The sequence below is a fragment of the Ptychodera flava genome, chromosome 10, assembly GCF_041260155.1.
Source record: "Ptychodera flava strain L36383 chromosome 10, AS_Pfla_20210202, whole genome shotgun sequence".
Classification (NCBI taxonomy): domain Eukaryota; kingdom Metazoa; phylum Hemichordata; class Enteropneusta; family Ptychoderidae; genus Ptychodera; species Ptychodera flava.
In genome coordinates this window covers 37,064,035-37,352,392 of record NC_091937.1, presented here as the reverse complement: position 1 = coordinate 37,352,392, position 288,358 = coordinate 37,064,035, and the positions used below count along the sequence as shown (strand labels likewise).

General features: G+C 38.0%; 7 protein-coding genes across 11 annotated transcripts; 6 read left to right on the top strand and 1 right to left on the bottom strand.

Annotated features, from left to right (window-relative positions):
• The first annotated feature begins 1,799 nt into the window (after positions 1–1,799).
• LOC139141640 (toll-like receptor 2 type-1) lies at positions 1,800–3,134 on the top strand. The gene has a single exon (XM_070711230.1). It carries the CDS (start codon positions 1,800–1,802, stop codon positions 3,132–3,134), a length of 1,335 nt encoding a protein of 444 aa, XP_070567331.1.
• Positions 3,135–20,182: 17,048 nt separating this feature from the next.
• Positions 20,183–21,538, top strand: LOC139141639 (kin of IRRE-like protein 1). The gene has a single exon (XM_070711229.1). It carries the CDS (start codon positions 20,183–20,185, stop codon positions 21,536–21,538), a length of 1,356 nt encoding a protein of 451 aa, XP_070567330.1.
• A 4,141-nt stretch (positions 21,539–25,679) lies between these two features.
• On the top strand, positions 25,680–32,602 carry LOC139142691 (kin of IRRE-like protein 1). Of its 2 annotated transcripts, none has more exons than XM_070712754.1 (2): positions 25,680–25,994; positions 26,748–32,602. In XM_070712754.1, exon 2 carries the CDS (start codon positions 26,784–26,786, stop codon positions 28,269–28,271), a length of 1,488 nt encoding a protein of 495 aa, XP_070568855.1. In that variant the 5' UTR covers positions 25,680–25,994; positions 26,748–26,783; the 3' UTR covers positions 28,272–32,602. The 2 variants fall into 2 exon arrangements, with proteins under 2 accessions (XP_070568855.1, XP_070568856.1); XM_070712755.1 differs by lacking the exon at positions 25,680–25,994 and adding an exon at positions 26,292–26,423.
• Positions 32,603–61,060: 28,458 nt separating this feature from the next.
• On the top strand, positions 61,061–113,573 carry LOC139142690 (uncharacterized). The gene is made up of 4 exons (XM_070712753.1): positions 61,061–61,106; positions 103,633–103,945; positions 105,394–105,623; positions 106,271–113,573. The coding sequence occupies exon 4, from the start codon at positions 106,625–106,627 to the stop codon at positions 108,533–108,535; it is 1,911 nt and encodes a 636-aa protein (XP_070568854.1). The 5' UTR covers positions 61,061–61,106; positions 103,633–103,945; positions 105,394–105,623; positions 106,271–106,624; the 3' UTR covers positions 108,536–113,573.
• Positions 113,574–145,415: 31,842 nt separating this feature from the next.
• Positions 145,416–167,009, top strand: LOC139142689 (uncharacterized). The gene is made up of 9 exons (XM_070712752.1): positions 145,416–145,599; positions 154,138–154,438; positions 154,995–155,082; positions 156,325–156,441; positions 157,142–157,291; positions 157,648–157,782; positions 160,904–161,104; positions 162,249–162,326; positions 164,968–167,009. The coding sequence occupies exons 2-9, from the start codon at positions 154,187–154,189 to the stop codon at positions 165,105–165,107; spliced, it is 1,161 nt and encodes a 386-aa protein (XP_070568853.1). The 5' UTR covers positions 145,416–145,599; positions 154,138–154,186; the 3' UTR covers positions 165,108–167,009.
• Positions 167,010–168,045: 1,036 nt separating this feature from the next.
• Positions 168,046–203,959, bottom strand: LOC139142699 (neuronal acetylcholine receptor subunit beta-4-like). The gene is made up of 6 exons (XM_070712762.1): positions 202,616–203,959; positions 194,729–194,892; positions 185,355–185,399; positions 179,577–179,686; positions 172,067–173,006; positions 168,046–169,695 (listed from the first exon to the last, which is right to left on the bottom strand). The coding sequence occupies exons 1-6, from the start codon at positions 202,677–202,679 to the stop codon at positions 169,513–169,515; spliced, it is 1,506 nt and encodes a 501-aa protein (XP_070568863.1). The 5' UTR covers positions 202,680–203,959; the 3' UTR covers positions 168,046–169,512.
• Positions 203,960–210,880: 6,921 nt separating this feature from the next.
• LOC139142688 (solute carrier family 12 member 4-like) lies at positions 210,881–274,036 on the top strand. Of its 4 annotated transcripts, XR_011554445.1 has the most exons (27): positions 210,881–211,226; positions 216,260–216,384; positions 217,083–217,178; positions 217,745–217,891; positions 221,584–221,638; positions 232,210–232,340; positions 232,921–233,150; positions 246,075–246,280; positions 246,686–246,823; positions 248,548–248,646; positions 252,324–252,381; positions 253,434–253,552; positions 254,125–254,299; positions 255,159–255,257; positions 256,344–256,463; positions 261,872–261,976; positions 262,526–262,614; positions 263,199–263,278; positions 264,187–264,275; positions 264,986–265,092; positions 265,606–265,904; positions 266,214–266,321; positions 267,452–267,550; positions 269,012–269,069; positions 270,518–270,687; positions 271,317–271,450; positions 272,424–273,817. XR_011554445.1 is itself a non-coding variant. In XM_070712750.1 (26 exons), the coding sequence occupies exons 1-26, from the start codon at positions 211,010–211,012 to the stop codon at positions 272,513–272,515; spliced, it is 3,387 nt and encodes a 1,128-aa protein (XP_070568851.1). In that variant the 5' UTR covers positions 210,881–211,009; the 3' UTR covers positions 272,516–274,036. The 4 variants fall into 4 exon arrangements, 2 of the variants coding, with proteins under 2 accessions (XP_070568851.1, XP_070568852.1); XM_070712750.1 differs by lacking the exon at positions 269,012–269,069 and having other exon boundaries at positions 272,424–274,036; XR_011554446.1 differs by lacking the exons at positions 271,317–271,450; positions 272,424–273,817 and having other exon boundaries at positions 268,969–269,069; positions 270,518–270,591.
• The last annotated feature ends 14,322 nt before the right edge of the window (positions 274,037–288,358 follow it).

Genomic DNA, 288,358 nt, shown 5'->3' with positions numbered 1-288,358 from the left:
CTCTCTGTTAATTGGTGAGGGCCATTGAAAGATCTGTCCTAAGAAAAAGGAAATGCCAACGTAATAAGGGATTTTACAAAAGCCGATCACAATTTCCTTGTTTCCTTCGCGGTGCATTTTAATACCTAACTTCTCGAATTTATTTCTCGTCTAGTCAACACATCTGTGAACATCTCACATCCGAGAGTTGATAAGGTACAACTTGCATAGAAAGTAGAAAAGTGATTCGGAGCTGACAGATCTCTACATATACATGTATCATCAAATCGGAGACACCAGATTTTAAAACGCGTTCGTGGATCCAATCTAGGAGAAATGAGAGTGACGGGTTTGCCTCTTCTGCTGTACCTACTGCTTGAAACTAGCTTTCAGCGTTTAACTACAGCTTCAACGCTCTGCAAAGTGCACAACGTGGAGTTTATCGATTGCTCCAGCCGGCAGCTTCAAGCCGTACCTGATAACCTACCAACTTGGGCATCTTCCTTAGATATGTCATCCAACGATATTAAAGCACTACCACCAGACGCCTTTCTAGATTTGAACAATTTACGAGAGCTGCTGGTCGAGGGAAATCAAATAAGCGCTGTCGGTTCAAAGTCACTGAATGGACTTCATCGATTGGAATTGCTGTCTTTCCAGGACAACAAAATCTCACTGATAGACGACGGGGCACTAAGAGAAGTCGCTGGACTGAAATATCTCATTTTACGTTCAAACTCTCTTTCTCATCTATCAGACAAACTATTGTTTTATCCTCCTCGTCTAAGATTCTGGATCTCACTGACAATTCACTAACAACTGTATCTTCCTCGGTATTCCAAGGCTTATCAAGCTTAGAGGAATTGTACTTGGCAATGAATGAGATCTCTAACCTCCCTGGTGACACATTTGGCAACGTACCGAAGCTGAAAAGTCTGCATTTGCAGCGTAATAATTTTGAATGCTTTCCTGAAGAGGCGCTCAAATCACTGCACAACATCGAAGAGATTTCATTCGGTGGCAACGAACACCACAGCGCATGCTCAAATATTGACCTCTCACCTTTCCAGAGGCTTCGCGCAATCGACTTGGCTGTTTGTAATTTAGATGCGGCAGCTGTGCATAACATCAAGTTTGGGAAAAGGGATTACAAAAGATAGATTTGTCGCAAAATCTGATCGAAGGGAAAGTCGGAGTGTTCAATACTTCCGGCTTTAGAAATATATCGGAGTTTGATCTATCTTCGAACGATGGAATCACCGGTGATAATTTGGAAGCTTTCTTGCAAAACTTTGAGAACTCTAAACTGAAACATTTGCGGTTATCAAGGTATGGATCCTTTTTCTTGTCTTCGACCTCTTTCAAAGCTCTGTCAGATACAAGTCTTCAATCACTGGACATGTCCCGAAATGACCTGACCTTCATCCCTGTTGCTTGTTTTATATGGCTTCCATACTTGGAAACTTTGGAGCTGCATGGTAATGACATTGAAAGTCTATCACCCGGAGTATTTGATGGTCTACATAGTTTGGTGACCTTGCGGTTGGATTCAAACAAGTTGTACGGCCAAATTGTCCCGAAAATATTTGCGAAACTCGACTCTCTTAAGAAGTTAGATCTTGCATCCAATGAACTCACTGTTTTGCATCCAGACTCTTTCGAAGCTTTGACCAAGCTAGAAACGCTTGATCTGTCGTACAACGCGATTCAGATTCCTCCCGAATGCTGTATTCTCCAAGTTGAAGTCTCTAAGAACGTTAGATTTGCGAGGAAATACGCTGAATAATAAGTTTGATCAATGTCAAGGCCAACGACCCTTAATGAATCTTTTCAAACTTGCCGACTTGTCATTAGGCCCTTCGCGCATAGAGTGTTTACACTTGAATGACACACCCAATCTTGAGATTCTACGGATTCAAGGTGGCGACAGTGCCCAGTGCGTTGTACTAAACGAGCTACAAAACGCCAACATATCAATTAAAAGCCTAGAAATCGTTGATATGTGCATAATTCAGGCAGCCGACTCAGACGCTTTCGAAAAATTAGTACATTTGGATCAATTCGAAAAAATTACATCACTAACATTGCAAGGGATTCCTAAAGTTTCTGTGCTTGCAGGAAAAAGTCTGGACTCTGATGTAGCCATATTGGAATTATTCCCAAACCTAAAGTATCTCTCCATCACAGAGCAAGAAAACCTGAAAGAAATCCCCACCACACTCAAACGTTTAAAACACTTGGAGGCGCTAGACTTGTCAGACAACAGAATTTCAAGTGTGGACGTTCAAGTCGTTGAAGCCCTGCGTAACCTGACAGTCCTAAACCTTGATGGAAATCCGCTGGAATGTTCGGGATGTACGTCAAAAGGTTTCATCGATTGGGCAAAGAGAGACCAGAATGTCTATCTCTCTCGAAGTATCAAACACGAAACGCCATATCTATGTGCACCGAGGACACAGAGTGATGAAACATCAATTTTTGCAATCAACGTTGGATGGGAATGTGACTTGCCATTCATAGTCTCTGTACCCGTGACATGTTTTGTAGCGCTTGTCGCGATATGCATCGCTCTTGGAGTACGCTTCCGTTGGCACATTCGCTACTTGATATTCATGATCAAATTGAAGTGCGGGGGATATCAACTCCACAACGACAAAAATATCGAAGACGAGGAAGAGGCTCTTAAAAACAGGCAATTCGACGTCTTCGTCGTTTACAGCGAGCAAGACAGAGACTGGGTCATACGGCAACTGGTCCCTAGCCTTGAAAACATCGATCCGCCGAACTTCAAGCTCTGCATCCACGAGTGTGACTTTATCCCCGGTGAGGACATCTTCGAGAACATTCTCAACAGCATCGAAAACAGCCACAAAACAATGCTTGTACTCTCGCCTGGCTTCGCCGAGAGCGAGTGGTGCTATTTTGAAATGCGAATGGCACAAAGCGACCTGTTCGAAGACAAAAGAGATGTGCTGATGTTGGTTCTCCTTGAAGAGATTCGCGACGATCAAATGCCGCGTGTTTTGAGAAGAATGCTTCTCACCAAGAAGGTTATTCGATGGCCCAATAATGAGCTAGGGAGGAGGCTGTTCTGGCGAGAGCTGAAACATGAAATTCAATCCGATAGTCGTGTAAATAGAGTTGCCAACATATGACCAATTTCACCTGACTCGAGTCTTCGTGTTTCGACTGACAATATGACTCTCAATTATTTAGAAAACTTTTGTGTTCTGCCGCTTGTTATGGCTTCTATTGAAGCTCCTAGCAAACGTTTCACAGTATTATTCTTGGAAATATCAAAAATACAATCTTTCCTTAACGAGCTAACACAGGGATGGCGGTCATTTTGAATTTCAAGTATCGGTAAATTTAGGAATATTTATATTTGTTTCCATGGTTCCAAAACGTGCACAGCCTGTGACCTCGATTTTATTCTTGAGTTTGAAATGCTTGGAAGTTTACTCGAGAAGAGTATCAGACGATTGTCCTTCAAGTTCAAGGGGCATATTACCTTCAGATAATACCAACTTCGGAACCGAATTTTTTAAACTTTCCCTTAAGCTTTTCTCAGGGAAAATTTAAAATAATTCTTTTCAAAAATAAAAATAAAAATGAGGAGTCAAGGAGTAAAGTTTGGATTGATAAATATTACATAAAATTTGTAGATTTTGACATTCAAAACGGTCGCTATACACTGTGCTGACAAGATGATGGAGGCAAAATCAATTTTCTCTAAAAAAATCAGAAGTCTTCCTGATGAGACAACAGAATAAGTAGACCAGCAAACTATTGTATAAATTATGGGTCTTTATTCTCACTTTCTCTGAAGACAGGCATCATACTGTTTGTTGTAATTTTAAAGCTCTTCCATCACACACAGACCGTGCTCGACCTTAAGCCTAGTAATCACGGTCACCCCATAAAAACTGTGGAGAGACCGTTTCTGTACAATAAAGTTGCCTGTGATCGGTACAGACGATACCACCGCAGGGGGTCGTAACTCACATAAAACGTCAAATTGTCAGCTTAGATGGGTATAAACGGTGGCAATTAACCATCTTAATTAGTTGACCAAGCTTTTGTTTATGGTCGCCTGCAGTGACATTCTGTAAGCGCAGCAATACATGGAGTGCAATGAGGCCATACAGAGATGCTGACTGCTCTCTGTATTACGGCACCAAGATGGCAAGCTGAAATGCAAAATGAAGTCCCTAAACCTTTCACATTGGAAAAATGATGAGTTGTGCTTAAAATATCAGCGCATGAATTATAAATGGTCAACAAGGAGAGTTTAATGTAAAATACACATATATGCAACGGCAAGTAACTTATAATTTGCTCTTCAAATAGTCAAGTAGGAAGTAAAGCCAATTTCGAATGAGATCCAATGATATCACATGGATGTCTGTTTACCTCTCTTCACCACTGTGTTCATCTATTGTTATCCGTGATTGAATGGAACCAATTTACTGTATTCAGAATAACCATAAGATCGATATTTTCGTATCGATAGACAGGATTATTGACATCTTCTCGTTATTAGCATAAAAGTTCAGATTGTGACAAATTAGTGTCTTTTCACTTAAAACATGGCCGCTCTGCCTTTTAAACTTGTTTAATTGCATACACTTCAAATAATAGTGAAAATGGCCTTATTGATAGGTTTCCACGTATAATTAGGGGCAACATCAAAAGTTCAATATAATAAATCTAACTTAATTGCTTAAGTTTGGCCTCAGACCCCCCATCCCCCCTTCTAACTTAACTGACCTAAAATTGAAAAACATTGCAGACTCATACCCTGTACTAATTCTTTCAAACGACGTACCAATGTACCATTGAATTAAATAAAAATTGAAAACCATTATAAAGTAACAAAAATACAGGTGACTGGATCGGTTTTAGCGCACAAAAATCAGCCTTGAAATCGTAAAATTTGCCATTAAGACGTTAAATCGTTTTTGACTGCACAGAAATTAATTTGGCAAAAACCCCCCACCCCCAAACTTAAGCAATAAGTTTTTTCTCAAACATCGATCTTTTGACGTCGCCCCTTAATGTGGCAATTTTTAACATAGTGACATGTGACTCATTATCAACTAAATAAATGTGTTACAGCTGCAGTGAAATTATACTGTGTGATTTATCTGAAGTAATGCTTCATACCCAGCGGCAGGGGTGTTTTGTTAGCGCCTCTTACGGAGTGAACTGTCAGACAGTTCGCATCATTGATCATGCGCAGGCACCTCATTTGCATGGACACTTTCCCTTGAGCCAGGCAACGATGAGTCATGAGTAAACTTACGATGTCTCCTTTTCAAATGTTGAGGAGCAATTGTACCCTCACCCACGGAAACTGTTGGGTGAAGCAGAATAATGAAAGTGTAGATATTGCTCAGAGGCATTGGAGAATTCCAGAAAAGGACGGACAGCCGTATTGGCACTCGGCATGAACTTTAGAGTCGGTTTGTCTGACCTAGATGTAACTCCTCTTCGTCAATCTTTCAGTGAAGCGGAACTTTGCAATACGTCGCCTCAACTGGATGTTTCTACGCGTGAAAGTGTTCATTTTATTCGTCTACCGTTGAACCATACAGCCCTCATGTCGACCGAAGCTCTGACCATTTTAAAGAATTTTTTATTATTGAATACACAGATCGCGTTTGTCATAGGCTAGATCATGCAGTTCGTCATCGGTCATCTGTTGGTTCATTCAGAAGATAACAAGGCATTATGGTCTGCGAAAAAGTAATGCCTTTGTAACTCGCCATGTGGATCGATAACACGAATATAAAGGAGTTTTCATAAAACATGGAAGTAATTTAAAGAAGTTCAAAACCTAAAAACCAGTTCACTTTCAAAAAGAATATTTTCTCGCCCGTTTTTTTTTCAGATTGAAAATTTTCTTGTCTGTAGATAATAGAGCGGAAGGATACTGTCTATGCTCTATCTTTCTGCGAAAGTTACAGTGATACCTTTGCAGAAACTCCCTCGCATTCCCCGAGTCAAAAGAAAAAAAATTCCTGAATACATGGAATAAAATCACACGATGGCAGATATGTCGTCGGGCTTAATAATATATATTTACGGTTTTGTGAACTTTTTTAAAGTTGAGTACAATTGTGGCAATAACACTTATAGAACGCCCCTAAATCCACTTACGAGCTATTGGTCGGATGTCGCTAGGTTTGGCAACAGGTGAAGGTCCCGGATGTTTGTACAAAGACCAACCTAGTCACAACATTCCTCTGCAGTTCGAGTCAACGGGCTGATGAACGTGAGAGGTTCGTGAATGCGTACAATCTGCCATGTCGCTCGCAAGTTTCGTCTGGGCTGTCATCGTAACTGTCGCCGTGGGCTTCGAGCCGAGCCGCGGCAATTTTGTCGAAGAACCGAACGACGTAACGCCTACGATCGGACAAAGTGTTGTGTTACAGTGTCGGATTTTGGGACTTCTGCCGTCAATGATTGTATCGTGGACGAAAGATTTGATTGTGGTCAGTGAAAACTATGATATCATCACACAAAACCAGGAGAAATTTAGAGTTCAAGTTGACAGCTCAATCGGCCAGTATAACTTTATTATTTCCAATGTAAGTTATAACGATGAGGGAGTGTACCAGTGCCAAGTACGGAATACGAACGGCGTGTTTTTAGCCAGTTCCCGCCGGGCCTCACTCGACATAGCTGTGCTGCCAAGTGGACAGCCATTCTGTTCTATTGAACCGGCAATCGACCCACTGCATACATCGGTACAGGCCGGCGACGAATACGTGATCAAATGTCAACTGGAGACCGGTAGCCCGCCAGTGAAATTGACATGGCGCGATAGCAACGACAATATACCGGACACCGATATAGAAAGAGGGGAATATCTGACGCAAATCACCGCAACATGGGTCGCTAAACGACATGACAGGCACATGGTTTTCACGTGCATCGCCGCTCATGCAGCGCTGCCTTTCAACCTGGACTGTACAATCGGCCCCTTTCATGTGGAATATCCGCCTGTTATCTTCATATCTGCCGAAAAGGAGCATGTCGAGATAGGTGGAACCGTGTCCTTTTCGTGCGCCGCCGATGCAAATCCACCGGTCTTCGAATACAGTTGGACATTCAACGGAGTTTACGTACCTGCCCCAACGGTTCGAGGATTCGACAGATTTCGAGTCAGGGGAGGGCCCAATGGAAACAGTGTTTTGACGATTGAAAATGTGTCATTTGAGGACGAGAAAGCTGAGGTGAAGTGCGTTGTCAGAAATCCGCACGGAACAGACGAGAAAACATTGACCTTACGTGTATCCGCGCCAATAAGTGTTCATACAGACTTCTCAACATTGGACAATGGCCCGAACACAATGGCAATCTTTACCTGCGACTCACAGTCGCTCTTGTCGAGCAGACGACATACGTGGTACTACAACGGGGAGCTTGTTCGCGGCTCTCCAAAATTCACTCTCTTGAATGACGACGCAGTCTTGGTCGTGCGGAAAATGACCGGAGACGACAACTTAGCGATGGTGACTTGTGAAGCTTCCAACGGTTTGGCGACGGAAAACAGCACGGCCGTGCTTCGAATAGATCCAAACGTTCTGTCTCACATTCAGAAAGTAGAAGAGGAACACATAACTAAAAAGATTATCATAGGTATTTCGTTTATTGCTGGCCTAATTGCCGGTGCTCTGACCGTTCTCTTGATTGTGTGCTTCCTGTGGAAAAAGAAACTATTGCGAAGGTGCACGATAAAAACGAAAGAATCGAGGGCCGAGACCTACGGGGGCACTGATACGGGCCTCCGAGTGGAGGCGAACAACCTGAACAGTGAGCATGGTCATGGTGAGCAACACTTAAACGTTACATACGGCGACACAGACTCGATGGGTTACCTTCAGCCAATTTCAGACCCGCGGTTCGAGATGAGCAACAGATCTACACAGTCCGCCGCGGTAAGACCGTACACCGACATCAACAAATCGACCCTGGAACCGGAACACGAATACCAAAAACTGAACGTCAAGAAGGAAAAAGTAGGCGTCGCTAAAAGGATCGAACAATTCGAATACAGCTTAGCCACAAAGTAATGGAATTATATTTAAATGATACTAATTTTTCCTTTGTTGATAAACATTAGCTTCACCATAATGGAACATTATACAGAAAGCGAGCCGATGTCTGCTGGCGGACAATAGCTCATTTACTCCGTCTCGAGTGGTTATCGTCATATTTTAAACATAACAGACAATCACAACACAAATATTCACGGTTATTGAACCGACGGGAGTTAAATTTACAAAAAGGTTAAGACTTACAAGATAAGCATTTTGATAATTTCGGGGTCATTTGTCATTTCGTTGGTTAACTAGGCGTCTGAAAGAGTATAGAATAATGAATGTAAAGTTTACTGGTGGGCAAAACTGAAGAAACCGGACCCATGCTAATCTTCAGTGCTATTTTCTTATGGGACATTTACACATTTATTCACAATTAAAGGTACCCTTAGACTAACAGTGGGTGTTCTTCAGGTGCCACTGTGACCAAAAGTTAATATCAAAATGTCAAATCTCGCTTTTATGCAAAGATAATGAAAAACGTACACAATTATATTATCGAGCTCGCTTACACTTATTATATTTCTTATGTTTGCTATCTTAAGTATGCATAGTTATTCAGCTCTGCCCCCCCCCCTCTCTCTCTCTCCCTCTCTCTCTCTCTCTCTCTCTCTCTCTCTCTCTCTCTCTCTCTCTCTCTCTCTCTCTCTCTCGCTCTGCCCCCCCCCCCTCTCTCTCTCTCTCTCTCTCTCTTCTCTCTCTCTCTCTCTCTCTCTCTCTCCCTCTCTCTCTCTCTCTCTCCCTCTCTCTCTCTCCCTCTCTCTCTCTCTCTCGGAAAAATATGTACTCTTACATAACTTTAGAAACTTTCATATTAGTTTTCTAGATTCTTACAGTTTAAAATAAGTCTTGCTTTATTGTTTGTATTTGAGTGTGTCTAGGACTACTTAGCGAAGAGGCATTTATTTTGTACTTTCGATATGCAAGCTATTGGCCCATCGTTGACAAAGCAATCAAGACTTCATATTTATATTTTTTGTCGATTTGACTTTTGTTTTTGCAAATGTCCGTCAACATTGCCAAAAGCACTTTATTTATCAACCATGATGTCAGAGGAATATCAAATCATGTATAGTATAATTTTACAATTGACTTTTGTTATCTTTTGTTATCATTGCTTTATAAAATGATTAAAGTCTACAATTATCATGTTTGTTGTTTACTTTGATGTATCTACGCACACCCATACCGACCAGTATATATACGTAAATACACGTGTTACAGAGATATTTTTATCCATCCATCCATCCAACCCTCCACCCACCCACCCATCCACCCATCTATCCATCCATCTATACACCCATTCGTCCCTCCCTCCCTCCCTCCCTCCATTGCACAATGAATGAATGATGCGTGCATGCACGTATACCTGTATACCTATCTACCTATCTACCTAACTACCCATCGATGGGCAGACAGACACGGACAGACAGACAGATATGCAGACAGACAGACAGACAGACATACAACAAACAGAAAGACAGTAAGACAGACACCTTAAACGCACGTATTTTTTCTTGGTATGTTAGCTGCATAAGTGAACAAAATATCAACATTTTCAAATAGTGTGTTTATTTATTTATATATATATATATATATATATATATATATATATATATATATATATATATATATATATATATATATATAAAACTGTGTAACATGGGTGTTAGGCTTGCACTGCAAGAGACTGTGCTATTTTCATGATTTAATTGATGGAATATTGAAATTACACTGTTGAGTCAATCCTCATTTTTCTGAAAACCTTTCGAAAATTATCGCATTGTTTACAGCAATCTTACAGACTTTGGATTTCGTTTTTTCATTGACTTCATCAACCTTCTGTGAAACAACAGTCGTATATTATCAGTTTAAACATTATCATTATCATCTACGATATCATTATCATATTAGTCATCAGCACCATTCACAACTACATAAACAACAACAAACTTTAAACAAATTGCACCTATACTACTGCTACTTCTATTATTATTATTATTATTATTATTATTATTATTATTATTATTACAAGTTTAGGGGCTATAAGTATTATATAGAAATCTAAAAACAGTTCATCGAAGCTGTGGGACTTCTGAAAAAAAGGTGTTGTTACTCCTGAATGGTTGCCATGGAAACATCTCACATTAAAATGAGTGTGATTGTTTTGGTGTGCTAACCAGAAAACCCCTTATTATCAATTTTTTACATCAATTAATAGCTCTTTAATAGGAATTAGGGAAAAAGTAACATTTTCAATCCCAAACTGGTTACCATGGCAACTCGAAACATTAAAATAAGTCTGTTTTTTTTGTGTTGTCTGACCCGACTCCCCCACTAGATAATTTTCATAACAATCAAAGTAACTTTTCATGGGATATTAGAAAAACTGGAATTTTCAACCCCTAAAATGGTTACCATGGAAACATGGAGCAGTGAAATTGATATCATATTTGGTCTTTTTGACCCAAAATACACTTATGGTGAAATTTTCATGGAAATTGAACCTATTATTATTCGCGTTCTTATTTCTATATAATACTTATATTAATTATTATTTTTTTTATAGTCCTTATTCAATTAATTTTTATGATAGATTTTATCAAAGACCAACGAAATAGGTGTATGTTTGTTTCCATAAAGATGATTTACATGTTAAATATGCGGTCGCAATTCAAGGCAAAAACGTATCTCTAATTGCCTAGTCCGGTGGTCACTTTATTGGCCAACAAACCAAGTGAATGGTGCGTGGTCACTCTGTGTACGAAGTGGAATGTTGGACTCAAAGGGACAGCGCAATGGTAACGTAGTAAGCAGTTGGTAAAAGACTAACGTAATAAATCGTTGCTGCAAACGACGTATTTATGACCTATTTATATATAATCCATGGTATTTTTCTCTGTTTGACGTCATCGTATACGAGTTTTTTTCGCGGAGCCGTACAACTTCGAGCCGAAGGCGAGAAGTTGTGCGGCTCCGCGAAAACACGAGTATACGATGACGTCAAACAGAGAAAAATACATGGGATTATATATTTATCACATGAACAGTCTTCTTATTTTTCTTTTGACGTAGATGGATCAAAATTATCGTAACAAATTGCATGAATTTCGTCGCGATTTGTGTTTTACTTACGCGGATTACTTTCATTTAAAGAGTAAAGCGGCCCGTCACCCAGGAGATACTTTCATTCATAAATCCCATCAAGCTGAAATTTGCTACATGAAATAGTATCTCCACCAACCAGACATACGGATTCGGTCACGTGAACCTGTCAATCATTGTCTCGCGCTGTACCGATGCCAAGGCAAGTCGGCCATCGGTACGGTCGACATAACTTTCATCGTGCTAGCGACGGATAGCCACAGTATTCAGAGTTATTCAGAATATTTACAAATAGATTTATGAAGTAAATGCAACGACACGATCGAAACAGTAATTCTCATTCTCAGAGATTCCGTGGCTTTTCAAAATATCACACAAGTTTACGACCGTGGCGAGCGCGAAAGATTCCGTTCGATGACACACAGTGTACCTCATTGCATGTTTACGCCCACAACGCTGCCGTCACCGGTCTCTGCCATGCCGGTGTCAACTCGTTAATCCCGATCTCGGTCGTCAATGTTTTCGTCTTAAGGACTTTGATGTTTGCAGTGACATATATCTCACCCGTAGATACATCCTAATTTTACTTGACGGAAACTCTGTTTTGAGTGTTGTCTGAGTCAATTGATGTCTTCGCTAGCGCTACAACCTTACGCCGCTACAGGTTTGATTCCGAGCAAGAATTTACGGAATTTTTTGTATGATGAAGGAAATTTATCGTTGTTAGTCGAATGACTTTATGCTTGTGCCTGTATGTCGCTTTCCCGAAGATTATACTGTACTCCTTTATTCAGTTGAACTTCCGTTGAGGTGAAGATTTTAGGTTTATCGCCAACCGGGATCGCCAGGTACGACGTCCACATTGAGCCTTACGAGGCGACTCGACTGGATCGGCGGTATCCCAATTCGATTCTCGGGAACAGCTATAGTTTTAGCGACTCGAAATTTCGCTGGACATGCCTTCTATGTTCCATGTGTGGATTTATCGGGTCACCTTTTTTGAAAAGTGTCATGAGAGCATAGCACATGGCATCGATCACGACAAATCGGTCTATGTTCACGTCGCGACCCGCATGAAGGGTACCATGCAAGAAAAAAGTTCCGGTTGATGACGTACAACAGGGGTAATTCGGATTTCTTATCCGTCCTGTTCTACGTCACACAGGTGGGAATTCGGGCCAGTTCATGTGATATACCCTATTATCAACGTTTAACCTTTGACATTGTGTGAACTTTCGAACCCTGAAGCTCAACTGTGTATTAGGTCATGTGAGCCGTCTTCTAATATAATCACCCTTGTATCAGTAAAATCACCTTGGTGCATGGTGGTACCTCAGCTCTTCCGTTGCATATTTGCCACGATCACGAACACCCATTGCGGTCGATTACGTTCGAGCGTGGACACATGCCAATTATTTGATTAATCATGAATATTGGATTTTACCTGTCAATATTGACTTGCTAATTCGAGCGCCCCAGAGTTATCTCTATGGCAACGCGCCGCTTGTTTACAGCGCCGTCACTTCTCCATTGCCTATGATTGAGCTGAGTCTTGTTTATTGTGCGAGTTGTGCAGGTGTGATTCGGCAACCACCTGTTGATTGGCTTTTTCAATAATTATCACTTGCATGCGTTGACCCATTCTCTAGCTTGTAGTAAGGTTAGTTGGGGAAAATTAATAAGTAACCAGAACTTCACTATTGTAATAAACAGAGTTTCAGGTTTCCATGATCGGAACCAGGAGAAGGGGTATTCGACGCCAAATCTGAATATGAATACATGGTGCGCGGAACGCCAATTCTTTCGGTCTTTTACTATCCTTACATAATCTATTTATAGTGATTGTCGGTTACTCGTTTTGTTGCGTCATCGGTTTGAATGACATTCGGCGAATATCTGACTTAGATCAATCCACAAGGGGCTGTGATCCAAAAGAGAAACTACCCCTGTATAGGTCCGGGTGCCTGTTCATCATGAGCCTGGTGTTGATTTGTTGACAATGGAAGGGCTGTCGCTGCTGGACCTGCGCCTTCACCGGTCCATCATTTACGATTTCTAATCGTTGGTTGTTTGCTCATCTGTTATGAGCTCTAGCTAGGCGATCTCGGCGAGTTTATTTTACGAGTTGTTTCTACTACCCGGCGATGTTTTCAAGGTCAGAGAGCATGGTTACACGCGTTCTACTCACAGCCACGTGATGACAACGCTGTTGTATCCTATATTACCTCCATGATTCCTAAAACGTTTGAAATGCGGAAGAAGACGGTTTTATCAAGAAAAGCGTCGCCGATGTGCCTTTCGAAATCATCGCTGTTTGCAAGATACTGGTACCGTATCACGTGTTGAAATTACCTACGTATGACCTGAATTGTCCGAGTTTTCGGTTCGAAGTGGACCTGCGCAATAGCGACAACACCATTTGTCAACAGACTTTCATTGACGATGTCACTCCCTGGGTCAGCTGACCGCCAGAGAACTAGTTCTTGGCGACTTTGTTGATAAGAAATCCTGCGGTGCCGTTCGGATGAGTCGCTCACCGTTATGTGTCAGGATTTCCGTCGGAACACCAGCGGCGATGCACAAGCTGTTGATATTTATCATCGCCTGCCTTCCACTCGTCAAACTTTTCGTTGGGATTCTTGTGGACCGTAAAGCGAAACCCCGCGTCGACGTGGATAGACGCGTCATCGCACGGGGAGAGGATGTAATTTTAAGATGTAGCGTGGAGGACTTGAAGGCGGACTTTGCTGTGGTGTGGACCAAAGATAGACAAGGCGTTAGCTACAATCATATCCCAGAAAGAGGCACAGTACTTGCCACTGATAGCCGCAGCACACACGGCGAAAGTCCAGGTTCGTTCGACTTAAAAATCACAGATTTCCAGGAGGACTATGCCGGCGAGTACAGATGCACTGTTGTGGACGAACGAACTAACGAGACAAAAGTCGAGTCGGAAGCTTTGGTCCTAAAATATGTCGAGAAAAACCAAACTCCGGAGTGTTCAATGATCCCACCGAATGTTAGTTTCGTCACCATGGATGTCAATGTTGTGTTGTTATGTAAATTATCGAGATCCCATGGAAAAGCGAGATTAACGTGGTCGGCGGTAAGTGCAGGAACCAACAACATATTACAAGAGTACAATTACGATGATGAATACTACGTGTACAATCGATACACATGGAGACCGGCAAAGGAGGACAAAGGTCGCTCCTTCACGTGCTATTCAAAGAACCCAGGTCTGGAAATTCCTATTTCGGACTTTCCATCTTGCTCCCTAGGTCCCTTCGAAGTCCTTTATCCGCCTTCCGTAACACTTAGGCAAGTACAGCCTGACCTTGAAATCGGCAGCGAGGCGGATTTCGAATGCTTGGCCGACTCTAGCCCGCCTGTTACGTCATACAAGTGGAAGATCAACTCCATGGAAGTTTCTACCGAAACTCCAGGAATGTTTTTACGCAATAAAGGGAGGAAATTTCATATGTCTGGAATTGCCGCTGAGGATTCGAACGCGGTGGTTTCATGCGAGGCTGAAAATGACCTTGGAAAAAGAGAGGATTTTGTCACTCTCAGTGTTAATGTGGAACACGGTAGAAATTTTAACCTTGTTGTAGATCTGTTACCGATCGGACCAACTCCATCACATACAAATTCTATTGCTTCCTTTTACTGCAAGGTTGACCAAACATCACCTCAAGGAAAGGGCTTGTTGCCAAGCTACAAATGGTACTTCCATGGACTTCCGATCGATCAGTCATCGTACGAGGATCGATTCATTTTCGAGAGGCACGCCTCCGTGATTCACATCACACAGATCTCCCGCGCAGACGACAACAAGCGCGTCACGTGCGAGGTGACAATTCTCGGAAAGGCGGCTGCGTCTAAGGACCAGACAATCAAGGTAGAAGATAATCCTCCGGTTGGAAATGACGTGTTTCAGCTTGACGAACACACGAATTCTCACATAGTCATCAAAATCCCGCGCGAACGGGAAGCTATAGAAATAGAAAGTCGAGTAACCTGTTCGGGCGAAACTCTATACTCTGACGGTCTCACTGGCTTCTTGAGGTATATACTGGACATGTTCCTATCTCGCGTACGAGATATTTTGATAACGTCATTCTTGCTCATTTTTGCATCTCTATTCTTAGCCGTTGTGGAGTTATATTTTATGAATATAAGGTTCGTTCGTAATGGAAAATTTAAAATCCACCGTAAGCGTTAAGCAGGCGACTCTACTTAATTGAACACGTGCATGACAAACTCACATACAATCCGTTGAGGGGTCAGCGTATTGAGCTCTTTTTCGATACACCGTATGAGGTCGTGCTAACTATGACCACGGTTGCGCCATGGTAACTGCGGCACATACAAGTGATACCCAATCACGACTCAGATTTCGTTTTGAAATGTTTGCTTTTTCAAAAATCTGTTATAAGTCTTAACATGGACCATCCAACGACCTGTTATACCAATTTGGCTCGTGAGGGATGTTCAAACGACTCTCCTGTCGTCGGAGTTTTGCTCTTCCATAACATTCTATTAGGGAATCGGGTTGAGGTCGAGCACGACCAGTTACCGTTCTCACTACGCACGATTCAGTAGGTGCTTAGTTGGATAACCTTAAACAGTAAGCATAGTGTAAAGCCAATAGAGAACGACATTAGTTTGTGCTGTGATTGAAGTTTACCTGTCATAAGTTGACAAAATTGGCTTCTGAAACCTGGAGAAGACGCCATGTTTTTTATGCGATACCGATAGAGACTTGTTTTGAATTTAGCCCTCTTACTGGAGTTTAATTCAGTGACACCATGCACTGAACAAGCGATCCCACTGTTTTAGATTTAATGGATACTTACCTGTGTATAATGCAGATCACGTGATTGTGTCTCCGTGTCTCTGTGTGTCTGTGTCTGTGTGTGCCTATTCTGAAAATTCTGCGATTTCCAACCAGTGAGCGGACAATCTCACAACAAGTTTCAGAATGTAATAAACACGGACAATCATCCATATAAGATCACTGAACATTTTAAACATACGCCACGCGTTTGTAACCCTTTGTTGCTTCTTGCTGATACCAGTAAGTGAGTTCAGTCCGAGACTGCAGTCTAATTCAGATATCGAGAATTGATATTTGAAATCATACATGCAGGCGGTTTTGACCTGTTGAACCTTAGGCATGCATATTGAGCTTTACATGATCTCTGGAAATTACTTACTTTTATAGACATAAAAATATTAGAAAATACATCAAACTTTTAGATAATGACGATTCACGCTTCGGTTGCACGTTAGCTGGTGACGTGCCGTACGGCCTCTGCGGCTGATACTGTTTCAACTATAGTAGGGGCTGTGCTTTCTATTGTGAAAGCAATATGAGAAGTGTCTGGACGACATAGAAATGTAAACAGAATATCAATTAGCGTCTGAGCTACCTTCAACCTTTTGACATCTCATATAAATCATTTGACAGACATTCCAGAACAAGAAAAACCAACATGGACACCTGACCTGACTTACTGTAACAAGCAGACATAAAGGGAACCATATCAAATAACGAGGGCGGGTATCTATGCAAGACCTACTAAATTTCATCATGCTTATTGTTTGTCAACTTCTTTTGATTAATCAGTTAAGTACTCACTGATTATTCTTTTTTTTTCTCGATTACACGCTCATCAGTCGTTGTACATAATCATTCTACACTTACTTTGTGTATTTTTTTTTTGAAAGTGTTTCTTTTGTACTCACTGATTATTCTTTTTTTTTCTCGATTACACGCTCATCAGTCGTTGTACATATCATCCTACACTTACTTTGTGTATTTTGTTTTTTGTGAGTGTTTCTTTTGCTTTTTTCAAGGCATTGCATACTGTGAGCGATGTCTTACGTTTTTAACTCGAATTGAATCCGTTCACTTAGATCGATTAGAAGAAGTTGCTTTCATTCGTTCGTTCATTCATTCATTCATCCATTCATTCAAACAAGTAAAACAAAGGATTTAATCAACAAAAATAACAAGATATAATTAAATAAATAAATAAATAAATAAATAAATAAATAAATAATGGGTCCTTTAAGTATCACCTGAATTCTGTCATCTATTTTTTAAAGGCTTAAAAACGTACCGTAGGGCGTTTATGGAGTCCACATATCCCATGATCCCTGTGACATACAGCGTATATAGGTCTTGAAGAATAATCATATCTTGTGGAGCACTCCATTTTGTCGAACAATGAATGTTAATTTTTGAGAGCTATGGAAACACTCAAAGTTTGATAAGTCTAAGTATTTGAAGTGATTTTTTCTCTTTTCCGATGTGTGTTTATTGCATGATGCATGCATCACGTGACGTCTATATGGGGGAGGGGTGTGGGTTGGTTTCAGTTCTGATTAGTTACGAATATTGTACGTATGTTACGAGTATAACACCGATTACCTGTTGCGACGCAACGTTAGTTCTGTCCTGGGATAAAACTGCTCTGCGACCATTTGAGAACCTGAGGAACGACACAGTCGCAGTCGCAGTAGTAACTCATAAAGTTTGGCTCAATCGTATACCGCTCTCTGTATTTATCCATGACACTTTAATTTTCTAGAAATACAATGAATAATTGAGTCAACATGGATTGGTACAAAGTTGATCGGTTTTGAGAAAAATTGAAAATTTCACGCCCTTTTGTTTAAAAAAAATTGGTCAAAAGTTGAATTGTGTGCGAAGACTTCCAATTCAAAATATTGTAAATGTCTGGCTATGCAGAGAAACGTATGCATGGAGTTCATGGGCATGGTTAATACCTAGCTGGGACTATTATTTTACTCTTTAAGTATATATTTCCTGTCGCAACAGCATGACGTTTCGAAATATTGAATATTCTTCGCTATCTGAATCTTCAAGTCTCCTATATGATCTTATAAAGCTACGCATGCGTAAATTAAAACGCTTGTGAAAGCTAGCCACTGAGGAACAATAAAATTGACCTTACGGACCTCAGAATTGACAGAAAGAAATGAAAATTATAAACTAATGTAATACTGACTCGAAGGAAAGCCATTACTTTGAATAGGACCATGATTAACTTATGTAACTTAATAATTAATTTATCAACGGATAATCAACTTCCGCGTCAGTACTTGATGTTAGATAATTAAATATTAAAGAAAAAAAATTAACGAATAAATAAGTTGGTAGGTTGAAGTAATTAAATTAATGTAATGACACCTGATTTATTGTTTTCCATTAATCATTTAATGAATTACTTTTATTTTTTATTTATTTATATACACATAATTACATAATTTAGAACAGGTACGCGTGTGTACACATCACACATATTACGTGACTGTCGCCTGAATGCTTCAGTACATCATGGGGCCCAAGTGGGTGATTACATGATGACAAAGACAACGACAGTCATTGATCAGTCAAATAATCTTCATAGATGGATGTGTCTGTCCAATAACAAGACGGTTAAAATCGCTTTCTATCATGCTGAAAGTGAGTTATAAGTAAAACAGTTATTTCCATGAAAAGCCGGACATTAAAACTAGAAAAGGTTTTGCATCGTGACACTCCTGGTCTCGTTTCTGTCCACAAGTCAAATTGGTTAATAACTAGATCATTAAGGCAGCACTGCTACTTTCAACCGGTCACTCTAGTCTGAGATGATCCCTACACTGATCTCTTTTGGACTTTGCATTCATCATCGTTACCTAATTATTGACACTGACGAACAAAACAAACAAATGTATATAGATACATACATCGACATAGTCTCTGTTACCCAGACTGCACTGCGGGACTCTCATCCAGCAGTCCATACAGTCTGGGGAAATTACATTCAAAATTTCCGCGCAAGATGGCACGACGCAGAAAAGAGCGATGCATCCTGGGAGCAATTATGATGTAAATATTATGTTTTGAGACCAGTCACGGAAAACATAGTTTCAAGGTTATGCAGATGTCGAAGGTTCAACCTTAGTAATGAGCCTGAGTGTGAACTATGGCTTTCATGTCTTAGATCATACGATACGACTTGTCGTGATTTTAATTACTTTGTTGAATTTCAGTCTTTCAACTCCTACCATTTAAGAATGAAAACAACAAAATTATCGGTTGTTTTCTACAGATACCCCTGCTTCAAATGAATATTAAATTCTATAAAGTAGTATCAAGTTTTTGGCTTAATATAATTTTTCTAATTAATACCAAAATTAAGGTTTTCCATCAAAACTACGTACCCCGTTCATCCGCGAGTGAACTATTGTTACTACACCACACTTCAGATACTCTGATTTTGAAAATATAGAGTATAAGGGGGTTTTCATGTCATCGTTAATAAGAAATATTGTTTTGAAAAAAATGTATTGGTTAACGCAACCTTAGTCAACATTTAATGATGGCTAGCGGTGTATCTGTGTTGATTAGGTCCCAATTCAATGAGAGACTTGACCATTCAAGGCTTGCATAAATATAGTTGCCTAACCTTGGCAATCGTCATCATCATGAGGCTGTCAAATTTGGAAGTGTAGAAAATTAAAAAGAGAAAACACCTCAATTTGTCTGTATGAAGCAGGCCTGGACTACAATAATAGATCATTATGAGTCAAAATGTACAATTGTCTTTATCATTTCTCAAGCCTTGCTTTGTTCGTACGCTTTGTTCCAGTTTTCCTTTTTAGGAATACCGAGGTCTCGCCCAATGGATGACCTCATACCATTGTCGATGTGACCCTCTTAATATATTCAGCGTCTTGATCGTCTATCATATGCAAATTCTACGTTGTATTGAAGCTCGCGTTGACAATACGCCCTGCTCAGATCCGCCATGATTTGAGGCTGACTGAAACTGAGGTGAACACTTTCTCTTTCCTTACAGCGTTGTTTTCGTTTTATGAACGATCTTAGCCTTTTTATGTTGGACACTTGGTTATTGATTGTGAAATACGAGTACTGTGAGATCGTCTGAGAACCTGGTGAGATATAAAAAATGGTGGTCGTGAGACTGGTGTTGATGTTACTGTCGCTGTCAAGTGTCAGCCAGGCTAATGACGTTACCTTTGTTGAGCAACCTGACGATATCGCCATTTTACCTGGAGAGACGGTTGTCTTCAAATGTCAAGTATCTGGATATAACCAAGACTCGGGAATCGTGGCCTGGATCATAACCCTCGATAGTGGTCGGGAATTTCTATACGGTCCAGCAAAGCCTGCCACAGACAGCGACACAGCTGCGCGGTACAGTATAAGCGGGAACCCGAGCATTGGGCGGTACGACCTCCGCATAGCTGATGTTAAGGACACCGATGCAGGGGTGTATAGGTGCCTGGTGGCGACAGAGCTCTCCAGATATGCCAAGCTTGTTTTGGAGCAATTAAAACCACCGGATGACGGTTACCCGAAATGCTACGATGATCAAGTGAGGGGAGTGCGATTTGTCGGCGAAACCGTCTCCGTAACATGCGAATCCAAAGGCGGTCGTCCAGCTGCCGTGTTGACCTGGGACAGAGATGGAGTATCGGTGTACGGAAATTATTCACCTAATCCACATGCCATGAATGAATATCAGTGGACCCTAACCAATTGGGATGACGGCAAAGTCTTCACATGCACAGCTGTGAGTCCAGAAATACCCGACAGGCGAACATGTACAGTCGGTCCGTTAAGTGTTCTGGATCCCCGTACGACTCCGACCGGGGTTGGCGCGCCAATTACGCAACCAGTCCGACCGACTGTAAAGATTCTTCCCACGATCAGCGACGTCGTTCCGGGGGACGAAGTCGTGTTTACCTGTATACTTTCAATTAGCGGGACCGGGTGCCTCTTCTCTTGGAAGATTGACGAAGTCCCGATCAGATTTCCGTCAGACAGGTACAGATTTGAAAATCAGAACAGAACGCTCAGGTTCACAGCGAAGGACTCCGATGACTTCACTCTGTATTATTGCGAAGTTCATTTTGATGCAAACCGTATGATTTATGCAAGTGCCCTTCTCCGTGTCAATAGAGCTGAGGCGTCAAGCGCCGGCGCGTCCACAGGCGCTATCGTTGGCGTTACCGTCGGAGCCATTCTCGTCATCGTTCTCTTCATCGTTGCTCTTCTGGTGTACTTGCACTACAGGAAAATGATAAAAGATCCCAAGGATCTCCCGAATGCGAATGTCACAGTGAAAACGCCCAACGGAACGGTGCTGGGCCAAGCTCCCGTAATCCTGGAAACTGAATTGGACCGACTGGACATGAAAATGTTCCGAGAAGAGGGACCGGACATAATGTTCAGAAATCAAAAAGGAAAAACACTGTATGTCTACCAAAACGGAGAACCTCCGTCAGAGAGTTTCTCTTGATGCTGCAAACCACGCATGCTCAAACATTCAGCATTTTTTGCTAGTGTTATTACATTTGAGACATGTTTGACCCGTTCAATTAACATCGGACAGTATCTAGTGAGTACAGTACCAGTTCTATGCAAATATCAGTACAGACCTATCACTTTCGAGAAAGATTTATTCTCATATTTACGATGCATTCCGCGCAAATGCTGGCGTTTGTAATATTATGTTTATTTCTATCATGTGTGTGTCTTTATGTGTGTTTGACATAGTCTCGTGTTCGTCTGTAGTCGGCGTTTTTTCCAAGATCTTTGTCACTTTAAGACATTATTAATATGTACAATAGTAGATCGTAACATATGTACTAAAGTACTTGCATTTAATAGCACAATTGGTAGCTCTTGATGTATAGACATAATGAGTACTTTTCAGAGATGGCAGTAAGCTTACTTTCGACCCAAATACGATTAAGATGCGAGATAACTCACTCAAACTTATCTCATTCTGTCAATGCCACTTTACGGCCTGACGTTTAGCAGTTCGTTCAACTTCTTGCCACGCATACAACTCAGTGTCGAAGGCATATGTTTATGTTGTTCTGCACGTTTGAATTGTCAGACGAGGCACAGCTGTTACCTACCCGTGATAGTGCGCCCCCACACGATGATTCAACAGGTGGTTGTATTATATGTGTTTCCGCAAGTCGCAACACTAATAAACAAGCAGAGAAAGTTGACGTTATTTACAAAGGCCAATGCAAATAGGAACGTCTCGCACAAATTCTTGTAATGCTGACGACAGTGTTAAGGAAGCATACACCTTAAAACTGAAAGTCTTAGATTTTTGCTCAGACTTCTCCTTGGAAAATTTAAACCGTGTCGAGTTCACAATCCACGCAAGAATGAAAATTGTGAGTACGGTAAAAAAAATTGCCTCGAATTTAGGTATCATTTCAGATGCAAAGTAACATTTATGGATGTCCCTCTATTACCTCCGAGGAGAAAATATATTTCCACAAAAACATGAAAACTGCAGTTGCTCCATTTGCTTTCATAGTGAGTTATCATGGCAACATGACCAGCAAAGTCGCGTTTGTAAAAAAAAAATTAGAATCCGAAAAAACAACTTCGTAAAGAGGCGACCTTAGCATTTTTCGAGACGCTCAAAAATAAATTACTTGGAGTAAATTTATTATAAAACTCAAAGGAAGCAGATATCTATTTAAACAAGAAGTGTATATTTTACCATTGCACATTCGTTTCTAAGTACTTTTTGGTGAATAAATTTGATTTATAAATACCATTAATGTTTCGGACATTTGTGTGTGTGTGTGTGTGTGTGTGTGTGTGTGTGTGTGTGTGTGTGTGTGTGTGTGTGTGTGTGTGTATATATATATATATATATATATAATATATATATATATATATATATATATATATATATATATTATATATATCCAACACACATCATACTTACCTATTGTACCTGACTGGAACCATTCGTCTGACTGTCTATCAAAACCATGGTATCTCATGGGGGGCTCATTTGAAAGCTCTTGGAAAATGAAAAAGTTACCCTAGATTAAATTTTGTTTTTCGCAATTCGCAATTCGAAAATTGTCCTTTTCTCTTTAGAGTTCACAAACTTTGCACGATGCATCCCTGTCTGTTATTCTCGATTTGGTAAGAGAATGGTTTAAAGGTTTCATAGAGGTAAGTTTCAGTCAAAGTTGAAGTCTTTTACTTTCGAGATGCATGCTACCTTAAACCCTTCGCTCTCTATACCAAGACTAAAAATCAGGGGTCGCGGTGCAAAATTTGATATTAGAGAAACAAATTACCCAATATTCACCAATAATTGAAATACAAAATGGCCGCCATCCCCGGTTAAGTCTACGGAGAGAAAAAAATCGATTTTATACAAAATAGGACGGTGGAATGTTTATAAGTCCACGAGCGGAAAATGAGCTCATAAAACAGTAGACCGGGTTGAGAGTCTGAATGTCGACGACGGTCTGCCATGAGATATATTTCATCTTCGAACCATCATCGCCGCATATACTTGACCGAGTAAATTCTTCATGGTACATGTACTAAGCTTGATGAGTCGTCTAATCAAGGTTTACAATCGAATGTGGAAATTGACTGAATTAATATTAACCACTGACTAAACATGCTGTAACCTGTGTATTTTTAACACAATTTTCTGGTTGCGTGTCTTCAACGTCACGGTTGGTAACTTCATCAACTGTACGCAAGCGGACAAGAATCATGAAGCGAACATCTCGCCGAACCATTCAATTGTTTAAACGATGCAAATCAGGGTTTTTTCCCAAACCCTTGGCCCAGGTTGGGAGAGAGCTGTGCGTTATCATTTCATGTAATTTTCACGTATTACCATATTCAAATTAAAGTCTAATGTTTGTAGTTGGTTTGGAACTATGTGAAAAATCGAGCAAGCCAGCAAGTAAGATACAAATTATTCATCCTTACTCATACTTTTTGTATCATTTTTTTTCTTTTAAAAATAAGTATGTGAAATTATCTTTTATCCCAACACTTAACATTCCACTACCATACCTCGAAGTAATGTGGTGTTCCACCTCTGATCTACCGTATGCGATCCCTATATCCCACGTATTTATGTAAATTATGAAGCGAGATTAATCCTGTCATAGCCACGTCATCGAATCATGCTCTTTGTCCGCACAGCGAGGAAGTAACGTTATGTAAAACACTAAATGCGAACCTTGAGATTCCATACCCCACCCAGCCCAGTCACACAGATCAAACAAACAAAACACGAACACACCCATTACAGCCTTCCATCCACGCAAAATTCAATTAGACAGCGTTTACGCTAATTAAAAACACGCTTGAATCATTTTAATAAAACATACACCCTTTGACACGAAATGAACATGATGCTCTTCACCGGTTCGATATGAAAACGTTCATTTTCACTCTTACAAACTGTATATCGATCAGAGGGCAATTAGCAATACAAACGTTAACGAGATGCAGAATACACTAATGATAAATGGTAGGAATAATTGTGAAATAGACATGCTCTGCCCATTTGACATGTATTCCGTCATCATCGAACTGTAGGAGGTATTAAGAAAATTTCTAGTAGATTTGCTCGATACTTTCTAGCATAAATAAAATTATATTGTACGAATATATATATATATATATATATATATATATATATATATATATATATATATATATATACATACATATATACATACATACATACATACATACATACATACATACATACATACATACATACATACATACATACATACATACATACATACATACATACATACATACATACATGCATGCATACATACATACATACATACATACATACATACATACATACATACATGCATGCATGCATACATACATACATACATACATACATACATACATACATACATACATACATACATACATACATACATACATACATACATACATACATACATACATACATACATACATACATACATACAGAGAAAACAGGTATATGGTGTATAAGCTTAATGGTGTATAAGAAGTAATTGTGTTCAGGATTATGAGCAAATTCGTGTGAAAACAATATTTTTATATCTATTGTAATCCTTGAAAATTATTTCGATTTTTGAAATTTTTGTGATCAATCTGATGCGAAATACTTTCGTTTAATCTCGCTTTCCATGTGTGGAATTAGCATTCTCTGAAAGATTTGAAAGGTTTTAGGACTGCTGAGGTTGGATTTTATTCAAATAAAAATCGCAAACCTATCCACTGTTTTACGTTTCCAGACAATGAAATAAAAAATGGAAAAATCTAGTACGTATTCCTTACTTCTCATAAAATACAAAAAATCCAGAAGCGATCCATAGTTCTACAATTGTTGCGAAAGTGGCTTTCACATATTTCTTTTCTAAAGATCTGCAAAATTCAAGTGTAGCTAACTGTCTATTTATCTGTTTCGCGATCAATGAGAACTGGAACGACGGAGACTTCGCCCAGTACGCGTAAAAAAGGTTCAACGCAGCATGAGATGTTTGAATAGGTGATTTATTACGCAACTTGCCATCAAACAATGTTCCCCTTTTCTTTCTTATGAATAACCATTCGACTTCAACGGTGCTATTTGAGACTCTGCTATTGTCACGGGGTGCCTCGCAAAAAAGCTTCGAGATTAAGTGGTCACTGCGCTCCCGAGTCGCCGTTGTCTTCTGGTCCTATTGACTTCCCCGTCGCCTTTTAAAAGAAGGCGTTGACTGGTTCGCTTTGAGTTCACTTTGAATATGAATGCTGTGTTGTAGACGGCGAGAACAACAGTGTCGACCTAACAATTTCGACTTCTTGCTTGTTTCTCCGTCTCTCATTCATTACAGCTGTGACAGGCATTATTTGCAGTTCGTGTATCCGGAGTTCCCCGATCTTCGGACATTCTTTCACTCGCACAGGTAAACCTTGATTTATGTCTTATTTCGTTTAACGTCCATTTATCACTGAATAAGACGTGTGTATATTTAGATGCATAGACGACATATGCCAATCTTTGAACTGACGAGACTGCCATACGCTGAAGAACAGCCGATGGGGGAAAAAGTGTGATATGCAGCAGCTCACTTATGATTTCCGTAATAGTGATAGTTTATGAAATGTCTTCATTTCAGCTGACTTTGACTGCATAGCATATTCAGACCATTGTGCTAAACCATGCACCGGCATGCTCTGCAGCTTTTCTTAAAGACACACAAAACATGCCACAATATGTATAACAATGCAGGGTATAGGATTTGCAGCATGGCTTTACCGACGCGCAGTGGCAACGCCCTAATTCGAAAATATTCATGTCACGGTGAACTTAAGACCATTGCTACCTGAGGAAGGTATTCAAAATTATACGTCATAGGGTGAATTATCGCTATTTTAAAACTTAACAGTGCAAAATTTTGGGACACGAGCTTGCTTTGTCAGCCAGTTCACTTTCACGGGTCACGTTTACCCGGATGTTGACCATTTTTAATGCCAAAGGCGCCATGTTGTTCTGTTGACACTCTCACTCAATAATTGTGTGTCCCACCCAGTTATCGCTCAAACGTCTACCAAAGCGATCGCGTTTTGGGGAATGGTATCGCAATGGTAATTCACGAGAATTTGCTTTGAGCACTGTAAACCTAAAAGTCTTTATATTTTTGTCGTTTCCATTGTAGTCTGCTGTTTAACGGGAACGCATAGAACGAGAAACAATGATCGCCAAGTGGTCGTTCGTAGCCTGTTACTGTTTGGTGTTCTGCTGGTCACCCGGCCAAGCCGTGCCGAGGATAGAGGCGAGTCCCGCCGATACGGCGGTAAAGGAAGGAGCCGATGTTACCCTGGCGTGCACCATTGCCGACAAGGACGATTATGAAGTGTTCTGGATTATAACGTTGGGTGACGCGCAAACACCAATAGCGATAGGACCGGACGAAAATCGAAACACGGCGGTTTATCCACGCTACACTTTTGACGGGGACGCCGATTCGGGAGATTACAGCATGGGAATAACTGACTTCAGCAACGATGACGCTGGGATATACACCTGTTTCTTGAAATCTCCGAGTAATATTCCAGAAGACAACTTGCAAATTTCGGCAACGGTCAGTTTGAGTCCTCCCGATCCACCAACTGATGTGACTTGCACTGCGACCAATCTACGGTTCGGTGCAAACGTGGCAGCGAACACAGAAGGGACCCTGGTCGGACTCTCGTGCGTTGTTACCGGAGGCGATCCTGGGGCGGTCGCGCAATGGTTCAGGGACGGCAGTCTTATGCCAGGACAGAACCAAACCGTTGTTGACGAAGGCCAGAATGTCGTGACATCAGTCGTCGAGTGGGTGCTGTCGCCGATTGATAACCTTGCGACTTACACGTGTGTTGTTAACCACCCGGGATGGGTTGAATCACATGGCTGTCCGCAGACATTCTCGGATTTGTACCTGACGTTCAGTCCTGTAGTAAAGATTTATCCCCCATGGCAGTACATCGAAAGGAATTACCCGGCTACGCTGGTTTGTAATGCTACCGCGGTACCTAGCGACTGCACCTACAGGTGGTTTTACAACGGTCGGACAATCACAGACGACCTGACCGGATTCAATGTCAGCTCCGACGCCTCTCATTCCACTCTCACTTTTCTCTCTGTCTCCACCGATGACTACATAAATGATATAATATGCGAAGGAACCAACAGTATGGGTAGTAGCATCAAGACAGCAGTAATCCTCAACCCAGAAGACGATGATCCAGTTAAAAATGCCATCACTTTCCAGTATATGTTGATAATTGTCGTTGTTGTACTGGGAGTCTTGTTTTTAGTGGCGCTGATCGTATGCTGTTGCGTTTTCGCCCAAAAGTCGAAGGATGAGCGCCGGAAAAACGACCCCAATCGCCAGGATGGCTACACCTTGAACGAGGTCGACGGGGTCGACTCCGTGAACCGACAGAACGACGGGATCGACTACAACCAGTTCCAAGGCGGTGCCGAGAGCCGAATGGATGACGAAACCGACGGCGGCTCCATCCAAAGACTGGACTCCACCAAGTTAAACAACGCGGAGGACGTAGAGGCGATGTATGCCACCCCACACAAGGGATCCACGCGCTCGGAAGCCAGCAGCATCGAGGACAACACGGCAGTGACACCCGACGACGTGGAAGTGAACGACCAGTCTACGGGAGGACATGTGCTTTATTAATAAAATTGATCCGTAGTAGGTATGGGAAACTTCGCCTCGGTCATCCGAACTTTTACTGTACAATATCAAAAATTAATACAAGTATTTCACCTTGATACTCTGAGCAATTTCCAAATGCTGTCGCCTTGTACGAAAGTGCCTGAAATATGCAAAGCAGTGCAATTAGAATTCATTTTTGTCGGTGGTGGCGACACTTCGTTGGTTTTTTTAGATAGTTGGCAAGGATTGCAATGATGTGATTATAGCATTGAAATCTAACAAGGTATTCAACTGCAGTGAGGACTACGGACTATGTGTGGGTAGATGGTTACCATGGAGTTCGTTGTACACGATACGTTAATTTCATAACGTTGTCATCAATTTTTCTCACTCTCTTGCACGCCAACGATTAATTAATTCATTCATTCATTCACTCATCCATTCAGTCCTTCCTTCCTTCCTTTATTCATTCATTCATTCATTCATTCATTCATTCATTCATGATCCTCCTTTGTATAACTTGGTTATGAGTCTGCTCACACGGTGAGCCCCATCCAAGCCACCGATTTATTGCCCACCATTCTAAAGCACTAATGCTCGGGCCATTGCCAATGGTAAACAGCTTTCCTCAACGATGAGACATTATGCAACCTTTCGCAAAAATAACAATACAGGACTATAAACCATGCTCATGTCATTTTCTTTCAAGGGTAACAGAATTGCCCGGTCAAATATATCCTGTATATGACCTGAGTATGTGACCAATTTACAAGTCATTGCACAGTTGCTGGTACTTCGGCCAATTGACAACCTTTAGCGTAATTTTCTCATTGTTTGGAAAGTCACTGCTGATATATCATGATCTCTTTACATACACATGAAAATAAGAAGTGAGACATGGTAAATAAGAGCCTTCTTAATATCGTTGTCTTTGGGTGGGTTGCTGCGTATAGGAAAATCGAATGACTTTCCAGGACGAGAAAAAATCATAAAAACTGATCAAAACTATGATATGTTCAAAATTTGTATGATTTTAAATGCACTCTAATGTTGCAGTGTATTCTATATACTGATACCAGTATAGCTATTATTAGCCGCCCGCAGCATCGCGTCCTAGTTTTGGAAAAAAACACCAGCTGTGTAAAAAACATTTCACTTCTGAGCCTTGACATGTTTGTAGCTGAAATACACGTCATTTAGCCTTACAGCAAATCCAATGCTTTGTGAGACTGCGATGTCATATAAATAAAAAGTAACCTTTTCACCCAACTTCTGTATTCATAAGTCTACCCATCCCTTTTCAAAACTATAGGGATGTGCTACCATCTTATTCTGTAACCGCTGTTGTGAAAGGGGATTTTAATGATCAACAGTTGTCTATTCATTCCAATAGTTACATGTCCATAGATACAATATTCCCGCATCTCATTATTTTCAAACAAATCAAAATTTCGTCCAACTTCTGACCTTTAGTTTTTATGCGCTCATCCGTTGAAGAGTTTTTTGATAAATACTTCCGTAAGCAGTGTTATTGAGAACTGACTGTCTGACAAGAATGAATGCCAGTAGCTATTGAGCCTATGTTATATAATTTTGAATATTATTTGTTAGTTCTTTGTATTCCAACCGGGGCTTCTGGCGAGACACTGTATGGGGTTTTTCCAGCGCATTACGACTTGTAGAGAAAACTATTGCAAAGAGACAAAAACTACATCCATGGGAAATAGTTACTCTACCAGTAGTTTCACTGTTTGTGTTGCCAGGATTTGAAATGTTCTACGCCAGTGTGAAGTTACTTTCACCCTGTTCGTCTTGCGTTCTCACACAGATGCCATTGCACAGGTTGAGCATGCTTTAGTGTCTGGGTCATTGTGCCGGCTATGGCTATTGCACATTGCGTGACGTCACAATAGCCGGTCTATTTACCGTCCGCAGGCAACCTTTCACGATAGACTTCCAAACGGACTTTAGTGTTCTGTTACCTGTGAACATTGTTTACTTGATCACCGTCGGGACACTGTTGACATCTGTTACATCGCGGAACGAGCCTATCATGTCTAGCTCCCGATGAATGAAAGGACTTGCGTAAACACAAAGCTGGCAGAGCTAACTTGGACGCCTCACAAAATCCAGAAGACTAAAAGGGGCCAACCCAGTACAAATGTTACGATTATACGACTGTGATGCTGGACCGGTGTAATTTTTATCCAAATGTAACGAACTGTTGAAAGACCGGCTTTGCCAAATATACTCAATATGGATGATGCATTTGCATCGGCTAACAAAAGCCTGTTTACACTTTGAACACAATGAATGTGGTCTTGCGAGCAACCAATACTGCACGCAGGGGGAATCCAAATTCTAATTTACACAATTCACATTCTGATAAAAATTACTTCTGTGTTAAAATATGTAATGCTGCAGTAAGTATGAGGTGAAATATTCGGGCATTTATGATAGAATTAGGCCAGAGTTCTGTACTCAACTAGACTTCTGCGAACGGCATTTCAGTATTTAAGCAAATGAGCTACACAGGAATAACTGTGCCTTACACAGGCTCTTCAGATGATAACTGTATCAACAGTTATGCAATAATTTATTCACCTCAATTCCTAATAACCAGGTCCACAATCAGCATCGATGTCAATTGATTTGGGCTGAACCATTCTGGTGAATGGGATAAAGAAAAAGATTTTAACTTTATGCAAAACTGTTTTAATTCTTCCTGAACTAGGTGTATAGATATCTTTTATATCTAAACTCGTGTTTTTTGTTTTACAACAAACGAATATTGCTGAGTTATCGAAATGAAAGAAGGTTGCGGAAACACTTTTACTTTAAATCATCTCTGTGTCAAGGTGCTGTTTGTCCAGTAAAACCCACAAGGTTGGTTTATTATCCTAGTTTTATTCGCAAACGGAATTAGAAGTCACACTATTATAAAGCTTTCATCTTTATGTGGATACCATGGGATTTTAACACATAGGCTTATGATATGTAAAACTTGCTGTTGCGCATTTTGATAATTTAAGCATTGCTCACAATTCTTTACTATAAATCCATTGTTGTTCATCTTTGTGTTTGTTGTAGTGATCTTGGAAAACGTCAATATTCCTTCACATCCGTGCAGAGTTCACGGCGGCCGGCCACTGCACTGGCAAATCAATATGTATATGATAATAAACTGAATGCTATGTACTTTTCAGCGAGTTACCGTATCCCTGTCTCTATGGTGCGGAGCAATATATTTCATTACTCAGGCCAATGTCTGTTGGTTTCATGATGAACCCGTGTAATGGCTTCAGGCAATACCATTTTTTATCTTCGTGGAAATCTTTTATCCTATTTACCGATCTATGGCATGTCTGTATCAACGAATTTATATTTACGAGACTGAAGTCTTTGATATTATGAACATGCTGTCACCATGAATTTCTGTAAAAAGTAATGAACATAAACAAAATGTAAGATTATGCGAAAGCTGTTCATAATTTTGAATATATTTTAATGTAATTATCATTATGATCTCACCTTTTCATTATCGTCATTACATAACTATGTATGTACATATTTTTATCCGGGGATAACAATTGGTTTATCATTGATTTACATGTCATCAGCAGAATAGATTTAAGATATATTGAGCGAATATTAGACATGTTTTGAAATTTATATGCTACGTCCAGTTTTCTATTTGAAGGTTGTGAGGGGCCACGCTATATACTCATGAAATCCGATATTTTTCTCCTCAACTATAGCTGCAGGAATCTATCTTAACACAGCAGAGTGATGCCTATGTCGACAAATGTTCTTTTGTAACAAGAGTAATTTGGTTAGTGTTTGTTCACAACACTCGATTCCAATTATGACAGAACTAGCCAGATTCGTCGATCAAAAATTCACACCTGCTCTGATGGAATTCGGTAAATTCCTGCTCTAGCGATTTTTCGACAATGTTTACATCACAATACGATTTAGTTTCGTTTTGATTTTTTTATCCAATCAATTAACAGCATGAATACCTCGTGATAACGCAACGGAATATGCATGATGCCTTTCATAGGTGACACCGACACTTTGCTAGTCTTTGTCCAAACTCTAGAGTCTTCATAGCTTTAAGTGCCTTATTATCCAAAAAGAGCACAAAACGGTAGTCTTTGATTGGGTTAGGGATGTGACAAAACTTAGTAGAGATATAAGATAGAACTCTGGTAATTTTTAAGTTTGAATGAGTTTCTTGATAAAATATATATTTCAGTACATTTATACAATGCATTCCTCCACAGCAGTTCGCATTTTTGAATTTTGCTATTATTTTAAGCAGAAAATTAAATGGTAATTTTATGATTTCATACACGCTGTCCTGTCTGATATTGTCTTTAGTCGTATCAAACTTTTCAAGGAGTTGAGCTGCGAGACAAAACTTCCGTCAGAGTTACAATGCATAGTAATTTATATGGTCTTCATTATAATGTCGACTTTAAAGGACCAGTAACTCTACCTTTTGCCGATAGTTTCATTATTTTTATTTTGTATATTGATTGCAAGTTCTTGTTCTACTCCCTAAAGCATGTTGAAACGTCCACTGTTTGGCTTGTCAACATAGCGTCTAACGTAAGTGTATATACAATGCCGTGTTATTTTTTACAGTTGAATTCTTGTCGGGACCAGAATCCACTCGTCAACAAAAACACTGCAGTCTGTACAATCATGTACTGAGCTGACAAGCTGAATATATGTATCTCAACGTGCTTCGGAGAGTAAAACAAGAAATTATTGTAGATTGTAAAAGAAAAAATGGTGAAAAAATCATAAAAGTAAGAGATTCTGCCTTAAATTTGAAATCAAATTTTTTCCATTCTTTCTGTTTTATGTGAACAACTGAAACACTGATAATTATCAGTTGTCGGATTCCTACTCACTCGAGCTTTAAAGTGTAACAATAAATGCTTCGATGACACAATTTGTGGTACATCATTACGTCACCAGGATATTTACATATTATGTATATGCTAGGTGTGAGAGTATAGCTGTGGTGATCGACAACTGATCATGAAGCAAAAGCATATCAATTTAGAAAAGATAGCGAATTTGTGATGAAGATAGAAATGCCCCCCGAGGACAGATATTTTGACTCCAAAGCAAATTCAATACTTTGCTGGCCTGTTTCTTGTTTTGGGCTCATATGATATCGAGATTTGCACAAACACTCCTGGCGATTATTCTTGATTTTTAAAGAGAGAAGTACATCAAATCCTCGAGGGAAAATTGAGAAAAAGTTTGTAGCTTGTTTGATTGCCAGCGACTCAACTGGACGGAAGTATCGTCCGTTATGCAACCAAAGTTGGAAAATTCAGTACTGTACATACTGTGCAGTTCCGCTAATTGACTTTTATTTTAAATCACCGAATTTGATCTTTGAAAAATAAGGGTCAGATATAAGGAACACGATTGGAACTAATTTGGGATAATTGGATCTTCACGTCGTTCAAATTTCTCAAATGAGTTAGGTGCCCTATAGCTGAATGTTGCAATAAGCTTATTACAAATTACTAAAAACAAGTGTATAACAAAAAGAAAAGCAGATGAGCTCACATTTGCATATTAAACCGACATTATTTCACCGTCCAATTATTCCAAATTATTCCAATTGTGTAAGGGTGAAAATTATTCAGCATTTAAAAGAAAATTTTGAAAAAATAAACCACTAATAACACAAATAGACATAAATTCAGCAAATCCAGCGGTTTGCAAATTTGTCGATTTGTGTGTTTTGAAACTTTGGGGAAATCAAGTCAGATATGAACGGCAATGACAATGACGATGACGATAGTCATCATAGTGATAATGTTAATGAAATGAAGATTATCATGATTATTTTGAAAATGATGACAAAATGGATGATGATGATGATGATGATGATGATGATGGTAATGATGATGATGATGATGATGATGATGATGATGATGATGATGATGATGATGAGGATGATGATGATGAGATGATGATGATGATGATGATGATGATGATGATGATGATGATGATGATAATGACTACGACGACGACGATGATGATGATGATGATATAATAATAATGATGATGATGATAATGATGATGATAATGATGATGATGATGATGATGATGATGATGATGATGATGATGATGATGATGATGATGATGATGATGATGATGACGACGACGACGACGACGACGACGATGATGATGATGATGATGATGATGATGATGATGATGATGATGATTGAGGCCTTATAAAACTTGTCCGATTATTGCTTCACAATCTTGACAAGAAATGTCAACAAAATTCATTTCTCATCCCCGTTCCCGACGTGATAACAAATTAAAAGAATCAAGTCCGGTGTAAGAGTAAGACCGTGACATTTCATGATGATTCAATTGGCAACAAAGTAGAAGTAACATCGCCTTCTGATTATGTCAGCTGTGTAGAATTTATTATTTGATTTGAAGCGTCTAAGATTACATGTTATTTAGTTTGGCCTATGAGGGCGCTGGCACTGTAGAACACATTTACCAGGCCTGTTTGTGTGAAATCATGATCTTCTTCGGAGTGTTCATGTTCCGCCAACCTGTTCACAAATGATCGTGTTTGCCTTTCTGTGATGTTGCGAGACCTCCTGCCCCTCTTTCTGTAGGGCTTAACGATTTAAAAAGAATGAAAATTATTCATCGGTGACCTCGCTCTGACAAAAGGTTTATTGTCCTCAGGAAAACGTGGCAAATAGAGGTGACATCGAAACATTGTTCCATATGCTTTACAGAAATTTCACACAAAAGGTGTGACAGACAAACAAGCGGTCCGTGAAAGCTACATAAAAGTTCGCTATCAATGGGGACAACATTGGAATGTTCGACGCCAAGATATTGTATTTACTGCGACCTTTTGACCTCTCGTTTGGGATGATTTTAAAGAGAAACCCTTGCATCTGACATCAGATCTAAGTAGTATAAATGAGCCTGCCAGAGAAAATTAATCCTATACGGTATGACTCATGGACTGATTTGAATGAATTTTGAAAAGGTTCAAGTGGGAAATTGTGGAATAGTCACGTGATTTGGAGCTATTTTTAGTTGTAAATTGCTTTCTATGTTTATGTCCCTGCACAAAGCGAGAACAAGATCTGGGCTGCTTACTTCATCGCTGATAATTCATTCATTCAGTCGTTTCAATGAACTTGCTGTGGTGAACTGTGTGTCAGTAATATATTCAATTAAGGTGAATTTGAACGTCATGGCAAGATCTTATCATGATATAATCTCCACTGATAAAGGGATGATGGATGATGATGATGATGATGATGATGATGATGATGATGATGATGATGATGATGATGATGATGATGATGACCACGACAACAGCAACGGCTGTGGTGGCGGCGGCGGCGACTTGAGGACGCCGAAGATGATGATTATTATGATTAAAATAATAATGATTATCATGATCACGATTATGATAATGATAATCATTCAAAATGATCATAATCATAACGACGAGCAGAACGATTGTGATTATGGCAGTCGTCAAACAGTGTGGATATTTATGACTTTATGTTAATCATCAAAGGTGATATTATTTTCATTATCATTCAAGGATTATGGAAATGACGTTTTTTAAAAAAAACACTACGTCATCGAACTGTGTATCTCCGAATGAATTAAACTTATTACAATAACAGTGAGTTTTTGTTTAAAGGTTTGATGTAAAATAGGTCATAGTCATTTTCCACGTAGATTATTATCGACTCAGAGATTGTGCGATTTTTTAGATTCGCACTGTGTATACAGGCAAATAAACTCTGAAATCACCTCCCAGGTCGACAACTTCTCCTTTTAAGGCGTTTGATGATAGTGTGGCAAATCTTTTTCAACGATGGGGAAGTGAAAGTCACGGTGACATGAACTTTGTATTGTTTACGTAAAGTGATCGTCAATACGCGCTGATCATACAGCGACAATAAGCTGGTTCGGACAAACGAAATATAGATAGGTTTCGGGTAACTTGACTTACCTTATGTCAAAACTCATGATCACCGACGTTTAACTTCGAGAGTTTGTTTTAGATTCTTGCATAATGTTTGCCAAAGTTTGCTGATTTTGTGATTGGTAAAGCATCCTTTTAAAATACAAAATTCAAAGAGTTTCTGACTGGCTTACCCTATTTCCTAAAGGCATGTTTACGAAAGCACGCGTATCCTTTTGTGTGCCTTATTGTATATTACAAAGATACAGGCATTTCCCCTTTTATTCTGTTTTCTTTTGTTTTTATGCGTATTTCTTTATCGTTTGTTTTGTTTCCCTTTTTTCTAAATACTTTGCTATACAGGACATTGACATTGTGCCATTAATGGACATGCGTTGTAATGAGTGTACGTCGCAAGGCCAGGCCCTATCTAGCTTGCAAAAATTGCAGATCAACACAGATTCAAATATATCATTAAAATTCAAGAAGATAGGTGTTATCGTAGTATTTATTGTTATATCTGGATTTTTGAAATATCATCTCCTCATAATAATGATAAATATGCATCATATTTATAATTCTATCTTCTTTTTGTTTAAATGTTTTGGCACAATTGTACCATATACCATGAATGTGTCTTGCAATTAATTTGATCGAGGGGTTACTTGTGACATGGATGTAAAACACAGATTTTTACATCCATGCTTGCGAGAACCTCAGTATAAAGACCTATTCAACAGGTTTCAGTCGTATTCTGTGACTACCACCCACTCCGATGACAGTAGCACTTTCTAGACGCTGTGCTTCCAAGATTACAGTTTCAAATATCCGTTGAGGTAATTTTGAAAGTTAATCCGCGTGGCACATTGAAATAGCATCCACGTGACGGATCGATTGCGTTATAGGTGTAGTGTACTGTGCAGTTCATATGCAAATTACCTGCACACAAAGAACGAATAGCTTTGGCAGATTTTCAAATATTAGTCGTTAACTTCAAACATCAGTTTGTTTGAAAACTGCCTACTCATTTCCTTCACACCCGGGTTTACATCATTTTTCTCTTAAAGCGAGTCTCGCCGAGATATCTCATAGCCGCCAGCGCGTTTGATTTGACACTCAGTAAAGTGGACGCCTATGACATGTAAATTTGCGATTTATTCAGAATCTTGTGTCGTTGTTCATGCATAACAAACCCCGCTGAATTGACATTATTACTATGCTAATCGCCGCATCTCGTCTTTTTATGACGACCGGGCGATAACAGGGCTGTTTGTTTGTCTGTTGAATATTGTAATGACGCCGGCGTGAAGTCCCCGGATGCTGTGTGGAAAGGTGACCTCCATACCTATATTGGCGTTCGATGTAAATGTAACGATTTCTCTGCGAGCTCGCACCTCAGTACGTGATCACCTGGGTCACTATAGCCGGCTAACAAAGACACAACTGAGACGCACAGCTTAACGGTAACGGAACCTTGCTGAAACGGTAGTTTAGTCGACGGAAGCTGGTGTTTGGCGGCTTCCTCCTGACAAAACCTGTCTAATGCTCGAGTAGACAGCGTACACGTTACACATCTGGACGTTCAATATCACAGCCGTTAACGTTTGTTGTGATAAGCTCCGTCATTCAGATATGTTCGCTGGCCGACTATACACGCGCTTTCTCTTTGGCTGTGTTGTCTTGTCCGTCGCCAACTGCCAACTCCCGGGAATCCGTCTTCATCCCACGGACACGATCGCGATCCTAGGCGACACGACGACGCTCCAGTGTCGGGCAACTACCGAACCAACCGACGCGAAGCTCCTGTGGTACAAAAATGGCGTTACGATTGGTGAGAATGACACTTTCTCCGACGATCTTCTTGGGAGGTTTTCGATAGACGGTGACTGGACAAAAGGTGTATACGACCTGGAAATCAAAGACACCCAAATCACCGATTCAGGGGAATACTACTGCCAGTTTTTGTCTCTAAGCGAGGCCAGGTCGTCCACGAGCAACATTGCTATATTGACGGTGATACAACCGAGCGAAACATGGTATCCGAAATGTGTCATGTATATTGAAGACAACGACAAAAACACTCAACAAAGACTTGCCTCTTCCGGGTTTATTGTCGGCGACAAGGTTGCCGTAGAATGTATTTCAAGCGGAGAACCAGTGCCCGAGTTGATATGGAAGGAAGACGGAAGACTGGTGCCGGGAGAACTTTTACAGAACTACAATCTTTCAAGCGCCGTCAACACATTTTCCTGGACACTCTCGGAGAGGGACGACGGAGCGCTATATGTCTGTTCTGTAAATCTCCCGACCCTGTCCAGATCGCCATTTTGCACCATCGGACCCCTCGACGTTCGGGTCATGGATAAGTCTGGCGTCGCGATGATCCCGGCGATTATAACGGGAGCGTTGGCGGCCGTTGCCGTCATACTGTTTTTCGTGGTTGTCATCTTGTTGTTTAAGTACAGGCAGTGCAAGCTTTGTCGCGACTTGCCCGATTTTCACGAGCCGGTCCAGGTGGCCATGCCCGAAAGCGTCGGCCGGTTGCCAAGTCCTATATCGTCGTCTGAAATCGATGAAGACGACGACGACGACAATATCAACGTACTCGTTCACGATGCTGGCACATCGGATGTTGGACAGTCGTCGATGTCTTCTCCTTCAGTGGCATCGCCGAATGATGAGCACACGATCCCGAAACTACAGACATCTTCGATAATACGTAATATAGACAGTGATGAAACAAAACAAGGTGTCCAGAAAACAGATCCGATATCACAGGCTACTTCGACGGGTGGCAGCAGAGGGTTAGACAATCAATCCATCCACTCCGATTCGCCGAACGCCAACGTCGAGCTAGATCCAGAACCGTCAACTTCATTCCGACCCCCGCCTCCGACCCCGTCGGATTCGGCGTCGCATGCCGGGGACACCTCGCCGCGTGTGCTGGAGCTGGAAGAAGATTCCATCTACTACATCCCGAAAGAACTACATGCGAAAAAAGGGAAGACACAGGATAAAAAGAAGGAAAAGAAGCAACGGAAGAAAGAAAAGGAGAAGGTGGACAAGAAACGCAAGAAGGATCCCGACTATATTGACGACCCGGTCGTCTATGCAGAGATAAACTTCAGCAAAGACGTAGGTATGAACATCATCATCGAAGACAAAGACTTAAACAACTGAACTCCCAAGAAAGGTTGTGCCAAATACATCATTATTTATTCGTAACAAAAAGCCCAATGGCTCGACTTTGTAAATAGTGCTGACCAATTTGGTTTTTTCCCCTCAGGAAAGTGCCGTAAAACGGTAGATTTGACGTTAACCGGAGACGGTACATACGGAGTTAATCGCATTTACTGTCAAATACCTTTGAAGATATCTAATTACCGTAGAGCATTAAGTTACTCACTTCAGACACCATGAGTATTATGAGAATTCCAGACTCTTTGACGATCTCTTTCACCCATAAATCCGTGAAAAGGGATTTCGTGAACGACGTTGAAGCTCATGACTTATGATATTAAGGTCACACATTTTCAAAATGTCGAAATTTACAAGGTATGGTTTGAAAAATGAATCAGACTTGAGCAGATGAGCGAGTTGCAAAAAATTACCAGCATATTTTATCAGTCCTGTTTTATTCACTGAAGTCATTTGCCCCGGGTATACAAAAAATCACATATCTTAAGTTTGCCAGTCACCATTTAAAAAAATATTATGTTTGGAATGTATTCTGACGAGCAGCTCAAGCACTAGAAGACTTCAAAAGTATTGTTAGTCTAAAAGCAATTACTTAGGACCTGAAGGCAGATATGTAGATATGCTGTTTTCAAATTATATTTGTAAGCATTGCCTTTAATGTATGCTTGTATGGGCAAAATGCCGTGCGAAGCTTTAACGGCCAATTTCGGTGACCCGGTTTTGTGGGATCGATATCCGAAGTCCTTGACCAAAAAGTTCTCTTATTTTCGAACAAAGGAACCCTGAATCACCTGTTTACCATAAAATAACCAATGAAGCTGAGAGTTTAGTCAAGGCGTCGGTTTTACGAACAAGTTTGAATAAGTAGGCTTAGTACAGCGGGTTGCGTGTCGCCAAACTAAGCGCCCTATGACCCCAACATGTGAAAGTAGCGAAGTAAGGATAAAATGAGCGGTATAGACTCTGACAAAAGCATTATTTACACGTTTCTCACTTTCACACAATTTCGGTGGCTTATCCAAGGTTTTGTCTCGCACGACATGGCGTTCAGAATCCTCGTCGATCAAATATTTGTGTTGGGACGGCGTTTTCACGTCGCTTTCACCGCGAAGGTCACCCTTTTCAATCGATGCCCAGGTCAAGCAGCCATTGAAAACGACTACATCACCAAAGTAAGCTTAGTAATTCTTCAACACTCACAAAAGCTGATCTGACCTGTGCCCTCCACTCTTTGCTTCCTGAGACGACATTTTGTACATGAAAGCACGTATTAGTCCGCTTTAAGTGCATCTCACTGTTTTAAATCAATACATTTGCACCATCCGCGAGATAGCCATATTTGCCAAAACAGTGAAAATTTGTTGAGCTGCACTTGGACTCTGATATAAGCGAGATTACACTTTCATTCTAGATTTCTCGATCAAATCCTTTTTATGATGAAAACTTTATATCTTAATATGTCCGTGTCGAGTGTAATGTGTGTCTCCGGGTGTAGATGGCACTTTTTACTCAACAGTCGCGAAATACCTTGCCTTTACATGAAGTACTGTGCTGAAGGCATGACCAATGACATATAGAACATCGCTCTCATTAACGAGAAAAATATGCAGTCCTTCTCATATAATGAATCCCATCGTCAAAGCTTTAGACATTTGTTAATAGGGTAGTTATATCGTCTACAGATGATACATTTGTGACGTCTAAAATTATTACTCCTTGCGCTTGCGGGCCAGAACACCAACCCTAATGCCTTTATATAATTGTAGTATCCGACATGCGTACTCAATATATTTCAGCACGTTATTGTTCGCCAAGAATTTTCGCTTTCGTCTTAATTATTTTTACGACCTATTTAAAAAATCGTCAATACGTTTAATTCAGCTATGTCAACGTTATTATCTGCTAAGGTATTTTTATTTTGTCGGAACTGTTTAAGAGCCCTCAGCGTTTACCGTTGATGAGAAAGCTATTGCTGCTGATCGATATTTTGATGTCACAAACTTTATTTTATTTTGGCTCCGTACGGAGAATAATTTATGTTGGGAGAGTTAACGATTTTGTCTTGCCATCGATAAGCTTGTCAAAGATGGTGATTTGGGTCATTTTAATCTGCGGGTCAGGATGTAGCATTTTGTCCTTGCATCAAGGTAAAAATTAGCTTTAACCTGTGAAATGTGGACGCCAGCAATTTTATATTTTGCTTGATATGCCATGTAGCTGTGCTATTTTTCATTAATTACAAGATTGCGCTGGCGGCATGCTAAATTATGGGATAGCGACTACCCTTGATCCAGGGGCGTAAGCATATCGACAATGATCATATGTACTGTCCTGACAAAGGTTCCATGAAAGTTCGGCGTGTGATATGATCCATATCTCACTGCCGTGGCCAGGGTAAACCGATAATTTAGCGTAAAATAGACGATAACAGCCGAAGATGGTCGATGCTCCTTTTTAAATGCTCTAAAGTGATCTGGTAAAGATAGCACCAGTGTTCATGTTGAATTATTCACGTTCAGGTATTTTATAATAACTAAATTTGTAAATTTGCATAATTAGGCTTATTATGTTTTATTTATATCAAGGTTTAGTGAGTAAACACTCTTGATATGTAAATTTGATTACGTCACCGAATGCGCTCACTGTTAAAGTGAACTTGATTGGTAGACATTTTCCAATATTGCTCCAAATTTTTGTCTAAAAAGGACAAATCTAGCGTTGTATGGCAAATATATGAGTTTGCGTTCTGCAGCAAAGTTCTGAGTTTGTGTTTTCCACTGCAGTTGGTTGTTCACTGAATGCTAATCTTAAAGATATTCTGTCGAATGCTGAAAGTAAGGTTTGATCACTGACAAAGTCATGTCGACAATCAAAGTCACTGATGAAGGGAGCTGTGACATGCGATGGTATTTTCACTATTCCTGTTCTGACAACAAGCATTTATCTTCTGTTCCTCCGAAGTATGTTCAAATATGATGCAGCATTAGCTTTTCCAACGCACTGTGTAGTTTATGAAATTCAAGTGTTGTTGACAAACCAATTTTTGAGCGGACTCATATTCAGATGCTAACAACAGCATCGGGCAATAAGCGCACACATGTATCCAACCTTGAACAATGAACGTTACTACATGACTTTGTGGGCAAAAACTCACTGTTTCAGGAAAAAATACTGGAAATACTGTCAAAAGTTACTGCTAATCGAGCTTTAACGGTCACAATTTGACCTGCAGTTATCAGTGTCACAGTAAGTGAGATTACCCACAATTCCCCTCGATTTGTTCACTCAACCATTGTTTGCTAAACGCTATTTTATTGATTTCAGAAAAATTTGGAAATCTAGAATTTTATTCCAAGATTACCTTTTAAAGTATTCTCCAAAATTATTCATTATGTTTAAAATTCAAGAGTAAAATAAGACGATATTTTGTAGGTGCTGAAAATTGTACACTTGTCAAGGTAAAGTTATCAACAACTGATATGGTCTCATTATGCATCAGACATGCAAATTCCCTTTGTCATGAGCATTCAAAAAAATCGATACCATTTCTTTTGCCAACACAGATGCAACTTATTCCCTTAGTTTTCTGGAAATATTGTGTACGGCTGTCAAAAATATCTGTTGATAAAAAATTACAAAATTGCTATCTCCTCTGTGAAAAAGCAGTCGATCATCCCATTATTCAACATGGGAAATAAAGACAGAAATGATCATCCAAGCAATGCTGTCAGAAATTTGAAATATGGACCAAGTTGTTCTTTGTGCAGAAGATGCTTCGTAACGAGTGATCTCAGAGTGTACAGATCAAGGGGAATTGTGGGTAATACCGCTTTCTGTGAGTGTGTTCCTACTGAAATGTCACGCTGTGACATGAGACTCCCTTGTTGTTCACACGGGCAATATTAATGAATATCTCTGGATCAAAACACCATATTTTTCGCAAACAAGAGCAATTGACATCCACTTTTCAATAATTCAGTTTTCAATTAGTCGACACTCACGCCGATGCTATCAGTAGAACAACACCTTAAGAAAGTCGTTGAACCAAAGCGTACTTTAATTTACAACACCTAGATGTAAGATTAATATTCAGGCTCATACATCGACACTTCACTCATCCATCATTGTAAACCTTGTAAAAGGTCAAGGGTTAAGTAGATTGCAAGTCTGTTCTAAATACAAAATAACTTTCGAAAGATTGTATGTAAATTACATAGCATATTTTGACATGTAGTTAAATACTGGAAGCAGAATTTATATTCATAATTTTTACACGAAAATGTAAATTTTGTTTATTTCTTGATTCTTATGTCTAATTTGTAAGAACACAAATAAAATTGTAAAGTATTTTCTTGTGAACAGCTTGTAGTAACGTCGAGACTTATTCGCACTCACCGTAACTGCAAGAATATTTATGCTGTGAGAAAATGTCGCAGATGAAACGTTGTGATTTGTACGATAAAAATCTCACCACCGGTGAACATTCTCCATGGAGATGTGTTTACACTTGCTGATGGTTTAATTAAGTACAAAGACATGTAAGAATATCGCAGCCACCCTGATTTCAAAATGAGGTTCATGCCGTCATGAGGGACTTGCACGTCTGTAGGAGTAACGCAGTGCGTACATCATAGCGCCGAAGCAAACACTGAAATTCAAAAACGTCTAGTCGTGTGTGTTCGCTTCGTTGTAGGTTTTCCTGGGCAAATATTTTCCGTGGTGTCAGCTTTTGATTATATAACACGACTATCAGAGAATGACTCATCTTGTATGTCATTTTACTTCGCTTTGAATATGTCTTTTTTGTGTCTACCGTCTCTTGGGGATAGTGGCTTCTTTATACTGTCTGCGTTCTCACTTCAATGGATGGCAATTTCACAAGCTACCAACGCGACATTTAAATTTACGTCAAGGATACCGATACATCAAAACCACTGGCGAGTCAATTCGTCGGAGTTTTCATGCATCTTGAAGCTCTCAGTCCGCCCGCCGAGGAAATGCATGTTACAACTGCGAATGTTTCTTACACTTTCACTTCGGCCTTGGCAAGGCAGTGTGATTATGTGGAATTTCAGAGCGACAGACAACAGACGAGATCCTGTGAAGCAAGCTACAAATTGGGAACATGACCAGCAATCGATGGATGGTTCGTGTGATGACGTCATTCGTGCGGGCCCCTGGCTAAAAAGTGACAGCAACATTTGGCGGTGTGTAGATCAGTGGGCGGACTGTATCTAGTGTAAACGGCTCATTTCTTCTTATTCTAATACTCAGAAATATTACTTTTGACATTTTAATCTAATTCAGTCCTGCTTTCCAAGGTAATTCCGACGACACAGGTTGGCAACGTGTCTATTCAAAAGAAGCAATCTGTGTCTGCGTGTCAAGTTAGTCATTCCGCGATATGAAGTGTGTACGTGAATTGCCTGTAGGTACAGATAATGTTTTAAAGAAACTAGCGTTGAACTGGCTGATATTCAATGCAAGAATCCGCAAAAAGTTACAATTTTCATCCTAAAATCGATTATTTTTTCACATGACACGATACATCTTAATACTAACATGTTTGTATGCTGTTACCGTTTCTTAAAAGTACACGTGTAGGGAAAATGATAATTTCATCAAGTCTAGCTGGTGCTAGCTCAATGAAAGATGAACAAGCCAAGTCTATCTTGAAATCAAACAAGCCCTGAGGCAGTTGGATTTAAATGTCGCATGATATAATTTCAACAAGAAAAGTAGCCTCTGCCTTTGCAAACAGTCTTATTTTCCTCTCTGTCTGTCTGTCTGTCTGTCTGTCTGTCTGTCTGTCTGTCTGTCTGTTTCTATAAAGTCCGAAGCCTGCGGGGATTTTCCACACTTTCAAAATGTAAATTTATGTAAATTACCCAAATCCTACGATAAGCTAGGTTCTGTCCCCTTGTCAGGCTTCCGGTCCCTGCTCCCAGTCTATCTGTCTACCTGTCTGTCTGTCTGTCTGTGTCACCCCCTCTTCCTCTCCGAGTCGCCTGTCCCTCTCTCTCCACCCACCTCTCTCCCTCTCCTCTCTCTCTCTCTCTCTCTCTCTCTCTCTCTCTCTCTCTCTCTCTCTCTCTCTCTCTCTCTCTCTCTCTCTCTCTCTCTCTCTCTCTCTCTCACATCGACATAAAGGATGCAGTTCGTGGCACAGGCCGTGTGATCGATCAATTCAATTACAGCCATCACATACACTGCAACAAGCAACTCGTATGCCGCATGCAATCAAGTCTGTACGAAATGAACAGAGCTCTTCAGACGCTAATCAAATTTTCTCTGGCAAATCAGCGGATAGGCGAATAATTGCAGTGGGAAATTTGGCCTCGAGCGCCAGTTGATCCCCGCAAATCGAGGTAGCTGCCGTTAGTGTGAACCAGAAATGTCTGTTTCTGCTTTGAAAGAAATCTAGACAGATTTTTCAGCGTGATAATGTCTCGTGCCTATTGTAAATTCCCATTGCTCAGATCGCCACAGCGGGCTATCTGCCTGATTTGTCAGAGAAAATTTCGCGTTCGATTCAAATGCTGAACGATGCCCAACCGGTAGGAATTTAACTGATTTGAAATCGACATGGGGTGTGAAAATCGAAGTCCATTTTTGTAGTGAAACAAATTACCGAAATGTACCACACTGAATGATTCAGCGAGAGTCATTAAGGTCGAACAAAAAAGCAATTTTCTGATAAGCCATTTAATTCGTTAACATTGTTGCATCACAGAGCGTGCACGTGATATTTAGGCAACAATACACTAATTACATGTATTATCAAAAGTTTAATATGTTTACATAGAAATCTGCGGCCCAATAAACTGCGTCATTCTATAATTAAGGTTGAGTTCGCGGTACAGCCGAAGCAAATTGTATCAAGCAGAAAAATTGAATGTACGTGAGTGCCCTGGCCTTTATTGATGTTCGATCTATAATTGGATGTCCCGGATGAACAGCTAGACTCAATGATGGCCGGAAAGGAATTGTGAAGACGCGTTAGATCTATTATTTTTCTTTGACCCTGAGGTAATTGTAGGTCGCCCTTCGCACAACAATTATTTACAACTGACAATGTAAGGTCACAACACACTATGAATGGTAATGGCCATTTTAATAGTTTTGACCATGAAGGAACTTAGTCTTACAACAATAGTACTTTTGCTGTGAACCATCGATCACTTACAATGGGATGCCTTGTACAATCAATAGTCTGCGAAACATTCTGAGTGTACAAACTTGACATTGAGCGAACATCAGTATGGCATAGTCTACTTACACGAACGCATGTTTAGCGCTGTTGAGGCCGGCTGCAAGGGAAGTTATTTAAAAGCGTTTGATTGAAATGAAAGGCATTGTTCGTGTTATATTCCATGCAAACGGGCTTGCGATTCGTTTGAAATGTCTGATCTCAGAATCTGTGATTGAAATGTCAACATCGACAATCGATTGCTAGCCGTGAGAAGACATCACTCTTGATATTAAACTTGAACTTACGCATTTGTATGTTTCAGGCAAATGGAATACGTATTACACCTTTAACAGCTTATGGTTATCTTCGTATTTTGTTAACTTTCAAACAGTTGACTTCTCATTTCTGTAACTTATTATAGACAAGGAGACTCCCACTTTAGAAGGGCGCCCTCGCACAGTCTTGAAATCAAACCCACACTTAATCATGGGACGGCGCTGTTTCTGAGTTGCAGTACGAATGAAGTGCAGTGGCATGCATTGCACATGATCGATATTTGCGTATACACATACTAATGTCACAGGTATATCTTCGTTGTTTTGTAGTTTAAGTTTTGGATTATATAACCGCTATGAACCCATTCATTTTCGCCCCGATTGTCTCCGTGTTTTTCTCTCCGTTAGTCTCTCTGTCTCTATATTTGTCTCTGTCTCTATATTTGTCTCTGTCTCTTTGTGTCTCTCTGCCTCTGTCTCTGTCTGAGTCTCTGTCTATTGCTGTGTCTCTGTCTATGCTTGTCTGTTTGTCTGTCTTTCTGTCTCCCTCTCTATTGCTTTCTCTTTGTATCTGTCTGTCTGTCTGTCTCTGTCTGCCTGTCCATCTGCCTGTGTGTCTGTCTGTCTGTCTGTCTGTCTGTCTGTCTCTCTCTCTCTCTCTGTCTGTCTGTCTCTCTGTCTCTCTCTCTCTCTCTCTCTCTCTCTCTCTCTCTCTTCTCTCTCTCTCTCTCTCTCTCTCTCTCTCTCTCTCTCTCTCTCTCTCTCTCTCTCTCTCTCTCTCTCTCTCTCTCTCTCTCTCTCTCTCTCTCAGAATCGACGTCTTTGGAGACAGGATTACCCAGCGTTGAAATAAATTTCAAACTATGAAAGTACACATGCCATTAGAATTACCTACTCCAGACATGCCAACATCCTTGTTAACTAAAACCTAATACGCGCATAGCATTTGTACACAAATGTCTAACACCATACCAACGACCTCAACTTATATTATTCGAAAGTGTATAATTCGATCAGAGTTGTCGACCGTGTTCGATAGGTTTTCGTTTTCCTATGGCCAATGTCCGAGGTCAAAGGGCATTGTCCAGAGTCTGTACATTTCACTACCTGTCAACATACTGGTAACAAATTCCATAACCTACATAACGGTAGTCTGGTAGTATATGCTACTTTTAATAAAAAAGGGTGAAATATTTGCTACCCTAAACTTTGCACAATGGCAGCCACACTTTCGTCTTCATATTATCAATAAACATAAAAGTTTGCTTTATCAAGTTATGCCATATCACTGTCCACTTCGAACATTTTAGATAAATCGACGGAAATTTGCTGAAATATCTTATAATATGCTGAATAGTGAATACAATGTTTCATCAGGACTTCGTCGATTGTTGAGATCACGCGCTCATTCTGTATACAACGAGCAAAGTATACGAGAGCGCCTCCCCTCGGCCAAGCAGGACCACAACGCTGAATTGTTTGCTCACTTTCAATTATCAACAATCAGACCGAATGAGACGCCCAGAATAGACGGCTTGGTGCAGCGGGACAAGGCTGAGGAGCTATTTGGAATGGTTTATCATAATGGCCGCCAGTTGCTAATTAACAGAGGTGCTCGTATACGTGAGGTATAGCAGGAAAGACGTCTCTTGTTAGAGTCAATCTGAACCGAAACTCGCCTCAACGTTTATGGTACGTGATGAAAACTACTCGCTAGCCCACTAGTAAAATTGAACTCCGTTAAAAATGTCACTGTCGGTGTCAGGTTTGGCTATCGTGCTTGTCTTCATGATTACAAGTGCAAGACTCTGTGTCGCCCAAGTTAAGATCATGATCAACCCGTCGAGTAGAACCGTCGTTCTGGAAGGCCGAGATGCCTTTTTGAATTGCGGAGTTGAAGGTCTGCCGTCTTCTGGATCTGTATACTGGGAGGGATTTCCGAGCGGAAATATCACAAGAGGTACGAACGATGACCAGAAGGACGGATTTGAAATTATCTTTAGTGCAACGGACACTTACCATTCGTACGACCTGAAAATTACGTCTGCTTCCGCCAAGGGCGACCGTTCGTATGAATGCGTGGCGGACGACGGACTACCAGGCGGAAACCTCGTTCGCTCGTCGAGAGCGCAGCTTGATGTAATCGTCCCGCAGAGTACGCAGTACCCGCAGTGCTTCCTATCGCCGAAACAGACTATCACGGAAGGAGACTACGCGACAGCTGTCTGTGTCTCCGGGGACCCCGAAAACATCCTGTCGTGGAACAAGAACGGTCACGCGTTGGCCTCGACAGTTTTTCAGATGGATACGTACTACGCTGCCGAGTACAAATTTTTGGTGACCTACGAAGATAGGGATATGAAACTCAAGTGTTTCTCATCTCTCAACAACCAAACTTGCGCGGTGCAACAGGTGGTGCAGTACAAACCCAGAGTCACAATCGAACCCACTGGCCGAGAGTACCCACAGGAGGACACGGCCAAGTTCACATGCGTCGTCGATGCGAAGCCCGATGATGTGGCATACAGATGGGAGTACGGTGGCATTGAAATCGACCAAGGATATTTCCATCATCGTTTCAACCACTTCGAGTTCGAGGAGGAGGGGCGGGTCCTCATTATTCCCAATTTAATGCTTGAAGACAATCGAGTAATGGTGATGTGCGAGGCCGTCAGTGTGTTAGGCAGCGACAGTGCTACCGCTACCCTGTACGTCAGAAGCAGCACTTTGACGATGGAAACCATCGGTCCAATCTTGGTTGGCTGTATCTGTGTGATCTTAATAGTAATTTTAATATCGTGGATGTTATGGTACTTCTGTTGTAACTATCGAGGCGGACGCCAGCGACGGAGAAGGCCCCCGCCGGACATGGCCAACGACCTTCCCGGTCTCCGCACAATTGACGGCTACGGACCCGACAGCAATTACATTCTGAACGAGCGCCGCTACCGCGGTCGCCGAGATCCGAACCTCGAGGCTTACGACAACATGACAGAGCTGGACACCACGGAGCTACCATCGTCAGAGATACAACATGCGAACGACACTAAAACGCCGACGGCGCGCGACAACCCGTACTCAACTCCGCCCTCTCAGCGGAAAAGCTTCAAAAATTTGGACCTGGACGACGACGACGTCGGCATGCACAGCGGCAGTTACGACGTCAATCCGGACCCTGGGTTGACGATGGACTCGACTCAGACATCAACGTTTGCACTCTCAGACAAAGATTCTACAGCCCAAGCACAGAACGGTAAATAAGGTGGCCCTTTGTAACTAAAATGAAGTCAGATGTACATTTTGGAACCATTAATTAACTTCTATTCAGTGTACTTTTTTACTCTTTCTAATATATATATATATATATATATATATATATATATATATATATATATATATATATATATATATATATATATAATATATGTATATATATATATATGATATATACACACACATATATATATATATATATATATATATATATATATATATATATATATATATATATATATATATATATATAATATTACCCAGCGTTTGAATAAATTACCAAATTTAGAAGTACACATGCCATTAGACAGGTCACATAGATTACATAAACAGGTATTCCAAATATTAACCTCACAAGGGCGGTTTCTATATATTAATCCACAAATCAGACATGCTTATGGTGAGACATTGTTTGGTTTCTATCGGGCTGACGGTAGCTAACACGAAAGTTATGCCATATATTGTCGCAAGAACCTGGTGATAATCAACAGTAGGATTTACACTGATAGGGATTTTTTGTTTTTGTCGATTTCCATGCCATGACTTAGCCATAGCCACGTGTGTTCGGTCTCCGCCTAGGGGACGTGCTCTCAGCAATAGCCGCAATAGCCAAATGCCATCAACGTCATGACACGGTATAAAACATTTCAGGGGTTCTTGATTTAGGGTGTGATGGAGGGGTTATTTTTATTTTTTTTGCAATTAAAAAAGTTGCGAATTTGGAATAATTATCAGTAATATCTTGATTTAACCTAAAAGAGCGTTTCTTGAGGTATTAGCCATGTACTATCAGCTGAAATCTTGCCATGATGACGACAATAGTCACCTTGGTTACCTGCAAGTAATACGAAGCCTAGTGCGTGTCCATCACTGCCCCCCCATCTGTTATGTCCACTAAATCTTCACCCCTGTCTGTGAAAAACACAACTCCGATGACGTGGAATTGTGTTTTGTAGATTTTTTCTTCGGTTTGAACATTGCATTGTTCGTAAACCTCTCTGGCGTGTTATATGTCCAATATCTCTTTTCTCACGATCGTTGAGGTAAAGCTTGAATAGAATTGTATTAAAGCTGAGAGGGTTTCTCGGCGGTGACAAATCAGGGGTATGTACTTTGGGAGGGCCCATCGTAGTTGACTAAACAAACAAACAAACAAAATATTGATTCAGGTCAGGGTGTGTGGCCTCTTAAACTCAACAGTGCAGCATTTTCCCCTTTTTCGATTTTCCGTCTCAAATAATAGAGGAGTGAATGTCAAGCAAAACATATGATTGAATACCTGTTCCGTCTAATATCTCTGGGCAAAGTTTTCACATCCGAATATAAGTTGGTAAACATTCTTTGTGTTACATATAAGACACTATTTTCCTTTGATATTATATTTCTCGCCTGAAACGTTTGACTCAAACATGAATTTGAACGAACTCAAGTGAGATAACGCGCAATGAACGGATGTGCAGAAGTTTGGATAATCTTTTTTATACTGACTTATCTCATCGCCCTTTTGTCTTCTTTTTACTGTCGATATTTGACCTTGGTGACGGATTGGCCTTGTGAGACGCATTGTCATTCACTGCATACCTGGCCGTGAGCACGCTTAGCTTAACTTGTTGGACGGGTCCCATGCAACCACCTTCTGCAATTAACATGTACAAGCGCATGCTACCTGGGTATAATTTGTGTAGTTTCATAGTGACAGGCAATTATATAGCGACGCTATGTCCTCAAAACACGTTTTTACAATTTGCAAATCATAAACTGCCCAAGAGGAAGCAAAATCTCCACAGGCAAGTACAACAGTGACTGCCGTAAGATTTCCAAAGGCCAACCTTGGCTCTACTACAGGTAGATTTAGAGAGGCAGGTCTTTTGAAATGGATTAAACCACATTCTTTTCACAAAGCAAACACTGTCCATTTTTGAAGCTGCCCAAGGTGTGTTGATCTACAAATTAGTGAACGTAAACACTGACATCTTTGTCAAATTCTGAATACTATTTTTAGAAAGAGATCTGCATGTGATTACGCCTATGGAGGGCTTTTGGCGAAGTTTTATTTGTGCAGTTCTGAGTTTACAATGTTTTGAATAATATTGAATACATTCTTTCTATCATGGCCTTTTTTACACTTCACAATAATGACAATCGTGTTTGAATCACGAGCTAAAATATTCCCTTTCATTCTGTAAGCAAATCAATGACATTGAAGGGTTACCGTAGCCATCTTGTACAGACTCATCGAAGCCTGCCTCACGGGTGTTGGGTTGGATTTTAAAGGTGTCCAAAATGGAATGGAGAAGTGTTGCTATCGAACGGTAGTAATGCCTACGATTCTTTGTTGAAGATTGTTTTAGCCCTGGAGATATGTCAGTAAATGTGTAATCATACATGTCAGGCAAAATGATCTAGTTCTCTCACAAGAAAGATATCTCTTCAAAGACATGGCAACACAGTCAGTGATGTGTTTCGTAACGTAATATTTTTACCATACCCGGGGTTTTATGACAAGCCCATCAGACATATCCGCGACTTTACTTTAGGAATTGGGAGAGTTGAAGTGCAAAACGAAGTCAATTGAGCAGGTAATAGCTATTTAATCTATTTAATGTAGTGTGCAATTCAGCATATTTTGGCAAACCTATGTGTTACTTGTAAGGTTTAATTCAGGTGGTTTCTGAACAAACAGGCGGTTTCACTGACCGAGCGCTATATACAATTTGATTTATTGACAAAGGGCATAGCACTCTCTACTTAGCCGAACGACATTCTAAACAATGAGCAATACCATATACATAGTACTAAACAAACGCCTGGCGAAGGTCATAAGCATTAATCAGCACGCCTTTTATTTGAAAGCTCATTTGAATGCAGATTTCGGTTTTGGCATCAAGCTATCTATCTTGAAAGAGAGAATACCATACCATTGACAGAGAAGTTCCAAAATGAGGTCACACACCTTATAGAAAAATTAAATATGGGACAGGCCAACCTGAGTATATAATGATGTCATTTGAATTTCGAAATTCAACAAAGAAATTGCGTTGAAGTTTAAACGGCGGCCACAAAAATTGGTTCGGCAGAAGCTTGGTGTGAATTTCACAACTCAATAACCAAAGGTGTGTGTACGGTCAATAAAAGAGAAAAAAAAAGAAAAAAAAGGTGTGTGTACGGTTCAAAGATCGCACATTTATCGTTTGTTATTCTCACAAGACGACATGTCACAGCCTTTCGCCGACTGGCGTTCCCTCCAAAATAATAGATACCTTGTGCGATTTATTTCTTTTGCGATCTTCTCAAAGAAAAATTCTTCTTCTCTCTTTTTTCTGCTTTCGGAATTACAAGCAGGGTTCGAGAGTTCGTTTCAGCACTGCTTTCAAGAATGTGAAGTATTAAGTATCACAAAGGGCTCATTTTTGTCGATCGGTGACCTGGGACGGGTCATCTTTGTGTGTGTGGTTTAAGGTATTCTTTTGTCCCGCCGCCTCAGCAACAGACATAAATTGTTGGCACTAGATGCCGCGAGAAGTGGCGATAACCTTTTTATTACAGTCCTGGGAAGTTCCCTATAGGGAGGTCAAGGGTCATTCTCCCTAAAGATCGAACAACCTTGATCAAAATATCTATTATGAATCAATTGTTGTGTTAAATAAGCGAATTTGAAAGGTCTACTGGAGGTTTTCTAAAGTTTCACTGTATTTCTCTGATCTAACCAGTTTGTGCCTTTATTGTATCGTATAATTTTATTTGACGAAGGAACAGTGCTTCTTCAGTTAGATGATGTGCTTCGCCGACAAATATTCGGACCCTCAAAATTTCTACAATACTTTCCTTATCTGCTCGTCTGTTCTCACTCTAAAGAATGTGGAGTGGGTACAGTTTTGTTTTGTGACAATCGAAAATGTTATTTTCCCCATAGGTGTTGCGGCCATTTCTAATTTCAAATATCGGCAATTTGTAAGTCATTTATTTCGAACTGCACGGTAACCCCAGATTGTTTATTCTTGCTCTTTAGAGCGAATGGTGCAATGTTTTCTTGAGGAATGCTGGCTTAATATATTTTCATTTTCTTCAGAAATTGTGGCGCAATAGCGTTAACTTTCCAAAATCATTTTGCACAGTCGGCCAGCAAATCTTATTTTACCAGTGAGAATAGCTAAGACCATACCCTTTAAGCTTGTACTCTACGCATGTTGAAATTAAAAGCTCTGCGGTATATCCCTTGGGGTCGAGGCAGTGCCAGCTTGTAACGACCCAGCAAATAAACGAAAGGTATTGAATGCATTTCCTTTGAAGACTATAAATTAAGTTATCTCTCAAGAATGGTGCTTATACCATCGCTTGGTCTTGAAAATTGCACTAATGCAACGTCACAACGTGTGTTTGTTCACATTACGGAATAGTCACCGTTGTTTAACACAAAACCTGTCGAGGAATTTTAACCTTTGAACCATGTAATACAGCAGTAGGTTTAAGCCAGACCGACCAGTCGGCTTCATTTATACAAGATATACACACCAACATAGCGTAACGTGTATTCCATATTAACAAACCATTAAATTAATTTGTTAATGTCTCTGGGCATATTCATATGAGACATGATTTATTACCCACCGACTGAAAATTTAGACTGAAAACATAGCTATGCCATTTTATGTTTATACCGTTTCTGATATTTACGAAAGACCGAACCTTTGCTGATTATACAACCGTTGTTTCACGAAAGCTGTGGAGGTTCACGTGACTTTGGGACACCATGCTACACCACTTCTATGCAATTACTGTAACCAGTATGGTAAACGGAAGTATTCTTCAGTAGGGGTTAAAGGTCAACCATCCTTCGTCAAAACATTATCTCTTATGCGTTGTAATACAATAGAATAGAAATAATGTAGGAGAAAACGAACCGTATATTTCTAACATTAGTTATTATTATCACCGATTTAGTTCCACATCCCTTTCAAACGGTATACGTGGTGATTTGGTGTTTTATTCAAATTATATTTTGAAATACATTTTGTAATTTTTGACTCGGTTTATTGATTTCAAAACTTTTGTTAACGTTGGTTTGTTTTTTATTCAATTTGATACGAATTATTACCATTGAGTTATGCATCTATCTGTTGTTGATACCCTTTCACAACATTTATTTTTCGTTGGAAATTGATTATTTTAGGTTTGTATGCTTTTATAATGGCGACCGTGAAGAAGAAAGAAAGAGTTCCATTAAGGCGCTTTAAATAAGATTCTTTGTTTGCCGTCCGCGCGCTGGTAGGTTTTCAGAGAAAATTAAGAAAACAAACACAATGTTAACACTATTACACATAAAAATATTATTTTTCTAAGGGAAACCAAATAAAAATTGAGCATATGTTAATGCATTTGTGTTTTTCGCCTTTTTGTTTTTTGTCTTTGTTTTTTTTCCTGGCTGGTAGGTTTTTCAAAAATCTAAGGACGGCAAACAAAGAATTTTCTCTAAATGGCCTAACCGCGAATCTCGTGAATTATTTTTCAGTAACTTGCAGAAACATTTAATCTAAGTTTTCCTTGAAGATTAGGCTGCGTGTTTGGTCTGTGAAAGATAATTTGCAGTCCAATAAAGTTATCATACAAAGTAGAAAGGGAATGTCATTTCGATGGCCATTTTTGTGAATAACAAGAAATTTTGCGGTTACAATGCATGACTGTGCCGCTGTGACTGCATTCGAGTTTAGAATGAAAACGCAACATCCTTGATTGGAAAGCCTAAATTTTATGCAAAAAACATAGCAAACATGCTTCAAATTTTGCGCACAGGCCTAAAAAATATGGGGTTGTGTCAGTCACAATTCCGAAATACATCAACAAGCGATTCGATATTAATTGCAACAGCGCATTAAGTTGTTAATCACCAGTTGATGTTTTTATTCTTGTTTGAAATATGAGCGTGACCAATTTGTATGAAAATGTCACTTTAAGCTGTAGCTCGATGGCGTTACTAGGCAAACTAGTTGCCTATAGCAGCAGGACTCAGTCTGGTTTCTGCTTCGTATGGCCAGACTGAAGATCTTGTGTTTGTATTCCTTGCCATTGTTCTTCATCGTTGATGACAGTCGTACATTATAGGACAGAGTGTAAATATTTTAACATTGATTTGTGATGTTCATAGAATCACCTTAATGTAGTGAAGGTCATGACCGTTCATCAGTTTTATTCTCTGTCGCTAAGCAACCATTGTCAGTCGTAGGTATCACGTGTTACCATCATCGTAAACCAGCGCAGTCATTTATCAAACCGTCATCTGCTAAATAAATTCAGAGTTCCATCGCCATGACGACAGATCCTTTGTCCCATATACAAATTAAACACTGACGTGTTCATGCGTAAAAGAGTTCAAATATTGGCAAAACACCGACGGCTACAGGATATTGCTAATTTCCAACTTATAGGGACAAAGTTGCTGTGTTGTGACATTATGCTTTAACAATTTTCCATCATTAAGACGTACATACATGCTAATGTATTTCACTGGTCGTGAACCCAACTCATGCTTTTTGAAATCCACCTCAGTTTATTACCAGAATTTAAAATGGTGGTTGACAATGAATACCATAGAAATAAACGACCAGTCCAACCCTAAGCGGAAGGTAATGCAAAGTTTCGTACGACATTGGTGCATAATAAAAATTGCTTTTGAGAAGATAAGTAGTAATTTTATAATGGCGACTTCATCTCATTGAGGCTAGAAAAAAACTTAAGAAAGAAGTGACGACCATTTAAGTCACATTGTGAAGGACATTTCGACACTTCAAGGTATTGTTTTAGTACATTTGAAAGGGTACTTTATAAAACTCTGGATAATGGCACATATCATTAATTTACTGCACAGCTGTTTGATTGTTGTTGTGATCAAATGCCAGAGAGGTCGTTCATCCTTTCTTTTGGCAAAAATTCTTTTCAAATGGACATTCTTTTACAATACCACAAACCGTATTATTGTGTTCAGCTGCGTGTAATAAAAAGCGATGTTCTTATCAGTATTCCAATTATATCAAATAATTGCCGAGTCCTTGTGAATGTTAAATTTGGCTGTAAACACTTTCCAGCAGGCGAATATTTGTGACGGAATAACGTCTGAAAAAAAAGACGTGCGAAAAATTTTTCTTTGATATTGATGATGGATTAATCAAGAATTTCTTAATACCGTGGTTGTAATCTTACAATATGCTACTATTATAATATAATCAATTTCTTTACGTGGAAGCTTTCAAATCAAATCGAGTGATCTGTATCATTACCAACGGAAAATATGATTGGAATCATTCAGAGAATATTCTAATTTCGATAACTTTGTAATTGGGAAGGATGGCTTACAAAGTCAATTTTTATTCAAAATATTAATATTTATATTGAGAAATTTAGGTGGAATTGATTTATTGAAGGAGTTTCTAACAAGTTGCAGTATATTCCAATTGGGAAAGTTGATTTACGAAATTTTATTTAATATTCTATTTATATCTAGACTTTTAGACGGAATTGATCGGTTTCAAGGGATTCTACCTATTCGCAGCTGAATTATAAGCATAAACAAAATGGCGACCTCTGGTGTGCGGTTCAAAGGTCAGGGGATCATGACATAGTTCACCTGTGTGAAGTAGCAGGTCGAGAGTTTACCGCCACAGCAATGGACAAAAATGAATAATGTTGAATTAATTGCAATGTACACTTTACCTGCTTGTCAAATATATTTGTAATTTACATTTTTACAGATAGTTAGTAATCGAAGAATTTGTAAAGGTTTTAGCAAACCGATCTGCAAAATGATTGTAGCTAAAATCTAAGCAAATTATTTGAAGTATGTATTTCTGTATCAAGTTGTAATTCTAAAGACGATGCTGAAATCGCAGAAAATGTCTTGTAACAGTTAGCGAAATATTACTTCATGTAACTTCAGAAATGTGTAGTTCTCATTTTATACTTTTTCACCTGAAACGCTTTCCATTATGAAGAACGAATGAATATATTATTTGGTATATTGTGGGGTCAGAGTCCAAATCAGTACATATCTCATCCAACAATATATATATTACTGTTTTAAGATACTGTATTGACAATCAAGTATTACCTGTAAACGATATCTATGTTTTTAAAACTCTCTGCTGATATGTAAAAAGACGCAAAAACGAACACATAAAATTCATAAAATTGCAGATTTGTTATACTTGTTAATTGACAATCTGAAATCTCGACAATAGCATAATTCAAAAGTCGCTTCTTGTTAGTTGAAATATCGCTGTCCAACGATTCTGGTGTTCTAAAGATTCATTGTACGAATACACCAATCCGACGATCACAGATAATCTTCAATGAATGAGATTTCTGTCCTTTTTTCAGATAAAAAACGACACTATTAAATATGCATACGATATAGAATCAACGATTGATCTATTTTGCTAAAAAATAAAATTTCTTGCAGCACAGTACGTCTCTTGTCTGTCTTCCTGCCTCTAAATCCTTTCTATCGTCTGCAATGTGTATGTCTCTGAGGCTCCCATGACGTTCTATATTAAGCCTAAGCCACATAATACGACATATATATATATATATATATATATATATATATATATATATATATATATATATATATATATATATATATATATAGATAGATATATAGATATATATGTATATATATATATGTGGTGATTGGTTATGCGAAAATTTTACAAGTAAAATTTTTTTCATGTCAGCATTTGGAGACCAACTCAGAACATTTGTTCAACAGGTTTTTACATATACTTCAGGTGTCTACAGAGCGTAAAATTACCCCGAGGAAAGGAAAGGCGTAAAGTTGGAGAGAGAGAGAGAGAGGGGGGAGGGGAGAGAGAGAAAGAGAGAGGGGATAGGTAGATCAATAGATAGATAGACAGAGACAAATGATATCATTAAAAATAAACAAAGGTTGTGAAGACCCGAATCGGAAAACCAGCGTACGTCACTGCTTCATTTGCTCTACAGTAATTCTAATTGTTTATGTATTGTCCTTGTCTTTTTGTTAAATCCAGATTGATCATATTGAAATGCTTGAAATGCTTGTATATCTGTTATGTCCTTTGTCAGTGTTTATAATTGAATTTAAGCCCGGACTCGAATTTATTTGTCAATAATAACAGCCTGCTCAATGGACACCGACTATTGTTTTGGTTTTTGTATTTGTTTTTGTTTTTCGTTTTGTATTTGGGGGGTATTAAGGCTAAAACGTTGTACGTTAACATACTTTAGGGAGAACATTAAGAAAATGTTTTTGTTCTTTTTACTGGAACAAAAACGATGAAAATATCATCAAAAGTTTTGACTATTGTCTGTTTACTACACTTCGCAATAATCTTTTTGCGAAGGTGAAGATTATTATCAGTTTTACAAGCAGAACTAACAGAGCCAGTGTCAGTGAAAGTGATATTTCGGTCAGAACTGAAACTCGCAACTAAAAGACTACCTAATGACGATATAATCCACAGTATTTTCATGAAAAAGTTTACGCCCTTCGAAGTCACCTTGAGACAATGTAATTGTGTACCTTACCCAGGGTTTACCACTATTTATCATGTCAAGTAGTTGCCTAAGCTGTAAAACTAAAAACAGCAATTCCTGATTTGAAAAGGCAATCCTAGTAGGAATGCTATTTGACTGATTTGTTTTCACTTTTTAAGAGCCGCTTGTCTCCGGCATGGGATTAACTTTTGAACCCTAATAAATTCACTGGCATCAGAAAGAAATCAGACTAAAACCACGGAATAGAACTGACGAAAACGTGATCCGGTGTGTGTACATCAAGTAGAGGTCAACGAATTGTCATTCATCCGCAACCTTTAGTTGGAGTTTCTGTCTATTTTTAATCCAAGGACCCTTTTTCTTCTTTGCTAAGGTTGTAGCTTGTGTCTTTTTTTTATTCCAGCGACCCTTTTTTTTTCTTTGCTAAGTAACACAATGTTGTGACTTAATCAATGCGCCGAAAAAACTGCCACGCCATCGGGTATATGTAACGTGACCCGATAACGTTTGTCTCTTGTGTCGTTCACAGGTCTAAAGCGCCATGGTGTCACTGACATGACGCCAATCGAGTTACAATTGCTCCATAATTTTAACCTACGGCAGGGTTTCGAAAGAAAATGAAGCAATCCATTGGTCGAGTACTAGGGTACCCGGTAAATGCTTCCGTTGAACCGTAACCGCCTCAGATTCTCTGTTTCAAGAGGTTTCAATGAGCTGAAAGAGGTGGGGACTTTCACTGCCCCTTGAAGTGACCGGGGTGTGTCCGCACTACACTAGAGTGACGTCAGGCACTTAAAAAAACAACGAGCAAACAACTTTACTTTGCTCAAGCTTCAAAATGGTTCTCACCCGCCAAAAATGTCTAAATGCACCTTGGCATCTACAATCCCAGGGATCTGAACTGATTTTCTAGCCTTGGCTGCGTCACGATGCAATTCTTGTACGCCACTTTAAAGTTTATATCGTACCCTATGGAAAAGTTAAAGGTATGTAAAATATTAAATAGAGCCTGATCCTAAGAATTTTACGAGCCAATCTCGATGGAATGTCAGATAACGTGACCTGAATGTCCTTTTTCACTCTGCTTTAGAAATCACTTCCCTCCTTCATCTCCAGGTATCAGTCCAGCGGAATGCTGATCAACGCCACTCATAAATCAGTATTTAATTCCGTTATGCCCCGGCCTTGATTGTGGTGAGATTAGCATTTCAATGCTTTATTTATCCCCAAATACGTAAATGTTTACTATCGTCAATCGTCAACTATGTCAGTGACTCAACTGATTATTGCTCTCTGTCTGCAAGAAGTCTCTCCCCTTCCCTGTCTCTCTGGTTCTCGTAAACACATGATGGTCACCACGAGGATTGATGATGTATGTGTACAGCTGAAAACTGCAGGTAATACATTTATGTTGCTGTGATGTCATCTTAAGTAAAATTTATGAAGACTTCTTCCTCGTCTAGACGATGTCTTCTTGTAATACGAACGTTTCCCTTTTATCGTCGCAATTTCAATTCACTCGTCTGCTGACTGGGTCAAATCCTACCTGACATTGTCGGACTGGAGACACTTTATAAAGCGCAACATTTAGATCGCGCGCTTCTGTTTTCAGTTCTGCAAATGCATTGAAATTACTCTGTTTCTTGTTTCGCTATGTTTCTGCGCCTGCGTGTACCCGGCTTTCACCTTTTTCGCAAACGCGGCGCTGTACAGTGCAATGCACTCTCTCTTACATCCACCGTATAGTAGGTTACAGTGTCATAGTAGTTCACCTGTCAGGCCGTGATGGCCCCCTCGACCCCAGTTCCAACAAACCACATAAAAAATCGACCAGACGGAATTTATGTATACATCGACTTCTTCATTTACAGCTCCAGTTGTTACAGAGATTAGATTAATCGCCCCGAGGCTACTAAACAAAATAAGTAAATTTTGTTGGGCGAAATTCAGAGGGATATTAATTCTCACGGCAAGGGATTTCAATATTTTACGACGCTTTTGAATTGATCTTGCAAATCATCGCAGATACATTGTCGCCAATTTCAAACGGCTCCGAGAAATATGTATACTGATGTGCTTGTAAATCGTATGATATCAAGTCTTCTCATTTATTTTCTAAGCTGTAGTCGAGATATATTTCAAAATGTTTTGAGACATAAACAATGAACTTTTTGATAAATATTTATTTTTTGCAATGTATTACTCTGAAATCACCCGGTTCTACTGTACCATCCCAACTGTGCAATCTGATCGTCAACAAATGTCACACACAGGAAAAAAATCGTTGAAAAAAACAAATTTATCGTCTTTGTTCAGAACCTATGGTACTTCACCGAAAATATCAACTGCCACCAGGAAATCTAGCTTCGTTCAACCTTTTTTCAGACATCCTTGAGATTGACAGTGATAGGATATGCACTTAATCTGTCAATCACTGTAAACTTGTTTACGGTAGATATTTTGCAGTCATTAATGTTTACAAGATTTGTACGTCGACACTGAGTCGATGAATTTGAGTGATGTAAATCTATACGACCCCGGTGAGAAAAGGTTTACCAAATGACAGGTAAATGGCCCCCTGGTTGCCTGTATGCACTTTCAACGATGCAATTTGGCGTCTTGCACTAGGAAAGGCTGTAGAATTTGGCTTTTGTGAAAATAGACTGTGTGTACTATTCGCCCAGCATTTGGCCCACTTTGTAAGACATCGAAAGAAATCCCGGATTTGTGAGGTGAAACCAATGATCCGAAGTGAGTTGAAATTCAGAGCAGTGTTTCGGTATTACAATTTTCATGCTGAGCTCTTGCTAGAGCACTGCTGGAAGGATAGCATATTTCGACATTAACTACGTCATTCAAAGAATTGCGACTGCACAATTTTGTTCATGTATGGGCCATCATGCTTACGAAGTAACTTATGTGTTTGTTGGTACGCTCATCATCTGAAATTGAAAATGCATTTTTACCGCATTGATTCACATTGCTCTAGTCATTTCTAGACTCTATTGCTCTTTTACACGGCAAGCTGTGGACAAAATTTATTTATTTATTTATTTATTTATTTATTTATTTATTTATTTATTTATTTATTTATGTATTAAAACTGACGTACGGCTGTAACCCATGTAGGTACACCTTCAAGCAGGAAATTCGGTTCTAATTTTCAGCCCGAAACAAAACAAACTATGAAATTGCGATTGAAAGGAATAATATATAATATATATTTTGGTGATTAAATCTCTCAGATCCTTAATCCAAACACGTACGTGTAGCAGCCTAGTTTGTTGTCTAACGCTGGGTTTGGGTTTTCAATTTTGCCTGGAATAGAAAGAAAATACCGTTTTAGGCTTACAAGAAGGTGAATAACGAAACTCTTCTGTGCAGGAGAAATGTGTGCACACTTTACGTATGATGTACACAGCTGAGAAGCAAATGTACTGCGTGATATTATGTCCTACATAAAGCTTGCTCACGAAGTATGACGCTGAATTCTATGCCACCTTTACACAGAGCGAAATATCATTATACGATGTGCGACTGTTTCCAGACGGACACGGTATGACGTCACGCAATGCTACATTCCTTCGTGTTTCTGTTTTGTAGCCTGCTTTTTTGGCCTATCGGTTAGTCTGTCTCGCCAAAGGGCCGCTATCTCTGCCTCTAACTGCGTCTGTCCCAATTATTCCATCTCTTCCTGGGATGGCATGCTAGACCTTAAAACTGGATAGATTTAAAGTAGCCATCTTGGTCACATGACTAAAAGAACTCTAAATATAAGATGCAAAAATCACTTATCTGAGAAGCAAAAATATTCAGAAATTATAAATCTATTTTGCTTTTCCTGACAGCACAGCACAACATAAACTAACACCCTGTCCCCCGCAATAATACCAAATTTAAGGTGTTACTTTCTTGGTAAAAGAAAATAATGTAATAGGAAATTATATTAGGAAAAATACTACTAAAATTTAAAAAATGGATATTTCTCTCTTATTCACTATACACGGCCTAGGCATAAACTAGGCAACTCTTGCTCTCGTGTTGTGCATTGTAAGCCATAGACACGACAGAAATTGTACACGTCAGTTTAATTTTCTTGACTGAGACTCTTCCACTCTAGCGGTTCAGAGTACACGAACAATTCAACAGCCATGGGTGCGTGAAAGTATTCAATGTCGTCCAGGTGTTTGACCTGATTGGTTTCTTGCTTTGCGGGAACTTTTATCTCGTGTCTTTAGAGCAAGTCACGTGATACGAGATGTAGCAAGTACACACTGAAACTGAAATGTACATGATAAAGTATGACGTTATTGTATGGACAACGTAATGTGGGCGACGTTGTTGTTTTCAAGACCTGATCAGGGCTGTCTAGACATCCTAACACGGTATTAGCCCAAAGAGTGATTATGAACAAAACTTCCTATGTGATTGCAGAGTGGCAGGTGGTCTACGTATTGTAATGAAGCCACTGTGATTAAGAATCTATTTGAGACCTGGAGATTGCCCATAATACACAACATACATATAAAAATGAACACATCTATTAATGTTAAAGGTATACTGTCACCTGTTCCCATTTTGCGAGTTACCATGGAAAGAGAAAATCTAACCAATCACAGATTTTAAGCGGGTGGCCGCTTTTTAAAAACAGCGCCCTCACATTTGCATTTTGAATACCAAGGAACGCCTTCGACCATATATGGGCATATTTAGATTACAGGTGACTGCCTTTAGCCCTATTAGCTGTATCGTTTTTCGGGTTTTTTTTTTTCGAAAAGAGGGTTTGAAATCAAATGCAACTTATGCAAAATGCTCACCAAAGTGTGACAACAAAACGTTGTGGTCAAACATTGGCGAAGAAAACACAACCTAGAATTTAGCGACTAAATTATTTTCTAGTTGCAACTCAAACATGACCACCGCATAAACATACGTGTTAGGCAGACAGACAAACGCATGAAGAGGTAGAGAGATAGGGACAGAAATACAGAGACACACTGAAAGAGGCAGACAGATAGACAGATAGACAGACAAAACAAACGCTAATAGGTCAGTGATCTACCTGAATATCTAGCCACCCAGTTTGTCTACTCCGATCTTCTAAACGTAGGAGGGGTCGCCCCCGATCTACGACATGTCATATCGGTTTATTCGTCGGCATTTCTGGTCATTCTGGTTCACTTGTGTATTACCAAACAAACAAATGTATGTATGGTGTGAGGCCCCAGGGGAGAGTAATAAAGTGGGCGCGTCCGAAGAACGCTGAAATATCTACAATATAGTAAACAATGCTCTCCATTCCCTGCTCCTCAAAATGTACAATGGTACAAAAGGATAATTATTGTTGATCACTCGGCACGCTTTCTTACTCAGACTTGGAAATTGCAAACCACAATACATTCTAGAGTGCGCTGTTTGAGAGTATTGTAAGAAAGGGTCGATTGAGAGCACAGGATCGTATTTTCAAAGTGTCGAGTTACGCTTATTGAGAAAGCCGAAAAGATTGTTTGTGAAGGAGGAACATAAATGGTGTCATGACCAGTAGATTAACAGTTTGTTCATTTAAATGAAGTCAGAAACGAATCGATTACTGATCACGTTTCTGGATGAGATTTTTACAGTCTACCGTGATTTTCTACTTGACAGATATGGAAATAAACACCAAACCTTCGGTAGATTGAAAGAACCATTTTCATCGTTGTTGATAGGCATATAGATCAGCACCAATGTAAGTGAGTGCTTGTCCCGCATTACATTTCTTTCGTTGCGACATTTCCGTTCGGTTTAAGATCTTCTACTCAATTTCCCCTTCATTAAATGTGAGTACGCTTATCAAATTGCTCGCAGGAAGCGAAACTCTACCACCTGCGGACGGTGAAGTTATTTCGACGCATTTGTGAGATCAATATTAAGTGATGCCAATATATGCAGAGTTCACGAAGATGATGAAAGTTTAATGTGCGAGCGCCCCCAGTGGTCGGTCGGTTATTTTATGAACGCATGTGACCTCTTCGGCTGTGTAGGCCTAACCCGTTGGACAACAGTTACTAAAATCATCGATTAACTGAACAGTAGGCGGTAGGGACCCTGGTTAAACAATTTTACGATGCTGATCCTGACAAAAGTGTCTCTCATATTAGTTGACCCGTCAACGGGTCGTGCTGATCCGGATCTTTTAAGATCGGTTAGACTGATTGTACATTTATCATGATATATCTTGAAACAACTGAAAATTGTCGAAATATCGTCTCCATGCACTTCGAGAAACTTACGTGTCGGGCTGTGTGAAGACGGAGAGAGCACGTCACTGAAAATCTTTCACATTTGTTCTTGTTCTGTTTAAATGGGCAACGTACCACTTCTGCCCGATTTCCGTCGTCGACATCATCGTCATCATCATCATCATCATCATCATCATCAACAACAACAACAACAACAACAACAACAACAACAACAACAACAACAACAACAACAACATCAACGTCACCACCACAACTGCTATCCCATACGCTTCCGCTATCATCACCCCCTTTCACCATTATCATGGAACATAAGTATGTTTTCTTGGTCAACGATATCACCGTAAAATATTATCCACCAGAATAACTAACGTATGAGACTTCAGGTGCTCTCTGTCCATAAGTGCATACATTGACGCTCAAACAAACCCAACAAGACAATGACATTGTCACTATAAGTGGTGATAGTGCTACATTTTGACATTTTGTCAATTTTGTATGTGTCACTATCTCTAGTGTCTTCAAGAAATGTTTCTTTAGGCCAAAAAAAAAAAAATTGTGTGTTTCCGGTAACCCGACCTACCCTAGTTCAAACCCCCGACCCTAAACTTTTTTTTGGACCTTGAAAACAAATCCCGCGAGATTGGCTGGGAAAAGTTTTAAATCACGCGTGATTTCATGACGTCATTAAACAACAATGGCGACTGCTTGTGCAAGCGTGTTTTCCGTAACATGTGAGAAATGCGATCACGTTCAAGAAAAAATGTCTTTGCTGACAACTTTGGAACACAGGCGTAATTTAGAAGAAATATTAGAAGACTACCACCCCGGTTTCAAGGTTTCAAGGTTTGAGGCAATCCTCATGTCAGAGAATGACTATACCTGTGGTGCAGAGCTGTCACCACCCGACCATCGGCTACATAAAAAAGTTGCTTTGCGGCCACATCTCAGCTGTGCTGTACCAGTAGAGATCCCGTATTATGGAGCTGATGTAGGACAAAAAGATGTCTGTGCCCACTGTGGTTGTGATGAGGCACAGATAGATGCTGAATTGAAAAAACAATACAAGACTGTCTTACCTATGTGTAATGCATGCCATGAACTTGGCAAAATGCCAATCACTTACCGCCAATTTGGCAAAAGTAAACAATCAGCAGTAGCAAAAAGCAGCAACAGAGTCTTTATCTGCATCACAAAATGTCAAAAGCTATGTCACGGGCATTGATTGTCAATGCTACTTGTTTCTGTTTACAATATAAGGGAAAATGAGGGCAACTCCACACATCGGCTCTACCAAGATTGTTTAATATTACGATATGGTGAATAAAAGGATCATTGCATTTATTTTGTGTGGAATACATGGCGAGACACCGGTGAATCGATAGTGCTTTGACCCTAGTCATGTGATCTGGGTCCACGGTTTGTTGATTGAGTGATTCGTCTTAACGGTGTTTCGGAACCAAAAATGGGGTTCCTTCATCAGTCGCTCTCTTGTTTTGTATCCCCTCCGCTTGGTTGTGTGATGAAGTCATCTTCGTCCTCGAGGAGGAGAAGCCAGATTCGTTATTGAGAGAGTTAGCCACTATTGACTGACTCTATAGTGAGCGATCCGGTGTGTGGTGTCATATTATAATTGACATGACCCAGCATCGACCGGAGTTTCTGGACGCTTATAAGGATTTTTGTTTTAGGGCATATTTTGAGCGTTGCTAGTGCTCGTTATGTTAACAGTAAATGTTGTACTAATCTGAAAACGATTAGTTTGTTTTAGGCATTTAAATCGATTATCCGAACTTTTGGTTTTGTGTCAATTTTTCATGGACTTTGTAATAGATTTCGGGTCGATATTGGTGCCTGCTTTCCGGTGTTTGAAAAGCATGTTGTGAAAGGCTGTTTCGAGAATAAGCTTAAATCTTATTTCTCTGTGTTTAGCCATTCCCAGGTTTCATGGTTTTGTTAACAATGTTTGCTGTAAACGGCCTTGGTCTGAGGAGAACATTGGTTTATTTAATTCATGAGTTGAGAAATTCAATTGACGGTATTAAAATTTTCCCATTTTCTTTTTTGCAGAGAAAAAAAAAATTACCAAAAAAAAATGTTTCCTACCTACCTACCCTATTTCTGAAGAGCATGTTACAGGAAACACACAATTTTTTTGGCCTTATGGGCCAGGGGATGGGCCAGGGGGTGGGTCAGGGGATGGGCCAGGGGGTGGGTCAGGGGGTGGGTCAGGGGATGGGTCAGGGGATGGGTCAGGGGGTGGGTCAGGGGATGGGCCAGGGGATGGGTCAGGGGATGGGTCAGAGGATGGGCCAGGGGATGGGCCAGGGGATGGGTCAGGGATGGGCCAGGGGATGGGCCAGGGTATGCTCGAAAGAACCAAACATTGTCAATAAAACTGGAGTGTAAATATGAGCATATCAAAGCTAGCATAGCTGAACAGCGAGAGAATACCGCGTACGCATAAGAAGACGTCGCCGTACTCTACATCTGATTTTAATCAGATTGATCATCTGGTAAAACTGACAGCGCAACGCACACTTTTAACGGAGGGATTTCAAACGAGGATTCGCTGATATGACTATTCAAATACAGAGAAAGATTTCTGCTTCACGGCGGTTGACCAGCAGCGCAGAATACTGGGTCCGTGCCCGATATTTTCACAAATTATCATAATACTAGGGGTTTAATTGCCGCAAAGAGCTGCAGGAGCCCCCTCAGAAACCCCATTAATGAAGATTGGGTCAGAGTATTCTTCAGATGTGCCATAGATTCAAAACAACATAAAAATCTATGTTTTGTAGGTGATCTTTTCAACCACATGGAGATCAATACAACTGTACACAATACAAAAAAACAATAAGTGTGCATCCAAGTGGTTACGTAACGATAAAAATGCATAATATTATATATTATATAATTATATGTTATATAATTTATTTTGTCTGTCTGTCTGTCTGTCTGTCTGTCTGTCTGTCTATATCTCTCTTTTTCTCTGTTTTTCTCTCTGTATATGTATGTATGTGTGTCTATCTATCTCACACTTTTAATTGGTCATTTTAAGGTTTCCAAAGGCGACAAACGTGCGCGTTATCTTAGACATATATATGCTCCTAGACTTGGTTCAAGTCTGTCATTTGTGAATGTTTGAGTGAAGTGAACGCAATGATTTGTATTTTGCTTTCAATTGAAACGCGCGCGTGAGTGGAGTGGACGCGATGAGTCGGGGGAACGCTATACAGGGGAGTTTCACCCGGAATCGAATGCGGTAGAAACTAACTCAAATCGAATCCGGTAGAAACTAACTAACTGTACTGCGCAGACTCAAAGGTAACGCATTAAATCGCTGGGAAAACCAGTGTCCTGCGCTACCAAATTCCGAATAGGTCTGTACGAAATAGGAGAGACACAAGAGAAACTATTATAAATGATTTTATTTTTTAAAAATTCACCGACTTGAACCAAGTCTAATATGCTCCATACATCTGCAACTGTCTGAGGATCTACACACCAAATCATAATGGTTATGAGGATTCTATTAAAACATCTTAAACACATTCTAATGGAGGTTTTAATTCGCAGCCTAGTTAAATTTAACGCTTTATCGGTCGCCATGGTAACTCAAAAAAGTCTGCATATAGCCATGTCACGCGATTGCTATAAAGTAAATACGCGCTGGAAATTACGAAGTGTTGGAGTTAACAGTAAAATTTGATCGAAGCTACTGCTATTTTAACGAGGTATACCGAAAATACTTCATCGTTTTTACTTTAGTTACCTTATTCTTTATATCGATGTTCGCCTAAACGTCAGCTAGTTAACATATTTTAATTCATTTTATATAGTGATAAAGTTCCATGTGTGTATGGCCTGTGTGATATTTCAAAGAGTGATCTACATCCATGTCGGTGTGTATATGCTTGCATATTAGCAGTGTAACCGATACAAAAGTAAATTTCACATATTGATCGCAAGTAATATCATTCACCAGCGTCGATGATGAAAACCCGCGCTTTTCCCATCGAAACTCAATAATCTGCAGCACAAAAAGCGCTTTTTTATTAGTTTTCCCCAAGGTTACTAATGCTATACATTGCACCAGAATACAGGAGGAGTGTTTTCACAGTCGTCGATACCACCTCCTCGTTAGCAACCCCGGGGCTGAATATCAATGATGCTAACGATTGAAATTTTATGCTGAATTCTCTCATTCATGGGAGATTATTAAAAAAGAAAAGAAATTGCTGCTGGGGATGCGTGCATGCCTTGTTTCCAATTTTCCAGCATGATTAATCTGTTTTGAGTCAGAGATTCGGGATTGAACCAGTGACTATCGAGCAGGTCAAAGAAATGACTACAGATTCAGTACATGCAAGCATTATTTTCAAAGATTTCAAGCATTGTTTCACAGGTAAGTTTAGTCTATATGTAATAACTCAACTCCTTTACACATCAGTGCTATCTTCCATCTATCCATTTCTTTCGTATCTGTAATTTAAAACTCACACTAAATCCACCAAAATTTACCGTCTCGAAAGGCATCCCTCTGTTTGCGACCAGACTATTGTTTCTGCAAACCAACACATTTACGTAGGTTGTGATGTGTGCTTTAACTCGGAAAATTAGCAGAATTTTACAAATAACTGTATGTGACGCCTTGGAAGTCTTCAAATTCAGTCTCAATTCTTTCCTTTATACCCAATGTCTTTATAAGCATCTTGTTCTACTGAAGGAAGTCCCACAATCCTATTCGTTTTGCAAGTCTAACACTGGCGTTAAGGCGACCATTTCTAGGAAATCAGTTACATCCTCCAGTGTGTGGTTAAAACAGAAGATAAAAAAAACATTGAATTTTCGATTTAGTTTTCTGAAACCGATGAATGTTAGAACCGATGTGTGGATAATTTTTGTATAGCCTAGCTTGCGACGTAGAGGGAGAAATCGTTGGAAAATTATCAATCGACAAGTGGAGGTATTGATTTAACGAATGAACGAGTTGGTCGGATTTGAAATTGATTGATTAAAGGACTCTTTTAGTTTTGTTTGAAATTTGCTGGTTGCGGATCGATATCATAGAGCGCGAAAAAAAAACGAATTGGAAACCAAGTCTCAATAATATCAATTAGCCTTACGTGGCGCAATCAACATAATGATCAGCATAGCATGAAAGCTGTTGTCGATTTGTTTGTTTGTTTGTTTGTTTATTATTTGACTTGTGACAGCATCAGACAGTAGAAGCGACAAATATGGCCTATACTAGTCTTGGCGGTATATTCATGAACCACAATAATTATGACAGGCGTAGCAAAAATTAATAAGTCACACTTAACGTTTAGGACTCGAAATGCAATACAAAAGAGAGAGAGAGAGAGAGAGAGGAGAGAGAGAGAGAGAGAGAGAGAACACATAATGATCCACTCTTTGTATTTGCATGGCGTTACTATGACCATTGCTGTACTTATTTCCGTCCGAATGATACTTCTGAATATATATATATATATATTATATATATATATATATATATATATATATATATATATATATATATATAGGCTATATATATAATATATATATATATAGGCTATAATATATATATAATATATTATATAATATATATATATATATATATATATATATATAATATATATATATATATATATAGTTGTTTTGTGTATGTGTTATGTTTATAGTTGTGTATGTGGTATGTTTATATTATGTAATGTCGTGTAAGTGTCCAGTGTATGTATAATTCTGTGTGTGTAGTTGTAGATATATATATATATGAGAGAGAGAGAGAGAGAGAGAGAGACAGAGACAGAGACATAGACAGAGAGAGGGTAGAGAGAGTGTAGAGATACAGAGACAGAGTGATAGAGAAAGAGCGGGGAAGACAGACAGACAGCCAGACAGCCACACAAACAGGCAGAGTTAGATGGTTATGTAATAACTACATATGAATCGTATATGCATATAATACATACCGTATACGGTTGTGTATATGTCTACTTCCGCTTGTGTGCTTTGTTTTAAAACATATTATGTGTTCATGACGTATGTGCAATATTTAAAAATATGTATTGTGTGATAAAATTATGTAACACACATACATACTATCGTAATAAAATTAAGTATGAGTAATCCTTGTTTAAGTGATACGCATTCCATCGTTTATCGGATAATTTATTTATGATTTATGATATTTATTTACCCTACGGGGCAAATGGCGCATGTATCGTGAAAATCATGACAATTTTCCCGCAATGTAAGTGCACTGGTGTCATTTATACATGTACAAACATGATGATACAGTTCGAAATTCAAAATAGCATTGCGCGCACGCGACCGTTCCTATACCCTATAATGCACCATATCATTGATACATTCATATGCTTTACTTTTACATTACTATTTATTGTGTCTTTTTAACTTTCATAGGACGCTGGGATAATTTTAAAACACACTGCAGATGATTAACGCAACGCGTGACCCGCCTCATTGTATCAATCATCTGGGGAGGGGTCAAATATGGTCACAAGCTGATCCGTGCATAATAATAGAAAGGCAGTGACCCAATCAGAGGTCTTTTGTGTGACGGCATAGAACGGTCTCTGCTATTGTGCTACCAGGCTTTTGTGTCCATACACATGCAAACTCACTGTGGCACGCCCTGGGTTAGTCAGCAGCTAAGTTCCATGGATAAGTTGATACCATACCAGACCCTTTCCTTGTTGGGTTTCGCCGGAAGAGTGCTGGATATGTAACAGAGGAGACTGTGTCGCGACAAATTAAGTGATAACTTGGTGGTGGGAAGGTCGACAGTTCAAGACGAATGCTGAACGATTAGCCTATGTGCTGGCCTTCTGAAATGTTCACTTTCACTTGGTTAGCCGCCGTTGCCATCATGGCGGCGTCCATGTCTCTTGGCTCCGCCGAACCAGTGTTCGTCGTACCACCGTCTTCGACAGTAGCGGTCATTGGCCAGAACGTCATTTTGCAGTGTCGAGTGGAAAACATCGGCGATTACGATTTGTTTTGGTACATCGATCTCGATGACAAGTCCATGCAGTCGCACCCGTTTGCGATCGGACCGTTTACGAATCGCAACCCCACAGCGTACGATCGCTATGACATCACCGGTGACGCAACCGCTGGCGAGTATAATTTGCAGATATCGGAGTCAATTCGTGGAGATTCCGGTAATTATTCGTGTTTGTTATCATCGGGACAGAATACAGTGAGTGCGAAGGCGACACTCATAGTCGCACAACCGGAACCACCTGTTAACGACGCTCCCGCGTGCAATCACCAAGAGCCGGTGAATGGTACGGAGGGGGATCAGGCCGCCATATCATGCACGTCCGAAGGAGGAAGACCGCCGGCTATGTTGAGATGGAGCCGCGGAAGAGCCACGATCAGGGGAAATTACTCTACGGAAGTTAGTTCGGATGCTAGTTACACTTACAACTCAATGAACTCTTACAGGTGGTCGTTGACGGCAAGTGACGACGGTGCAACTTACATCTGCACCGAAACCCATACTGCGCTCCCTCGACGCCGCACGTGCGAGGTGGGCCCCTTCGTCGTTCGCCACAAGCCTGTCGTCGATATCAGACCGCCCAGGTACGAAGCGGAACTCGGAGAACTTGCCACTTTACGTTGTTCGGCTAGGGCGAACCCGTCAGTCAGCCAGCCGTTTGTGTGGACGTACAATGATACGGAAATAGAAATGGAAGACGATGTATTCCTAATAAGCAATGACTCTATGCACACAACATTGACAGTACTGAATGTTACGGAAGAAATTATTGGCAAAAGAATTTATTGTGTCGCCATTAATGATCTCGGCAGTTCTAACAGGAGCGCTGTTATCGCTTTAAAACCAGAACAGTCGGCGAAACGCTCAAGTACGAATGTTATGATCATTATAGTCATCATTGTCTCGGTGACTTTGGTTTGCGTCATAGGCGCTGCCGTATTTATGCATTTCGCATCGGGAGCAAGTTGCTGTCGTACTGACAAAAACAGGTCAAAGAGACAGAATGCCTATGAAAAGGAAAACTCAAGGAACACACAGGACGACCTTGCTGTAGACTTGAGCCACTTCGAGGGCGGGTCGAACCAAACAGCGACCGAACCGCCGCCGGCCCGAGAAGTCGAGCCACCGCCAGCGACGCCACCGCCACCTCCAGCCCCTGCCTTCATTCCGCCCCCACCGCCAACAAACGGCGTGGATAACCCCTCCTTCGAGGGCTCGGAGAGGGCAAACGGGATAGCGGAACCCCAGAGAGACGCCGATCCAGGCTATGAGCAGGTCCTCGGAAACAAAAAAGATTCTACGTCTCATCGAATGAAGATGGCGCGAAAGAAAAAGAGAGAGAACGAGCTGAAAGGAAAATTCAAGCCAGTTGAAGGAGACTTTCCTGAGCGCCTTCCTGACGACAATAACCAATGGATAGTTTAAGCGCAACGTGATTTTTAGAACTCAATCGGTTGTATCGTTTAATGAGTTTTCTATGATCTGTCTGTTTCTATGTTCTGTCTCTAACATACAGTTTCTTGTTCTACTCCAACAATCGTATCTTAAACTGAATATGCAAACTTTCTCAATGCAGTTATATGCATGTAATGTTCCATGTTATTGATGACAACTGAATTTTGTTCAGATCAGAATTCACTCGTCAACAATGGCATATACATAAGGGGACACAGTTGTTTGTAAGTTTTATGATGCTATGAATTTTAGGGAGGAATCGAAAAGTTGTGTTTTTATCACACAAAACGAATGAAAATATTATCAAACGTTACAGCTGTCTAACCTTTTAAAATGTAAATGATTATATATATGACTTTTATTATTTAACAAAGTCAAAATGGAGTGGGTCGACTTCGCAATTATAATCTTACACTTGATAGATATATCAATGAAATTATAACTCGATCGGATTTATATTTCTAATATGGTGTAGAGTGTTGAGAGATTTGTCCAAAGTTACCCTTTAAAATTTCTTCGGGACGATAGAGTCGATAGGGGACTGTTTTGACTTTGCAATTTTTTGTAAGTTTGATTTTTAATCTCAGGAGTGATTTGAGACACTGATTAAATGTGTAAGAAAATTGTGCAGAAATTGAGATTTTTTTAAAGTAGGGCCTTAATTAAGAAGTCACATTAAGCTTTGTGCATGTCTTTGTATTAATCGTCATTCATGCATTAACCGTTTCACTGATTGTGTTGACATAGCGCAGTGTCATTGTTCTAATTTCAATGTTTGGACAAGTCGTCCATCGAGAAAGGTCAAAGGTCATAACCGTTAAACACCTGTACCCTCTTCAAATTCTGCAACTTTGTTCAAAAGTTCTGGCCATTTGCACACACAGTGAAATGTTACCGACTGCACAAAGCCAATCACACGTTGCCCGTCTTGGAGGGTATGGTCCCCGTGAAGTATTAACTTTGGGATTTGGATGACGATTTTAAGTACATGATTTTCTTTATTGCAAGATGAAGCACTTTTGTCGAAGGACTCGTGTCGTTAAATGGAAATGGAGATCGTAAAAATGCACGGATCAATGATTTCTGTTTGTTAAAAAGTGTCCTCACTCTATAGACACCGCTATGTGAATGACAACGTGATAAAAAGCCAGCAGGATAGGCCGATGTCAAAACAAACTCTTTGTCAGAAATAATTATTGTCCCTTTTAATGTCGCGGTTGCGTAATGTGAGCGGTAACTCCAACATACAATTCATGAAATCTTTGGTCTGAAAAATGACAACACTATCACTTATTTATCCATCATTCATGTATCAGTTTCGTTAAAATAAACGTCAGGGTCAAAGTTATTGAACACTGTCCAAGAGAATGTGATAACGAAACAGAAAATACAATTTCTGCTACAATGCACAACCATGTTTCAGATCATACCGGCAGTTGTATGGCAACACGGTGCACATGCGCAGTCTATGGCAGTCTCTAAACTTTTTTTTCGATTGCAATAGACGTGACACAACAAATTACAGTTAACTTTCATGTTTACATTGTAAGGAGAGAGAAAACAGTTTTAATTGATTTTCTAGATGCATTAATTGAAGTGAAATTGACATGAAATTATTAAATAATAAAAGTGGATTAAATCAAAAGTTTCACGGTCAACGAATTTATATGCACAGGTGTAACATTAACTGACACTTCAAGTTAGACTGTCTTCGTATGCTGGCCGTCCGATACATGCAGACGATCGTGCCTTAACTCGAAATTTTGCTGTCCAATTTATTTAATGACGTCATAGAACGCCACAGGGCGAGAGAACATTGCCGTTGTGAGAAATTTCACCGCCTTTCCTTGATGCATCTAAAGGTTGCAATTATTTAATATCGTGCGTCCCTGCAAATCAGAAGTCTAATCAATATATACAAAACGCTGTCAGATTCTACACCTGTCGCACACCAGCATTGTCGCCCCTATTACATGTAAAATGTAAGTGATATTTATAGCTGAAAACGCGTATACGCATTATTAATTGCTCGCCATTAGACAGCCAACATATGTTTTGGCAAAACGTTTTATAATTTGCAACGGCCACATGCAGCGCTGTTGACAAGTATATTTGTATCAATGAATTCAAGTTATCTCTAGATTGACAGTTCGTATTGCGTGACAGAGTTCACTTAAAGTAAACTGCTAAATCTTATTGTAGTAGGGATAAAATAGACAATATACGACCTTGTTTTGTGGAAACCTTAGAGACTCTATTCCGTTGCTTTGCTAGTTGAAGCAATAATATCCCAACTTTCGTTTGTAAAATGCGGTAATTTCACTCTCGGCCTTGACTTAAAACCAAGATATCGTCATCCAATATGGCGGACAGAATAAACACACTGTCAGGTGTGTTTTGATTACTTTCGTTCTGCAGGTCATTCTAAAACAGGAACTTCTTGTTTCTTTAGACGCCGTGGTATGTTAAGAATTCTCTGTTAACTGAAGCGGTGCAGTCTCAGGCCATGTTGAGAAAAAATGTGATCCATCATTTTATTGTTGGACTCGGCTTTTCAAAGACACTGAGACTGACGTTTGAATCATTAATAGACCGACAGACGACATTAAAAATTCCAACCGTCAGTTCCTAATAAACATGTCGCCACTGCAGTGTACCATTCCTTCAAGCGCAGCCTGGAACGCTTACAATAAAACAGTTTGCCTCCATCGAATAATTAGGTGAAAGATTTTGGTCAGTTTTAAGTTGCTTCAACTTTGCGAAGAGCAATGTTTGCTTTGACTCACTATTGATTCACTATAAATACCAACTAATTTAATATTGAATTTCCAGAAACGCTATTTTCTTAAGTTTATTTCGATTGACTACATTCCGCCTCGACAGAATACCACATGTGGTCCATCTGCCCTTGCGCTGCGGCTGTTTTCCTTTGGACATGTCGGACCCGACGCTATACACCTGGTGAAACACAGCCGTGGGCTTCAGATGTTTGGCCTCGCATAGTTTTCGTAAACAATTTCAGGGTGTGATGATATAAGGCAGAACAGCGAGCTGCCTGCACTATTTTTAATATACTTCATAAATCCCAAAATAGGTCGACCGGAATACATATGCTTTATTATAAGATGAATTTTGACAAGAAAAATGTTCTAAAACACTCATCGCGACCTCGAGGCTATATGGAAAACGTATTGCGTGAATACACAATTATTAATTCTGTTGAAAAACATAAACAATTTACTAAACCAATCTTTATCAGGTCCTGTATCTATCACATGTCACATGTGTCATGATTTTTCCACTTTTCAGCAAACGTTTAGAGGCTTTTTCGATGATTTTTTTTCCAATATCAACAATTTTCACCGTGTGATCTTGGCTACTTCATCCAAAGACTAGAAACTGTCCATGTGAAATTATTGAAAGAAACAAAAGCTGTATAACTGAATCGTATTTCTTTCTGTCTGTACATTTACAGTGATGAGGACTCAATAATATTTTTAGTTATATCAATGAATGATAATTGTAAAATATTTGAGCATTGCATGCACCAAGTATACCGTATGCATTTAATATATTTTCAGTAGTTATTGAAATCTGTTAGTTTATTAACAAGACTGTACCCTGTACACACACAGGTTATATCGACAGGTTACATTATAGAATTTCTCATAATGTTTTTGAGCTAAAAAAGAAGATATCTAGTTGACACCCAGCATGAAATATCAACAGGAGTCAAGGGAAAGCCGTTTTAATATGTATAGAAAATACATCACAAGGAAACGTCACATTGACTGACAAGATGTGACTTGGATATGTTTTCTGCGCATGCTTGCCAATATCAATCGTGTCACACTTGGTTCGAGGAAATTGTCAAAAGAAATCGCAACAAATTCAATAGCATAATTTTTGTTCTATAGAGTCAAGATATGTGTGAGAAATTTGTGGGAATTTTAGTTGAAACAAGAGAAATTCCACAATAACACCCCTCCACCCCCAAAAAACCAAAATAATTATAGGCCCAAAATCTTATATGAGCCCAAAATTGTAGACTACCATCGACGACAGGTATTTATCTATTCATAAAACAAGACGCGTCGACATACCGAGTTTGAATTTATGATACTCGCTCGATTCTAAAATTAGATGATCCGTTACATGTTTATGTTGGATGCTACAGGCCATACGGCAGTCTGACTATTTAATTACCGTCACTAACATTTCAGATAGATAGATGAATGTAAAAAAAACAAAGACACTGTGCAATATGTCTTCTTATTGTCATATCAGCATTTAATAGTATATGTTATATGACTATCTCTGTCAATATTTTCTTTTTAAATGTCAACGTCGGTGCCATATCAATTTATGTTTTCATAAGGTAATAATGGGGCAATACCCTCTCGTCTGCCAGATTACTTTTGATATAGAAAATAAAGTAGATAAAATATTTTATTGGACTGTAAGGACGCCATTTATTTCACAAAGATGACTCTCTGATCGTAATCATTTGTCCATGACCGTCTGGATTGGAGAATGTAAATAATTATATTTGCGGTGAAATATTACTCTAACAAAATCTACAGGTATTAATTCTCATGAAGTGTATCAAACGTTTGTGGTATACCGTACAAAACGATTACGAATTTGCAGCAGACGAGAATTTCTGTTCTGCAAATAATTGCGGGAATGACTTTTAGGTAACTCATGAAGGGCGAGAACTCACGTGCATCCTCGTTCCAGCACTTTCAATAAGTATATATGATAATAGTGTTCACACAAATTAAAACAGAAATAAGAGTATTCAACGAAAGTTTAGAAAGTGCTTTGCGTTGATTTGTTCATTTTAAGTATTACATCATATTTAGTACATAAATGTAATAATAAATAATAATAATAATAATTTATTCTTCTAAAGTGTATAACATAATAATACACCATCTCTATACGCTGTACAGTTAAAATCTGAATAAATAGTTACACAATAAATTAAAACACAATGCAATGTTAATTTTATCTCTTGGATATTCAATCGAACTTTGAGATCTTTTCAACTTTTTGAAGTGGAATTTCTATGAAACTGAATGCATTTCTCCTACCATTGTTTTTAAATTTTCATTGTAACGTATTTGAAGTCCAATTAAAACATTATAACATTATTTTACTATGCCATCGTTGAATGCATTAAAATACTTATTTTTCAAGATACGGTCGTGGCTCGGCTTTTAAAGTTATAGAATGCGTTTTAGAAAGAATTGCAGCGCTAAATATTGTGAATGCATAGGCATACATTGAAAAATTTCAGAATTTTCAGCGGTGGTTTATTGCCTGGGTAATAACATGTTAGTGAATCCGTTTTCAAGAGTGAAGTCATCTGTTCACTCGCCATATTTATACCTCCAACATTACCCTATACGGTATCCTGTTCCGGCCCTTATTTGCAACGGTCTGCAATACATGTATTCAAACTCGTGGTTTAGCAGCTGAGGAAAATCAATATTTTGTTTTAAACGTATTAGATATTAATGAAATCATTTTCAATTTCGTATTTTCCTGAACAACAAGGAACATCTATTATCGTTTGATTGTCTTCGTGTCTAGCAAATTTCAGTGACCGTGGTGTGGCATAAACTCGTTACACTGTTTGTAGAGGCGCCATTATCATAAATGTTGATGAATAGTTTTCAAGGTATGTGTCATATAATTGATTTGAACTTTTTATCATGAGCTTGTGTGTGACGCACAAGCCAACAGACAAACTGACCGACAGAGGGTGTGAGACAGACATGATTGCGGGTGGAAAAAACAGACCCAGATAGAAAGGCAGCGGTGTTAATTCACAGCACTGAAACGTTGAGTAAACTGTCATAGACATGACTAAACTTCCCTTGATGGGTTTAGGCACGGTGTGGAGGGACCGTGGTTTAGGGAAGTCACACGTCACGAAGTGCCCTCACAAAAAAGTCGTCTGCCCTAAGGCATGCCATTAAAGTTTAATAACGTCTGATTTCTTTTTGAATTCACACTTAAGGGGATTAGGTAAAAAGAGAAATGGGGAACTTATTAAACAATAAACCTCCAGTCGTCATTTTGTGAACGTGACAGGCCTCGTCAATAATGTTGCTCCATCTTTACGCGGGGTAATATCGATTTCTTTTGGACACCTGTAGCCGACTATTGACCCTTGAATTATTTTTCAGGACTCCGCTTTTACAGGTAAGTACATTAATGTATTCCTGAAGAATAATTTGTTGGATATTGAAGGTATTTTCGTAAAGTTACGAAGTTTTGAGATATGTATGAAGCTAAGTCTAGTATTCACAGCAAGACAATGATCCACTCAATTTTAGTAATGAAGCATTTAATTGCTTATACCCGACAAAGCAAGAGACCTTCGGTGCTGTAAGATGTGCTCACAAGTTACACGTGCATCTTTGGTCCAGAGTTCAGGTATCGGATTGACCCTCTATTGGACTGAAATGGGAAAGGTTTTCAGGAAAGCATCGCGTTTCAAACTTAATCACTATGCGTTGTCAAATCCATTAATTCAGGTTTCGTTTCGATTCGACTGTCTGAAGTCGTTTCGCAGCTTGGCGCGTGGCCTTTGACCAGTTAAAAGCATGTTTGACCTTCTTTTGGTCTGACATGGCTTACCTTTCAAACGTCATCAACCGTGACGCGACAGGAAGTGACGTTGGTCCTGGCTGGTGAATTGAAATGAAAGGTGAATTTTGCTGTAGATGCCTTGGTGATATGAGAGCGGAGACTTGAGAATGCCGTATATATATTATACGCAATTTTTAAAACTCGGAGTTTTTCTACAAACTAGCAGTGTCATCAAAGTTCAAAATGTACCCGTTTCTATTTTTGATTGTTTGATTTACAGACTAAAACACTATTTATGGTGAAGCAACTCCAATAGTTGATATAAAAAAACTGACAATATTATCAAAGTTAGTTCTTGCAAGCTGTGTGATCATTGACACGCCTGTCAAACACAACCAGATGTCTAAAGGCTTAGGAACAAGATTGTTTGGACAGATATAGGCAATATATGAATGGCGGTGACTTGTGTAATTGCACATCGATCAACTATTGATGGAGTTCTTATGTTGGCCACGGTTTATCATATATGTGAGTAATATAAGTTATTTGGGAACTGGAACGATGTCAAAAATCAAGGGGAAACTGTCATCTCCATAGCGGTAATACGTTCCCATTTTTTTCCGTTAGCTGTTGAGCTAATCAGCCCTCAGTGTTCGCCAGCCGATACGGAAGATCTGTCAAAGTTATCCATAACATCGTTGACTAAAATTTATAGACTTTTGTCGAGTACTATTCTCAATAGAAACCATTGCAAAACTGATGCAATGGATACTGACAGTTGTATATTTTTTGTCATTTTTGGTATCGTCACGGTCCCAGTTCCCAAATAAATTACTGTGTACTACTTATGTGTCCTAATACTGACTACAAAGTCGTCTGAAATTCAACTCAAGGAGACTTGAAAATTTTCGTTGCCGTTTCTTCAATTAGCACATCTTGTTCTTGAGATTTCCAGGTGACATAAATAAAAAATATCGATTGAAAACTATTATCAAAAGCGTAAATGCCCTCTATAAATGTGATTGTTAACGACTTTTCGTATTTTTGTTCTACAAATCGATTGCACTTTATGGTTCCAGTTCTCCAGGCGCGTTGAAATGTTCAGGCTCGTCTTGTTAACACAGCTGGCAGTGTACTATATTCTTAACAAATCACTTCATGTCTACACAAAACAGCTAGATTTTCGGCAAATACACATCACATACTCATACTCTGAGTTAAGGAGCCGAATACTGGGTAAATTGCCTCACTGTTCGATAAGACTCTACCATGGGCAATTAAAACGCGCCCTTGGTGGACGAAACTCGGAGCGTTTGGGTTGAAATCCCCTCCTCTGCACTAGAGTTCGCAAGTGCGAAACTCCGGCGACGAAATTGAAATATGAACCGTTATCACTGTACAGGTCTCAGAATGACAAAAAGTAAAGACGGGTTTCCACGTTATGACAGCTTGTGCCAGTTTGCACACTATAATGAAAATATAACATCCCCGCTTCAAGCATAGACAGTCTACTGTTTATGCTTCAAGGGACGCAAAGAGTTTGGTTGGTGGTGTGTGTTTAAACCATACACGGTCCTTAAACAGAAGACAGCCCAAAATTTATTAGGAACAAAGTGCAGAAATGATCAAAGTGACATCTGCAGCAGCTTGAACAAAAGTAAAACCTGTCCAGCTAGTATTTTCTGACGCCCCCGCGCGGGCCCTCTGTCGCGACAAAGAACTCATCATTGTGATAGGCAGTGAAATATTTGTCGTCTCCTAACACCTACACAAACTACGCCACCTATGTCAAAGGTCACTCGTTCTGTCTGGCCAGCAAGGGTGAAGATAACCTAAATTTACAACCTTCAAGGTATACAATGCACCTAGGGGAGTTTATAGGCCACTTAACTTACTCATTATGAAACCTATGGAGGAGTAAGTGAACTTCCCACCGTCTTACTAGGTGAAAATTTGAAATTATTTATTTATTTATTTATTTATTATTATTTATTTATTTAATTTATTTATGTTATCTAGGTAACCAAAGGAGAGGTCCTTTTACAGACTACGGCGCGCCAAATGTTTCAAAAATATTATCGTCATAGAGTAAAATAAACTGTCAAATTTTCTTTCTAAAACAAGTCTTAAACGTGTATGAATAATAAAGAAAAAAGTTCTTTCGTCCATATCATTGCATTTTTATTAATGTACCTTTTCATAAAAATAGCATTCATTTGAAAATACGTGTCATTAAATATTTGAATGTGCCTGTACAGATAAAGATGACGTGCAACCGTCTTTCTTGATTGAAATAAAAATTCGATGGAATTACGGAAGAAAATAAACGAGAAAAGTATTATTGCAAAAAAAGGGCAAAATGTTATGTAATGCTTAATTGTAAATATTCTTTAAACCGTAATGAGAAGATAAACTTTTCAAAAATTTGGAAATACCACACTCCCATACTTATTGACGTACACATACACGTGTATTTGATATAAAGGTGCAATGAATGCTGATTATAAGGGAAAAAGAAAAAAAATCAAGCACACACACAAAAATATTGAAATGATTAAAAACAAAACCACAAATAGTACTTGCACTACTACAATAAACAAAAACGAACCACCATCAGGTCTGACTAAAAAAAAGAAAGAGAATCACAATTGAAAAGTCGACCGAGATCGCGCCGGCGTTGAGGCTGTAAAGAAACCAAAAGACGAGGTCAGCTTGAAAAAAAAAACCAAAGCGAGGTTACAAAAAAGAAAAAAAAAAAAGAGGTTACCCCCCCAAAAAAAAATGCAGTACAAAAAAAAGAGGCCCGTTCGAGAAAAGAAAACAGAGTGGGACACCCCGCAGAAAAAGCCCAACATGAAAATTGAGAGGGTTTGGGATCATCACACTCGGATGTTGGACATGATATTGGGGTATTTCAGCGATAACTCTCAGCTTCTAGTCTTCAATATCATCTCATGGACGTCCAAGTTACCGACACGTCCCATTCTATATTAAACAGTTACCAGTTTTGGTTAAAAGTGGACAAAACACTCGTGGTGGTTCGTCGGCTGCCAGCGGTCCCCTCGCTCCAATGTACACTCGAGGTGGTAAGCCAGCGGCCGGCGGTCCCGTCGCTAGTACAGTAGGCTACACGCCGGCAACCAGCGATCCCCTCGCTGTAAAGTGTAGGGCCGCCTCTTCCAAACCATAGACAGTCTGTGCCCAACCCCAACAAACGATGGCTTGCCGCTAGCCCACGGTTACGTGTGGTTCGATACACAGCGGCCGCCGTGTGGGTATGCATAGTAAAATTGCATACCACGCAGCACGCTGGGGCCTAGTTCTGCATGGCAGGGCTGTGTGTTACCGGCAGTGACACGGCCTCCCGTATAACGCCGGTAACACGTACACAGCCCTGCCATGCAAAGCTAGCAGCGGCCGCTATGTATCGAACCACACACGTATCCCGTGGGTTTAGCCTCTAAACGGAGTGTGGCAAAGGCAAATACTTCGGGCTGAAACACTCCGTTAGGGACCGTTCAGTTTTTACGGCCGGGGGGGCCGGCAAAATCCAGGGGGGGGTCATAATATTTTGGAATCCAAGGAGGGGGGGTCATCACTTTTTCACTGGTAGGAAAGGGGGGGTCACCACATTTTCAAAAACATAATACCTACAATAAAGTCCCTTTATGCCATGCCATGATTGACCCTCTTTACCGGCGGGCCGCCTTCGGCGGCCCAATACAATAAATATACTTTATGTATTACCCATGACCCTCTTAGCGGGCAGACGCCTTTGGCGGCCCACTCCAATTAGGTTTACTTCATGCAATGGCCATGATCGACCCTCTTTACCGGCGGGCCGCCTGCGGCGGCCCACTACAATAAATTGACTTTATTGTAATACCCCATGACCATCTTAACGGCCGGACGCCTTCAGCGGCCCTGTTCAGTAAAGTTTACTTCATGCAATGGCCATGATCGACCCTCTTTTTACCAGTGGGCCACCTTTGGTTGCCCACTAGAAAAAAGTTGACTTTACGTAATGGCCCATGACCCTCTTAACCAGAGGGCTGCCTTTGGCGAACCACTCCAATAAAGTTTACTTTATACAATGTCCATGGACATAAGTTGTCTATGGAAATGAAGTTAAAAATTGCCTTACAGTCGTCCTAATTAACAGACGTTTGCATGGATGTGGCTGAGAAGTTTGTACACTGGCATCTCTGCTACACGAATAAAGTGCGCCGCGTACCGGAGTTCAAATCCAAACCGTGCGGGTAAATTTGACATATGGGTTTTGGTTATTTTTCAGCGGGGGGGGGGGGGGGTGTCATCAAATTTTTTCGTCTGACAAAGGGGGGGTCATCATTTTTTCGCGAAAAATGCAGGGGGGGTCATCATTTTTTTGTACACCGGCGACAAGATTTTGCCGGGCCCCCCCCCCGGCCGTAAATACTGAAGGTCCTTAAATTCGAGGCAACGTTTTCACTAGTACCTGTAGAACGCGAACGCGCCCGACTTGACAAACACTGATCAAGCAGCCGCTATTTCTCTGTACACTGTAGCTCAACACAACCAGCAAAGGGAGTGGTAGGGCTACGGAACCGCAGCAAGGCCGGGCTGTGAGTTACCGGATACGGCCAGGCCGTATAACACCGGCGTTATACGGCCAGGCCGTATAACGCCGGTAACTCACAGCCCTGCCCTGCCACCCAGAGCTATGTATAGGCTACTGCACAAATATCGTAGCTCCATATATTGGACTGTGTGGATATAAAGATTTCTGCAATGGGGATCGACATGTCGTGTATGTGCCGGTCTAGCCCTGCGAGTATAGTGAGAGTGTCTGGCGTTGCGAAGGCCGGACACTCTCGCCATACTCGTAGTCGTAAGTTAAGGCTTGTACAGTTGCGTCGCTCGTCTTGTCGAACACGGAAAGCGATGGACGTTCTCTCAACACGCGGCAGATTTCTTCAAAACTATTCATTTTATCATGATTTGGGTGATCTTTGAGGATAGACGAGGAATTAGCAAACAACGAGGTGGTTTATTATCATGGTATTTGAACCCGATGTATCGAACCATACGTATAAAACTGTGTAGAAATCATGTAGGCCAAACGGCGATGACAGTGCGGCTCGGTGGAAGGCCTGCAGTGGGCTCCCTGCCATACCGCGCCTAAGGCATCGATATGTTCGCAGTGTTGCTATGAAGGGTCATGGGTTGTACGTCTCGCTCGTGATCTGACCTGTGGACTGCCTGAAATTGGCTCAGTTAACTTGACTCTCTGGAACTATTCACTGTTAACTTGGACGTTCTTTAGGTGATATTGCCCACTTCATTTCATCAAGTATGGTTTCAAGTAGAGCAGGGCCCAGCCAAACAGAGCTAGGTTTCAAGATGTCACGTTATCACTGAAATGCTCGATTAATATTTCGTCAAACATTGGAGTATGTGGTGATCGGATTCCCCGCTGTTGGGGATTCATCGATCGAAGGAAACGTGAACCATGAGTTTTTTGAATAAAATAATTGTAATTTAGGGCTTGTTTTTTTTCTGTGGCGAGTGCTTGTTTTTTTCTTTTTTTTTTCTTTTTTTTTTTTTTTTTTTTTTTTTGCTGTGGCGAGTCCTCATTTATTTTTTTCTTTCCACAGGCCCACGCGTTTTTTTTTGTATCTCTGTTCATGGCATTTTTTATTTTTTTTCGTTTTTATTTTATTTTATTTTATTTTTTTGTAGATGAGATCCACTTTTGTCTAGAGCCATCACTGCCGAATTTTTTCACCGGTTTTCTCTCTTTACTGTCAAAGCGGCTGGTGATTCATATTATATTTTTGATTATCTATAATACGTTTATTATGAGACGTAGTGCTTTTTAATTTTCTGAAGTACATAAATAATTTTATGTATGCATGGCTTTTTTGTCTGATTCTTTTACAATTATTTTCTGTATGTGGTTCACGTTTTATTTTTTGTACTATTTTTTCCGAGTGGTAGTAGTGATTTTTAGTGATTTTCTTGTGAATTTTTGGACCGTATCACTGTATAACATATTTTTCTTTTTTCTTTTTGTAAAATCAGCACTCATTGCACCTTTTTCGCGAACTATTATACGTGTATGTATGTCGATAAATATGGATGTATGACTTTTTCAAATCGTTGAAAATTATTTATTTCCTAATTACGCTTAAAAGATTTTTTCTCAAGTTAAAATGAAGTATTAATGGCATTTCTGTCTTTTTTTTTTAATTATACTTTTCTTATTATTTCCTTCCTAATGAGACCGAATTTTTATTTCAATTGAGAAAAACAGTTTATTTTTGCACTGAATCGATAAATATTTTTGAAACATTTGGCGCCGCCGTAACAGACACAGTAAAAATCAACAATACATAAAAAGATAAAACCAAACAAGGTTCAAAGAACAAAGTAAAACAAAAAACAACAATATAGACTAAACAAACAGCGATATTCACAAAATAGGATATAAATAAATACACAGAAAAAGGTTAAAAGCAGGTTTTACAGACTGGTATACGGAAACAAGAAGCTGAACTGGACAAATAAATCATGCCAACGTCATTAAAATTTCTCGCTGTGGACCTGAATATAACAGACTACTTTCTCAAGTTAATTCTTAAACTACTGCTACCTACGCGAAAAGCAGCTATTTCGCATGGAGTACACACGGGATAATTGTGCAGTTTAGAGTTTAAATGTCGGCAAATTTCTATGATTTATTCCTCTAGTCCAAATTCGCACGATGGCCAACAAATTTTATTCTTGAAAGAGAACATATGAAAGAAAATGATTAAACGTTTCGTAAACGACGGTTGAGCTAAAGGTTAAAGCTTTTTGTTTCTATAGGTTGGCATGACCTTAACTGAACCTTCTCTTTTAATCTCAAATGAAAGTGCAAGGGTTGCAAGTGAAAGAACATTTCATCGCTTCTATAAATTGAACAACTCGTCGTCGCGAATAATTGACAAAACTATTAACAAGAATCAATGATTAACTTGAAGCACAGTCTGCAACCGTCATGCATCATTAATTCCCAGAGCGGTGCTCTACACCTAAAAATACGCGATAGCCGTTGGATGACAACAAGTTGATAGTATGTTCACAGATTCGCGGGCATTTACACATTCCTATAAACGTACAGCGGCTAGGCTAGTTGTCAAAACGAGCAAACACTGAAATAAAAAACTGCAAACGCCACAAGACCGAATCAACCAGACGTTAGAAAACATAAAACCAGAGAAATGGCTTTCCCCTTTCAGTTCGTGTACTGCTTCCTATGGCCCTAGCTCCTTCATACAAAGACACGGATGAGTTTACGGTCCCGTTACGGAAATTAATGTTTTTGAGACTTGTAGCATGTGGACACGGTCACCGTCACTGAAGACGACAGCCAAGATTTACCATCGTAAGCAATCTAACCAATTTGTGACCATGAGTGTTGTAATAAAAAACCACGATCAACGCTTTACGAAAACTGCGTATATGAAGGGAAATAAAAGCTGTTTGCGTCTTATCCGCCCCGTTATGTTATGAAACCCCTCACTACACTCAACTGCTAAACGACTCCTCGGACCTTCTACCTATTTGAAAAAAGCTCCACGCTGCAGACAGAGAACTTTATACTTAGCCAAGCGAAACCCTGCAAAAGAGACGAATTCCTATTCTCTATCCGCAAAGATTCTCTCCCGAACTCTCCAGTGATCAAAGAAAGTGAAGTTGCCTACTCGCTGATAATAAAACATTGCTCGCCCGTTCTAGAAACCGCCGTCAGCCATAACTTGTGTCGCGTACAGTTGTGTTGGCTTTCACTGAAATTATCACAGTCGAGTAGAAGATTGAAGATTTCTATCGACCATAAACAACTCTCTAAAAAGGCGGCAAGGCGTAAATTCATGTCTTTAGGAAAATCCCTTGATGTACTGCACCTATAGGGATAAAACTCAAATGACATCATTATCAACGGAATAAATGATAGCCAGATAAATACCTGTATCACATGCATACGAAAACAATAACAACACGATCTACTGCAACGAAGAGTTCAAACTTTCTACCATTGCTGCACATGCGTATATAGCTTTAACTCTCAGATAATTTTACCTTTCGATTTTAAGTTTGTACTCGCCTCGAAGCTGAGAGACTTAGAATTTTGCCCAAACTTTCCGAAAGGAAACTCTTAACCATTTTCTTTAGAAGTCAATAAAAAATAAGGTGGTCACCATGGAAATCTGTGTACTGAAGAAACGAATTTACTGGTCATTTATCAGCAGTTACCGGCACTGTGCAAAAGGCTGCCACTCTTAGTTGACTGTGTCCGAATAATAAATTTTCGATTTTCATAAAATCATGACGGTTAAAACTTCACTTTCTCCCAGAGCTTCAAAACGAGGCCACGCAACGCAATATATCAGAATGATTTAACTGTGAGTTCGAATATTTGTCCCTCAGAACTTCCTATCACAATTTGAATGCTGCAATAGTGAAGGTAAACACTGCCAAACTACTGTACTCTGTTACCACATCCTTCATGTTTTATAAAACAGAGAAAGAATTTACTAGAGACAATTTTCCGGTTGTTTCAACCCCTCGATATATATACTGCCTTGCCATGTCATAAATGTCAAAAATCATTGACGAAAGTTACTGTTTTATATAAATCTTGAAGCTTGCAATTCCATTTCATGCGATCAGATCACCCGATTTGAAATTTGAACTAAATTGATCAATATACATTAGCCCTGACTGTGTGTCATCTCCTGTCCATCCTAAAGCAAGCTGATGTGTAAGAATTTGCTGATCGATATATTATACAAGCAGAGATATTTTATACTAGCAATATGGAAGCATGTTTAATACACCATGCATACGTTCAGAAATGGACAGACTGCGTTTTATTACTAGCACAGTAATTAAATGAGAGAAGAGAGGACAGGGAGACAGAAGGGAGGGGGGAGGGGAGGGAGACAGAGTCTAAGGCAGAGACTGACGGAGTGAGAGTGAGAGAGAGGTAGACTGACGTACAGACAGAGACAAGGATAGACAGACAGACAGACACTGAGAATCAGGGAGACAGACAGAGATAGAGAGATCGGTTTTGGAGAGATGTAATGTGTAAAATGTAAAGCACGATATATTCAGGAAATTTTTCAATGATTATTCGTATGTTACATTGTACAGATGCTTGGAAGGAAGGCGCAACTCTCAGATTGGCTTCCTGCATTTGTGATAGAACCGCTTCTTCGTTAGATTGATTTAAAGGTTTGCCCGTGTCAATGATTGCACTGTTAATAAATAAAGTGTCAAGTTGCTCGGATTTAATTAAACGTTGATGTCGCTGATGCCTTACATAAGTATTGAAAATGAAAGTTTGCGATCATTAAGCTTATCTTTTGCCACTTGTCAATAACTTTTGAAAGGCCATTGTTTTCGTGCGTTGAATGTAAAGAATGTGACCACTTTATATCAGCAATATTAATATATCGTGAACCAGAGAATCTTTTTATCATGATAATCCTGTCAATTATTTCACATGCAAATATAGAAACGCACGCAACTTTCACATAAATTATCCGATGGGAACATATCGATAACGGTAGATGTTACGGTGTCCCGAAACTAGACCATTCAACCTGGTACAGTAAAATAGCGCTCAATTCACTGCAAATCAACATTTGAAGCCCAAAAATAGTCCTGATTTTTCTGTAATTTCATATTGACCGTTCCTCTAGCAACGGACAGAAGGAAAGTCACCCATGAATACTGATTATTGACGCACCTGTTCCATTCTAAAACCTATCAGTATTACGTCATTGTGCCGACGTCATTTCATTTGCATATCATGATCTCACCATTGTGGTAGAGTAAGACTTTACGAAATCACACATAATGACCAATTATTGTAATATGCCATTGAAACTTTCGTTTCAATCTTGGTACTGAAAAAACAATCATTTTGCATCGCTTTATTTTTGTTGACCCAGTGCTTGTTCGTAAGTGACTGCAGCTTTGAAGACATTCAAAGATTGCAACTCATGATAATAATTGAAATTTAAAGTAAATACGAATTTATGTTGACATGCGTTTCAAAAAATTCAAGCCAGGTTTCACTTGATTTTTTTAAGTTTCATAAACTTAATCTACCTTCTTGTAATTTCAGAAATGGAATTTTTAATGCAGTGTGTATCGAATAATGAAATCGCCTCTTCCAATACGATTATGTTGACTCGCCACAGAGTATCATTAATGTATTGTCAACCTGATATGCAACCGGAGTATTCGGAAAACGTAAATTATGAAAATTGGATAATTCCCTCGAAATATAATAAAGCTGGGTAAATTACCGATATTTAAAAAAAACGTTGATTGTCGGATGGTACGCTTATAGAATGAACAACAAGCAGAAGAATAGTTATGACTTCAACGCTGGTGAAATAATCGATAGCTAGACTTTAACACCAGAAGAATATGACCAAGCAGATGACCAATATTAATTTTAATTCGCATTTGGAAATCAGACAAAAATTTAAAATTGTTTGCATGAATTGAATATAGATGAATAAAATGTGGATTGAAAATAGATTATTTCAGAAGTTACGCAGAAAAAAATACATGTTAAATACAAACTTCATAAAACAAATTCTACAGTAACTCGTTTCATTGTCTAACTATCAATCGACGTTGTATTAAAAGGTGAAGTGTGAGCAACATCAGATTTTAAACCACAATGTCCTTGCAATTGCTTTCGCGACGTGCACCGATCAAAACGGTTATTTTTTGTTTGTTTTGTTCTGGTGTTGTTATGTTTTTATGGCGAAAAAATTCATTACCCAATCTCATTAGGTGAATGTCAACCATTTCTTGACAGTAAATTTCCCATTCAAAGCCTAAAATCCTAGGGAATCGTCGGGAATCAGAAGAGTAGAGCTGGAGAAAAGCATAGGAAAGCGACACTCTCTATGATGTTGTTTTGCGTTGTAGAAACGTCTACTGTTTAATAAAGCTTTGTTCAGGACATTCTCGGTTCGTTAGTCAGACTCTGCAGGCGTGTGAAATACGTTATGAAAAAAACCCATGCAATTTCTTTCAGGTTGGCGAGACTCCAACAGTCTGGCGGTATGCCGACAAGTTTTTTCCCGTGACTACCATTAAGTAAAGCACGTTTTGTCTCGGTTGTTTACCGACGGTCTCTTAACTCAGTGAAAGAATGAGCAAAGCCTATTCTTCGCTGCGTGGTTTGTATCTTTGAAAGAGTATGTGTCCAAGCTGACGGTAGAGGGCGTTGGTACATATGATTACAACAGGTAGTCAGTGTTAACGGCATTTGACGTGGTTAAATTTTGAATAATGAATGTCATTTGTGCTTCAATCACTGATGAAACAAGGATGCTAAAGGATCGTTTTACGTCCCTTATGACCTTACCGATAGACTATGTCATAAAACTGAGTTTTCATGAGGAAAAACTAGTTTGGGTTATTAAGTTTGGCCATTTCTTCTTCTACAGAATTCATCTTGTCACATCTTTGAAAAGCATTTTGTGAGAAAGTCGGTGAAACTTGAAATAAGATGACAAGCTTCTTTTACCGGATAGAAATTGACAAACTTTCGACTTCGCAGATGTAACTAGTCTTACACATTTGCCAACCAAACATGTCTGCGTTGCAAACATGTTTTTTTCAGCAAATGCTCAATTCAATGGCCAAACTACCTTATTCAAATAACAATTACATAAAACTCAAAGTGGAACAAACTTAGGCTTATGACGAATACACACATGGTTTGTCATTATTTTATTGTGAACAAATGCCATAGAGACATATAAACACCAGTGATAGTAACAATTTTGAATATGAATACAGCAAAGCTCCGTAAAATGTCTTCTTAGCGTGTTTATGAGACTGACTTCGACATTAACTGCATTAAAAACGTTTTTCAGGGCGTAAAATCTATCCTTTCATCACGTACAAGACACTGTCCTTTCTTCGCATACGACACAAGGGTGTGACCATAACTTAAAGTTTACTCACGCACAGCTATGTCTTGAGTTATCGCTCAAGTATCCCTGAAAGAGACCACTTTGGCGAAACATAATACAAAGTTTATTTACATTCACAAACAGGTAAATTCTTTCGAGCAATAGAAAGCCTGAGACCCCTTTTAGCGCTAATAAAGATACACGTACCTTTATTGAGAAGGTAATAGTAAACGCTTAGTGATTACAGAGTTAAACACCGAAAGTATGCAGAGGTGGGTTTCGTAACCTGATTTTAGTGAATACAACACTACTGCGAAAAGCTTTTTATCTCCGTGCGTCTTGTTAATCATCGTGTTTCATATTAATCATCAAAATTAGTAAATCAACTTTTTAGCCTCAAAAATTGAATCAAAGCAACTTGAATGTGTCAATGCATGATACGATGGGTATCAATTGTGAATTTGCTGTGCTGTACGACGAGATTAGAGTGTCTTACAGCAATTACAAAGTAATTGTAATTGTAATTGTATTTTATTTCTCCAGAAAATCACGAACATCGTACATAGCAAAGGAGTAAACTCAAAAAGTGTTTCTGGTGAGGTCATGGAAATAGTTCTATTTGAACTAGTCAAGTCCACGACCCTAACAAATGTGATTTTACTATAGCGAGTTCAAGTGTAACCGTATGAGAAACCTTTAAACGAGCATAATAGTAGTTTACTAAATGTCAACTGCAAATCAAGAAGATTACAATACTAAATAAAATAAAATACAATACACAGTAAATTACATGAGCAAGTACGCCTTTATAGCAGCTGCAAATAATCTTCTCTCTAAAATATTTTTGATATGATTTGGTAGGGAGTTCCAATGAAGTGTTGCAGCATACGTAAAGTTGTGTTTACTCTGTATCAAATGAACCTGGAATAGAGAAATTGTCAAGAGAAGCGAAGCGGGTGGTATAATCATGGGGAATTGGATTTAGGTAATGATGTATAGCATGGGCAAAATGATCTTTACGCAGATCATATATAAACAAACATGTGTGAAGTTTACAGAGTTGATGAACATCTAAGATTCGAAGTGAACTCATTGATGATGAACAAGTAAGTGAATGGTTAAAAGTTTCATTAAGAAAGTTTGATAAGGAACGCTTTATGCTACATTCAACGACAAAAAGTTTCCTGCCTATATCATAATAAAATCTAATGTGATATTATGAGAGACTTTTTCCATTTAAAGTAATGTGCGCCTCGAAAGTGAAAAACTTATCAAACTTTCCATAATGAAACTTTTAACCATTCACTTACCAAAGCAAGAATAAAAATAGGGATCAAAGTATAAAATTGCGTACCAGAGAAACAAATCACCCAATTTGACATTTAAAGGTATACTGTCACCTGTTCCAATTTTGCCACAGTTACTGTAGAAAGAGAAAATCTAACCAATCACATATTTTAAGCGGATGGCCGCTATTTAAAAACAGCGTCCTCACATGGGCATTTTGAATACCAAGGAACGCCCCTTTCATCATATATGGGCATATTAAGAATTGAGGTGACTATATACTTTTAACGATATTTAGAATTAAAAACGGCCGCCATCCCTGTGTTAACTCTATGTTCGATAATAAAATTTTTGATTTTCAAAAAACGAAGATAGTAGATTTTTCCTTACTTCAAGAGCTGCAAAATGAACCCCCACAAGCGGTAGATCAGAAAAGAATTAGAAATTTAAAAGTAAAAACATCTTTGTCCGAGGCGCGTTCTACCGTACATATGTCTAATGTGCATAATAGAGTTCTGTACAAGGTGATTTACTTTTGAGAGACTCATTAGCAGGAAAAAAAGTATCCGCATGGCGTATTTGCCTGCGGTGTCATCTGCTCAGAAAGTTTGCTGTCCGTTCAGAAAGATCAATCTTTCCTATCCGAGTACAAGGACCGTACTTCGCATCAGCGACTGGCAAACGACTATGACACAATGCCTACATTGTCCAAAGCCGCATTCCTTATATCAGCTTTCATAGAATGTGACCCAAGGAAGGGCTACTTGGTCCAGCGTTGACATTGCGTGAAAACAACTTCCAAAACCCTTACGGGCTTGGCTCTGATACCATATGCGCTGAAATGATGAGATACAATAATGAAGATTGTAAGTGATGGATAAAACAAGGCAGCCAAAACGGATACTTTAGATCACTTGTCTTTATACCAGGATAATATTAACGGAATGACAAAGAGGGAGCCTAAGAATAAACAGTTAGATATAACAATTTCTTTTTTTCGTGAACAATCAAGTCTCATGCATTTCACTCAATATCTGTTTAAACTCTACAGTTCAAACGGCATTTCAATATCTTTAATGTCTTGTAACTTAGTCCGGTCATACCAAGAATTTCAACCTTGTACATCAGTTTTGCTGTTTTTGCACTTCGATGACACACACTTTGACTAAAGTAATTGCTCCTTCATTTGACTGAACTCCATGGGGCATCGCTATGATTAACTGACAAGTTTGATTTCCATGGTGTGGATGCCCCACTTGTAATTGGACATTTTCAGAAGGCTATATTTCATCGTCAGTTTGCATATCAGCGTGTACTCCAGGCTTTATGTCACTTACAGGTCGATAATGAGACGGTAGCAAAATGTAAATCCCTTCCTTTACCCAATTATATCGAAACAGATACAGTCCCCCCCCCCCAGTATGTCTTCTACTATGGCTCCATTGAGTGACATTATCCACGTGCACTGGTTCGTCCTATCAAAGACTTCGATCAGCTAGCATGTCCGACTTACCCACATGTACCGCTAATTTGTGTATTATTCCAATCTATCATTTGAAAGAGTACAACCACCCCGCGCGCCATGCCAACCTTTCGTTGAACCGTGTCTTCTTGCGATGCTACACGGGTAGGGTGAGGCCTTTGTGTGAAAAGCTATGTGCATACAAACCGAGTCAAGCGATTTCAAAATGGCAGACGTTCTGAACGTAGACCGACTCGAAAATTTGAATTTTTTCCCCTCTGAGCAAATGTCAAAGTTAAACCTATTAATGAAAAGTTGACTTAACACACGTAATAAGTAGAAACCTACACGACATTGCAATGTGTGTTTTGGGCGACGACATATTTAATATCTGTGATTTTTTGTTCGTACATCTCCGCTGTTTGACGAGCGTTCACAAGTTTTTGAACAGAAAAACAACAGATCTCCTTCGATACGAAGAGTTGTAAGATACTTTCTCGTCGTTCAGGTTTTCGTTGTTTTGTATTAAACTTATACTCAAATACAAACAAATTGACCGCACATTTTGCTGTTTTATTGGTCTAAATATAGTCTGGATGATGACATGAGGTCAGTGAACATACACCAGTGTTGGAAAATGGCCAAAATATTTGCCAGACATCAGGACTGGTAACTTTCAAAACTTGCCTGTCCTGCCAGAAAGTTGCCTGTCCTGAATTTTTGACAAATCCATTCATTCAAAAAACACCAAACCATTATGTATATAAAGGAAAATGAGGGCAACTCCACACATCGGCTCTACCAAGATTGTTTAGTATTACGATATGGTGAATAAAAGGATCATTGCATTTATTTTGTGTGGAATACATGGCGAGACACCGGTGAATCGATAGTGCTTTGACCCTAGTCATGTGATCTGGGTCCCCGGTAAACCGGTTTGTTGATTGAGTGATTCGTCTTAACGGTGTTTCGGAACCAAAAATGGGGTTCCTTCATCAGTCGCTCTCTTGTTTTGTATCCCCTCCGCTTGGTTGTGTGATGAAGTCATCTTCGTCCTCGAGGAGGAGAAGCCAGATTCGTTATTGAGAGAGTTAGCCACTATTGACTGACTCTATAATGAGCGATCCGGTGTGTGGTGTCATATTATAATTAACATGACCCAGCATCGACCGGAGTTTCTGGACGCTTATAAGGATTTTTGTTTTAGGGCAATTTTGAGCGTTGCTAGTGCTCGTTATGTTAACAGTAAATGTTGTACTAATCTGACAACGATAACTTGTTTTAGGCATTTAAATCGATTAACCGAACTTTTGGTTTTATGTCAATTTTTCATGGACTTTGTAATAGATTTCGGGTCGATATTGGTGCCTGCTTTCCGGTGTTTGAAAAGCATGTTGTGAAAGGCTGTTTCGAGAAATAAATCTTATTTCTCTGTGTTTAGCCATTCCCAGGTTTCATGGTTTCGTTAACAATATTTGCTGTAAACGGCCTTTGAAATCGGTTTGGTCTGAGGAGAGTATTGGTTTATTTAATTCATGCCGCCAACTTTGATTACTTATATGGCAGCTCTCTCAGTTTTTGATTTTCTTTGCCAGATGATGTTTTCTGTATTGCTCAGCAATCTTTTCAGTTTGGTTGATTGTAGTACCAATTCGATGACAGATTGCATCTTGGTTTTATACGATAAGTTGTGGCATAAATTGGAGACAAACAAATTCAGTTTCCCCGTTGTTAAACCCGCTATCGTGAAACCTTTTAACTGTTTGAGCGATATGGGCAAAGTGTGTTTGAATTAACTCACCGGACTTTTCGGTTGTCGTTCCGGATATCGACGGAATGCTTACTCCTTCACATGTTGGTCAAAGATTCATAACGAGCTATGATTTTGTAAGAAGGATTTGTTTTAGATGCTCGTTTTATAGACCATGAAGAGTGTCGTTAGAAAACGACTCGAGGGTCGATCCAAAGTAAGCTCAGCTGCAGTGATTTTCAGTTCACTCTCCTGTGTTAATAGAGTCCTCCCTTATGTGCTTAGTTTAAGCGAGCAGGCCGTAGATACGGAGACATCGCTATCTGAGCTCGTCTCAGACTGGTTTGATGAGACTTTGAGCTTGTTCTATTTGTAGCAAGGCAGGAAGTGATTACTGGTTTGAGTATATTTACATTACGTCAACGTCAAAGTGGACCGTTATCTGATAGGTTAATTGGTTTCAGGCACTAAACTTTGATGAAGTTTATTTTGTCCCAATGGTTTCCGTGTAAGAGCCATGGTTAAAATATGTATATATTTTGTACACAAAGATAATGGTTGAAATGATCCATGTTTTTGCTGGTTTTTTACTGCGTTACCTATGAGGTAGTCGATGGATACCCCGGAGGGTATTCTCGTGTTTGCTAGCCCTCGACTTAGATCACACACGGTCTTTCCATAAAATGGAGTGTCCGTGCTTGTAAAGTGACCTAAGAAAGCAAAGATATAAAGTGTGAGATTTACTAGTATGAGCGACTTCCTGTTTACCCGTGTTTACATGTCTCGCTTGCATTGCGTTCCGGCGTCACACAGTTGCACAGTATTACTGGGTATGCCGTATGGGCTATTATCGAGAGCCCGACACACGGACGTGGAAGTACAATTTTCCTCCCGTCCGACTGAAAAGTTACCCGTCTCGGACGGGAGGACGGGCGGTAGTTTCCAACGCTGCATACACGGCGTCGTATATTTCAGTTCCAGCTGATACATGTTTGCAAATATTTCGTCACATGACGTCAAGTATTTCGTCACATGACGTAGCGCCTGTCAAAAAATAAAATTGCCGTTAGTTTCACACGTCTTCCTTTTCATCTTTTTGCACGTTTCTGTAATTATTGAACGTTGGCTCGCTTTCTTCTTCTATCCGACCTTGGTTACGAACATTTAAAATTATATAAAGTACTGTGCCGTACGTAACAAAATGATAATACCAAATGGAAAACAAACAATAGCAAATATGACTCCTTTCAGAACAATGTGACATGCAAATGTGACCAGAATGGTCTTCTGAAGCATATATAACAACATGACAAGAGGACTAATAAATTAGCAAAAACAGTTACTCTGTAGACTGAAGTGGGATGAGGATCGTTACAACCACCTGTTGATTCAGAAATGTAGACAGGCTCCGAGGAAATATCAGCACATTGGGTGACAGGTAACGTGGAGAGGGATATGTTGTCAGGTGTAGAAAGACAATCAAACAAATGGGCGGACAGCGGCGGTAGACTGAGAGAGGCAGACAGACAGACAGACAGACAGACAGACAGACAGACAGACAGACAGACAGCGAAAGAGAGAGAGAGAGAGAGAGAGACAGACAGACAGACAGACAGACAGACAGACAGACAGACAGACAGAGACAGAGACAGACATACAGACAGAAATAGAGAGAGAAAGACAGATAGAAATGGCAGAGACAGAGTTAAGAAGGGAGACAGACAGAGAGAGACTCGTCATTGTTGAGAGGATTCCTAGAAGTAAACTAAGAAGTATTCAAGTTGTGCAGTGTATAGCAATGCTATTGGTGAATGCAGAATTAGAAAACATGCTGTGAGCTCGGATTATGTAGAGAGGAAGGAAGGAAGGAAGGAAGCGAAACGAAAACCTGAAACCATTTCTTCTTCCTCGTTGCATATACACATGTATTCTTTCTTGAAATGACTACCCGGTTATCGATTCAAAATATAGCATTTAAGGTTTGAATTACATATAAACAAGAACCTATTTCTAGGGAATGGGCGTTACCTATAGCAACAGGTAATCATGATACAAAACGTATCTATAAATGCCATTTTCTCATGCTACATCACGCGCCTTGACGAAATATGATTCTCTGTAAACAAAACAAAGAAGGGACTGGGGTTATCAATATATCACGTAAAAGGATAAAGCGAGATCATTTCACAAATTACTATGTTGAATCTCCTTCTTTACGTGTCTTTCATGGCGAGTAATTGATCTTGCAGATTAGGTTTAAAAATAACGGAATTGCTGAAAGCTGAGATCGGATCCTGCGGATCCATGTTTATCACGCTTTCTGAGACCGTTTGTTTCTCCGGAGCGTTTCAATCTTCAGGGAGGGCGTTTTTTAGACGGTGCCCTACGTTTCAAAGTGATGCAATATTATTATTAGAGGTTATAAACGGCAAGCGAGCGCACCGTTTATAACCTCATTATAATATGTTGAAGTTAAAAACAAGTGGACAATTTCGTTATTTAGGGCCGAAGTTGGAACAACAGTTCAGGAGCGCCCAGCCTCATACAAACTCTAAAAAAGAACGTTTCAGAACGCGCGCGCGTGCACAGTTGCATTCATAAACTTCTGTTACGCAACGCATCGATATCGCGATTAGACATCGAACTTGAAGAATTTTTTCTTAAAAAAAACGCTCATAAAACTTTAAAAAATTGTGGTGTTGTTACACAGACTCCGCTGCTTACAGAAACTCTTCATATTTTGGTTCGTCAAGCTGCACTAGCCTAAAATTTAACGATCAAAAACAATCTGAAGCCATAGACTTGTTCGACATTACGGCGCGTTGAACTCTCAAGTTGGCGTTCGAAATTTGCGCGAGCTCAAAAATGTTACGCGGCGCGCAGGTCTTCTTGTTGAGAATATAAACCCCGGCTCCAGCCAATCAGATTGCCGGATTCCAGCCAAGCATATTATAATAGTCGATTGACCGCTTACATCAAAATTTTGTAATACTTCGTTTAATGTCAACAAAACCAATACAAAATATTGTTTCTTGCTGACTTGCACTTTTCAGTTAGCGTAGATTATAAATTATTATGATGTTGAAGACAATGAACCTCAATCGATCGTGGATGTATGATCATCTCCTGACCCCCACAGTGCCTTCTGAGATATATTAAAAGAAAGGCCCCTTAAACCATACAGTAAACCTAACTTTATCACAGACAGAGTGTTCATTATGGACAATCATACAGTTTCTTCTCTCTCCAAGAGTTTCATGCTGATATATCACAATGTTTATGAACAAATTAACAGCTGTTCCCAAAAAATGAAGACCCTAGCAAATTAACAATGACAGCTTACTATCATATCATGTATTTTCAACGTTCCTTCTTAAACTCAGTTATTTCGTACATTGTTCCTTTGACGTGATTGAAACTAATTTGGGAGAATTGGATTTTCATATTCTTCAAATTTCTCAAAAGTGTCAAGTGCCCTGTAGATGAATGTTGCAATATTACAATTTACTCATAAAAACAAGTGTATAACTTAAAAAGAAAAGCAGATTAAGCTTACATTTACAGATTAACGACATCACTTCACTATCAAATTATCCCAACTCTAATCGTGTTCTTTTGAGAAGCTAGTAAAACCAATGAATACACAAGAAAACCCTCAGCATTGCCCCTCTTCTTGTGCGGTCAGGGTATTGCCCAGCGACGTTACGATGCGATTGCGTGCCATGATTTAATGTTTACGGAAGCAAGACATTTTGATAACACCGAGGCAAGACTGTAAAATACAGGAATCGCATTGGGCCATAGGGCAATTGTACATTATCCAATGGGAATGTGTTTTTAATGTATTCATGACCAAAGGCAAGCTTTACGCCACACTGGAATGACAACTAAGATGACTTACTTCACTTTTTCTGTAAAATAGGCTGTTTTTACTCAACGTTTTCAAAACGACAATCAGTAAAAGATTGTCGTTTTGAAAGCGTTGAGTAAAAACAGCCTGACCTCAGCTGCTGTCAGTAGCGAAACAAGTCATTATCTCGGTTGGAATGGCGTGAACTATTGAAAAACATTCCCAAGGTTACAGGCATTTTGCGTTCATGACTTTGAATGGTAGGATTTGATGAAGTTCACTTCACAGATCGATAACGCCTGGAGTACCCTATTGTTGTAGAGTTGTAGGTGGCTATTACCTGCGTCGAAGTGACCTCGGGGGTCATGTAGATATATCCAAAAAATCTAATAATATTATTTAAGAAGGTTTTTTGATAAGTTAAACTTAAGAAGGCCGCTGGATATGAAAATAAATTTGTGAATCTAGTCATCATCGTTAAACTTGTTCAATTGTCAAAAGTTTGGCTTTCCAATGTATTTACAATAATAAAGATATTTAAGAAAACAAGAAATTGACCTTTTTAAGCTAACTATTCTCTAGTGGTTAATAAGCTCAGAACCCCTGTAAATTATACATTTTCAAAAAGCCTAGATATAGGGGAACACTTTGGTGACAATAGTGTCACCATTATTTACATAACTATCAGGTGACAGGTAATTTGCAAAACTTTTCAAAAATCGTTTTTCCCTATGTTTTGTTTCAATGCTTTGAGATATGAGGCTGATGTTTGTGTGAGTGCAAGCTGTCAATAAGGATCTTTCAAAGTGTGTCTCAGAAGTTTTTTAAACCTTCTTAAACAATTATTATGCCAGAAAGTTTGAGTCAGATATTTTGCAGAACTGAGACAAAACATAGGGAAACCCGATTTTTGAAAGGTTATGCAAATTACCTGTCACGTGATAGTTATGTAAACAATGGTGACACTTTACTACCAAAATGTTCCTTTATATCTAGGTTTTCAGAAAATGTACAATTTACAGGGTTCTGCACCAGAGAATTGTTAGATTAAAAAGGTCAATTTCTTGTCTTAGAACCTTAATACAGTGTGTGGTTTGTTTAGTTGAAACTTAGGAACGTGTGTTATCATGTTCAAAAAGGCTAAATTTGCTAAATTTGGTACAACGAAACGATCCGTGCTCATGATCACACGACATATTTCAGAGTTCAGAGTATTTCATCACCAGGCCTTGAAAAAATATCAGTGAATTCTGGATAGTTGCTCTTAAGAATTTTACAGCGAGGCTTTCTTTAACTGACAGACATATCGTCGCTTATTCAACTGGCCTGTAACAATTCATGCATCGCTATAAATCGATGTTTACCCTAAGGTACTCATTCAACCGACATCAAATCCATTCCTGCTGATTAATGAGACACGAACATACATTGATTACGTTTAATGATTATGCCCTAAACTTTCTACAATTTTTGTAAGCCTGCCCATATTCACTGTCTAGCTTCAAGCAAAGTTACAGGAAAGCTAGTTAAAAATAGTAACTAAAATAATTTTCAGTCATGCTCAACGAAATGATGCCAAAACGAGATGGAAAATTTTCCGCCACCGTAGGTCAACGAAAGCAAATCATTATTTCGTGCACCTGTTAAAAATCTCGCTGTTCAAACATCCGTTCACTTCCGAGTTGAAGCAATCGTCTGCTGGGATTCTGCACTCGTTGTTATTTGGTGACCCCGCTCCAGGAAATCAGGGCCGGTCACAAATAAAGAATTTATTCGGGAAGAAAAGATCACCGAATCGCTCCAGGATATTAAACTTACAATCGATCAAGGTTGTATTCAACAAACACTATGAATTCACTTTCGCATTAGTCGGTGCCCTTGGCATAATTTTCAAATGAAATAGTGGCTTTTCGAGGTTGTTTCTGATCGATCGAGAACGGCGAAAAAATCTTAGTACAAATTAAAAATATTGACTTGCGTCGTAAATGGGCGGCAGACGACGCTATTGTCAATATAAGGTGTGATTTGGCGTTCTTTCTGTCGTCAGTCTGTACGCGTGATATTTTTCATGGTGAATTGTCTCGAGACGTGTCGTTTTATTCGTCTACATTCTGTGGTCGCCTGCCAAAACTTGCGCATGGATTTGTCGATTAATGCGTTTCCGGCTGTCTGGAATCTCTTCATTGCGCATGCGACCTTTGACATCAGAGAATGTGGATGTTTTATTAAACTGCGCTTTTACACTTCTCGCTATTTCCTCCGTTAGCTAACACTAACCGTGGAACGGATCCACCATATACAGATACACGTTTTACTGATTTCTGTGGCAATGTTGACAACACTGGGTACGACCTGCATGAGGTGAAAGTTAAAATCGCCCTCGCCAACCGGTGAAGAATAAGCCTCGTTTTCACACAACCCATAAGTCTCTTCTCAAGTTTCGTACACGACTACGAGTAAGCAGACCCCGCGTCGACAAGACGGTTGTTTTCTTCCTGAAGCTCTTGGAGATCAACGAATACGGAAACATTATACGCTAGTGTATGTATACGAGCGTGCTGGAGAATCCCCATACACCGGTAGGTCGCTAGATTTCCCAGCCGTTGTCACTTTTTAGAGCGCTCGATGAGCTAGTGACCGCATTATAGGTAAGGCGTCGCGCGGTTAGACGCGCTTGCAGGGCGGGTACCACAAACTCATCATTTGTATGATCGCACTCGCCACACACAGCCCACAGGGGCTGTTTGAAACGCTCGATAGGAAGTGTTGTTAACATGGGCATTTGACGGGCGGCGGGGTGGAAGGAACTAACACAGCGTTAAACTATTTCACACTCTGTATTTTTCTGGATTAGGACAAGTCCCAGGCCCAAGCATGCATATCAACTCACATTGTTATAAATTCGCACTGTTGTGCCAACCTTTACTCACAGTGCAACAACAATACACTTTTCAAACTGTGAAAGAACAATTTAAGCAACACGTCGAGTCGAGACAACCACGCCCGTTGGTCATGCCTGCATACTTCTCAGTGGAATACACTAGAAGAAATGCAAAAATCTCGTCGCGACCAAAATTTCACTTCTTCCTGTTCTCAGAGAACAAGACTTCCTTCTTCGTTTGAACATGCCTAATTTTGTCTTCACATTTCTTAGCTTGCTAATGCGACAACATATCGTAAATTCATAGCCACGCCTTCTTCTGTAAATTGTACATACATACAAACCTACCTACCTACCTACACAAAACACATACATACATACATACATACATACATACATACATACATACATACATACATACATACATACATACATACATACATACGCTTAAATTCATAAGGAAAACTGTGGTCGGTCTCAATATGTTGAATTTACAATTCAACACTACAGGGTAAGTGTTTTGATTCATAATGAAATATCAAAGGAATGCTTAATACGACTAAATTAAATGCATTACTGAAAAGACTGACGCCTTTATTGTATAGACAAGTTGATTCAGAGATTCCTAGTGGTGGGATGAAGCGCGCGCTGTAGTAAGCGTTCTTCGATTCTGCTTCTATGCGTTAATTTCTTTCTGGAGCAGAAACGCTCAATATTCATTGAGCATTTATACAATGCAACTCTGACATCTAAAAAGACTGAACGCAGGGCACATTTCTTTTTACGCGTTTCCATTCTCACTTTTAACATGAAAATTAATCTCGTCAGGCACAGTGCGGAATAACGTCAACTATTCACTGTGGAAATTGCTGTTAGTGTTGATTGTCACATTTAAAATCGCACTGGTTTATCAGATTTGCCATTTTAATCACTACAATCCTGTATATTTGGAGCTCAGTGCCGTTCAGACACGGTCAGGTGAGCTGCTTTCACAGTGTACGCTGCGAAGCATGTCTGATAATTTCAGCTGTCTTTCTTCCCAGTCCTCTCTGTCAAGCCGTAGGAAGCCGCGCAGAGTGCTGCTTCCGCTCATAGTGAAGCGAAAATTCGGACTTAACGTTTAAATATTGTTTTCTTTTGTCGCAGAATGGTCTCCAGTGATGGTACGTGATTACAGAGGAAGCTAGAGGGAAGAGGCCCAGTTTCCGTAGATGTGGGATTGGGTCATTCTGATGTAGCCAGCTGTTTTTACTCAGTATTCCAGCATTTTAATCACTGTCTCTCCCACAAGGAAATCTGGTAGCTCTCGTTTACTGCTACGGTTTTCCACAGCCACCGAGCAACAGTTCCACCAGAAGTTCAACGAAGCACCACAGGTAAAATATTTTAAATTCCTACTTTTCTGATTTCTTGCCATTTATTTGGCTCAACATGACAAATGTGCCTTCCTTTCTATGCGCGTTGTTTGTGGTTGCCCTTTCATAACCTCTACCTCGCCCAATGGCGGAGTATTGTCACCAGACAATAGTATTTTGCTCACGCTGTTGGCGATTAAGAACGGCGCTTTCATGGCGAAAAGGTCATGCGGGGATAAGTGAGTGGAATGTGGCTATAAAAATTCAACGCAGAGCGAAACAACAATTTATCAGTCTGTCGAGGCTTTAAGATAGTTTAAATAAATCGTTATAAACAAATACAAAGTCAGAGCGAACGTTGCTGGTACGAAATGCAGATCGACCAAGTCAAATTGTTGTAAAAATATCGCTTTTGAAAAACATTGTCCGGGTACGAGGATGAAATATCATCACACCCGTACAGACAATTCACACGCTACAAGTCTAAATCCGGCGACAGCACTCTGTTCATAGATGGTGCGTCTGAACGTTTTTCAAGAGTGAGTCAAAATATGCTGAAGTTACTGCTGGGTTTAGTGTGTTTAACATATTCGCTGCTGTTCAATGTTCTTAAGAAATCGAATTGGTATGTATACATCATGTTTGTAACGCTGTTTTCATATCTCCAGGCGGGTGTCCAACGTCAATACCCGGTGCAATCGATGTCGTGCCGATGTGACCTCGCCGGGAATCAAGTTCCACGTGAGCGGTACAATAGAGACGGGTGACTGCACCTCTGTAGAGAAACCGGTTTGACTTTGTTCTAGATACATAGTTTGTGAAAAGGTTGACTTTGTAAGGATACCGTTTTACGCAACTGCGCATGACAATCAACACAGGGGAGCCATAGACGGTTGGACGATTTCGGAGAACTTCGCAAATGTAACGGCGAAGGGCAGCCTACAGGAACTAATTGGATAAATAATCGAAACTAAATCTGCGTTTTAATCGGCTGAACTCGCGCTGGTGCCCTTACAAGAGAAATGGAAAACTACTGGTCTTTGTGTTTATATTTGTGGTTGATCGGTTTTGCATCACTTCAGAGCACTGTGGGACAGGAAAGTACTTCAGACCACGTCTTCATCGAAGAGCCGCGGAGCACAACTGTTTTGTTAGATGACACTGTCTCCCTCATCTGCAGGGTTAACACCAGTTTGCCGCAGACCCAAGTGTCTTGGAGGAATAGCAAAAACAATGAGATCAACGCCAACACCGCTCATAAGCATAACTTCCGAATGAAATCCGACTGGCTAGGCCAATATGACCTTGAGATAATTGGCGTTGCTCTAGAGGACGCTGATAGCTACTATTGCACTGTTAAAAGTGGGTCGGAAAATCACTATTCCCGCGTCGCTGCTCTAAGTGTCCGGCAAGAAGTTGTAATGAACAAGCTGTCGTGTTTTGTGAGCATAAACGAACATCTCAAGGAACGCGACAATGTGGTTCTAAACTGTGCCATGCGCACAGACAATCCGAATTTGTCTCTCTTTTGGGAGAAAAACGGTCGAAGAACTTTCGTGGGCGTGTCCGAAAGATGGCCTGGGGACAGCATGCTGACAGTGCGGAAACTCGAACTTGAACTGACGCTGGACGATGACCAATCGGAGTATAGGTGTGTAGCGGTGACAAGTACTGGTATAATGCAGACCGCGTGCGTTCTCGACCCCCTCAACGTGCAGTACATTCCCAAAGTGACCATCGTTCCCTCACCCAAACAGTACAGCGGCTACAAGACCACCTACACGTGCCGGGCGACTGGAAATCCGGACCCTTACAAATACGAATGGTATGTCTCAAATGTGAAGTTACCGATGAACGATCTCGCCAGGTACGGACTCAGCGCCGATGGGAAGGTGATGACGATCTCAGAGTCGACGAAAGGCGACAACGGACAGCAGCTACGCTGTGACGTGACGAACGACATGGGTACTGGCCAGGGATTTCATATAATGAAACTGGATGACATTATGTCACTGATCGGCCCAATTGTGGTAGGTGTCATTCTCTTTGCCGTTGTCATCATTGTTTGTGTCTTTTTGATTTGGTGGCGGAGAGCACCGTCGCGTGCCTCCGACACCTCCGCACACCATCGTATCACCACCGTGTGGGCGGCCAACGGAAGCGCCATACAACCACACAAGGGCTTCGACCAGCAGCATGACGGTAGGGGTAAAATCGACGGGAAGCCCAAATATCGGAAGGGCCGTAGTTCCACCACTGCATCGAGAGCGTCCACCCAGCCCGATGAGGATGACCTTGTGTCTCCCGAGATGCTTGAGATGACCCAGCCTGCATCTCCGGACGACAACGTCGCCTACGTATACGACGGGAGTCTGCCGGGTTCGAGACCAGAGACTCCGAAACTATGGAACATTCCGCGAGATGGAGGCCGAGTGACGGCGGAAGGCGACGATATTGACAGCGGCCAGGCTTCTCGCGATAATGACGATAGCTCGTTTCAAAGCGAAAATCACGACGGCAGCGTGACAGATGTCGGAGACGGGACTCCAAATCCACCTAAATCGGTGGCCCAGGTTGTACCGATACCACCCTCCCCACCTCCTGCGCCACCACCGCCAGAATCTCAGAACAGTGACCATGAGGACGAACTTCCATCATTCGATGTCTCCGAAGGGTCCGTGTCAACTTTCCAAGCGATCGATCCACCGCCGCCGCCAGCGGACATCGATACCGCGTCCTCGACGCAGGGGAGGAACGATGAAGGGTTGGTCTATGCTGATTTGGCCTTTAACCCCGACAGACCGTCTGCCCCAGTACCGGAAGCCGAAAACACGGAGTACGCAGCCATCGACTTCAACAGAGCAAGCACCGTTGAGGCATCAGAAGTTGACAGCGGTACCTCAAATGGTAGTGATATTACCACGGAATTATAACTTACAGTACTAAATGCATAACAGGGGTTTGAATACTGCTTTCACACCATTTGTCACCCATAGAGCAAAACAGAAAAATAATATTCTGGCCAGAGAGAAAGAAATTATTGTTCCTCAGACATTTTTGGCAGAGCTACAGAGGGGAACTTTTTCCAAAAACTGCAAAATCCCCCGCTTGTCACATTAATGACAAGATTTTACAAGCTGACCACAATAATAGAGGCATTATATATACAGCTAGTGTTGACAGAACAAATTCTGAACATTTTTACATGTTCCAAGAAGAGAACAGAAAAACCTGTAAAAATATGCAGAACAAAAATGCACTAAAAATTGCGATACTGAAGTATATATTTGTCGCAATTTAAAAAAAAATCCAAATTGGTTGAATTAGAAGCAGCTATTTCCAGGAAAAATTTAATTATTCTTCCAGGCCTTTTAGAACTTTTTCACCAGATAGACAATGTCATAACATTTTTAAAAATATGATGCAGAAAATCAATCTTACCCTGAATAAGCTTAAGGAATTCATCTCTGGTTTACATTTTTAAACCGTGTTGAGTTTGAACATGTCCAATACATCTCCAATCAAATCTACGCATAGCAAACTGTACCTATGGAGAGACGTATGTAAAAGGAGATTGTAAGCCCTGTACTATGTGTCAATTATCTCTGCAAAAAAGATAAATTCCCCCGAGTTTATTTTATAATTTGTGGATCTAATGTTACTCTTTAGAAATTCACAATTGAACTTCAGTCATGTCAATCATTATTGCTTCTCAGTTTAAATTTATGTAACAGCGAGTCCGTACAAGTATGTTTACAGCAAACCAAAAGTCGACTATTGAAACACACATAGAGTGTGGATAGTGCGTGCACTATGCGTGCACTATGCGTGCATTATGCGTGTGGAGTGCAGTGGATCCCTGTGGTGTTGACGTTTCAAAGTCACGGTCAACTTTTCGACATTTCCCTATACAACTTCAAGAAAGTGACTGTCATCAAAATTAATAACTGAAAAGTATAATTACAAATTCACCAGACTTGAAGCTTATCGTAGCCAGATAAGGCGCTTTTAACAAAACTCTTTGTTTGCCGTCCGCCGACGAGTAGGTTTTCACACAAAATGATGGACTGTTTATGGCACCAACACTGGAAAATTATTTTATGTATTTACACAGTGTTCTATTTCTGTATTTATTTTTTTACCCGGCGGATTAGTTGGTTAGGGTAAAATTCGAAGGCAAACAATTTTTTTATAAAAAACGCCTAATAATTTGCATACCGGTGTAATATTATCATTGCATTCCCTGCAAGTTGTCAGGAGTGCAGCTTAAATAAGGTTTTAATATTTCAGAAATTTTCTGTTTTGTAAAAAAAACTGTATTTACACGGGAAACACTTCGAACCACGTCACAACATGCACGGGTCAGTGCAGTGCGCATGTGTGACTGTATGTGCAACACATGGCTATGGCTAAAAAAGCTGTATTTTATGAAAGCTATAATTCCGTAATTTAAGATGAATCGTCTGCTGAAAACGTTTCCTCCGTAATTAGTTATCGAAAATGGCATTTAAACAATCAAACAGAACAGTGCGCGAAAAAAGTTATTTGACAATGTTAATATTATTTTCAGTCTGTCTTTGTGTATATTACAAAGAAAGGCGTCCATTAATCATAAATTATCGGGTTTACCCTTACTTTGGTTCATAGAAACGAATTCTCGTCGTTTCTCGTGATACTCGATCATCTTGCTCGTGAAGGTCAATAATTTGTCTTGATTTGCCCAATCGTGCCAATAAAACGTTTGATCATGTCAAACTACGAACATTTGAAACATCCCCGAACGAGCGCATATCGTGTTGCCTTAGTAACAATATGCCCATAATCCTACTTTGCACAAAGGATGATCGAACGGTACCGAATAAAATAGAAAGTCACAACATTTATAACCCTGTAACACCGAGACTTCTAAACGAGGAAACCTCGCCATGCAATTCAACATGGTAAACATTCGTATTTGTTGCTGTCATATAACATTGTGTTATCAAGCAATAATTATAAAAATGCTCACAAATACTTGTATATTAATTTTCTTATTTTACATATGTATCAATTTTTAATCAATGGTTAACAGACCGAGTATATAATTATGTATTTATCATCTCTCAGTATTTAATGACGTCATGGAAAGCAGCGGCTGTAGCATAATTCATTGGTTATCAGTTTCGAAATCAAAATCACATTAGATCAGAAGTCCGCAGTTTTTACTTAAATGATATGAACATAAAGTATTCTACTGGATAGAAACAAACTATAAGCTCACAATATTTTTTACGAAATAATACCTAATCACGTAATAATGATTTAAAAAATGACATGCACTGACTCAAGTGTTTTGGGGAATCCAACATTTTAATTGATATGTAACTGTGGCTGAAAACAAATTAAGCTATTTTATTTCTCAGATACTGTTGTACACCTTTCGCAAATTATTGTTAAATCTTGGACGATTGCATACGTTTGTGATGCCTTTGAAAAATCACCACCAGGTAATTTTTATGTTAAAAAGTGTCAGAACCACGTAGCTTTTCGTAGAAAACATGGTCTAAGGGACGCTGTATTTGGAAATTTAAAAAAGGCTAGTGTTCGATCAAAGTAATCTGACACTTTGTTCTTATCAGTTTAGTTACATCTCTCCATATTTGAACAGGTAATGCGGTTTTTAAAAATAGTCTAAAAGCATATCTTGGTGCCACCCGATATTATTCATAGAGTTTGGGTCCCCTTTTGATCGTACAACTTTGAGTACAAAATTAATCACACATTCTGATATGCTGTAGAATTGAGGAGAGAGCGTCCTTTCGATTAAAAGACGACCAACGACCATATCCCGCGGAGCTATTGACAAGGTAATCGATTTCAAACGCATCCGAGGGCACGATCAGCTCCTAAAAGGTTGAAGGTCACGTCAGTTTTGCATAAAGCAGTTTGTAAAGACTGTTTCTATTGACGTTTTTGTTTTGACGAAAATAACAGCTTTTACGGTATTATGGAGTGAGACAGAGCAACGAGATAAATTTAGTCTAAAAAATGTTCGCATGAAATATTCACATGCTCTGCAAATGTTTGAATTTTTAATGGCGGGAATTTCCTGTCGTTCGCTCACGAGAACAGTTTCAGTCGGTAAAAAAGCTATTTTCGTCATCCTTTCAGCGCCATTTGTTTAACCAAGAGACACACCTGGTGTGTATTACAATTCATAATGTATGCCGCCTTTTTGAAAACACAAGGCCTACCAGCAAAACTGATGAATTCAACGGGTTTTCACTACAATGGCTGAAAAATTGACTGATAACTCAAGGCTTCCCCACACACAGCCTGGGACTCAGATTAGCTTTCAAGCTTTTGTCATAAATAACCAACAAAATACGACATGAGCTTTTATTTGCCCAGCTACAATACAGAGCATTGCTCTCCATTCCATTCCACAGCATATGCAAGGACCGGAACAATTTAAACTGTGAGTTGCCGGTTGAAACTGGTTAACTAACAATTCCGCTCACTCCGGTGTACATCAAAGCACTATTTTCAAATCTTTGTGTACTTGCACAGAATTACACATCCCATATTAAAATGACAAGGGATTGGTCTTAAAATAAGATTGTAGTTTCTATTTCATCCTAAATGCACAAAAACATGACATGATGTTGTCTTGGAGATAGGCAGATACCCCGCCACAATTCTGAATACGTGAACTTCATGAACTGTCGACAACCCAGTATATGGTGATTTTTTCAGAACAGTTTCATATTTACTTGCCATGCGGGTAATACAGATGATTGCATCGTGAAAAGATGAGAGCAATTCTGTTTCGGTTTCAGTGTTGGTTTCGGTAGGATTGTCGTCTTTTATGAGAAACAATGCTCTGATAACTTATGAGAGGTGAAACCTCTAGTATTTGAACACGAGAATGTAACTTAAGGAATTGTGCTGTTTTCGATCGTTGCCGAATTTGTACGTTAATTTCACATTCAGATTAGAATTGACATTGCCATCTAGGTTAATAACAACATACATTTGACTTTTTTCACTTTGTTAATCAATGTCCATTTCTTTGGAGTGACCTTTGAACTTGACGAAACAATTTTTGCGTGCAGTAAGTTAGTCAAACATCCCTTCGCGTTTGTGTTTTATGAAAGCGCCCGCAATTCAAAACCCAATTCATTTACGGTTTAATCGACTTCATGTTACTTTTGTACATTGTAAATTTCCATTTCTATTCATAAGATGTAAGGTTTCTTAAAGATTGTTGTTTCTGTGAAAATGGGGAAGGGAGTAGTTACTGTAGTTTTAGAGATAATGGATGTCATTAATGCTGAATTAACCAACGAGATGACATTATTTCTTCAGCAATACAGTATTCGATATTTCTATCTACATACCGAACACGTTTGAAGTCCACTTATTCAATTGCGTAAAGTCATCGCTTCTCATGTTGAGGATCATTCATACGAACTAAGCGAGAGTTGTTTCTGTAAAGAATACGTATGACCAACAAAAAATCAATCAAAGTGTTAAAAAATGTAATTTGCTGTATTTTATCATGTTCCCCTGGAGTTAAAATACTTTACTTGTGTTTTCGGAACAAAATCATCACTCCGTCATACAATTGGGTTTTTTCTCTAAAGTTGTCAAATCTATTGAATACAGAATCAACCTATTTCTGGTTTCCCACCAGTCAGTACTAATGCTGAGATAGTAATCAGCTGATTATATGATTTGATTTCTGACTTCAAACAAATGAACCGCTTTTCACTCGAAGGCAGTACGCTCAACTTTTAACGGTAAGATTTTTTACTTTGAAATATGCTAAGTTTGAAGGATATGTCACTTTTATTTGAAATATGCAACTTTTATATATTCTGTGTCTAATAAAGAAGTAAGTTTTGCATTTGTTTCATTATAGGGTTTAAAATAGTGTCCAGTCGTAATGAAATTATTTTGATCTACTTAGGTCACATTCATGTGAAAGATCATTTACATTTCGCGTGCTTGAATTTAAGTTGAAGATTTCCTTTGTTCATTTCATGCGCATATTTTATTCCCATCTCATGGGCTAATTACATCGCGCCCTCACATGACCTAAGAGGGGTTCCAAATTTCTCAAGTCTAAGGTCAGACACATGTGTATATTATCGTGTCAAAGTTCAGACCGAGAGGGTACTCTGACCTTGACCTTGGCGAACCCGTTCATCGGTCATATCAAATTAGCTTTCAGTATCTACTAGGGTAGGAGAGGTCTTTCCCGGTTTTCATAATGTATAGGATGGGTTCTGGTTTCCAGTATTGTGGCTTTTTAATAAGAAATATATTTTTGTATTTGTAAATTTTTAAAATCCCAGTTTGTGTACATACAAGTGATTCTTTGAGATGCTGCAAAATTAAACCTTGCAATGCCTTTAAACAATGTGTCTCTGAGTCAGATGTATAGCTGCGTGATTGCAGTTTCTCCTCGGCAATCTTGAAGACTACTAAGCACCACAATTCTAGGGGGTCTATTTGCATCACAAAAACTGTGAAAGGCCCCATAGAAAGCAGACTTTCTTCACGAGGAAGATTGAGCCCAGTGTTGTTCAGGTGTGCAGTCTTTTCATTAAAAAAATCCAGTCAGAATGCGGCGCTGTTAAGGTAGCACGCGCTTTGAAATTGAAAGACTGAAACTTTCGCTCAAACTTTCCTAAATGAAACTTTCAACGATTCTCTTACCAAGTCAAGAATTAAAATCAGAGCTCACCGGGTAAATTTTGGTACCAGAGAAACAAAGTACCTAACATTTCGCGGTATTTGAAATTCAAAATGGCTGCCATCTCCGCATGTATGTTAACTCTATGGGAGAAATAGAATTTTCGATTCTCGAAAAAAACTAAGACAGTGAAAATTTTTCTTATTCCAAGAGTTTTAAAATGAGCACCCACAAGTAGAAGGGCAGAAAGAATCGGAAAATCTGTACATTGTGAGATAAGTGTAACGACAAATGTGGAAGACGAAGCGGACAGGTAAGTATCAACAGCCCTCTCCCTGGAGACAAGAGGTCCATGAAACAACCAGGTGACAAAAGAGGCTAAGTTGGACAGACAGAAAGAATGAATATCTCTTTGCTGTAACTGATGCAAAGTTCAAAATATGTATGCAGAAATTCCAGAAGACAAACTTTTGACGAGGAAAGATGGTAGTGAATGCTTCTTTGCAAAATGTTATGAAATTGAGATTTTATCAAAATAATCATGAATGGGTGTATATAGCGCCAGTATATGTTGTAGACCGCTTCGCGTCCCTATTATTGTATTATCATCTCTCCATGTACGCTGTCTTTCATAGCACTGTTTTGAACAAACTGAATTACTCAATACGGCAATGGCTGAACCAAATGAGAAGAAAGACCCGTTATAGTGCTTTGAAAAGAACACCACTAAAAGCAGATTTGAATTCGCGAGATGTCAAGGCACGACCCCAAAACTATAACGAAGGGGTCAAAAGGGGTCAAAAGGTCATTTTGCATAAATTTGCATATTGATGTTCCTTTTCAGGTTTAAGGGTATCGAGGATATAAAAATCACCATTTCTTCTCCCACTACAGCATCTTCTTTCGGAGTAGTATTTCACGAATACTAGTAACTCAGTAGTGAAGAGTCATTCACTTACGATATACCACTATACTATGATTCGACTTTTGTGTATTTCGACACGATTGAAAATTATTTAACGTTTTGGACATTAAGCGTTCTACTAGCATTTATTTAGGAATACGAAATACCAATTCACATTCACTTAAGTCCAAACAAACCTCTTATTCTTGCTCATGCTCTCGGCTACCGTCATGAATAATACATTCGCGTACCCGTGTATATGCCAGTGTAGGTTTCTGCACCGTGCACCCTTCAACGACTACTGGGGGTTACCTTGAAATGGACACAAGGGGATTTGTGGGACGCGTGAATATATCAATTGTATTTCCCCTGTTTCTGATCAAGGATTAATGACAGTATGAGATGTATGTGAATGAGATGTACGTGATTCATCTCTCGGATCCAGTTTCCGGTTTTCAGAGCGTTCCTTCAACTTTTACAATGAGGTCATAAAAGTTATCAGTATTTTTGTTTTACAAAAAAGGATATTTGTGTGCCCTACCTTCTGTGTAGCTGTAATACAAAGCAATTATTCGGACTCTCAAAATTTTACAACTTATACATTTGTGATTTACCATTTGTACATGTTAAAATGTATTTGAAGCTATTGGGGTAAAGTTGATGTAACTTTTTCGCCATCTTATTTTTGTGAAAATCGGAAATTTACCTTTTGTTACAAAGAGTTAACACAGGGGGCAGGGGCCACTTAAATATCAAATATCGGAAAGTTTATTGTCATTCGTTCTTTTTACTACTAAATTTACACTGTAACCCCTTTATTTTTATTCCTGATTTTAAATGAGGAAGTGGTTGAAAGTTTGCTAGGGGGAAAGTTCGGAACAAATGTTAATTACACTTAGAAGACAGCCTAAGCGAGTGCAGAACGGTGTGGATTTGTACTCTATAGACAACGTAACGATCTAGAATTCCCTAAGGTTTCAAGACAAGAAATTAACCTTTTTCAGCTGACAATGTTTAATAAGCTCAGAACCCCCGTAAATTATATATTTTCGAAAAGCCTAGATATAGGGGAACATTTGGTTACCATAATGTCTCCATTGTTTACATAACTATCACGTGACAGGTAATTTGCAAAATCTTTTTAAAAATCAGTTTTCCCTATGTTTTGTTTCAATGTTTTGAGATATGTGGCTGACATTTGTGTGAGTGCAAGCTGTCCCAAGGATCTTCCAAAGTGTGTCTCAGAATTTTTTTTCCTAAACAATTTTTATGCCAGAAAAAACTTCCAGAACGGTGAATTTAACCGTACTTGATTTCTTTAAAATTGTGCTCCAAAAAGACTAAGCAAGATATAAAAAATCTGAGACACAGTTTGGAAGAGCGTTGTGATAGCTTGCATTCCAGAAAGTTTGAGCCAGATATTTTGAAGTATTGAGACAAAACATGGGGGAAACCGATTTTTGAAAGGTTATGCAAATTACCTGTCACGTGATAGTTATGTAAACAATGGTGACACCGTGGTTACCAAAATGTTCCCCTATATCTAGGCTTTCAGAAAATGTACAATTTACGGGAGTTCTGAGCTTATTGACCATTAGAGAATTGTGAGATTAAAAAGATAAATTTCTTGTCTTGGAACCTTAAATGTAAAGAGTTTTCATAACAGGACGGCAAGTTTATACAGAGTATATCAGCAAACAGTAGGTTCTATAAAAGATTTGGTGCGTGTCTCCGCACTTTGCGAATTAAAAGCTAAATCACGAGCAGAAGTCGACATGGAAGGCGATGTGCCGCGCAACCGACCATAAAACTGCACTTTGGGAGGTCATTCTCTCTCCTTTTTTCATTTCGCGGCTGACAATATAACGTGTTGACATTTCCGATGCGAAACCTGGGCGGTTGATAAAATACTCAGTCTAGTACACTATGACCTACAGCGGATGGCGGTATATTCGCAGTTGACTACTGCTAGCCATTTCTATCGCTATAGTGTGAAATGTAATTTACTACCTTGATGTGTTCAAAGAATCCGATTTGAATAATTCTCAAAAAAAAAAAATAAAAAAGCGCGCAAAGAAAAAAAAGTCGTCCGGCTGAATTTAAATTTGAATTTCTCTCAGTCGAGCGTGAAAATGGTGACGCGACAACAATTATTGAACATCGGTTTCAGCGAACCGTGTGAATAAGCCTGAATCACATTTGATATAATTCATAGTACGAACGAGTGGCACCGATTCGGAACTTGATTAATCCGCAGCAATTTATGGGAGTAAAATGGAGAAAGCGAACCTTATTGGTCCATTATACAGGTAAATATAGTTTAATATAATTGGCTTTTTGCCGCAAGGCCGTGTTGAACTGTGAGTATGATTTGAGGTAGTAACGCGTTGAAACATGCCTGTCTCTCTCAGTCTCTCTCTCCTTTTCAACTTCTAAATTTTATCAAATTACTGCAGTTTGTTGGAACGGTTTGTTTCAAATTATGATAACGATAATGAAGAGGGATGTTTTAAATGATTCAGCTCTTTCGATATCAATATAGCTTTCAAAAAATAACGGTTAAAATGTCCAATATATGCATTTAAGCAAACATTTCGTTATGACTATAACGGTATATTGTTACTGTGAATAGTTTTATAAAAGCAAAATTAACTTCATTTTTGACCAAATATTTGTTCGTCTTGTGTGTTACAAAGACAGTGAAAATCTGGCATTATAACGTTTATACTGACTATGCTAAGTTTTTAAACATTCACTCTCACGCCGCTACAGTGTTTTGACTCTCACATTGTGAATTTTTGTATCGAAAAATAACAGGTACAGTTTCCAATCTGTCATTCAACACACAAAATGCACTGCTTTAGTCTTACAATTGCAACGAATGGTCTGTTCATTTGAATGCCATGTTCACCGCAACAGTGAACGCAGTAAAAACAGCTCTATAATGAATGGCATCGTTTCAAGACGCTTATTAACGACAACAAAATGTGCGCATGTAGGTATTCTACAAGCGCGCAAAGTACAAGCGTTCATAAAAGAGCAAGAGATTTATACGTGAATTTTTAACAACAAAGGTTGAAACGGTAGCGTGTTTTTATTAAGAATACATCAATGGAAGTTCTTGGGTTTTTAAATCATCGGTAATTTTACTAATCCCATGCAATTGAAGTTAAGTTGCTGTGCAAAAAACATGAAATGATGACAGTATTGCTTACAGATTTCTAAACCCAACGCCAGTCGCTATATAAACATATATGTGCTCCACTGCTTCAGTACTTATATTATGTCTTTCAAGTCAGGAATGCGCCCATTCCTGTTTGACAAGTTTCTATACCGACCTGATCGTACATTCTCTACGCTGTGTTTTACGAAATATTTAGAAAGCCTCTCGCCCATTTGGCTTTTAAAAGGATCGTTCTGTTCTCGGCAAGTTGGGTGATTTGAAGTCAGCGCTGATGGAAAATAATGTCTGCAAGTAATTGACTCTGAATTGAGTAGCTTTTCTGATGGATGACTGGCATTTCTTCTAAGTGTTAACCTCAGCATGACTCTTCACCGGTGAATGTATGTAATTCTGTCGTGTTTTGGACGCCTTCCCTTCCATCATTCCGACCCGATACGCTGTTACTCCATATCTATAAGTACACCAAACTGCCCAATGTATGAAGAATTATGGGAAAATTTCACCTAAAACAAGCTTGCGTTTACGAGGTTTGGCTTTGTACATTCAATGTTGCTTTCTTTCAAAAATTTACTTGAGGAGACCGAATGAAAACTGTCTATGTGTGTATTCACTATGCACACACTGTGAAGGCCACGTTTAGAAAAATTGTGTACTGTGCCTTCAACAAACTGTGACGGCATGTCTGAAATTCTGGTCGTGTGATATTTGTGGCAAGACCGTGACGTCAGCACAATGCAACTGCAATACAAGATAGCACTCAAAAAGGCATCCTACAACCTGTAACTATAGATGTATGTTCTAGTGTGTGGGTGTAGGTTTGCGTTTGTGTGTTTAAGTGTGTGTTTGTGTATGAGAGAGAGAGAGAGAGAGAGAGAGAGAGAGAGAGAGAGAGAGAGAGAGAGAGAGAGAGAGAGAATGTGTGTATTTAACATCAGAGTCGACGTCTTAAGATGTAAAACCAAAGGGAAGGTCAGAGGAGAATATTCCCTTAGTTTAAGATGCAATATAGATCTCATGTGCGCAAGACGATCTGCGAAGATTGCGATCATCGTGGTTGGGGAAAATCCGGTAAAAGAAGGAGTGCTAAAGACTCATTTCTCAGATTCTCTTCTTCAAGCTTTGCCGATCGCATTAGAGCCGTTTGCATTCGTCTTAACATCAATTCAAATGAAGCTGTTTTAGCTTCAGGAAAGAGTAAATGAGCTGAGATATTGTGATAGTAACCATGTCGCTTTGATGTGCTATTGGAAGGTACCGTATAGATTCAGTAATTTCAAACGTTTACAGTTTTAAATGAAATATCTACACTATTTTCCTTTTCAGAAAAGTTCTTTTATTTTTTGCAGCATTTCTCTCTTCATAAATACTTTCAAAGTCCTGTACAATGCTGTACCCTATTCTGCGATAGAATTAAGCTAATGTGAACTGTTACGTCACAACACAAAAACTCAAGACGCTGACACGCGCGATCATGTGTACAATTGGATCAATCCTAAGTTGATATATATATATATATATATATATATATATATATATATTATATATATATTATATATATTATATTATATATACATACATACATACATACATACATACATACATACATACATACATACATACATACATACACATAAGCTTACATACATACAGACAGACAAACAAACAGACAGACAGACAGACAGACAGACAGACAGACAGACAAGACAAGACAAGACAAGACAGATAACTAATTTTATTATACCGGCAGACGGAAATATCGCACGTTTCCATTTGTGTTGAATTTTTCTTGTCAATGTTAATTATTATCAGCTGAACCTTTTAAGAATTGTTTGCAAAGATTCACATAAAATCGTCAATTAAAATAACAAACCTGACTAACTGTCTTCACTCAGGCCATGCCTTTGTATTTTAGTGTCTCTTCGTCTCTCTCTTCAACTGTGTCTGTCTGCCGATACTACATCAATCAGTCTGTCTACTGAGCCGGTTATCTATGCGAACTAGGTCAAACAATTATACTGTCAGGTGTTTTTCCATGTCAGCTCTACCTGTATTATCTGCATGATTAATCCAGATGTTATCTGTAGGTATATGCCACTAATCCCCAGGATAAGCGTATATAATCAATTTACTTCTGCATTGAGTGGCGTTAGCTTAACTAAATGGGGTGCACGGGTTTCAACTGGCACCGGTAAAAGACTTGAATGCGTTTCTATGTAAATCATTATCAATAGACGTGCAATGCATTTCTTGATATTGTCCAAGAAATACGTTATGCGGGCAGTGAGTGTATATCAAGACCTGAAGAGTTGCGTTGTAAGACAAACAGCCCAACTTACCGAGAGAACTTTAAGAACGTTAATGGTATTTCCTTGAGTGAGGACATTTCGTAAACGTTTTGCCATCCAACAATGATTTCTGACTTTTCTCTGGGATTCTAGCCCTATCCCTCGTCTCCGCTTCAACCAACACAAATCCCCCTTCTCTGACTCCTCTCAGCCCATCCCTGTCTGTCTGTTTGTCTGTCTGTCTCTATCTCTGTCTGTCTGTCTGTCTGTCTGTCTGTCTGTCTGTCTGTCTGTCTGTCTGTCTGTCTGTCTCTGTCTCTGTCTCTCTCATATTTTTTAAAACCCGATTCTTCTCCGTTAATATTCAAATTCAAACACATTCTTTGACAATATTAAAATACGAGAGACAACACAGAAAGACTCGGAGACGCGTCGCCATGGGTTTACTGATTTGTGGACGTCACAAGTCTGCGGTATCGTTACATACCGCTTTCTGTCCCAAGTAATTATTTCCAATGTGTTGTATATTACATACAGTCAGTTTCCAAAATATCTCTTTCATTGAACTCCCCTCCTCTGCCTCTTTCAATGAACTCCCCTCCTCCCCGAACAAGCAATCTCTGCATGGCTGACAAATGACCTTTTTAGTCCAGGGTCACTTGTCGTGATTTTGGCTTCCGTGTGCATTTCGTGAAGACTCTTGTCAACATATATCATTTTGTTTCTTAATACCTAGACAGTCCAAAAAACATTGTTGGCATTTTTTCTTTCCACTTTGTCAAGGTCAAATTCAAGATCATTCGTTACTCAGCAAATTCCATTGATTAAGCATTGTAGTGCATACAAATTGGCTATAATCATTGACCAAACTACTTCATAGTACCTTCAGTGGTGTAAGTGAACTTAACAGCTCATAATAGATTCAAAATACCTTGTTTGAGGCATTATTGGATCTGTTTTTTACCGTTCTATATGGATTTATACGCAATTACAAGGATTTGCTTGTGTTGCAGTTGTACATCGTTTCCCATGCACTGTGTTAAATAATGGATCAGTTTCTGACATGCGCTGTGCTTGAAAACTACATCATAGACTTTATTTTATCAATTTCCGTGCATTTCAGCATAAGCCATCCACTGTATTATCAGCTCTGGTTGGTTATAAAATCCAGACCTCTGTGCAGAATTTAACGAGTGTAGACTGGATTACTGTTCAGCTAGCAGTGTACTCTTTGCATGTTGTAAGAGTAAGTCATCCCTTTTCCTCGCATTTCTCTCCAAGTCATGTAAAATGATTTGGATGTTTCCTTAGTAATAATAGCAGGGATTAGAGACTTGTTGCTAAACATAGGCTACATGTAGAAGCCGTTTATCAAAACTAAGCCTCTGCACTGAGAAATATAGGCTATGGTATTACCTGTGTCTCTTAAAATTCAACTCCAGTACACATAATGTTGTACTAACCAAGACACCCATTGTTAGAACATTGATATACCGTAGAGTCCGGAAAATGATACATTAAAAATAGGTTTATCCTTTATTGAGACACAGGTTTAGTCCATAGGTTATTTAGGGTTAAAGACTACAAAAGAAGTCAAAGACAGTGTTAGTAGTTTCTCAGAAACCGTTATCCAAAGGATATTTACTCGATATTTTAACGTCACGGAATAGTCGACATTTAGTGGTTGCGTTTCACATATATTTCACATAACTGACATCATATTGCATGCAAATAACTTCGTCAAAATTTTCAGTATGGAAAAACATACCATTCCTCCGAAAAGAGGACGTTCTGAAACAGACTTAAAGTCTTTTTACGTATCTCTTTATGTCTGATACGTCAGAATCAAGTGGTGAGCTTGTGTCAAATCCCACTGCATATATGACACAGTGCGGAGTTTGTTCACCAGAGAGGTGAATTTGGTGATGGTGTCTTTCCAGAAATAAGTTCAAGACTCAGAGATGATGATTCTTTTTCCCTTCGAGCTTGTGGTGCTAGCTGGCATAGGGAATGCTATGCATATACTTGCCACAGAGGTCTACTCCAGAGAGCAAAATTGCGCTATAAAAAGGCATTAGAGCAAGGTGATAGCTCTGTATTATTAGGTAAAGCAACTTTTAACCTCATCTACCATGGAAAGTGCTGGTTCATCTGAATCTAAAGTTGCTTTCACTAGACCATCAGCTAGTACATACGACAAAAGCATGTGTTTTTTTCTGTCAACAACATAGTTTTTCTTTGGGCCCTCTCCATTCAATGCTGGGGAAAACTACAAAGGGCAGTAAACAAAGGAATATCAGACTTGTTAAAGTCAGACTCAGAGGTGCAATAGACCAAAGGATGCTAGAGCCATTGATCTTAAATACCACAAATGATGTTGGACCAAAAACATTGAAAATGTCTTGAGAAATTAAAACACAAATGCAGACTTACACCCACTGTGTGAGAGTGCATCTGCAAATGTTGGTAATGACAATACCACCATGCTTGCTGCAGCTGATATCGAATTTTTTTCCTTGTTGGAAAATGCTTTCGCTGAAGGAGCGTTTTTTTAACCCTTTGGTGAAGTACATAAACTCATATTTGGCAATAAGTAAGGAACATGAAATTGTGTGATCGTAATACTTTTAGAGCTAAACTTTCTTCAGATTAGAGTTATGGCATTAAAGTCATTGACCTTTGACAGGAAATGTTAGGGACCGGTCAGTGTCTTCGGCTGGGGGCGGTGGATTATTTTTGCTGGTGTCAAAAAGTGGCTGACCTCCCTATTCCAACTTTGATAAAAAGAGTGACCCACCTGTGCAAGACAAGGTAAAATTATAAAAGGTGGTTGTCATGATGTTAGTTGTAAGATAGGACCTTAAAAGTGTCCATTCTAAAGTTTGAATACAGTATTTTGAATGAGCTGTGAATGTATTCCACACTTTTTATACATAACCAGATCTCCAGAACCGTTATAAGACAAATGTAAAATTTGTGAAATTTTAGTGGATTTTGCTTTCTATAACTGAATTATCACAGAGGAAACAGAAAAGTATCAAGAAGTTGTCAGGCTATTCATATGAACTTTAGATTTCATAATGATTAGTACACTTTGCAAAACTGACTTTCAATTTACAGACATCAAGATATTTCTGACATATATCTCTGATATATTAAAATACTACGCCCTAAGGGCGCGCCGAAAAATATTAAACATCCAGATATCTCTGATATATATGTGATATATGAACGTCATGCGGATGAAGGACGTGCTGAAAAATATTTGTGATATTTTTAAAGTAACGCGCCCGAAGGGCGCGCTGAAAATCTTTAAAAATAAACATATCTCTGATATATATGTCTGATATATTTAAGTTTCGCGCTTGTGGGTGGAGCTCTCAAAATATGTTCTATTATTATTAAAGTTACGCGTCCGAAGCGCACTCCGAAAATGTAACTCAATGATGAACTTTATGGCTGGAAAGATGCATTTTAGGCAAGTATGAGCCCGTTTCGACCCCCTGTTTGGCATTTCACAATCACAGTGACCCCCTCTATCACCAAGTCAAAACAGGAGACCCCCTGAATCCACCGCCCCCCCCCCCCCCAGGCCAAAGAATCTGACCGGTCCCTTAGACATGTGATTTCCTGAAACTGTTAAATAAGTTTTATGAATCTGAAATTGTATACAAGATAATCAATGTGATGTTTAAGATATGGAAAATCAATGTGATATTTAAAATATGGAAAAAATTCGAAAGAAATTTCATACTAACCTTTAATTAACCTTTGGTAAAGTAGTTCTGTATATTCTTAATGCAATAGCCGTTTTTTTCAACAAACCTAAATGTTAATGATTGTAAGGAATAATCCATAACAAAATGTATGTTTCCAAAATTATTTTGTTAGCAAACTGGGCATAAAAATCTTTTCATAGCTCAGAATAACTGATTTTTGTTGATTTTAAGAAAATGACCTTGAAATGACCTTCATAGTTGTCAGAAAAAAATGCCAACAATGTTTTTGAAAATCTTGGCCATTAAGTAAATCGATGAGCTAGGTTGGCAAAAATCTTCACTCAAAACACACGGAATGACCAATTGACCCCGGACTATTTGGCAAAAAATGAAAAGATCTGAAGTTTATTCAAGTGATCGTCAGATCGTATAAAACGGACAGAGACGTCTGTGGTCTTCACACGGGTTCATAGTTTCAGTCGTGTTGCTACAACACATTTTACATGTAATTTGAAGTACACATCATCTACAGACATGTTCATAGTAGACGGCTTTATCGCTCGTAAAATTTAGATGGAGTTGGACACATGGAGCAGCAAGAAGCGGAGCTTTACTCGTTTCTGGTAGCTCAAGTTCAGCGTAGTAAAAGCTGGACAATCAATTTCTACTGGCAAAGTAAATGTTGTCTTTAAAAGTCGGTAATGGTAAGGGGGTGAGTGCCCGGGCTGTTATCGTCCCACTGTGTGTTCATAACGGCACGCAGACAACCCCTCATGGTACCCTGGACACACAAGGGAGTGCCGTCACACTAAAGAATAAATCGACGATTATAATATATGGATCACTTCATGTTAGTGTAGTATGGTTTCCAAAATAGATGTCGACTGAACCATGTATGCGCTGTTGTCGACAGATGTGTTTGTATTCGAATAAATTCAATTCTTCTTTGTCTATCAAAAGCGAAAAGCAGTGTCGAAGGAATACCCCTGGGTGGAATTGTGTAGACGGGTCGTTCCCGCGCTCAACCCCGCCATTCAAGTTTTGACCCCTGCATGATCTTGCCTGACCCCGCTTAAGCGCACTTTTGGCCGAGTTATTTTATGATGAGCTTTATACAGCAGCTGTATGCAATTGAAGGAACGCACCTTTTATCCGTTTACATAATAGTCGAAAACGAATGTAGTGTGTAATCGCTGTTCTCAAGGAAGACTGGTTCAACGACCTCCTATATTGCAGTCGAAAGTTAAGCCTTGCGTCTGGTCGTTATTTCCCATTTCTAATTAGAACAGAGATTTCGTCAAATGTTCCACAGGAACCAGCTCCGGATTTACTGTACTCCTTCTCATCTTAAGAGCAAAGTGAACTAAAGTTCCCTGTATCTGTGTACTTTAATTTATATTATGCTAACATAGAGCGAAAAGCTGAATTTGGCAGTCCTCCTGTACCTAGTTTTGCTATCTAACGGACTACGATTATTTGTCATCGTTCGAACGCAACTAACAATGGATTTTGTAGTCTAGAAAGTACGCTAATTTTCAAATTTTCTACTGTTGAACATCAGATAAGTTATTGTCTCCTATTTTTGACACCTGATTTCTTGAAAATACATCACCGTAATTGAAACATGCATACTCTAATACAACTACTATAATACAACTAATAATATATTTCAAAACTCTGCAGACAACCTTAAAAACAATTGGCGGAATGAGTTCTGACTTCTTTATTATTCAGAAACTATCCTGTTTTATTTGTATTGTTCGAAATAATTCAGAGCAAGATTAAATACTTTTTTTTTCATAAAAGTTAAGACAATGTCAGTGTCATTCACTTCCAGGACAGTGTCGATGGAGGTATTTCATGCTTGTGCTTCATGGTCATGGTCTAAAGGATTTGAATGGCCTAAATTTTAAGGCGTAATTTATTCAAAGGAAGAGTGTACAAGATGTGGTCGGAGTATCCTGTATATTAAGTATAAATATTTATATACGAGGAAGCTTTGGTAAAATAGAACTTTCGATGCCGTGTGAGGTCTCACTTCAAGTAACAGACTGGGTATTCGAGTGACGTAATGAGTGTCACGTCACGTGACCATGGTCAGAGGCGATTCTATTTTGCATGCGCAAATGGCATTCATTGTTTTGCATGGTACATCTACCAGTGTTGATGTCAATGTACTCTGTTTAGTAGAGTAATAAATATTGTTTGGTTACATGGTACATTTACCAGTGTTGATGTCAATGTACTCTTAGTAGAGTAATAAATATTGTTTTGTTACATGGTCTTTAATGTTTTTGGCGATGTATGATCATATTTTGATTTGCATAATGCGTTATGTTATATGATATTAATATATGGTATATATTTCAAAGACGGTTGACTATATGATTATATTCAAAGTACCTTATTGAGTCATTTCTTTTGAAACTGTAGGGCTGAGATCATGATCAAAACTAGCTTAGCAGCAAAACAAATTTACTGCGCAAAAATTTCAATGCTGAACTATGACCCAGAACGAAGTTCTGAATGTACACGTCTCACAGATTTTATAATGCGACTTTGAATATTTTGACCTGTAAACTTGTCAAAACGTGTGAAATATTGCTTGAAATGAATAGAACGGTAAAAAATGGAACAAAAAATTAACAGTAAAACCAAATAAATCATTAACACTTCGTAAATAATAGAAACCTAGAAAGACGGTTTCTTTTGAACAAAAGAATGAGGGTAACATCAAAGGGCAATTTTTATCCAAAGCAATCTGCATACAATCATGAAAGAATGAAAACATGCTTTCGTATTATTTAAGAGTTCCTGCCATTGCGTGTTATGACGTCACACTTAATACCGCAACCTCAATATTTCGTAATCCAGAGTATTAAACTAGGCAGATATAAAAATTGCGACATTTTAAATATTTCACATTATTTCGTCAACGCAAAATGTCCTTGGTTTGGATCCGCCAACTTGACGAGGCAGAGATGGAGCTACTTGTTACTAAATCCATATTTATTACTTTGTTGATCTGTCTGTATTCAGAATCATGAAAGTTGTACATTTTTGTCAATAAAAACATTAATTACATCATTCAAGAGGGAGGTGAACTATTTGTCACATTTCAGGTAAAATTAGTCGGACAATGAACTTGCCATTGTAACATAAGCTCAAATGACACTGGAAAATTGTTTTGATTTTTTTAAATGTCCGAACCGGTACGTCGAAGTTGTAATGTTGTTCAGACGTTTGTTTTTATTTTTAGAAATGCAGAGAAATTGCCCGGGTGAACAAAATATTATTAATAGTCAGACACTGCCGCTATATTTAACGCGGTCAATCGGGGATTACAGACATCTCTCTCAACCTGCGCTCCACTTTTGGGCATTCAACTCGTAAAACCCTATTCTGATTTTTAATCGTAGAGGTCGCTCTTTCAGATTGACGAAATCTAGCCAGCAAGGGAGATTTTCGTCTTTTATTTGCACATTAGAATACTTAGGGCAAAAGTCAACTGGATGACGTGTTTGATGAAAATTGGGCCTCTGGATCGACCCTTTTGTTCAACGGACTTTATACGAGTGGACGACTTTCAGAATATCATAATAGTATCATGGCCACTGCATCGGGCCGACTGCACTCGGGCATGCGCAGTCGGGCAACGGATACAGGCGTGCCGACAGATGGAAGAGTGAAAGTGGTTGCGAAAAGCACAGTGCGCTAATGATGTTTACATGCAGCTTGGTTAAGTGAAATCATCTTGGCCGTCGCGCCTTCGGGGGCTAATTTTATGCTGGATTCTTGTCGCTAGAGGGAGTTTCCATTTCCTCTGAGTCTTGGGAAAATAACGAGAAAAGATAACATGATTTCGTCCGTCAAATTAGAGCATCAATTATTGATTTGTCTGGTCGCTGTGTGGTGTTAGTTTGTGATACATGACACGCAATGGAAAGGTACGTGCAATTCTCATTGATGTTACTTTCAATGGTTGACGTGTCCACGACGCAACAGTCATTCAGCCTCTCGCCGCAAAACACCACGGTCTTCGTCGGTCAAACGGCGAATCTGCGGTGTGCCGTCGAGAATCAAATAGGCACGGTGTACTGGGAACATGATGGCGCGGACATCCAGTCGGACGGAAATTCTGGAAAATTTCAATTGAATGAGAACTTCGGTTCCGGGGAGTACGATCTGACGATAACCGGGGCATCACCTGGAGACAGCGGCCCGTACCGGTGTAAAGTGACGGATAACACGGTTCGGACTGGCTACAGGAAGAGTGATCCAGCTTACCTGAAAGTGTTTCTCCCACCGGAAGACGACTTCCCGCTGTGTTTTCAAAGCATCGTTGATGTCAGAGAAGGCGATCTACTGACACTGACGTGTGCTTGCCGGAGAGATGCACTCGACCTGGACCTGTCATGGGTACGAGGCAATGAACCCGTCAGCAACGGTGGAAGTATATACAACTACGGCAATGCCCACATCGTGAAGACTTTTACTTTTACAGTAACATCGGATGATGACAGTGCTGTTTATTCCTGCATAGCAAGCAGCGCCATTCTCGGGTCGCGCAGGTCATGCACCCCTGGTCCGCTGAGCGTCATTTTCCCGCCGAAAGTTTCTGTGCAGCCGGCGCTCTTCTATGCATATCTTGGAGATGACGTCTTGCTGAGATGTGACGCGGTGGGAAATCCTGAAATCCAAGGATATCAGTGGTTTTATAACGGTCATGACGCTGAGGCCTTGATCGGAGAGAAATTCCTCTTGGAGGACAACGGGCAAATTTTTATTATCCGTGATGTCAACGATAACGACCAGCGAGCGACCGTCACTTGCAAAGCGGACAATGCCGTGGGCAGTACCACCACAGAAGGCGGCATAAGTATCATTAATTTAGGAGGTAGCGAAATTCGTTGGGGCTGGCTAATTGCAGCCATCATCCTGGCTATTGCGCTGATTATCATCATCGTTTACACCATTCGCGAATGTTTAAAACCACCTAAGACATTGAAGAAGCCGAGAGAAATTAAAATGTGGGCTGAAGGAGGCAGCTCGCCGTACAAGAAGAGCGAGAAAAACACCGCCGCGTCGCGGAGGACAAAACCTACTCAAGTTACTGATACAGCGGAGCACGAAGTTCACCCGATGGAAATTTTGGAGAGTTCCAGGTATTCAAAACCACACACTGAATTCTTTGAGGAAATCCACGAAACGCACATAGGGGAAGTGACTGCTTCGCCACCCACCGATTTGGATTCGCCAGCTGACGACCCGGACGAGAAGCGCGCTGTCGTTCAAGTTCACAGAGAAAATGACGACGAACCTGGAAAGTCTTTGCAAGAATTGCGCCAAACCTTTGAGCGGAGACCGGACGGTGCTGAGAGTCCGGTCGCTGTCCACCACTTCTCGAAAAAACACGAACAAATCACAGCGCCTGAGGAACTCACCTATGCCGATTTAGATTTTGATTACATGGAAGAAAAACGTAAGATTTCTCATGAAGCTTTCGATTCAGGTTTTGGCGTCGACTCTACACCAGACGCCGAAAACAATCTAAACGCTGACAAGACGGCGAAAGCAATACCCGAATCAGTTGTGTATGCAGAAGTCAAAAAACCGAAACTAACGAAAAAGGTGACAATTATTAGCAAAGATTCCACAGAGGGGATACTTTACTAGATTACCAGCCATGGCTGAATTGGCCCCACCCTTCGGATCAACTTACTGAATAATATTTAAGAGATCGAAAAACCATTCCTATAATCAATAGATTACATGTCTTTTTGTAATTGAACGGTGCGAAATGAATTCAAAATTACGCGCGAAATGTTCAATGTTCAAGACATTTCAATGCAGCTGAAGATTTAAAAAAACCTTATATGCAAAAAATAGCTTTTACTCGGATATAAACACATTACATTATTGCGCTTTCTTGTGAGCAAATTTCCGGACACATTACGCCACCGAAAGTCGTTCATGTGTCGTATTTATGTTGACGATGCATGGACATAAGATTAGCAAACTCATTTTAGACAATTTACATCAAATGCTTAATATTATTCCTAATGAGCTTAATGTCATAGAACTGACTCACTGAAACCATTTTCTATTTATACAGTTATTGCCAAATTATCGTCTTCCAAACAAATCACGTGACTTTGCAATCCATATTTTCCATCTGGTATATGTACAAATTAAATAGTTTGATTTGAGAAGCGCTTCATGTCGTAAACAAACAGCGATATCTTTGATACAAAAATTTGCCATACTATGCATGTTGCTTAAATTTTTGACCGAACGAGTTTCTGCATAGGCCGTTCCATTGCAGAAAACAATTCATGGGACAATTCCACCTCTTAGACAGACACATGCATATTGGGGTCACGCAGAGTTGAGACGATCATTTCAACTCAAAGCTATACGACTCCCCAACAAGGAAAACAATAGGAAAACAACTACCATAAAAGTGACGCTAACGACTTCTGTCAAGAACTCGATTTTCCTCTCTCTGTCTCTGTTGTCTCTCTCTCTCTCTCTCTCTCTCTCTCTCTCTCTCTCTCTCTCTCTCTCTCTCTCTCTCTCTCCTCTCTCTCTCTCTCTCTCTCTCTCTCTCTCTCTCTCTCTCTCTCTCTCTCTCTCTTTTTTACAGGAACCAAAATCAACGCTCTAAAAAAATAGCCCTTGTACAATTTAGTCATTTTCTCATATTTTGAAAGTTATTTCGAACAGAATACTGAGGTCAGCTAAAAATACTCTTTTTTGTTCGAAAATCTAAAACAATTAGGTCACGTTAACGTTACATTATATCGATTTCATACCGTAAGGGTCAAAATAGAAAATCAAATAGGAACCGATAATCTTGTCTTTTATTTGAAACGATGTATTATCTGTTGTGCAACTCATTTAAGCCTTATTAACTATTATTATATTTATATAATTTAATTTATAGACTTGATATCGTTATTTAATGTTTTTTATTTCATAATAAAATGTCTGTATTGACCATTGATATGTTGTAGATTTCTGCCTATTACTGACATTTAGATGTCCACAAATTGTCGTCTGCTGTAAACTACCATGCGCGTGTGTCAAAATGGTATAATTAGTAAATTACTAGAGCGTATTTCATAGATGTAATTTTCTAATAATGCATGAAATTAAAAAAATGGTGTTGGTTATTTGATTCGCGCAATTTTAGTGCACAACTTGTTGCATAATATTTCTACTCAAAATAATTATTAAAAGTCTTCTGTACTGTAAGCGTTGCATACCAGCAAAATTTCACGGCTATGTGAATGGTCCCCCATTAAACATCAATTATCAGGCATTGTGTTCTAAAATATGACAAATGGTCTTCATTCTGGCCTTCATAGTTTTGTTCCTGATGAAGAAAAGCAGGGTATAGAAATTACTCGTATTTTGCCCAACGGCCACTATATTAATTACTCTCCAGGAGATACCAATGTCTCCGGCTGAAGTATCATCATGCAGTTCATATCATTAACGTTTTAAATTGGCGTATTACACAACACTTTAACTGCAATGTTTACTGTGCGTGAGTCAAAGTGCATCCTGAAAAAGACCGTCAAAGCATTTAAATACTGGTTAAATCACGTCACATCATCATCGATACATGTAGTTGCGCAACCTTGATACGAGTCCTATCAAATTATCATGCTTAGTGTTCTAATAAATCAAAGTGAACACATGTTATTTAGTCTTCGTGTAAGACCTTACTTTTAGTTGAAAAATTGTGGTCTCAAAATTGAGTGTTAGACCAGTGTTAGCTAAGTTTTAGCTTGGCTTTCTGATTTATTCTGCTCGTTTATTTACCAGAAATAACTACAATTAAACAGACAAAATTGATAGCTTCACATGTTTACGAATGCTTTCAAGACTTTTTATAAATTTCATTCCATAATTGCACGGTTTTTTGACCATGATAGTAAAGAAAGAGAAGGATGAATCCAACAGGTTGCTGAATGCATGACGTCATGTCGCACATTTATGCCATTGCGCATGTCCAAAACGACAATTTTCAATATACTGAATTGAAATGACCATAGATCATACACTCGTGTCAACTCTGCTGAGCTTTTATTGACAGAGTTCAAACTGGAGTCAAAAAGCGATGAAAAATTGGGGCTTCTCATTTCTTTCGCCATTCTCCTTTATGCAGCACAACCCAATCAAGTGTTTATTTACAGTGTACTCTGTAAGTTAATTCGCGGTCACACTTGATGTGGTAGTTGATACTACGAGACACAGGAATACATTGGAAACATTTTCTTTCTGAGTAATTAATGCTTTTTCTCTATTTTCCGCCATGCTGTATGTCCACATCTGTCTATTTCTGTTGATATTTCTCTCCCTGGTCTGTGTGCAGCGTGTTTCTACGACTGCATCTGTCTGTCCACTCACACATTGCATGTATATGTCCAGTGTCTTCGTCAATTGTCTTGACATGCAAACGCCAGCGAAGTAAACACACCAAATCGGAAAGAAACGAATAGATCGAAACTGCCTTCTTTATCAAAAAGTCTTTTTAAATGTCTGATAATCATTCAACAAACCATATCATAAATAAAAGCAGTAAAGTGCAGTTTGACTTTATAAATCTCTAAATAATTCCCATAATTTAAGAGAAATATAAACTACATGTACATACATTGAAATACTCGTACCTCTCTCAATATGCATGGGTTATTTTCACATTTGCATATGGACATTGATAGATGGCACGGCGTTGATCACAGGTGGTAATTTTTCACGCCTTGTGAACCCTTTTGTTATTGATTGTTCCTGTACTGTGCGTCCCATCAATTTTGTCAGCAATAAGGTAGACAATGTTCAGTCTGGCTTTGTAAAAACAATAATAGAAAATTGGCTGGGATGAAAATAAATGCTTCGATCAGACCTTGGAAGATCTGCCTTAATTGGTGTAATATCGATATGCGCTTTTTGATTTTCTTAATGACCTTCCACCAATATTGGAAGTCAGAGTCCGTAAATCGATCTAACCATGCGAGATGGCGGTGCTTTTGTAAAATTCAATTGACGAAAACAAAGGGGTGGCGGAGGAGAAAAGGGTAGCAGGGAGCAAAAACACCCCGGGACGTTCAAGGAAGGCGAGAATTTTTCCCAAAGAACAGAGACATTTTACTGAACTCATATAGTACAATTAATTTAATGTGTTGATGGCAAAGGGAAAGTTAAAATGGCGAAACATCGCGCTACAACAGAGAACGTCGATGACAATGTCCTTATCTCACGCTTTGATATAAAGCCAAACTGACACAAAATCCGATAGTGGTAAAAACTAGCAAACAACAGAACTAAAAATAACCAAATCGGTGACTGCATATTTTTAACAAAATTATTCTATGTACATGTATCTCCGTATGCTCACAATCAATGCATCAATATTAAGAGGTTACATTCAAATTACTTCGGAATACGATGCGCTGCCGATTGGACTCACTTTAACTTCTTCAAGTTAGTAGTCGGAGAGTGCGATTTCTCAACTCGCAAATTAATATGTTTTTCACGACGAGATCATAATCGCCTTAATTTTGTACGAGTGTGAATTCTGGCTTCATGCCAACAGCGCCCAGATGATTTGCCAACGGCCCTCAGAATATTTCATTTGGACGTAAATAAAACAATTCTTGTTATATATATTTATTGAATGAATTGAAAGAAAAAACGCGATATAAAAAAGGGCGTTTACGTGCCGATCAGCCGTCATGTACAGCGTATTGATATGGATACAGCAGATATGGGACACAGTGACACGGCAGGAATAGATTTGGCAACTGGGCGTCGCAGAAATTATTATAAATTTTAAAAAAATGTTTACACTTCTCCTTACCGGCCCTACGGAAAACCGGCAATTAAATTATACACACGTTTATCTTTTGTTTTATTAAATTATGAAAATTCTGTCATGATAAATTGAGTAATAAACTGAGTTAGAGACAGACGTGCAGAGTCTAATGGCACCCAAGAGGCTGGCTAGAGAGAGAGAGAGAGAGAGAGAGAGAGAGAGAGAGAGAGAGAGAGAGAGAGAGAGATAGAGAGAGAGAGAGGAGAGAGAGGGGAGTTAGAAAACATGGTATATACACTGAGCGAAAGGTTTAGTGTGTTAAACATGCTATATAAAACAATTACGTTCATCTAATTCAATTTATCGAATTTTTCTATCAATAGAGCGACTTGCCACATGGTTGTTGACCTCTGACCTCTAAAAGTGGGGCAAAATAGTTCGTAATTGATACCTGTCCCCGTCGAATGGCCATGTTGGTCCAGTCATTTCTATCGTATTGTTTCGCACAAACCGGGTGCCTCTATGACCTCTCGTGACCTCGTCATTGATATAGCTCTTGGAACCCGAGCGCAGTGTCAAACATTGTAATCTCGCAGTTAGGCTGGCTGTTCGCTAGGAATGCTGGGACTTGGTTTGGTATTCAGTCACTAGTGAATGTAAAATAGATGTAATTTACTTCAGATACATTTTAATTACTTGAACTTTTCATTTTTGTTCCGTAAAACAAATACTTTTTGTTATTCTTTTCCCTACCAGCGTGTTGAAATGCTAAATATTACCGATGCCGACAAAACATAAACAATCTATAATTTTACTGTTGTTAAATGAAATCTAGTCTAAAATTCATCTGTCAACAACATTCAAGTTGGGATACATACAGCTAGTGTTGACAGGTTAAAACCTCGTTGATTGTACCAGTTTGCATCTTGCTCACCAAAACAATTCCATCTTCTCTATTGAGAGATGTTTTTGATTCCCTTTGTTGATCCATATTGTCTTTGAGAATTACATCAATTCTTTGCGATCATCAGTGGATTCGATCACGTTTTTTGTAGCTGCAATATATTACTTGTAAGTCGAAAATTATTTTCGTTCTTAAAACCTAATCTGTATGTTCGCCGCCAAAGTTTGAACAACGTTCTCTGGTCACACGGTATTAAAGCATATTTACCTAAGTTGTTTTTGATTTTAAATCATCTCATCGAGAAAAAAACTGCACGAAAGATATAGCTAGTCGACATGTTAGCAATGTGCCTTTTGACGGTATTTACAGTGGAAGTATAGGAAGTGTGAATTTACAAACGGGACAAAAACACTGGAAAATACGGCCGATGGAACTTAACTTACTTTGATAAGGCCACTCCGTTTGCAATATGGTTCAATAATTGTGACAAATATACAGGACAATCTTTTATGAAGTTGCCTATCAAATTTAGTACCATGTAGCGTGCATGCCTTCCGGAAAATGATATTGCGATCATCTAAAACAGTCTAAGAGTCTCAGCAACATGAATGAGATTTTGAACCAAACTGTCACAGATATAAATCGATTATTTTCTGCACAAACAAATGGAGTAAAACTTCTACATACTTCGCGAGTTACTGTATTCAGTATTTTAAACCGTCAATGTGGTTTTTGTTGCGTCGCTGTGTGTTGGTTACCATTGAACAAAATGTGAAAGAACTACAGCAAAGTTGTACAATGTAGTTTATTCTGCCTAAATGAATCAGTAAAATATTTTCTTCCTTGGCAGGGATGCAACTTCAAACTTTAAAGCACGAAGACATTTTTTCACACTGTCGGCCATTGCTCAGGTACCAAGCCATGTACCGACATCAGTGAGGCGCCAAAGGTCAACAATTACTATACGACTGGGTGAAATCAACCAACGTTAAAGATGGCGGCCGAATTCCATCAGGTCGACATTGCTATGACAACTCTTCTTGTGAGAAATGAACATAAGAATGTGCTCATTTAGGCGTAGCGTCCTCGTTAGTGACGGTTGCCATGGCAGTCAGACCAATTTACCGTTGAATGCATTGACGTTGCATGGGTTTATGAGCGGTATTTTGTACTGGTACGCCCATCGAGAATATCTTGTGGGGAAAGTTTACGACTGTCAACTCAATGAAACTTTCATCAATACCTCGCTATGACTTGTCGTAGGAGGCGCTTATCATTTAAGTTTCTTCGAAAATGGACCAGTATACTAACGGAAAATACTAACCAGTATGATGGGGTTTTTTTATAAATGACTGGTATTGCTTGAAAGTTACAATAAGAAGTAGCCCTCCAGACAGTTTTAAAGAGAGATGCAATTCCATCGTGACTGTGGAAAGCATCAAAAAGCTTTGAAAACTGTCAAACGTAATACACCAAAATGATGTTTAATGCAATGTCTTAAAATGATAATGATTATAATGAAATTAGGTTGACACAATCTCTGACGGATATAATGAATAATTTGATTGTTGAAAAAGAATCAATTAATGTGAGTGGATAAAGCATTTGGCGTATTTATATTATAATTTATGTGATCATCTCCAGCTGATTTCTATGGTTTCACTCAGTCATGCACGCCCCGTCCCGGTTTGTGTCCGTCCCGTACCACGGTTACGGTATAACTGTGTCCGGCTCATTCTCTTTATTTTCTTTGTGTGGAGTCATGTTGAGAAGGACACGAAATTTTCGTCGTTTTCTTGCTTTAGCTGAAGTAAAAACAAAAACAAAAACACATTATTTTTGCCTCATGGTGTTATCATGGTGAATATCAACCATTTTGAATTTCAAATATCGCTAAAATTATCTATTCGATAATTTCTCTATCACTAACATTCGTTCGCGACCCTCTGTTTTTATTCTGGATCATAAAAGATATCGGTTGTGTCTCTGTTTAAAGATGGGTATTACTATAAGTTTATAACGGTAGACTACGACACTCCCGCACTGGTCTGAAATAGAACACAGAATACGTCACAATTATGGTTCGCAATATAATTCACGACAGTTAATTGATCAACGGAGATTATTTTCCCTTACAAATGATGCATCGTTAAATGTGAGACACAAAGAAAAATATGGTCTCATTCACTCCTCAAGGTAACGTTGTAAATAAAAAAAATATATTGATCATAATGCGATATATAATAATAATAATAATATAATGCGATATATAATGCGATATATTTAGCAAAGGATGACCACACCACGGGGAATACAATGTAGATTGATGGCAGTCAAAGTCCAAGTACGTCAACACAGTGATTGATGAAATGGATTGAGAATTTAAGCAGAATAAGTTAAAATTCAAGGACAATGGAAAACGAGGAACGGCATCTACACCGAAGACGTGTAAATGTTATTGTTGACGGCACTCGTGTTATGCACATCGCTATCTGATATCGATATGTTACAAATTACATTTCCGTCGACATATATATATATATATATATATATATATATTATATATATATATATATATATCAAATCACTCTACCATTGACAAGCGAGACACGTTTACGACCACTTAAAAACCCATAAATTGACAAAAATTCAACACTCATGCTTCAAGATGCCCGTTCCATGCTCTTTTCAACCCTCCACCGAGTCTTCGAAATCTTAAAAACTGTCAGTTTTTCAACGCTTATTACGCAGGAACCTTCGGGAAAAACTACAAATATTTTCATCTTTCTTTCGCTTCCATATTTGGACATGCATGTTTTTATGGACACAATGGATGAGGGTATTCTCGTTGTCCTCTTGGGAATTTTATTGAAACAATAACAGATTTTCTCAGTAACGTGCAGTCATATGGTGACAGTTTGTGTTGCTGACAGTGGATATAAACGTCCCATTATGAATATATTTATGGTGGACTCGGATCTATACAGTGGAAATGAAAAGGACGCTGAGTTTTTGAAATATTTTAGTACACAAAGATAGTCAGGAATCCACGGGACGGTATGTTACGCAGATATGAACACATCAAATATTTGCATCCTCAATGGGCTATGTCTGTCTGTTACACAGGTGTCGCCGGAATTATGAATGAATGAAAATGATGAAGAATTGGATTAGTTGCCCATAGCAACAAACAGACATTGACACGGACACAAAAGTGAACATCGGCATGACACAGAGAGACAGACAAACAGTTGTCCCGAACGCAGTCTTTTTTTTTTAAATATGCGGCGAAAACAATCACCTCGTTGTGTCAGAATGTCTTGTTGATGCAAAAAAAGGTAAAAGCGGGACATTTTTCTATTTATTTCTGTTTGCCTCTAAAAGCAGACAAGCCTGGTAATCGGATCATCAACGGACTTAAGTTATAAGTTAACCGTTGAAAAGTACATGGCTTTGTATTGGCGTTAAGCTGTGCTATAATGTTATTGTCAATATGGCAACCATCTGTTGCGCTTGCTGCTTGTACCACTCTATTTTACGCACCATATTTATATGCAAATAGTCACATTTTCGTGTTCACCAACAAATGTGACACAGTAAATCTATTGTTGTCACGTTTTCATCCTCCCGAAGACGATGAAACATATAGATTCCACTCCAATACTGCAAATATGATAAGCAGACAGGCAGACAGACAATGCACATATATACATACATACATACATACATACATACATACATACATACATACATACATACATACATACATACATACATACATACATACATACATACATACATACAAGTGAAAACTGAACCTCAAAATATTTCAAATGTCATTAATAATGAACGAGATTTCAAAATGACTAACAAATGTTTCATGACAGATTTGTCAGTTATTGATTCACTGATTCCTTGATGAGATACGTGTGATAAGGGAATCAGTAAGTTGATCAATCTGATTAAAATCAGATGTAGAGTACGGCCACGTCTATACTTACGCAGTATTCTCTTGCTGTCGCCAGGCAACAGCATCTGATTTAAATCAGATTGTAAGTTGATGAAAAGGGATCTTCGAGAGAAAGGGGGGAGAGGAAAAGAAAAGGTACATCAAGGGGAGGGAGTCGTCGGAACTACGTTCAAATGTGGTATGGAACCCATTACGACCAATGTAAACACTTTATTCAAGATACGTTGGCGAATGATAGGTCAAGACCTGTTTGTCATAAAGTATAATATACTTTCATCGTAAAATTTAAATGTTGCAGCTATGTTGACGTTATGCACGTAGATGTGCATGAAATCATCGATTCCCAGTTTTGAAATAGAGTTTCACCGTGGACCTCCGAGGACGAATCTGCAGTTCAATGTAATAGCACACAGACATTTCAGCCGCCCTGACCGTGCACGTGGGACATGTTGGGAATCAAGTGTAAGGTGAAGCTCCGCCAACCAACTCCTCTCATATTACGCAAAGTACTAGTATGTATTGGGCGTGTAGATAATTAGGCATTTTTTCATAAATGTTCATGACTATTCATATCGTAATGTAAATATAGACCTGTGGTATTAAAGAGGTAATTTGGCTCTCTCTCTCTCTCTCTCTCTCTCTCTCTCTCTCTCTCTCTCTCTCTCTCTCTCTCTCTCTCTCTCTCTCTCTCTCTCTCTCCTGAACCTATCCGATCCCCAAGTGTGTAACCTGTCAGGTCAACAGAGAGGTTTCGCACTACGAAGTTAACATTTATGCGATACTTTGGAGACCGATTACGAGCGAACAAGATATATATTGGGAACAATTCGAGAAATATAAAAATTAATTGAATTTTTTCTGCCTTTGGTTAAGGTGTTATGACGACAATCAACATCACAAAAAGGAATTGCAGAGTTCCCAGTAATACTTCGACAAAATATAAGCATAGATACGAGAATCCGGTGAGTTCGGAGGCGGTGTTGCCTGGGGAATAATGCAATTATAAGGTATATTTCGTATGCAAATGGTCTCGACTTTACAGCAATAAAACTCCCTGCTAACGTCAATTCACGCTCCTTCTATTCATAGCATAGTATGGTAAAAAGTGGGAATTGGTGACCTCTTTGACCAAATGATAAATAATATGTTGATCTCTTATGTGCCGGTAGACCAGTTATTTCGGTGACTCAAGTTCGTGATTGTAAAGATATTGACAGTATAGTTAGTTGGTCGAACGAAAATGATTATGAATTTAAACATATAAAGATGATTTCTAATGATGTCATGGTTTTACATTTGATGTGCAAAACTAAATATTTCACCTCAACATTTACAGAATTTTCGGAAATCACGCGTACGGTAACTACAGTTTCATAACGGAAGAAACGAAATACTATGTGGTCATTGGGTCCGGACAAAATTGGCGGAAATAAATATTTAAAATGGATTAATAGACGCCAAAAACGAATTACATATATGATTGTTTTTTATCATGAGAAATATCAAAAATAAATATTACACCACAATACTATAAAGGAGAGTGTTACAAGCGTGTCGGGGGGGGGGGGGGCGAAAACGTGATCGCCAACAACATTTAAACCATTATAAGCGACGCTACATAATAGCATTATTATCATTTTTCTATTTTTCATTTCATATTAAAATACTTTTACAACTCACATAATTACACCCTTAGTGTACACTCATCGTACCCACCCCCGTTCCCCAAACCGTTGTGTACCTTGTTAATTGCCATGTTGTGTATAGTGTAGCTGTATAAGGTAACAGTAAGAACGATTGTAACTGTACGGTGGTGTGGTGAGTGTTCAGTGGCCTCGTCAGACTTCAGGTGAATATTGCTGTTTTACAGGTTTATGCATATCTGAAAGCAGGCGCGTAGAAAGGCAGTGAAATCGAACCAGGGCTTTAAGACAGAACCATTTGATTTCCCGGGGCAGGCTGAAGGATTTTTGTTGAAAAAAAATAAATTTGGGTATCATGACAGGGTTTTCACCAGGATATCTGACTGGGCAGAATTTGAAAGTACAGGGGGAGAACACGCGAGAGGCTGAGGGAGAAAGTGTCAGAGGGGCTTTCCCCTATCTTGCATGGAAAATTTTAAGATATTGATGTGTGCAATGGTGTAGTTTGGTGAAATTTGAGAGGTGTTGTGTTTTTAATTTGTTTTTATTAAGTGAAACTGTAAGAACACCCCAAGGGACAGAGCACGAGATTGGGTTCCCCATATTGAAAATTTTGAAAAATTGATGTGTGTAATGGTGCAATCTGAGAGATGTTTCAATTTATTCTGCACTCGGTAAAACTGTTTGAAAATGACATTGAACACTGATATCTTTTTACATTTTTTGCATGATGAGTGTTTGAGTCACAATATTCAACATCCAAACAATAACAATAAATTTTATGAAAAACACTTCTCAGTTTGCCAGGGACTGAAAACAAATGAATATGCAGGAATGGAAAATCTGTGACCTTCTTGTGTCATTTCTCCAGCTGCCAGCTTCTAATGAAAAGCCTTAAAGGGACAAAGTCGGCGATTTTTCATGAGTTTTGTTTGATGCAAGATACTACTTATATTCAGTATATTGTTTGACATGTTGAAAGACACTGAATGAATGGGTGACATGCATATATTCGACCCCGGTTGTAGACACAATACATGAAACCATCGCGAAAATGAATTATTGGCCATGACCATTTTCGCCATGGTTTCATTTAATTTGTCTAAAACCGGGGTCGAATATACGCATGGTCATCCATTCATTCAGTATCTTTCAACATGTCAAACAATATAAGTAGTATCTGGTATCAAACAATATTCATGGAAAATGGCCGACTTTGTCCCTTTAATATGGTATGTTTAACTGTCAAATGGTCATTGAACTGAGGTCAATTAAAACGTATGTTTCTGTGATGACAATAGACATCAAATCAGGTCCAATAATCATTATCATTCAAGGTAACTATGAAAATTACCAGGTCCAAGGAACATATCGAAAATAACAAAGGACATGGGGTCACCTTGAACCACGAAATAGTGGTGGTACCAGGTGTCCGGAATGGGTAATTAGCGTACCCTGCCAGCTAGCTGCACCCGTCAAGATTGACCCAAAGCGACAAATCCATTGTTATTTGGTGAATTTTACCAAATTACTTTTATGAGTCAAAATTTGGTATGCTGTCACTCATCATTCGAGAAACAGACAGGTCATATTTTGATACAACATCCCCGTATCTACCATAGAACTTCTTAAATGATTTCACTAATCTACTTTCTGAGAGTCTACTAACTTTTGAGCTAATAGGCTGTGTCTAACTCAAAGGTCTTCACATGAATTGCATGCTCTACTGTATCTAAGGAGTTGTTAAATACATACCATAAGCTGGAGATGATGGTATATTGCTCGACAGAAAGGGAAAGTTTATGGTTTTAAAATTGAAATCGCCTCTTTTGTCATACAGCTTAGTATATAGTGTATTTGTCAATTTCAAACAAAAATCAAACCAGTTCAGTTTGTCAGGGCTCGAAATTAACTTTTAACCCTGGTAGTCCACTTGGGCTACCATTTTCTGAAGTTGGTAGCCCAGTGACAATGGCTGGTAGTCCATGAATATTTTAGTTTAGGGATACTGTACTCGTCCGAGTATAGCCCCGGTTCAGCAACACAAAATAGCAGTAAAACTATGGGCTTCAACTCGAGAAACCCCATGTTATGTGTCACGAACGCTTAATTTATGCTAATTTATGTACATTTTAACACTTTCGATCACTTTCAAAATCGGCTTACACATCCAAAGAAATTGTAACTTGAGTAAAGAAAAACGAAAAAAAATATTCTCATAATATCTTTATGAACTGGTATGCTTGTTACACCCGAGTCTCTCTATACAGAACGTAATACAATGATACTGATCGACAACCATAGATAAAAGACAGCGAAACTCAGCCAAGCTTAACTGACACAGTGTTTTATATTACTATTTCAAATCAAACTGATTACACAATCTCTTGATACAGAAGTGACAGTTTTGTGAATTTCAGCATCAAAACCCCAAAACTTGACACAAGTACATCTTGTATGCTGCCGACCAACAGCATAGTGTGAACTGGCATGCAAAGACTACACACGGAAAAGCAACTCAACATTCTGGTATCAAACGCTCGGCATCTTGTGAAAACAACAACATAACAATGGAAATTTTAATAGTTACCAGAAAAAAAACTCTTCACAGATGAAATGATAATTGCTTCAAACAAATGAAACTGCATGTTGACTGCATTTAGCTCGTCCCAAAGTGACGGACATCGCACGCCAAGTATTTCATGTCCCAGGCTTTGGTAGTCCGTGTGGGCTACCATTTCATGGACTTTGGTAGCCCAAGGGAAAAGTTGGTAGTCTGTGGACGCGGGACTACCGCTAATTTCGAGCCCTTGTTGTGTCCTTTAGATTCCTGTGAAAATTTTGAGAAATAGATGTGTGCAATGGTACAGTGTAGTGCAATCTGAGAGGTATTTTCAACAACTTGAAAACAAATGCATTTGCTTTAGGGAGCCTTCAGTAATTACAGGGGGTGGGCCGGGGGAATGTTGCGCACAACTGTACCGTAAAATGTGACCCTCCCCCTATCCTCCTGTCTAAAATGTGACTCTCCCCCTTGTCCGACATTCTAAAACTTGACCCTCCCCCAACCACTACGGTATTCTCCCCATAACTGAAACAGTATCAGCTAATTTACATAACAGTTGGTTCAATTGTTATGTTAGGGACAAATAACAGAGGGGAGGGCTGGTGTTTTTGGAGGGACAGTCGCAATTTATCATGCAAGAATTTTGAAGAGATATTGTATTTCATACATTTGAGGGAGGGTCACCATATTTTGTGCAAATATAAGAGGCAAGATGTGGCTGATTTAGTTGCTTCATCCAAAATCAAAATCTATAATACATGGAGTCTATCAGGCAAATTATTGACAATTTTCCCCACAAAACATGCTATATCTGTATATTATATATGTTTGATAATGTATTTAAATGTACTTTGCTTGAATTGGGAAGTAAAATGTGCATTTGTGTACAAGAAATTGATATCTGAATTTCATCTAAAAAGTTGCTTCACTATCCATGGTGTCTATGATGAAACTATGAATAGTTTTTTCCAATACAAAAATAGGTAAATCTTTGCATTTGTGTACTCTTGATTATTGATATTAATGTTCTTGATTAGACTAGAGTGGTTACAAGTCTATGGTTGTGTAAGAAATTTGATTTTGAATTTCACCAAAATGTCGATTCACTATGCATGGCGGTCTATGATGAAACTATGAATAATTTTTTTCCAATACAAAACTAGGTAAATCTGTGCATGTATGTGCGCTTGATTATTTATATTAATGTTTTTGATTAAACTAGAGTGGTTATAAGTCCATGGTTGTGCAAGGAATTTGATTTTGGAATTTCACTGAAAAGTTGATTTACTGTACATGGTAGTCTATGAGAGAACTATGCACAATTTTTTCCAATATAAAACTGACAATATCTTTGCATTTATGTACATTTGATAATTGATATGCACTTTTCCACCTGTTTTTGTTGCTTGTCTTTTATCAGTTTTAACTTTTCAAGGTGTCTTCTTTGCTTGTGAAACTTGTGGATAATGTGTACATATTTTGTTGGTGATTTCCTTTTCAGGAAATATCACACGGACAATCAAAGTTTTGGCTATAAAATCAGCTTCTGTCAAAAGTGACCCTCCCCCCAAGATAGGTTTATAAAAAGTGACCCTCCCCCTTGAACTGTTTTCTAAAAAGTGACCCTCCCCCAATTCCCCCGACCCATCACCCCTGTAATTACTGAAGGCTCCCTTACACAATCTCTGTCCTCTAACTTTATGTCATCTGTCTTGTGCTCACATAGAATACTATTCATTTTTAGATGTACAGTTGCTAACCAGTGACGTCAAATTAACTCAAGAACCGCATATTAAAAACCGGTAATCATGAAGAAAAAAACTTTGCATTGTTTCGACAGGTGGAAAAAATTGATGTAAGATTGACATTATAAAAAAACTTGCTGCCACAGTGGCGGGAAAATCTGCTGCCATATCCATTTCCTCCAGCCTCCCTTCCCCCGAAATCAAATTGTTCTCTCCTAAATGTTAGGAGAATCTTTGCCGCAAACGAGATTGCTGAAACCGAGGGACTGTGATGAAACATCGACGGAGAATAAAAATTTCCATACGGAGGCAAAGGCAACAATATAGCGCCATCAACATTAATTTATAAACCAATCTATTGTTCTTCAAGTGCGCAGGCTCCCAGAGGCGAAAGGTCAAGTTGTGAGGGAACGACAGAGCTCAGCTGAGCACGTACGAGCCAAGGAAAGTGTGCAACAAGAATCTTCTCGTGAATTGTGTCCGCAGAATTGGGGATACTGTCAGTTTAACAAAATCTACTCTCTTATCTCAGTGAGATTTACAAATACACAAAGCTGTAGTTAAACGTTTTAAGGTAAGTATGCTGCAAAGCCTATATCCGTCAATTCTGCGGTACCGTACACGTGACATATGATAGATAGAATGATGGATTTCGAAGTTTGTGTTACTCGAACATGAAGCCAGAAGGGCCCATGCTTAGGGCAAGTATACCACCAGTCAAACTTCCAGATTTATGCAGTTTTTGCAAATCTGAACTACTAAGTTAGTAAGTGTAGCCGTGGATGTCAACAGTCAAGAGCCGTGAAGGTGATATTTCATTTTAAGTATGTGCAAGTTTTAAAATTTGTAAATCTTTTCTGCATGTAAGCGTATATTTGTGGCGAGGCGAACGCATTTATCGCAAGACACACAGTGTTGGTAGAGGAATAGATGTACTTTTGCCGTGGACAAATATGTACGCAAGTTTACCAGGTGCGCGGCACCTTTCGATGATGGCGCTGCTGTAGTGTCCACATCTCGTTGCTCGGACCAAGGTCCCTATGATAGAGGAACCGTGCTTAGACACCACAGACCAAGGAGGGAGATTCTTGGACCGTGGAGGTAAAACAAGACCCTACCACCATGCTTGGACCACGGTTACAGAGCATGGATGTAGCTACCACCATAGATAGAGTAACCATGCTTGGACTGAGACAGGAAATGTAACCAAAAGCATTCCAACTTATCTACTATTAGTGTAATCTTTGTCTGAATGACAAACAATATGTGTTAATCATGGAGGTAGACAGAGACTTTTCATACCTCCATCTCTATCTGTACAGTGCAGCGAGTCAATTATTTGAGCATTTTCTCCATATTTGATGGAATAGGAGTAGCTTCGCTGGGGATTGTAAGTAACTTCTAGGGGGGTTGTTTTCTTTGTTGTAGACCTTAGTCCTTAGGTTAGTGTTGTAGTTTGGTCACATGTTTTCCCTCATAGCCAGCAAGCTTTATTTACTTATGATAATCAGCTAGTCTGCCAGCAGTGCCTTAGGGGGTAATCACATGACCAGTAGAAGTGTAGATATACCTGTTGTGTAGTATTGTGATAAAATAATCCTACTATTAATCCAAGACACTTGTTTGTGTGTATTTCAACGAGTGACCCCCTTGCCTCCTACCTTCAACTTTATGCTTACCTTGTGTAATCAGAATTTGATCAATTATCAAATATCTGCCATATAATTGCTGTTAAGCAAAGGGCTCTGTCAAAATGTAATGTGATAATGGTACTATATTGATGTTATTCATCTTTCACTTTCAGAAAATGATTCAGTCAGGTTATTCAGATTCAGATTCAGTTTCAGATTACTTTATTATCCCCTCTAGAGAAATTTACATGTAGTTCTAAACACCAAACACACAATACACACAAAGGTTATAGAACTAAAACATAACATAGTACATAAAACAACCAAAAAGTAAAAACAGTATGAAAAACTTGACATAACCCTAATTTGATTTGTTTAAAATTGAAATTGAATTCAGAATAAAACGCAGCTTCGTTCTCACAGCTCTACACTTTGGAACCTGTAAACGACGGCCTGATGGCAGGTTCTCATAAAATCTAGTGAAGGCGTGATTTTGATCATTTAAAATCTCTTCTGCCTTCTTTTTCATGCGTCAGATATATAGATCACTGAGGTTTAACTGTCGCCCATCAACAAACTTGCTACATATATTCGCAATTCTACCTACAATGCTTTTGCCACACAAACTCAAACCTCCAAACCAGCCTAAAAATGAAAATGTTAGCATGGATTCGAAATAAAACTATGATAAAACGTTTGTGACTGAAGATTGCAGAATTGACACTGAGTGATCTGAGCTTCTGAAGGCAATAAATCCTGGACTGACACTCATGAAATCAATGTGTGTTTTAAAATTCAGTTTGTTGTCTAAGATAATACCTAAATGTTTTTATGTAGGCACCCTTTCTACTGCAACATCATCTATCAAAAGACTGGGAATGACTGTTGGTTTTGTCCTGAAATCAATAACCATTTCCTTTGTCTTTTTTACATTCAAATCAAGATAATTTTCTGTACACCATTTTGAAAATTTTCAACTTACTAAAGTAGAGGGTATCAGATTTCTATAAATCCACTAACGCAGAGTTATCAGAGTACTTGACAAGTGGAGTAGATTCACTACCATGACAATCATTTGTGTAAAGTGTAAATAGAATCAGGGAAAGAACAGTACCCTGTGGAGCTCCAGTAAAGGTGGATCGAGAGATTGAATAGGTTGACTCATAGCGAACCCTTTGAGAGTGATTTACAAGAATGTCAACCATCCAAAGAATAAGTCTAGGGTTGACATTAATGAAGTTTTTGTGCCATGAGATTGGATTGAATTGTATTAAATGCTGATGAGAAATCAATAAACAACAAACGCACAAATGCACCTGGCTTTTCGAGATGAGTGTACATGTGATGCAACAGTGTGATTGTGGCATCATCTGTATTTCTATTGCGTCAGTAAGCAAATTGGTACGGGTCAAGATATAGATTTGTGTCTTTTAGAAGTTGGCAGCGAACGATGGATGTTAAAGCTACTGGCCGATAATCATTCAGGGAAGTGGGTTTCAAATTTGATGGCAACAGGGCAGATGATAGAGTTTTTCCAAATAGTTGGTACTGTATAATCATGTGCAGTTGAATTTGCAAGTGTTATCAGACAGAACATTGAAGAAATCTGTGTGCTTTGGTATCAAAATAACTGTGTCAATGAGTGTCACATACTATCTATCAGGTGTTTTCCATGCTTTGGTATCGAAATATCTGTGTCAATGAGTGTCACATACTATCAGGTGTTTTCCATGCTTTGGTATCGAAATAACTGTGTCAATGAGTGTCACATACTATCAGGTGTTTTCCATGCTTTGGTATCGAATAACTGTGTCAATGAGTGTCACATACTACCAGGTGTTTTCCATGCATTGGTATCGAAATAACTGTGTCAATGAGTGTCACATACTATCAGGTGTTTTCCATGCTTTGGTATTGAAATAACTGTGTCAATGAGTGTCACATACTACCAGGTGTTTTCCATGCATTGGTATCGAAATAACTGTGTCTATGAGTGTCACATACTACCAGGTGTTTTCCATGCATTGGTATTGAAATAACTGTGTCAATGAGTGTCACATACTACCAGGTGTTTTCCATGCATTGGTATCGAAATAACTGTGTCTATGAGTGTCACATACTACCAGGTGTTTTCCATGCATTGGTATCGAAATAACTGTGTCTATGAGTGTCACATACTACCAGGTGTTTTCCATGCATTGGTATCGAAATAACTGTGTCAATGAGTGTCACATACTACCAGGTGTTTTCCATGCTTTGGTATCGAAATAACTGTGTCTATGAGTGTCACATACTACCAGGTGTTTTCCATGAATTGGTATCGAAATAACTGTGTCAATGAGTGTCACATACTACCAGGTGTTTTCCATGCATGGTATCGAAATAACTGTGTCAATGAGTGTCACATACTACCAGGTGTTTTCCATGCTTTGGTATCGAAATAACTGTGTCTATGAGTGTCACATACTACCAGGTGTTTTCCATGCATTGGTATCGAAATAACTGTGTCAATGAATGTCACATACTACCAGGTGTTTTCCATGCTTGGTATCGAAATAACTGTGTCAATGAGTGTCACATACTACCAGGTGTTTTCCATGCTTTGGTATCGAAATAACTGTGTCTATGAGTGTCACATACTATCAGGTGTTTTCCATGCATTGGTATCGAAATAACTGTGTCAATGAGTGTCACATACTACCAGGTGTTTTCCATGCATTGGTATCGAAATAACTGTGTCAATGAGTGTCACATACTACCAGGTGTTTTCCATGCATTGGTATCGAAATAACTGTGTCAATGAGTGTCACATACTACCAGGTGTTTTCCATGCATTGGTATCGAAATAACTGTGTCTATGAGTGTCACATACTACCAGGTGTTTTCCATGCATTGGTATCGAAATAACTGTGTCTATGAGTGTCACATACTACCAGGTGTTTTCCATGCATTGGTATCGAAATAACTGTGTCAATGAGTGTCACATACTACCAGGTGTTTTCCATGCATTGGTATCGAAATAACTGTGTCTATGAGTGTCACATACTACCAGGTGTTTTCCATGCATTGGTATCGAAATAACTGTGTCAATGAGTGTCACATACTACCAGGTGTTTTCCATGCATTGGTATCGAAATAACTGTGTCAATGAGTGTCACATACTACCAGGTGTTTTCCATGCTTTGGTATCGAAATAACTGTGTCAATGAGTGTCACATACTACCAGGTGTTTTCCATGCTTTGGTATCGAAATAACTGTGTCAATGAGTGTCACATACTATCAGGTGTTTTCCATGCTTTGGTATTGAAATAACTGTGTCAATGAGTGTCACATACTATCAGGTGTTTTCCATGCTTTGGTATCGAAATAACTGTGTCAATGAGTGTCACATACTACCAGGTGTTTTCCATGCTTTGGTATCGAAATAACTGTGTCAATGAGTGTCACATACTATCAGGTGTTTTCCATGCTTTGGTATCGAAATAACTGTGTCAATGAGTGTCACATACTATCAGGTGTTTTCCATGCTTTGGTATCGAAATAACTGTGTCAATGAGTGTCACATACTACCAGGTTGTTTTCCATGCTTTGGTATCGAAATAACTGTGTCAATGAGTGTCATATACTATCAGGTGTTTTCCATGCGTTGATATCGAAATAACTGTGTCAATGAGTGTCACATACTATCAGGTGTTTTCCATGCTTTGGTATCGAAATAACTGTGTCAATGAGTGTCACATACTATCAGGTGTTTTCCATGCTTTGGTATCGAAATAACTGTGTCAATGAGTGTCACATACTATCAGGTGTTTTCCATGCTTTGGTATCGAAATAACTGTGTCAATGAGTGTCACATACTATCAGGTGTTTTCCATGCTTTGGTATCGAAATAACTGTGTCAATGAGTGTCACATACTATCAGGTGTTTTCCATGCATTGGTATCGAAATAACTGTGTCAATGAGTGTCACATACTACCAGGTGTTTTCCATGCATTGGTATCGAAATAACTGTGTCAATGAGTGTCACATACTACCAGGTGTTTTCCATGCATTGGTATCGAAATAACTGTGTCTATGAGTGTCACATACTACCAGGTGTTTTCCATGCATTGGTATCGAAATAACTGTGTCAATGAGTGTCACATACTACCAGGTGTTTTCCATGCATTGGTATCGAAATAACTGTGTCAATGAGTGTCACATACTACCAGGTGTTTTCCATGCATTGGTATCGAAATAACTGTGTCAATGAGTGTCACATACTACCAGGTGTTTTCCATGCATTGGTATCGAAATAACTGTGTCAATGAGTGTCACATACTATCAGGTGTTTTCCATGCTTTGGTATCGAAATAACTGTGTCAATGAGTGTCACATACTACCAGGTGTTTTCCATGCTTTGGTATCGAAATAACTGTGTCAATGAGTGTCACATACTATCAGGTGTTTTCCATGCTTTGGTATTGAAATAACTGTGTCAATGAGTGTCACATACTACCAGGTGTTTTCCATGCTTTGTATCGAAATAACTGTGTCAATGAGTGTCACATACTATCAGGTGTTTTCCATGCTTGGTATCGAAATAACTGTGTCAATGAGTGTCACATACTATCAGGTGTTTTCCATGCTTTGGTATCGAAATAACTGTGTCAATGAGTGTCACATACTATCAGGTGTTTTCCATGCTTTGGTATCGAAATAACTGTGTCAATGAGTGTCACATACTATCAGGTGTTTTCCATGCTTTGGTATCGAAATAACTGTGTCAATGAGTGTCACATACTACCAGGTGTTTTCCATGCATTGGTATCGAAATAACTGTGTCAATGAGTGTCACATACTATCAGGTGTTTTCCATAGCTTTGGTATCGAAATAACTGTGTCAATGAGTGTCACATACTACCAGGTGTTTTCCATGCATTGGTATCGAAATAACTGTGTCAATGAGTGTCACATACTACCAGGTGTTTTCCATGCTTTGGTATCGAAATAACTGTGTCAATGAGTGTCACATACTATCAGGTGTTTTCCATGCTTTGGTATCGAAATAACTGTGTCAATGAGTGTCATATACTATCAGGTGTTTTCCATGCTTTGGTATCAAAATAACTGTGTTGATGAGTGTCACATACTATCATGTGTTTTCCATGCTTTGGCCTAAACAAACAAACAAAAACATGCATATCTTTGTAGTCATCTTTGATATCCAAGATCGTTGTCAGCTGCCACTGAATATACTGTGTACATTCATGGATATAGTAATTTTAAACCTGTTTTTGGAAATTGTTATACTGACTTTCTCCATGTCTGTGGGCATATGCATATAAATATCAAACAGAATAAATTGTAGGAATGAACTTTAACAGACTGTCATGGTAGGTTTTAGGCTGGTGCTGAGATCACGTGGTGAACGCCTTGCTTGGCCAGCCAGTAACTGCTGAAAAGCCAGGTGACTTGGGGCCAGTCTAGGCATGTCATTTAGTTGGCAATTATATTATGAATGCACCAATTGATTATTTCATTTATATCCCGTTATCAGCCAGTTTCTGGTACAACTTTTAAATGTACATTGCATTAGTCATATTCAAATGAGCAACGTTTTGTCATGTTTACTGTAAAGAAATCATCTGATGATAAGATACGAAGTACCTCAAAGAGAAAGTTTAACCTGTTCACCCCCAATTCCCTGTACACAGGTCCACAGTCACCATTGATAACAATGGGTTTGGACCAAACCATGGTGGTGAAAGGGTTAAATTGTTACTCACACTTCCCACAAGGAAATTCAAAACAGTCACCTTCATAATCAAGAATAATAGTCGGGGGTCAATTTACATAACACAAATTACCCCAAATAAATGGATGTTTGAAATTCAAAATTGCCACCATATCAGGCTGTGCTTGCTTAAATGGGGAACATTTAAAACTTTAAGATTTTAAGAAAATCAAGATAAGATGGTGAAAACTTTTGGTCGTTCACATAAACTTACAGACCTAAAAATATTGTAAAATTTGAGTTTCCTATAAACACTGTCCCCTTCTGTATCAAAACCACATTGCTTACATTTGTTATGTAATATTAGTTCATATCTTTGCTCAGGTTGCTCTGACTAGGCTAAAATTGTCCAAATTCACTGTTTCTGTCTATTCTCAGGTATCAGAAAAAACATATTTTGAAATAATGATATTTCTATAAGTAATGGACAGCCAGAACTTCGCTCAACTTTTCATTGTTACAGTCATCCATTTCTTTGCAGATAATCTTGGTTATGGTCGTCCATTTCTTTGTAGATAATCTTGGTTATGGTCGTCCATTTCTTTGTAGATAATCTTGGTTATGGTCGTCCATTTCTTTGTAGATAATCATGGTTACAGTCATCCATTCTTTGTAGATAATCTTGGTTACAGTCATCCATTTCTTTGTAGATAATCTTGGTTATGGTCGTCCATTTCTTTGTAGATAATCTTGGTTATGGTCGTCCATTTCTTTGTAGATAATCTTGGTTACGGGTCGTCCATTTCTTTGTAGATAATCTGGTTACAGTCGTCCATTTCTTTGTAGATAATCTGGTTACAGTCATCCATTTCTTTGTAGATAATCTTGGTTACGGTCGTCCATTTCTTTGTAGATAATCTTGGTTACGGTCGTCCATTTCTTTGTAGATAATCTTGGTTACAGTCGTCCATTTCTTTGTAGATAATCTTGGTTACAGTCATCCATTTCTTTGCAGATAATCTTGGTTATGGTCGTCCATTTCTTTGTAGATAATCTTGGTTATGGTTGTCCATTTCTTTGTAGATAATCTTGGTTATGGTCGTCCATTTCTTTGTAGATAATCTTGGTTATGGTCGTCCATTTCTTTGTAGATAATCTTGGTTATGGTCGTCCATTTCTTTGTAGATAATCTTGGTTATGGTCGTCCATTTCTTTGCAGATAATCTTGGTTATGGTCGTCCATTTCTTTGTAGATAATCTTGGTTATGGTCGTCCATTTCTTTGCAGATAATCTTGGTTATGGTCGTCCATTGCTTTGCAGATAATCTTGGTTATAGTCGTCCATTTCTTTGCAGATAATCTTGGTTACAGTCATTCATTTCTTTGCAGATAATCTTGGTTACAGTCATCCATTTCTTTGCAGATAATCTTGGTTATGGTCGTCCATTTCTTTGCAGATAATCTTGGTTATGGTCGTCCATTTCTTTGTAGATAATCTTGGTTATGGTCGTCCATTTCTTTGCAGATAATCTTGGTTACAGTCATCCATTTCTTTGCAGATAATCATGGTTACAGTCATCCATTTCTTTGCAGATAATCATGGTTACAGTCGTCCATTTCTTTGTAGATAATCTTGGTTATGGTCGTCCATTGCTTTGCAGATAATCTTGGTTATAGTCGTCCATTTCTTTGCAGATAATCTTGGTTACAGTCATTCATTTCTTTGCAGATAATCTTGGTTACAGTCATCCATTTCTTTGCAGATAATCTTGGTTCTCACCAACTCAGAATATCAAGATTTGTTCGTGAAACATGTCGACGGGAACAAAGACAAAACAAAAATCCAAACCAGCTTCCAAGGACCAGAACTGTGACTATGGTCTCTCAGCGGAGAACCCTGCGCAGCCTACCACAGATCTTGCTGTCCTGGCCTGTGTGCAAGAACAGGGGGCTTTCTTCAAGGAGTTCATTGAGATGGGACGGATGGTTGGTGAGTTGGACATCGATGAGCAAGACGCAGGCACCAGCATGACAGCACTGCATTGGGCCGTAGCGGCTGGCAATGTAAGTTTTGAATTTGATTTTGTTTGCAGCGGGCGAGAGCCAACTTTATGAGGTCCATGTTCCAAAACATCTCTGTATGAAATTTTACGGTGTCCAAGATACATGAACAATGACAAAATGTCAAAAGTACTGCAGAGACTTGCCTCATTATGACATTCTGATTCTACATTTTTGCCTCTGTGCCAGACTTGATTATCTGTGATGGAGTGAAATAACGGTGTTTTCAGTAGGGTTTGAACCCACAACCTACGGTATCAGTCACCTATTGTCACAAATATTGGGTGGTTTGTTTTGCTAGTTCCAAACTTTGGACGACTTATTTTACTCCTGACTAGAACTCACTCATCCACATTAACATCACATACTGATCACAGTGTATGCAGACTGTGTTGGCAAGACTCATGCTTTGTATTTCAATGTCTCTAAGGAAGAAGAGTAAAAAGACGTGTTTGTTGTCAAGAACGAAAATCATCAAAATGTCATCAAAATGTAGTTGTTTCCCCTTTAAAGAAATTATCAATAGCTCAAATGTGTTTTTTGTTCATTTGCAATGCAGCTTGAGTCGGTTAAAATTCTGTTGGAATGTGGCGCCAAAGTTAACATCACAGATCGCTGTGGATTCACACCCTTATTCTATGCAACAGGTGAGAGAGATTTGAACTGATTTCTTAAAGCTATCACAGTCAAACATTTCATGTCAGGAATATTGCATTGTCATTTCAACATGTGTTGCAAGATGTATTTCATTTCAAGCAGAAACTTTTAATATTTGAAACATAGTGTTTCATCCAGGATGGCATCAACAGGGGGAATTTTCCCCCTAACCAGAAAATTTAGGGGGATTTCACCAGTTCATGTGTTCTACTTGAATCTCTAAGATGTGACTGACACCATTTCATGGGATCTGGTCCCTCCTGACAAATTACTAGGGGTGCCAACATGTCAGAGGGGGAATTCACCTATCCCCTGTCTAGATGAAAACTGCATAGACAAGTCCACACAATCAGAAGACTAGAAAGTATTGTAAATAAACAAACATCTGAAAAAATCCCCACGACTCATTCTGCAATAAAATAATGAGTCAGAGAAAATAGGATTTAAGTTTTGCTTCTCTCGCTTTGCTTCTTTGATTATTCATTACTATACAAGCTGTCTGGTTCCTATACAAGATGTTTGCTTGTATACATGTTGTCTGTTTGTATACATGTTGTCTGTTTGTATACATGTTGTCTGTTTGTATACATGTTGTCAGTATGTGTACAAGTCTGTTTACAGGTCGTCTGTATACAGGTTGTCTGTTTGTATACATGTTGTCTGTTTGTGTACAAGTTGTCTGTTTGTATACATGTTGTCTGTTTGTATACATATCTGATGGTATACAGGTTTTCTGTTTGTGTACGTGTTGTCTGTTTGTATACATGTCTGTTTGTATACATGTTGTCTGTTTGTATACATGTTGTCTATTTGTATACATGTTGTCTGTTCGTATATGTGTCTGTTTGTATACTGACTGTCTGTTTGTATACGTGTTGTCTGTTTGTATACATGTCTTTTTGTATACATGTTGTCTGTTTGTATACATGTCTGTTTGTATACATGTTGTCTGTTTGTATACAAGTTGTCTATTTGTATACAAGTCTGTTTGTGTACAGGTTGTCTGTTTGTATACATGTTGTCTGTGTGTATACAGGTTGTCTGCTTGTGTACAAGTCTGTTTGTTTACAGGTTGTCTGTTTGTATACAAGTCTGCTTATATACATGTATTCTGTTTGTATACAGGTGGTTTGTTTGTATACAAGTCTGTTTGTATACATGTTGTCTGTTTGTATACAAGTTGTCTGTGTGTACAGGTAGTCTCTTTCTGACAATTTATTGTCTGCCCATAGGCAGAGCACCGAATGTGGAAATCAGCAAGTGCTTGATAGAACACAAGGCAAATGTTATGCACGCTACAAAGGATGGAGTCACTGCCCTGCATGGTGCTGCATTGCAGGGTAATGTAGGTAAGCATGATTTTAACCAGATCTGCTGACACACATCTTTGGCCGTTTGTCCAGTGTTAAATACACTTTGTTGTGATTTTCAGTATAATGTCAAGTCAGGGACGTTTAACTTTCAACCAATTTAGTTTGACCTTGCAGTGACCTATGACACAGTCAGGACAAGGGTCACTGAGGATATTACATGTATGAATATCGTTAAATCTCAGTATCAGTTCTTTAACTCTGGAATTTCATGTTTACTGTTTTTATACCTTTTTACAAATGTCCTATATATTTCCTTTTACTGTATGTACATTACATCCTGATTTTCTTGAAAACAATTGATTTTGACCAAACTTTCCCTTTTCTCTCAAAATTTCTTCCTTCCCAAAGTTATATTTTAATAAGGCATTTTCCTGCCAGACAGCATCACTTTCCCTTTATGCCAAGTCAGTCAAAAAGCAGTATTTAGCCACAACCAGATGTAGTTTCATCCTCTTGGCTTGGTCTGTTTTAACAGCTTTAGTGCATAAAATCATGTTTACAGTATCTTTGTCTTCAGGGGCTTTCAAATATTTAATATTTTGCTAAAATGCATCATACGGGACATGATGATGTTTGTTTTGCTTAACAAGTTCTAACCAACTTGACCTGACGGTGCATTGGCAGGATAAGGGTTACCAATCAATTTCTATGCATATAATTTATTTTGATCACTAAGACTGCATGAAGCTGTTGATGAAACATGGCGCCAACCCCAGAGCCACCAACGATGAAGGCACCACGCCGTTGGATCTCTGCCAAGACGAGGAAACCAGGAAACTACTCCACAAGGCAAACCGCAAAGCTGATGAAGCCAAGGAACGGAAAGGTATGCAGAGATCTGTGAAGTTATATATTTACAACAAGTGTGAAAGGATACGTGTGTCTCACAAACAGGATATACTCCTACAGTTTCCAATTGTTATTAACTAAATTTTGGTTTAGCCGAGTACTTTTTAAACTTTTCTTAACTCAGTACACAATTCACCACTTCCGGAAAGGTCACAGGGTCAATAGCACTGCCATGCATGAGAAATCACCTCAAACACACTCAAGGCCTCCATGATTTCATTATTTTTCAGTTGGATAGCATATGTTCAGCAGTCTTGAGGATTTTCATGGTTTTGTTTGTACCATGGTTCATTCAAATTCCTGGTTTAACCTGTTCACTTGCTTCCATCACAGATGCTTCATGTGCCTGGTGCGGCAGTGAGCACAGCAATCTGAAGAAGTGTGCTCGATGCCATTCCGTGATGTACTGCCGCAAAGAATGCCAGGTCCTGCACTGGAAAGAAGGGGGCCACAAGGAAGATTGTCGAGGTATTTTTGTCTGTTACCGTGTTGGTTGGCTTGTAGTATGTGTCGTGTGGTTCTGCTTTTCAAATACATGTATGTATGTAGGCAAGCAGTCTCGGGCACATTCATCAGTGGAGCAAAGTCAGTCCTAACTAACAAACAGTCACATCAGGATATGATTTTATTGCAAAACTGGTTAGCCTTCTAAACTAAGCTGACTCATGTCACTGACTCATATCACAAAAGTTCCCTTTCATGCAACAAATTTTACATGTGACATGCACTGGTATTGGGGCTTACACAAAGTAGCTTCCAGAAATTCAAAAAATTTCTTCAAAGAGTTCAAATGTTATGAGTCACGGAAAATTCTGTCATTCCCCCTCAACACAAAGATACACACACACACATTAACAAACTCAAATATCCCTGTGTTTGATCTGGAGTGCACCATTGCGCATTTTGCGCAAAAAAATGAGATATGGCGCTATTTTTTCAGATAGGGATGCCATTTTGGGCGCAATATTTTTAGGCCGTGACCGGTAACTTTTCGCCGCCAGGCCGCTATGTTTTACGCCCATGCTCTATGATAATACATGGATTTACCGTAACGTGGTATAATTGTTTTGGCGACAATGACGGAGTACTAATGGATGACGTTTTTCCGACGGGACGTGTACAAAAAAGGCCTTTCAACGGGACGTGTACAAAAGGCCATACCATATAGGGAAAGGTCAGCGGCTATTGAGTGATTTTCTGATAAAGCCGTCTAGATGTGTTGTCTCCTCAACCACTCCCGACTATGAAGCATGTACAACGCATCGTACAACAGTGGAAGGGTCAGAAACTAACACAGAGACCAATGCTACCGTTTCGAAAGAAGTCTGTTCGCATCCAAACCATACCCAGCAGGTGAATACAAGTTTACAGTAGTTTGCAGATTGTAGTAAACTATGATCAAATAGCAGGCAATGATTATACATTATAGTTATTTTACACGATTGAGTTGCCGAGGCTGGTATCAGTGTGCAGCATTTTTGTCACTAATTATTTGAAATCTCTTGAGTGGTAAAGTGGCATGGAATGGTTATGTTTTTACAGCAAACAGTTTGTGAGTTTCTGAGGACAAGTCGGTTGTTTATTTGTTTGTGTGCAATCTGGTTGTGACTCACGTACCAACGTAGCAGCCACGTTGAGTGTCCAGTCATACTAAAAGATATTAGATATTTCATATTTCTGTCATCAAACAAATAGAGTAGAGAGTAATTCTGTTCTTTATCTCAGTTTAATATTCTCAATTATATGCACATCTAATATTTCACATTTATTACAAATAATTATTTTTTCAACTCACTTACTGTGAACCTTCAACTTTTATTTTATTCCTTTACTCTAAACTTGAAGTTATGTAAGATTTATAAAATACTAGATGTGCATGTACACTGTATACAGATAAATATTAAACTGAGATAAAGGACACACTCAGTCGATGTTTGAGTGTGTTTTCCATCTAAGTTTACTATTTCTCTTGATACAGAAATCTAGTATTTTACATTTTTGTAATTATGTTTTCCACTTACTTACCTCAAATTTTTATTTTATTCCTTTACTTTTTACTTAAAAGTAATAAAGGAATGTTGCATATTAGGGTAAAATCTTTATTGAAATCAGATTTGGCATTTCAGTGTTTATAGCCCAATAAAAAAAAATCATATTTTCTTCTCTTCAGGGAAAAGTGGCTATCAAAGTGGCACTGGCTGTGCTATGAAGACAATGGGATGTTTTGCAGCATCTGTAAAGAAACAAACAAACTAGATGACGACAGCAAGGTGGCACCAATCATAGATGCAGATGAAACACAAAGAGAGTGGGTTCTTGTGAAGGACCTGGTATTACAGGAGGCTTATCCTAGGGAGAAACCTGCAACTTTGTAGAAGTTACTACATAGCTATCATGGAGAGATGTTTCCCAATCTACTTAGCCTTGCCAGTATTGCACTTGTACTCCCAGTGCAAACTGCCGACTGTGAACGAGGCTTCTCAGTTCAGAACAACACAAAAACTGCTAGCAGAAATAGACTAAGCTGTGACAGACTCAACAAAGTTTTTACAATATCCATAAATGGACTACCAGTTGAAAACTTTGAGTTTGACGGAGCTGTTGGCATATGGCGTGAATCAAAGGAAAGGAGATTACTCAGCAATAGGGGACACTAATGAACTGAAATCAGAACGTTTACAAAGATTTTTTACCTACTGTACCTGCAAAACACTAATTTCATCTTGTTCAGACCAGCAAAACTGTATTATGATATGATCTGTACCAGAAGCTGATGTATGGTATGTCTGCAATAAAATATGCAACATCGTCACTGGCCAGCAGTATGGAGTTGAGAAAACACTTCAAATAAGGGAAAAAAATAAAAAAATAAAAGTTTGTTATTAAATGTTAACTCACCTGTAAGTCTGTCTTTGTAGAGCTCCTTCTTGTCCATAAACTGCCAATCACTTCAATAACTCTATATTGTTTGATTCAAGGGACAGTAGGTGTCACTTTTGATAGGCTGCTTTCAGTGTTTTTATTCTGAGTATCAAAATGGCCATTTGTAATTCTCCAAAAATCAAGTTTGTCAACAAAGTCTGTATATCCACTCTATTTCTAGCATTGTTTATTGTTGACATTTGAATCTAAATTAAATTGTGAACAATAAGGATTTACTTTATAACTACAACAGAGTTGACAAACTGAATACCTGGCAAATAACTCAAAGCTCAATAGAAAACTGCTGTTGTTGATTGATACACACACAAAAAAATACAAAAAAATTCAACATTTACAGCTACACACTTTTTTGTCAACTCCGTCAGCACACACTGTTGAATCTTGTCTTTGCCAGTGTTGCCAGGCCATCCCCTTTCTTCATTATTAGCCTTTTAGAAAATGAATTGCAAATTTACTTTGATCAATAATTCCAAGGGTCAATTTTATCTGCTGGTTGGGATCAATGGCCCCCCTTTTCGCCAATGGCCTCTTTTTTCTGAAGAGAGTGGGCCCACAATGGCCCCTATATTGAGGTCCCAGATCAAACACTGATATCCGGTAAATTTGAGTTTACTTACCAGATGTATGTCATTTTGTCCTTCCACAGGATACGTCCTGGCCTACCCTATAGACTCTGGCTTTTGCACAACTATGTCTGCTGTCTTTGGTTCTCTACAACCCAGAGTGTCCATGCACTTGGTCGATAAGACAGATGACGCCAAGAAGAGGTCTCGATTCCTGATGAATAAGCGTTTTGTGGTCAAAGTGCAGATTCCAATGAGAGGTTCCAGTGGTGCCCCTGATGGTTGTAAGTAGTCTTTCATCTACATTCGCTCCTTCTCAGTAAATGTGGTGAGTTTCATTTAGGTTGTGTATGACGGTAGTAGACGCCTCAAAATCGAAAGAACAAAATTTCTCCTCAAATTTTCATCCATTCTCTTGCCAAACCAAATACAAATCAGGGCTCACCATGCAAATTTTGGTACTAGTGTAGTGTAGAAACAAATTAGCAAACGTTTTACCTATATTTGAAATTCAACATGGCCACTATCCCTGTGTGAACTTAATGAGGAAAAAAGTAATTGATTGTTTTTGACAAAACTGAGAACACTTTAATGTGTACTTACTTTAAGAGCCTTTACCAGCGTCAGATTGTCTCGCAGGGAAATCTACTTACAGATTACAATTTCAATGGAAAACAAAAGGCTATGACACTCCATAATCCTCTTACAGACTAAAACAAACTTGATCCCGGGGATCAAGTCCCTGGCCTTTAAGAGCTTCAAAATGAGCCCTCACCAGGAGTGGACCATATCATAACAATATGAGAGTTTGAATATCAGTTCATGAGGCACATTGTAAAGCAACATGGTGTCATTTTGTAACATTATTAACACGTTACTTAGTCTTCTAGCACACTTATGAGACTGAGAAATATTATATATTATTGCCTGAATACTTTGGTTTATGTACCCGAGAGCAGGTGACAATTTGCCGGACGCAAGGAGAGCAAATTGTCTCCTGCTGTGAGGGCACATACACCCATGTATTCAGGCAATAATATTTTTATTACATGCCGCTTCACAGTTAGCACTATATGACATTTAGTTTCATGCAGGGCATTTTCAAACAATTTTACCATTATCGACCAGCATCAAACAGATTTTAACAAAAGTCAAAATAGCAGTGCGCGCATGGATTTTTACATCTAGCGTTAAGCATCTACCTTGTCGTCGAAGGGCTCCACCGGACCAACTTGAATAACTATGAAAACAGATCAGTACATCGTTAACGCTGTCTGCTAACTCCCCGGATGTTCCTATTCAAATCAATGCACTGACTTGCACTCACATAGAGGCATGTAATAAAAGACCATGTATTTTTTTAGAGGATAAAAATAAAAATATTACCAAAAGTTGTCTCATTTAATGAGTATTGTTCCTGTATTTCAGCCCCAGTCTCATTTGGTGCTATGATGGTTTACAATGAAGACAAAACAGTAATGGTGTTCATAAATGAATCAGAGCCAGGTATGATGAATATTCAGAATGCTTGATTTTTACACTCCCATATATGCATATGTATATATGGCAATGGAAGCTATTCTTATAGGCTAGGGAAATGGCGTCTGTATGTATGTATGTCTGTATGTCTGTATGTCTGTCCGTCAACATCAAAAACTCCAAAACCGCTGTACATTTCATCTTGATATTTGGTGTGTACATGGATGATGGGCTGTAGATGTCATTTTGTTCAAATGAAGTTGTCATTGCCAAAAATATGCAAATTAAGTGAAAAAATGTAAAAACAGTCAAAATAAAAAAACTCAATAACCACTGAGCAGATTACATGAAAATTAGCATGTAAGTACTTTGGCTGACATGAAATGATTGTGCACATCTTGGGTCAGTATCTTGGACTTGCTATTTTTCATGAATTTTTTTGTAATTTTCTCCATTTTTGGTCAAAAAATCTCCTGCTCTGAAACCACAAGTCCGATTGATTTGAAACTTGGTATGGAAGTGCATAGGAGTGACCTTTCCCAAATTTGAGCAAATCGTGGTGAAATTTGCATATTTTTAGTTTACACGTCCATAGACTCCCATGTATAAGGCAGATCTCCATAGACTCCCATGTATAAGGCCACAAAAAATAAAAATTTAGTTTCTCATCGTATTCATATTGCAAAAAGGATGCAGTGACACAATTTTTAGTCCCCACGGTTGAAGTCCAGTGAGCTTATAGATTGGGTCATGTCCGTCTGTTCGTCCATCCGTGAGTCCATCCGTTCATGCACATATCTCGGATATTTTGACAAAATGTCATGTGACCTTGATGACCTTTGATCTCAAATATACATATTTGTCCATAACTCAGTAACCACAAGTGCTACCACCCTTCATATATGGTATGATGGGACACCTTATGACGCCACATATTGTACCTCATTAATTATGCACATATCTAATTTTGAGCGAGCCAATAGAGCTAGAGGTCTGATTTTTGGTATATAGGGATAACTTAGCAAATCAATTTTTTTGACAAAATGTCACGTGACCTCGTTGACCTCAAATATACATATTTGTCCATAACTCAGTAACCACAAGTGCTACAATCTTCATGTATGGTATGATGGGACACCTTATGACGCCACATATTGTACCTCAATAATTATGCGCATATCTCATTCTGAGCGAGCCAATAGAGCTGGATGTCTGATTTTTGGTATATAGGGATAACTATAGGAGAGAAATTTTTGACCAAATGTCATGTGACCTCGATGACCTTTTACCTAAAATATATGTTTATGTCAATAAATAAGTAACCACAAGTGCTATGTCCTTTGTATTTAGTAGGATGGGAGACCTTATGACAACACACGCTCACTAATTATGTACACATCTAATTCTGGGCAAGCGAATAGAGCTAGAGATCTGATTTTTTGGCATATAGGGATTAATTAGCAATATAATTTTTTTTTCAAAATGTCATGTGACCTCGATGACCTTTGACCTTGATTATACATATATATGCATATTTCAGTAACCACAAGTTCTATACCCTCTGATTTTGATAGGATATTAGACCTTAAGATGTCATATCTTGTACCTCATTTATTATGCGAATATGTATTTCTTGGCTGGCCAATACTGCTAGAGGTCTGATCTTTTTTCCCGATTTAGAACCATAACTTAGACATGCCTCATGTGTTTCAAATTGGGAACAACGACATAGACCTATGTGCCCATAGATCTCAACATATACACTCCAGTGATACTTCTTAATGACCACATTTTCCTGCCCCATCAAGACTAATACTCCTATTACAAGTGGGGACTATGTCATTGTAAATGACTTGTTGAGTTAATGGTTGTATCACAGTATTCGATATATCTAATTCTGTATTTTTTCCATTTTATATTCTGAATAATTACATTAAACATATTTCACTGTCTCCAGTACATTTCATTTAAGTATTTTCACTTCATGCACTTTACCCCTTTCACACATGTTCAAATATCTGACCAGAGAACAAACACTAAATAGTCCAGGATGGGAGCTACAGTGTCATTGACGCTATTTTTTTATCTATGAACTGTGTTATCATCTGCCCATGCCCATGTCACCCCATCCCAGTGACGTTTACCATTTTATATCAGCCGTGATATTTCCAGTAAACGTCGAGATATTGATGATAAACATCATCAGTTTTAGCGTGTTCCTGAACTACATTTGCAATTTTATAGTAAACAAAGTAAACAAACAAGATGGCTGCAGCTCTACTGCCTATGATGCAATATTACCTACATAAACATTTGAACGGTTTTGAAGAACAAGGATATTTGGGTAGCTGAATATGGGAATAATATGTTGAAACTTCATATATCCACTCGCGATTGCTCATGCATACATGTATATGTCGTGAACTGGTCAAAATCTCGTGGTTTACCATCGTTGGGTGTGCTTTATTGCTTAAATAACCTCTAATTATTAATTTTACACATTGTTTGCCTGTAAAAGTACAATTTTGATGAATCATTAAATTGGTCCAGCCTGCACACGTTTGTGAGAAGATATATATAAATATGTACACACACACACACACAGAGTGTCTCCAGATACTTTTACCCAGCACTGTATCAAACATTCTGAATTGCATCTTCATGACAGGATATTCGGATATCAGGAAGAAAATCAACAGGGAGGGTTTCCTCGGCATCAAAGGCTTCTTCTGGGCTGAGCTGAGTGGTGATGAGAAAGCAGCTGTGAAGATTTATCATGGAAAGATGGCACCGTTCCAACAATGGTGAAAATCTGCTGAAGTTACGCTGACAGAAAAAGCCCGCTGAGTTCATTTCAGGGCGGTCAAGTTACAAAAATCCATCCATTCATCTATATCTACTGACCTACATTTACACTGCCATTCATCCAGCCATACATGTATTCATATATTGACCATACTGAGTCACACAAATGTAAACGCTTAGCACACACATATCACATGTGGATGCAAACACCTATGTGCATAAAACTAGAATGTCATAAGCCTTTATTTAACTGTGCACCCCATTGTCAAGAATGGAGACGCATCCCCACATATTGAAAACAATTGAAACATATCAAAGTCTGTGGGTAAAAAGGGTTTATACATTTTACCGCTGTAAATGTTGTTGTATGAGTACATGCATTGATTTAGTACTGTTAACAGAGTGAACTGGTTCTCAATGGCCATGCATCCTAGCAGTGATGGCATTGTGAACTTCCTCAGTATAAACCACTGCCACCAACTTTTTTTGACGTATTAAAACTTATCTTTTGTTTGGTCCAGTTATGGTATGACTTCCTTACTGCTGACATTGAACAAAGAGAAATTGTAATTCTAATGTATTTGGTAGATACCATGTATTTTGTGTTAATTGATAATAACCATTGATAATTAGTTATAGTTAGATTAATTAATGTTAAATAATTCATTAATACATTTGTTTTTGTAAATGAATACCATAATGTCACAATTTCAAGAATAAGATAGTAGTTATAGCGATGGCTTCACAGTCAGTAGTCAAATGACATCAGTATGGTGTAGAAGTTTGTAGTTTTAGTTTTCTTGGTTTTTAACAAGCCTGATCCAACAAGTGTACGTGTTAATTTGATATCAAGCTGATCTTGATGATCATGATGGATTATCAGCAAATTAATACAAAGCCAAGGACAAAGTCTACCTCACAGATAAAATTCCAGTTTATACTTGACAACTCAACAAACACCCTGCCAGTATTTGAAAGTTACTTTTTTTGCATAACATTTACGTAGTTTATATAGTTTGTTTACTTTCTGTTACATAGATATTCCATGTACTAGCTAGAGTGTAATATATTGATTATACTTAATCATTCTTAGCTTTAGATGACTGTTTCACATAACTATATATATGTAGAAAGAGAGAGTCTAAAATCTTATTTTCCAACAGAACCCAACACAAAGGAGAACAATATTATGTTCTGAGTACTTTGAGTTCAGTGAGACTCATTACAAGCTCTAACAAGTTATGGTGCTACTTTTATAAAATTGTCATAATTTATAATTTATTTCCTTTTTGTGATGAATATTTGTTCCTGTACCAGAGTATAGAAGTACAGATTATGCTTCAATTATTCATAACTGTAGATGATAGTGCTGCATGGAAACAATTACACATTCCAGAAAATGGTGATTTTTGTCAAGGTCAAATGGAACCTTACATCTTAGCAAAAGGTGTTTTTGACTTTATTGACTTGAGATAATCTTCTAACTCTGATGTTTTGTATTTTAGAATCAGATATTTTTGTAACTCTTGCATTTGGTTACTAGAAGAAGAAAATGTTTGAATAGCTTCAAGTGTCTTCTGGTCGGGAGGCGAGGGAAACTCTTTACTGAATAGCGCCCCCAATACTAGCAAACAGTAAATCGTTTGTTTTCACTAATCACGTTGGAGGGTCGCAAGCTGATTCTTATACGTGATACAACTTGCAACGCTATACATATAAGGCTCCTCTTTGCACATTTTTCGGAAGACCCTACAGTAAATGCCGTAGGTTCTGCCTTGGGTGAGAATTTAAAAGAGTTTTGGATGACTTGACAAAACTGAGCGTTTCACAAAGTTCCCTGTTGATGTTAGGAGATGACCAATAAAGCTGTACTACTGGTAACATTTTGTCAAGTGTGTGTAAGGTATCTTGCGTGTCCACTCTTCTTTTGTATTACACGTTCACGTGCCAAGTTAAGATGCACCATCAAACTAACGTGTCCAGTTACTGTAAACTCTGAACACCACATGTTCCAGAGAAATCCGGAAATTCCAAGTTCACATGGCAACCTCAATATTTATGATAGAAGGACATCATACAACATGAGTGCTATGTCCTTTGTTATGTCAGAAGTTAATGTTTGCCGAGGAAAAACTTTTAAAGAAAACCACAACTGTGTCATTTTACATCGATTATACTTCAACCAGTCTTTCATAATCAAAACTAAATGAGAGAAACATGGACTCGATGATCCGTCGGTTGAGGGCGCTGCATGCCAAGCCCATTTGTGTACGTGTGTACACAACATCGTACGAAGCGACGACATGTACCGCGCGCAAGCAGTATTAGTTATTTTTGTCAGATAAGCACGTTTTGTCAGATAAGCGCCGTACATACGTGCGCAACGAGTACTGAGAACGATGGGTCCTCGGGTCTCAGAAGCGAAGTACATGTACTTCGAATGTGCAAATATTTGAAATTCAAAATAACCACGTAATCCTATATTCTTAGTGTTAACTCAGTTGAGAATAAAGCAAGTTTCGATTTCGCCAAAGCTAGATGGTGAAAAATTAATTTCCTCAGAACGTTCGGTCAATACTTCATCAATGTTTCCAGACTGAAATGGACTATCGGTCTTATTTTGAGGGTGTGCTTTAGGATGATGGAGTTTAGCAGGAAAGTAAAGCCATTACACTTCGGAAAATGGTCATATCGAAGTGTTTTTAATATATGCAGAACCTGACTTCACAATGTTAAAAAACAAATCATTAGCATATCATGACGTCATCGTGTTAAAGTTTATTTTTATTTACACACTCTCACGGATGGGAAGATGCGTCTATTTTTATGGTTGTTGAAGTCGACCAAGTTTTGTTTTATTTGTATCGAAATGCACGATTTTTATCTCTCCCCGAAGCGTAACAACGGAGAGCTGTTTTAAGATAATTGAACAGAACACTCGTTAAAATAACTAAGGTGTAGATTTATTGTAGCGTTTCGAGGAAAATTACATTCTCGAATGTCAACAAAGCAGAAATTATAAACAATCTCAAACAACGTCGGCTGCCATTAGCAGGTCAAGGGTCAGTTAACACAATCAGGATATTATGGTAATCAAAAAACTTACAACTGAAGACTATGATTGAAAGGAACTAATTACATGACGAGATACAAACACCTTACTATAGTTTCAGTGCTCTCTGCCGCTTCGCTAATCACGCATTTCCCGTGCAATAAATTTAAACTCCACAATATTTTGTTATTAGCGGCAAATTTCATTTCACTTGAATAGTCGGTAAATTTAAAGAAACAGCGGAAGTCAATTTTGCAAAAAAAACGAGGAAACTAACGCTCTGGTAAACATTGTAAGATGAAACAGCCTTGTCTGTTTTTCACAAGGTCCCAAGGATTTGCTGTGAGTCACGTACCATGCTTTGTTCTCAAGGTACAAAGTACCTCACCGATACACACGAAGGTGAGGTAATATTATTCTTATTGAAATAGCCCTCCCTGATATTTTGTCCCTCTCATGCTGCCAATAAATTTACCTTTCCCCTGGCATATTGCTCGGAGGAGCGCACATTTTCCTCAATTTAGCGGATTATAGCGCGGATAATGTAAGGGCGGCGTGCCTATACGTATTCGTCGACTCAACGAAAAACTACGTGATACTCATGTTAAACAGCGCCGCCAATCGCCACGCAAAGGGGCACGTAGAATTTTAAAACTGCTATCTTAATGAAACTTGGAAACCCATCGTGTAAATTTGGCGTTAGTGGTAATTTAGAGAGAAAGCAACGATGGCTGACGTAGTATCATTATACAACAGGATTTACGAATTGGCAATTTTGGAGACCTTTGTGAAATGAATCATGCATGAATTTTTCTACATCTGGCATACTCACATGCGTTTCTGTACTTGCTGTAGTGCCTTTGCCGAACATTGAATACTGCCACTCAGTAGTCAAAATATATTACTCTTCTAAACATTAACAACTAAAACAATACTCTATTGTCAAAATTAAAAATGTACTTCAATGTGACGCCGCCACACGTCAAAATGACACTTTCAGTCAGAATACACATACAATAAATTCCTGTTGTATCGATAAGTTTTCCAAAGTTTCCGCAAATGTAATCGCAAGATATTCACCTGCAGTCGAAAATTATTTTTGCCAGAACTTATGAAAAGCTGAAACTTTAGCCGTTAATTATCGTTAATTATCTTGTACCAGGTTTAGAAAACCTGACATTCATTAACTGGATTCTAATGGTTCAATATATATCAACGTTTTCTGTGGTGAAAATGGCATTGAAACTGTTTTGACACTCTGGATTTTTTTATTCAAAAACGCAACTATTAAGTCGCAGTAAGTACACTTTGTCAAGAAGGAATGTTTATAAGTCTGCAAGGCGTTCTCTGTGCCACTCACTCGTAATCTTCCTGCTGGTCGTTTTCAGCGTCGTCAATATACCTGGTATCCATGCCAACGCCCCTCGCCAGTGGCGCATTCAGGATAATTGCACACGTTCCGATGAAGTATATGATGACGTAAGACCACAGCAAGAGTCTGTCGATCACCACGGCAACGTAACGCCACTCTTCTGTTAACTGGTAGAAAAGAGAGCGAATAAATGAGCTGGTCGATTTTATCGTTCAGTTGCACATTTTGATTACTTTCTCTCCAATCTATCTTTGGTTTTTCCCGATTGTCACTCTACAGTGCTATTCTCATAGGGAGGTAGTGCAGTAAGCGGTGATGCCCGGATGTTAGTGTGTGTAGATGCATGTAAATGGAGACATGGTTTGTGGACAGACTATAAAGAGATTGAGAAAACAAGACACGCCATAAAGACGTTATCAATTTTATTTCATCTTGATGTTGCATACGACCATAAATATACATACATCAAACATACAGACAGACAGACAGACAGACATGTGTTGTGTGCGTGTCTGTCTTTGTGTCTGTCTGCGTCTGTCTGTGTCTGTGTGTATACGTACAGATCTACAATCACAAAGTTGGAGAATGATATCATTTGCAGCAGAAAAGTATACTGTGTCCAAATTCATACAAGTGTATATTGAAATATAAGCTGGTGAAGATTTGTAACTCTGTATCATCATAGACAGGTATCAAGAGGATAGAATTACTTGTTGCCCAACACATTCGTACAACTTAACGATTTATTATTGTCATAAAGACACAGGATTTAAGTATGACATCGTTGTTGATGCAAATCTTTTGTATCAATTACACCAAGTCTCACTAGCCAGGGAATGTTCTGGCTGTCTGTGTTCTTGGCAAGACATGATTATACACTTGTTCTTTTTTCTTTGTTTGTTACAAAAGCCACAGCTTTTAATCACCTTCCAGCCACAACTTCTTCAAATATTGTGCATTTTCACAGAGGGAGAATCCCAGACGTACAACGGCCAGCCCAAGGCTGCCATCTGTGACGATATTTTAATTATTGATAGGTAGAACACATAGCCTAACACTAAACTTGATGACGAAGCACTAAACTATAATTCGAAAATAATGGATTTCTTGAACAGAAAGATCTATTAACAACTATATGAGTTGTATTGGCGTAATTAAGCAGCCTTAAAATTATAAATATCTCAAACTATGCATTTATCTTGCAGAGTAAATTACCCGAAGAAATGATCAGACAATTAATTATTCAGAAGCGACATCATTAGCAACACCCTGCATACATTAACGTCTAAGAGAACGGGTTAACGTGCTTGATTCGCCTGGGGAGTACTGTTAAATAGATTTCAGAAATCAGAGTTTGTCTGACATATCACGTACTGCGAACCCGACCCCGAGTAACCCCCGCCAGGTATAGCACCAGCTCGATATGAGCGCTGCAAATTGACCGTAATTTCGTTGTTATAGATGATAATTTTGATGGGACCGAGACATGCAGGTTACATGACTGGTCAGAGAATTCTGAACAATGTTGTTGTAGTCGTTTCAGATAACCTTTGCCAGTCAAGACACAATGTTATAACACTAAGGTACAAACGCATGCCAGTAAAACATTTAAACAGAAAGACAGGAATCCATGCATGCACTACCTAGACCTACCTACCTACCTACATACCACTACCTACTATTTCTACCTACCTTCTTACCTACCCGGCACTACTAGTACCTACTACTACTATTTCTACCTACCTACCTACCTACCTACCTACCTACCTACCTACCTACCTACCTACCTGCCTACCTACCTGACTGACTGACTATCTAACTAACTTGCTTACTTACTTGCTTGCTTGCTTACTTACTTACTTACTTACTTACTTACTTACTTACTTACTTACTTACTTACTTACTTACTTACTTACTTACTAACTAACTAACTAACTTACTTACTTACTAACTGCCTACAGAGGAACAGGGAGGGAGAAAAGGGCCCAGGCGAAAGTCGGACCAAACAGGGAGTCAATTCAAAAATGATTATGATTAATTTGAAGAGACACTTAAACTCAAGGAAAGTCGACTGCAAAATACGACTGCGGTATGAATGTATGTATGATGTACTAGTATGTGTGCATGTGCGTACCCCATCAGTGTTCCAGTATCCCGGAATGTGAATCTTTGTATAAGTAAAATGATGTGCCTGTAAGGATATTCACACAAATCTGAACCCACTGCCTACTTGGCGCATTCTCTACGTAATAGCGGAAATCGGGAGAGAAAACAGCCCTGGCAGAGAGATTCGATATCGGCTTTTAAGTGCAGATAAAACGTTGCGTTCAGAGACTTTGTAGCTGTTCTTTCCGGTCGCCATGGTATTTCATTAACTTACCTGTATATCCAATAACAAAAATCACAATCCCATAAACCCTGGTCCCAAAGCGACTGAGTGTGAACACGCCGCCAGGAAGTCTGGCGTAATCTGACACAATTTCACCTTCAGTGCCACAAATTGGAAATACTGAGTCTGTTGCCATAGCAACAACTGACCTTGTTGTCTGCGTCTTCTTTCTTCAGATGTTCCGAAATAAATTTTGTGCTCTCCGCCATGTTCATCATTTCTTTCCTCAGCGAGGCGATGTGCCCAGAGGTGTGATTCTCTCCGAATTCCGTGCTCACCTCTGATTTTTCTCGCATTGCAGTCCTCCTTGCTCGCTGAAAGACCTTTGAGAACGCCGATAGGTCCGAGGGGCGCCTCTTCCACGCCTTTGAGCGAGCTTTATTGATGCACAGAAAGCGTGGGACGAATTCGAGGAATATTTTCCGGACCCATGCCGGCATGTCGTGAGTCACGGCCAGCCTGTGGTGAATATTTAGAACTAGGACCGTGAAAATTGTCGTCATGACGACCAGCGTGGCGTTGAACATCAGGTACTGGTCGATGAGCGCGATGTCTGCGGACGTCGGGGGGACGATGTCGGCCACCATGAGTTTGAAGATCATCATAGCCAGGAACACGGAGATAGACAGCGTAACTTTCTCGCCGCTGTCCGGCGGCAGCGCGAACACCAGAATAGTCAGAATGGAAAGCAGCACGCTGGGTGCGATCAAATTGATGATGTAGAAGAGCGGTTTCCTCCGCAAAATCAGGGTGTGAATCAGAAATGTGTAGAATTCAGGACAACATTTCTCTTTCGAAGTTTTCTGCTCAACTGGACTGTCTATCAGATCCCATTCGCCCTGTATCCAGTATTCCCCATCCCAAGAATCTGGGATTTGAACTTTGTCGTACACTGGGTGTAACATCACCAGCCTCCCGTCGTAGTCCCCGATGGTGAAGATGATAACACATTTCTGTTCGTCGAAGGGGAAATATCGGACGTCTATTCGACACGATGTCTTGAGAATTGCTTTTGGAGTCCACATTATCAGTCCGTAACTGAACAAGATAACGTGCTGCTCTCCTTTCACGTCGTAGTCTGCTTCAGCGCTGAAAGTTCAACCACAAACAAAAAAAAACAACAAATGTGTAAACTTTGTCTAACTTGAATAGACCATAACTATTCAACGTCCCTGAATAAGGACAAATGTGTTTTCTCTATAACTCTCCTCGCGCTATTTTATACCTAACCTGAAAATGTACACAATCCGCATTTTCAAACAAAATCACATGTGTTTAGCATTTAGGCAAGAAAAACTATTGTTTCTCAGATTTTTTGGGCAAATACAGAGGTGGTGAACGACATTGTTATATCTTTTTTCGAAACAGAAAATTCTCACTAGATGTAATGTTACTGATGACTTGGAGTGTGGATTTTACAAACTGTCAACACTAATAGAGGCATTACACACAGACCGGAACAATTTCCGAACATTTCAATGTGCTCCCGGAAGAAAACAAAATACTGTGAAAGTGTGGGCAACAGCAATGTCTAAAAAGTCAAATAATTGCAGTATTGTCTTTTCAACGTCCTTTAAGTGGGGGTCTAACATTAAAAAAAAACCCAATGTGGCTACAAAAGAATCAGCGATTTCGAGGAACAATGTAATTATTCTGCATGGTTTTTTATCTAGGGGGAGGGGGAGGGGTACCAGGCGCCAAATGTAAAATAATTATTTTACACATTAGAAGAACATATTCATACGAAAAGGGTGTATTTGCATGCATTAATCAATAAAAATAAACTACTATAGCATAAGTATAAATAAATCAATACAGACATAAGTAAATACATATATGAGTGAAAAACATACATATATGTGAACCAATTCACACAAGACATGAAGACAGACACATACATACATACGTGCATACGTACGTGCATACATACATACATACGTACGTGCATACATACATACATACATACATACATACATACATACATACATACATACATACAACATACATACATTCATACATAACATTCATACATACATACATACATACATACATACATACATACATACATGCACTCACGCACGCACATACATACGTGCATACGTACGTGCATACGTGCATACGTACGTGCATACATACATACATACATACATACATACATACATACATACATACATGCATGCATGCACTCACGCACGCACACACGCATATACATACATACATACGTACATACATACATACATACATACATACATACATACATACATACATACATACATACATACATACATATACACACATACAGGATCGAAAAGTTTACATGAGGGGAACGAAGTACGCATGCGTATATCCAGTCGCACACACACACACACTCACACACACACACACACACACTGCTACTCGGAAAAGTTTACATGAGGGGGAACGAAATACGCATGCGTATATCTACTCGCACACACACACTGCTCTGAAAAGTTTACATGAGGGGGAACGAAGTACGCATGCGTATATCCACTCGCACACACACACTTACACACTCACACACACACACACAACAAACACAACACACACATTGCTACTCTCTCTGAGATACACACACTGACGCGACGATCTGCAGGCCCGGAAGTGCCACACCGGGGAGCTCACTCCTAACTCGGACTCTACGTACCTCGCGGCGTCGAAGGCTAGTGACGATGACAAAGATGTGCGACACTTTTTCTCTTTCTTGCCTCTGTGTCGTGAGTCGGGTTCGTACAGGGCTTTACACAGTGGTAAAGTGGTAGCCGGCCTGAGTAATACTACACTGCTTAGAGGCCCCGTAAGGGTTTCTGACTTAATGGTACCTGCCATGCCGGCGAAGTTCTGCTGGGGTTAACGGCCCAACCCAGGCCAATAAAACACTGGGAGTCGTGTATTACAGCTCTCTGCCATTCGGCTTATATTCTTTAATGGTTAAATACAGCATTCAACAGGAACTACAGCAACAGCTTACTGGAACTAAAGCAACAGCTTTACTGCTAAACTCTCTGCTCTCTAAACTCTCTGCTTACTTTACTCAGGATCGTACGTAGCTCCACTCAGCAGGGAATGAATGTCTGGAATGCCAAGTATGCCCACTGGAACTAGACAGCAACGGAGTACGGAGAACTGGAATTTTCAAACTAATATTAAGAGCCACTGTGTATTTTCTAATAAACTCATTTTCACGCCTACGACATTTTAGTGCCTGATGTACAAGGCAGTGGTATTTTTTTTACGAATTTTCATTAGTTCTACGCGTGAATTTTTTGATCGAAAAATTGATGCTTTGTAAAGTTTGGTCAAACATCAATGTATTCACTTTTCCCCGGACGTTTTTTGATGAAAGTCATTTGGTCAACCCGGTCAATGTAGTATCATTCGACTCTTAAGGGGAGAACCATTTGATTTCTGGAGGGGGGTATGGAGGAATAGGGTATGGGAGCAAATTTTTTTTTCCTGTCAGAGTGACAGCAATTTTTATTTTCTACTGTCAGACCTGCATCAATTTTTTTTTCCAAATGGAGTAGCAGTGCAAATTTTTTTTATTGGTCATCAAGTTTGTAATGTGTTGTATATAAGGGAGCCGTCATTATTGACGGCCTGAAACTCCGAAATTTCGAGTGACCCTTCCCCTTCACCAACCATGATGAATTTGAGTAACCTCCCTCTCTAACTCTGAAATTTTGACCATTCCCCACTTAGAAAAGTTAAATACCAATACATGTAATTACAGCAACAGTAAAGACCTTTCAAATCTTGATGTACCCTGCTAGACTATCATCAGTTATCTCATGATGGTTCAAAAAAGGTGAACACATCAAAATGAAATTCAAAGTCACAATAAAATAAAAATATAAAAGATCACGCAGTATCTAACATATAGTATATTGTTTAATTTGGATGGATATTATGACAGGGTAATTCACTAGGATATCTGACGGGGCAGAATTTGAAAGTACGGGGGAGAACATTAGAGAGGCTTAGGGGGAAGTGTCACAGGGGCTTTCCCCTATCTTACATGGAATTTTTAAAGATATTGATGTGTGCAATGGTGCAGTCTGGTGCAATCTGAGAGTTTTTTAAATTTGTTTACTAAGTGAAACTATTAGAATACCCCAAGGGGGAGAGCACGAGAGGGGGGTTCCCCCTCTCGTATTGGAATTTTGAGAAATTGATGTGTTTAATGGTGCAATCTGAGAGGAGTTTCAGTTTATTTTGCACTCAGTAAAACTGTTTGAAAATGACATTGAACACTGATATTGTTTACATTTTTTGCATGATCAGTTTTTGAGTCACAATATTCAACAACCAAACAATGACAATACAATTTGTGAAAAACAGTTCTGTTTGCCAGAGACTGAAGACAATGAATATACAGGAACGAAAATCTGTGACCTTCTTGTGTCATTTCTCCAGCTGCCAGCTTCTAATGAAAAGCCTGAATATGGTATGTTTGCGATCCGGTGTTTGTGGTCAGAAAAACAAGGCTCACACATTGTATTTCATCATATTTGTTGTTCCTCAATTTTTCATTGTCAAGGTACATCTTTCTAACAAATTCATATTGACAAAATAATATTGGTTTTAACACTAGTTTATTGACTCCTGTCTTGTGTTTTAAATTTTCACAATTTACAGAAGTCAAATAGTCCCCTTTAGATAGTGCCTATGCCATTGAGATATTGCAACAGAAATCCTGAAATATGATTTCTTGGGTCAGAAAATGGAAGGAAAACATTGAGTGTACTGAGGTGTAAGTAGACCTATGTAGTGCATGCTTATATCATAAGTGCTGGGAAAAGAAACATAAGAATTGCTTGTGATAAAACATTTGCGCCGCCTATGGCGGCGCGCCGCGGCAAAGAATACATGAGAATAAGGTTTCCAAATTTTGCTTATTTTTGGTGCATTGTGACAATTTTTTTTCTCTTCTGTCTGTTATGACAATTTTTTTTTTCTCTCAGCCATGACAGGATCAATTTTTTTTCTTCTCTCTCACCTGGTGACAAATTTTTTTTTCTCAAAATCCTCCATACCCCCCCCCAGAAATCAAATGGTTCTCCCCTAATGGTACGAAATGTGTCAAACTGTCATCCGACCCCTATCGACCCCTAGCGTTTTCACGTAATGGGGGCTTTCTTTCTGCCTACTTTTAGTGATTTTCTAAAATGTGGACGCCTTATGTAAACATAGCCAGGCCGTCAGGCCTGCAGTTGAGGACCGGGGCAGCAGGTCACCTCGACCCCTGTCCGTTTCGACCCAAGTAATTCACACCCTCTTGTCGTTGTTTGTGGTCAATCATCCCGGTGCCTTAGTCACTTCGACCTCAGTCAGTTTTCATGTTACATGTACCTGACAACGTTTTACTGAGTACATTATGCAACTTGTTTCTGTGAGAAAAACTGCTGGCTTCGCTACAACAATCCACGGGGTAGCTGTGATATCGCAGCGGTACTTGTGGCGTGTCGAACGCGCTCGGGTCATTGGTTTGGGGTCATCGCCACAGTCCCTGTGGCGATGACCCCAATGACTCGATCGCGTTCGCCACGAGTACCGCTGCGATATCACAGCTATCCACGGGGCTGTGAACACTCTGATACTTGTGGGAGGCCTGGGGTACCCCGGCCCCATTGTCATTTACTGACTGGGGAACGTGTCTCACTGAAGTACGGATGGATAAAGCATGTCATTTACTGATTTTTGGAAATAAAGCATTCGTCATTATCGCAATTGCTTGCCATATGCAACAAGATTGGATGAGCGAGGCCGGTCCGCTCGCCTTGGTGTCTTGACGCCATATGAGCCCATTTCCGGTTTAGGCTTTGGGCTTACAGCAATGCATTATAGGATATCTTCCAGGGCGGCGTGGATCAACAAATGCGTGGATCAGTGTGTGTGTGTGCGAGTAGATATACGCATGCGTATTTCGTTCCCCCTCATGTAAACTTTTCAGAGCAGTGTGTGTGTATGTGTGTGTGTGTGCGAGTAGATATACGCATGCGTATTTCGTTCCCCCTCATGTAAACTTTTCCGAGTAGCAGTGTGTGTGTGTGTGCGAGTGGATATACGCATGCGTACTTCGTTCCCCTCATGTAAACTTTTCGATCCTGTATGTGTGTATATGTATGTATGTATATATGTATGTATGTATGTATATGTATGTATGTATGTATGTATGTATGTATGTATGTATGTATGTATGTATGTATGTATGTATGTATGTATGTATATGAGTGTGTGGGTTTGTGTGTATGTGCGTGCGTGCGTGCATGAGTGCATATGGGCTATGTATGTATGTATGTATGTATGTGTATGAGTGTGCGTGCGTGCGTGCATGAGTGCATATGGGCTTGTGTATGTATGTATGTATGTATGTATGTATGTATGTATGTATGTATGTATGTATGTATGTATGTATGTATGTATGTGCGTGCGTGCGTGAGTGCATGTATGTATGTATGTATGAATGTATGTATGTATGCATGTATGTATGTATGTATGTATGTATGTATGTATGTATGTATGTATGTATGCACGTACGTATGTATGTATGTATGTATGTATGCACGTACGTATGCACGTATGTATGTATATGTCTGTCTTCATAGGTCTTGTGTGAATTGGTTCACATATATGTATGTTTTTTTCACTCATATATGTATTTACTTATGTCTGTATTGATTTATTTATACTTATGCTATAGTAGTTTTTTATTGATAAATGCATGCAAATACACCCTTTTCGTATGAATATGTTCTTCTAATGTGTAAAATAATTATTTTACATTTGGCGCCTGGTGGAGGGGGGTCAGAAAGCAAAACAAATGATCACGTTCTCGACCAATCTACCCTATTTGCTTGATGTGTCTTTCAGAGAACACGTACATTATTTGCCCTGTTTGCTGTTTGCACAAAATAGACCACCCCCTTCAATTCTCCTGACGTGTACATGCCCGGTTACTGCAATAAACTACGCGCAGCCAAACGAGTCTGATGCATACAGACTTTGCTTTCTATTATCGAAATGACCAAATGGGTCTGCAACAATCACTTTCAGTCATCGATTTCAAACACTCAGCTATTTATCACACTTTACTAAATGGACTTACCATGTTTTGGTAATCTTTAACAAAAAACATCGACGAAGTTACAACACACTTCATTAACGAGAATGCTTTCTCCGGATAAAACGAACGTATTCCGTGGCGTGTAACTTTATCAGATACAACTCCAAGTAATGGGTTGTTCAACGAAAGTAACCCCGTGTTCCGATTATCGTCCAATATTATTGGAAGCAAGAAACTCACAAAAGCAGACAAGACAGTTGTTTTAGCAAATGACATCAAGCAACTTTGAAATTTATTGTTTACGAGCAATTCGCTTTGAAAATGACAACTACATGAAGAGACACTGATTTGAACAAAGAACATGATTTTTGCAACACAGTAGAAATCTACTTCCACTAGCCCTCCATTTTCTCAAAATTTTAAAGATTCAAAAACATAAGGGTAAAGTGTCAAAAACGACAATCTATAACTTGATAAATAAACAACTGTGGTTCGCAACTCAGTTGTACCACTTATGCTCAGATTGAAATCCTCAAGAGGACACCATCTAATTCGGCGCATGTGCGCGCACCTACCTGTTCTCGAGCGACAGTTTTGGATGCCAGATCATGTCTACAGGCAAGATAAGGAGACTCACTCCTCCGTAATGACGCGGTGACCATGACAACCGAAAATCGTTCCAAGTCTGCGAAGGGGAAAAGGTGAATAGTATGAGGACTAGCATTTGTGACCTTTCATGAAATGAAAGTGTCTTTCCACTTTGTACGTCACATAAAACTGTAAAACATACGTCCGCACGAGACTGTAAGGACTCTTTCAGCTTAACTTGTAAGACCAAAGGTTACAGTGTGATTACATGTAATCGTTTTTTCTCATTTGTTTCACATTACCTACTGGTAAGACCCTCGTCGGTTTAACGTGTTTTCTAAGTGCCAAACCCGTCCTAACTGGTGGGGGAAAATCCCACATAATCTGATTTATTTGTGCGTAATTACCGAAGGAAAGCGATTAACAACGGCGACAAATCTTTCTTGAAGCACTGAAAAAGGAAACAAGCTTCTACGCAAGTCTGCCCTCGAGACATTACGAAGAAATACTAGTTCGTTTGTAAGCGTGTATTAGTCTTTCTAATGTTTCCTATCTTGAGGCCTTATTTTACATGTCAATTAATGTCAACGACAGTAAAGGCGAAGTTTTGAGCTGACTTCCTTTCACCGTGTTTCCGTGTACATGTAAGACGTCTCGCCTTGGCGTCCCACAAACAATCCTTGCCCTAAGCACAGACTTGCTCATGGTAATGTGGCCATATACACATCAAAGCAGAGTGAATTGCAGTACAAAGCTGATAAACAGAATACTGTGGAGGGGACTGGAGGAACTGAGGGGATTCGAAATTTCCTGGGGTAGGAGGGAGGAGATTTGAAAAGTTTGCAATGGCTATAGGAGATCTTGAAAGATTCTGATTCGCTATTTTGTCATATTTTCAGATTCAACAGATTGGTTGATAATACAATGAAAAAAGAAAAATAATTGTGTCATCTCCCCCGAATGTCTCTAATGTTAATAATAATTAAGCAAATTCTGATCCAGGGATTATTGTATAGCATTTCATGACTGTTATGTTGAAAAAAAATCTAAAACAGTATGAATGCCTTTGAATATTCATAAGAAAAACAGCAAATAGACCTTAAAATAGGGGACATAAGATGCAACTCTTGATAATTTGTTCAGTATTTCTATTCAGTGTATCAAAAAACTACAGTTTCTGGCAATCTCCCTACATCATACTGAACACACAATATTCAACTTGTCAACTAAGCCTGCTTACAGTACGTATATACTGATGATTGAATTAGAGTTCAGACTGAAAATCATTTGTCAATGATACACATACACTGTACAAAGGCTGGGTTGACAAGCTGAATACTGACTCAGCTAAGGCTAGGCTTGGCTCTGTGGGATTTTGTTTCTGCAAGTCACTTAATTGTATGTGTGCCCTTATTCTGCTGTGAGCGAATCACGACCATGCATGTAGAATGTCGCACGAACGCTCGCTCGCGAGTCTGAAAACCACAGCCCGAAGCCAGAATTGTGTTTCCCCGGGCGTTTGTTGAACATGAAAGTGATTTTGTAACAAGCGAACGGTCGTAACCTTGCTCGTATAACTGTACTGGCCTTGGCCAACCTGTGAGATGAACCCTTTCAACATCGATACGACAGCGACCGATCTTGTGGCCGGCAAGGTCTTTTTTGTCGAACCGTTAATTTTGCACCTTGAGAGATGGAACGGGATCAACCAAAGACAAACTGATCGATAAAATATTACTGATATTGTGAAACAGAAGTAGACAAAATACATCGACAGAGAGGCATATGCGAAGATCTTGAAAGAGAACATGAAATGAAGACAGGTAAAGAAAGTAGATAGATAGATAGATAGATAGATAGATAGATAGATAGATAGATAGATAGATAGATAGATAGATAGATAGATAGATAGATAGATAGATAGATAGATAGATAGATAGATAGATAGATGGATGGATGGATGGATGGATAGATCGATAGATAGATAAATAGATAGATGGATAGATAGGTAGATAGATAGATAGATAGATAAATATATAGATAGATATATAGATAGATGGATATTAGATAGATAGATAGATAGATAGATAGATAGATAGATAGATAGATAGATAGATAGATAGATAGATAGATAGATAGATAGATAGATGGACAGGTGGATAAATAGATAGATGGATGGATAGATGGGTAGATAGAGAGATTAATAGATAGATAGATAGATAGATAGATAGATATAGGGCTCATTCATTAATTTTGCTGAGTCATTACAGTATAAGTTTAAAAGTTTAATTAAATAAAGGAGAAAAACAACGTCGTTCAGGTATATCTACATAACTTTTAACTTTCTGTTTCTGTTAAACGTTACTTTAGATTATCTTTCTTTATTGATCGAACTTTATCTGTAAATGACTCAGAAACAATCAATGTGCAAAATTCAGAACATGTTTGCGGATGCGATAGATTGGTATACTATTAGGTAGATAGGTGTGTGGGAACGTAGATTTGTAGGTTGTTGGGTTTACCAAGGGAAAAAATTGTCTCCCATAATTCTTAGCAACTCAGTTTCCCCTAAACTAATTCTATTTATAGAAAAAATGACAAGACGACGCAAAAATATGTAGGTTGTTAAGAACGGACAGACAGATTCCCATACGATATGCCGACTCTGGCACTGCAAAAAATCTGCTCTCTCGAGAACGCAAGAATGGCGAACCGATGTTGTTGTTCTCCAATCAATAATTTTAATAATATCTTCCATTTCATATATTGATATATAAGTTTCTGTTCATATTTTTTAAAAAGCCTACCATCCTAGTGTTTGATTTCACTCGCTAAGTGAAGAGGCAATCAATGGGAATTGATCTGAAAATATGTCTTGTGAATCAATCCAACACGTGTGCCTATATTAGGCAGGGATAGAATTTCACTGGGTGACACAAGTTGTTATATAATTATATTTCATAAACATAAACCAAAATACGTCTATATTTCAAATCCCTTGATAACATATCCGTTATACACAACAAGACACGATCCCTTAAAAATCAAAAGGAAAAGATCAAAATATTGAAAATAATCTATACACAAATTTTAAACCATTGCTAGTATCTAGGTTCACATGTTGAGGATAAATTCTGAATTTGTGGTTTGTTTTTTAATATTCCCCTAGCGAATTACATTCCGAAGATGGCAGAGATTTTATTAAGTATTGATGCGTTGGTAAATGCTTACAGTCTACTTCATAACAACAGCGCAGAATCCGACAATCAGAGTAAAGCGGCGTAATTCTGTTAACGAACTGTGTAATTTGGTTGACATAGCGACCAGACTGCTCAATCATTCGACCACACAAATACACAGTACGCACAGTAAATTAGTGTCGGTGTTTCCATGTAATCAACGACTACAATCAGGTATAAAACCCTAACATCAACTCCCTCGGCACGCAACGCCGAGATAAGGACAGAGAAAGCGAATGTTATTGAATTACTTGGATTGTTGCCTCGCCATCAAAGCAAAGTCTAAGAGAAAGGGGTCGCAAGTATGCCCTATGGTGTTTGTAATTGTCTTCTCCGAATTCCTCACCGTTTTGAATGTGTTTTCCATTAATAAGTATCGCGGAAGGCTGGTTGACGTTTGTTATCAGTATTATGAGCAGGTGACGTGAGAGAAGAGGCGCCATTAATGCATTATAGTGGTAATGTGATTGCCTACCTGTAAGGCTGTTTTACACTTTGCAGTTTGACCTCAAACGATCGAATCGACTATGTTGAACTCTAATGTGCTAAAACTGTACTGTACTGTGCTATGTGTTCTCTATAATAATACTGTAATGAACTATACTGTGCTGTGATATGCTGTACTGTCTACACTCGGCAACATTGTACAGTTCTGTGCTGTGCTGTGCTGTTCTATGCAAACTGCAAAAAACTTTGCTATGCTGTATTGGACTGTTATTCAAAAGGACGTCCTGAATTGAATTGCACTGGTTACACATCAAAGTACGCAACACAAAACAACACAACACACAACCACAGAGGAACATACACAGAGTGGCAACGGGTATTGTTTAAGGCGTGAAGCGGTTACGTAACCCATCCATGTTCGCCTCGCCTCAGGTTGCTCTCGCCTCTCTTTTCCGAAGAGTGCCGACCATGCATCCTTCGGTAATTTTCGGATTTTCGCCAATTGTTAAGCGAAAGTATGTTTGGCAAACTTTGTGTTGTTGTTGTCGTGTGGTGCTGAGCGGAATCGACGTGCTGGCGAAAACGGGAGTGTTTTGAGCTTCAGGAAAGTGAGTTTTACCGTTTTAAAAATTCCTCTCATATTTTTATGAATATATAATGAGTGTGTTTGAACCAAATTTGAAAGTCTTTTATCGATACTGTCTGGTTTTACTCAATGGTTTACGGTCAGTCATACCGTCTTTTACACGTGCGTCAAGGAAGGACATGTTTATGAAACTGCTGGCGTGTTATGTTTTGATTGGCGTGATACCGTCTTTTACACGTGCGTCAAGGAAGGACATGTTTATGAAACTGCTGGCGTGTTATGTTTTGATTGGCGTGAAGCAGTGTTTCTGGCCTGAGAGCTCACAAAGTAACTATTGTTGCTACGCGACTGGCAGTACGATGCCATCTCGTCGTATTTTTTCGCATAATCAACACCTTTGAAGCTCATTTTAATATGAAAAGCCAATAGTCTACCGAGACGACCATGGAACAAAAGGCATGCAAGCGTTGCCACTCTGTCTATGTTTCTCTGTGACACAACACAGCACTACACTACACCGCTACCACAGGGCCTCATAAGTGCCTATTTAAGTCAATATTACAGCGTTTTTCTTTCTTTTTCAATGTTACAAATAATCCAGCTGAAGAGCACAACACTTGTAATGTGTAGCTGTCTTTTGTGTAGCGTGTATTGGCATGTATAGTGAGTCCTCGTAAATGTGACCTTTAGTTCCGTGACCTCTAGGCCCGGCTCTAGCCATGCCTACTTCCTGCCCTGCCCTCGCTATGCTTACTGTACTAATTAGTACAGTAAACACAGCGACGTCTGTACGCATGGCCAGTAGGCATGGCCAGAGGAATTGGCTAGAGGTCACGGAACTAAAGGTCGTATTTAAATATGATCACACACCCCATTGAGGGCGCACTATACATGCCAATACAAGCTACACAAAAGACAGCTACACAAATGTTGTGCTCTTCAGCTGCAGTGGTTTATTTGTAACATTTAAAAAGAAAGAAAAACTCTGTAAGATTTACTTCATTAACCACTTATGAGCCCTGTGCCGCTACCACACACCAAGCCACACTACACTACACTACAGCTACACCACACTACACTACACTACACTACACTACACTACACCGCTACCACACACTACACTACACTACACTACACTACACTACACTACACTACACTACACTACACTACACTACACTACACGACACGACACGACACGACACGACACTACACTACACTACACTGCACTGCACTGCACTGCACTGCACTACACTACACTACACTACACTACACTACACTACACTACACTACACTACACTACACTACACTACACTACACTACACTACACTACACTACACTACACTACACTACACTACACTACACTACACTACTCAATATGCAGGGTAGTGCATGTTGCTGTATGTATTCCCATTTGTACATACGAGGCCAACTTTACGTAAATTTTACATGATACAGTATTTAAAATTGTAATTTTTCTGAATTTCTGAACTAACCTGTTCAATTCTTACGCTGGTCGTCATGATCTGGTTCTTCTCATCCTGTTCGGAAAAGAAAAAAGTTACACCATCTGATTGGATTGAAAGGTAACACACAGCTCCAGGGCTGAAAACATTTGAAGAGAGGACAGTGTGATTTATGTATGGTCAGATTAAGCCCATACTGACTTGATTGCTTTACAGTAACAGACAACTCGAAAAGTACGTTACGTTCTCGCGATTTGCTAGGAGAGACCTCGAACAATTTTTCGTAAAATCCCGAGGGAAACATTTGCGTCTCTGTGCAGTTTTTCATAGGAGAACCAAATGCCTGAATTTATGATCGTGTGGTTGTATTATTAGAATGAGAGTCATATACTGAGATAAACACATTGGAATATTCTGAAGTCAGGAAGATTGTAAAATGAGAATAATGAAAACCTTGTATTTTATCTCCAATCCTAATGACGTGTCGTCATAAGCTGTTTGTGAGCAAAGGATATTATAATACCTTTCTCAAAATTTGTCCCTTAGCTTTAGCCTGCTTTCATCACAACGAAATGACGCTAACCAAGCATCAAACTTGACCTCGATATAGACCTTCTGTCAAAAGCGGCCGAAGTCTTGTCCTAGTATTTGTCTGTTATGAGTCTTAAGACAGTATGGATGGATGGATGGATGGATGTGGAAAGTGCATCGTTTGATGCAAACTGTTCTTAATGATGTAGGCCTATAATAGACAAGTATCATTTAATCACGTATAGAGAGAAATACTACGTTTGTTGTTTTTAGGGTAACTAGCTACATTTAAAAAATAGCGCCAATGGCACTTGATCACAACTGGCACATTGTGAAACTACTCTATCTCTGGGTACACCTGTACATGAAATACTGAATGGGTAGGTGCTGCGGGTTTGGAGTTTGTCAGTAAATGCACACAGAAAACAAAGTCCCGAAGTAGCGAATTCCAGCCATTTTCAATCACACTGTTTGTCAGTGGGGTAAGCAATATTCGCAAAAATCACATTTCCAGGCTAATAGACTATGTTTTACGAAATCACACGTCCTTATTACAAAATAAAACGATCTTTGTCTTTAAATCAATGTGCCAGTAAACAGGTCTAGCAGCTAGTTATGTCATCAAGTCTGTAATGTTAAGGTCATAACAAATGTGAGAAATCTAAAACATTAAATATGTTGTTTTTTATCAATTTTATTACCAAAAGCGCATGAAAATCTCTGATACTTTGAATCAGCCATCCTGCATATTTGTAACATTCATCAAAATCTCATTTCTGTTCCACAACTCATTAAATAGTCCACAATGCAGGATTGGTGTACATTCCAAAACTACATATATGAAAGACCCCTAAAATCAATTAGTTAAAGGGGGGTTAGAAATTTCCCAAAACTATCTAACTGCTGCTCCGTTTGGCTCCATTTTTCTGAATCGGAACCTTGGAATTAGTCTGAATATCTCTACCAAATATCAATGCAGTCTGTTCAGCGGTTTTTGACTTTTTGTCGTTTACGGAAAATGGACACTGTCCACCACCGGTTGAAGCTAACCCTATATCACAACTTCCAGATGTGATAATGACCTATGATCATTATGTTAAAAAATACCGCCAATGGCGCTTGGACATAATGACCGCCTAGTATTATCGGCATTTATCAACAACCACACTCACTGTGAATTAGACAGACCACGAAGTCAATGAGCAACATAAAGCTGAAAGACTATTTTTCACATTGCGATTTTCAGCTCATTTTTATGAGAAAAGAGACATGTATATGTATATGGAGAAAAAGCAGAAGACATATTTGTAAATTGTTTGTTAAGTGACAATCATATATGCATCTCTTGAAATTTTGTGGTTATAAGGTATAACAGTAGTGTAAGAATAATGAGGTATGAATAAGTTAGTAAAGCTAAGTTGACAGTAATTAAGATTACAAAATTATACACTAAGCTGGGGAAATCTGATTGAAATAAATGTTGAAAAGTAGCAAAGTCATGGTCATCTTTTGTCTAATACCTCGTGTAAGTTCATGAACTTTACATAAATCTTGCTATGGATTTGTTGCTAATGGGCAATAACTGTGTTTCAGATCATTTGAGAGCAATCTATCCATGACAGGTTTAAATTGTAATATACTTCTATTTAAAGGAGAGAAACTTCTCAAATAATTTTTTCCCTGTAATTTGCTGTGAGAACACATGGACAGATGCTCAGGACTCTATGCTGGTGCTACCTTGATAACTAACCTACAACTTGTAACGTCATTGTCTAACCTGTTAACCCCAATTTCCTGTAGACAGGTCCACACTCTCCATTGATAACAATTGGTTTGGGCCATACCATTGTAGTGAAAGACTGTAACATGTGAGGTTGTGGATACTTAATCTCTGGAATGTCAAAGTCTGTATATTGACTCAAGGATGTTTACTTAACAAATGCCTAGGGTCATCTCAAAAGTGAGAATCTAAACTATGAAATATGTTTTTTTTAATGCTTTTGATGCCCAAAAGACCATAGAAATCTCTTATACTTCGAATCAGCCATCCTGCATATTTCTAACATTCATCAAAACCTCATTTCTGTTCAACAACTCATAAAACAGTCCACAATGCAGGATTGGTGTACATTCCAAAACTACATATATGAAAGACCCCTAAAATCAATTAGATAAAAAGGGGGGTTAGAAATTTCCCAAAACTATCTAACCGGCACTCCGTTTGGCTCCATTTTTCGGAATTGGAACCTTGGAACCAGTCTATGTATCGGTATCAAATATCAGTGCAGTCTGTTCGGCAGTTTTTGACTTTTTGTCGTTTACAGAAATGGACGACATCAAACACCAGTTGAAACCACCTCTATATCACAACTTCCAGTTGTGATAAAAAACGAAGACCCCTCCACTTTACGTAAAGTGTGGGGCGTCCTTGTTTGTTTTGTTTGTTTTTGTGAAAATACGGTCACTTCACAAAGACCGTGGCTGAGCTGCCTATATCGAGTGTCTGTACGTCACAATTACGTGTCGGCACAGAACATGATTGTGAGAAGTTTGAAAGACACGTCATGGCGTCCCGTGACGTCATTCAAAATATTCAGATAATAAGATTCGTATCACGCAGACAGCATTTATATTGAGATGGATGCTCATCTATGCTCTAAGCTTTGCAATTTGTCCCTTTGCCTGTTTTTCTAACAACCAGAGAAACACTTTTATATTTTGGAAAATCGCTGTATGCCCATTTGGCAACTCATGAGTGATGTACTGTCAACGAGATCCCCTAGTGAACAGCCACCATCTTGTGCATTGAGATGTGAAACATAAAAATCCATTTCTCTCCCCTAAAAATGCCTATTATTGAAAAATATCACGTTAAGCGTTTCAATAAATGACTGATCGGCTGCTGTACTTTAAAAGGTAGATGCCGACATATCTTTTCAACGAGTTGCTTATTTTCACAACGTTAACAATGCACACTTCTCCCTACATGCAAATCGTTATGGTGAGAACACGGTGCACTTATCACCTCAGCGTTATCAACGGAAACATCGCCAGCTGGCGATGACGTTGAAATCTCGCCGATTGTATCAGATAAATCTGACCAGTGTAGCACCCTCCGAATCGATATTTGCGACCACACATCCCTCAGATATATACTGTCTGCGATGTAGTCACTTTCAAAGTCCAAGCGATGTAAACAAGCTGAACGGTGAGTCATCCAATCACTGCCCGTGTTACAATCAAGTAATATGTCTCTTGCAAAACGTCATTTATATTCGCCCAATAAACTGTGCCGCGCAGCTGTGATGTGTGTAATCACTATGCATTGATATGATGTGATCATCTGAAGGTTATTTATTTATTTATTTATTTATTTATTTATTTATTTATTTATTTATTTATTTAATTCATTCATTTAATTATTTGTTGCTAATTCAGATAAAAGCCGAAACTAAACGCATCTTGTCGTGCGTGAAAGTGCGGAATATATATATATATATATATATATATATATATATATATATATATATATATATATATATATATATATATATATATATATACAATCTGATGACTTATAGAACTGGGTTGTTCAAAGTCCGTCTTGCTTCCAATCCCGAGTAGCAATAAAATAGCGACGTTTCGGTGCGACTAGCGTACCTTCATCAAGCTATACAACAACACGAATACAAACGAAACTGGAGGTACTACTGAATGGAATAAATACTCGTGCACACTCGTACGCGAAGGGCGAGAACATTACAACTGAGGGGTGGGAACTGTATATATATATATATATATATATATATATATATATATATATATATATATATATATATATATATATATATATATATATATATATATATATATATATATATATATATATATATATAGCGCAACCAGCGTTCAGCTACTTTTTGTATCATTTTGTTTACACACTTTACTCGTTGCGAACGAACACTGTTAGTTAAGATTGATGGACGCAAATAGCAAATAACTGACGCAAACACATTTTAAAAAATTTCCAAGTTTCTTTTAGACACCAAGATTAACGAACATGTTTACTTGCATCGGGGTGTTTAATGTTTTTAAAATCCGAGAAAAAACATCGTCGTTATTTCTCTGGGGATCAGTAAAAAACTGAGAGTAAACTACGAGAGCGGAGATTTGATTTTCTGAGAGCAAAATTCAATAGAGTTCGCTGAAATTATGTGAACGATAATGAAGGAGTTTACGCGCTATGGCCATCGAACGCGACACTAAGCAAACAGGGGTCCCTCTCCGGGAATTTTCTCGCACACAAAGTAAACGTGCCGGGACGCCTGAAACATTTATCGAGTCTTATTCAAATAGATCAACCCTGCTGAGTATCGTCAACGCTATCTCTAAATTTAATTTATTAAGAAGTAACGATGAACAGTGAATGCATATTTCAGACCACACATGGGTTTTTACAATAGTCTCTTCATGAACCTTGTCTCTTTCTGTAACACCCATCAAGGGAGGGATCAGTTGCCGATCGCGACTCCGAGTCAAATCGAATTGACGGCTCAGTTCTGCTTCAATTTATGACACTTTAGAGCCATTTATTGAATAAACAGCTCTGAAAATAAAATTTGTAGACATTAACAAAGTTTCAACCTTGAAGGCGTTTGAATTCAATAAGGGAAATCATTTCCGTATGTATCCTACCACTATTACTTCTCGTAATATTTTCATCACTGATGATCTGGAAAAAATTATATTTTCTTATTATTTCTAACTATGACAGTTCGAAATAGGTATTGGTCAAGCAAATGCAATGCATCTTGTATAAGAAATAATGTTGTTGTTGTTTATGTTGTTGTTGTTGTTGTTGTTGTTGTTGACAAATGAATTCTAAAAATTAATTAACAATTCAATGGGACAGTACACTCACAGGGATTTGTTAACAATTGGAACACTACATATTTGGACACTGATGATTTTGAAGCACAAATAAGAATCAACGATTTTGTAAACATTCAACAAAAAAAGTGGAAAATGATGTAAAGTTACTGCTAGCAAAGCTTTAAATATATGCATATTGAAAAATATGCATATTAAAATATATGTATATTAAATATATGTATATTGAAATACATGCATATTGAAATATATGTATATTGAAATATACGCATATTTGAATATATGTATATTGAAATATATGTATATTAAAATATATGCCTATTAAATATATGTATATTAAAATATATGCATTTAAAAATATATGCATATTAACTATCATTTTAATGTGTTCATTTTGATATAATATATTTGTTCCGTGTGAAAAATATGCGAAGCCAGTCGTCGAAATTTTCCTAGATATTCATTCACTTATTTTTTCATGTTTGTAACGTCAATCTCACAAAATGAAAAATAATACAGAAAATGACAAGTTATGGAGCCAAAAAATAGCTAAAAGCTAATCAGGTCTGGCCCCATCTCTTGAATTCTTACGTTTCACATTTAAAGTTTATAGTGCTCAGTGATAGATATAGTAATAAACTTTTACACAATTTCGAAGTCTTGTAACAGACATAGTCTGCACGATTTTATTTAGTGATATCTTGACGTGTTTATGTTGTGAGTTGTTCCGTCGCTATGCGAAGTTTGAGAAATCACAAACTGATATGAAGCAGCGGTGCGCATTTTGGGTGAAGGTATAGATTCGCACAAAGTATGAAATCTAGTATCCTGACAGCGCCCTTTTATCGCAAAATAAACATTCAAAGAAACAGAAATATTCTGATGCTGTAAATCGAAAATGAATACTCACAACCGTAACTTGTGTTGTTCATATAAACCTTGTACACCTAAGTTTAAAAGTTTTGATATCGAGCTGAAGAAACCGTGAAATTCAGAGCAGATTTAGACATGACCTTGAAGGGGCTGAACGCGATAAGTTTACTCTCATTCCAAGATGTAGTTTTTCCCATAATGCCGTGAGTAATCAATTTTGATTATATTTTTGGACAGATACTATTATGTGAAAAAGATTTAGAAATTAATTTTGAATCAATCCATAGTATCCTGTTTACGATTAGAAGTGGCGCCGCTTTTACAAAATGATGTTACATCGGAAATACGTGTCATCTTTGATTCCAAACTGTGACAGACACTACCTTTGAGTGTACTAACACGTGTCAGTCAGCCGTTGAACTTTCAGCTGTCGTGTCCTAATCCCCTCGTTTGTATTCAGGGCGTAACATCTACCACTTTTCAATTGGAACATTTAATGCGTTTTATCAGGAGACTCTTCCAAGAGGAAAAACAGATTAATTCCGTTTGCCCTGGCATAGCTGAACATCTGCGCGGTGTTCATCGCCAGTGATTTAAATGTCGTTTTCAATATCCTTCAACATACACGGACATAATGTATACTTCATGAAGGGAGGTGTGCTTCCTTTAAATGGGGTCAAAGGTGATGATCTTTTTCCCTGGCGAAATAATCACAGGCGGCGTTTCCCATGGTTGTATCTCTGCGATCGTTCAGGAAAGTTGCATGTTATTTTTTTTCACTTTCCTGAATCAACTCTAACTTTTTGGTAATTAATTGATTGAGGTGAGGCACTGATATGAGTAATATCCATTCTCTCTCTCTCTCTCTCTCTCTCTCTCTCTCTCTCTCTCTCTCTCTCTCTCTCTCTAAATATAGTCATTATTACATTATTTCTGTTCGGCAATTTCTGGAGTGAAAATAGCCAATTTACTTGGACATGGGACACTTTGATTCCCATACTTCATTCGAAACGCGAAATATTATATGTTGTTTGTTTGTTTGTTTGTTTGTATATTTGCTAATTTGTTTGTTTGTACATAAATACATACATACATACATACATACGTACATACATACATACATACATACATATATACATACATACATAAATACATACATACATACATACATACATACATACATACATACATACATACATGCACAAACAAACAAACAAACAAACAAACAAACAAACAAACAAACAAACAAACACAGAGAAAACAGGTGCATATACACAGTAATATATAAAGTAAAGTAAAGTAAAGTAAATATACACAGGTCGATGTGCTGCGTTTAGACAAGATCAAATTCCTTAACTAAGGATCTGAGGCAAAATGAATCATGCTGACACCATCTTTTACACCCACGGTTACTCACTAATGCATATAAGCAAATGTGTGTGTCAATCAATATTAAGACGCAGTGCCATTGAGGACGATCAAAAGATGGTCGCAGGTGTCGGCATATCGTCCATTGACTTTATGGGCGCATCGTTTGTCTTGTCAAATAAAGATTTCTGAGTTTCATTCCAAGAATCTCCTGAGGGTAAAAAGATCTTACTCTTTTCAAACCATCTCCGTAGAGACACGTATGGAAACATTCGCAAAGTAAAATTTACAAAAGGTGTAGCAAATTCTCTTTCTAATCAGGCTTGAATTCAGTGAACGTATTTTACAAATTGCATATCAATTGAACAAAACAAGGCTACGGCAAACTTTCACCGAAAGGGCGAGTGTAATGTTTCTCAGACTGTATACAGTGATTCAAAAAGGGAAGGAATCATGAGAATATGATTTAAATTTAGCGATATATCTAGTTTGGGAATTTTAATATGCAACATTTCAAAGTTAGAAATCATTTCATTCCTGTATTCCTTGGGAGGTAAGGTTTTATTAAACGTCTGTCAAAAGTGCTAAATTTCCTGTATCAGGTCTTGATGCTAAAAACAAAGTTATGATCTGCTTTAGATCGAGTTTTATTAACTGTGTGCAGGCAAGTTCATGACTGCATCACTCTGCCTTTTTTGTACTAAGTCTATTTATTTATCTATTCGTCCATCTCATTCTCTATTTATCTTTCACACTTTCTTGAAAAATTGTTCTTGTTTTTCTCTCCCCGCTTCTATCTCATTTGTTCGTCTCTACGTCTATCTCCCTGTAACATCGTCTTTCTATTATAGATATACATATACATATGTATATACCGATATACATTACACAAATATAAATATATACCGTATATATATATATATATATATATATATATATATATATATATATATATATATATATATGCGCACGTGTGTTTGTGTTTGATGTGTATTGAATTTTTTAGATATCTATTTATGTGCACATAGAATACACGAAGTCGTTATATATATATATATATATATATATATATATATATATATATATAATTAACGTGTAGATTTGACAGTAAAACCCTTATTCTGAGTGTCCTAGCTACTTTTGTAAACAGTGAAATATCCGTCAAATCAATAAAATATTATTGAACCCACCGATATGTTTAAAGAGAGGCATTTACCAGTGTAAGTTTATTTGCTTTGTCTCTACATCAAAGGCACCGGGTGAAGTCTCTCCAAAACATCACGTGACCGGTATTATTTTACGAGGGCCAATAAATCATATCGCCTGACAGTGTGCCTTGCGAATTGGCGAAGAAAACCCTTGGCTAGTATTTAGAAGTGATGTCAGGTGTTTCGGTAAAAGCGAGCACCATCCTGTTGTCATTTTCTCTATTCGTCAAGATGTCTGTTGATTTGTCTGTCAACATATATCTATCCGTCCATCCATCCATCCATCTTTTTATCTATCTATCTATCTATCTATCTATCTATCTATCTATCTATCTATCTATCTATCTATCTATCTATCTATCTATCTATCTATCTATCTATCTATCTATCTATCTATCTATCTATCGATCGATCGATCTGTCTTCTACACACACGAACTATTAGAGCAATGCCATTTATTGTTTGCGTTCATTTCTTCTCCATTACAAAATATTCCCTCATTCATTGACACACATTCATTAACATTACCCTTACCATATTTAATACTTGTGTAACATGAACTCCCAGAGAGAAATGAACTACTTCGCTGTAGTTGACTGCTGGCCTCGATAGTTTGTTGTATCGCCCCTCGGCGAATAAGTCATCGAGGAGACGATCTTCTGCTGGTTTTCTTTGATCAAACTGAGCGATGCAGCAACCTGAAGGATTAGATAACAGGAAAACCGAGTCATTTACAGATCGACTGCGTTCGATTCCATATAATTGGAGTTCATGCCCTGAGGGTAGATTAACCTAGACTGGTTGGATGTACGCCAAGGCGAATGTGTAAAGGTGACTATCCGTGTCCTGTACCCATGTTGCTTTATCGTAGATAAATGGCGGACGCCTTCATCTCCATCAGTCATTGGTTGACGATAGCAAAATAAATACGGCAGGAGCTGTCGCTATTTCACCTAAATGACACGAGAGAGAGAGAGAGAGAGAAGAGAGAGAGAGAGAGAGAGAGAGAGAGAGAGAGAGAGAGAGAGAGAGAAGAGAGAGAGAGAGAGAGAGAGAGAGAGAGAGAGAGAGAGACAGACAGACAGACAGACAGACAGACAGACAGACAGACAGACAGACAGACAGAGCTGAGGAGCTGAGGGATGAAGGGAGAGAAAGAAAAGGGGAGACAGACAGACAAAAGGACGGACAGGATGAGATAGCGGGAAGAAAGGAGAGAGAGGAAAGGGGAGAGAGGGGGAGAGAAGGAGGGGTGGAGGGAGCTTTTCGTACTGATCAGCCGTACAGGAAGGGAACAATTTCTAAGATTGCCACATCGTATGCCGGTATTTAGCGAGTTTCTAAAGTTTTCCTAATTCGGAATCATTTATTTATTTTTCATCTATAATAGACAAACTATTCTTTTGATATACACAAAGGGGAACGCCTTGTGATCGCAAATTACATGGCTTAATAGGGATCCGACAAGTGAAATCAGCAAATTACGTTGTGGAAAACAGTACTAGCAGGGACTCGAAGGCACGCATTCTTGAACTAAAAACGTTTTCAAAGACAGATTATATCAAGGAGATGTCTGAGAGATGATCGACAGGTGAAGTTATTTAATCAATAAGTAGTACAAGTACTGTCCTATTTACATTGCTCTAAGAATGAAATTGAAGTGATTACATTCTCACGAGAGTCACATACGAGACGTGCATAGAATCATGCCATTATTACCTAAGTGAAGGTATAAAGACACACACGCGCATATATATATATATATATATATATATATATATATATATATATATATATATATATATATATATATATATATATATATACACACACACACACACACACACACACACACACAAAATGTATACAATGTGCCCTCCCGGTTATCACCATAATGGCTTTATGGCAACCTCTGAACTTGGGCACAGAGAGTACGGTTATATATATATATATATATATATATATATATATATATATATATATATATATATATATATATATATATATATATATATATATATATATATATATATATATACATATGTACGGGGGATAGAAACAAGAGAATTGATTTTCCATCATTTATAAATCTACTACCAAATAATGTAAAATATGGAATGACGAGATGATGGTCAGAATCACAAGGGAAAATTTTAATAACATCATCAAATGTGTAAGTTTTAGCTCTCAATTTTCCGCAGAAAATCATAAATTTAGAAATAGATTTCGCGGAACAATATGGGCTTTAGCGTGTATACACTGTGTTTGATTTCGAAAATGAAATTTTCAAGAAAAGTTCTCACAGACTGCCAGAAATTGTAACTGTTGTTTCGGACCAATTGCTTTGCCTAGAGTAATTTTGACTTATAATGCAAAATTATATGAAAAGCACGCTGACAAATATCCAATAGAGACAAATTTCCAAAAGACAATCTGTGGGGCATGATTTACACTCAATTCTGTGTAACCGATATGTTGTACTTGGATTTTCCGGAGGATTTCACGATGAGTGACATTCGATCAACTGATAGGATGTGATTCACTTCACCAAGGTAAATCATGTTTCAAGGTCGACAGTGCAGTGTTGTCTGTTCGTTTTGGGTTTTTTTGGTTTTCTTTAGTATGGAATGGATAATAAGCAGAATAACGCTTCAAAATAGAATAAATTGACAGTGGGACTTCCTAGCAATTAAATAAATTAAAGATTAAAAAAAAGAAACTTCACTTCATATTACAATAATCGACATAATCGTCGTCGTCACCATTTCTACTGCCAAAATGACCACAATCAGTATTTTCATATTCATCACCACAAACGCAACTTAAGTGATGATTGTTATGAATACATTTATTGCGAAACCCCTGCTGTATGTTTAATCACTGCTGTATACAAATGATCTATTATAATGAAAGCATTCAAAACTATCACATGAAAAAAGAAACTGAAAATGGTACCAGTTTTTATTTGAAAATTTCACTTCGTCAAAATATTTCACTCGATCGGTTTTGTCCCTAAATTCTTAGTATGTACACAATCAGTCGAAGCAAATGTAACCCCTGTGGGATTCGAGCCTCCAGCTCGTCTCGGAACTCTCGACAAAATGTCTGCCACCGGTTTCCTAAACCGTTAATTCGTCCACGATGAGGCGATCAGGTCTCAACCTTCAAACGGAGAAGAGTTTCAAAATGTGTTCTCCCCTAGGACTTCAAAAAAAATTTACGGTGCTGGTGAAAGGTGAGTGTGAGCTAGAGCTCTGTCTGTCTTACTCGTCAGATGGGAGTAAATGAAGGTTAAACTTTTCGAGGTTAGGCTATCTATTCCCTGATTCCAAGAATATACATGCAATACTGTCTATCTGTCCGTCTGCATGTCTGTCTATCTGTCTGTCTGTCTGTCTCCTGTCCCTCTGTCTGTCTCTCTGTCTGTCTTCTTTAGTCTGATTTATGTTCTTTGTGCCAAATAAAGATGATTAACACTCATTGGCAATTACGTGTAATTCACACATACAAGCCATATGTATATGACAGGCTGAGCACGCATTTCGACAATACATATTTTTGAAGGAGAGTAAAAAACTTCGGTTGACATGCAAATAAAAGTAATGGAACATAAAATTAACATATTTTGCAGATAATGGAACAATAAGCTAAAGCTAGAGTGGTTTAGTAGGCCAAGAGCTAGTTAAAACGAACAGTTGAAAAATGTATGGAGCCAAGAGCGCATGTCGTTCAAATACCGTTTTATGACCAAGATTTTCTGAATGCCCTTAAACAGTTCGTCTCTGATTCCAACAGTGGATATTGTATTGCCAGGGTATGTAGTAATGTCGTATCAGTTTACTTGGTGCCTGTTTTAAACCCCATGGTGCTCGCCTGGTGCAGGGTCGCCTTTCTGGGAACTCTTCGCAAGAAAAAGTAATGTACATTTTTGAATGGAGCGGAAAAAAATCAGGTTCAATGAGAGTGCTCATGCGTTAAAGTACAACGATCTGTTTATGAAGTTCATCGCCATGCTCACTTCACAGCGATACATCCATAAAGTTTGGGTCGCCTAAACGTCGAGAAACAAATATGGGGCAAATAAGTTTAAATTAACTGTTCCTTTTGTGTATAAGTATTCGAAAATGGAATCACAGGAAAAATTTCTCGCCTACAGATAAATATGCAATTTGCTCGATGACTATATCGACGAAGTGTGTTAAGGATTGTGTCAATGTTATGGTAATAACACTTTACGGTTTCAATTCCCATCCCACAGAATGCATACTAACATGGGAATATGAGTAAAAGTCGTGAAATGCATATGCAACTCCAAGAAGGAAGGCGGCGATACATCAGTGAGTGGAATTTCAAAGCAATAAACATGCAATCTAAAGTTAGCGAGACTGTCAGATATGTGATTAAAGTTTACCTAGATGCTACGGCGAGTAAGTCCCGAAAGAGGAAACTAATTTCTCTATATTTTCACTTTATTGGTTGATCATAAAACACTAGTACCGTTTCGTGCGAACTACTGGCACACTACATAATTAAGGATTTTACATTCGGCGCGAGAAAGCCTACACAACTCTGTATTCAACTCCTGTTTTCACACCAAGGAGCCAAGCCTATAGCCTGTACCTGTCTTTCTGTTTGTATGTCCATCTGTCTGTCTGTCCGTTTGTGAGTGAGTGTGTGTGTCAGTTTGTTTGTTTGTTTGTTTGTTTGTCTGTCTGTGTGTCTGTCTGCCTGTCTGTTTGTCTGTCTATCTGTGTATGGTTACATGTCTCTCCGAATGTATGACAGTATGCGTCTGGAATGTGAAGGGCTTAAACTTGCTCGTTTCCTCGAAGAAACGTTCGACCATTTTTCAAAATTAACAATAAAGACAAGGATTTACCAGAAATTTGGTACTGGACACAAAATACCAGACATTTACCCAAACTTTAAATTGGAAATAGCTGCCCTCCCTGTCTTAACTGTATGGCGAATATTAAAATTTTCTATATTCGAAAAAAATAAGACTGGCAAATTTTATTTATTTAATGAGCTTCAAAATGAGCCCCCATAAGTGGGTAGATTAGAAAAGTATTTGAGGTATCAGAGAGCCAGAATATCTGTAATCAAGACGGATTCTACCACAAGCACATCATGATGCGATATCTATGACATTCTAACGCACATCATGAGGCGATATCTATGACATTTTAACGCTGGAGGTCCAGATCTGTATTTAAGATAAGTTAAAATTAAAACTGACTTCGCAAAAAATATGCAAAGGCATTAGCGCGCTGCTCTCAAATCGGCTTTGATCCAGATACTCAAAAAACGTCCCTCACAGTCTTTTATTCCACTTCGACGGGTGTATCTTGTTATTGTCCTTGTCCCATGGTCCAATATCAGTTTGCACTGTATAACGCAGCGTGTCAAAAAGCGTCAGCCAAGGGCGCTCGCTTGATCACGTTGTGTTGGGACACCGTGCATGAGAATCGCAACCTTTACTTCTTAAAGAAGGGAAGCAGGTATGGTTCAGTGTGCACACGCGATGAAGTACAGTGATTGAATTCCAAACGAACTTTACCGTCACGGCTCACTGAATCGGAATGAAAGCTATTACATCGGCTTCGAAATCAACTCCCTCAAAATGTCAAACGCAAAGCACTACAGAAAATTACTAGAAAAAAGGGAAAATATCAACCGCATCATTCCTTATGCTTTCCGATGCTTTCCCTTCCAAGCACATTTAACCACTTTAACAGTTTTTTTCCAAATCAAACACAGAGAAATTCAATTTTTTCCCCTCGTTAATCCACCAATTTTAGTTTTTTCAATTTCGACAAAGCAAAGCTACCGATTTCTCAACTGAAACAGAAATGTTCGATTGTCCCTATTCACCGTCAGCACCATATGTTTACACAGTAACTAAATTTATTTCTTGAATGCTACTTCATGACAGAAGACAGCAATACGTCATTCAGTGGGACTTAAAAGCCATTAAATCTCCCAGCTAGAATCAATGACACACTTGGAGATATGATTTATGCCGCTTATCTAGGAGCATCGACGAAATTAATTTCTCGATATATACTCTTAACTTAAGTGATTGATCGTAAAACTATTTCTCGTAAACAGGTGGTAGAGTAATATTTTCTGATTTTACTATCAAGACGCCGGAGTTCGATCTTTCAGCTCCCGTGTTCATACACAGAACAACTGCTGCAATGTTAATACCGATGGACAACTGCACTGCGTATGTCTTTTCGTCTGCCTGCCTGCTTCCTGTCTGTACCTGGGGGAGGGTCTGTTGGTTCTATATCTTTAGAATGGCTACATTTGATCGAAATGAAGTCTATTCCAAATAATTCATTTCGCAGAGACCAGAAGACATAAAAGTTAAGTGCCTGCGGCGTCTATGGTTTCAAAGGGATATATCTCTGTTTGTTTACAATAATAGTAGATTGATGGAGAATTCATTCAACCTTGTATACACCGGAAACTAATCCATTCCGCCCTCTGTAAACAGTTGTACATCATGCTACATCTGCAGGATTTTCAAGACCCAATATTGCCACCGGGCAGTCAGTTTTTTCTGGTTTTTTTTTTTTTGTTTTGTTTTGAAGTAAACAATCATTACAAGTGAATTTGAACTCACTTAACAACGTAATATGACGTATTGTTGACGGTAGATTTGTCAATGTCATAGGATATAGCTACCGGGGAACAATTGTGTTTTCGACACATAACTCCAGCATACCCGAGTCAAATGAGCTATGGCACAATTATGCGAGTTAATTTATTTCGCGGTGACAGCAATTTTTGTCACGCTTTTACACTCCTGGTGACCCAATAAGAACTTTCTGAGTAAATTTCGTTAAAAGTGAAGGAAGAACAGTATAGTATTGCATGAATGCTGACATGGATTTGTTATGTGGAACAATCAAATATGGCTCCAATGCAAATAAACTATGACACATTCTAATATAACTTTCTGTCATAGTTCAATTTAATAATATGAATGCCAGGTGCTAATTTGATGTTCATGTCCAAAACGATAACTCATAAAAGCCTGAATATAGATTCCTTCAAAGTCGGCACATGGGAAACATACAATAGCAAAAGTCATTTCGTTTTGCGGTGGGATCGGCAGAAGGTCATTTTACATTATTCATGTTTGGAACAACTTGGTTAAAAAGACGATCAAGTTTAATATACATTTACACTTTAAATTGTTTCATATGCATGTTGTGTTATGATCAAATGTTATCACAACGATGCAAATTGGTTACAATCTTTCTATGTCTTGAGCCGTAAATAGAACATAATTTTCGATTTCTGCTAAAGTTTAGTGCACAAATTTAAACATGAAAGGTTTTTGCTGAATACTGTCGTAACGAATCACCTATTTCACACAAATGAAGTTTTGCATTTAGGATGAAATACAATATTTTGAAATACAAAATAGCTTACTATGTCAGCGTTAGCTCTTATGTTTTCATATTAATGCGCATTTGCATAAGAACAACCAAGTACAGTGCTAATTAGCAAGTTTGTCAGGAAAAATAGTAATTTTCAGCTGAATGCATAATCCTGTTCAAATACGGGAGAAATTAATACGCTTTAACATCAGGAGTAAGCTTCGCAGTTTTTCACTCACTGATTAGATAAAACAGAAAAGTAGAGACGTTTTGAACCCGTTATCATTGCCGAGTCGTCTGTAAACGCCATTGCATTGCCAGAGAGCCACACAGTAACAAACAAACCAAATAACCTTTTTCATGTGTAGGAAGAATTTGTTCAGGTGATTTTGTATATTTTCTGTTACTGTTTGTACCGGTAAAATGTTCATCTTCCTGCTGTAAAAGGAAAGAAAGATGGCCTAATGGAATGACATGCCTGGTTGTCATGGCAACAGTCGTCTTCCGGAAATGATACCAAACAGTTTTTGCTTTCGGTGTAGTTTCGTTATCAATCAGTTGGCTATTCATCAGGCCTGGCTATTCATTCTTCGAAACGAAACAAAACTATCACCGAATACAATTTTCTTTATTTCCAGTTCATAAATTTCTGAACCTAGCAGCATTATCGTCTGCATCACAGGACATAAAATGTTTTAAAATGGCGTTAATATAACATGACTTCTTTCCTCGTGAACAGAAGGACGCGCAGTTGAAAAAGAAGTTTAAAGGATAGATCCTTAGAAATCATTGCCAGCAAGTCTACGCAATTATTTCCCTTCAGATCCGGACTGTCGAAAGTCCCTCTCGTACCTTCTGTGTCTAAAACACTGACTTAGCTACTGTGGCACTTGGCCATGTAATACGCTCTTCCCGACAATCGAAAGCCAAGGGATTGAATGCCGAAACTGTAGGCAGCAATGGCACAGTCGGCTGTCAACAATCTATCTCAGACCCCCGAAAGGAGATAAGAGCGTACAGAACTTACCGGAAAAGATAATAATTGCTTTGTACACACTGTTTATTTGGCACACACTTCTTTTATACTCCATCGTGTCCACTGCTAGGTGATACACTCTACACACCCTGTCGCCACAAATTCTCACAAATTTCTCTTTTACGTTCACCGGGTCAAGCAAGATGAATGCGGGTTTCAAGTTAGTCGTTTTCACCGTCGTCAAGGAAATTTACTCCTGGCGTTTTTTTGTGTTCGTTTAATATTCACCAGACACCTGGCATCGCGTAAGCCGTGAGTGGTTTGAGAAATGCTGCAGCACTTGTCAGAGGGAGAGACTTGCAACGGCGATTTGACTCCAGTTGCTACGCGACCTTGAAGTCGTGTAGATTTTCCAAGGGTTTGCGTACAATATCAACCAAAAATAACCTCCCGTGTAATCCTCAGCGCACTTGATTGGGAAATGATTGGCCTGATTCAATGTCGAAGACGAGCAGTGTTTGTTGATACCTTATCGATTTTCTGTTCCTAATTTCCCTTCATCCATATACTTAGGCTGGATAAATAAATCCCAAAGGGCAATAGAAAGACGTAAGTTTTCTAACGAACTGTTTACTTCCTACGAACACCATTACATCTCTCAACGGTCCTTGCATGTAAGGGAATCACAACTCCGTCATTCCTTTGTGATCAGCGCCTTCTCCACGTAACACAACACCATCAGCTGCATTCGTACGCAATGATTTACGCCCGACCCGTTGAAACGGGATTAGCACATCCGCTTCTGAAGAAAAGTTGTGTTTTTTGTACAAACATTATACAGGAAACAGCGATTACCTGTTTTCGGTACTTCAGCACCAACTCTGAGCTCCAATGAATACTGGCACTCGGAGGGGAAACCGCGCTATCAAGCTTTGAAAGTCATGCCGTATAGTTTCAGTTCACCTTTAGTCACAGATATCTCGTCACATACAATTGATATTTCTAGCTCTGGGCGAAAACAACCAATTGCATGTGATTCCAATAGATTGAAGCGACGCTAGATGGTAATACAGAGTCATGAACCCGTCGAAATTGACATCACTCGCTGCATGTCGTCAATGAAAATGATGAGACAACTGATAATGATCTCGGAGAGTATTGGAAGATGGCACGTCTAGAGGGAATAGTCGTTGTTGACAACACAGCGAGTTCTACAAATCAAATTTCATGGTCTGGCTGCTACTAGATGAGTTTCAACCGTTCTGGAGTGATTACTACGATGATATATCGGTATTCTGGCCGTATAGCCTACTCATCGAATTGACTTAATACGACATCAATCAACCAACGAGAGTCCCTGAGCTGCTAATGGCTTGCGACCAAAGAGCAAGCGTCTGAGGGCGCCCTCATCCAGCGAGTTCAACACACTTCAAACTCTTACAACATTGTACGTTACATTAGACTGAAAAGATCCATCGCACGAGGACGCTCCCTAAGTTCCCCTCCTCTCAGGGGCGAGCGTAGAGAGCGCCCTTGAGCGACGGACCTTTCAATCTAACGTTACATGAGCTATGTATGTATGTATGTATGTATGTATGTATGTATGTATGTATGTATGTATGTATGTATGTATGTATGTATGTATGTATGTATGTATGTATGTATGTATGTATGTATGTATGTAGTATGTATGTATGTATGTATGTATCTACATTTGTCAAAACCATTTTACATCTAATCGTTGTGTATATCTATCAACCAAAACACCCAATTCGGTACAGATTCGTGTTTTTGCCTTGGGATTCTCAAGTGCCTTTAAGTTTGTTTGATAACTGAAATGATATGATTTCAAGTTTAAAAAGATAAATACGCTATTTTTGCAGTTTTATCGCAAGTTGTATACAGCGCCCTCAGGCAAAATGAGTCACTTCGGATGTAATGTATATTTGCCTCTTCTGTAGGGTATTAAAGTTTACGATTGCCTTGGATGTAAATTTTGATTTTATTTCCAGTGTTTCTGACAAATCGCATTAAAAAAAACAACTCAATTATGGACATCATTACGTGAGGTGAATCGCAACATTTGTCTGTTGATCAAAGGATCGAAGTACATCTCGATTTCAGCATAAAGTTTAACCCGGACTCAAAATTATTTGTCAAGGAACACGGGCGATTTTGTTAAATGCTCCAAGGGCAGAACATGCATAGGAAATACTTTGTTCGCTACTCTACAACTATTATAACAAGAGTTATACATCTTAAGGTTAGAAGTATTTGTCACATGGTAAAGAGAAAAAAGTTGTCTTATTCAGTTCAGAGTCTTTTCCAATTAAGCTCACGGATTTTATTTCTTTATGAGAGAGAGAGAGAGAGAGAGAGAGAGAGGGAGAGAGAGAGAGAGAGAGAGAGAGAGAGAGAGAGAGAGAGAGAGAGAGAGAGAGAGAGAGAGAGAGAGAGAGAGGGAGTGAGTGAGTGAGGGGGGAGGGAGGGAGGGAGGGAGGGGGAGAGGGAGGGACAAATAAACTGTATTTTGGCATTTAAAATGGCTTTTTCATCGGCAATTCCCCTGAGTCGACCCCAGCACCAATGAAGCCTGCTGCCACCTTGTTATGCACTGCGGATACTGAGACTCGCTAATGCAAAGATGTATATGACCAATTTATTTTAATTTTCCTTGACTTATAGTTGACCCGTGCTTTGCGCCATAAACAATCTCCTTACTCCTTGCCAGAAAAGTTTGCTGAGAGACATTCATTCGTTTTTCCGTTAGCCATTTCACTTACATGTATTATGCCCCAAAAGAGTTATTTCTGGCAATGACTTCTTTCAAAAAATGGGGCGACAACGAGCACTTTTTCTTTTTTCCCTGTCTTTAGGATAATATATCATTTTCTCAAGTTGCATGAGTGGTGGGACAATGTGTCTCGTATACATACGTTTAATAACCAACTACATGGAAACCACTGTTTCTAGTTTTAGTTAAAGTACGGAGATTATCCGACTAACTTCCAAACAAAATAGGGTACAAACGGTATGTTTCATCTCAAAAAATCACGCGATCTCTATATTGAATTTGTTTTGGATATTTCATGCGTATCACAGAGATAAACGTCATCTAACTACGAGTAAGTTGAACAAACATCACGTCGCATGAATGAGACAGTAACAGGAATTATGTATTGTTTGTAGCTATGTTGTAACTCCGTTCTGTCTCAAGCATCAAGATTCGTTTTACGACTTACTTGACTTACACACTCACTAACTTAAGCTTATAGTATGAGTTGGTAACAATCCGACTACAGACGGCTTTAGCATACAAAGAAGGCCTCACATCACCAGGAAGATACTAAAGCCAATGAGAGCTAAATACCTCCGCTATGCATTCTTCCCGACAGTGGCACAAAACCAAGCCAAAATGTTCCATGTTTCTCGGTCCTAATCAGTGATTCCATATTTGTCGATTAATTTCCGACGAGATACCGAAACAACTTTTAGCATTAGCGGCCAGTTTATATATCGGTGGATTCTGTCAATTATTTCTCTGAGCCCAAACTTTGCAAGACGGTTTAAAGTTCTTATAGAGAAAGTTTGCGTCTAAAACTTTCTGTTGTTAGGCGCGTACATAAAAGCTTACAACATTTCTCTCTCTCTCTCTCTCTCTCTCTCTCTCTCTCTCTCTCTCTCTCTCTCTCTCTCTCTCTCTCTCTCTCTCTCTTGGCTGAAGTGTACACTCACTTAAACTACTCGAAGGCAAGCGGAGAATACGGAACGAACGTACTCATAACAAATAATATGACGAACGAAAAGATGTTAGTTTCGCCCAAACCTAAGCTTATTATTATCAATGTTGATTTTTCAAGTGCTTACAGGGAATAGGGGAAAACAGATTAAAATCTTTGCAACTTTCAATGTATTCGCTTCCTTCAATATTTCGGATGTAGCTAGGTTATGAATTGGTAAGCAAAATGAATGTTTTTTATACATTTAATATTTATTTTTTTAACCAATTCTCGAAATAAACCTTGAATAAACAAACAAATAAATGAACAAATATCAGAAAGTGACACTTTTGAATGCCTTCTGTTTGCGAACCATCATTTTGTAATATCGACAGGCTAAACAGAGACTTCCTTTTTCAAGTCCTTGACAAATTCAACTTTGGCACTGACTTCATCAAATGGATAAAAATTCTTTATAACAATACTACATGCAAAATTAAGTGCAATGGCTTTCTTTCTCGCAGTATTCAACTTCATAAGGGTGTGAGACAAGGGTGCCCCTTATCACCATTACTGTACATAATGGCAGCAGAAGTGCTAACCGAAAATATTCGTAAAGATGACAGCATATCAGGATTTAAATTGCCAGACAAACAAGAGGAAAAAATTAAGAGTTATGCGGATGATACGACTCTATACTTGATAAATGTAGGAAGCATTACACAGTCGTTGAAAATGTTTAACAAATATGAAAATGCAACAGGTGCAAAACTGAACAATAAGAAATCCAAAGGCTTATGGGCTGGAAGTTTTAAAATTCGTACTGATTCAGTGGAAGGGATCGATTTTTCAAACAAGGTTTTACAGATCTTGGGAGTTGGATTTGGAAACAGTAACACATCTAGAGAAAACTGGAAAACAGTGATGGAGAAATTTACAAACTGCCTAAAGATCTGGAATACCAGAAATCTGGCAGGGCAATAGTAGCTAATATGCTGGCTGCATCAAAATTATGGTACCTGGCATCATTTGATCACGTACCTAAGGAAATTATTAATGAAGAAAATAGTAAATTATGGAATTTTATTTGGAGAGGCAAAACGAGAAGTTGTAAAAAGGGGCATTTTCATTCAAAGATATGATGACTGTGGCAAAAAAAGTCGTCGACATTGAAGAAAAAATTAATGCACTCCAATTAAAGTGGCTTATGAAATTATTTGAGAAAAATCCAAATAAAATAACTCCTAAATGGGCCAGCTTATCAAAGTATTTCATAGCGAATTTTGACAGTAAACTGAATAGTGATTATCACTATCTCCATCTCAATTTCAAAGTCAACAACAAACGAACCCCAACGGTGTATGGGAATATGTTAAATACCTGGAAGTCACTTAGACTTACAAGAGTGAATTTACCAACATCAAAACAGAATCTTCTTAATGAAGTTCTGTGGTATAATGACAATGTTAAGAGTGAAGGAAGTGTCCTGTTTTATGGAAAATGGTCAAAGAGTAGAATTTTAAGGCTTAAGGACATCTGGAATGATAATAGGAATGACTGGCTTCAACAATGGGAAATAATTGCAAAAGTTAGAGGAGGTAGAAATAGACATGTGCAAGAGGAAATTAAGACAGAGTATGAAACACTCCTCAATGCTATTCCAGATTCCTGGAAACAAATCATCACTTCTAACATCCAAAATGAAGAAATCTATGATATTTTAGACTTAGAGAATTATGGTCTGACAAAAAGTGATGTCAAAACCAAGCCACTTTATTGGAAATTAGTTGATAAGAAATGGCATGCAGTCAAAGGTCAGATTGGTCAAAAATGGGCTGAGAATCTAAGTCTCACTGACAGTTACAAAGCTACTTTATTCAGTCGTCTTAATTCAACAGGCATTGTTAGCAATTCAGTAAATGATTTAAATTGGAAGATTTTCCATAGAGGCCTAGTCACAGGAAGCTTGGCCAAATGTATTTCTTTCTTTGTCAGAAAACACAACATTGATAAAAATATCAATATCAAAAGATTAGCAATCGCAGGAATCGAAAATGATAATAATGCAACATCTGACATTATTTATTGTATTACTTCCTTTGTAAAATACACAGTTTGGAATATTCGAAATTCAGTTACTCTTGATGGGATTAAAGTTTCCCTTCAATCCTATGTTATGCAATTAAAATGTTATCTTTCCTCATGGATGAATACAGTATATTTCACCTATAAAATGACGAACAAAGCTGAGAATTGTATCACAAAGTTTTCAAGCCTTGTAAGACTTGAAGGAGAAGAATGCATCCTGAATGCATTCATATGATGATCTTTGTAATTAAACAGCTATTTTTTTGTTTTGTTTTTCAGACAAGTTGCATTGTAGTTTTAACGCATTCATAGTTATGTAGATTTGTTTTATTTGCGACTATGTTGAAATAAATTTATCTTTTTCAAAAAAAAGCAGGCGAGGGGCTGAGGGAGTCTAAACATACATGTACTTTTACACAAGATCAGGCCAGAGAGCAACACACAGAAGACTAGGAGACTTAACAGTTACCATGGATTTTTGAATTCTGGCATATGAGAATAATCAAATATTAGAGAAAAAAGATTGGTCGCCATGCTTGATCTTATCACCGTCCCTCCACCCATATACCGGGTATGAACATACATATCTCAAGCATACATATTGCTGTTCTTTACTATTGTTGTTGTTTTAATTCATAGCTTCACTAAATGCTTCAGTACATATCAACAAAATTTAGTAGCCCCCTTCTTGTTCTCCACTTTTGAGCAACCCCCCTTGTAGCTTTCGATTTTTTGAGTGACCCCCCCCCTCAGATTCCTCCGACCCCCCCAGGGCATAAATAATGACGGCTCCCTAAGTTGACAAGCTGAATATTGTGTTACTTAACATACTTCGGGAGAAAACAAGAAAGTTTTATGGAAATTAAAAACAAACATAGTAAAAAGACTAATCAAAAGTTACAGTTACGCAGTTACTGGTCCCTTTGAACAAGTTTTATAAATTCCTTTTACTCTGGACTTGAGTTTAAGTTGTACCTTTGAGCACTACCTTGAGTCACCATTTCTCTATTATTTATGCAAGAAGTCTTACTACCTAAAACTAAGATATTTTTGTATAAAAGTCGAGAAGCCTTTTCACAAACTCTTTATTCCGAAACAAGCAAAAGATTCTCGAACATTCTTGATAAACTACTAAAAACTTTCCCTCTTCTTGACCTTTGAGGGCGTGTTTACCATTCATGACCGGAAGCAGCAACACAACAGTTATGTTCGTTGAATTTTATTGGTCAACAACAACAACAACAACAACAACAACAACAACAACAACAAAAACAACAACAACACAACTAATAAACATAAACAACAATACAAACAACAACAAACAGATGTCTGGGTAACCTGTGGACAGAGCTGTGTATCGCGTGTACCATGGTCCTGATGGTCGGAGACTTGCTGGTAACACTGAGTCTTTCCATGCAGAGATACCATAACACCACCGATTGTGTACATATCTCGTTGATGACCGATAGTGCATCGTCCGCTCGCACGGGTCCGTTACTTCCCATCTCGGGAAGCATCCAGCTGCCCGGACAAGAGACCTTGGCAAGCGAAGATGATATTTTTAATGGTATAGGTCTATATCAAATGGGCAGTAGCTGTAATAACTTTCGATGAGTTTTGTTCACTGTTTTTGTTTTCTGTATCTTACAATGTTATTTCTTGTTCTACTCCCGAAAAGGATGTTGAAGCACCTGTTACAGTGTATTTAACTTTACAGCGTTTATATGTTGAGATGCATTCTAACTTACATATCTAGTTTAAATTTGAATTCCAGTCTTGATCAGAGCATTTTTTACATCCATGATCAGAACTTTTCGATGATATTATTGCACTTGCGTATACAGACTAAGTTGACAAGCTGAGTATTGTGTATCTCAACATACTTCGGGAGAAAAACAAGAAAGTGTAATGGACATAAAAACAAACATAGAAAAAAGAATAATCAAAAGTTACAGTTACTTTCATGCAGTTTCTGGTCCCTTTGAAAAAGTTTTATAAATTCCTTTTACTCTGGACTGGAGTTTAAGTTGTACCTTTGAGCACTACTTGAGTCACCATTTCTCTATTATTTATGCAAGAAGTCTTACTACCTAAAACTAATGTATTTTTGTATAAAAGTCGAGAAGCCTTTTCACGAAACTATTTATTCCGAAACAAGTAAAAGATTCTCAAACATTCTGGATAAACTACTAAAAACTTTCCCTCTTCTTGACCTTTGAGGGCGCATGCACGACCGGAAGCAGACTATCAATCTCTGGACTCGTACATTAATATACAGGGGTGGCTCCATATCACCAAGCTTCGTTCGGTGCCAGATTTTTGGTGAAATTCTCTCTAAGTGTTTAGTTTGCCATTTGTGCTGTCTTTGAAAACAATTTATTTACTTATTAATTGCTTATTGAAGCCATTGACAAGAGGCAAACCGACGGTTTCGCGTCAATAATTTCACCCCTCATTGCTCATGAATATTTGGAAGAACTTTGTAAATGTGTACAGTTAGCTGGTTAGACAGTACTACTTTGGAGTCTCAACACAGAACAGCTAAAGCTCAGTCCTCAGAAAGTTCCAGCAGCTGTCGCTCTGGTGGACAGCAGTCGACAAGTATAAGGTTGAATCTCGACTACTAAGCCTTGAGAAGATGTCCACATCGCGATTTCAAGTTTCAAAGGCCAGTGAAGATGCAATCGCTGAGGTGGATGATCCCTCGGAACCTGTGGTTTCGCACCCACCGCCGCCTGAATATGATGTCGCAGCGCGAGGAGCCGACGACCCGGATGGCGGAGACCCAGGTCCGGAGGCACCGCTGGTTGAGATGGGTTCAGACGACGAAGAGCCATCCAGTAGTATTCAAACAGGTGTGTATTAACCGTGTGACCTGTCACTTTATCGATAGCAAGTTCTCATGATAACATTGATAACATGTTGTTTCAAAACTTTATCGATCTTGAAAGACAGAATCCCACTACGGTGATGAACATCCATGTTTCCATAAAAATCTTCGCGACCTCGGCCGACCTATGAACATGGATTGTCACCGTCTGCACGTCTGCCCTTTCAGAACGTAAACAAGGCCGGGGGCAGTTATTGTTTACCGTAAAGTATACTGTTACAAAAGTTCACAGTAAACAAAAAAAAAAGTTTCTTTCACAGTGTTTATAATCACCTTTGTTCATCAGAACTTGACAAGGTGTTTCAGTGTTTAAAGAGAAAACATAAACAAATGCATGAAATTAAATATGTGGTGGTAAACACGTGACAATGGGTACAAAATTTTAGGGATAATTTTATAGGGTTAGGTCAATGGAATTTTCAAGTATATGTACAACTTTAAAATCGTGAAAGGAGTATTCGCCATTCAACAGATTTTAACGGGCTCATTAAACCTTACAGTTCTGCAGTTGAAATCAAATCACGCATGTATCAAGACAGTCTCAGCCATACATCTGTAGCATATATACTAAGAGTTTTGATTTCTAGCAACGTTATATGGTCCTTTTGCTTGCACATAAAGATTATCTATTTGTGAAATAATCTTCTATGCGAACATATACAACGTGTGGTTCTGGTGATCTAGTCACAATTTGCATTGCTTGATTGAAGATTCACTTCTGCTGCTAATTTCCAGCTCAGTCAAGAGTGTGAACAACACAAAGTTGAGTGAAGTGGTTAAAAAGGAGCAGCATATTTCTACATTCATCAACATGCTCTCAAATTGTAAAAAATGTTCTCTGTCGTTTAAACTTTTTTAACCACCCTAATAAAATATTTTGCTACCATTTCTTCATTTTTTGCTCACGTGTTGACACACGTGGGCATATGTCGCAGCGATGTCTGTCTGTCTGTCTGTCTGTCTGTCTGTCTGTCTGTGTACTCAATATCTCAAAAACGGCTCATCAGATCAGAATCAAATCTGGTACATAGATTTAGTTTGCAAATGGCAAGAACTGATTAGTTTTTGGTGGGTGTGGCTTGCTTACTTTTTGCTCATTTGCATAATTAATGATTTTAGAAAAAACTGATATATATTGACAAAGACCACACACAATTTGATGAGATTCAGTACAAATGTTGATCACACCAATATATATCAGCTTTGAAAGATATTAAGGGGTGACGTGAAAGATAATTACTAATTTGCATGTTAATGAAATTTCCTAATTAGGAGTATATATCTGAATTCACTCTATCAAAATTGACGAAACTTGGTATGCATATTGAAGATAGTATCATTTAACCTTATTGAAAGTCAGTAAGCATTTTTACTACATCCAAATCCCAATTTGCATATTTAATGAATTTTTGAAATTAAGGATATATATTTGAAGTTACATGACCAAAATTGATGAAACTTGCTATGTATGTGCATTGAAGATACTATGATAAAACATTATTAAATGTAATTTAGCATTTTTACATCAGCCAATTCCTAATTTGCATATTTTATGAACTTTCCTAATTAGGGGTATTTATCTGATTTGACGTGACCAAAGTTGATGAAACTGGCTATGCACATTAAAGATACTATGATAGAACATTATTGAAAGTCACTAAGCATTTAAACTTCAGCCAATTCCTTAATATTTTGCATATTTAATGAACTTTCATAATCAGGGATATTTATCTGTATTGACTAAACCAAAGTTGACAAAACTTGCTATGTACATTAAAGATGCTACGATACGACATTATTGAAAGTCATTAAGCATTTTTACTTCATCCAGCTCCTAATTTGCATTTTGAAATTAGGGATATATATTTGAATTTACATAACCAAAATTGATGAAACTTGCTATGTACGTTAAAGATACTATTATGTAGGCTAACATTATTGAAAAGCATTAAGCATTTTTGCTTCAGCCAATTCCTAATGTATGTATTTAATTAACTTTCCTAATTAGGGATATATACTTGGATTTATTTGATCAAAGTTGGCATAACATGCTATGTACATTGATGATTATACCTGGTTATACCAATATTGGAATCATTTCGCACTTAAGTTTTCATGTCAGCTAATTTATAGTTTGCATATCTAATGAGCTTTCAAAGTTTGGAATATATAGTTTGAAGGACTTGACCAAAGGCAATTAATTACACTTGCTATATAAAGTGGTGATACAATGATAGCAGTCAAAGAAATCAATTATTTTTATTTCAGTTAATTACATATTTGAATACTTAATGACCTATAGAGTTAATCTGTGGTGAATATTGTTTATTATGTTCATCATAATTATTTCAATGAAGTTGCAAACATGTGGCAAAGGTTCAAATTTACACATAACTGCAATATATAATGAACATGTGAGCATTTACAGTTCATATCTGGTTCAATACAGTGATTCTGTTAATCCAAGCCCTTTATATAGATTGAGATTGTTGTCATTGATAAATCTGAACTTGATAGAACAATGACTTTTGTAATATCCATAAAAACAAAAGATAACAATGATGATATTGTAAACATATAACTAACTCGAATTTACCACTATACTGCCCTATCAATGGCACTGGTAATAATAATAATATTTTATTGCTTGCTTGTAAATATAGTATTTACATCACAATGGCAATAAAGTGTAATATAAGAATAAGTTCAAACTTTAAAAAGTAGTAGTATACAGTATAATAATAATAGCTAACAATGAATATAACTAGGTATTTCTTTGTTTATATGAAGTAAAAATATAATTCTGCAAATTATTCATTAAAAGTTTTTTCTTTGAACTTTGTATTTCTGACAGACTAATAAAAAGTGCATTTCATCTTCAAATTGTTAGTGTGCATTGATTGGAGTATGTTTCAGTAATTGGGGTTTTTGGAACAGTGTGTCTCCCTTTTTCAGTTGCTAGATCATTATGGCTTATGCAAAGTTTGGTGAGTAATTTACTTTTCTCACCTTGTAACTGTGTTAAGTGGGATTCTAATCTTAATTGATGTTTATTTTGGTGTACATTCTTAGTTTACTATTTTCATCAGTGATCATTTTTTTCCCAAAAGACCGTATATTTGTTTGTTAAAGTTGTGTTCATTAATCCAGCTATAACTTTTTGGTGTTTAAGTGATGGAGCTTTATCGAAGAGAAAGTTCATTCCATTTTATTTAATTAATTTGGTAATTGAATTGCATGGATACCACCCACCTACTGAGTCCACCCTATCACTGTGAGACTTCAGAGAGAAATACTGCAGCCCTCTCTCCTACCAGGCACACATCATTCATGAACTGCTGAAGTGTAGACCATTATAGAAACTCAAATCTGCATACACAATCCTCTGATAGCCAAACAGATTTATAAAGCATTAGACCATGATATTTATGTTGTTGTGGGTAATCATTAACTTCATTTGACAAGTCTTCTATTCACATCAAAACATTATGATTTGTTTAAGTCATTTATCATATGAATTTCAAGTTCAGTATGATTTTAAATGGTGAAGGTCAATTAATTCAGTTATTTCATTTCATTTATGTATTTTTTTTATGTTTAAGCAAAATTTATTTATTATTTGTTGAAAAATTTATTTATTTATTTATTTATTATATGGCTTAAGACACTGAGGAAAAAGCATAAGTATGAGATGATTCAGATATATATATGTTTAGATGTCTAAGTTGGAGATGTACAGTAAGTTAGCATACTTGTTTATTGTTTACTAATTATTTGATACCTGAAATTTCACATATGAAATAATATCACTCAATTTATACAAGAACTCAGAATATGTTTATAATTAGAGCTGAGCCACATTTATTTAAGTCACAGCGCCCAATTTTATTATCATACTGATTTCATCAACAGGATTAATTACTAAATTTGTAGAGCGTCAGCATGCTGTACTACTACACAGTACTCAATATTACTGTCATTTATCTTGGTTTAGATAGTTTCAGTTTTAAAAATACCTGATGATAATTTTTTATTTAAGAAAAACTCATGGTACGAATCTGTAAATCGCTTGAACAATAATGATTTGCAAAAATTATGAAAAATTGCGGCAAACAGCCACTACGTTTTCTTCTGTTTATATTTCTTAGTATGGCAAATAGGCTGACCCTTGACATCACAGTTCCTTTGTTGTTCATGTTTCATAGTATCAAAAAAGATTACAAAAGTATCTAATAAGCCTGAAATAACAAACAACGTCAATGCATGAGATCAGAGAATGTTATTAATTATGAAATGATAACATGTTAGCATGACATACTGTGAGATGATTTGTGAAGTATGAAATCAAATTTCACTAGAAATTATGCAACTCTTCAGCTGATATGGCAAAGGAAGTCTGAAGCCTTTCCTGAAAGTAAACCTTGGGTGGAGTATGCAATTTACAACTGTGGTATACCCAGCTTTTTTTCATAGAATATCATGCAATGATATTTTTATATGATTTCATTACATGCTATGGTAACACTGTAACCTATTGCGATATCAGTCTGAAGTTACCATGCAAGTATAGGGAAACAGTAGACTGTGTTGAGTGTTCCTTACAGTGAGAATTGATGTTCGTTCTTTTGCTGTCAACCTTCAGAAAGGTTACAAAACAGCTTGTAACATCCGAGAAAAGTACAATCTTTCAAACAGACATATTTATTAACCTCTGTATCAAATTATGAAAGTGAAAAATTAAATTACTAGTGCTGTCCATTGAAAATTTTCCAAAACTAATGTGGCAGGACCCATCAGTTGACTTATAAAAATCAAATCAGTTGATCTAAAAGCCACTTTCACCGATTTAATTTGATTGACGCAGACAATCATGTTGTGTAATTATTGTAATGTATGCTTTCAAACGATTTAATGTTTAACAAGTGTACAATTTCCTCCTGTACAAGGTGGAAAGTAAAGATATCACCATCGTTCTTACCTAGTTTGAATTTTTTCCAGGAGCAAATGATGTACCAGTTGTTGTTGTAAGTGATGACAATGTCAAACTTCAGGTTGATGAGAGTCAGTCATCACATGGACCAGTTCACCAATCAGATACGCACAAGAATTTACTTTTATATGAGGTAAAAAAACCACATATTCTATCCTTGTTTGCAGGGTATCATAGAAACAAGATCCATAATGCTCTCAGAGTTGGCATTAAGAGTAGTTTTCATATCAAACACACATCCACACCACTATATGTGTATATAGCTTAGCAACCAAATCCAGCCTCAGTTACAATCTATCCTGTGGCATGATTTGATCAAAAGATATCTCCATGTTGAGTGATAGGAGTGCAACAAAAATTCTGTCAAAGATGTGTTTTCATAGGGCTACAAGCAGCAGCTACAGTTCGCTAGTTTGTCAACTAATATAAATTTATGATCTGAATTACTGAGCAAACAGATATAGCCAGCCAGGGAAACAGATTATCTCAACATCATTCATAAATCAAATGGATCACTTGTATGTGTATTGTACATATAGTAAAGCACAGGCCATGATATACAGTAGTTAATAGATGAATCTTGTATTGATGTACATAATCTAAAGTATATTCTACATGTTTAAAAATGATATGTTAGGATAGAGTACACTGTTGTAAATTATACTTGCACAAATTGACAATCAATGTTTAGATAGAATAATCAGTTTCGTTATTTTGAAGTCAAGGGGAGGAATTTGTTAGGAATAAAGTTACATCTTCTTTGCAATAAATGTGATAAATGGAATATTTCAAGTGCATTAGAAATACCAGATCTGTCTCATTCTTTCCTAGGATGACATGAAACACATGCAACCTCTGTCAACGTTTCTCAGAGCTTTCAAAGTACCTGGCAGTGAAGATACAGGGCAGGATGATAAAGGCCCTAAGGTGAGTCTGCACACGCAGTAAGTTATCCTACTTCCGGATGATTAAATTTTTGGCAAGAAGTCTCTCAGGACTTTGGAATTTGAAGGAAAGACAGTGAAATTATCATTACCCAGGGACTTGATTTTTGCTGTGGAATCACCCAATAGGATCAGAGATCAAAAAGTTACGTTTGTAATTTCAGAAATGAAAGATGATTGTAAGGTTACCTGTGGGATTTTGAAAGGGGTTTATTTCCCATTATCTCTGAAGAGGAGACAATATTCTCAGAGCATATACCTTGGTTTCCATTTTAGAGGACATGAGTCAAACTAAGGCTCTGTATACCTGAGTTGCCTGTGCGCTGTGCTAATTAAAAAAACACACCAAAAGTCCTTCCTCAGTGCATATTTCTGTAACCTGCTCACCTTAATTGCCTGTGAACAGGTCCAAACTTACAATTGATAACAATAGGTTTGGGCCAAACCATGGTGGTGAAGGGTTAATTAGAATGCTTGAAATTTTTGCCAATTAATTCTAGTTTCAAAATGAGTACAGTAACTGTATTTTCCATTTATCTTTCCTGGCAGAAAGCGAAACTTGGAACGGTCCTCGGGGTGTATCTACCAACTATACAACACATCTTTGGAGTGCTGATGTTTCTCCGTTTGTTCTGGATCGTAGGGACTGCAGGTGTTCTGCAAGCATTTGGATTAGTGGCTATTTGCTGTCTTACGGTAAGTGTATTGCCATCCCCTGCAGTCTAGTGAGCTAGTACATTACTCATGAAAGAACCCAACCGTACCACTCCGCAGTCATATGGCAGAACACCTAAGGATAAGCAGAGAGTTGAAATGAGGTTAAGTGTATCGGCAAGTCAGATAAAGAAGTATGTTTCAGATAAACTCAGCTGCACACTCAACTCTTCTGAACAAATTGTGTAACAAACTTATGAGTCAGAAATTTGGTTCAATAGGTAACGTGCAAGTTTTATGTTAGCATGAATAATCCCGTCTAGATTTAAACAACTGTGCATCAGTCAATAGCATTTTAACTTTTTTCTCCTGAATATCTGTAACCTTGGTGATGTCAATGACACAGAAAGCTATATATTTTGTATTCCTAACCTCTATTCAATTTGCTTCACATACATGTAAATAATATTAATTCAGGTATGTGTGTGCTCCTCATAAATAAGCCGTTACAGTTTACAGGGCAGCAAAAATTTTTTAATTTTCATATTGTTCAATTATTCTTTGAAATCACTCTTAAATCAAAAGTCATAAATTTACCCCATCTTGACCGCACATTATTTATAGAGGATAGAAATATGTTCAATGTTACAAAACAGGAGAAATTCATGTGTGCATGTATGTATACAAGCCTATCTGCCTTACAGTAAATGGCAAAATTCTTGAAATCTACATGTATGAGTCAATTTGGAAATTTGTGGACATTTCCTTGTGTTGGCTTTATCAGTACCATTATATGTAATATGTAAATTTTTCCTGCGTCAAAGAAAACCTTGATTCAGTCGTGCATCAATTCACTTTAAAAGGACACATTTACTCTTAAAGTAAAATATGAGATGTCATTCTAACATTTTCATATTGTTATACTCTGGTTTATCTGCAATTTGTAACCAAAAAGATTTCGTGATTCAAATTATTTGATCCAAGTTGATTAAATGCATTATACATGTCTAATAATAGGAAGATAAATGTGTGCTTATTCAAAATACATTAAAAAACAGTTGAAGTTGTTGCTGGTTGCATGACTTTTCCAAAGTTCATTGACTTTGATGATCTACTCCAGATCCTTCCAAGACATCTGAGAGTAGGAAAGGTCTTGGATTGCTCATCAGTTACTGTCATTACATCGGACTTTGCACATCCATTGGGAAATCATCAACCCAACCCTCATGGTTAGGAAATCTCCTGCAAAGGCATTGCAGCCATCAATGAATGAATAGCAATTGACAGCATCAGCCAGTGTAAAATGCCATCATGCACTTGATTTCTCCCAGAGAAAATTAGATCAAATGAAAATATCCCACTACTAGCTACTAGCCTGTCCAGGCAAGCATTATCTGTTCTCTTATAAAGAAATGCAGCATCAGGCTTCTGGCTATATCTGATTTTTGGGGTCAAAGGTGACAGGAGTTATCACAGGTGTGGATTACATCTATCTCCTTGCTTATCAGTCGCCAAATAATGTCGGCTCTATGTCTGCTTGTGTATTACGTCCATTTAGTTAGGATCATGCACATGTGTATTAAAATCTAAATTTTCCAAATTTGAAAACAATGTATACATATATATTCACTGCAGTTTTGCTCAGTAGTGGACTCTTTTAATGTGAAGATTTGCACACACAAAGTCTTGCCATAGATTTCTAACATGTGTATGGTCACACTTACATGTAGATTATAATTGTATGACACTAGGAGTATTATAACACTAGAATTCATTGCAATTCACTACTTTAGGCAGTTTTAATGCATGAAATTGATGAGGTTTCACTTTAAAAGCTTTAAAAGTATTTATCTGAAGTGATAACCTCAACTGGAATGTCTGACTGTGTCTCTGTATTGTGAACTTGTAAGTCTGATATGTGGATAGCCAACCATACCGGTACATGTAGATGCATCTGGACAATTGGTTAACTGGCTTACAAAAAGCTTTACCATGTAATGTGTACTGTATCAAATAAATTGCAGTGCGTTATCATTCCAAGCGTGTTCTAATGTACAGAAATGAGATGTTGGCTTAAATTCATAAGTATGTGAAGTCCATCAAATGTACTAACTACAGTGTACCTAAAAATACTATACAGATATGCTTCTAGGAAAAGTACACTTATCTTATTTTGTTGAGTCATAAACACTAGAAAACATGTATATTAATACAGTGCTCAAGTTAAAATTCCTGAAGGCTTTTTCCAAAGTGCACAGAGTACAGTTTTGTATTTACTGCTGAACCTATCTGAACTCTGTAAGTCAGTTTTGGAATTTTTAGACAATTCTTTGCCAATATAAAGTAATGTCGAATTCTCTTGCATCAAAGACAAAATTCTGAGTCAGTAGCTTATTATTTTGGCTCATATTGTACACCGATACAGTATACATGTATATGTAATATAATAATGATAAAATATTCTAGGAGAAGTTGTTAGAAATAGATTAATTAACGAGCTGTTTTCAGTAAGACATTGTACTGGTGTGCCAAGTAAGATTCACATGTACTGGCAAATATGTGTTCCCCTCCCCCCCAAAAAAAAACAACAAAACAAAAACAAAAACAAAAAGAAAACAAAACAAAACAAAAACCAAACAAAAACAAAAACAAAAACAAACAAAACCAAAATAGTGCCATAGAAAGTATGAATACCTTGACAGACTATTAAAACATATCACTAACATTAGGCCAAAGTAATTAAATTCTTTGTTTTGCGTCCCCACCCGCCTAGGTTTTTAAGGTTTTCATGAAAAACACACACTGTGTATTTGAATAGGAAATTTTAGGACATTACCGCTTAGCTTTTCTGAACTAAAATTTTGTTACAATTTTTTATTTGCTGCGATCAAATTACATTGTGTTAATTTTCTTGTGTGTGTTTTTCAGCCGCTTAGCCGCGTACCTTTTCCCATTTAGAGTGGACGCAAAACAAAGAATTTAATTACTTTGGCCTTATAAACCGGTCCTGATTTTAATGTATGGCTTTATCGATATCAGCATTACAGAATGAGAAGAACCACTACCCCATGTTATATCAACAGACTGCCAATTTAATACATGTATACCTTGAACATGCACAGAAAAACCTGTGTATTGTTGACAAATTGTAAGACTCTCAAAGAATTTATTTCAATCTAAGTGTCCTCAAGCCTCAGGGATTTAGTTTCTGAACATTACTGCCTTCCAGATACAATTCTGAGAAAAGTGGTTGTGTGTCAAAATTTTTGTGTGAGTGTCGGTGTATCTGGTAATTGTAGGAAGATGAGTAGTAGTAGTATTCAACTGTGTTAATAAGTGGCAGCAACCATCATTAAATGGCTGTAAAGCTCATTCTATAATGTTGGATACAAAGTAGCTTTCAATTAAAATCAGTTAACTTGTGGCGTATTGAACACAAACACACTCATGACTTAAAACAAAAAAATGAATAATTGAGGATAATAATAATGAATAATGTAATATCACATATTTTTTTCATTTTTGTATGGTACCTTTATTTCCAGTAAATAGTTTCCTTGTCATTATGCCATGTGTTATCAAATCCACTATTATTAACATGTATAACATTAAATTTATGAACATACAACTACAAATTAAATGTAGCTATATGGGTAAATAATCAGAAAGACTGTACTATGTCATACAAATTTACGTGTTTCTGACATTGTTTGTTTTTCTTCTTGTTTTTTCAGACATTTCTCACCTCAATATCTATGAGTGCTATTGCTACAAATGGAGTTGTTGAAAGTAAGTGACACATTTTCATGCTGGCTTAATTACTTAATTTTTTGTTTGTGTTTTTATTTGTGCGTATATTTGTATTTGAATGTTCATTAAACACTTAAGTTTTTTCTTTAAATTATAGTATACCTATTCCATGTAATGGAAATTTTTATTGTCTCCGCATACAGTATGGTATCCTTTCTATCTATAATACTTCCACTCTTAGGGAGTATTAGTACCTTTTTCTTACACAAAAACAATTTTTTTTCACTTCAAAACAATGAAGGCATGTTTTTCTGAATAAAAGTTTAAACGGTATACCAATTTTCCCTGTAAATGTTAGGAAAACAACATTTTTGGTTTTACAGGCAGTACAAACTTCAAATTAAAATACTAGTTACCAAATTTGATCTCAAGAGTCTATTTTAGAACTTATTTATCTATTTATTCAGAAATCCTAATGGGATTGAGTCTCATTTACAGGTTCCTCAAAAAACTCAGAAGAAATTTTAAAGAAAACACTTTATGTGTGGGTGCCGAGAAATCCTCTAATACTCTTATTTAAAAATGCTCCCATTTAACAATGTCATCATAAAATTCCTCATTAACACCACACCCACATTAATAGCTGTTTCGTGACTATGTGAAACTGCATTTAACAAACTCACCATTTCTCACAGGAGCCTTGTGTATGTCATATATCCAATAGTGTTATTTTAAGCTTCTTTGGAGAATACCGGTAAATTTGAAAAATGGTGAAAAATGTGTCTCAAAGTAAACCACAGCTTCTAATGAGTGTTCCTTCTATAAATTTGTGAGATAGAGTCCATCCCCTCTTTGCCACATGTATTTGCTAGACTGTATGTCGTACTCTAAGTCCCGATACAACAGTCGTAATTGTTACTTGAAGAGAGTAAGGTTTTGTTGTATTAATCTGTTAGGGCAATTCAAACTACTAGAGACGGGATTTTGTGGGTCTTCAGACATTGAGCTTGAATAAGATCATTGCAAATTGCAGGAAGATGTATGGCATCAGTGCTTTGTACTGGTATTCGATTTCAACCAAATACTACACTGCATCATCATTGCTAGTAGCATTTTGTTGGGCTTCATCTGGCTGTGATTCAATTATCCAGTTGTGTGTCATTTGGTGATTGTGATATTGTATCACTATCAAAGAAACTAGTCAGGCATTTGAGTTTAATGATGATTAATATGATTATAACTAGCTTATAATTCCAGTCTGATAATTTTTTGTAAACCAATAGTGAATTAAATATCATTTTCAATGCTTCATCAGTGTGCTAAGTCTACCGCAGATATTAATCTGCATATATGGTATATACAATGTATAGCCATCGTCTGACTCTATCATAGAGTGAACGTTTCTGCTCTCACATGATCTGATAATGTTGTACTATGACATACATAACAACGAGCACAGTTCTCCTGTTTTATTTTTGTTGTCGTAGTTTTCAATTAAAGTAAACCTTTCTACTTATGTTATCTACCATGGCGGTCCCTTCTGACCATTGATAACCCAGGCATTAAACCACAGCCTGTGTTGACAAGATTCATAATAAAAGTAAGCTTATTCTAGAAACAGCGCTAGCATTAGCATTAAATTTTCACAATGAGGAATTTACTATGAAGAATTTATTGTCGATATCTCATAATTCTTACAACACCAGCTAGACAAATGAACAAACATGAACATTTCCCACATAAATAATCTTGGATATCTACACTCAAATTGACATGCTGTTGTACCAGAGGCATCATATGGCACTGCTGGGTATCTGTAACACCACGATGGAAGATAGAGTTACAGTTAAAATGAACACTGAGCATGCAAATTAATATATATAAACATCTGCATCTAACATTCCCAGTATGATGTTAATGTTGATCAGTATTACTTTGATTTGTAAAGAAAAGTTTTGAAGAGAGAAATTATTTAGAAATAAGTGACAACATATTTCTATTGAACTGCATAGAGATGTATATACTGCCTGAAATCTGGAGCTGATTTTAGTTCTGCCTTATGATTGAACTAAAAAATACTGCCAAGAAGCTTGATTTTCATTGAATTCAAATGTTTATTTGTGCAATTTTTTTTAATCAGATATCAGTGAAAGTCAGTAATCCAATATTGAGAGATTAGTGCATTGTAAATAAGGTTGATAAATGTGGGCATGTAGGTCAATGAATTTTCAAATTGAATCTGGAAAAATGAATGGATATATCATAGCTTGTAAAAGTGAGATAAAACAATTTCAGACCTGGCAAAGCAACCGTGCATGCATAATTTGATCTGTTTGGTAAGTTTTAATTGTTACAGTAAATGTTATATTATATGAAACATTTTTCAAATTTGCCATATTATTTTTTATCGCCATATTGATTATAGCATATTTACTCTGATCTTGACACTAGATGTACACTGAATGCTTTCAATAAGAGTACTTGCCCACTGTAAAGTAAGACATACATGTATTATGGTTGTCAGATACTGTAGTCAGGGCTTACCCTCATCAAACAGTGTTACTGACCCGGTAGAGATTTTCAGCTTATCAAGCACAAATTATTCATAGATGAATAGCGTTACCCATGTAACAGTATCCTAGCCCTGGGCATGCATAGATTAGCTCATGGCAGGGTTCTACTCTAACTCATTGGGGGGAACACCTGTGCCTTAGATTGCTTGAAATTTTATTTTTAACTATGATTTCATCGTCAGACGTATTTTGTAACATAAAGTAGTAAAGTATTTGTTAAAATTCACTAAACTATTTTTCAATTTTTCTCTTAATATAAAATGTTATTTGCTGTAAATATTGTTGACAGATACAAAAAAAGGTTATGATCAAAACCTTCCACAGTTCCCCCATACTGTTAATCTAGTAACTTTTTTTTTATTCAAGAACTTCATTACCCATAACATTACAAATTCATGAAACCTTTTACAATTACTAGCAGAACTACTACCCCAACTGCCCTGTTCCTAATTTAGAAAAAAAAATCACACCCTCCCACCCTCCTAAGTCATCTGTAAATTATTAAGTCTATGGATTGTTGTCATATAACACATAACCCTGCACTTTTGTTTTGTACACTCCCAGTGTGTCAATCAATGTGATGATTCATTGAATTTTATTGTAATAATGATAAAAGTTTTTGAACACTTAATTAGAAATGGAGGGAGAACAATAGTGAATAGCTATAGAATGCTTCAATGACTGATAGAAAAACTGCCTGTAAAACATGTTGATCACAAAGTCCAGAAATAATTAGAGTGAGGGCATTAGTTCAGAATTTGTAACCTTGATGAGAATCAAGTTAACCCTTTGAGTGCTGTAATTTTTTCCACCAAAATTTAGTGCAACATTTTACCAATTTTTATGAAATTTTCTGTAATTATTTTGATAATTTTGGACCAAATGGGCACCACCTTTCATTGGCTACAGTTTTTCATCAAAATTTTGGAAAAAATCTAAAACAAATCGACTAGGGCATATTTTGAAAAGGCAACAAAAATTGATTTTTGCTCGTAAAGGTTAAATTATTTTAAATTAGAATAAAATGGTATGCTGATACTAGTATGTCTTCAGTGAATTCACTCAAAGTTCATCTCCCACATGGCTGCTGAATATAATTATGAGCTGTAGTTGATGTATTCTAAAGTAAAGCTGTTGCATCTTGCTGGTTTCTAGCACTTGCATGAACCTCATTCAGAAAAATGTCAAATGTTAACATGTCATTCACATTTACAGCTGTCAGGGTCTCACTAATCCTGATTAACGGCTAATGCCGTAAATACCTTTCCATTCTTGCTGAACTGTGTATCCATAAAATGGCCATGGGATTTATCAAACTGGCAGGCTGCAAACGTTTACCACTGCAGATCATTTCATTCTGTGTGAAAATGTTTATTCAGAAGATGACTGGCAAGGTCATCTGAGGTCATGATTGTGAAATGCAATGACACTTTAGCCCGATGATAAGGCACACACACTGTGTAGCGCAAAAGGGGGAACTCAAACAAGCCTGTCTTGATGTAAGACTTTGATCTCTTGCAGAGTGGCTAGATTAATTTGGAGAGTATAATTTCTGTATCAGTGTTTGAACACATTTGATATTGATCAGACTGTGCCCGGATAATACATATCGTGTTACATCCTCTTTGATCAACCTTGAGCTCTTAGGGAAGTAGTGAAATGTTTATACTTTATTTTGGAAAGTCCTGAGAGTGCATGCAGTCACTGATGAAGTGAAGTGAATAAATAAGGCAGCAAATACATAAATAGATACGCAGTGAACTTAGAATCAGCACATGGTATAACTTGTCCTGTTTAATTATTATGGCCAATCAATTACAGATAAGGTTTCATAAAGTTATATTTTGATATTTAATGTTAAGGCTTAACATGGTAGGGAAAATAAGCTTAACGCATGGTGATTTACCCTGAAATACGTGATTATTTCTTCAAGGTGATGATTCAGTAGTAAGACTGATTGAAAGCTATCGATGACCTCTTCAAAATGTATTACGTACACACATGTGGATGTAATGCTTGCATTTTTCACCATGGAAGAGGATAGGCTTCTGCTACAGAGCAAGATGTGTCCCGTAAATCAATATTAGATGAGGTATCTTAAATCGCAATTTGCTATAACCCATACACATGTGCTATTTACTCTGGGTAAGCTGGCACATAGTACAGTACATGTAGCATAATTCAGACTCACCCACAGGGCTACCACTGGGCCAGCCTGGAGGATTTTGATGAAAAAAAACTGTGGTCTGCTTTCACACTCTATTTGAATCCCCCTGTATCAAAGTCACTTGAGGTGTCAACTGGGCCTTAGGGCTGGCCTAAACCTTCCACACACACAAACACAATTTGGGCCTGGTCTAAAATTTGTGTCAGAGATGTGTTGTGACCATATGATCAGTATGAAATTCTATTTTTTTACATGCATGTTTGTTAGGCATTTCCTTTGTAGTTCTAGACAGTTTGAGATGCTGTAAATTGATTGTCATAGCTATTATTTGGTCACATTCCATATTTATTCAAATATTTTAACCATATAGTTGCTGACTTTGAAAACTTCATATTTGATGTAACCTGGTGTATAAAAGATAGGATGTGTTTGTCAGTATTTCATTGCTATACATGTACAGAAGGGAATCAGCATGTTGGACTTAGCTACCGTTGGCTCAGTCTACGTGTAGTGTGTGTGGTGAAAACGAGCCCAAATGTATTGATTTCAAATCAATAAAGCCATTGTAAAGTGAATTCTAACTTTCAAACCGAATGCGATGTAAGACTCTTTAACTTAGATTATTGATTGGTTTATTTGTTTGTTTTGAAGGGTGACTCTTTCTCAGTGGTAGCGTCGCTTATACTAGCTTTGGAATAAAGAAAATTATGTTATATCTAAAAAAATTTCACCTGGTCGGAGACAGACAGTTTCACATACATGTAAAACTGTTCTGTTGGCAAATTTCTATACTTTTTGTCTGAAGTTTTGGAAAAATTTACAGCATTGTTATATTTGAATGCATAGATTTGCAACATAAATGACAAAGCAGTTTGAAGCATCGGTATACACATTACTTTTTATCACTGAATGTTATTGATTAAGAGTGCTTTGCCCTTTGTATGACCTACCTGTCTTTGGATAGAAGTTTCTATTCATACATGGTTGATGTGTAATCTTTTTACATGGTTGCCCTAGGTGCATGCATATTAAATACCAGTAACACATTCATGCATATATACAACTTGTATGTTGTCTTGCAATTTTGCACAAATGTACTACCAGAGGTATTTACTTTGTCTCTCAAAAGTCACTTCTTTCAGTAACACTCAGTCCTGACAAGAAATTCTGTCAATTATATAATAAGGTGAATATACTCAGGATGTTGTCCCAACATTCATAATCTCATCTCCCAATCATTCATATCTTGTAAATTTGTTTACAAATTCTCTGGTCTGTTAGAAAGATGTGAATCAGTGCGCTGGATGAGTTTGTGGTATTATTAAATTCCCATGGAGATCTAGAAGTGCCTGCTAATGTGAAAGATAGGGACAGATGAATTCTTATTTATTTTACAATTACATACAGTGTTTACAGTATCTTTGTAACAATCCTTTCACCACCAAACATAACATCCTTTTCTAAATTAATCACTGAAAGGCAGGAAATTACAGACCAGCTAGGCTACAGTTAAGTTCTAATATTACAAAAAGTAACTGTAGACATTAGAGTAAAATTGCAAATGGCTTCATTGTTCCCATATTAATTTGCAAAGATGGATATTTGTCTGTAAATTAAAATAATATTTTCAGAAATTACTGAAATCATATTTACTGAATTTCTGGAAGATATTGTCATAAAAAGTGTAAATCAAAATGCACAAAAGACAGTGCATCTACTGGTGTGTTACATCATAGATAATACTTTTACAGGATATCACGAACAAATTGACTCTGGTCAATGGTTTTAATGAAATGGAAGATCTACACAGATCATGGCTTACATGATTCAAACATTGTCTTCATATCTTTGATCAAACTACTGGTGCAATGTTACCTTAGTGACCTAATTTGAGGTCAAATAAACCTACGCAGCAGTATCAAATACCTTGACATGATCACCAGGAGCAAAATTAAAACTGGATTATCACACAGTGAAAGTATTAAACAACATTTAAATATCAGTTAACATACTTTTATTGACAGTTTTAAGTGTATAATCTCTGTGTGTAATGACATGTACATGGATACCCTATCAAACCAATTAATGTACAATGTTACCATAAGTCCCCTGACACATGACATACGCCCTTTGACACTAGACTGTCAGCCCTATAAGTTGTCTAATCATAAATAGACCTGGATCAAAGCATGATACCAGCCATTGATGGAAAGGTGGTATTATAAATGAACAATATGACTAGAAGTATGAAAGAAAATTTTATGGCTATAGCATTTGTTTTAGATCACTACTGGTTGTCTGTTTTAACAATAGGTTATTAGTCCCCACGGACACCGTCCGGGGGGACTTATAGGTTTGGTCATGTCCGTGCGTGCGTGCGTCCGTGCGTGCGTCCGTGCGTGCGTGCGTGCGTGCGTCCGTCCGTCCGTCCGTTCACGCAGATATCTCTGAGATGCCTGGAGCGATTTCATTCAAACTTGATACAAGGATTACTTCATATGGCATACAGATGCACGTCAATTTGTATTGTGATACGATCCAATATGGCCGCCAGGCGGCCATTTTATTACGATTTTTTCATGTACAGAGCCATAACTCAGGCATGTTTCAACCGATTTTATTCAAAGTTGGTACAAGGACATTGACCAATGTCATACAGATGCACGTCAATTTGTTTTGTGATACGATCCAATATGGCCGCCAGGCGGCCATTTTATTACGATTATTTCATGTACAGAGCCATTACTCAGGCATGTTTCGACCGATTTTATTCAGAGTTGGTACAAGGACATTGACCAATGTCATAGATATGCACGTCAATTTGTTTTGTGATACGATCCAATATGGCCGCCAGGCGGCCATTTTATTATGATTTTTACCTTCTCGTGTCTATTTATAGACAGAGAAGGTATTAGAGTTGAAAACCAGTATGCTGCTGTCAAGAACTTCCGTCTGTCAAGACTTCCGTCTGTCAAGATCCGTTGACGTCATGCCATTGTGATGGGTCATATCATAAACTGGTGGGGGTGTTCATGGCTCAGGTTGAGGTGTGGGAGAACGATTTTGAGCTATGACAAAAATCAAAAGGGACTTAGCGGCATAGCCACAGTGTTAAGCCTTTCTCCAAGGTTTCTTAGTTGACTACAATCTATTACAGACTACTGAGCTGACGTAAGGGGTACTCACTTTGTGTTTGCTCACTCTGTGAGCGCTAGTGTTTGGTACTGAGTTGCGTGGATATCCCCTCATGGCCTCACGTGATCTGGCCTGTTGCATAATCTGCAGAGATGATCATATGCCTCCGAGTCTGAAAACTGTCATTGTGTAGCCTGTCGGCATTTTCCTTGCATTTTTTCTCATTTAATTTTGCAAAATATCGGCGAGTACCTCAATATTTCAAGATAACCCTTTCTTCCCAATCGTTTCCTGGAGTTTCGGAGTCATATGAACGAAAATGAGTGAAAGTTTTAGACAGGAAAATCGGACGTCGGCCATGTTCAATGTTTACACAGTACAATCAGAAGTTTACGTGGAGGAATTAACCAACAAACACTCTTCATGATGCCCGCCCTCTAGAGGCAGACCCTCCTATATGAAGTACCACATTTGATGCTTGTGGAAAGCTTGACCACACAATGGAGCATTTAAACTTTTAGAAAATGACAAACTGAATAAGAGGGTATTCAGAAAATGTCAAATACTGAGGAAAAATGCGCAAATATTCAAAATAAACAGGTTAATGACTGGTCAGCTATAAAAACAATGAAAATGTTTATGATCAAAAGTTTTTGAGATGCGCACATTTTAACAAATACAGAAATTATTAACATTATAAATATAAGACCAAACTATTTTTTCAGGGATAGGCCAGGCTGGAAATGAGGGGTGAGAGACAAAGGCACTCCTATTGCTGCACGTGGATGCAGCCACACCATTTCATTTACAGCATACTTATTCACTGTGTTGTGTTCAAGTTCTATATTGTACTGACTGTCATACAAGGATAACATAAGCAAATCAAATCAAATTAGAAAGGATCAATGCTGTTGTGTGGATTTTGCTGAACATGGCTGATTTTAATATTTCGCCCTATATATTTGGTATCCAGCAAAGGCATATTTTGATGTAAAGTCAAAATTAACACTACATTGCTGACAATATATTTTACCGTTTCTGCATGAATTTTTCTTTTTTAAATTATAGTATATTAGTACTTCAAACAGATTAACAGTTATCGTGATGTCAACCCATAATTTTACATCACAAAGACTGTAATTCTGCCAATTTTTTTTGTTTTTCAGTCATTTTATAATTTTGCACTGCACAAGATGATTGAACAAATTGCAATGTTTGAATTTGTAAACTCAAAGAATAAAAATCCTTTGGTCACAGATTAAATTATTTTTTGAAAAGAAATTTACTCTTAAACACTTTTAGCATATATTCTTTACACGGTCATGTATTTCAAGGAAAATATGCCTATTAAAAATAGTAATTTCTTCACTTTCAATTTTTTTCATACTATGACAATTATCAGCCATGAGGTTATACAAACACAAGACCAGATAAGCGTTTTTCATCATTTCCACAGGACTCTTTGGAAAATCCATTAAAAACAGTTAAAAGTGACTTGAAATGATCACTTGGTATACATTTAATTTACAGATGCCAGGTTGTGTATTTCACATGCACTCAGGTCAGTAAGGAAGTGCGTCATTACTATTTTGGACTGTTAATTCTTATTTCTTAATTATTTAACTTTTTTCCACATTGAACTATCTTTAGGCAGTTTATACTGTAGCTTAGAATTTTTTTGATAGATGTATTTAATCATCTTTTGGGTTCTTTGGGTCCATATCCCACCTCATGCCCCTACATCATCAACTATTTACCAACAACTCCATGCCAACAACCAATTACCTGACCTGGCCACACATTAGAGAAGGTACAGCGTCATTGACGGTATTTTTTCATGTACAGAGCCATAACTCAGGCACGTTTCAACCGATTTTATTCAAAGTTGGTACAAGCTTATTGACAAATGTCATAGCTGTGCACGGCAATTTGTTTTGTGATACGATCCAAAATGGCCGCTGTGCGGCCATTTTATTACGATTTTTCATGTACAGAGCCATAACTCAGGCATATCTCAACCGATTTTATTCAAGTTGGTACAAGGACATTGACCTATATCATACATATGCACGTCAATTTGTTTTATGATACGATCCAATATGGCCGCCAGGCGGCCATTTTATTACGATTTTTTCATGTACAGAGCCATTTCTCAGGCATATCCGCATGTTTTGACCAATTTTATTCAAAGTTGGTACAAGGACATCGACCAATGTCATAGCTATGCACATCAATTTGTTTGTGATGCGATCCAATATGGCCGCTGTGCGACCATTTTGTTACGATTTTTTTCATGTCCTGAACCATAACTCAGACATGTATCAAGCGAATTCATTCAAAAGTATTTTTATCACAGACCTAATGAAGAGGACTCTATCCTCTTTGAGGACCGTAATCAAAGTACCGATTAACAAGTGGGGACTGTGTCATCAACGATGACTTGTTACTTATATGATGTGCCTGTTAAAGGTATACTGTCATCTGTTCCAATTTTGCCACAGTTACCATGGAAAGAGAAAATCTAACCAATCACAGATTTTAAGCGGGTGGCCGCTTTTTAAATACAGTGCCCTCACATGGGCATTTTGAATACCTAGGATCGCCCCTTTGACCATACATGGGCATATTTATATTACAGGTGACTGTATACTGTGTCTTTATATCTGATATTGTAATTCATTTTTTGTGTTCACTTATAACTAAAATTTGCAAGTTTTTGACTTTCCACATGACAGGTGGGGGTTCCTACTTCATGATATCTCGTAATCTAGGACCAGAGTTTGGGGGAGCGGTCGGCATTCTATTTTACCTGGCCAATACATTTGCCACTTCTATGTATCTCATCGGAGCTGTAGAAATTTTGCTGGTAAGTTTTTTCCACTGAAAATTTTCAGGGTTAAATGAACTCTAGCAACCCAATAAAATGATATGAAACTTGTGAAGCCTACATAGGTATCATGATAACTTGGACAAAATAAAACTTTCAAAATAAACAAATACAAACAAAAAATGATGTAGATGGACAACCAGTTTTATAGATCAGAGCAATTACTCATATTGCTCTATTTTTACCCAGTTTGCACTTTTTCTTTATATCAAAATTCTAATTGTTCACTTTGTCATCAGCAATCTAAGCAAGGTGTTAATTTAAAAATGTATCAAATTTCACCAAATAAAAAAAAAATTCAAAAAAAAAATCGCGGCGCCGTATCATTTTTGCCACATGTAAATGACCAGAAACAAACCTATTATTTTTTTGGCCTGAGTGATTTCAATCACAACCAAGCATTGCATATTTCTCTGCAGGTAGTCAGGAATGAGGCAGTCTACTGATTGAAATGATCATTAATCTACATTTTCTCCTAGGTACTGTATATGTGTTTGAACAGATTGACAATTTTTAACTCTTTACAGCCATCACATCTATTCTCCTGTTCTTCTTTCAGACATACATGGCCCCAGAGATGGCAATAGGAGATGTCAGCCACAATGAACACAATCTTCAGAATAATTTTCGTCTGTACGGCACAATATTACTAATCATTGTGGCCGTGATTGTTGCTGTTGGCGTCAAGTTTGTACAGATGTTTGCACCGGTATCGCTGGCATGTGTCATCATATCTATCATTGCCATCTTTGTCGGAGGCTTTGTTACATCCGAGTCTCGCAGTCCAAGGTAAGCTGGTATGAGCTGTGACATAAATGTTTAAATATTAAATATATTTAAATATGAAATATTATTGTCATATACAATTCAATAAAAGCATTTTTATCATGTACAATTCAATTACAGTTAACGATGCTTTTCCAGCCAAATAATCTGTTTCTATAGCTTAGGCATAGTAGTATAATTATGACACTAGTAATAAACCAAACTGAGCAACCTACATGTGACGTCTCAGCTGAATACTAAAACCAAGGTAACATAATGGCTGCTTCATCAGCACACATTCTTTACCAATGCATCATATAATTAACTTCCTGTGATGAAGACATCACAAGATGATGAGGTGATTATCTGAAGGGTAGACAACATTGAAGCTCTGTCCTGTCGTCTGGAATTCATAATTGCTCATTTGACGGTTATATGTTGAGATCAATCCAAACACCATTGGCTGTCCTTCTATTTTATGAATCAGTAAGTAATCATGCACTGCCATAATCAAATGGCAAAGATTTTCTCCACTCAGTTCTTGCAATTTTCCTGTCTCAGAGATTTTTGTAATCCATCAATGTTGTTATTTAATGCAACCAAATATATAAAAAACTTGAAATGAAACACGCTAAATCAACATGTATATCCCTGTAGTTATTGCTTGGCATGATAAAACAGCACAATCTCTGAAATTGACTGCACTAAGTTCTGCATATACCGGTATAACAAGCTGGCTGATAACCTAGCTCTAAATCCAAGCATAATCTCCACATAAATCATAATTTTACAGTTTTGTAGCCATCGATATTATAGATACTCATTCATAATAGCTTGAATTCAGCCACAGAGTAAACATTTCAATTTAGTATGATGTACTTGCTCTTTTATCTCAAGTAAAATGATATACTACCATCCATCTGATATCAGTGTTCTCCTCTGCAATAAATATTACATGTATTTAAATTAACCTGACTGTATAAACCTTACCAAATTAATATTGTCAGTACTACAATCGTAGACTGCACATATTGGACTCAGCATTTTTTTTAATTCAAATATATGAAGCTTTTTAAAAAAGTTCCAATCATATCTCCAACCCTCTGATCCAACTCCCAAGCATGATGTACTAAAATTTTATTGATTTAATTCCAAGTTGCTCTTAAAAGTCAAACCATTTTTGCTCAATTTATGTACATGGTAAACACACTTTTACTATCACTAGTGTAAAACGTGTAAAATTTATTTTAACTGGGCCCCCCTGTCCTCTATAATTCACACACAGAAACTACAATGCATTTGAACAAGCAATAGGGCTTATACCCATCTTCTTTTAAGATGGGTGTAATACCCATCTTCTTTTAAGATAGGTGTAATACCCATCTTCTTTTAAGATGGGTGTAATACCCATCTGGGTGTAATACCCATCTTCTTTTAAGATGGGTGTAATACCCATCTGGGTATAATACCCATCTTCTTTTAAGATGGGTGTAATACCCATTTTAAAAGACGATGAGTATTATGCTCAGACTTCTTTCAAGATTGGTATAATGAAATGTGATAAGGCGACACAGTAATATTTCCAGTGTGATTTATACAGTATAAAGAGTAGACAATTCATGAAGTAGGCCTGTAAGACCATTCTGAAGGGCTGAATGTTTGATTACGGCAACATTCCAAACACTGACTGTAACTCATGAAATCATGATAGCTGTCTGAATATCCACTCATGTTTGTCTTTAAAAGTGCTCAGAACATGCTGAATTTGCTTCCAGTATTTGAAATGGAACTTGCTGAAAATTGGAACAAATAGCAATAAGGCTTATTTTCATCTTCTTCTCAATAAATGTCCTTCTAAAGTGCTCAGAACATGCTCACTTTGCTTTCAATATTGAAATGGAGTTTGCTGAAATGTGGCTTATATACACTATAGCTAAGCATAGGTTTTAAAATTAACTGCAGCAGATCTGACCCGCACACTTTCCTCACTTGAAACGGTACTTGGTTTACTTTTACGCAGTTGCTACATGTATATAAACACTTTTGCAATCACATTACGCAGGATACCTGACATATCGGTACTATACCATCAACATTGCTGATAATTTCTATTATTACCTGCAAGTACCATATGTCTCAGTGATTTGTATAATGCTATCAGATATCCCTAATGCTATAGTACAGTGTGGTTGGCCAACAGTGAGATAAACTCACACTTAAGTAGAACACAACTCCCGATGTTGCTACTATAATTGACGACCAATTTTCTATTGATATTGATGTCGATAGTGTCAGGAAAGAGTTGCTTTGCATTAGCACCAGCAAAGCTATAGGAAGTGATGGCATTCCCAATATGTTTTTGAGGGAATGTGCAAATGAACTTGCTATACCAATTACCATCTTATTCAATAGGTCTATTAAAGAGGGGATTTTTCCTGATATCTGGAAACGTGCAAACATTATCCCATTTTCAAATTAGGAAGTCGTTCAAAAGTTGAACATTACGGCCGATTTCCATTTTACCAAGTCATAAGTTGACTTCTTTTGGTGTCCAGGGCACTTATCTGAAATGGTTTAATTCATATCTTGATAACAGGCTACACAGAGTGATTATAAAAAATGCTTTTTCTGAGTGGACTCCCGTCCTTTCGGGCGTTCCTCAGGGTTCTCACCTTGGTCCACTTTTATTTATTCTTTTCATTAATGACATCTCTGATAATCTTGTGTCGGATTCGTTACTTTTTGCCGATGACATGAAGATTTATCGTATCATTGATTCGGATAATGACTCTTTATGCTGCAATCTGATATCGATAGAATTGTCAGCTGGTCCGACACTTGGTTATTGAATCTTAATCCTATTAAATGTAAAGTTCTTACTGTTTGAAAAGAAATGTTAATATTTTCCCTTACAAACTCGACACTCATGCATTGAGTAGAGTCAGTAGCATGAGAGATCTCGGTGTTATTATTGACCAAAGATTATATTTTTGTGACCATGTAAATAACATGATTCAAGGTGCTAGAAAAGCTCTCGGTTTTATTATGAGGAATAGCCATTGTATTAACAGTGAGCACGTTTTAAAATTATTGTACTTTACCTTGGTAAGGTCTAAGCTTGAATATGCTTCTGTTATTTGGAACAGTATAAGTAAACACCAGTCTGATAGAATTGAAAGAGTACAGCATAATTTTTAACATTTCTTCATAAAAGAATTACTGGTTTTTACAGTGATGACATTGACTCGTTGTGCAATATTTACAATTTACAGTCATTAAAATCAAGGAGGACTATTTTTGATCATATATTTTTATACAAATGCATAAATGCAAAGTTTAATGTTAATGCTTTAGCTTCATTTTTTAGTCTTCATGTACCAAGGTTTTCAACTCGGCGTACTACTTTGTTTCATGTGCCATTTGGTAGAGTTAATTGTGTTCGTGACTCTCTTTTTAGTAGAATTCCGAGACAATTTAATTTGCTTTTCAAACGAATACAATGACATTGATCCCTTTTCTGTAAATTTTATGGTTTTAAAAATGTTTTAAAACATTTTTTCTCAGTATTTGTTAAAGTTTGTTCGTCTTGTCTTCATCTTTTAACTCTGTATCTGTATTTTACTAACAGTCTTCCATAAATGGCCTCGGCTGTGGAAGTCATTATTAATAAAATAAAATAAATAAAATAAACTCATCATTATGGGAAAGCTCCATTAACTAAGGAATACCCCACTTCCCTACTTAGTTATCAGAGGATTAATGTCACAGACTAGACTTGGTTCAAGTCGGTGAATTTTAAAAAAATAAAATCATTTATAATAGATTCTCTTGTGTCTTTCGTACAAACCTATCCGGAATTTGGCAGCTCACGCCAGGTTTTCCCAGCGATTGAATGCGTCACGTTTGAGTCTGCGCAGTAGTGAGTTAGTTTCTGCCGGATTCACCGACTTGGACTTCTTGCAAAGTACAGGCGGTGAGACGGACTGTGTACACAGTGACGTAGAGCAATACAAAATGATTGACAGCCCCCGCCGTTATTCTGGCCAATAAGAAGAACGCTTACTAATAAACCTCTGCATGCATTAAAAAGTTTGTTGTCATCTCCGTGCAAAGCTAGACATCGAGTACGTTTTATATCGGGGCGAATAATGGCATCAAGTTTGTACATCAACCGCGTTTTACAACTGATCGGTCGACCACCGCTAATCATGCGAGATTAGGGCTGGTCAGTTTCTTCAGCCTGGGGGGGGGGGGTCACCCTGTTTTTGACTTTGGTGATAGGGGGGGTCACCATGTTTTTGAAATGCCCAATAGGGGGGGTCAGTGTGTTTTTGAATTTTGACACAGGCTCCTCATTGCCTAAAATGCTAGTGTCAGCCACAAAATTCATCATTCAGTTGTATTTTTCGGCGCGCCCTTCGGGCGCGTAACTTTAATAATCAGTCATATTTTTCAGCACGCCCAACTTTAACATATCAAGCATACATACATCAGAGATATCTGTATGTTCAATATTTTTCAGCGTGCTCTTCAAGCTCATTACTTTAATATATCATACATCTTTCAGCATGCCCTTCAGGTGCATGACTTTAATATACAAGGCATATATATCAGAGATATCAGGATGTTTCATATTTTTTGGCGCGCCCTTCGGGCGCCATACTTTCAGAGATATCTTGATGTTTGCTAAGTGAAAGTGTACCATTATGAAATCTGCATTTCATATGAAAAGGATGACAAATTCCTGATACTTTTCTGTTCTCTCTGTGAGAATTCAGTATGAGAAAGCAACATGCACAAATATTTCACAATATATATTTGATACAGTGACTTATTTTAGAGATAGAAAAATGACAAGATATCTTTCCTTCTCATTGATGCAATTATTTTCCTTTGTTTCATAGGTTTTCTGTAGAAAGATGCTTTTTTATGAACAAAATAACAGTTAAAAAAGGCAGTTTTTGTCATTATTAGCTGTGCTTTTATGGTTTCAATGTTACACAAGAAAAGGTCCTCTCAGACACTGTACACATCAGATTTGGCTAAAAAAGCTCTCTATGGCTCCTCAGTAGATTTAATTGGATGGTTGGCAAGTCTTAACACCCATCAAAGTTTTTGATTCCACTGCTTTTTCCTCTTTGATATTAATGATTGACATCCATTTCTTGGGCAACTGGAAAGAAGAAAAGATTTAGGGATGATTCATGGCCAAACAAGCCGATCAAAGCCTTAGGCATCTACTTTGGATATGACGAAGACGAGCTGAAAAAACTGAATTGGGAAAAAAAGGTAGAAAATATTTCATCAATGCTTAATTCATGGAAAAAAGACACCTCTCTGTATTTGGGAAATTGCCATACTTAAATGTTTGGCATTAAATGTTTGGCATTGTCTAAAATTTTATACTGTGCGTCGATGATAGTCATGCCGAAAGATGTGTCACGGAAAATTAGTAAGCTTTTCTATGAGTTTTTATGGAAAGGGAAAAGGGGAAAAGTTAATAGAGCCATTGTGATAAACAAAATAGAAAAGGGGGGATTGATGATGGTTGATGTGGAATCTATGGTTAAAGCCCTCACGTGTAGATGGGTATCAAGAATCATTAATAGTCGGGATGAAATTTGGAAAACCATTCTTGAGTCTTATCTGAGTAAATATGGAGGTAGTTCTCTTGTTTTTTCATATGATTTAGACAAAGCTGGGCTTAATACAATAACGAAGAGTTTACCTACTTTTTATAAAGAGATTTTGAGTAACTGGTTGGAGGTAAGAAACAAAAGAACGGTTCATATGAAGTTAACACCAAACAGCATCGGGGAGCAGATCATATGGGGAAATAAGTTCATTAAATTCGAAAACAAGGCTCTGTTTTTCAAAGAATTTATAGATTCTGGAATAATTTACGTAGCAGATGTTTTTAGTAATGGGAACTTTATATCGCCTGTAAGTTTATTTGAGATTTTGAAATGTAAAAGAAAGTGGTTTTCACAACTAAAAGTGTTGAGAACGGCTATTCCAAAGACGTGGGTTGAGGAGATGGAAAAAGTACAAAGAAAGATACATGTAAAAAGACAAGGAATAGACATGTTGATGAGATGTGATGATGGCAAATATAGAAATATATTACACTGCTCTTGTAAAGATTACTATTTTAACTTTGCCAAGGCAAAATCAGAAAAATCATATGCTTGTAGAATCTGGGAAAGATCTTGTGGAGAGACGTATATGTGGGAAAAGATATGGTGTTTTAAGCTGAAGGTGATGTATATAAAGAAATTGCCCAGTTTAATTATTTTATGTTACATGATAAGTTACCGCATAGGTATAACTTATGGAAATGGAAAATAGAAGACCACTTTGAGTGTAAGACATGCCATAAGAAGGACGATTGTGAGCATTTCCTGTTTGAGTGCACTACTACAATCCGTTTCTGGCAAAAAGTCAATGAGATTATTAATATGGTGTGGAAAACGAACCTTAAAATACTGTGGAAACACGTGGTGTATGGTTATATGATAGATATTGATACGTTTAAAGAGATGAACATAGTTATAAATATTGCTACCTTTGTAGTATACAAGACAAAGATATTGAATGAAAAATGTATTGAACGTTTTCTGAAGGAAGAACTAATGTATCTGAAAATCACAAAGAAGAGTAAATACATAGAAGAAATGATAAAGTATTTATAATGGATTAGTTTTGTGAATAATACCGTTGCCGCGTTGTATTTTTTTGAACATTGCTGTTGTTGTTGGTTTTTTTCCCTTGCGGACTTTTCCAATTGAATTGTCTTGGGAAAGATGTGTACAGTTTAAAAATAATTGAGAGATGAATAAAAATGATTTTTTGTAAAAAAAAAAAATTGACATCCATTTCTGTACAACAGTTCAGGACATCTGGTTAAGCAGAGAAAGTGTGAAATACATTCACAGCTCATTCAAAATACAGCTCATTCAAAATGTACTGTATTTAAACTTTAAGATTGACACTTTGAAATTCCTATCTTACAACTGACATGTCAACAATTTCACTAAAACATAGAATGACTATTTAAAATATAAATATATGTAAAATGTAAAATATTATATATATATATATATATATATATATATATATATATATATATATAATTTATGTCCATCTTTTGTTTTACCTATGTCGCGCCCGGGGGGTCACCCTGTTTTAGAAATTTGGAATAGGGGGGGTCACCCTGTTTTCAAAATTTGGAATAGGGGGGTCAGCCACTTTTGACGTCGGCAAAAAATAATCCACCGCCCCCCCCCCCCCCAGGCCGAAGAAACTGACCAGTCCCTTACCAAAGAAAGCTTGTTGAGAGTTACATTGAGGGAAAGATGTGTTCGTCTGCGCACCAACCGCAGCGGAAAATCACTGACATACGAAGTCGCTCCACATTGTTTTGATTTCCATCGCTTTGGGCACGTAGAGAACAGGCTACAACTGTAAGGACGGTGTCTTTTTCCATCCTTGAATAACGGGCCACGATTTTCGCATTTTGTAACATGGGCCCCACAAACAACACAGATATTTTCACGCGTTTTCGGTGATACAACAGAGGTCGTGCTGACTTTTGTGGGAGTGATCGCACTCGACATTTTGTCAACACGCCATGTGAGTTTTATGCACGTCTCGTTTGGGTCAATTGGTAACTCCTCCCAATGTGTAAAATTTAGCAATGTCATCTTATGAATAATATATGAGTAAAGAAACGTCATCTCATGAATAATTTATAGCAACGCAAACCCTGCAAGAAAGCCAAGTCTGTGATTCCGTTGAAACTGCCGCTGTATAGCGTTCACTCCCCTCTCGCGTTCACCCTACTCATCGCGTCCACTCACGCGCGCGTTTCACATGAAAGCAAAATACAAATCATTGCGTTTACTCCACTCAAACATTCACAAATCACAGACTTGAACCAAGTCTAGTCACAGACCTGCCTTTCCTACAATGGCACCAGCTGGATAAGATAAACGTAACAGTGGAACATTCACACCTTGGGGATGAAAGTCTTCTGTTTGTCACCCGAGTTGCTCAGGCAAGGGACCCGGGTTTCATGTACCATGGCTAGTTAATGCAGTCTTTCCCTAATGGGGACAAATGTTCGGACTGGCAAATTTCACAATATTTCTCTAATATACTACTTGTGGGGGGTTCATTTTTAAGCTCACGGAGTGAGTAAAGTTTCACCCACTTATTTATGTGAAAATGGAAAATTCAATTTCCCCCCTGGGGGTCATTTTGAATTCAAATATTCACAAATCATAATTGTAATTTGTTTTCAAAATTTGCATGAGGACCCTGATTCTCATTCTTGATTTTGAAAAAGGATGGTTTTAAAAGTTTGAGCAAAAGTGTACAATGTAAGTTACTTTGGTGGCATGTACTGCCTTAAAATAACCTGTAAGTAGATAAGCAGAAAGAGCAATATGATCTGATGTCTGTTGTGTGAGTAATTGGTTAATGGCACACGCAGAAGTGGAATAAGAGGACATATACATGTATATGTACTTGGGTGTTCCAATAAAATACATTGTAGCTCACCCAGCACAGAAATTTAAATGTAGTTACTGAGATAAAATCACACTAAAAATCTGAGTTGCTATGCAGAAAGTGCAATGATCTCACTTGTGTTGTTTTAATAATTGGTTAATGGCATATGTAGAGATGGAATACTGTAACAGGACTCATCTGTGTAGTGATGCACTGTATGCAGGGTGTATTAAGCTGGTCCTTGGAATATTAAAGACTCCTGAAAAGTCCTTTAAAATGCAAGATAATCCTGGAAAATTGATAAGCCAACCACAATTTTCCTACAAAAATCACAAAATGATAAATAATGGTATGATCGTCAAAATATGTAAAATGATATATGAAAATGATGTCTTTTAAAATGATACTTGGAATATGATATTTTGACCTCAAAAGCCCTTGACTGTGGGTGTATGAATCCAGTGTATGTTCTAATAAAATAAAGTGTAGCTCAACCATCACAAAAATTTAACTGTATATTAAGTCTTCTAAATAAATTTATTAGAAGCTATGTGTATTGAATATAGCATATGCTTTGTACTTGGTCTTTGTACTGAAGTGTTGATAATTTATTGTCCCACACATAGTGCGGATGACACAACAAATCAGTGTAGACAGTGTGATGATAAGGTGTCTGTTGCCAATGTGTCAATTCACTGATTTACATCAAGTGATCACAGAATGTGATAAAAATGGAATTCCTCTGTCACAACTCACAGAACACCAGGTTGATATCACCATCTGTAAAAGCCATTTCTCTGTGAAGCAGAGTTTTTATTTTAAGCTCTATTTGGATATATCACTGGCTAAAATATCTTACCAACCATCCTAATAAAGACTGATGTACAATTTGAAAATAAACCATGGTAAATTCTTAGAGGATTTACTCTGCAATACTGTACATGCCCCAGGTTTTATTTCATGAATAGTACATTGTGTCTTAGATAAAATTGAGTCTACTCTAAACATACTGAAACATACTGAAAAAAATTGAACTTATGCTGAACTCTAAAGTGTTATTGTACAATATTGTACATAGTATTGGTGAATATTATCTGAATTATCAGGATTTCTCTTGAAGATTAAACATTGGCCATGCTAAACCCTAGAAGGTTACTGTGCAATGCTGTGCATACCAGTAGTATATCACCATTTGATTAATAATAATAATATCTTTATGAAAAACCATGATTTCTCTACATGATTAAACACCAGCCATGCTAACCTAGAAAACTTACTGTGTAATCTACATTTACAAAATCATTATAAGTCCTTGATTGAATAATTGATGAAACAAAAAAACAAAGGAGCATGTATATGATATTAATTGTAATGATGTAAAAATCTTGTCATGAAATTCACTACCATACTGTGCATGTAATTTGTGATATGTCTCCGTAAGTGATAAAGGAAACTTCATTGCCAGAATTACAACTTGCAACAGTGAAGTTGAACAATTCAGCTCTCTGCAAATGTAGCGAAGCCCATTGGGTTTCACTGAAGATGGAGTATCAATTCTTCCTTCACATGTGCAGTGTATAATATGTTTGCAGACTGTATCACACATTGAACTGGTCTTCCTTACAATCAAAATTCCGTGCCAATCAATATAATTCTAGCAGACCCAAATATCATCATCATACCAGTATCAGGCAATATACATGTACACATACGATCAAGAGGAAAGATATAGATTCAACATTTATTACAATACCTAAACCTATACTGCTCATATTGAGACAAAAAACCATTTCTTTGAATTTCTTTGATTTTGATTTCTTTGAAATCAAAATCGGTGTCTCTCCAGACATTTATATTGCTCTCAGTCCCTTGTTATTGGCTGTAAATAAATCATATTAATTATCTGTATAACTCAAGACACTTCCAGCAATGCTCAAATACATTCAAAGAGCCAAGAAATTTTGTGTACCATATACCTTGCACTGACGACATGATGCCAAGTACTAGCTACACCGCTACTTGCAATGTTTTCATAATTACATTCATTTGTTTGAGATTCTGGCACAGTGTTGTACCCTTGAGCAAGGTACCGGTACTTTACCCCTCATTGGTCCATGGGGCAATGGGTTATGGGTACCTTGTCCTGTAATTTGGCATTCACCCATTGGATGATGGATTGAATAAATAAATATTATGAATTAAGCTGGTCCTTTCTAATTATATTAGTAGACTGGTTGTTATCCCATTTTTTGTCTCAGTAATAATGCATAATTTATTCAAAGGATACAGCAGATAAGTTTTTGAGTCAATTTGGTGTGAGAACCAATAAATAATTATTCTTTTAGTGTGCCTTCTTGAAAGTATGAATGTGTACCACTAGGTGAAAGGTTATTTAAAAGAATATACAAAGTACATACGCTGTGTATCTACACAACACATTCAATTATATGTAATTTAGGATGGGGCAGCCATCTTTTAATAGCAGTGTACAGTACTGTTTTTGTGAAAACCCAAGCACAAGAAATACTGTCGTTAACCGCTATGTGAGTTATTTATATTTTGAATATAATTACATTTTGTAAAAAAGAAATTTTATACTTGCATTGTGTCGTAACTCATGCCAGAGACAGACAGCTTGATATATTGTCTATCTATGCACATGTTGAGCTCTTGGCAACAGTCCATCATTCTGAGCAGACATTGTACCATATCACATTGATAACTTGTATACTTTGTGCAGCTTTGCATTTGCCAGTAGTCTGTACATGTACAATAATGTGAGTCTTCATCACATACCAACTTTCTGGTATTTCTCTATTATTGTCTTTGCATGAAAGGAAAAAAAATCAGAATTCTCATGATATTTTATAAACTTTTTTCTTTTTTGAACGGAACATCGTGTAATATTAAAGATGGTGGGAAATGATGCTTTTATTATCATTTTAGTTATACAGAGAATTGTTTTACAGAACTAAATGCATTTTAAAAAACATGCTAGTCAGGTGACTGAAAATAAACGGCAAAGAAAATACATGTATTATAAAATCAAAATTCATTGAAAACTGAGAAAAGTCTTCAGGTAGTTGGATTTGAATGATGTACAGACCTCATCTGTGCAGAAATCTGATATAATATAGTGACTGGTATTTTGATAGACATGGTTTAAAATTTATGCATCAGCAGGTAACTAGGCAACAGCCATGTAAATTATCCCAGTCTTCCTTACTGCGTCACAAGGACTGGAATGATTCAGGAAAGAAGGAAGAAATCTTGGATGTAATTACTCCATGTAATTGGTTTAGTGCCGGCAAATGTCAGAGTCCCATTGATATGCTTTCAGGATCATATACCTGTAGTGTCTTGGAAAAGACTTGCCTTGAAAAAACACCTCAGCAATTTCCTGTTTGAATCTTCAAGGTAATTCTCAACTAAGTAGCATGGTGTACAGCCTAGGGGCAGGTAAATTCAGTGCCTGTAGATGAACTGTGGTTCAGGTCCACCATGGGCAATTGAGAAATTAGTTCTTCTGATGTCCTGTCTAATTTACCAAATACTGCACTTGTTTGTTCAGATAAGAAAAATGACAATTTGCCGTCTTGCTGACCAAAAGTAATGGAGAATGAAAACCGTATAGCATTTTGCAGGTGAAAAGTCGTAAATTACAAACTGATATCATTAATTCACTCTTTGAACTCTGACCCCATGGTGACTTGTGGCTTGCAAAAATTTGCCCTGAAGAGGATTTCAAAGGGTTAAAATTAGACCCAACACAGTGTTACTACTTTTTTCACTCATTTACTGATCATTTTAGCAAAATTTAGCAATATTTACACATAAGATCTGCCATGATTTATCATATACATACTAAGTAAAATCAAATCTTTCAATTTCATTCTGTTTTCATTGTGAAAGTAGCAATATTCATATGTGCACCCAATGTCGTATGTATTATACAGCAGCACTGGCAGTGCACAGGGTACTACAAATGGTTCAACTTGTGAAACTCCTAGATCAATAAACAACATTCAAAGAAAAGCGGTTTTTCTTTTTATGGTATAATATGCCCTTGGAACAGATATCGACTCTCAAACTTTTCCAATTCTTTTCTGATCTACCACTTGTGGAGGTTCATTTTAAAGCTCGTGGAGTAGGAAAAAATATTAGTCTTACATTTTTGAAATTCGAAAATTTTATTTAACCTCATAGCGTTAACACAGGGATATGGCCATTTTGAATTTCAAATATCGGTAAATGTTAGGACATCTGTTTCTCTAGTACCAAACTTTGCACAGTGACCACTGATTTTTATTCTCGATTTGGTAAGAGAATGGCTGAAAGTTTCATTGAGGAAAGTTTGAACAAAAGTGTCAGTCTTTCACTTTCGAGGCACTTAGCAGTTCAATGATAAGTTGCCTTTACGGATGATTGTTCTTTCAGCATCTGTCTCCTAGGAGATAGACTTCTGGCACAAGACTCCATCATGAAGGATGGTGTAGTGTGGTGCAATGACAATGAGACAGGACCCATCTATGACATGTTTTGCAACCAGGCAGATAATGATTCTGACTCCTGTAACTACTTCATGGAAAACAGTGTCAGACATATACCTGGAATTCCCGGAATGGCCAGTGGAATTATAGTCGGTGAGTGGTTACCCTTGGTTCACAGATTTCTATCCGTATGATCCAAGACATGGCCATTGGCATTTAATATACATAAAGTCATCAAGTTGCAAAAAACCTACATGTATCTATAAAAGTAAATTAATGTATTGATGTACAATTTGTGCTCATAAAATTAGTTGTTTATTTGTGTTATTTTTCTTTCTTGCTTTATCTGGCTAATACTATATTATGTACCATTTGATGTCTTTTTGTTTTATTGCCAAAACTAAGCACAATTTTAAAAATTATTAGTTTTTATTTCATTGTAAAATCTAAAAAAAAATGTTGAAAAAGGACTGGTACGTGACATTCAAAATGATACATGATTGTGTAACCTACAGTGATGCAGTGATATTTAAAATATATTTTTAATGTTTCTTTCAGAGAATGCAGACAGCTTTTACCTCAATGAAGGTGATAATACACAGGGTGTCAAAGGAAGTAAAGATAGGGGTGAAGTTATCCAAGATCTGACCAGTACCTTCTTTGTACTCATGGCTATCTATTTCCCATCCGTTACTGGTAAGGCAAAACATACTTCAAATCATTTAAATTATTACATTACCGGTATATTACATGTACATTATAGATTACATATTATATTTAAGCAATATAAAGCACACCCAGTGATGGTATACCACGAGATTTTGACCCGTTCATGACATATATGCACCAGCGATAGCGAGTGCATATATGAAGTGAGCTGGTCAAAATCTCGTGGTATACCATCGCTGGGTGTGCTTTATTGCTATTATGTCATAACAATATATTGAAATTCTGGCATGGAACGTCAAAAAACATTTTTTTGCTCAAGCTGAGAGCTCTTACGTATGCCAGCCGTGGTATATCGCCAATATACCACGGTTCTTTTCGCGTCTCCACCAATCAGATCGCTGTATTTGTGCCATCAATATACTGATATGATATAATATATTACATGTATAGCATATACAGCATGTTCACTGTGCTCTTTTGATAACGCACGTCTCTATATTGCATTTCTCATATGAACCGTTGGATTGCTGTAATTTTTCCCACCAAAATTCTACTAGTGTATCATTTTACTATTCACCTATATGTATGAATTTTTTTATACCTTTTTTGATATTTTTGGACCAAATTGACATTATTCTTCATTGACTAAAATTTTTGAATAAAATTTTGGAAAAAATAAAAAAAATTGTCTGGATCTTGAAAAAAAAATTGGGTTATATTTTATACGATCGACGAAACTTGATTTTGACACTCAGAGGGTTACAGATATACAGTCACCTGTAATCTATATATGCCCATTACTGTATATGGTCAAAGGGGCATTCCTTGGTATTCAAAATGCCCATGTGACTGCACTGTTTTTAAAAAGCGGCCACCCACTTAAAATCTGTGATTGGTTAGATTTTCTCTTTCCATGGTAACTGTGGCAAAATTGGAACATGTGACAGTATACCAGTACCTTTAAAAGATGTTTTCCAAATTTCATGCAGAGAGCCACCAAGGCAAATATATTTCCTGAAGTGTTCTCCAAAAGGATTCAGAAATCTTGTGTGCTACTGCACACACTGAGCATGATGTTTGTTATGTTCATGTCAATTTTTTTTGACAATTTGGCTCTGTCTTTGTTTCTACTGTCAACTAGTTTGTTGTTCTACTTCCCGAAGCATATTATGATACATGGTATTCAATTTGTCAACACAGCATGAAAATATACATGTACAGAGTGGATTGTTATGGTGAATTCCGTTCTGGAATAAAATTAAAATGTAAACAATTAAACAGCGCATATTACATGTATAGAAGCTGTGTAGATAAGCTAAACTATAGGTGTTTCAAAATGCTTTTGGGAGTATAACAAGAAATTGTACTTAGACATACATGTAAAACAAAAATGTTAAAAAAATCATCAAAAGTTACAGCTACAGGTCCTATAAGAATCTACAACAGAAGGATGTTCACTTTAATCCTTCCAACAGTGTTTTCATTACATTGACGGCCATCAGAGGTTTGATATTCAATATGATACACATTCATTTGAGATGCAAAGATTGATGTCTACGTCACAGAACGTGACAGGAAATAAAGTAAATTTCATTTAATGAATTCAAACCTTATTATGAATAACAGCCTTGTAGAATCATCTTTGATGCAAGATTTTATACATCTTCATTGTGTGGTCAGAGGAAGTTAGTACAACAGGGACTGATTTGCATCGGTAAATGAGATATTTTTGTTTTTTATTGACTAATTAGGTATAATGACAGGATCCAACATGTCAGGGGATCTGAAAGATGCACAGAAATCCATCCCATCAGGAACCATAGCAGCTCAATGGACAACATCCTTTGTTTGTATCCTTGATAGTTTCCGACAAAAGGGATTTACATCTTCAAAGGATGTAGGGATCTCTCTCAATTCATTCAGGTTTAATACCAGTTCTACAGTTGATCAGTTTTTGTTGGTTTGTTTGTTCATTCATTTTTACTCCAATTTAACGATGCGACTCAGGTTCAAATGTCAATTTTAGCAACTTTTTTTTATTTCAAATTTCGAACCACTGACACGTGGCCTTTCTTTTGGGGAAAGGTGTTGGGTCACATCGTACCGGGAAATTCCTGAAATATTACTAAAATTGCAAACTATCAGCCACACCGCGTGCCCTTTTGTCTTAACGGTCACGGATTACCGACCACGATATCTTTGATAAACACGCAGAGATTATGTATAGGCTTGGCGGTATAGTGCGCATGCGCTAGCTTCAACGTTATGCTCAGCGTTTTGAACTCCGCATGTATCGGTACGGCAAACACGTCGAGCAGACCAAAGCCGGCGCTCGCGCTCCGTACCGTCGAAAAAGCAAGCGAGGTCCACAAAAGCGGACCTGAAAAAGACGGCAACGTGCGCAAAGGTCGATTTAAATGTAAAAACAGTCGACTTTGGCTCATACTCCCTGCAATAACGATCAAGAATGCAGTGAAGAGTCAGATTTGGCCGAGGACGCAGACGATAACGGAGACGTGCTCAGTTCAACAACTATGAAAGTATTTGACACACTGCTTTTCGAACATATTAGGCTATGCTGATTACATACCCGAGTCCAGAAATTAGCCTGAGCGAGATGAAACTTCTGTTAGTTGCGATAATGTTATCACTCTTGCTGTACATGCTTGGTGTTAGTATCGTGTTCTTTTATATTTTTAAACTCGAGTTTTCTATCGTGCAGTATTTTCGTGTCTGCTGATAAACCTTGAACAACACCGTACCCGACATCACGCGACATTTATGTCAAGGAGTTTCCCAAGCCAGTGCAGGAGTTCATACACACATAATGTAGATTCACAAGAGCAAGTTAACCGATCTACTAATTTTTCGAAACGAAATGCAGATTTTTTTTATTTCATGCCTTTTCTTTCTAAATATCACCCAAAAATTAAATACGTCAAACGTGAATTGCGAGGGTTCACAAATGATTCTTGTGTATGTGTTGTGTAAACTTATCAATTACCCGCAGACTCCACAGCTGCTAGCTGGACCTAAACACTGAACGTAAAACAAACCCGGCTCAACTTCTAGAAGTGCTGAAACTAGCAAATTTTGCTATATGAGGTCAGTCATCAACAGTTTGACTAAAAGTAAAAATCTCCGAAATAATTATGTGTGCGCTGGTAATGGTATTGCGCAAGTCGAGTGACTCCACTGTAGACTAGTCGATACTCTGTCTCTTGGAACACGCTGTCGATGACAGCCTGCACTGTTCTACGCTACGGCGTGATTATCATTAGTTTGATAAAATCGGTACAAGAACACATATAATAGAGTTTGAAAAAATAACACGAGTCAATCTCTCCCGTCGTAACAAAGGGCGACAAGTTTGCAGTGCGGTGTAAAAGCTAAGAAAATACGACAGGCATTTTATGTTGTCAAGAGTTACATGTGTTCGTCTCATCTTGGGGTAGGAAAACTAGCAAGTGACGTCCCGTTCGCATAGTGTCGGCGCTAACATGAACTTGACAATCACTTTTCACAAAGAACATGCATAAATTGCCGATCGCGAGACAGGAAGTAGACAACTTGAGTCAAGAACAAGTGAATGCCCGACGCGATCGCGCGACGACAGCACATAAGTCTCGATCGGATAGACTTTTTTACGCAAGTTTCGACGTCTTCGTCTTGACTGTGAACTCTGGTAACCAGATTGTAACCGTTGAGATTGAGACAACAGTATACAGTTAATCTACTAGTTAAACGTTCGAAAAGTGGATTAATCGCTCATTACCCCTCTGTGTTTGTTGCGTAAATACCACCCACTGCTGGCACTGAGCATTTGCCAGTTCAGTGTATAATTTCTTTCTATTTTCACACGATCTGCAATCCTAACATATTCGAAATTCCCAAAACTGACTCTAAATATTTCAACTTAGTCCTGGTGTAAGAAAATTCGCTGAAAATAGTGCGCGAGTCGGACTTGGTCACAATGTGTGACGCATAGGTCGTTTACACAAATCGTCGATTTTCTCAGTTCCGTTTTTGGCAGTGCGTACATTATTCAAATAAGTATAAGTCGGCGGCGCCTGAACAGACTAGCCTGATTTTTCACTTGTGGACAGTGAATGAATATATCTGAAAGACCGTGTCTCAGATTTCCGATAAAGGGCCTGGAAGTGAAGATATCCTGACAAACGTGAACAAAGGCGATAATTTATGCAAAAAACGTCAAGTTGACACTTTGAGGTGCATTGTGCGAAAACAAAAGCGAATTTAAAAAATCCGGGACACTGTTTTTTGCCCAGTATATCCAGCCGTCGATTGCCGTAAACAGATCACCAAGGCCGATTGGAGATTTGTACTTACACTTTTTTGAGTAAAAAAACTAAAAAACACGTGTTTATGAGTAAAACAGCCGTATGCGCACTGTTTTTAAAAAACTAACAAATTTTCTGAACTCTTCGGTGACCGAGCAAATAAAAAAAGTACCACATGTCGGGTGTGTGACCACGTCTTCTTTGTGAAAATGAGGATTGAAAATAAGTGACAATGAACCTGAGTCGCTACCTTAAGTCATTGTAGTGTACACCAGACAAGCTAAACTGCATGTATTAATAAAAGTCATCATCTGTTTGTTTCATTCTTCCCCTATTCAGACTCAATGATCCTCTCCGTTCACATTTAGATATCATGAAATTTACAGGAACATTGTCTGCATTCTACATTAATAGCACAAATTTCAAAATTCTGAGACAGTTCCAAGAAGTATATATCAACATCTTATTGATATTATTCTCCTTACTTGTACGTCTTTGTATACAGCTTGCTAAACCTACTGTTGATAAATTAAACCTACTCACTCTTTCTTTAAAAGAGTGTCTCAGATTTGAACATGTGTTTCTTCATCAAAACTATGTGGATAGTTTCTCATTTATGTGCCTTAAGGTGGAGTTACATTTAACCAACACATTTTTTTCAAATCAATATTTCTCATCAAAGGTGACATGAAAACCCTCTCATACTATGTCTTTCCCAAGAGCCACAGAATTTAAAGTTTAGTGTGGTAGCAATAGTTTACTCAAAGGATGAAAGAAGTACATTTTTAGGTAAAAACCTCAATTTGGTATGAATGATAAAAATTAAAGTATAAAACTTGATGTTATGAAATTTAATATCACATTTGAAACTAGATTATTGCCAAACAAAATTGTTGTTTTCTTTTGTAGTATTGAAAGAACAAAATGTGAAAATTCACAAAGTTTGACCCAGCCAGTGTGGAGTTAAATTTTTTTTCAGTGAAATGTTAAAAATTTGAAAAAAGAAGCCATGAAATTGGGTTAGTCAAATAACTTTGCAAAGATGTAACACTGCTTTCTCACCCAACTTACGACTGCTTGACATGCTAAAAGGTGAACCTAACCTTTATGAATCAATGCAAAAAAGTAATTTTGAGTAAAATGTACTGTGTTACATGTATGTGCAATGTCGTCTTAAAAATAATCTTCACGAATTGTTATCTATTTCCTTAATTTGCCACTGTCAGATCTATCGTTAGTTGTAATATTTGGTGCAACTATTGAGAGATCACTTCTACTGGATAAGTAAGTACAGATTTTTCACTGTCATCTTCCAAGCTCTCTCCTCTTCAAAGAACTGTATAGACAAGCAAGTGTAATACCCAGTACAGCAGACCTTCTCTTTTGACATGTCTGAGAACAGAACTACAAACATCATATTTCAAAAAAGTTTACCGTCAGTGCTATGAAATGAATGAATTTGTCAATCACTCAAGATAGAATGCGCCTCGGGACAGATATTCTGATTCTCAAATTATACTGTTTTGGTCTGCCACTTGTAGGAGCTCATTTTGAAGCTCATTTGGAGATTTAAGTTTTCACTGGCATATTTTTGTGAAAAGCAAATATAAATGTTTCTTCATGGAGTTGTTAGCCATATTGAATTTCAAATGTCAGTAAATATTTGGTAATTTGTTTCTGCAGTACTAAATTGTGCGCGATGGCCCCTGATATTCATTCTTGATTTTGAAAGGATTGATTGAAATTTCCTTGAAGAAAGTTTGAGCAAAAGTTTAAGTCTTCATCTTCAAGGCGCATACTATCCATAACTTTACTTGAGATTTGGTTTAGCAATTGGCATGAATCTTTTTCAATGTCTTTTCCACAAGAAAATGAGAAAGTCTGGCAGTAAAGCGTTGAAAGTTATGTCACCTCAGAAATAAATATTCTTGTAGTGGACTATGTTAGGTGTTTCTGCATTTTACAGATGATGATCATGTATTTACATGCTTTCTTCTGGTCTCTGAAAGAATGCAATTAAAATTTGTATTTATCATGTTAAATAAATTAAGTCAGGTAATTTACCAGGCACCACAGAGTAAAATGTAATTTGCAGTTGTCCAATACACATAGGAAAAAATTCCATCAATAATCAAATGATAATGACTGTAATTCTGACAAATACATATTATAAATCTTCCAATTTTTCCTGTCTAGGAATGTTTCTTTCACTAACTTTAATGTGTAAAATCAACAGATAAAATGTTTTCTAATATTTCTTAGTGTAAGATGTTACAATAGATAAAACCAACAAGGTAATGTAATGATTGTGTGTTTTGGGGTGATTTGTTAACTAGATATGGTGAAAGTCTTGGTGGCGGTATGGTGGTGGCCAAGTTAGCCTGGCCCAATGAGTGGGTGTTACTTATTGGTTCGTTTACTTCAACATTTGGTGCGGGATTGCAGTGCCTTTGCAGTGAGTATTCTGTCTGAATATTTCAATTGCATCCTATGTGAGAGAAATGTGGCTTATTTTGGGAACCAGTGAGAGCAAATCATGAAAGCCCTGTAACTTTTGATTCACTGGTGGAGATTTTTATATACATATTCCATTACAGGCCTCCATGGTTATATAGCGTTCCAACTTTCATAAAAGATGGATTCAGAAATGAAACTGATGAAAAATTCATTTTTAACTAAATATCCAATTAAATTACATTGTTTCAAGTATAAAACATCCATTCTGATCTGGTTATATTGCAATCTGTTTGTGAAAGAGATCTGGTAGATTTTACAGTTTTATTTGTATATTTCTTAAGACTTTGTTATTGGTTAAAATTATATGACTGCCAAAATTCTTGTACACTTTTTTGTCAGATTATATATTGATAGAGCATAAGATGGAGACATGTTAAAGTATTGTTTATTTTTCACTCATCTTTGCCCTACTAAAACTGTAGTTGTCTTTTCGGAGATAATTCCAAAATCAATATTGAAATAGTTGATGCAAAAATAGACTCATGTGTTGAATTTCTCTTCCTATGTTAGGTGCACCACGTCTTCTCCAGGCCATTGCCAAGGATAATGTGATTCCGTTCCTAGGAGTGTTTAGTGTGGTTACAAAGCATGGAGAGCCATGGAGAGCCTTGATTATCACTACTTGCATTGCAGAGTTTGGTATTCTTATTGGTGCCTTGGATCATGTAGCTCCAGTTGTGGACATGTAAGTGTTTGTAAGCATGATTGTGTGTAAGTGCATGGGTGTGCAAATCCATGGATGTGCAGTCTACATTTCTTGCCTAGACCAGCAAACATTGCCTGTACATGCATGGGTTTGTATAAATCCATGGATGTGCTGTCTACATTTCTTGCCTAGACCAGCAAACATTGTCTGTCTATGCATGAATGTGCAAATCCATGGATGTGCTGTCTACATTTCTTGCCTAGACCAGCAAACATTGCCTGTACATGCATGGGTGTGCAAATCCATGGATGTGCAGTCTACATTACTTGCCTAGACCAGCATATTTGCCATTGTGGTTATCTGACAGACTTGAATGATCACTGCTAAAGTGTTTTCCTTGCCGTTGCACAGAGCCATTCCTTCAATTCCTACGAGCAATTCACTTGAGTGACTGGTTCTGTGCCATGTTGTGGTACGCACTCAATGAAGTGACTGTAAAACTGATCTTTAACCATTACAAGCTTTTTGTGGTCACAAATACATGTAACCTGCAATTATTTTGAATTTCAAATATTGATCTATTTAGATAATTTATTTCTGTTACCCCAAACTTTATGCAGTGATCCCTGAATTTTTGTCTTGATTACACAAGAGAATGGTTCAAAGTTTCCTCGAAAAAAAGTTTGGGGCAAAAGTTTCACACTTTTTGTCAAAAAATGTGCATAACATTACAGTACACAACAAACAGTTTTATGGACTTGGATTAGTGAGGTCTTGCTGACAAGAATTATACAGTGGTGAACTTGTGTCCATAGTCACAGTTATGTACACATCCAAATCCACATGCATCATAACCAGTGTGTACATTGAATGGTCTGTCATCTCCATTACCTTGCAGGTTTTTCCTGATGTGTTATGGTTTTGTCAACTTTGTCTGTGTCTTGCAGACAGTACTGAGAGCCCCAAACTGGAGACCTCGTTTCAAATACTACCATTGGTAAGTGTTCAAGTTCTGTCATTTAGAGTTTATGAAACTCTCAGAAAGTCATGACGCCATAATGCTATATAACAGCTCATCAAGTGAAAGCATTGCATTTATCATGATGAACCATTGAGAAATGGTAGAATGTCATTCAATGAATTCAACCAGCAGATTTGTCACTCTCTTTGTCTTGGTAATTATGATAATTTTTACTACCCATAGGCATCTGAATTAAATTCAGCCCTTTTAAATTCTCTGTGAAGGGAAGTAGGTGTTCAATTGAATTCCCAAGCTACATCCAGTATTTTTGAAAGTTGCAATTTCTGTAAGTTCTGTGTGAGACTTTACGAGATCTAGGGAGGCCACGTGGCATGCAATGAGGTACCATCTCATTACACAGAACAAACCATTCCTTGTCTACTCAGTTAACGACTTAACAAAATTTACAGATTTCAGCCAGTATATTTCAAATAGCTTGCAACCAACTGGGTGCATTGAATATCAAAGTCCCCTAACATCCTGTATTTAGCAAAAAATACTATACACCTGCTTACACTCAATTTCTCACATAAAGACGCAAGAGCCATCATCACAAACTTAAGCTGACGAAAGATATATATACTTAACTGCACAGAAAATAAATAATTATGTCATGAACACTGAAATAAGCCTACAGGTGTTCATACTTCCTGCCACCTGAGATTTCTGTTCAATTTGTGACATCTGAGTGCACTTGAGTAATATAATGGTGAAACAGAAATTTCAATGGCGCCCTCATAGGGCTGTGGAAGGCTACTTTTGTTTTTGTTTTTATGAAAAACTACTTCCAGTGCAACAACATTGGCCAGTTAGCATTTTAAAGATAAGTGAATATTAAAACACTTGTGAAGCTGTAATTTGTGGGTAAATTGTTTATTTCAACAGTACAAATGTGAACTTTTTGACATAATGTGAGTATTTGGCATGTAATGAATTGTAACCTTCAACTCATTTTCCAATATCATGTATTTGACATTCCAGAAAAGTTTCCGGTGTCTCACTACATCACTCACTACATCAACAATTTGATGTTCAATAATACTGTGTTGTAATCATTTTCAGGACCCTGTCACTCCTTGGTGCTATACTCTGTTTCACAATCATGTTTGTGACACATTGGTACTACGCCATAGTCGCTATAATACTGGCTGCTGCAATTTACAAATATGTGGAATTCCGAGGGTAAGTACAAATTTTTGCCTAGAGCAAACTACATATGGAACAGAGTATTCATAAGTTTTAAAGTGTCAACCACCAGACTTCAACCCTTTTCACCACAATGGTTTGACCCAGAACCATTGTTATCCATGGTAATTTGGAGTGTTCGCGCTAGGATTTTTTTCAAATTAGCCACAGTCTGCTGGTGTGGCTAATTCATGCAAAAAAAAATTAGCCACAGCAAAAATTGATTTGCCACGCAAATATTTTACTCAAAACACAAAGATGTGCAACTGATGTGACTCTGTTATTCAAAGTAAACAATTTTGGACGTCACTGGAACATTTCTAAACACACTTCGCAAATCATTGTTGAATCACTAACTCACTAGTCCCCGGGCTAGAAGACAAAAAAATGCTAGCCCAGCCTGTTTCAACTGGTGTGCCTGTGACTGATGGAAAAATTGCGTCTGACATGAAGATCTTTTACCTAAATTTACGAAACTTGTGTACCAAAAACTATAGCAAAATGCCACAGACTTTTTCTCCTTGTCTTTGAAGATACGAATCAGTCATTTTTTAGCATAGAGCATGACCGTTTACACATGATATAACATTGCAGTACCTGATCTGATAACAATACTATACTTTTGTGCTTTCCTACAACCTCGGAGCTCCATGTGAATTTCTAAGTGAATACAATACCCTATGCATTGGAAGCATTCTGCTCCTTGATACCCATGTAATAATTGTGGAAATAAATGAAATTACAACAACAGCAACAACAACAAAACCCTAACAAAATAGCATGTCATGCGATCGAAGTTTACGATGAGACGATGGTGGTTGACTCCTACATGCATGTGTTGTATTCAAAAGCATGGACGGTCATGATGAGCGCACTATTTGTTGAAAGGGGTAAGCAAATATCACAAACGTTTACAAACCCATTAGGTTTGATAAGATTACCTTACTGATGAAAGAAAGCAATAGAGAATAACAAAGTCATGGGGAATGGAAGTTCAAGTGACAGAACTGCAAATAGAATTAAACTTATTTGCGGTATTTTTAATCCTCGGTCCCTCTTCCCTATAGAAGAGTCCTGTTTGATGTCATATCCGCCATAGCTGTATGCCAGTCCGGTTGTCTCAAAGTCGCGATGAGATGGATGATTATTTTCTTTCTTGACAAGAGAGATTTCATCTGTCACAGCACGATCCAAATGAATGATAGTATTCTTTCAGGAATTTCACTCATGACTAAAACAAATTTCATTGCTATATTGTTTATTTTTATCGTTGAAAGGTCTGTGTTTTTCCGTGCTGCTACGGCCTAATCACAGTGCATACATGACTAGACCCACATCAGTTGAATTTTACGGAGCTTGACGTCAAATCGTACGGTTTGTTTGTCTTTTTTCCGAGATTAAATGCAAGCTGCAATTCTTATTAAAGCCCCAGTATTTGTAACTTTTAACAATTTTTTTCATATTTTTGATTAAAATGACATCCTCAGTATGTGAAAGTAGACCATAATTAATACTGAATCGCATGGTTTGCATGCCCAGCCCGCCTCACAATTAACAGTAAAAGGAGTAAAAAATGACTTGTCGGACCAGAAGTCAGCTTTGTTGACACACGAAACGAAACGTAATCACACCACCGCGCATGCTCAACCACATCTACGCAAGTTTTACTGTGGCGTCCGTAGAAACCATACGCTCTTCGAAAAGGTCTGGTCCATCGAAACTGGAGACTCAGCTAAAAACGCGCGAAAGTTGGGTGAAATACCGGAAAAATATAAATATGTAATTGTTTACAGATTGTTCCGACTATAATGAGCCGTGCAAACAAACGTCTTGAACAGCTAAACTAACGACGGAGACAGTCGATTGTAAGCTTCATGAAAGGCACTGCACGTTGTGACCGATGGTACGGAGATCAAGTTTGCTGAATGAATTGAGAGAGAAAAACATATGTGAATAAAAATTCAACACTTCACCATTGTAATCATTGAACTAGTCGTTTCTTCCATTATGGAGTATAATGAAAATTTCGTTGAAAATAAATGACGGGACTGATTCTGCCCGTCTACTCAAACGAAGTTTTGTGTACGGCCAGGCTACGCTGCAGGCAACACAGCCTATCAACTTCGCATATCGTTGCCGTACGGCGTAATTGAAAACGCTCAGAAAGGAAAAATTATATCTTGAATGCAGTACAAAAGTCTTACTTACTAAATTTAAAAGTATTTCAAAAAGTATCGAACGTAACGGGTATCTAATCCTCACAAGGACTACAGTAGTACAATTATCGGCTAGCTGCGATGCGATGGAGCTCCAGGCATTGTAAGCTTAGAAGTTCGAACACAAGAGAGATCCCGGCCTCACTGCAAAGTCGTCCCCTGCGCACCCGGCCCGACAGCAAACTAACCTCCTGGTTTGATTCTGTTGTTTATATATTTTTGTATAAAATTCATGATACATATATCTGACTTTCACAACTGTACAATTTGCTCAGGACTGTGAGTTTGGCTGTAGTCTACAGACGATCGGAGGGAGCTAAGGCAAGTCCCAAATTTGCATGGACAATGCCCGGGACAATTATAGACGCAGCTCGATGAGAAAGTCATTCACATAAACCTAAATGAAGTGATCAATACAAAACTTTTAAACATCACTGGTTCTGAAAATTTATGATCAACGGTTCTGACCTACGGATTTTACACTGCGACGTTGTTTTTGTGTGGTTTGGCCGGCTACTAGTCATGTAAGGCTGTACTACATGGAGGTAGCAAACTGTACAAGTGCAGCGGGGCCGGGCCGAGATTGGTGTGGGGCCTGCAGCAAGGTAAAATTGACAACGTCCATTGCAGAATGCCCGCGTGTTATCCTTTCGCGTTTGGGTGGAAATTTACCGCGTATTCAGAATGCCTTTTTACCAGTATAAAAGCTCAGTAACTGATGCATCAAGAGCCAAAAGTCTGTAAATTTCTTAGCAGGAGCTCCATTGTTTTTTTCTAAATTTTCGCTGAGTTACAGCAGTGCGTATACTGGTCCCGATCGTTTTGACTCAGGCGTTCACAGCTGTTTAGGGAGCCGTCATTATTTACGATCTGGGGGTCGGAGGAATTACATTACAAACTCCGAAATTTTGAGTCACACCCCAGCCAACCCTGACTTCTTTGAGTAACCCCCTCTCTAACAGAAAGTTTGGCTTACCTGAGCCCATGTAACAATATGTAGATATAAAAGCTCACCTAATAAGCAGTCTCCGACCATGTAGTATTGTTAAATTTGGATGGGTAGCATGTCATTATGGTATGGTTAAATGTCCAAATGGTTGTTGAACTCAAGTCAAATAAAATATACATTTCTATGATAATATAAAGGATGAATTCACAACAGTTCAGTTTTGTCCTAGATCCTGTGCACTTATAGTGATATCTGTCGAGAACATTTCTCCATGACCCAGCCTCTCCTTTCAACCCTGGTAACGACTGCAGAAAACTACTGTGTGACATCATCATCACCACTGTTGATCTTCATCTTTACTGTCGCTGGTGCCATTGCGTACATGAACAACGATATCATTCTCATCGTCACTATCTTCTCTTTCATAATAAGTATTACTAGTAGTAGCACCTACTTGTGGTTTTTGCCTTGCTTCATTTAGTTGATATTTATTTGTACTGTTAGAGTATTTATTTCTTTTTATTTAATATGTATCAGAGTAAAATATATATAATAAACTAATCATTATGTCATTGAGGACAGAGTAAGACAAAGAAAAAACATTTTGAGCATCCCTTATAACTTTCAATTTTTGAATGACCCCCAGGTCGTAAATACTGACGGTTCCCTTACTTGCTGCCAAAGGCCATCGCGTTCACTGCATTCGACAGCCTACCTTACATTGCCAAACTATGATGCTTCGATTTCGCAATCACCTTGCCGCTAAAGCGACAATCAGCTGAAATTTATTACTTCAAGTTACTCAATTTTGATAGCTATTTGCCTACAGAAGTGAGCCAAGTGTATATAGTGTCGTCTTGATTTTACATCGGTACCCGGAGTTCTGAGTGACCAACTGCACGGTGCGCATCGGTGCACTGCCGTCTGCAGTTTGAATAATCCGTATGTAACGCACACTGTACCAGAATAGAATGTCGGCCTCCTCTGCCAAAGTTCTGTATCCTCTGAAACACAGTAGCAGTACGTATTTGAACGGAGAAGAACAAAATAAAACCATTCGCAGGTCATTCAGCCGGCGACCATGGCAGTGCAGTGTGGCTGTGGCGTGGCATGGCAAGGCCCCAGGAATGTTGCAGGCTCGATGATGTCATCAGTATCGGCGTTCTCGATCATGTGCACAGCCTACAAGTTGTCAACAAACCCGCGCGGCAATCCAACTCGATCGGGCAATATTTAGCGTTTGTATGTCACTACAGGAGCACAAATTTGGCTTATTTCTTTACTGAACAGCATTTCACGATGCAGTAAGAGAATAATATGTAATTTCGAACATAAAAAAAGGTTAAAAGTTACAAAACTGGGGCTTTAAATTCGTCTTATTCATCCCAGAATTGTATACGTCCTTTGAAATTGAACTTAGATGAGGAATTGTTATGTCAGTTACATAGGCTCGGAAACGTCCGTCTCTCTGTTCATTTTACTGCAGGCAATGCGTTTCTACATGTTGTTTGCTCCCGATCAACTTTGCTACTCTCCTCAGCTGTCTCCTACATTAAGCTAGCCCATCGGGCTAGTAGAGGTACCAAAAATTACTTGCCCGGCGGTAAAAACTGCTAGCACGTGAGTTCGGGGTAGTGAATTTGCTCACCCTATAAAATATATACATTCCTATTCTGGTGAACGGAGTATTCGGGTCGTTTCCAGCACCCGGAAGTATAGTGCGGACGCGATGGTAGTTGAGTGATTGATCCGACGATGTGTCCAAACAATTTTGAGGGCGAAAAATTCAATTCGCAAGCGTGGCTAATGACTTTAAAAAATTTTTCGCCAAATGAGAGTTTTATTTGCATTTTGAGAGTATGGCGAGCGCTAGCGCGAACACTGTAATTGTGGACCTGTTTACTGTGAACAGGGGTGAACAGGTAAAGGATACACACTGTTACCAAACAAGCAGCTGTAACCTATGTACAGGGACTGAGGGCTAGAAGATCAAAACAAATGAATACTTAATATAATTTCAATGCATATAATTCAGTAAATAGTAACCATGGCAAATTTCTTACAACATATTATTTGCTAGAAACAATTTTGGTGCATTGAATTGGTGTGACTCAAAATTGAAGTTCAAAAGTTAATGTTTACAAATGGACAGGTTAAAAAAAATAATAATGCGTACTGTATTGACAGTTGTATTGAAGCATTATGTTAATTGTGGTACATATTACATATTCTGAAAACAGAGCCAAGAAAGAGTGGGGTGATGGCCTTAGAGGTTTAGCACTGTCAACTGCTAGGTACAGTCTTTTGAAGATAGAGGATGTAGAACCACACACTAAGAACTGGAGGTAAGGCTAACAGTACTTTACATATAGTGGCACCAATTTAACAGATTGATACCATTGGAATATAGTGGTATCAATGTAGGCTTATATGGTTTGCATGTATGCAAACACATATTTCGATAGCCTATATAATAGGCTAACATGATAAATATTTCCCCACACCGGTATGTACCATATATCAAACTGTCGGCTTATATGAGTGTATATTCCAGTGGTACCTATTTCTTAATGTGATAGCTACACCATGGCTTCAAAAAAGTGTGTTAGACCTTTTAAAGGATGATAAGCACAATTATCTGATATGTCATTATGTTTTGAACACTAAAATAGACACAAAGACTATGGAATGTTGTCCGAACTTAATTCAAAAAATATGTTTTCCTAATTCTTATTAAAACAAATACATGTAGGAGTCTTAAACTTCATGGTGTTCCTGCCATAGTGATGCAGATAGACAATGACATTTCGACACTCTTGTCTGAATTCTCTTTCATATTGCTGTTTGTGATAACAATTTTACAAATGATTTTTGTGGATGTGTAATGTGATCAGACCACAGCTGTTGGTGTTGATGAAGTTAGATCAGGAGCTCAAACCACGGTACAGGAAATTAATCAATCTAGCTGGTCACCTTAAAGCAGGTAAGATTGTCTGCAAAAATACCGTGATACTGGAGTAGAGTCAAATTTGAAAGCATTATAATTTCATCACCAATGGCCTTGTTATTCACAAAAAAATGAAGCCCCTACCCCTTCAGCAAAATGAATTGTTGTCTTTCTTTCTTGCAAATGAAACAATTCATCATCTCTGTACTTTTCAGGTTGATATTTTTGAAATGATACTCGTAATGAAGTACTAGAATTTCACTTCAGTGATACATTTTTGCTCAGATGTATCTGATGCTGTGTACAAGTATTTTTCGCAACCGACTGTTCTGAAGTTATCTGTGCTAGCTCAATCATATATTTACGTTTTTGAAATTATAGCTGTGGTAGCACAATCATATATTGACTTTTTGAAATTAGGTGTGCTAGCTCAATCATATATTGACTTTTTGAAATTAGTTCTGCTAGCGCAATCATATTTTTACTGGTTGAATTTTTAGCCAATCAAGAGCAGTAAAGTGATAAATAAAAATAGGTGTCACACACTATACTGGTGTAAAGATTGCAAGGTGTGCGGTAGTTTTCTATTTCAACAAATGCACAATTCTTGATGTTTTCAGGTAGAGGGCTCTGCATTGTAGCATCTGTTCTGAAAGGTGAATATGGAGATATGAAAGATAAGGCAAGAGAAGCTAAAGAGGTGAGTACTGTGCTCATGCTATAATGTGCATGGAATCTGTCTCTAATGTCTGTAGTTTCTTCTCAGCTGGTAATCTGTCCAAGACAAACATCAAATGCATTGAAAATGGAAAGAGAATGGTTTAAAGTTTCCTAATATGGAGGAAAGTTTGAAAAGAAAGTTTAAAACTTTCTTCAAGATGTGTATCATCATAACTCTGTAGTCACCGAATATTGGTTTTGTTGGTGATTTGGAATGTTTTGAGTGGCAAATAGGATCTTTATCCAGAGAAATTGAGGTCACAAAATTTCATAAGTAGAAGACACTGTTGAAGTTTCACATGCATGTCAAAAAGATGACTGTGTCACAGTATTTCGTGGACATCAGAATAACCAGGTGTATAAACAGAAGACTGTGGTTCCTTTATCTGATATGGCTGTAGTATTGAATACACTTCATCAAGGAAGCATTTACTTTCTGGTTTCCAATAAAACAATGGCATATACTACAGTATTTGTAGTAGGTTGTGTAGTAAGAGACAGCTCAGGGTAGTTTAGTAGGTGATCAATGTTCTGTAACATTCAGCTGCAACATAAATACAATTGTTCTGTTGATTTCAAATGCCCTTTCACCACCATGGTTTGTCCGAAATCCATTGTTTTACTATGGTAAAGTTGGACCTGTATACAGGGAACTTGGGGTGAAAGGGTTAAATGCCAGCATAGTCATGGTATTTCACAGCCAATGAAATTATGGCTGCAATCATCCATTGTTCATTCCGTTAATGTTCACTGTGAATGTATAGCGATGCCAACAAAAGCTTCTCTGCTGGGTCAAAGTAATGGAATGGGTGTTCCATTCATTTTTTTTTGCATTTAAAATTCTATCATTTTCAATGACAAATGTCATTCCCTGTACTTTGAATACAGACCATGAAGGCCACCATGAAAGAAGAGAAGGTCAAGGGCTTCAACAATGTTATGGTCAGTAAGGATGTCACTGAAGGCCTTAGTATTCTGTAAGTTTGTTTTATTCTATCAATTAGGTCAAAACCTGTAAACTGAGGACACACACACACACACAACACACACACACACACACACACACATTTTTCTTCATTGTTTTGAAGAAACAATTTGTTCTACAAGTAGTATTTGTACAATTAAAATTATCTAAAAGTACCTGAAAACACTATTATGTGCATTTTCTGAGAGCTCTACCCGCACAAATAAAACATCTTCTTACAATTTTACATAAACAACAACAAAAGATATTAAGAAGGCGAAGAATACTCACAGCTATTCGTTATATTTTTATCTGAGATTTCCATCATGAAGTGTACATTTTGTACCCACTGATGTGCAGTGTAGCAATGATATTCCAGGAGACACTTGGGTGCATCCTGCTCATTTGACAAACGCTACTAGTCTTAGGGTGCTTTTCATAGTGAATGAATGTAAACATGCCCCCTAAGCAGACATTGAATTGCACTACAACTTTGTGTGGGACCATTATTCAGCTTGAACCATATAAATTTTAATCGTGTTATTACATATTCACCCCAATTCCTTGTAAACAGGTCTACACTCACCGTGCACCACCGATAACAATAATTTGGGCCAAACCATGATGGTGAAAGAGTTAAAAGTTAGTCATGTAGTTAATGTACAGATTTTTCATTGAATTTGAAAACACGGTTGACATCAATAATGGTCATTGATTCTGCAGGATTCAGACCATTGGTCTTGGAGGAATGAGACCAAACACTGTGCTGGTTGGATGGCCGTATGGATGGAAAGAAAGCCAAGATGACCAGACTTATCAAGTCTTCCTTGGTAAGCTTCGATCTATACCTCTGTAGTACTATGCTTTCATCATTCAGATTGTCTATGCTGCATGTAAAGAAAGAGGAATTATGATTAAGAAAACACAGTTTATTTGAAATAATTGGTACACTCTGTTTAGTTCTCCAGTTGTGCAATAATAAAAAAATTGCATACAGCAATACTTCTCCTAGACTTCTTTTCACTGTTAATGAACATACCAGAAATCATCTTATTTTTGACAGCATATGGTGATCATGATTTGCTGTGCATATTAAATGGTTTCCTTCAATATTTTTACTCCAGCTTACTGTATGTTTGTGTGTTTTGAAGTTTGTTCTTCAATAATACCTACACAGATTGCACATAAAGTTTTAAAATCGGAAGGCATGGACTATATCAGCATGTGTACTGAGTGGAATTTGACAGAATTAATTTGAGCAGGGTTTTATTGGGTTTTAATGGAAAAAGGAAGCATTTTTTGACAACTTACATGTATATTTTGATGTGTTTGACAATTTGTAGATCTCCTTGAGAATGCCAGACATGCAGAGATGTCAGTGCTGGTTCCTAAGGGAATCAATGAATTCCCAGATGCCAAGGATAGAGTCAGTGGTACCATTGATGTTTGGTGGATCCTCCATGATGGTGGCATGTTGGTGTTGCTACCTTTCCTGCTCAAACAGCACAAAGTGTGGAAGAACTGTAAATTACGGATCTTTGCCGTGGCACAGATGCAGGATAACAGTATTAAGATGAAAAAAGATCTTTCCAGTTTCTTTTATCATCTGAGAATTGACGCCAAAGTTGTAGTTGTTGAAATGGTAAGAGACTAAAATCAAAAATCAGTTTTTTCCTCTGCAGCAGAGAAAAATTATTTTTCCCTTTGTTCAATAGCATATTTTTCATGCCACTTTTTTCACATCATATACAAACTACGGTATTTGTGACAACAAATAAGATCAACTGAAATTGTCACCAATGTGCCCAAGCTAACTACTGTTTTGAACAATGTGAAAGAGAATCTCATGGAGAATCAAATTATTCTAGACTGAAACTATTTCTCCTGTTACTCGTGTCATATAATGCCATATTTCTCTATCTGTTTCCACACCATGTGACCCTCTGTCCAGCCTGACAGTGATATCTCAGCATATACATATGAGAGGACCATACAGATGCATGAGAGAAGTGAAGTGTTACGGCAGATGAAACTAACAAAAAGCCAAATCTCAAACGAGGTAAGCAGTAGACTGAAGTTGTACATTCACATGTATTTTCTGTAAAGATATTTTTTAAATCTTCCTGAGAGTTTGATGTTGTATGGTTTTTGAAATACGAAGTTTTAAACTTTTACTCAAATTGTCCTGAAGGAAACTTTAAACTGTAAAAGTTTAAAGTTTCCTTCAGGAGAATTTGAACTGTTTACTTTCAAAATCAAGAATAAAAATCGGGGATTATCTTTCAAATTTAGATACAAGAGAAACAAATTATGGCTATTTGTAATTTAAACAGCCACTATTCCTATGAAAACTCCACAAATGATAAAGTTTGAATTTTCATCAAAATAGACAGTGAAAACATCTACTCCACAATCTTTCAATAAATCCATACAAGCAGCATACTAGTAAAGTATTGTAAAAATATTAGAGTTTGAATATCAGTCATTGAGGCTCATTTTACCTTAATGAGCAATGGAACATTGCATATGCAGCATTGACATGAAATGGCATATTACTGATATTTGCTTATATATTCTTCCCAGCCTTGGTGGTAAAGTGAGAAAAAATATAAATCCTGATGTTTAGATTGTATAATATAACCTATCCTATTTTAATTAATATCAACTACATCACTTGAAGTAAATACGGAAATGAGAGCAAACCTGAAGACTGCTTGATTCATACCAAGTGATATTACAATGTAACATTATCACAGGGGATTTTATGTGTATATTATTTTATTATCAAAGGCATCTAAGACCAGCGGAGCACAACCACAGTATTGAGTGGTTACTCTCATCTACAGGGTTTGCTGAAAAGAATATGTTGTATATATGTGTAACAGTAATTCATTGCAAATGAAGGTCATTTGCTAAGTTTATTAACATTGGCTGGTTTAGTTAACTTTAAGAAAGCGGTCTTGAGACTTCATTCTTTAAGAAGATGAATGTCAAACATGTTTGTCTTAAATCTCTGTTCATTATTTCCATTATCTATATGTTTTCCTCATTTTCTTCCTGGAATATTTATAAACTTTCTCCCAACACCCGATAAAGAAATAATATATACTATGATTGTGCTGTAATGAGTAGAGTAAGTACAGAGCTACTGATGTTGCCAACATTGTCTGGTATTCTGTTTACAAACAGAGTGATCACGACAACTCCATGCAGCACTCTAGGAAACCTAGTATGAAAAAACTGAGAAGGATGTTGTCGTGGGAGCGTGAACCAACCAAAGTCTTTGAAGTTTGTATATTGTTTACTCTTTTTGTCCATCACATGCTTGCTCTCGCCTACATCGTAGCTGTCCCATCGTTAGTTTTCATGGGTTAAATGGTTTAATTGTCTGGGGAGTATAATGGCCTGCTCTGCTCTGCTTGCATCATGTAGAGCCGTAGTGATGCATGGATCTTGGTTTAGAGTAGAAAACATCATTACTAACACATTTACATATCTCTGTCGACATAACCTTTGTCTGTTACTGTACCATATTCAGGGTCTGTACGTTCCTTGAAAGTCCTGGAAAAATCCTGGAATTTCAAAGCCTTCTGGAAAGTCCTGGAATATAGTCCTTGAAAATGAAACTAAGTCCTGGAAAGTACTTGATTATTGATAAACCACCCATAATTTTCAAAAGTGAAAGGATGGTCAGTAGAGATATAAGTAAAATGATAAATTGTACAAATGGTACCTTGAAAGTGGTAATTTGGATCCCTTCAAAATCCTGGAAAATCGCTGAAAAAGTCCTTGAAAGTCCTTCAATTGTAAGTGACTCAATCAACCAAAAACTTTTCACCCGCCATGTATGTGCACTGCAACTAATAATGCGAAGAGATGAGTGTGATGTGTTGGTATCATTGTCAATTGAGTTCTACCTGGCCTTGTACGTCTGTACAGCACAGATCAGTGATACATGTATCTCAAGATCATATCGAAGCAATGACTCATCTGAATTTTAATTGAATGGTTGCAAGGTATCAAGACCTTTTTTATCATCTTTAGATGGAATCCTGCATGATCAGTAACTTTCATTTCATAGTAGAAACACACCTTCCATCACTTCTACACCATACAATCAATAGATCAGTAGATTGCCTCATGTTGTTTTCCAACAATTCCTATACTCTCTGAGTCCACTAATACAAGACTTTGCCTGCATCGTAACCTTCTCACCCACCATTTGTATGAATGTGTGGTGGTCCAACTGCCTCAGTTAAACTAGTCGTACTGGACCAAATCATGATGGTTTGTGGGTTCAAGTAGAACTCAGGGCTTCTTGATATATGTCTTCTTACTAGGAACATTGAGGAGCTCCCTCTGATAAACATTGATAGATTTACAGCCATACATGTACCAATGCATGGTTGTGTTCTCACATCTACATTGTACTTCCGTTTTGTGTGTACTGCATTCATTGCCAGGTACAAACACATGTACCCCTTCTTTGTGAAATGTTGTTATGCTTTGAATTCATGGACGGCACTTGCTTCTGCTCTTCTTAATGACATTATTTGGGCCAGACAATATCAGTAATGCTTATGGCCAAACTTTATGTTGTAGATTTTTTGTTTCTATGATTTTGTGGAAATCAAGTAGCTTTAATCATAGAACATTTTATTTACGTGTAAAGGACATACAATGTACCTGCTTCATTTCTTGTATAGACTTGTGCTTATGCTTTGTTATGTTTGTGCTTGTAACAAACAGCATGTTTGCCATACACAGCCTGCCAGCTCGCCAGTATGCCAGAAATGGTTATTCCATGGTAATTTTGTTTGATTTTTGTCACCGATAAATATAAATTTACTTTTGCATGTATAGTGTGTGATATTTGCCGCTTTGGTACTGGGAATTAAGGTGAACACTTTTATTCATGTAGGGACACTTATAGAGAGTTTTCAACAGAACAGGCTAATTTCTGTACAACATGACATCTTGCACAGCTATAATATTTGCAGGATATTGTCTCATAACACAAGACATTCTGTATTATCTACACTGTAAAGAATTAATGAAAGTCAGTATTTTCATGGAAACTACTAGATACAATACTGTATGTATCATTGGAGTTTACTTGTTTCACCTGGCTAGTAATTGACTTGTGCAGGGAGTATGTAAGTCTGGCAAGATGGTCACTAGTTGTAGAAAGTAGTCTATTCTGATATACAAGGTCAAGTTTCAGAGAATCTTTATGTACACTCAAAAGTCATGGAGCCATATAGCTCTTCAATACCTCCTATGCTAATATAATGTGCCATTGAGGCAAAAAAGTTACTCAAACAATGTTTGAACAATTTCATAATTTGTAGAGTTGACCAGGAAATACATTCACCGAAAGTCACTGTCTATTTGAAAGTTGAATCAAAGAGAAATTGGTTTTCTGAAACTAATTAAGCTGTTTGTCTCAATTCCCTGTAAATAGGTCTGCTAGCATCGTAAAGAACAATGGGTTTGATGACGGGTTTGATCACTGCAAAGCTTTATCTTGATCCATCATCAAAACTAATTGTGACTTCTGAGTACACGATATGTATATGCTAAACTTCAATCTCAAGTATTACTTAGCATTGTTACAATATCTACATCTACACTCCAACTCTTCAAATGTCTATTTTATATTTTAATGCCACCTTCTTCAAAGTGCAATAGATAAAGACTTTTTGAATGAGTAAAATTTAGCCTCTGATTCTACTGCTCCTTATACATACTTTATAATCTGTGTGTCTTTCTGCAAGTTAAACCATGTTAAATGTCAAACATAATAAACATTTAACTATGATGGCTTCTCTTCCCTATTTAAAATCCCAATGTATAACACAAAACAGGATGATTGTCGCTACTTATCCATTTGAATCAAACACTTCATCAGCTGCTGTGATCTAGTTAAATTACAAAGTCATTGAAAAGGATATTCATAGTTTGTTGCTATCTAGTGATATATATTTACTCAGGATTCATGGCCATAAAATTATGTGTGATTTTTTAAAAATCAAAAAGAGTAAAAAACAAAAAACATTGACTAGCTACTTCTGTTGCTGCTCCATAAAAATCCAATCAACAGTCACGTGTTTATTTTTTGGGTCTGGCAAAATATAATTTAGGTTGTCATCTTCCTTGCCATTATATACCCATTGTGTACAAAAAAACAGGTTTTTGGTATTTTTTGTATTATTTTTGTGACTGTCCACACTTGATTATCTTCACTTTCTTCAGCCACAAGTGATCTTTGAGTCCTGTCATCCCAACGATACCAAATCAAGTGGCCAACAAGTTACCTTTGTTACTGGTGCCGATGAAGATGAAAGCATTGAGACGTTAAACCAGTACACATTCAGTAGTTTGGATGGACCAATCAGATCAAGGGCTTCCAAAAATGTACAAGTGTGAGTAAATTCATACATTGTAATTGTAGATGATGAGACACCGCTTTAGCATGAATATAGCGCCCTCTTGTGTCAACTACACAATATTGTGTAGTTGCTGGTGCTTCTCGAATAGGCAGTACAGAGCCCAAATATGCAGCAGTCTTCTACACAGCTCTGTCCAGTGCATTCATAAGTGCAACAGTTTCTTCTGATCAGAACCTTGTGTGTAAATTACAGTGTTGCACGACACAATCATTCTTTCTTGCAAATTTTTAGAGCACCAGTGTAGATGGCCAGTGCAGTGCTGGATCCTTTATGACTTATAATGTGTGATAATCTTGTCAAAGAGCATCACTATATACACATCTATATTGCTTAACCCTTTGGGCGCCAAAGTCAATTTTGTCTCCTTTAGAAAATATACTCCAGTCAATTTTTTTCAGATTTTGTCAAAATTTTGATATCAGATTGTAGCCAATGAAATGTGATGTCCATTTGGTCCAAAATTATCAAAAAATTACAGAAAAATTCATAAAAATTGGTAAAAATGTTGCACTAAAATTTTTGTGGGAACAATTACAGCACTCAAAGGATTAATCTTACATGATAAAAAATTAAGTTGCTGTATTTTGTTATTTCCATGGCAGTGATCCAAATTCTATACGGAAGATGCACACTGCAGTGAAACTGAACCAAGTAATCACAGAGAAATCCAGTGAGGCACAGCTTGTCATCATGAACCTACCTGGACCACCAAAGGCCAAGTCAGGCTTACATAATTGTATCCTTTATAGTCAACTGGCAGATGATTTGTGTTGCAGGTGAAATATGTACTCTCTACAAATGAGTGTGTATACATGCATGTACTGAATACAACGTACCACTGTACACATCGTACATGTAAGCCCTGTGATGCAAAGATAAGTCTAGTTGATAACGCCCGATGGATTGTACAGCCTAGATGTCTATTACTGCCACTTATTTCACATGAATGCTGATGATATTAATTGTTTATTTATATTTTGATACAATCTACTTCTCTTTTGGTCTGGTCAATGACATCCTACCTGATCTGTCTTGATATACAAACTGTCAAGTCTTGTGATGTGCCCTGACTAGCTCACCTTCAATCATTCAAAATCTCCATTGATAACAATGTGTTTAGACCAAACCATGGCGGTGAAAAGATTAATTTAATACATATATTCATCAACAGAAAGAACAGTAAAATTCATGGGTGTAACATCCATTTCTTATACTTGGCTAGTTTTTGTCATAAAACTTGCGATAAAATTTAAGCAATAAAAGCACACCCAGTTCATATATGAAGTGAACGTATTACTGGTCAAAATTGAGTGGATACCGTTGCTGGGTGTGATTTATTGCTATTGTATCATAACAATATATTGAAATTGTGGTCAAAAATGGATTTTTGCTCAAGCCAAGAGCTCACGCATGTGCAGGCCATGGTATATCGCGAATATACCACGGTTCTTTTCATGTCTTGACCAATCAGATCACTGTATTTGCGCCATCAATATACTGATATGATATAATTATTCATATATAACACTATAAACAAGCATATTTGAAAATTTAACCTGTTCACCCCTCATTCCCTGTAAACAGGTCCACAATCACCATTGATAACAAGGGGTACAGGCCAAACCATGGTGTTTAAAGGGGTAAACATCACACTAGATGCATTCTGACTTTTCAAATTTACAATTCTAATCCTTGATTTCCATGTTCAGATATCCAATATCTTGAAATGCTGACGGAAGGCTTGGAGAAAGTTCTCCTGGTGCGTGGCACTGGCAAAGAAGTTATCACCATTTACTCTTAACTCTATCAGGGTACTGCCAATCTTTACAGCCATCTATTTTGGGTTTTTATCTTACATTTGTTTTGTATTTTTCACCACGTTTTCAAACTGATGGTACATCTATGAAGTGAACATGAAGTCTGCCACTGGAAAGCCAAAAGTGTACATGACTGTTTAGTACAGGAGCATACTGCTACAGTACAGAAGCTCAATTCTGATTGGTTAATACAAGTACCTGCTGTTGCAAAGAGACTGACCAATCAGACAGAACTTTTCAAGATAGTTGCAAGTCAAGTACACCTGAGGGATCAATGCATTTTTAATGTGATCTTGGTTTCAAAACTTTGTACAAACTTCTTACGAGTTTCTCAGTCATAGAGAAAAGTTATGAACATACAGGAAATATTCTAGATACTCAGCAACTAGATACAGTCTCATCAATGTAAATAGTTTTCATCTTTCCAGTTTATTGAATTCCACACCAAGTGTCTTTCAGTGTTTAACCCTTGGAGTGCCAGAGCCAAAAGTTTCCCTTATAGAATACACAACACCAACAACTTTTTTTCTTGGCAATTTTTTTTCCAGATTTTCCTCAAAACTTTGGTGAAAAATTGTAGCCGATGAAAAGTTATGTCCATTTGATCCAAAAATATGAAAAAATTCAAAGAAAATTTACAAAAATTGGTAAAATGTTACGTTAAAATTTCAGATGGAAAAATTGCAGCACTCAAAGGCATTTAATCACATGAATTCTTTGATTATTCGTTGCTTGGTGAGATTTGTTTTTGGTTTTGTTGTTTTATTTTGTTAAAAGTACTTAGAAATTTATTAAAGATCCAAATTGTCTGCATGAAGTCAATTTCTCTCTAGCAACAAAAACATAGTTTGATTTCTGTTTCAGATGCTGTAAGGTTTTTTCATGTAAGTAACACCAGTTAAACTACTTTACACCGACCTTGTATGTGTGTTCTCAAAAACAGGATGTTACTTCTGTTAGGCTGCATGCAGACTGAGAAATGATAACCCAAGGGTGAGAATACTGAAAGCTTGCACAGACTGTTCTGAAACAGTCAGTCCTATCCAACTACAATGCAAAGCTTTAGAATAAAAGTTCATGCTTTAGTGCACAGCTGTACCCAAATATCCGTAGTACTCATGTACTTCTCTACAGAGTCCATAGTATAATTAACTCTGAACGCCAAAGTCAATTTTTGTCACCTGAATGAAATATACTCAAGTCAATTTTTTTTCAGCTTCTTGCCAAAATTGTGGCAAAATACTGTAGCCAATAAAATATGATGTCCATTTTGTCCAAACTTATTTTTAAAATTACACAAAAATTCAGGAAAATTGGCAAATTTTGCCCTAAAATTTGGTTGGAAAAAATTGCAGTGCTCTAGGCGTTAACCTTTTGAATGCCAGAGTCAATTTTTTGTCGCCTTTATTGGATATAATCCGGTCAATTTTTTTCCAGATTTTTCCAAAATTTTGATCAAAAACAGTAGCCAATGAAACGTGATGTCCGTTTGGTCCAAAATTTTCAAAAACATTACAGACAAAATCATTAATGGTGGTGAAATGTTACTCTAAAATTTTGGTTGGAAAATAATAGCACTCAAAGGGTTAAATGAGGTCATATTTACTTTGTTAAATTCAAACAAATTGTTAGTTCTGAATACTGTTTCCTGTACTTCTTCCGTAATCCCCAGAATTCCCCAACATTAGAAAGAGGATTTTGAAAGCTTGTGAAATGTCACATGATCTGAATATCAATTTTGTACAGTAACTATTGTATGGTGCTAGACTATTTCCTAAAACATATGTATACAATTTTGATGTTGGAATATATTTTTATGTAAACTGTATATTTACTTGACAGTAATATTTGGTACTCAAAGGTATCACCCAAAGGAGGCCCAAAGCTATTATTAATGTATGTAAACATGTAGCTTCCGAAAAAGGTTTAGTTCACAAAACAACGACAATAATGTTTCTCAGATTCTGTAAAGAATTTTTGCAAGACTGAAGAAGATTTGTGTCATGCTGAACAATTTTACAAATCAACATGATCCCAGGGGTCCATTCCTTGGAAAATAAACAAGGTCCCCTAAGAAAGCCCCGTTGTTTTTATGAGGAAGAAAGTTTTACAGATACATCATTAACTTCATCAGCTGTTATGTAAGTTTCATGCAAAGACAGGATGAAAAGATGAAGTGTCACCAAACGCTGCATGGACACATACATACTGGAGTGTATTACGTATTCCTTTAATAATATCACCAAACTACATTGAACAAGTCATCGTTGATGACACAGTCCCCACTTGTTAATGGGTACTTTGATTACATGTCCTCAGAGAGGATAGAGTCCTCTTCATTAATTAGGTCTGTGATAAAAATACTTTGATACAGATAGCGCTCAATGGCCAAGAATGACCTACATACAAGAAAGACCTACATATGTATGACATACATGTAGGTTTATGTCCTTGTACAAACTTTGAATAAAATCGTTTGAGATATGCCTGAGTATTATGGCTCTGTACATGAAAAAATCGTAACAAAATGGCCGCACGGCAGCCATATTGGATCGTATCACATAACAAATTGACATGCATATGTATGACAGTAGTCAATCTCCTTGTACCAACTTTGAATAAATTCGCTTGATACATGTCTGAGTATTATGGCTCTGTACATGAAAACATCGTAATAAAATGGCTGCCTAGCGGCCATATTGGATCGTATCACAAACCAAATAGACGTACATATGTATGACATAGGTCAATGTCCTTGTACCAACTTGGAATAAATCCGTTGAGATATGCCTGAGTTTTGGCTCTATACATGAAAAAATTGTAATAAAATGGCCGCCTGGCGGCCATATTGGATCGTATCACAAAACAAATCGACATGCATATCTATGACATTGGTCAATGTCCTTGTACCAACTTTGAATAAAATTGGTTGAAACATGTCTGAGTTATGGCTCTGTACATGAAAAATTGTAATAAAATGGCCGCCTGGCGGCCATATTGGATCATATCACAAAACAAATTGACATGCATATCTATGACATTGGTCAATGTCCTTGTACCAACTTTGAATAAAATCGGTTGAAACCTATCTGAGTTATGGCTCTGTACATGAAAAAATCGTAATAAAATGGCCGCCAGGCGGCCATATTGGATCGTATCACAAAACAAATAGACTTGCATATCTATGACATTGGTCAATGTCCTTGTACCAACTTTGAATAAAATTGGTTGAAACATGTCTGAGTTATGGCTCTGTACATGAAAAATTGTAATAAAATGGCCGCCTGGCGGCCATATTGGATCACATCACAAAACAAATCGACGTGCATCTGTATGACATATGAAGTAATCCTTGTACCAAGTTGAATGAATCGCTCCTTGCATCTCTGAGATATCTGCGTGAACGGACGGACGCACGGACGGACGGACGCACGGACGCACGGACGCACGCACGGACATGACCAAACCTATAAGTCCCCCCGGACGGTGTCCGTGGGGACTAATAATGTAACAGAAATAGGTTCCAAACAACTCAAGCACCATCTTGCTTTTAGAAAAAGCCATTTGTATGGGGTGAACACCTTTGAGTTGACATGCCATCACTAGATAATAGCCTATTGGAACAATTACAGTGCGTTTCACCTAGGTACCGCAAACTCAGCGAATGAGATGGACACATTTCACGTACAAAACACACGATTAGCTTGGGTATCACGAACACATTTCAAAGCCACCGACTCATCGATTAATTACAGTAAACCAGCATGGGGCAGCCGCTGTCTGGACTGAGAGATAAACAGTTGACTAGACTTGATCTACAATGTAACTGTTTCTTTTACAATTTCAGCTAAGAGTTCAAGAGGTGAAGGTATTCTCAACAGAAACTAACTAAAAAGCCACACATTGTAGATCAAGTGTATCTCTCAGTCTAGACAGAGCGGCTGCCCCATGCTGGTTTACTGTAATTAATCAATGAGTCGGTGACTTTCAAATGTGTCGTGATACCCAAGCTTATCGTTTGTTTTGTACGTGGATTGTGTCCGTCTCATACGCTGAGTTGCGGTACCTAGGTGAAACGCACTGTATATAAGGTTTTATTTTTGTATCATCAGAACACAAGACAGTATAGTTATATGAGATTACACCCCAGCATCTTTGGAAAAAAAGTAGAGAAAGAAAATGAAAAAAAAGGCATGTGTCTCTATATAGATTGAGAAAAGGCACATTATATACACACAGTCGTAGAATATCGTACATGTACATATTCTAACTGTATTGTTTCTTATTTCAATGCCTGAAAATGTCTTGCTATGGCCTTTTGTCATTCTTTTTTGAAATTATTTGTTCCAAGAAAGTAATGAAGTTGAAATAGAATTTTAGAAATTCCATGTGCGCTGACAGCTTGTTTCAATGAATCCTGAGTATATGCATTTTTCCAAATGAAACCATTTTAAAAATATCAGTGTCTATTACAAAGTACGGTAGTACCAGTATTTTTGAAAGGTTTTACTGTTTTCTTGAAAAACATGATGTAAAAAAGTACTTTATATAACTTTGCTCTCTCAAGGTATTTGTGCTTGCTAGTGTATATTTTTTTGTGGTGCGAAAAATTGTGTAGAACATTTTTATTTTTGAGAGTGGAAGTCTCAAGCAAAAATAATTAGCTTTTATTTTATTTCAAAGGTAAATAGGATCATAGGCATGAGAACACACAGAGAGTTGTGTGATAGGATAATTAACCCTTCACTTTTTGTGTGAATAGTTTATGTATATATATGGATGCATATATAATGTGGCTTGCTGGAAATATTTGCTGTTGAAATGTTGAATTGCCAAGTTCTGATCTCTGCCAGAATATTTGATGTGTCTTTATAAATTGTCATCGGATTGAAAATAACTTTGGGATGGATCTGAAAACTTCTGATGAAAGCTAAGCATGTGTGATTTTATGCCTTTATAATCTATGACTGAAGAAAATTAATCTCAAAAGAATAAAAGTTAATGTTTTAATTTAGCTGGTTGAATTTAGCAGACTATATCAAGCAGTCTTTGTGATGTAAAGTGAATCCCATTTCACTGAATGTCATAAACATTTGAATTGAGTTTCCCTCTGACACAAGTACTTATTATACAGGAACAAATCAAGACAATGCGACAAAATCTACAAAAGTTTGTGATATTCTTGTGGTACATAAAGTTGATACATTGTCATTTCAGATTGCCATCACTCTGATGTAACAGATATAGACCTATTTGTCATGCACTTTGTTGGCAAATTTTAATGCCAATAAGGAATTGGTGCTACCTACTAAAAACTTAACCACAGTAGACTTTGATTGTCTCTTGAAAGACAATATTCTCATAACTGTACATGTGGAGTCTACCAGTATAGTGTGCCACAGCAAGGCTCTGCTGAAATCTACCGGTATAGTGTGCCACAGCAAGGCTCTGCTGAAATCTACCGGTATAGTGTGCCACAGCAAGGCTCTGCCAAAATAGAGTGGATGCTGGATGTCTGTGCAAACAGTTTAGAAGGTTTACTTACTAGGTGTTATGTTGTACCAGTTGGAGGGTACCCCATCTTACTAGCAACTATTGCACATATCCTACCCACTCATACCAGGGTACACATCTTTCACCCAGTCACTACCCACTCATACCAGGGTACACATCTTTCACCCAATCACTATACACTCATACCAGGGTACACACTTTTCACCTAATCACTACCCACCGATACACCTGAACACCACCCACTCATACCAGGGTACACATCTTTCACCTAATCACTACCCACTCATACCAGGGTACACATCTTTTACCTAATAAACTACCCACTCATACCAGGGTACACATCTTTCACCAAATCACTACCCACTCATACCAGGGTACAAATCTTTCACCCAGTCACTACCCACTCATACCAGGATATAATAAATCTTTCACTTAAACACCACCGACTCATACCCGGGTACACATCTTTCACCCAATCACTGCCCACTCATGCTAGGATATACATATTTCACCTAATCACTACCCACTCATACCAGAGTAACATTTTTCACCTAGTTGTTTACCCTTGAACACAATATTGCAAGCGTAAGATGTATTGCCAGTAGCACATTCTACACAGAGCTTTTTGTAATTGTTTGTAAATGTTTAATATGATTTGAGGCAGAACCAGGGACTTATTTGATAGTTTCCAAGCCTCATAGGTAATTTATAATTGACAAAATGTATAAAGTTTCACATGTGTGTATATTTGAGAAATAACTTTATTGTATTGATGTTTTTGAAGTATTTTTATAAACTTGAGATTTTGAACTCAGAATTTTGAGTGCTAGTGATGCCTAATTCAATTTATTTTATTCTGAAATTTCCTGGAATGAACTTACTGAATGTGATTTGAAATAAAAAAATAATGAAATGGTGAACAGCTTCTTGTTGTTTTGACGTTAATACCCAAAATTACACTGACATAAAATCATACTATCTCATAGCCACTGGTTTGCTACACAGTTTCTAATCTGATACTACACTGATGGGCCCTCAACAGTCTGGTTTGGGCAAGCCTTCATGAAGGGAAACGCACATTGTTTTGGTTTTTTTTGTGCGCTGTCTAAACTTCTTGTTAATGTCAGTGGAACCTGCCTGGAGATTTTATTGCGGTAATTACATAGTCAGTAAAGAAAGTAGTGCCAAAGTTTGAGTTTTCTAAGCTTAGCAATGATGCTGAACTGGAGCTTGAGTTGTGAAAGAAATCACTTTGAACTTTCAAGCAGTATCGGTGGAAACTTTGAGGAGATTAGTTCGGGTGTGTAAAGGACTGAGCCAAAACGGAGCCAACGAACCTGACCGGGGCCAAAATGAACCAAAAGTCCTCCAAATCGACTATATCGACGACGTCTTTTCGGTCATTTCCCTGATTGACTACTGAACCAGAATCGGAATCAATTTTGTGAAACCAGATATGGAGAAGAGCGCCCCTACCGTTAGGAGTGCAGGCTTTTCGAGGGACTGTGATCGGGGAAAGTGTGTTTGTTTCGGCAAATGTAGAAAGTGCACTGATGCGGATGGATTTCCCAATCGGCCTTTCTAGGTCGATCGAGTGTGCGTCACTACGCATAGTAGCTTTGTAACTTCAATCTCAAACTTCCCGCTTCCAAAAGTCGTATGCAATGCGAACGAAGTAACTTCGGCTATTTTAAAGAAAAACTAAGGTGAATGACAACATTAACAATGCCAGTCTGATCAACATAAATTGCTCTTTTTGCCTGGCTAAACCAAACTATAAACGGCCCTTTCCAATGTCAACATATCTGTTAAAAGAGAACTGTCGTCAAAACATAATGGAACTAAAAAAGAACGAGTCATTTTAAAACTAAAAGTGACAACATTAAAATTTTCGTAATACAGTTTTATAAACAACAACAAAATCACAAACTGAAAGTACACCCGTTGCCATTTTAGTGTTGATCAAGGCTACTTGATACAGACAGAAATTATGCTTGTATGAAGACAAAATAAGCCCTGCCAAGGGTTGTAAGTTGTAAGTTGCTGGAAAATAAATGATACGTAAAGCTCACGGTATCAGCACCTACCGTACTGCAATGGTCAAAGGTGATGGATGTCCCGGGATATGTGTTTTGTGGTTGTTTTACACTTTTGTAGTTAACTTTTGGTCTCGTTTGGCCCCAGTCAGGTATCAGAGTTAATCATTTAAAGGTATTTGTGGTTCCCTTTTGGGTTTGTTGGCTCCGTTTACCAGTCCGGGTTATGTCCATATAGAGGATAGTAGGGAAGAGCCAATGGCGTACCGTATATGTAATGAAATTAAGGCAAGAACCAATCACGTACTGTATATGTAACAAGGGTCAAAGGTTACGTTGGTTCACTTTGTTCAGATCGCGATATGACCTGACAGATCCACCGATCGAGTGAGACTGTTGGCTACCCGGAAGTATCTTAGCTCCAGTCGATTGGCGACGTTCTACCGTGTTAAAATTGTAAGATTTCTTCAGGAATAGTTTTCTGAGTTCTTTACCCTTGACCATATTCGACAAAGACTTATTGGACGTTTTTCGTTCTCTTTTCCAGCTTTTGGTTAACTTTACGGCGATTGATCCGGCGCGCGTTTTTCTGAGCGAAGGGTCAATCGTACCGGGAAACGCATGGTGATCGAAAAAATCGTGCTCCATCGTGCTCCGATGACCGACTAAAACAGTTGACCCATCTTTGTAAAGCTTGAAAAATTCTGCATACTGCAGATGGCAAGGTTAAATTGAAATTTGACCAAAATAGGCGATATTTGGCGACAAAAACTTACTGTAGATTTACAAGGGTCAAATGCTGATTTCTAGGAGCCGTACCCGGCCAGGAAATTCATCCAAATAAGTAATGTTCAATGTACTAACAACTTGTGTCGGTCACCATCTCGGCCGCACTGAACATTGTGCATAACGTCTACAACTAAAAACTACCCAGTGCTAAAAATAAAGGGCGAAATCAAGCCGAAAAGTTCCAAACTCGTTGCAATGTACGAGCCAAGGTTTGCATGGTTAAGTATTCATGACGTTGGCGGCGGCAGGTTCGCTGATTGGTCAATCGTACTATCCTCTCTATGGACATAACCCGGACTGTTTACTCCGTTTTGGTCCAGTCCTTGACTTTAATTAAACCGGCGAAATAGCGAAATGAGGGACTGGACAGAAATTACAAGGAGGGAGGGCTGGTGTTGTCACGAATTACAGGTATACTGTCACCTGTTCCAATTTTGCCACAGTTACCATGGGAAGAGAAAATCTAACCAATCACGGATTTTAAGCGGGTGGCCACTTTTTAAAAACAGCGCCCTCACATGGGTATTTTGAATACCAAGAAACGTCCCTTTTACCATATATGGGCGTATGTAGATTACAGGTGACTGTATACCTTTAATGAGGTTCAGTATATGACGCCATTAGGTGCCTCACCCCACCAAATATGAAGACTGTAGCTCTTGAAGTTACTGATTTCTAGGCATATTGATGAAATCAAGGTCAAAGGTCATCCCGGTAACGTGAAATTTTGGTGGAAAACTTTACTTACATAATCATCCCTGTGCACAAATATCAGATCTCTAGCTCTATTGGCTAGCCTTTAATTTCATAATTGTATAATAAATGAGGTACAGGATGATGAGAGTCAAAGGTCACCAGAAACTCCAAATTTTAGTTATATGTTTTCATCCCTTACCAGTCATTTTTCAATATACACCAGCTCTCGGACTGTATGTAGGAAACGATATAGTCATACTGCAAGGTCTAGGCCAGGTCAAAAGTCATAGAAAATTCAGAAAAAAGAATACTTTCAAAATCTTCATCGCAAGATTAACGTGGACATGGTTTAAGACATTGATGTTTGCATGTAGCAGCCTGGCCATTAGCTGTGGAAACGCAGCTATCTGTTGGCGGGGTAGCGGGGATCGCTATGCGGGTCAAAGGTCAACCCCGCCACGGCATTGACCTTTGACCCGCATAGCGATCCCCGCTACCCCGCCAACAGATAGCTGCGTTCCACAGCTACCTGGCCATATGGTCTACAAAGTGAATGTACAGAAATTTGATTGATCAAGTATTTTACAATAAGGTCAATTTTAATGTTAAAATCCAAGATGGCCACAAGTAAAAAGGGTCTAAATATTATTGATGTTGAATATGACTTGTAGGGGAAGGTCACTGCTGGTGTGCATGAAAATAGGAGAGGTCACCAACACTTTTGAAGGGTCACTATTTTACGTACAGAGTCATTTGCCGGTCCTCGCTCCCTTTAATTTCTCTTACTTCCCTTACTCACATGAGGGCGTTGTGATAACAGGACAATGGAGAGCTTGTGGAGCGAGTGTTACATCGAATCGACCCTCTGTTTGCTATTTGTCGGATCTGTTCATTCTATATATTTCAGTTTCTTATCATGTCTTTATAAATATTTGAATTTACAACTCAGTTTCTTTATTTCTTCATTTCGCCATTTCGCAGTTTCGCTATTTCTTGGATTAAAAAAAAGGGGAACATATGGTTTATAGTAAAAAAATCCGGTTAGGGGTACTTCAGGACCCGAAAACTAAAAAGGAGGAGTGGAACCCTCTATTCTCAGTTTATTTTTTGAACTATAGATATCAAATACGACATATTCATAAATCAGAAAACTGAAAACATTTCCTGACAAGTATTAGGGTAGGGATTGTTGGAGGGACTGGACACAATTACAGGGGGGTGGGCCAGTGTATTTTGAGGGTGTCGTTATTTTTCGCGCAAGCATTTTTGAAGGGTCATAAAATTTTGTGCAAGCCTATGGAGGAGGGTCACCTTTTTTATGCATCAAAGTTGAAATTGCATGTGCATGTATTGAAGGATATGCAATACTAAAAAAAGAAAAAATACCTCCTGGCACTTTCATTTTCTGCCATTACCATTTTCAGCACGCCCTTCGGGCGCAAGTTTAAGGGTATAATAAACAATGTATTGATGATCCAAGCAGCCACATTGATTTAAGTTGTCATGATTTCTACTTATCCAACTCCTCTATTGTGCACAACTGTCCCCTATAATGACTCTTTCAATAACAATTTGGGAGATCACTTATTTGATATCATTCTCCCATTGGCAATACATTGGGTATAGGTCGGTGTCAAATGTTCATGTCGCTGTATGTATATTTTTTATTTTTTGAGGACATTGACAGAATACAAACTATTCAGAATAGTGCAAAATGTCATCAATAACAGCTGGAAGCTTCAGGTCGAACAACTTTGAATAACAATTTAAATCAGATAACCTATGAGTTATTTGTAGTTTCCTCATAGCCTACAATGTATAGTGAATCAACATTTCAATGAAATTCCAAAATCAAATTTCTTGCACAACCATGGACTTGAAACCACTCTAGTCTAATCATGAACATTAATACTAATAATTAGGTGTACATAAATGCATAGATTTACCTAGTTTTGTATTGGAAAAAAATATTCATAGTTTCATCATAGACTGCCATGCATAGTGAATCGACATTTCAGTGAAATTCCAAAATCAAATTTCTTGCACAACCATAGACTTGAAACCACTCTAGTCTAATCATGAACATTAATACTAATAATTAGGTGTACATAAATGCAAAGATTTACCTAGTTTTGTATTGGAAAAAAATATTCATAGTTTCATCATAGACTGCCATGCATAGTGAATCGACATTTCAGTGAAATTCCAAAATCAAATTTCTTGCACAACCATAGACTTGAAACCACTCTAGTCTAATCATGAACATTAATACTAATAATTAGGTGTACATAAATGCATAGATTTACTAGTTTTGTATTGGAAAAAAATATTCATAGTTTCATCATAGACTGCCATGCATAGTGAATCGACATTTCAGTGAAATTCCAAAATCAAATTTCTTGCACAACCATAGACTTGAAACCACTCTAGTCTAATCATGAACATTTATACCAATAATCGAGTGTACATAAATAGACAGATTTGCCAAGTTTTGTATTTTAAAACAATTATTCTTAGTTTCGTCATAGACTACAATGTATAATGGATCAACTTTTTATGCAAAATTCCAAAAACAAAGTTCTTGTACACAGATGCACGTGTTACCACCCTCTTCTAATCAAGTACAATTATGTCAATTATTCAGGGTCCATATATGCACAAAAAGTGCATATTATTAATTGTGAAAGAATTTTTTTACAGTTTTGTCATAGACTCCCATGTATAGTGGATCAACATTTTGAGTGAAATTCAAAAATCAAATATCTTATTCACATGTGCACTTGTAAACAACCCATGCTAATCAAGTATATTTATATCAGTTATTAAACATCTATAGACGAACAGATATTGCTAGTTTTATATTGGAAAATACTCGTTCATAGTTTTCTTATAGTCAACTACCATGTATAGTGAATCAACATTATCGATGAAATCTAAAATTACATTTTTTGTACACGCATGCACTTTTTACCTGCCACTTCAAGCAAAGTACATTTACATGAATTTTCACACACATATAATTTGAAATATTTGGGGAAAAACGTTATATCAGCCACATTTTGCCTTCCTTTCGGGAGGGAGATTTCAAAATATAGCAAGTCAGAAGGGGGGTCTTGAACACATTGCGGGTTTGTTGGGGGGTATTGAGTAACAGGGGAGGGTCATTTATTTTCATGCACGGATAAGGGGGAGGGTCACTAATTTTTGTGCATGAACTTTTGAAGAGTCAATATTTTTGATGCAGCGGTGCTTCGAAAAACTCCCCCCCCCCCGCCCCTGTAATTTATGCCCAGTCCCTGAAATCTTCAAAAGATGTCATGAATGATTTAGTTTGTAGTAGACAGTAGCAAAACATAGGTAGGGGTACTTTTGGACCCCTTACTTACAAACTAGAATGAAAACACAATTTTCAACTAGAATGAAAACACACTTTTCTCTTTATTTTTGTTTATACAATCAACAAGAGCACATTGTATATGCAAAACTCAAAAAATGACACCATTCTCTGTTACAGGTACATAAAGTTAATTGCCGGGACGGGCCAGCAAATTCGTTCTGTGCAACAATCAAAAAAATTAGTGAACCCCCATCCATTGCCCCCCCCAAAAAAAAAAATTGATGATTCCCGTCCTTGAAGATGGCAACAATTTCATGGCCCCTCCCCCCTGCTTGAGTATGTATTGATCCAGTTTTGAATAATAACACTGGCCATTACCACTGCATAGATACAATATAACATCAGTTAAAAAGAGATCTTTTCCAAGATCCTGCTCTTCTTCTAGAACTTGTATACACTGTTTATAAGTGGGGGAGCGTAGAGAACGCCCTCAAGCGACGAATCTTCCAGTCTACTGTGTACTGGATCTCGGAAGGTTCAAAAAGTTTTCCCATCACTTGCGGTGTTGCCAATTAATTTTAATTGATTACATTATCATCATCCTTTTCCTCGGCAAAAAGCTTAGAGTCCAATATGTCACTGTCACTATCTGTAGTTTAAATAGTTAAAAAAATAATTTATGATATTTCTCTGAGTTACCATGTTTTTCTGTTCTCTCCTGAGTATATAACAGGTAACTGCTATGATTTTGTCTCCTTTGTTCCCTTTTCTTAACAGACTGTCAGTCGCTTGGCTTTTCTCGGCAGCAGTTACTGGCTGGAGTGGGTCATAGCATTCATGTATGTACAAAAGATAGCTTACCCAAAACAAGAATAGTGTTGATAAAGACACATCACTTTTATTGACATATTAGTATGCAGTAAATTGATAAAACAGGTAAAAAAATAATGCTATACTTTGAACTTGTTTCCCTGATGTAAAAATTATAAGGAAATGGCACGCTTTGATCCCATTTACATGTAGTACATATGACAATTAAAATATATTACACCAAAGTTTAAACCATCAATATTGCTAACAAACTTATTCCAATGTATATATATATATACTATATAAGTGCTCTGTATACACCACTTTATATATCAAGTTAGAATTGTCTCTGTAAAACATACTGTGCGCTTTGAAAATTATTGATAAGAATACGAGGGCAAAACAGTATAAAAATGTTTGTGTCCAATAGAGGGCGCTATGGCCATCCATATGTTGCAAACAACAGAACAAGACTTGAATGGAACTTCACGTCCATTGTTGTGGGAGGACTGCTTGAACACATCACAAAACAAACTCTACCAATTCTAGCTGTACTGTTAATAAAGATAGAGATAGAGAAAAAAATAAACTAACTCACTGAGAATATTCTGCCAATCTGAAGAGTTCGACCAATGCTCTCACATTAATTAATTGCTGTGTTAATTCAAGTCTACAGTGTGGTACTCAAAGGGCAGGTGTGTGAGTTCATCAGTTCAAAAAATATGGCTACTTCGAAGTTCTTAATTTGAACTTGAGTATTATATTAATTATATCTAAAATATGAAATATAATAATGCCTTGTTTAAGGGACAATTATGGCTCAAACCCTTTCAAACTTTCTTCATTACACACATTTATGAAACATGCACGAGATACAGCTAAGAAATCTATGATAAATATTAATATCTATTAGAAAAGTAGAAATCTTTGCAACTGGAAACTATCATTGTCTACAGGTATATTGGATGAATGTCAAGCTATCCATTAAATGAATGGGAGATACAGCTGACTTGAAGAAGACAGTTTGAAATCTTTGCCAAATTGACATATCATCAATGTAATTGGTTATTGAATATCAAATGAAAAAATGTCATAAAACAATGCTCAGTTATTTTGCTGTGTTTCTGAAGTCTTGCATTACCAGGTAGCAGCATGTCAAAATATTTCAATATCAATCCTTTGAGTTCTGCAATTTTTCCCACCAAATTTCTAGTGCAACATTTTAACTATTTTTACATTGTTTTCAATACTTTTTTGAATATGTTTGACTAAATTGACATTACTCTTCATTGACTACAATATTTGAACAAAACTTTTGGGAACAAGTCATCGTTGATGACACAGTCCCCACTTGTTAATGGGTACTTTGATTACAAGTCCTCAGAGAGGATAGAGTCCTCTTCATTAATTAGGTCTGTGATGTCCTTGTACTAAGTTTGAATAAAATCGGTGAATAAAATCGGTTGAGACGTGCCCGAGTTTTGGCTAAGGACATGAAAGAATTGTAACAAAATGGCTGCAATGCAGCCATATTGGATCATATCATGAAACAAATTGACGTGCATATGTATGACATAAGTCAATCTCCTTGTACCAACTTTGAATAAATTTGCTTGATACATGTCTGAGTTATGGTTCCAGACATGAAAAAAACATAACAAAATGGCCACACAGCAGCCATATTGGATCATATCACAAAACAAATCAATGTTCATATGTATGACATAGGTCAATGTCCTTGTACCAACTTTGAATAAAATCGGTTGAGATATGCCTGAGTTATGGCTCTGTACATGAAAAAATCATAACAAAATGGCCGCCTGGCGGCCATATTGGATCGTATCACAAAACAAATCGACATGCATATGTATGACATAGGTCAATGTCCTTGTACCAACTTTGAATAAAATCGGTTGAGATATGCCTGAGTTATGGCTCTGTACATGAAAAAATCGTAATAAAATGGCCGCCTGGCGGCCATATTGGATCATATCACAAAACAAATCGATGTGCATATGTATGACATATGAAGTAATCTATGTACCAATTAAGTTTGAATGAAATCGCTCCAGGCATCTCTGAAATATCTGCGTGAACGGACGGACACACGGACGCACGCACGTACGCATCGACATGACCAAACCTATAAGTCCCCCCGGACGGTGTCCGTGGGGACTAAAAAAAGCAAACAAAATGTCAGGATTTGCAAAAAGAACATTTTCTGGGTTATGTACTTGTCTACTGCCAATAGAACTCTGACTTTGGCACCCAAAGGGTTTACTGATTCCAGCAAATACTGAGCTTTAAAATATAGACAACGCCATACATTGCACCGTTGTTCCCTGAATCCTTATTTGACTTGATTTAAAATCATACCATGTGAACTAGCTAATTGTGGGAGAGAAATCAAAAGATTGTCAAGAAAGCTGAAAAGTTTCAAACCATTCATGACATGCTGATGTATATCTCCGAAGATAACTTTTCCTGTACACTTCCATTATTCATGTAGCAACAATTTCTCCTTAACCCTTTGAGTGCAGTAATTTTTCCCACCAAAATTTTAATGCAACATTTTACCAATTATTATCAATTTTTCCATAAATTTTTGTAAAATTTTGGACCAAATGGACATCACATTTCATTGT

What these genes read in the sequence shown, in the direction of transcription:
- LOC139142690 (XM_070712753.1), top strand. Translation starts at nt 106,625, where the DNA reads ATGGAAAACTACTGGTCTTTGTGTTTATATTTGTGGTTGATCGGTTTT.
- LOC139141640 (XM_070711230.1), top strand. Translation starts at nt 1,800, where the DNA reads ATGAATCTTTTCAAACTTGCCGACTTGTCATTAGGCCCTTCGCGCATA.
- LOC139142688 (XM_070712750.1), top strand. Translation starts at nt 211,010, where the DNA reads ATGTCCACATCGCGATTTCAAGTTTCAAAGGCCAGTGAAGATGCAATC. An exon ending in AGGCAAGAGAAGCTAAAGAG is followed by an intron (nt 263,279 to 264,186) that starts GTGAGTACTGTG and finishes CTTTGAATACAG; the next exon opens with ACCATGAAGGCCACCATGAA. An exon ending in ACTGAAGGCCTTAGTATTCT is followed by an intron (nt 264,276 to 264,985) that starts GTAAGTTTGTTT and finishes TTGATTCTGCAG; the next exon opens with GATTCAGACCATTGGTCTTG.
- LOC139142689 (XM_070712752.1), top strand. Translation starts at nt 154,187, where the DNA reads ATGTCGACGGGAACAAAGACAAAACAAAAATCCAAACCAGCTTCCAAG. An exon ending in GGGCCGTAGCGGCTGGCAAT is followed by an intron (nt 154,439 to 154,994) that starts GTAAGTTTTGAA and finishes TTTGCAATGCAG; the next exon opens with CTTGAGTCGGTTAAAATTCT. An exon ending in CATAAATGAATCAGAGCCAG is followed by an intron (nt 162,327 to 164,967) that starts GTATGATGAATA and finishes TCTTCATGACAG; the next exon opens with GATATTCGGATATCAGGAAG.
- LOC139141639 (XM_070711229.1), top strand. Translation starts at nt 20,183, where the DNA reads ATGGTGGTCGTGAGACTGGTGTTGATGTTACTGTCGCTGTCAAGTGTC.
- LOC139142699 (XM_070712762.1), bottom strand. Translation starts at nt 202,679, where the DNA reads ATGGAGTATAAAAGAAGTGTGTGCCAAATAAACAGTGTGTACAAAGCA. An exon ending in AGCAATTATTATCTTTTCCG is followed by an intron (nt 194,893 to 202,615) that starts GTAAGTTCTGTA and finishes CTAATCCTTCAG; the next exon opens with GTTGCTGCATCGCTCAGTTT. An exon ending in AAACTGTCGCTCGAGAACAG is followed by an intron (nt 173,007 to 179,576) that starts GTAGGTGCGCGC and finishes TTGAACTTTCAG; the next exon opens with CGCTGAAGCAGACTACGACG.
- LOC139142691 (XM_070712754.1), top strand. Translation starts at nt 26,784, where the DNA reads ATGATCGCCAAGTGGTCGTTCGTAGCCTGTTACTGTTTGGTGTTCTGC.